The 277,921-nt window shown below is 51.4% G+C and overlaps 10 protein-coding genes across 30 annotated transcripts; 7 read left to right on the top strand and 3 right to left on the bottom strand.

The window, feature by feature from the left end:
- The first annotated feature begins 6,789 nt into the window (after positions 1–6,789).
- LOC102454481 (chymotrypsin like elastase 1) lies at positions 6,790–24,244 on the top strand. The gene is made up of 8 exons (XM_075901680.2): positions 6,790–6,969; positions 9,287–9,369; positions 13,129–13,229; positions 15,195–15,320; positions 17,079–17,215; positions 18,093–18,238; positions 18,639–18,788; positions 23,534–24,244. Exons 1-8 carry the CDS (start codon positions 6,930–6,932, stop codon positions 23,549–23,551), a joined length of 801 nt encoding a protein of 266 aa, XP_075757795.2. The 5' UTR covers positions 6,790–6,929; the 3' UTR covers positions 23,552–24,244.
- A 2,208-nt stretch (positions 24,245–26,452) lies between these two features.
- On the top strand, positions 26,453–50,691 carry BIN2 (bridging integrator 2). The gene is made up of 13 exons (XM_075901681.2): positions 26,453–26,604; positions 31,174–31,254; positions 32,870–32,924; positions 34,710–34,804; positions 35,810–35,905; positions 36,976–37,083; positions 38,517–38,602; positions 41,545–41,620; positions 44,005–44,087; positions 44,882–45,788; positions 46,329–46,403; positions 47,973–48,068; positions 50,555–50,691. The coding sequence occupies exons 1-13, from the start codon at positions 26,527–26,529 to the stop codon at positions 50,663–50,665; spliced, it is 1,947 nt and encodes a 648-aa protein (XP_075757796.2). The 5' UTR covers positions 26,453–26,526; the 3' UTR covers positions 50,666–50,691.
- A 4,980-nt stretch (positions 50,692–55,671) lies between these two features.
- SMAGP (small cell adhesion glycoprotein) lies at positions 55,672–62,594 on the top strand. The gene is made up of 4 exons (XM_089774854.1): positions 55,672–55,725; positions 60,676–60,762; positions 62,063–62,137; positions 62,232–62,594. The coding sequence occupies exons 2-4, from the start codon at positions 60,729–60,731 to the stop codon at positions 62,399–62,401; spliced, it is 279 nt and encodes a 92-aa protein (XP_089630980.1). The 5' UTR covers positions 55,672–55,725; positions 60,676–60,728; the 3' UTR covers positions 62,402–62,594.
- A 4,495-nt stretch (positions 62,595–67,089) lies between these two features.
- On the bottom strand, positions 67,090–73,666 carry DAZAP2 (DAZ associated protein 2). The gene is made up of 4 exons (XM_075901683.2): positions 73,516–73,666; positions 70,511–70,632; positions 68,997–69,239; positions 67,090–68,475 (listed from the first exon to the last, which is right to left on the bottom strand). The coding sequence occupies exons 1-4, from the start codon at positions 73,526–73,528 to the stop codon at positions 68,347–68,349; spliced, it is 507 nt and encodes a 168-aa protein (XP_075757798.1). The 5' UTR covers positions 73,529–73,666; the 3' UTR covers positions 67,090–68,346.
- A 15,251-nt stretch (positions 73,667–88,917) lies between these two features.
- Positions 88,918–121,135, top strand: POU6F1 (POU class 6 homeobox 1). 2 transcript variants are annotated; one of them, XM_075901684.2, is made up of 11 exons: positions 88,918–89,213; positions 102,884–102,982; positions 104,035–104,230; positions 106,732–106,853; positions 107,409–107,634; positions 110,397–110,626; positions 111,575–111,703; positions 113,218–113,436; positions 114,646–114,784; positions 115,881–116,055; positions 116,905–121,135. In XM_075901684.2, exons 2-11 carry the CDS (start codon positions 102,929–102,931, stop codon positions 117,248–117,250), a joined length of 1,836 nt encoding a protein of 611 aa, XP_075757799.1. In that variant the 5' UTR covers positions 88,918–89,213; positions 102,884–102,928; the 3' UTR covers positions 117,251–121,135. The 2 variants fall into 2 exon arrangements, with proteins under 2 accessions (XP_075757799.1, XP_075757800.1); XM_075901685.2 differs by lacking the exon at positions 88,918–89,213 and adding an exon at positions 101,942–102,373.
- Positions 121,136–123,684: 2,549 nt separating this feature from the next.
- Positions 123,685–166,475, top strand: TFCP2 (transcription factor CP2). Of its 6 annotated transcripts, none has more exons than XM_075901696.2 (15): positions 123,685–124,291; positions 146,333–146,484; positions 147,601–147,690; positions 148,397–148,502; positions 149,712–149,818; positions 150,521–150,673; positions 155,625–155,735; positions 156,408–156,496; positions 157,059–157,137; positions 157,942–158,035; positions 158,209–158,299; positions 160,440–160,543; positions 161,614–161,756; positions 163,407–163,458; positions 163,633–166,475. In XM_075901696.2, the coding sequence occupies exons 2-15, from the start codon at positions 146,455–146,457 to the stop codon at positions 163,668–163,670; spliced, it is 1,287 nt and encodes a 428-aa protein (XP_075757811.1). In that variant the 5' UTR covers positions 123,685–124,291; positions 146,333–146,454; the 3' UTR covers positions 163,671–166,475. The 6 variants fall into 6 exon arrangements, with proteins under 6 accessions (XP_075757811.1, XP_075757812.1, XP_075757809.1 ...); XM_075901697.2 differs by having other exon boundaries at positions 146,222–146,484; XM_075901694.2 differs by having other exon boundaries at positions 123,688–124,291; positions 147,614–147,690; positions 157,059–157,107.
- Positions 166,476–169,028: 2,553 nt separating this feature from the next.
- CSRNP2 (cysteine and serine rich nuclear protein 2) lies at positions 169,029–201,496 on the top strand. Of its 6 annotated transcripts, XM_075901688.2 has the most exons (7): positions 169,056–169,190; positions 187,438–187,535; positions 190,026–190,183; positions 191,046–191,303; positions 193,300–193,574; positions 196,415–196,711; positions 197,421–201,496. In XM_075901688.2, the coding sequence occupies exons 4-7, from the start codon at positions 191,153–191,155 to the stop codon at positions 198,291–198,293; spliced, it is 1,596 nt and encodes a 531-aa protein (XP_075757803.1). In that variant the 5' UTR covers positions 169,056–169,190; positions 187,438–187,535; positions 190,026–190,183; positions 191,046–191,152; the 3' UTR covers positions 198,294–201,496. The 6 variants fall into 6 exon arrangements, with proteins under 6 accessions (XP_075757807.1, XP_075757802.1, XP_075757803.1 ...); XM_075901690.2 differs by lacking the exon at positions 190,026–190,183; XM_075901689.2 differs by lacking the exon at positions 187,438–187,535 and having other exon boundaries at positions 169,059–169,190.
- A 562-nt stretch (positions 201,497–202,058) lies between these two features.
- Positions 202,059–214,599, bottom strand: LETMD1 (LETM1 domain containing 1). Of its 3 annotated transcripts, none has more exons than XM_075901699.2 (9): positions 214,441–214,599; positions 212,311–212,462; positions 210,452–210,567; positions 209,578–209,660; positions 208,079–208,265; positions 207,127–207,228; positions 206,614–206,766; positions 205,629–205,725; positions 202,059–203,350 (listed from the first exon to the last, which is right to left on the bottom strand). In XM_075901699.2, exons 1-9 carry the CDS (start codon positions 214,560–214,562, stop codon positions 203,280–203,282), a joined length of 1,083 nt encoding a protein of 360 aa, XP_075757814.1. In that variant the 5' UTR covers positions 214,563–214,599; the 3' UTR covers positions 202,059–203,279. The 3 variants fall into 3 exon arrangements, with proteins under 3 accessions (XP_075757814.1, XP_025043960.1, XP_025043961.1); XM_025188175.3 differs by lacking the exon at positions 214,441–214,599 and adding an exon at positions 213,321–213,580; XM_025188176.3 differs by lacking the exon at positions 214,441–214,599 and adding an exon at positions 213,282–213,579.
- A 13,652-nt stretch (positions 214,600–228,251) lies between these two features.
- On the top strand, positions 228,252–270,608 carry SLC11A2 (solute carrier family 11 member 2). 4 transcript variants are annotated; one of them, XM_075901700.2, is made up of 17 exons: positions 228,252–228,341; positions 242,003–242,086; positions 244,207–244,343; positions 245,591–245,716; positions 246,683–246,802; positions 250,644–250,750; positions 251,990–252,060; positions 252,167–252,234; positions 253,342–253,497; positions 254,937–255,095; positions 255,741–255,827; positions 256,089–256,208; positions 256,499–256,648; positions 257,813–257,886; positions 258,823–258,976; positions 260,077–260,130; positions 268,475–270,608. In XM_075901700.2, exons 2-17 carry the CDS (start codon positions 242,053–242,055, stop codon positions 268,550–268,552), a joined length of 1,695 nt encoding a protein of 564 aa, XP_075757815.2. In that variant the 5' UTR covers positions 228,252–228,341; positions 242,003–242,052; the 3' UTR covers positions 268,553–270,608. The 4 variants fall into 4 exon arrangements, with proteins under 4 accessions (XP_075757815.2, XP_075757817.2, XP_075757816.2 ...); XM_075901702.2 differs by lacking the exon at positions 228,252–228,341 and adding an exon at positions 233,377–233,528; XM_075901701.2 differs by lacking the exon at positions 228,252–228,341 and adding an exon at positions 235,767–235,951.
- Positions 270,609–272,004: 1,396 nt separating this feature from the next.
- HIGD1C (HIG1 hypoxia inducible domain family member 1C) lies at positions 272,005–277,705 on the bottom strand. 5 transcript variants are annotated; one of them, XM_075901705.2, is made up of 5 exons: positions 277,069–277,124; positions 276,459–276,500; positions 274,895–274,997; positions 273,050–273,184; positions 272,005–272,612 (listed from the first exon to the last, which is right to left on the bottom strand). In XM_075901705.2, the coding sequence occupies exons 3-5, from the start codon at positions 274,986–274,988 to the stop codon at positions 272,548–272,550; spliced, it is 294 nt and encodes a 97-aa protein (XP_075757820.1). In that variant the 5' UTR covers positions 274,989–274,997; positions 276,459–276,500; positions 277,069–277,124; the 3' UTR covers positions 272,005–272,547. The 5 variants fall into 5 exon arrangements, with proteins under 5 accessions (XP_075757820.1, XP_075757821.1, XP_075757822.1 ...); XM_075901706.2 differs by lacking the exons at positions 276,459–276,500; positions 277,069–277,124 and adding an exon at positions 277,556–277,705; XM_075901707.2 differs by lacking the exon at positions 276,459–276,500 and having other exon boundaries at positions 277,069–277,182.
- Positions 277,706–277,921: the final 216 nt, after the last annotated feature.

Genomic DNA, 277,921 nt, shown 5'->3' with positions numbered 1-277,921 from the left:
TAATAGACAGAGTCCCAGCTAGGGAACCCTCCCTGTCTAACTCCCTTCAGTATCAGCCAGACGCGGGTGCCATTCGCTTGCAATGTGGAATCCAGTTGGACTTCACAACGGAAGCTGTAGTAGTTGGATAAAGTCAGGATGGGGCCCCGCGGGGCTCAGCTCCCATCCATCTTGACGAATGACGCGTGGGTTAGAACGCCCGAGGCCTGGCTTTGTCACTGGACTGCTTGGGCCCGGCCGTTTCTCTCTCTGTGATGCTGCACCCCACTGTGTGGCAGGGATGTTGAAACAAGGGGGGTTCGAGGGATCATGGGCCATCGCTTTTCACTAGTTGTAAGGGTGAGCACTGTGTGCAGCTAGGGTCGCCTCCTCTCCAAAAAGATCTCTTGGCATTGGAAAAGGTTCCGAGAAAGGCAACAAAAATGAAACGGGTGCCATGTGAAGAGAGATTCAAATGACTAGGACTTTCCAGTGTAGAAAAAAGAGATTAAAAGGGGATAGGATCGAGGGCTATAAAATCATGACACGTGTGGAGAAAATGAATAAGGAAAAGTTATTGACTTGTTCCCATCCCACAAGAACTAGGGGTCACCCAATGAAATGAATCGCTAGCAGGAAAGGAACCAAAGGAAGTTTTTGTTCACACAGCGCACCATCAACCTGTGGAACTCCTTGCCGGAGGATGTGTTGAAGACCAGGACTTTAACAAGGTTCAAAAAAGATCTAGATATATCCATGGAGGTTAGCTCTATTAATGGCTATTAGCCAGGATGGACAGGAATGGGATCCCTAGCCTCTGGGAATGGGCGATCGGAGAGGGGTCACGTGATGATTCCCTGTTGTGGTCTCCTGGCCTACAATAGAAGGGGATGGATCTGGAACTAGGGAGAGAAGGGCTGTTTTGACAGAGAAGGGGATGGGGCAGGTAGGGTGATTTTTACTCAAAGTCACGTGTCATGTAAACAGCCCCAGCAGGGCAGGTACAGCCCTGACACTGGGCCATGAAGCATAGACGGGGGGGAACAGGCCGACCAAGCTGTGCATGTTTCTCATGGGCTAGGACCAGCCTCGGGAAAGGTTCGGAGCAGGAACCGGCTGGGGAGCACCGCCAATGACACCCCCAGCGTTCGGGAAAGGCTTTTGGCAACTGGAGGAAGTTTGATTGCTGCCGTGACGAGCGCAATCAATCAAAGCCTCCAAAGGAGTAAAGCGAGAGAGGAGAACACAGGGAGGTACTCGTTCTGTCCTGGGGGGAGCCGTAAGGGCGGAGGCACATCCCGTCTGACCACAGCCTACCAGCAAAGAACTTCCACTGGTTTTTATTGAAGGCCAAATGTTTTATAAGCTTCTATCTCCTTCATGCATATGCATGAGCAGCTCCCTTTGCTTCCTCCCCCTCCTAATGTCAGGGTGTTTTTATCCCATTGGTTAATCTGTTAATTAGACGAAAGCCATAAATACATATGTCGGCCATAAACATACATATTGGATTCATCCGGTGTGTGTGTCGGCTGATTTTCTCCAAAGATACCCTGAACTGGGACACACGCCTTTCAACACCTGTGATTATTACAGAAGAGCAAACAAGTGTCTGATGCACTCTTGTGAATTAGTTCTACTCCCTTGCTACCTTATTAAGCAACATCTCTCACGCTGGCTTTCTGCTAACTGCTTACATGGGTCTTACAGGTGTCTACGCCCCCAGGTTTCTGGCTCTTTTGCTGACTCTTTGTGACTCCTGGCACGCGGTACTTGAGCTAGGGCTGTGTCTAGACTGCAGGGTTTTTTCGGAAAAAGTAGCCGTTTTTTGAAAAAACTTCACCTGCGTCTAGACTACAGCCGCGTTCTTTCGAAATTAAATCGAAAGAATGTGGCTTTTCTTTCGATGGCGGTCATCCTATTCCTGCGCATCCAGAAATATAATCTATGCTATCATGTGCCGAAAGTGTCCGTCTGCTATGTACATTGGACAAACATCTCAGACACTTCGCCAAAGGATTAATGCCCACAAAACAGATATCAGACAAGATCACAAAGAAAAACCAGTTTCTTACCATTTTAACCAGAAAGGACACTCTCTCAATGACTTGACCACCTGCATTCTGCTACAAAGACCTTTTACATCTGCACTTGAAAGGGAATCCTCTGAACTGTCATTCATGTTAAAATTCGACACTCTCCGGGAAGGAATGAACAAACACTCAAACTATCTTACCCATTACGAAGATAGCTTCCCCAATTATCACCTCTAATACCATTAACTCACAAACATCCCACTCTTCCCACCTCTAATATCATCAATTCACAGACACTTACCTTCCTTCCTTCCCCCTGCCCCCTGCATCTGCCTCCTGTTCTGAAATGTGATTTGTCCTTTTCATATGTGTTCATTTTTTTAATTGTATCCTTTGGTATCTATGGTTGTGACTATTTTCTTCCACTATTTGATCTGAGGAAGTGGGTCTGGCCCACGAAAGCTCATCACCTAATAAACCATCTTGTGAGTCTTTAAAGTGCTACATTGTCCTGCATTTTGCTTTCGAATAAAGGCGTTCTTGAATGCAAACAGGGCTTTTTTGAAACAGAGCATCCAGACTGCCTGGGTGCACTTTTTCGAAAGAAGAGGTTGCAGTCGAGACGCGCTCTTTCAAAAGAGGCTTGTAGTCTAGATGTACCCAAAGATACACAAGTAGAAAGACAGAAAGCCCTAGCACTGTTGAGCTTCTACCAAATGCCTGTTGCTGTTCACATGGCCGCCGATTGGCACCCTCTGTGTCTCCAACCAGTTTTTCAAGGGATCGCTCCAGGGGGATAAATCAGACTGAGAAGCAGAGACCCGGTTCTTAATCCAGAGCAAACACGGGTGAGTTAAACACCCGGTTTGCGTGTTCGACTCTTGTTAATGTCACGTCAAAGGGAGAAATCAAGATCCAGTCTGGGCTACCGCGTCCTGAGCACACGCCGCCCTATTTATTAATCATGTGAGCACTGCTCACAGGAACTAAGAGGTAGCTATTAATTAACCCAGGGCAATTGCCTGAGCAAGACGGGGTGGAGGCTCATGGGTATTTTTTGCCTGACACACATAGGACAGTGTTTCTCAACCTTTTTTTAATAAAGTACCCTCTTTATAAAAAAGTTATAAGTACCTCCAGTACCTACAGTTTTCAGACACACCACAATTTTTTTCTACCATTGCAACACATTTGTTTAAACAACTTAATCGTAGCTGGGCGGGTGATGAAATTTTGGGGTGTAAAAAGCACAAAAATAATAAAGCGCTGTCAAACTTTAAACAAAAATTCAGTTTTCTCCAAATTTCAGTTGTGTTGACGTACCCCTAAGGGTACTCAGACCACTGGCTGAGAAACACTGGCATAGGAGACTGTTTGCCGGGGACCCCTTTGACCACAATAATGATTACGCGACCCCAGAGATAAAAAATGACTAGATAAATTCACAGAGAATAGATCCATCAGTGGCTATTAGCTAGGATGGGCATGGACAGTGTCCCTAGTCTCTGTTCGTCAGAGGCTGGGAATGGGTAACAAGCGTGGACTCACTTGTTGGTTACCTGTTCTGTGAAGATGTGATAGAGCAGAGCAAGGTACAGTATAAATATCTTGAACCTTGACAGTCATTTACACGCAGTGTTGGGTTGCATGGAATAACAGGATACAGGACAACAATTCCTAACTGTCTCCTTGTAGATTTTCTCAACTGTTCTTTTTCGGGGTGGTTTGTAAGTCTCTCTAGTTTTCCAAGTCCAGTAGATCCCTCCTTGTAGGTGACCCCTAAGATGTCTTAAGCCAGAAAAACACCCCTACTTCTAACGGATTTCACTGGATTTCAGGCACTGCTCTCCCTAGAATACCTTGACAATCCTGGCTGCTCCAAATCAGGCAACACAGAAACTTAAGTCTCCCACCTGCCAGGTGACCACAGAGCTATTGGCTGGTGTAAGAGAAGGCCATCTTTATTAATGGCTGGCAGAGGGGAGGGGGTGCACCCTCAGGAAGTTTGCGGATGACACTAAGCTAGGAGGAGAGGTAGATACGTTGGAGGGCAGGGACAGGGTCCAGAGAGACCTGGACACATTGGAGGGTTGGACCAAAAGAAATCTGATGAGGTTCCACAAGGACAAGTGTAGAGTCCGGCCCGTGGGACGGAAGAATCCCAAGTATTGCGACAGGCTGGGGACCGGCTGGCTAAGCAGCCGTTCGGCAGAAAAGGACCTGGGGATACAGTGGCTGAGAAGCTGGAGATGAGTCAACAGGGCGCCCTTGTTGCTAAGAAGGCTAAGGGCATGTTGGGCTGAATTAGGATGGGCAGCAGATCCAGAGAAGTGATTATTCCCCTTTATTCGGCTCTGGAGAGGCCACATCTGGAATATTGTGTCCTATTCTAGGCCCCTGTTATGGAAAGGCTGTGGACGCATTGGAGAGAGTCCAGCAGAGGGCAATAAAAATGATTCGGGGGCTGGAGCACATGAGCTACGAGGAGAGGCTGAGGGATTTGGGCTTGTTTAGTCTGCAGAAGCGAAGAGTGAGGGGGGATTTGAGAGCAGCCTGCAACTCCCTGAAGGGGGGTTCCAAAGAGGATGGAGAGAGGCTGTTCTTAGGGGGGCCAGGTGGCAGAACGAGGAGCAATGGGCTCAAGTTGCAGTGGGGGAGGTCTAGGTTGGAGATTAGGACAAACCATTCCCCTAGGCAGGTGGGGAAGCGCTGGGCTGGGTTCCCCAGGGAGGAGGTGGAATCTCCATCCCTAGAGGTTTTGAAATTCTGGCTTGACACAGCCCTGGCTGGCCTGATTGAGTTGGGGTTGGTCCTGCTTTGAGCCGGGGACTGGACTCGTTGCCTGAGGCCTCTTCTCAACCTGGGATTCTGGGATCGTCTGTTCAAAAGGCTTCCTGTAGCACTGGGGCGCGGCCGCCCTCGGAAACTGACACAAGGGAGAGGTCAGATGCCCCATGGCAAGCAGAACCCAGAGGACCTAGGCAAGGGCGGGTGGGAAGCTGTGGGACGTATAAGAGGCAGCCCTTGCCGCTCCGTTGGGCAGGAGCGACTGAGGCAGGCAGACGCTTCTGGAGCCGGATCCAGCGGGAGACGTTGCCGTCCCACGGACATCTCCCAGGTACCAGGGCTGCCCGACACACCCAGCGTGGAGGGGTTGTGGGGAGTGCCACGGGGCTGTATACCCCGGAGAGACAGAGGACGAGGCGAGGCAGGCGCCCCGGGATAGCCGGCTGGAGCCGGCTGCAGGGCCCCCGACACACGGTCAGCGCATGGCAGTGGGATGACCTGGGGCAGACCGCTGTGACGCCCTGGGAGTCATTTGAGCCTGTGTCGTCCTCCTCCCCTCTTCTAGGCGAGGCCTGCCTTTTGTCTCCCCCGGGGCCGAGAGACTGCGAACGCCTGAGCCCTGCAGGCTGTTTGCAGCTCTGTCCTCCCTAAAGATGGGAGCCAGGGACCATTCGCTTCCTCCTCCTTCCCTTAGACCAGTGGTCTCCAACCTTTTTACACCCAAGATCCCTTTTTAAGTCTCAGAACAGGCGAAGATCTACCGCCCCGCCCCTTCCTTGAAGCCCCGCCCTCTCTATTCTCCTGTCCATCACTTGCTATCCCCAGCCCTTATACACTCTGTTAAACAGTTTATTTTTAAATTATGCAATATATAAAATTAAAATCACATGTTTATAGTTATGAAATAAATGGTCTGTTTTTAATTCATGCTATTTAAATGTCAAATGAAGCATTTACAATTCTACATTTTGTTCTCTGCTATTTTGTAAATCTAAAATCGAGTATTGATAATGATATATTTTTTTCTTCCAATAACAAAGTCTCAGTGTGACACCTGTGACTGAACAGTATCTGCCAGTGTCTTGAAGTCTGGGTTGTAGTCTGAGATTGCTAGTTGTATACAGTCCATCAGATGGGCATCAGTGATCCTGCGCTCAGCCTGGGAAGCTTGCTCCATCACAGCTGGAGTTAGCCGCAGCCTCCCTGGGCTGAGCGCAGGGCAGCCGGGCTGGAGGGAAGAGAAGTGGCTGCCCGACCAGCTGGCCATGGCGCTCAGCCAGGGTGCACCAAGCTCCACGTGGGCAGGTGCAGAGGAGAAGCCGCCGATCAGCTGGAGCGTGGGGCAGCCGCTTTCAGCTGAAAGCCACAGTCAGCTGGCTGGGGTGTTTCAGCCCTCCCGACCTCCCAGCTCCCACTATTCCTCACAGCTACTCACCTGTGCTGTTGCTCGGTGAGTAGCTGCTCCTCAAATGAGGAAATCTAATGTAAATGTACTGTGCAGCCGCGCAGTTCAGAGAGGGCTCAAGAGCTACTCTTAGAGCCCCTGAGATCTACCGGTAGATCGCGATCGACTGGTTGGTGACCACGGCCTTAGACAGTTGTTTCAGGCGTGTGGCCTCCCTCGGAGACGGACAGCCCCGAGAGCCGAGCCCCCAAAGGGTTTGCGGCCCCTCTTGGCTCTGCGGCAGGAGTCCTGAGACCCCAGAACTTTGCAACATGGAATTCTGGACCTCAGCTGCCCCGACTCCTGCCAAACTCCACGGGAGAGGTGCCCAGGTGGAAAAACCGGTCCCCAGTTGGGTTGTTGGGCACACCCTCCCCTAACTCCACGGCTCTGCACGTCCCGAGTCTCGGAGCCCGTTCTCCAGCTGGGAACCAACAGCCCCTTGCACGTGCCACCGAGTTGATTGCTGCCTTGGCTGCCAGTGCCGGCCTTGACCTTTGCTGGGGCGCAGAACGAGGCTAGGTTAGAAAGGAGCCACGCCTGTTTTCAAGATGTGTTGCTGAATCACCCTCCGTTCTTCCCCGCCTCTCCTCCCACTAGGCGTAGCTCTTCAACCCCAGAGACAAGACCCAGGTGCCTGGAGGAAGAGAAGCGACTGAGCCGGTCTCTCCCATCCGCTCGAGATGCTGAAACTACTCCTCCTCGCTGCCTGTGTCGTCTGGGGTAAGTGGGGTTTCCTGAGGTGCCGGGCGGCTGGCCTTCTGGTGCTAAGGAACTCTAGTTGCTTAACACGCAGGCTGCAGTAGCACCTAACGCGGTGATCCTTCCGAAGTATGGGGCGTGGAAAGTCAGGCCCGGGGTGACCCAGCGGGGGTACTAAGGCAGGTCCCTGCCTGTCCTGGCACGGCAGACGGTGCTCGGTCCTTGACGCGGCCACAGCAGATCCAGCTCCTACGCTCTCAAGATAAAAAAGCAAAACAAGCCAAGCGATGAAGCCGGCCTCATTGCAATCCCAGCCCGAGCGCCGTCCATTTGTGTGGGCAGCCAGCTGAGAACCAGCCAATGGCAGTGGGGAGCCGGAGCCTGGGGTGGGAGCAGCCGTGTGGCCCCCTGTGCCGGCCCAGGCAGGAAACCTGCCTCGCCACCCCCCTGCAGCTTGACTGGGAGCCGCCAGAGGTGAGCCTGTGCCCCAACGCCTCCCCGTCCCAGCCCTGAGCCCCCCCAACCCAGAAACCCCTCCTGCATCCCGAACACCTCAGAACCTGCACCTCCTGTACCCCACCCCCAGCCCTGAGCCCCCAATCCAGAAACCCCTCCTGCACCCCAACACCTCAGAACCTGCACCCCCTGTACCCCACCCCCAGCCCTGAGCCCCCAACCCAGAAACCCCTCCTGCACCCCAACACCTCAGAACCTATACCCCCTGTACTCCATCCCCAGCCCTGAGCCCCCAAACCAGAAACCCCTCCTGAACCCCAACACCTCAGAACCTGCACCCCCTGTAACCCACCCCAGCCCAGAGCCCCCAATCCAGAAACCCCTCCTGCACCCCCAACACCTCAGAACCTGCACCCCCTGTATCCCACCCCCAGCCCTGAGCCCCCCAACCCAGAAACCCCTCCTGCACCCCAACACCTCAGAACCTGCACCCCCTGTATCCCACCCCCAGCCCTGAGCCCCCAACCCAGAAACCCCTCCTGCACCCCAACACCTCAGAACCTGCACCCCCTGTACTCCACCCCCAGCCCTGAGCCCCCAACCCAGAGACCCCTCCTGCACCCCAACACCTCAGAACCTGCACCCCCTGTATCCCACCCCAGCCCAGAGCCCCCCAACCCAGAAACCCCTCCTGCACCCCAACACCTCAGAACCTGCACCCCCTGTACCCATCCCCAGCCCTGAGCCCCCAACCCAGAAACCCCTCCTGCACCCCAACACCTCAGAACCTGCACCCCCTGTACCCCACCCCCAGCCCTGAGCCCCCAACCCAGAGACCCCTCCTGCACCCCAACCCCTCCTGCATTCCCTGTACCCCACCCCAGAGCCCCCGTCTCCATACTGAACCCCTTTGCCCCACCCCCAGACTGCCCCCCAACTCCCTCATCTTTGCCCACACCCCTAGGCAAAGTTTTCACAAACACCCCAACCCCTTATCCCGCCCCCCCCCCCCCCACTCCCGCCAAAAGACGGAATTCTGCTGGATCGTGGACACCCATCGTTTTCTGCAACCAGGTCGCAAGGGAAAAAAAGTTTGAAACCCCCCTGGCCTAGAGGGCTCCACCGGGCTGGAAACCTGTTCTGCTTGGCACTGTAGGAACCTGGGAAATGACCGTTCCCCCCCCCCCACCCCCCCAGCACGCTAGCCAGAGGAGCACCCCTAGAACAGCCAGTGGCAAAGGCCGCTCCACCGAAGTGGCGGCTAGGACTGAAGGTTTCCCTGAAATGTGCTTTGCTAGGGCTGGCCTTGCCCCCTTGTGCACTAGGCAGCCCTCTCCGTGGGCAACACCGGGCGTCCACACCAGCTAAGGAAGCGACAGCTTTGATTAGGAGAAGCCCTCGGAATACAAAAACGACTAAACTTCGTTTTTTTGGGAATGCTCCCAACCTTGACGTCGCTTCGCGCCTCGGCGTGTCTTCATCCGGCCCGGTCCAAAACCAATCTCCGTCGCCCTAGAAGAGCGAATATGCCCACTTGGTCTCCACCAGTCGATCTCTTTTTGAGTCCCCGAGGGCCCCGTAATATTCAATGTTGCTCTGCCCCAACGTTCCCCACTTCCGGCTTTCCAGAGGTCCCCACGCAGCGCGTGTCCTGCTCTCCTGGAAAACCGCCTCCCACTGGGGGTGCTGCGTAAGGTGGAACATCTGCCCTTTCATGCTTAAAGCGGGGTTCCTGCCGCTCGGAGCCCTTCATTTCCCTTCTCGGAGGAGTCGGGGCAGGAGATGTTGTCTGGGAGAACGGGGAGCAAAAGCAATTCCACGCTCGTGCCCTGAGGTGGAAACGGCAACGCTGACACTAGATGTTCCTCCTTTGCTCCCGAAGGACACGGCTTGGATGAGCCGTGGGGAGACGGCGGGCGTGTCGTTGGGGGAACGGACGCCGAGCCCGGAGCCTGGCCGTCGCAGGTGAGTACAGTGTCTGCTTCTAAATCCCTGCTCCATCTACCTTCGCTTCCGGGAGGGAGAGGCGCGGAGGGGGACGGGGCACAGAATACCTGAGAGCTCAGGTTAGTGGCTTTCAAGGGGAAATAGCAGCTGAATCGCAAACGGAAGCAACGATTTATGTGGAATTTGGCCTTTGCCCAACGCTGTCCTCAGGGCCGGATTAAGGCATGGGCTAGCCGGGCAGCTGCCCGGGCCGCCAACCTACGGGGGCGCTTGGCTCCCAGATGGCGGGCTGCAGCTCCCAGGGCCACCCTGCAGCAGCCGCCCAGGGCGTGGGCCGCGTTAACCCCTGCAGCGCCAGCCAGCAGTGCCCTTCCCCCCGTGGCTACGGGGCCCTGCACAACCAGGCTCAGCCTGCCCCGAGTGGCCCCGGGCTGCGTGCCAGCGGCAGTAGCCAGGCTGAGCCGGGCCAGGCACGTGCGTCCTGCCACCGCCAGCTCCGCACGCCCTCCCCCACGCTTCGGGCAGGGGTTGGGCCGCACATGCGCCCTCCCCCAACCTGGGGTGCAATTAACCTGTCTGCCTGGGGTGCAGGAATGGCTCGGTCCAGCCCTGGCTGTCCTTACCCATCCAGAGAATACCCAGCTGCATAGGGCAGCTGAAAATTTGGGGCACCCCTGGGTCTTAATGTCCGCCCACCTCCCTCTTCGTAGCCCTGTTCGCTGGCTCTGCTTCCCCTCGAGAGGAGCTAGTTCATTTAGAAGTGTCAAAGCGGGCCAGAGTTTTAGTAGCCGACTGTCCAACCCGTGAACGAGCCATTTGAGTGGGAATTAAGCCATTTGCCGATCCCTGTCTGTTTTACAAGTCATGCGAGTTTTACGAGTTTTCCAAGTTTTCCTAACCCCCTATGTCCCCCTTAGTCCCCCTAATGCCCCCTAACCCCCAGTCTTCCTAAATCCCACCTAACCCCCCCTAGTCCCTCTAGCCCCCCCAGTCCCTCCTAAGTCCCCCCGAATCCTCCTAACCCCACCCAAATCCCCCCTAGCCTGGTGCTGGAGATGGTACAACCACCAATGTAATAGTCCTGCATAGGACCCCTTAGGACAGGGTTTCCCTACCTATAGGTTGCGACCCAAATACGGGTCACCATTACATTTCAAAAGGGTCACCAAGTGTCTCCCCAGGTGGCTTTGTCCCCCCATTTCCCCCCGTTTTTGAATTGCCTTGGGTCACCAAGTCTTCCGGAATTGTCAAAATGGGTTCCCATCTGGAAAAAGTTGGGATCCGCTGCCTTAGGACGTCCCTGCCTTTGCCAGCCCTGTGTCCTACAACGTGCATGTCACCCCCACCGCGGCCTGCCAGAGATGCGCTTAGCGGGTCGCAAGGAGGTGTGATGGCTTCCGTCCCAGACACCCCCTTGGGATTGTCACTTGATGTGCTGAGACACTGTGGAGCCCACCTTCCTGCCCTCCTGGGGGCCCCTCAACTCTGCCCTGCTGGGCCAAGCCTCCAGCCTCCTCTAGCACTGACAGAGCCGGGGTTACAGCCCTCTGCCATCTGGGCAACGGGTGATGTAGGCAAGGGAAGACATTGCCTTCCCAAAAGCACCTACGCTCCCTACTGGCTGCCTAAGAGGGTTGGGGCCATGGTGTGGCTGCCCCAGCTGCTCAGGCTGCCTGGGAATGGTGGGGCCATGCCACCCACTGGTGTTGAGGGCAGTAACCTGGAGTGGGGGCTGAGCTTGACTCTATATGGGGGGAGAGGAAGGAATGGGCGTGGCCTCTGGCAGAAGGGGTGTGGCCTCTGGTAGGAGGGGTACCGAGAGGGCCACACCCCTTCCTTATCCCTCCAGGTAGCAATTACTTATACTGGATTTAATAATAAACAAAAGAGATTTATAAAAGGCAGGATGTATGTGGTCATAGGAGCAGACAGAACAAAGTAGGTGGCTAAACGAAATAAAACAGAGCCCGCAAACGACACATCATACACTAAGAAACTGGTTACATGGGACATCTCACCTCAGTTGTTCTGATGAGTGTTGTTCCCAGACTGGAAAGGCTGCTAGTCTGGACTTAAACCTTCCCTCAGTTTACTCTTGGATGTTTCCAGCAGTCACCTTGGGTGGAGTAGCCAGGGGGCACTCACAACCTGCATTACCTCACTCCTCCTTCACCAGGAATCCTCACTGCTTAGTTTAAACCTATTCCGACTTTCGGTGGGAAGGGGCAGCCTCCAAGATGGCTCCCAGCATCAGGTGACATGGCCGCATGTCTTGGTAGGACCAACCGTGGTCCCTCCTCCCAGGCTTACAGGACAAACCAGTCTATTCACAGATGATTGTTCTGAGTACTGGGCCATTAAGCTCCTTGAGGACTACTAATTGCCTTCACTTAATGGACTACATTAGTAATACAGGTTTATACTTCATATTTCTAACTTCAAATACAGGAAGGGTCTATGCATACAAATGGGAGAGCCACATTCGGCAAATTATAACCACACGTCCTGTGGCTTACCATTGGAATCTCGCCTAACGGGTATTCTAGTTATGCCCTGTTCAGAACCCTATTTTCATAACGCCTATGGAATACCCCCTGATGGAAGGGTTGACTCAAACTCCCATCCTGGGGAAATCCAGAGACTGATATTGAACATCAATAGCTGGACCCATCTCTTCCTGAGCCCTGTCGTGGGTGGCGGAGCTGTGTGGCGTCAGGGAGGACAAGCATCTAAACAGGCCCTCTCTAGTCTTTGCTCTTACTGCTTTGGTACATGGCTACTTTGCCGGTTCAGCTTTGTGAAGAAAGCCTCCATGCAGACCCCAGCCCTCACCAGTTGGTACTTAGCTTCTTGTTTAGGACTGGGGGGAGGAGGTACCCCCTAGATAATGTGTCTAGAGTCCCAGCCAATCAGTAGCTACATCCCAGCTATCCTCGGGTCATGTTCTGCATAGACTAAGTCCATAAACCATGGCCCAGCGCTCAAACCAACTCACATGATGAGCCTGGTCCAGATAGAAGCAAGATTGTTTTTCCGTGCCCCTGATGCGTGTTAACTTTGGGCTGGCAAGTTGGGTTGCTTCCTTTGTGAGGCATTTTCTCTCCGATGCAGCTCTGCTTTCATGCTGAGTCAGGCCACCTGGCCCTGCATCTTGTCTTCTGACAGGGGCCAATACAGACACTTCAAGGGGAATGAACAGAAAAGGGCAGTGAGACTCAGACAAACAGAGCACAGGGCTGCATCCATGATGATCTTGGCTAATAGCCTCCAGGACTTATCCTCCGTGAACTTACCTAATTCTTTTTTTAAATCCAGTTATAGTGCTGGCCTTCACAACATCCCCTGGCAAGGAGTTCCACAGGTTGACACTGCACTGCAGACGTGCTCCCTGTTGTTTGTTTTTAAACCTGCTGCCTGTTCATTATGTGGGGGGACCCCCATGTTCTTGTGTTACATGAAAGGCCAATAACACTCTTTCTGCACATCATTCGTGATTTTATAGACCCCTGTCCTACAACCCCTTCATCGTCTCTTGTCTAAGATGAACAGCACATCTTTTTATGCACTCCTCATGTGAAAGCAGGTCCAAAGCCCTCATCCTATTTGTTACCTTCTCTGGACCTTTCCCATTTCTAATGCATCTTCTTAGGAGATGGGGCAACCAGAACGGAACATGATATTCGAGGTGTGGGCGTCCCACGCAGGTATAGAGTGGCGTTCTGACATTTACTGTGTTTATTCTCGATCTTTCTCTCCCTTCTGTCACCCCGAATCCAGATTTCCCTGCAGTATTATTCCGGCGGACAGTGGTATCACACCTGTGGCGGGACGTTGCTGAGGCCGAACTGGGTGGTCACTGCAGCTCACTGTGTGAGCAGGTAATGGAGACCACAGTGGCGGACGTAGCAGCGCACACAGGAGACTGTACTCTGGGGAGGGCCGTGGTCAGACATAGATAGACGCAGGGGTAAAGCGGAGCTGATCTTGGGCACTTTTAGCAGAGGATGAGTTGGGTTCCCCCGTCCCTTAGCCTGGGATTTCGGTTCTACGCCGGCAGCATTCTCGACTGCCTCTCGTGCATCTTCATGGGCAGGGCCCTACCAATTTTACAGCCATGCAAAATGCATCACAGTCTGGGAAATCCAAGGTCTTCCCATAAAATCTGGCCTTTCCAGTGCTTTACCCTACTGGTTTCTCAAATTGGTGGGCCTGACCCATAAGGGCATTGCAGGGGGATCCCAAGATTATTTGGGGCGGGAGCTCACAGTCTTGCCACCCTTACTTCTGCGCTGCCTTCACAGCTGGGCAGCTGGAGGCAGTAATGGTTGTAATGTTGTGGTTGCAATGTGGTTGTGGTTATAATGTGGACCAGGCGGGGTAGCAGTCCCACAACCCCCTACAATAACCTTGTGACCCCCACACAGCTGCTTTTCGCAAATGAATTCCAGCTCGTCAGTTTCTCTCTGCAGTCGGGTTTTGATGTTTTTCTGTCTGACAATGGCAACTTGCAACCCTGAATCAAGGTCTACACCAAGGATGGGGAACCTCAGGCCTGAGGGCCAGATGCACCCCCCCAGTTTACGTGGGTCTGGCCCTCTTATACACACACAGCCTTGATCTACTAGCCTGGGCCCTTCTGTTGCGCAAGGCGAATGTGGGGAGTGTTTTCCCCTTCTCAGGCGGGTGCCACATCAGTGAGGGTTTGGGTTTTGTTTTCATTTGAGTGCAGCCCCTGACTGATTTTTCTCACACCCCGATCTAAACAAACACATGAAATAGTTCTCGCATTACAATGGGTAATTTCCCATCAGGGACTCTCACCTTGTCCCTGCTGCTGGAGAGGAGTCACATCCATTCTGATTTACTTAGTACTAATGTCACACTCCCATCTCTGTAGCCTTTATTTTTTCTGTCTTTCTTTTTCTCTTCCGCATCTAAGGAAGTGGGTTGTTGCACACGAAAGCTTAGGATCCAATTATTTCACTAATTGCCCATCTCAGAGTGTCTTGAACAGTGTTTCTTAAACTTTTTGAGACTGAGGAACACCAAATAATAATAATTTTTACGAGGCACACCAAGGATTTTTTTTTTTTTTTTTTGGAGAAAAAAAAGTCGGGGGGGTAAAAGGGTTATGGGGAAAGTTATTGAGCCAAAAAAAAAAAAGGTTGCCTTCCCCTTTAAGGTGGGCCATTTTGAACTCCATTATTCTCTGCGGCACACCTCCGACTGCCTCACGGCACACCAGTGTGCCACACAACACAGTTTAAGAAACACTGGTCTTGAACTTTCTTCTAGAGCCGCTAGTTCTAGCCTCACAGATAAGACTTTATTACTTTTTATCGTGTATCTATTTAATAATTCAAACCCTGTCTGGAAGCCTGTTCTCAGGCTTCTGTGAATTCCTGGATCCACTAGGGTGATATCTGTGTGATTCCTACTCAAGGAAGGATGGACAAGTGATTGGGACACTAGTCTAGGACTTGGGAGACCAAGGTTTGGTTCCCTACTCTGCCACTGACTTCTTGTGAGACCTCAAGCAAGTCACTTAGCCTCTCTCTGTCTCAGTTCCCCATCTGTAAAATGGGATCAGTGATACTTTCCTGCCTCTCAGAGATGTTGCAAGGATAAATATATAATGACAGTGAAGATCTCCTGCTCAAAAGAGTTATAGATGAGTTAATAACTAACATTATGTTCAGAACCCTTCCCTTCCAAATTAGAGGAAGGAAGACGAGTTCACATTCCAATGGCACCACGATGCCATCAGGACTTGCGGGTGAAGGGGGGGCTGACACCACGTAGGCATCTTCCCACGCGTCACAGCTTGTTCCTCGTCTCCCTAGAGCCCTGACTTTCCGGGTGGTGGTCGGCGAACACAACCTCAATGAAAACGACGGCACCGAGCAGTATCTGAGGGTGGGGAAAAAGTTCATCCACCCATATTGGGACAAGAACAATGCAGCCACTGGGTAAGACGCTTCCCGTATCCCATCGGCCACCAATTGGGCTTGATTTCCCATCTACGGTGACCCAGGGGAAGAAATAAGAACATGCTGCCCCTGGAGCTCCCTGCATCTGAGAACCTCAATGACCCAAGAACCACCCAAGGGGGCACCCGATATCAACTGTGTCCAAAAATCTTCAGTGGCATCAGAAACCATCTTTGGAGCAGGTCCCACTCCCAGGCTCCTTGGCTGGCCCGAGAGCACAGCTCAGACCAGAAGAGGAGGGTTAAGAGCCGGGGGAGGGAGAGAGGCCTGGGCAGAACCATGTTTGGAAATGGTGAAAGCGGACTCCAGTTGGGCCGGTGTCTTCATACAGCTCCAACGGGCACCCTGGCTGGTTTGGGCCTGGGTGTTTTCCAATGCACACCGTCTCGGGTAATAGTAAGCCGCCTCTGGCCGACTGGCTGATGGGGAGGTAGACTCCCAAAGGCTCTGCAATGCTCCTACATTAGGCTGGCAACGAGTGCAGGTACTTTGCTACCTTTTCAAGCATCTGCTTAATAAGACGAGGCCCGGTGCCGGGTCTTTATTCAGTCCCCTGCACTGTCCTTCCACGGGTGTGAGGAAGGGACTCAGAAGTCAGCCCTTTCCGTGTGTTCTTCATGGGTAGGACCTTACGCAGGGCCTTCCCTAGGGGGTGCAGAGCCTTGGACAACCCCCCATGTGTCCCTGCTCCACACACACACACCCTGAGTGATGGGGCCCCAAGGACTAGCAGGGATTGCGCCCTACCCCGTACTCACAGAGGGTGACGTCGCTCCATTTCCTGTTGCTACTTCCTCTCCCCCCTTCCCCAAGCAACGGGGGAGCGACCAGATGGCTCTGCTTCCCACCACCAGTGAGGGCAGGGGTGGGCAGCACAAGGTCCCCCAGGCCAGCCCTCAGCCCCACTGGACCCCCCATAACCTCTGAGCCTGAGAAATTCACAGCCATGAAAAATGCGTCACAGACCGTGAAATCTGGTCTGTTCTGTGCTCTTACCCTACCTTACCCTAGATGTCATGGGGGAGGCCAGCATGTCTCAAACGAGGGCTCCTGACCCGAAAAGGCCTTGCGGGGGAGGGCCAGGCCCCTAGCTCAGAAGGCAGGCTGGAAATACCATACCATGCCACCTTGGTCTTCTGCACTGCTGCCTTCAGAGCGGGGCGCCCGGAGCCTGGCAGCTGCTGACCCGAGGGCCCAGCTCTGCAGGCAGCAGTGGAGAAGTGAGGGGGGCAACCCCATACCCAGCCATCCTTTCTTCTTCAGTGGTGCTGGCGGCAGCTCTGCCTTCAGAGCTGGGCTCCCGGCCAGCAGCCGCTGCTCCCCAGCTGCCCAGCACTCCGAGAAATAAGGATAATGGTGCCACAAACCCCACCCCTCACAATAACTTTCGGGCTGCCACGCAACTCCTTTTTGCATCTGGACCTTTGCCAGTACAACTCCATGTCATTTCAGATTTCAATAGCTGAAATCATCACGTGTCATATTTTTAAAGCCTCATGACTGTGAAATTGACCAACACAGACCTATGGATGGGACATTAGGACTCAGTTGTTCAAAAGAGCTAAGAGTTAGGCGCCTGCTCCCATTTTCTTCCATTTGATTTGGGCTGGGTTCCCGCCAGCCTTGATGTCAGTGGAAGAGCCTGCCCGTCGGCTAGAAGGGGAATCACTTCAAAGCCACCAATTTTCTCTCATTTCTCAAATGCCGTTCGGTGCAACTTCCTTTGTTTCTCCGCAGCTACGACATCGCTCTGCTCCGCCTCTCCCAGAGCGCGACTCTGAACGACTACGTGCAGCCGGGCGCTCTGCCCAGAGCAGGCCAGGTTCTGCCAAACAACTATCCCTGCTACATCACCGGCTGGGGCTTGACCAGCAGTAAGTGCTGTCATCTATATACGTATGTTTTAGAGGTTTGTGTCTGTCTGTGAGTCTGCTTCTGCAAGAACTTCTCCTAAGTGGTAAGAGCTAGGACCAGCAAATTTGGTACCCAGCTTCCTCTTCTATCTTAAATCAGGTTTGGTTGTGCCAGGACAATGGGATGTGCCTGGAATTTGATTGTTTTCCATCACATGGACAGGGAGGGGGAGAGAGAGGAGGGACATGACCTTCATGCTCACCACTGGGGGCAGCGAGCACAGGAGAGGGCTATCCTGCAGAGTTACCACTGAGAGCAGTCTCTGTCTGTCTCTCCCCTCCCTTTAATCAGTTAACGGGTTAAATTAAACGGGATTTTACAGCTCTAACATGGGGTTCTCCTGCACTCCCCTTTCATTGTGGAGCCCAGCCTCACTGCAGCCTCTAGAACCTCCTGATTTTCCAGAAACTGCACCAGACTAGAGCAAATTTCAGCCTGGTCTAGGCCTCATTCTCATCTTGCTTAACACTGGGGTAATGCCACTGAAGTGGCATGCCATTTACACTGCTAGAAAGGAGCCCAGAATCAGGCCCGGGAAATGGCCTGTTGTTTGGGGATCCTGAGACTTCTCCATAACAATCCAGACTGACTCCAATCGCCAGCTTCAGAGATTATTGAAAGCAAATTCCCAGCCAAGTTTTATAGCCATGACTCCATCATAGGGGCGGGATTAGTGCAGCAAAGCTCGTTTAGCAGATGAGACGCTGGCTAATGAATAAGAAAATGAAAAGGGATCCTAGGTCCTGGAGTTTGTTGTGTCTGATCCTGCCACCCAGAACTTCACAGGAGACACCTTCCTTGTCAACTAACCCCAGGTCTCCACTGTGTTTTGCGCAGCCAACGGAGAGCTGCCTGCAATCCTGCAGCAAGCTTTGGTCTCCGTCGTGTCTTATGAAATCTGCTCCACTCCACCATACTGGGGCGATACAGTCAAGAAAACCATGGTGTGCGCTGGTGGGGACGGCATCACCTCTGGGTGCCAGGTAACTGTGGAGTATCTCCTTGGAGGACCTGTCTGTCTGTCTATCCCCGTACACCCCTTTCTTTCTTTCTCTTTTCTCTTTTCTTTCTTTCTTCTCTTTTCTCGTCTTTGTTCTTTCTTTCTTTTGTTCTTCTCTTTTATCTTTTCTTGTCTTTCTTTCTTTCTCTTTCTTTCTTCCTTCCTTCTCTTTTCTCTTTTCTCTTTTCTCTTTTCTTTCTTTCTTTCTCTCTTCTTGTCTTTCTTTCTTTTCGCTCATAGTTTGTTGACTTCCCTGGGGAAGGGAGGAAGACATGGAGCCTTGGAGGCGCTTGGAGGTTGTCTGTTGGAAAGTGTGAGGAAGGGCACTGCTGTTTGTTGCAATATGTGTCACATTGTGTTGCCCTTTTGGATTTGCTCTGCAGGGTGATTCGGGGGGCCCATTGTACTGCCAAGTGAATGGCAGGTGGTACGTCCATGGAGTTACCAGTTTTGTCTCCATCTTCGGCTGTAACGTCTACCAGAAGCCCACGGTGTTCACCCGGACATCTGCCTACATTTCCTGGATAAGTAATGTAAGCTGGCTTTGTTTGGAAGGGGAACTGCTATGAGGAAACGCCCCACTGGACAATTCTTGCTTGCAATGCTTTTCTTATGATGAGATCAGCTGTTCCGAGCCAACGGCAGGACGTGTGGCTCTTAAATGCAGAAGAGCGTGGCTAGAAACGCTCACCGCGCATGGATCTATGGCACGAGCCATGTGTGTTTTCCACACCAATCTGTCCTCCGAGGCTGAATCTGCCAAGAGCTGCTTCTCTGCAGGGCATTGCTTCAGGGGATCTCTGAGTGCCTTCCACTTCCTTTGTGGAATTATTTATGAGTAGGCGTGACAGAGGTCTCCTTGAGACTGTCACTTGATGGGCTGATCCTACCGCTGACCCTGCCTCTCTGGGGCGCTTCCTTCAACCCAGGCTGTCCTGCTGAGGCAGAAGCTCTGGTTTCCCCCATCAAAGGCACAGAGTTGGGGTAACAGCCCCCCAGCAGAGCTACACAGACACTGAGAACAGGGTTGATCACAGGGACCTGACACAGTGCCCCCAATGGGACCAGAACCAGGTTAAATCCATCTCTGCCTAAAAGTGCTATACAAAGCAAGCTTGTATGGTGTTTGCCTCCTTTCTCAATGAAAGACAGATGCACAGCTGTTATTCTGTGCACACGCATGCACACACACACACACACACACACACACACACACACAGCCAATTAACAATTATTTACACTGGATTTGATGATAAAGTTATTGTATTAAGGATGCAAAGGAGGATTTCAGTGGTCACAAGTGATGACAGACAGCTCAAAGTCAGTTACTAAGCTAAAATAGAATGAAACCCATCAGCTAAGCCTAATCCATGAAGAGAAATTGTTACAGATCGAATTTTTCTCACCCTAGTTCTTCTTTTCAGGTTGGAGCTGTTCACTCTGACCTGGGTCCAGCATAGAATAATAGAATCATAGAACTGGAAGGGACCTCAAGAGGTCATCAAGTCCAGTCCCCCTGCCCTCCCGGCAGGACCAAGCACCATCTTCTAGATCATCCCTGAGAGATTTCTATCTAACCTGTTCTTAAATATCTCCAGTGACAGAGATTCTACAACCTCTTTAGGCAGTTTATCTCCACCCCGTCTTTGGTGTTCTTCTGTTTCTGGGTCTTTTTGTGTATTTTCTTAGGGTGGGGAACAGTCTGTGAAGCTAGCTGAAGACCATCCTTGTTTGCTTCCCGTTCCTTATATAGAATTTTCCCAGGGCAGGATGTCTTGTTCAATTCTCCATACCACCATGGAAAAGCACACAACTCAAGATAGATTCTAGCACCGCAAGGCAGAGTCACATGTCTTGGTAGGACCAACCATAGTCCTGGTTTATAGGGGGGAAATGGACTGTTCACAGATCATTGCCTTGAGCACTGGGCTATTAAGTTCCTTGCGTCTTGCTAATAGTTTTCATGAGCACAACTAGAGAGATAAATGGGTGTATGCTTCATATTTCAAACTTCACATCCAAAAATGATCCATGCACACACACAGAATAGACACATTCAGCGAACTGCAAGCTTTTCAATGACAGGTTCCATGCCAAATTTTGCATAAAGGATATTTGAGTTATGCAATTTCATATTCAAAAATATATGTCGACAAAAACAGGGGGGCTGTGATCCTGCACCTCTCTCCTGCATTTACTGCTAGAAGGTTGGATGCTGTCCAATCTGGAGGCAATCTGTGGCCAATCTCCTCTTTTCTGAACAAGTCCTCTGCTACCATGTTTCCCTCTCTTGTAACATGTATAATCTCCAAGTAGAATTCTTGCAGGAGCGGGCTAGGAATTTGGAGTTTCTGGTCCTATTCAGCCATATTAATGGAGAATAGTTTGTCAGAATTCTAAAACACCTGTAGATGAAGTAGGGTCTTCAGATGCTTGACAGCCCACACGAGGGCATAACACTCTTTTTCTATGACAGAGTAAATCTGGTCAGGAGGGGACCTCATTTTGCTTAGGAGGGCAACACTGTGTTTCTTGTCCTCCTGAGGGTGTATGAGAATCGCCCCTCGGCCGTGCACAGAGCAAAAGTCTGATCAAAGTCATGGCTGGCTACCACAGGGGTTGATGACTCAAGTGGTTTTTATCTTATCAAAGACCTTCTGGTAGGCCTCTGACCAAAGCAGTGGAGTAAGTTAGTGCTTCTTACACAACTCTGTGATTGGGGCTGCCGCGCGGCCGAACACACACACACACACACACACACACACACACACACACACGCCTGTAATACTTTGCCAAGCCTATGAAGGATTGGACCACCCCACCCAATGCCCTAGATAAGGGATCTTTGCTGCCCAGCCTCTTTGAGTTTTGACAGCGCCCTGCAGCAGCTCCTAGCGGTCATCCCAGCTAGCTCAGGGGTGGGCAATAAAATCATAGAATCATAGAATACCAGGACTGGAAGGGACCTCGAGAGGTCATCGAGTCCAGCCCCCCGCCCTCAAGGCAGGACCAAGCTCCGTCTACACCATCCCTGACAGATGTCTATCTAACCTGTTCTTAAATATCTCCAGAGAGGGAGATTCCACCACCTCCCTTGGCAATTTATTCCAATATTTGACCACCCTGACAGTTAGGAATTTTTTCCTAATGTCCAATCTAAACCTCCCCTGCTGCACTTTAAGCCCATTACTCCTTGTCCTGTCCTCAGAAACCAAGAGGGACAAATTTTCTCCTTCCTCCTTGTGACACCCTTTTAGATATTTGAAAACCGCTATCATGTCCCCCCTTAATCTTCTTTTTTCCAAACTAAACAAGCCCAGTTCATGAAGCCTGGCTTCATAGGTCATGTTCTCTAGACCTTTAATCATTCTTGTCGCTCTTCTCTGTACCCTTTCCAATTTCTCCACATCTTTCTTGAAATGTGGCGCCCAGAACTGGACACAGTACTCCAGCTGAGGCCTAACTAGTGCAGAGTAGAGCAGCAGAATGACTTCACGAGTTTTGCTTACAACACACCTGTTAATACAACCTAGAATCATATTTGCTTTTTTTGCAACAGCATCACACTGTTGACTCATATTCAACTTGTGGTCCACTATGACCCCTAGATCCCTTTCCGCCATGCTCCTTCCTAGACAGTCGCTTCCCATCTTGTATGTATGGAACTGATTGTTCCTTCCTAAGTGGAGCACTTTGCATTTCTCTTTATTAAACCTCATCCTGTTTACCTCTGACCATTTCTCTAACTTGCTAAGGTCATTTTGAATTATGTCCCTATCCTCCAAAGAAGTTGCAACCCCACCCAGTTTGGTGTCATCTGCAAACTTAATAAGCGTACTCTCTATCCCAATATCTACATCATTGATGAAGATATTGAACAGTACGGGTCCCAAAACAGACCCTTGCGGAACTCCACTTGTTATCCCTTTCCAGCAGGATTTAGCACCGTTAACAACAACTCTCTGACTACGGTTAACCAGCCAATTATGCACCCACCTTATCGTGGCCCTATCTAAGTTATATTTGCCTAGTTTATCAATAAGAATATCATGCGAGACCGTATCAAATGCCTTACTAAAGTCTAGGTATATGACATCCACCGCTTCTCCCTTATCCACAAGGCTCGTTATCCTATCAAAGAAAGCTATCAGATTAGTTTGGCATGACTTGTTCTTCACAAACCCATGCTGGCTATTCCCTATCACTTTATTACCTTCCAAGTGTTTGCACATGATTTCCTTAATGAGGAAATGAGGGTGGCTCACCAGGTGGACCGCTGCCGCTATATTTACCTGCCCCTCCACAGGTACGGGCGATTGCAGCTCCCATTGGCTGGGAATGGCGATATGCAGCCAATGGGAGCTCTGATTCCCCCATGCTTGTGGAGGCGCAGGTAAATACGGCCATGGGGGGCGGGCCCGCCAGGGGCTGACCCTGGCAGACTGGATCTGGCCCTTGGGCCAGTATTTGCCCACTCCTGAGCTAGGCCATCTATATAAGTCCTTACAAACCAGTTGATCAGTCTCTGGATGGTCGCCCCTGCATTTACCAAACCAAAAGGTAACACCGTGAATTCAGAGAGCCCTGGGCCAGCGATGAGGGTGGATTCTGCTGTGCCTCCCTTTCCAGAGGGATCTGCCGGTAACCCCTCAGTAAATCAAAAGCACTGAGATATCTGGCTCAGCTTAGCACGCCCAGCATGTCCTCAGTTCTGGGCATGAGGAATGCATCAGTTACGGTAACGGCGTTAAGCTTCCTACCGTCCACACAGAATCTTCCGCTGCTCCGTTTGGCATAACGCAGATCTGAGCGATGCTCATTCAGATACAAAGCCAGAAAAATGTGAGGGGTACAATATAAGGTGTTTCCACCAGAGTGTTGGTTCCCAGATGGGATCTTTAGCCTGCATAAGAGAATAATCAGGAAGCCCAATACAAGTCGGGCTCGGCACCGGCTAAAGGTGAGATTCTAAGGCCCGTGTGAGACAGGCGGTTGGCCCACGGGACCCCAGCGTCCTTGTAGCCTGAAAGTTCACAGGAGAGGGGGCTCATTGCAGAGGGCGTGAGGCTCCTAGCAGCTGTTCCTCACAGTCTGTGCCAAACCCCAGAGCTGCACGTCAGGATGCTGGGACCTTTGGCTGGGAGCTGACATTTTCGAGTTGGCCACCTGCAGCCTTCCCACCTTAGAGACGTCACAGCCTCCGCGTCGCTCCTGCCTCCGACGGGGGCCACGCGTGGGAAGCAGCCTGATGTGGTGGGTTGTTTTTTTCTCCTTTCAGATAATCAACTCCAACTGAAGAGGCTTAACAGCTGGGATCCACCTCAGAGAAGAACCCCTTTCGCTAATCGCAATATGCGCCCATGCTCCCCGTCTTCATCTTCTCTGCCACCCATCAGCGCCATCCCTAGTGGGGGACCGGGACCAAGGCAACCCCCCTCTCCCACTACAGGCTCTGCCCCCTGCTCTTACTTTGCTCCGCCCCCTGCCCTTATTCTGCTCCGCCCCTTGCTCTTACTTTGCTCCGCCCTCTGCCCTTATTCTGCTCCGCCCCTTGCTCTTACTTTGCTCCGCCCTCTGCCCTTATTCTGCTCCGCCCCTTGCTCTTACTTTGCTCCGCCCCCTGCTCTTACTCTGCTCCGCCCCCCACCCTGCCCTCACTCCATCCATTGCCCCAGGCCCTGAGCAACACTAGCCAGGGAATGACTGGGAGCCGGGCACCAGGGATCAGCCTCACCACAGCCATGGGAGCCAGAACAACCCAGCGGCCTGCTCCGCTCCATCCTGGCTGCCCCTCTCCCAGCTCGCTGCCCTCCGCGTCACCGTGGCGACGGGAAGCGGAGAGCCCTGAGGCTGGTTCTGGACCGGGCCAGGGCAGGCCGCTTGTCGTTGCCATGGTGACGCGGAGGGCAGCAGGCTGGGAGCCATCGCAGCTATCCCGTTTGGTCGGCGGGGTTACTCCCGCAACTCCAATGCCAATAAACCCCTGTGAAAACGACTCTCTTCTCCGTTCAGTTGCGAAGATGCCACATACGCAAAGCTCCTTTCTTCTCCAGGCACCAGGGTCCCTGGGCCATGCACGGTGGAACTCGCTCCCCTCCCAGGATGCCAACACTACGGCAACGTGTCCTGCGTCCTTTGGACGGCCCGGGCAGTCGTGAGCTGTCCCGTTTGGAGCACTAATTGCATCCAGCAGCGAGAAGGCCTTTGGTGTCCTGATTTACCAGGGCTTTCCTGCACCAGGGAAATCCACCAATGCATCCGTCTTAGCCTCTCCCACGGCGCCATTAACCCAAGTATCGAAGGACCCCCCCACCCTCCGTGGACAGCTTGTTAGGGGCCCTGAATTTGACACCAAGAGTTTTGACCATTCACAAAATGGGGGAAAGAGGAGAGTTGATGGTGGCAGATGGCACTTTCTTCTCCTCTCCCTTCCCTCCCCCCCCCCATAACCATTAGCAGGGGTAAAAAATAACTTACAATTTCTTACAGTTACTGTCACATCACAGCCCTCCCTGGGGGGGCCCTCAGGGCGGGGGGGTTGTGATACAACAGTACCTGTAAGAAATTTAAGTGTGGGGTGGCGTGCAGGGCGGGCTCAGAAGGTTGGGGGGGGGGCTCCAGGCAGGGGGCTGGCAGTGTGTGTGGGAGGGAGGAGCTCAGGGCCAAGGGTCGGTGTGCGCAGAGGGGTGCAGGAGTCAGGGCCGGGGTTGGGGGTGTGAGGGGTTCAGGGTAGGTGGTTAGGGGAGGGGGTGTGTGTTGGGGGGTGCAGGAAGGGCAGGGGGAGCTGAAGCCCTTGTCACTCTCAGGGAGTGAGAGGAAAGTACCGAGCTCCTCTGCCCCCGCGCCCTTCCCAGCCAGAGGGAGGAGGGCTGCAAACGGGCATTTCCCCTCACTTCCTGACATAAGCAGCATCCCCATACGAATCCCAGAGGTGGAGGGAGGTTCGGTCCCTCCCCTTCCCTCCCTATATGGCACTGGGGGCAGCTTGGGGGCAGGCACAGACCCGGATCAGCACGGGGAGGTCCGGTCCATGCGTGTAGCTCCCGGGCACTACAACCAGGCCGCTCAGGAAGGGATGTTCCAAAAAGCTATTTTCCCAAAGGTCAGGACAGTCGTACCGATACGAGGCCGGATTCTCAGCTGGTGGGAATCAACCCAGCCCCAAAGGAGCGATGCCAATTTGCACCAACAGAGATGGGGCCTGTTCGAGGTTAAAAACCACGGCCTGAAAACGGTGATGAGAGAAATATACGAGATTCAGACTTCATCGAATACTAAAACTGCAAGGGGCCTTGAGGTCATCAGGTCCTCCGTCGCGGCAGGGCCAAGTATCACCTGGATCATCCCTGACAGGTGTCTGTCCAACCTGCTCTTAAATATCTCCAGGGATGGAGATTCCACAACCTCCCTAGGCAATTTAGTCCAGTGTTTAGCCACACTGACAGCTAGGAAGTTTTTCCTAATGTCCGACCTCAACCTCCCTTGCTGCAGTTTAAGCCCATTGCTTCTTGGCCTGTCCTCAGAGACCAAGGAGAACAATTTTTCCTCCCTCCTCCTTGTAACACCCTTTTAGGGACTTGAAACTGCTCTCATGTCCCCTCTCAGTCTTCTCTTCTCCAAACTAAACAAACCCAATTCTTTCCGTCTTCCCTCGCAGCTCATGTTCTCTAGACTCTTCAAAAAATACAGAGATGGGAACAATAGAACCTCAAGAAAATATGGAAATGGGAGATGCCGGTGAGCCTTTTGACAAGAGCCAGATAGATTCGTGGAGGTTAGATCCAGCAATACTGATTAGCCAGGATGGGCAGGAATAGTGTCCCTAGCCTCAGTTTATCAGGGGCTGGGAATGGGTGACAAGGGAGGGATCCCTTGGTGATCCCTGTTCTGTTTGCTCCCTCTGGGGCACCTGGCACTGGCCGCTGTGGGCAGACAGGACACTGGGCCAGAGGGACCTTTGGTCTGACCCGTCTGGCCGTTCTTCTGTTCTTTAAGGTCTTTCTTTGATCCCGTCGCTCGGGTGCACCGTGTCGTGGTCTTTCACTGAAAGCCCCCCCAAATCCAGCCCCCCAAACAGCGTTTTCCTTGGACGGAGTAAACAGGGGCTGCTCCGCATTGAGCCGGGGGCCGGGGGAAATGAAACACTCCCTGATATGATGGTGAGGCGGATGCCGAGCTGGGTGACAGCTGCCTGCCTCTTTACTTCCTCCCCCCGAAACCTTTCAAACCACAAGCGCATACTGAGCACAGAGAGCGCCGGGAGCTGCAGTCATGGCCGAGGGCAAGGCGGGAGGAGCCGGGCAGTTTGCAAAGCAGGTCCAGAAGCGGTTCAGCCGTGCGCAGGAGAAGGTAAACGCCATGCACTCGGTGGCCACTTTTTTTTTTTGTGTTCGTTTCCGTGCCGTGGCGAGGAATGCGCCGAGCGCAGCCTTCCACTTTCCACGGCCTCGCGTCTCCAGGCGCTGAGACGCACAAGCTGCAACGTGGCAAGGGGGTGGAGGCCGGTTTGGAGCCTTCGCCCTGTGTCCTCCCTAATTCCCAGCACCTTCGCAGTCCTGCTGGCATGTGTCATTCAATGGCCTTATGAAATAGGATGCGGAGACAGTGGCTTCCAGGGACTAAGGGAGGTGACCTTGGCAGCAACTGGAGATTTAACCCTGTGTCTATGGGCCTGGCTTGACTTCCACCGAGCGCTGCCAACACTGACGCCTTGAGGTTTCGGAGGGGTTGATTTACGGTGTTACCCTCCAAACCTTCCCCAAACGCCTGCGACCAGCCCTTCCCAAAATGCCTGCTGACGTGTGGCATCTGCCTGCGAGTACGGAGTGGCCGAAGGCAGGTCCGTGGGAAGGACCCAGTGCGGGGCGAGAGGCTGGAGAGGGGCATTCACTCCTAAAATGCGTCAACCGCCTCAACTCTTGAACTGTATCAGGGAGAGATGGGGGGCTGGGTTCAGGAAGTGGGTAGAACAAGAACTAGTCTTGGCAGGTTCCTCCAGCCTTGGTATTTCTTCCTGTTTAAGTGCCACATCTCCAAACGCACAGCCAGGGGTGGTTGTTTTTTTTGCCTGTGTCGCGCTGGCTGAGGATGAACCCAGCTCAGGACAGAGCCGCCCCGAATCTCTGAGCAAAGCACCGAGTCAGGATATCAAATCCCGTTGAATCAGCTAAATGATTAAATGTTTTTTTTAACGGGGGGTACTGCTCGGACCAGGCTGGAGCCATGGTTAACCATTCACATCCCTAGCACAGAAATAATTTCCTGACTCCATGTCGCAGAGGAGGAATTCCCCGCTCTGGCTGAGTGACGTTTGGTAGCTGGTGGTAGCACGGTGCGGATATCAGTTAGGGGTAGTTGCCAGCTGGTTTCCTTTGTCTTGTAATAAGTTTCTACAATGCTCAGTGATCTGGGATTCTGTCCTAGTATGGCCTCTACAGCCCTAGAAATGACAGATTAGCTAATGCCTTGCATCGCCTCCTGCCAGTTCCCTCATGGGGGCAGCCTTAACTGGCCTCCATCTTGCCATAGTATCTGAGTTTCACTGACTAGGGCCGACGGGTCACATAATAGGGGTTTCCTAGCTGTTGGCGTCAGTGGGGAGCAAAGACTGCATGCGACCTTTAAGCCAAAGGAAGTATTTCTTCATACAATGCACGGGCAACCTGTGGAACTCCTCGCCAGAGGAGGTGGTGAAGTCCAAGACTATACCAGAGTTCCAAAAAAGAACTAGATGAATTCATGGAGGATAATTCCAGCGATGGCTACGAGTCAGGATGGGCAGGAAGGGTGTCCTCTGTTTGCCAGAAGCTGGCAATGGTTGACAGGGGATGGATCACCTGATGATTCTCGGTGCTGAAGCACCTGGAAGACAGGACACTGGGCAAGATGGATCTTTGGCCTCACCCGGTTTGGCTATTCCCATCACTGCAGCAGATGTAAACATATCCGAGCTAGCTTTGCCCTAGCTAAGTGGGGTACCAATAGTAATGAAGCCATGACAGGGTCCCACACAGGATTCTGGATACATACTCTGGCAACTAGCCCTAACCCACGCTACAGCAGCTTCCCTCCTCCTAGTACCTACAGTCGCAAGATCAAAGCTAGCGTGGGTCTATTGACACGTGTTGCAGCGGTGACATGGCCAGAGGCCGGGTGGGGAAGCTTGGCCCTGCTCTACTTGATCTTTGGGATAATTAGTAGGTTCCAGTCTCCAGGACTGTCCATGTGACTCCATTTGCCTGCACGTGCCCGTCGGCCTGTGGAAGTCTGCAATGTTCTTCTGGGGGAAGCGCCGTCTTCTGCTTCCCCGGCCTGTAAATCGCTTTGGAATTGGCTTCACGGCTGTGTGCATGTTTGGGCAGCTGTCGGACGGAGCTGCTAGTTTTCAGCTACATGCTGGCGCTCCACCTCCACGGTGCAGATGTGTGACAATGCAGGGAGGTGTTTGTACTTGTGAGACCACAGCTGCAGGCAAGAAACGTTTGAGCCCACCAGAAAGCGGTGCAGTGCAGTGCTTAACTATGAAAAAACCGTCAAGTAGCAATGGGCTAAATTGCAGCAAGGGAGGTTGAGGTTGGACATTAAGAAAAACTTCCCGATTGTCAGGGTCAAACGCTGGAATAAATTGCCTGGGGGCAGTTGTGGAATCTCCATCCCTGGAGATATTTAAGAACAAGGTGAACAGACACGTGTCAGGGATGATCTAGACGGTGCTTGGTCCTGCCGCGAGGGTGGGGGACTGGACTTGACGCCCTCTCGGGGTCCCTTCCAGTTCTCAGATTCTATGGACTTTCATTTGGTCTCTAGAAGAGAGAGGAAGTGGTTTGGAAAAAAAAGCCTTTGGAACTCCCGGAGACTCAATTGTTGTTTGCTGCCCCTTCTTGGGTTCCCTTCTTGCTCTACGGCGCTGCCACAGCCTTCCTGGGAGACATTTGGCATTTCCCGTCATCTCTCTGTGTCTTCCATCACAAGACGGGAGACCGACTCGTAGGGGTGAGGACGATAAATATGTGAAAAATGTTGAGATGCTCATGTGGCGGCGCGTCATGGTCCCCCACCTCCTGCACCCCCGTAGTGGCACGAACCGACTCCACCAGCCAGTAGAATAGAGGGAATTTATTGCTTCTCCAGGATACAGCACAGCACAGATGGAATCTGGTTACAGGAACTGGGGCTATGAGGCCTCAGTGCCCCCTTTGAGATGGGGGGTGGCTGGGCCCTACAATCCCAGCTCCCTCCCTAGCTCCTTTTCCCCTGCTTCCCAGACTGAAACTAAAACTCTTCCAGCCCTGCCCCCCAGCCAGGGGCAGCATTCCACCTTCCTTTGTTTCTCTCCCTGGGGGGTAGCTGGTCGGACAGGTTGAGAGCCCCTTGCCTAGTGACTCATCCCCTGTCCTGCTGGGCCATGCTACAGACAGCAGCCAGTGGGGGTCACCCACAGCCCCAGCATAGCAACCAGCAAGGTGCCCCCACTCCGTCACAGCTCACATGGTCGCGTTAATTCTGTGCTTGTTGCACTTGTTTATGGTAGAAATGCCGTGGAGTTTGATAACCTGGATAGAATTTCTACACGTTGCACAAAACATCCAGGGCCAGGCATCAGCTGAAGGATATGTGCTGAGGCTGCTGGAAGAGGCTACCTAGATGTGGTTCCTCCACAGCATAGAGGGAAACTTTTTCCTCTTCCTGGAGAGACGCTAAGTAGTGACCGGGGAAGAAATATTTGATGAGCAGAGAAAGGGAGAACACGGTCCCGTGGCTAGAGGCGAAGCAGAGTCAGATCGGAAATAAGACGGACTGGTTTAACAGCAATGATAATTAATCATTACAAAAAAGTGAGCAAGGGTCAAGGCGGGTAACTCCATCGCTGGCAATTGTTTCATTTGGGATTGGATGTTTTCGGTAGCAGAGATGCTCTAGTTCCTAGAACCATCCTGAGGGAGGTGGGGGGCCAGGGTTAATCTCCGCCACCTTCGTGCCCACGGTGTAGGGCTCGGGGCAACTTCCCACCCCGTTGCAAGCTCTGCCCCTCACCCAAGCCCTGCCCCTGCTCTGCTCCCACCCCATCCTTTTACCCCAGCAACATGCCCCAAGGAATTATGGGAGTCTAGTGCAGCAGCAACAGGGGTCCTCCCCGCATCTTTGCAAACACAAACGGCAGGAACCGGTGCACCCAATGGCAAGGTGCTTTGCTTCCCACTGCCGTGGAGAAGCTGAGTGCAGCAGGGCCAGGAGATGGGGGCGAGGCAGCGCCAAGGGGCGGAGTGGCTTCCGGGTGAGTGTGGGAGAGTGGGCGAGGGGTCCCCTGCTGTCTCCACCACTCTGCTAGCCACGGATGCTACGCCCTTCATCATCCTCTACGTCCGTGTCCCAGCCACAGGGCACCACGCGGTTGCAATTGTTCCGGAGCACAGCTGATGCCAAAGGGAAGGAAGCGGAGATTTTCCTCCGCCTGCCGTCTTCCCTGCACGGCTCGCGCTTGCAGCTGGTTTAAGTGTCCGCCCGACAGACGTTTTTGTCCTTCAGAGCTGGACGTGCATTGACCTTTTACATCTGCAACCTCAGTGGAATTCCCCCAGAGGGAGGTAATTTCCAGGGTTCGAATTGAAAGGAGACTAAATCTCAAATTTTTAACAGGAATGCCATTAATAACACTGTGATGCCTCCCTGGCGATCAGGGCCCCTTTGTGCTGCACGTAGGATGGGAGACAGCGAGGAAATAACTTTCAAACGACTAGTAACTGTGGCTGGATTGCAGTCCTGCCTAGATTCTCCAGCGGAGATCCAGGCCCCGGTATACTAAGAACTGCGTATATTCACCGCGAGCGAATAAAATGGGAACTTCATGGCACTTTATTGCCGATGGAGAATTTTTACCAAGGAGATTTTTTTTAACCGTGCCTCTTTTTCTGTCCCCAGGTTTTGCAGAAACTGGGCAAGACAGTAGAAACCAAAGATGAGCAGTTTGAACAGAGCGCTTACAATTTCCAGCAGCAACAGGTGCGGTCTGCTGGCAGGGAGGGAAGGCGGGATCCTGGGATATATAGGGGCAATGGGACAGTGTGAGTGAGGGGCGGGGTCTTCTAAAACATGGGAGGAGTCAGGAACATGGGGAGGTGCTCAGAGATATGAGGGATGGGGCACTGGGGGAAGGAGAGGTGGGATATCCTGAGATGAAGTGAAAGTGTAGTAGATCAGGCACGAGGGGCAGAGGGGGTCTGATGAGGTACTGGTGGAGGGAAACTGAGGCAGGGAAAGGTCAGAGGGGGGCTGGTTTTCTTTCAAAGTCACTCTCTGGTTTAACTAGCCCCAACAGGACAAATGCTAGCCCCAACAGCCCAGAAATCGGAGCATGTAGGCTACATGGATAGGGGAGTCTACAGCTAAAAGGCATTCAGACTTCTGATTGGTTAGAACCTGCTCCCTGTTCATCAACGGTTAGGAACAGGAAACGATGCCACCGGGACCCACACCTGCTTCCCCACACTCCTGGCTGGCAACAACATGCCCTGTCCTGCACCAACTCAACCACAAAGTTTACCTTATTCCTCCTTTATGGTTTCTCCTACCACCATCTGATGCCCCTTTATTACAAAAAGGCAGAAGAAAAATTGTTCTCCTTAATCTCTGAAGATAGGGGAAGCAGCTGGGGGCTTAAATTGCAGCGAGGGAAGTTGAGGTTGGACATTAGGAAAAACTTCCTCCCTGTCAGGGTGGTGAAGCTCTAGAATAAATTGCTGAGGTGGGAGGTTGTGGAAACAAGATCAGGTTAAACAAACATCTGTCAGGGATAGATAATACTCAGGCCTGGTCTACGCTATGCTCTCCTGTCGATTTAAGACCCGCAGCTTCAGCTACACAAATAGATCTATTTACTTAGACCGACTTACTGCGGTGCCTTCCATGCAGTAAGGTTGGCCACTGATGTTCGCCCATTGACTCCGCCTACTCGTCTCGTCCTGGTGGAGTAGCCAAGTCAACGGGAGAGCACTCAGAGGTTGATTTACCGCATCTAAGCAGACATGATAAGTCAACTGCCAGTCGATTGATCACTGCAGCATCAATCCACAGTGTAGTAGAGACAAGCTCTCAAACCTGAGGATTGGACTAGAGGACCTCTCAAAATTGCTTGCAGTCCTACCATTCTATGAGTCTGGTTAGAACTGGATTTTCCATTTTGTGGAAATTTGCGTCATTCTGAAATCTTTTTTTCTGTCCTGAAATGGAAAGAAAACAAAAAAATTCCAAAATTTCCCCATGAAACAAGTCCGGTCCAGTGCCATGCAATGGTTTATTCTGCGGATGTTGAAACATTTCATTCCATTTTCCACGGTTATAAAACTTTTCATTGGAAACATAACAAAGCCGCCCATGATGACATCATCTAAACGTTTTGTTTCGGGAGCCGGGGGAAGGGTTCTCAATGAAATGTTCTGAAATTTACATGCTCAAGAGCGGCATTTTTAGTAAGAGAAACTGAATTCCCAGCCATCTCAACCCTTGATTCTTCAGGAAATTTCTTTCAGTCCTCTCCATTCACTTCCCCCGCTGTGATGATACAATACATTTTGCCTCTTGCTGTTGCAAATCTTGGTGGCAGTTCTTTGCTTTTCAGATTGAAGGCCACAAACTCTACAAGGATCTCAGAGCCTTTCTCAGTGCTGTGAAAGGTAGGAAAGGCCGCTTGGGTCTTCAAACTTACCTGCTGCTGCTTGGTTCCCTGCCCCGTCACTGACACACGATGTGACCAACTCTTAGCCTGGAAAAATCCGAATACTGGCCTAAAAAGGGGAGATTTTTTTTTTTTAAATGTGGGGTTCTTTTTATTTGGCTTCTGACTGTAGTGTCACCCTCAGATCCCATTTTCAAGCCTGTCTGTGCAACTGCGAGCCCTAGGAACTTGGTATTTATTTTTAAATTAAAGTTGAGATTTTCCCATGACTCCAGCAGATGGGACTTTAGGGAAAATATTAAAGACCTCAAGACTTGAGATAAAACAGGCAATACCGAATGCATCCTTTGTATTAGAGAGAGGGGTTTGACCCATTTTAGCACTCCAAACCAGGTCTAGGAGCCAAGCACCGTCCTGTTCTCATCCCAGCTTTTCGGCTAGCTCCCTATATGACATCTGCTTCACTTTACTGATCCTCAGGGGCGCCCCGTCCATATAGGTGAACTAGGCGGTCACTCTAGTGCCAAGCTAAATGGGCAGCCAAATGGTGGTGCAATATCATTGAGGGGTTTGGAGGTGGGGGCGCCTATTGCATGGTTCGCCTAGGGCACTAGTTGTTGGCAGATAGTCTAGGGCGACTCCTGCTGATCCTCCATATAACATGTACATGATGGGGATCTACCTAAGTATGTTCCATTGCTGCTGTGTCTGAACGCTTCACTGTCCTCAATGGACTTTATCATCCCAGCTCCCCTGTGAGGTAAGGCACTGCTATCATCGCTATTTTACAAAAGGGAAACTGAGGCACAAAGAGGCTAAGTGTCTTTTCTGACCTGGTGTAAATCCTAGGTCTCCTGAGTCTCAACTCTGCTACAGGTTGAACTCCACCCCACAACCTTACCTTCAGGGTGTCCCTTATCCTGCCTTCCACCGGGGCATCTCTATGTTACAAAAGGGAAACTGAGGCACAGAGAGGCTAAGTGTCTTGTCTGACCCAGGTGTAGAACTTAGGGCCCTCAGGACCTGACCAGTGCCGAACCAGAGAATTTGCTGGTTCACAGGAGGTCAATATTGCCTAGCAACATTACCAGGCCTTCCACTGCTTGCTGGGCTCGGAGAAGACATGAAGGGGACAATTAGAGCTAAATAAAACACTGAGAGCCAGGACCGAGGGCTGTAAACAAACTTTATGGGACTGTGGGAAATTTGGCAGCACCCTTGATAAGCGGACATGCGGCAACCTGACATCATGCCAGGCGACAGATGTTGTCAGACCAGAGTGTGCCAGATTAGAGTGGTTCAACCTGTATTTACACCCGTGTTTGCCCTACCTCCCAGCATTGGAAGACTTGTGGCTGGCCTGTTCAAAGCCTGCCTAGGGGATTTAGACACAAGTCCCGTGCGCTTTGGTGGGGCCTTGTGCATCTTGATTCCCAAGGAGGCTTGGAAAAGCTCAGTGTTTAGAAACTGCTTTTTGAAGGAGACAGCTACGCCCTTGTCAATGCTCCTAGAAACTCCTTACCTACTGCCAAGTGGCTGTGTCCGAGATTGGAGAAGTCAGGCAACTTGTCCTCTTTTAACTCCAAGCTGGCTACCTTACCCCAGTCACCTTGTGTCTTATTCTCTTGGGCTCCCCCTGACTTTTGTTAATGCCGGGCTCTTTTATTACTACTGGGTAGGGACACACCACTAGTACCACCTTGCTGACGGGACGCTGGCTTACGGGGTGCTAATGACTCTGGGGTGGAGTTAGCTTTGCCACATGCCAGATTGTCTCTTCCAGTGATGCACGAAAGCTCCAAGAAAGTGGCAGAAACTCTGCACGAAATCTACAGCATGGAATGGGACGGACACGCGGACCTGAAGGCCATTGCGGAGGTAAGAGACGGGATGAAATCTCCCATGGGCAAGAAGCATTAACTAGAAACTCCCCCTTCATTGAAGGGTGGAGTAAGAAGAAGGATTGTCTGGGTAGGGCACTAGCCTGGATTTCAAGAGACCCAGGTTCACGTCTTTGCTCTGCCACCAACTTCCTGTGTGACCTTGGGCAAGTCACTTCACCTCCTTTGTGCCTCAGTTCCCAATCTGTAGAATGGGGATATTATCTCTGTTCTACCTTCCAGGCAGTTGTGCGACAGGGGGAAGGGAAGATACATTAAAAAGCTTGAGATGCTCAAACATTAATGGGGGCCATATGAATACCTAGGATACATAGAAAGGACTTTGCAAGCTGCAATGATTAGGCTGGGGGTGGGGTTAGGGTGTCAAATCTCCCTCCCCCACAACCCAAGGCACATGGCCCCAGCAGTCAGCTGCTTTGAGCGGCCTGGGACTGCGGCGGTCTGAGGGTCCCACTGGGCTCTCGGCCAGAGCCTGCATCTGTGCACATGCCCCCTGCACCTCTCCCCCAGGCCAGAATCCTCTCCTACACCCAGACCCCCTCCTGAACCCTGCACCCCAACCCCAGGTCCCAACCCCCTCCTTTACCCAAACTCCCTCCCAAACCCCACATCCTCTCCTGCACCCCAGTCCCGCACCCCAAGCTCCCTTCGGCACCCAATCTCCCTCCCAGTCCCCACCCACCATAGAAAAGTGCAGCCCTTGACCACTTACCGAAATCTTGGAGCAGCCTCCCCCATCAAAAATCACGGCCCACCCCTGCTGTAGTACCCGAGCCGTCTTTATGGGGTTTATCCTCACAATACCCCCGGCGGGCAAGCAACCGCCTGTGTCACACGGCAGCACAGGGTTGTGGTGTGAGACTCAGCCTGTGACAAACAAGGAGACTGGGTCTCTCATCTCCCACCCTAGCCTGAACCGTCTGGAGCTAAGTGCGGGGTTAGGCGCAGGCCCCTTAACTGTCCCACGTGGGTTTCTTTCCAGAGCAACGACCTCCTCTGGGAAGACTACGAGGAAAAACTAGCCGACCAGGCGGTGAGAACCATGGAGAACTACATAACTCAGTTCGGGGAAATCAAGGTACCGTCCCGTGCGCACGTGCGCTGTGTTTTCAGAAAGCCGCACCCGGGCCCTATTACAGAGTCAAGTAGGGTTGCCAGATGGTTTAACCAAAAATACCTAACACCCTCCTCCCCCCCCAAAAAAAAACCACCAGGAAATATTCTGTTGAGGAAAAAAAAAAAAGGGTGCTGTGCCTTTAAATGGCCCCCACGCTCCTCACTCCCCTGCCCCTGCCATATGGGGCAGGGAAAAATTGTCCCTGCTGGGCTTCCATGTGAGGAAAACGGGAAACACCAGGCATTTCACATGTCCGGTACTTTCTGGGGTTTTTACCAGACGGGGGAACCAAATAAGGAACAGCCTGGGCGAAAACCGGACACCTGGCAACCCTGAGTCAAGTAGGAAGCTTTGCAGTAAGCAAACTAGTGCGGGGATGCAGGCCGGGCTGGACCCTGAGCGGTGATGTAAACAGACACTGCACAGCTTGTGGAGGACGCGGCAGCCAGGCGGGGGGCCAGTGCACCGTGTGTAGGCCAGTGCCGGGCAACCTGCGGCCCATCGGGGTTCTTTGCGTGGCCCTGTGTTGACTGTTGCCCACGCGCACAGTTGCCAGATCCCGCTGGGTTTCACCTGCGTCGGGTTTTTTCCTCCCCGTGTTACAAGAGTGACACGCACGGGGAGCCGGGGCACGTGGCGTGAGTGCGCAGCATTGTGAGAGCCGTGCATGCCCTCTGCATCCCATCGCAATGCTGCTCTCGATCGGCACCGCCCGCCAGCGCTCGCTAGGCAAGCGCAGTGAGCAAAAGGACCCTGTCCCGGGAGCCCGTCTGGGTTCTGACCATCTGGCAGCCCGCCGGGACAAAGGAGGCCCCTCATGCTAGCCGAGGGGGTCCATCACTGTGCCAGGCACAAGCTACCGGGTCATGATGTGTCCAGGCGTTCAGGGTACAATCGGAGCGGATGATGTGTACAGCAACAGGGTGAAACTCCCTGGAACCAAGCTAAGGTACAGAACGGATCGGTATTACACCTCACTGCGCCCTCTCCTCCTGCACTAACTCGCCTTCCACCCTTTGGTGTCCGGCCAGGAGCGAATCGCTAAGCGGGGGCGGAAGCTGGTGGATTACGACAGTGCCCGGCACCACCTGGAGGCTCTGCAGAATGCCAAGAAGAAAGATGAAGCCAAAATTGCCAAGGTAAAAGGCCGCCCTGGCAGAAAAAAACCTCAGAATCATTCCCATGTAACTCTGTGCTCCATTTCTGGCTGGCCCAGGTTAGCCCGGGCTTTTTCCTGGTCCTCACCCTGGCCTAGAATTCTGCTGCTGCACCTCATTACAGCACAAATAATTCCCTCTGTAATGACACAGGTAGAGAGGGGTCATTAAGTGGCTTGTTAATGCTGGCAGGTTAATCAGGTTTTGAAATGCAACTATTTGTGCCTGCGGTTTTTGCTTCTTTCATGCCAAATGTTGGGTTGCGTCCTGGATAAGCATCGTAGAGGCCAGTCTCTGGAGGTTGGTTCTAGCTGCCCAACACATATGGAGTGCCCGTGTGCAAAGATTCTGGGAGCTCCGAGTTCAGATCTTGCCTTCCCTCATCTGTTGCCCTTTTCCAACACAAGAGACAATGACATCAAGTGGTCGACAAAGAGTGCCAGCTAAAAATCTGCACCTTAGTATATTTGCATCACTGAAAATATGCATCTTAGTATTAATGATAATTGGCATGATGATTAATAATAACATACATGACACCTTGTGCTCATAAGCTTTATGGATTGGGACTTCTGCTGCTGCACCTTTTCACACATTTTTCTGAAGATTACCTCAAAACAGGTCAAATTCAGGTGCATGCCCACACTCAAGCGACATGAGTAATGATGTGTTTTGAAAACTTGGAATTAATTTTTCATTTTAATTTTAAAAGTTGCACGCATTTTGGGATTGACACAAGAGCATAGTTGGTTCCATATTGAGCCAAATTTGGCTCAAGAGTGCTAGGTTGCAGGCCCCTGTGTTACGGCCTCTTCCTCCTTAATTACTGGGGCTACATCTAGATCGGTGTTTCTTAAACTTTTTAAGACCAAGGAACACCAAACAATAATTTTTTTTTTTTATGGGGAACACCAAGGATTTTTTTGTTTGGGGGGGGGAAAAAAAGATGCTCGCCCCTTTAAGGGCAGCCATTCCCCAGGGAAAAGTTGTTGACCAAAAAAAAAAAGCACTGTAAGGGCAGCCATTTTAAATTCTGTTCTCTCCATGGCACACTAGTGTGCCGCAGAACACACTTTAAGAAATGCTGGTCTAGACTATAAAGAAAAGTCAGAAAAAGATACACAAATTGCGAACTGCTTTTCTTTTGAAAGAGGCTTTTCCAAAATTTGGTGGTGTCTATACGGCGCCAAATTTCAGAAAAACCTGCTTTTTCGAGCCATCCCTTCTTCCGCATAAAACGAGGTTTACAGGGATGGCGAAAGAACACATCCGCTTTTCCAAAAAAAATTTCGGAAAAGCAGACACGTTCTTTGGGCATGACATTGCTTTTCCAGGATACCTCTGGTACCCTAGAAAAGCATTGCAATCTAGATATAGCCTGGGTCTGAAAACTGCTGTCCCCTTCCGTCATGCAGGCCGAAGAGGAGTTCTACAAAGCTCAAGCTGTCTTTGAGGATCTTAACAAAGAACTTCGAGAGGAGCTCCCGGAACTTTATAACAGGTAACGTCGAATCCCAGCCTGCTAACGCCGCCAGGAAATTGCCCTGCTTGAAAGAGCAGCATCCAAAGAGCAAGTTAAACCTAGAAGGACTTGCCTGTAATCTGGAGGCAGAAAAGAGTCTTAATTCATGAGCAGAATGCAGCCTGTCCTGCACGGTGGCAGAGACATGGCAGAGAAACCTAGCTGCGAAATAAACTTCTTTATTCTCCATGTACCCAACTGGAGGATTTGCCTGACAGGCAATAGGGTTTAGTGTTAATGTCTAGACTGGAGGAAAATCTGAGTAAATCTTTAAGCTGTACAATAATCACTGTAACTCTCTCAATTCTGAGGTTCTTGCTGGGAATTCAGAAAAGCAGAGCCATTTGTCTACAAAAAAAAATTAACCTGATGTAAATTAAAAACCTGGCGTTCTAAGAAACACAGGTCCTTGTTATGCTCCTCGCTTCTCGCCTCCAGCTTCTCAAATCGTATCTGTTAAACCCACATCCTCTCTCCCCATCCTAGAGGTAGCCGAGTTGGCTGCAGCCAGTTGGGGGTGGGGAGAGATTAGATGAAGCAATTCCACCGCTCAGCGTGGGTTATCTTCTTGTCAAGCCATGCAACCGTGTGATACACAACCCAGTGCAACAAACCTCTAGCATACAAGCAAATCTTGCCTCTTGCTTTACCAAACAAGTGTGTCCCAAGGAAAGCTGCTGGCCAAAACCTCTCTTTCTCAAGTTAGATGCCACACTCTGCGTTAAGACTCTTAAAACGAGGTGTCCCAAAACAGGAACCCAAATGCAGTGGTCCATTTTGAAAACGTGGGCCATCCATCCTCGTGCAAAAGTGCTTTGAAATTTGTTCTTGAACAGTTCGGATGATTGATTGGCCAAAAGATGGCAGTAGAGGTTTACAAACAAGAACAGGGCGGGACGATAATACTGTGTGTTCTATTTGTGCGTTTCTTTGTTTGAAAAGGCAGCGGTAAATGATCGCACCAACTTGAGAAACTATGCAATCGACAAGTTACCAAGAGCTGTCATGCATGCCTCCTATCATCACGCCTGGCCTTTCTGACATGCAACTCTCTGCCATGCCTTGTATTAATTTACTGACATATTTCCTGCATTTTAGTTTGCAAGCAGTTTGTATTGGAATAGAACCAGGGCAAGAGCAGTAGTTAATGCTAGCTTCTATCAAGGTCTTTATCAAGCTCTTGCTGCTAAGGTTCTGGACTGAGACTCAGACGATAGAGCTCTGCTCTGTAGAGTCTCATACTGCGCTCAGATGGTATATGGATGAGTGTTTTATAATAAGAACCTATATAGAGCAGAAATCCCAGTAGAGTTTGGCTGGAGAATGGCAGTTCCATTCTGTGGCAGCTTTTGAAATTCGGTTTTTACTCCACATGGGAACAAAAATAAAACCTTTCAAACGTTTTTGTGACCACGGCATTGGGTGGAAATGCCCATTTCAGGTCATAAAAAAAAGTAGGAGTCTGTCTCTCGTCTCCCCTGCTTCCGAAAGTCTGTTCTGGGACCCGGGTAACCATTCCATCAAAGGTCAGTCGAAATAAATGTATTTTCACATTTCGGCTGCAACAAAATGTCATTTTTTGACTAAAACAAATTTTTGACTGAAAAGTTTCCAACCGGCTCTAGAGGCCATTCCTGCCTCTGCCACTGACTGCCTGTTCGGACTTGGGCAGGTCACTTAGCTGCTCCGTGCCTCTGTTTTCCTTCCTGAAAAAGCAGGGTGATGATGTTTGTGATTAATATTCTTATATTGGGGACCCAACACTCTACTATGTGAGTGTTTCCCAAACGTTGTATCCTCATGCCACCCCATCCAGGGCTATATTGTCCTCGTTTCACAGAGGAGGAAGTGAACTCAGTACACAGCTGTTGAAATCAGCACTGCTGACGCCATGTGGGGCTTGGCACATTCCAGAGGCAAGGAGGGCGGGAGAAAAAATATTCCCTTCCCCCGCCTTGTTGCTCACGGTAGTCCAGCCGGATGTGCCTTGTGCCATCTACCGGTGCACCAGCCAGCTGCCATGACAGCTTCATGTGTTTGTTTTTGCATCAGGGCTTGGCTCAGATCATTTACCAGTTCTCCCTGCTCGGTTCTTTAAGTCACATGGAGAACATACCCAGCCCACGCAGCACCAAGAAAGTTGGGAAAGCCAGTGTACTTCAGGGGTTAACGTAATAGGCTCCTGTTCTCTCTTCTTAGCGCTGCCCTATGCCCACAAGACATTTCATCTCTCGGTACCCCCATGACTCTATCTGTAAAATGGCCCCAGGAATAGTGATGCTGCAATAGTACTGAAACCGTCAAGCAACGCGAAGTCTTGCGCCAAAAGGATGATTAGTGGGAAGATTCGCGTTACTAGTCATCAATTTAAAAGCCAGAAGGGGTCATGCGGACCCTCAGGTTAAAAAAAAACCCACCAAGGGCTTGTCTTCACTGCTGCAGCGATCAATCCCGCGAGGGTCAATTTTTCATGTCTGTCTAGACATAATAAATCGACAGCCGAGCATGATTCCGTCGACTCCAATACTCCACCAAACCGAGAAGAGTAAGGAGAATTGACGGGACAGCGTCAGCTGTCGACTTACCGCGGTGAAGTTACAGCGCTAAGCAGACCTAGGTACATCCACTTCAGCTATGGTACTCCCGGAGCTGACGTCATGTAACTTAGGTCGACAGGCTGCAGTAGTGTAGACAAGTCCCCAGTAACTTCTTTTGTTTGGGCGAAAGCATTTCTTTTTAAAAAGACAGAGCATGTGAGCTCTAGACTTCAAGTGATGGAGACTCCATCGCAGCCGAAGGTAAGTCGTTCCAATCGTCAGTTACCCCAGCGTATTCCAACCTCTTCTCTTCCTGTCTTCCGCTTTCTGTTCCTTTCCTCGCACAGCATGACACTTTGCCTTTTTGTTTGTTTCTCCGACTAGCCGAATTGCTTGCTACGTGACAATCTTCCAGAACATTTCCAATTTAAGAGACATCTTTTACAAGGAGATGAGTAAGGTGAGAGACAGCCCTTAAAATAAAAGCTGCTTCCATGACGCACAGAAGAGATGTTTCCCTCGTAATGGGGTCTCAGGTTCTTTTAAAAACTATTCCTCGCAGCACTGGCAATAATCACCCACAGCTGCCACTTAGACTAGAGGACAGTCAGAAAGGTAAAACTAAACTGAGGGTTGTATAGTCACCCACCTCTGGTGCTAGGTGTTGTCCCTCCCACCCTCAAAAAATGACCAGAAAGGTGCTAACAGGCCACTTTACCTTGTACGGTTAATGGCTTATGCTGAACAATTGGTTCCACCTTGTATGCAGCTGTGGCTCTCAGAATATAGGTCCCAGACCTGGAGAAGAGCACGAAAGCTTGTCTTAGGCTGAGTCTACCCTGACACTTTATAGCACTGTCCACTCGGGGTGTGGAAAAACACACCCACACACCCCTCCACTGAGCACAGCAAGTTACAGCACTGTAAAACATCCCTGGGAACCAGGCGACAGTGCTGTTAGCCACTCCCCTCGGGGAGGTGGTCTACAGGGCGCGCTAGGAGAGCTCTCCCCCAACGCTCACGCCACGGCCACGCTTCCAGTGTAAAGCGCCGCCGCCACACGCCGATAGGTTCACGAAAGGCGACGACCTCAACCGCCTTGGCAGCTTAGTCCAGGCATTTTGTATTCCCTTGGAATGTCCTTTTAAACGAATCCGTCTAACGCTGTCAGGCCCGCCGAGCAGGGATGTTAAAATGCGTTTAATCCAATACACGTGGAACCGTGGCAGGGCGGTGGCTCCCTGGGAACCAGATGCATGGGGAGCTGCCTTTTTAGCCTGCGCATCCTGGGAGCCTGTTTGAAACCATGAAGGTTAACCGATAAGCCCAGCAGTTAACCGTGGACACTTTCCCATCCTTATTGCCGATGGAGGGGGAAAGGGTGTGGAGGCAAAGGGGGCTCCCACCACTGCTACTGCAGCCGCGGTGGCACTCGGTGCCCCAGGCCTTTTAAATCGCCGCTGGAGCACTGTGGAGCATGCCTCAGGTAGCACTGAGGGCTGGCAGTCGCTAGCTCCGCCTCTTCTGCCCGAGGCTCCGCCCTTTCCAGGAGTGTGGAGAGGCTCCCCTCCCCCACCTTGCCCAGGGGCCCTGTGAGGCTTTCGGCTCTCCGGGATGTTGTTTTCTTGGTTGTCAGACGATCCGTGTTCCCTAGAGTCACTAGCCCACCCCAGTGCCGCCAGGGTGACAACTAGCCGACTTTCTCATGTGCACCGTTCGCTTACAGAACAAACGGATTGGGGGTATCGATATCATCCTTGCATTTCAAAGTGGTAGTTGAACCTGCTTCTCGTTTGTGAGCCTGGTTTGAAACCTCCCCCAAAAACCTGTCCCTCAGCCCTGCCTGAGGTTGCACCCCTCAGATGGAGAAAACTGACCTAGAGGAGTTGAGTACCCCCTGAAGTCCTCTGCATATCTGCAGGGATCCGTGTTCCCCTGGTTGAGAACCGCTAGCCTGCCTCTTGTATGGCCCAGGCCAGATAATTTCACACGTTTATCCCTGTATTGAACCCAATCTTCCAGAACAGCATTCAGGCCTAGTCTACACTAACCCTCACCGTCAACCTACTTCAGCTATGCAAACAGCGTAGCTGACGTCGATGCACTTACCGCGGCATCTTGCGCGCAGTAAGGTCGGTGGGGGATGCTCTCCCATCGATGCCAGGAACTTCTCTCGTCCTGGTAGAATAGCGGCAGAGCGCTCGGAGATCAATTTATCGTGTCTAAGCAGACCTGATAAATCAATGGCCGGGGGATTGATCACTCCGGTGTCAGTTCCCGGGCATCGTGGAGACAAGCCCCCAGCTTTGATCTGAAGATGTAGAGAGGTCACTTCCCTTCGAAATTTCTTCCATTGATTCGACCAACCTCACTGTTTAAAAAAAAAAATCTGCTTGGCTTAAACGCTCCAATCACTAATTCTTGTCCTGACCTAGTTAAAGGGACGATTTATCATAGAATCATAGGACTGGAAGGGACCTCGAGAGGTCATCGAGTCCAGCCCCCCGCCCTCAAAGCAGGACCAAGCTCCGTCTACACCATCCCTGACAGATGTCTATCTAACCTGTTCTTAAATATCTCCAGAGAGGGAGATTCCACCACCTCCCTTGGCAATTTATTCCAATATTTGACCACCCTGACAGTTAGGAATTTTTTCCTAATGTCCAATCTAAACCTCCCCTGCTGCACTTTAAGCCCATTACTCCTTGTCCTGTCCTCAGAAACCAAGAGGAACAAATTTTCTCCTTCCTCCTTGTGACACCCTTTTAGATATTTGAAAACCGCTATCATGTCCCCCCTTAATCTTCTTTTTTCCAAACTAATGTTCTCTCCCATTGTTTTCAGCTGAACCACGACTTGTATGAGGTGATGAGCAAGCTGGAAAAGCAGCATTCCAACAAAGTCTTCATCATTAAAGGGGTGTCCAGGTAAACGGCTTTCCGGTTTCCACAGTAGAGGGATGCTAAGTATCAGACAAGGGGAGCTCAGGATTCCACGTTCGTTAGCTCACATAACATTTTTCAAAGTATCTAAGTGAGTCAGGCTCCTAGTCAGGCAGGTATACACTTACCCTGAGATCAACCATAGTTTGATTTAGCAGGTCTGGTAAAGACCTACTAAATCGACTGCTGATGGTACCCCCATCAATCTCAGGACTCCACAGTGTCGCAAGGAGTAAGGGAAGTCGACTTGTTTGTCTTAGCGATTAGCTGAACAAGAAGTAGGACTGAGTGGACTTGTAGGCTGTAAAGTTTTACTGGGAGGTGAAGAAGAATCTCACTGGGTCCATCATTACCTCGGTGAATCTTGGTGTACCTAAAATCTCGCCTTCCAGGAGGGCAAGCTCACAGATTTCAGCTAATGTAATGCACTGCTTAACATGTGACCAAGCCTTCGCACCTCCGGCCAAGAGAGAATAAGTCTGTCACAGCTCAAAGCTAGGGGCATTTGGCCTTTAGCTCAAGCAGCCCAGTCTCTCACTACAGAGGTCGCTGGTTCAGTCCTGGGACGAGCTGGCAGCCATGCCATGGGGAGTTGTTAAAGATGGCTGGTGATGCGGGAAATGTGCATTGTGGTGGTTGTTTGGAGCCTATGGCAAGTCGTGCTTCTGGGCTTACACGTGATGGGACAGGTAGGGTGCAGCATCCTGGCGTAGATGCATGGTACGCAGGTGATGTGCACCACAGAGAGACAAGTAAATGCACTGCCTTCCCTCCTGCAGCAACAGGCGCTCGCTGGTCATCTCCGCCCCGGTGCGCAGTCCTCCGCCTGTGCTTTTCACCTCACCGGAAAATGCTACGGATGGGATCCCGCCGCTGTCTCCTGACAATTCAACCGGGAGCGAGAGAGAACCTGTTCCAGCGGCAGAGGGGGCGGCCGCCTCCTCCGAGGGCGGCGAAATCCGGGATGAGCCGCCGGCATCTCCCGCCGCTGTTCCGACGCCTGACAAGCGAGAGTCGCTGTCAGCCGCAGAGGTGGAGTCCGTGTCTTCCAATGAACTCCAGGCTGAAAACCAAGTCGAGACGCCGGAGGAGCCCGGTGGGGAAGCAGAGAGGCTGCGTCGGGGGGTTGAAGACGTGGCCGCTGCCGCAGCAGCGGAAATTCTGGCCGCAGCTCTCGCAGAAGCAGCGGGCAAGGCCAAAACCTCTCCCGTGCCCTCTGAGGGGGCATCCGCGCAGGCCCCCGGTCCTGACAGCCTTGAGACCGAGGCTCACAGTCAGCAGGGAGAAAACAGATGCTCTCTGCCCCGAGCAGGCAATGAAATGCCATCTCTGCAAGCATCTGACATGAGAGAGGAGACTGAGCCATTGGAAGAGGCCAGACCCCCAGCTCCGCAGGAGGACTCAAGTCAGCCAGACAACGGGATGCCCCTCGGGGAGGTTTTAGTTTGCCCTGAAAATGCCACGGGCCCTCCTGGCGAAAAGTCTCCCTCTCCCACCTCAGTTGAAGTCCACCCAGACCCAGCCCACGCCTCTGGCTCCGGTCCGCCAGATGCCACTGGCCAGAATCGGCCACCGCCCAAGCCTGAGCGGACCCTTAGCCAGCCGAGCAGGGAGGCTGAAGAGGACGGTGGCAGCGAGGGGAGCATGGAAGAACTAGACTTTTCCCCAAAGAGGACGGAAACGCAGGTAAGAGATGACAGGATGAACGTGGTGGCAGGGTAGGGCTGCTGACCGCTGGCCGGAAGCGAAGTCGGTGCGGGTATCTGCTGGACCGTGGGAGGAACAGGCAAGGAACCGATGAAACGGGGGCTGTTGGAGAAGCTGCCCTGCTTTCGTTGTCCTTGTGCGTGCTAGAAATGTTACTGACAACCAGGGCCTGAATCAGGAGCAGTGATCTATGGTAGCGACAGACACAATCCTTTGCAGCTGAACAGCCAGGGGGCCTGGCAAAATACATCACAAATTTCCCAGCTTCCAAGGTTCCTCTTCTGCAAGGGTAGAAATATGGCCCCCTAGGGGGAGGGTCTCCTCTCCACGGGCTTCCCGCGCTCACAAGCACTACCTCTGCAGCTCCTATTGGCCGGTTTCTGGCCAATGGGAGCTGTGATTTGGCTAGACTGCTTTCTGTTGAGTCTGGGCCCCCAAAGGGCCAGCCAAAGGAATAGCACCATGCGTGAGCAAAGGCGCTAGAGTAACTGGACCCATTCACTGTCTTTCTGCTTTCAGATTATGTTTGGCTTTACCCCAGAGGATGAAACGGGCAGCAGCAGCCCTGGACTGCCTCTCGGCTTCCTCTTCAAGGTAAGAAACACCTACTGGCTGCTGAGACGTCGGACTGAGCAGAAAGCTGGGTCTGTGGTGTCCAACCAGTTCTGAATATAGCCAACTAGCCACACTCAACCGGCCAAACAGCCACGTGTGGACACCACGGGCTGGCGGCTAGGACTGCAGGCCTGGGAGAAGAGGATTCCATTGGTTGAGCTGATGTGTGACCTTGGATAAGTTGAATTTTGCCTCTTTCCTCTCCCCTCCTTTGTCTTAGCTGGGTTTCATGGGTTATTTAGACTGCGTGGGCCATTTCTTACTATGGATTTGTGCAGCTCCGAGCACCGGGGGGGTGTTTAATCCCATTTGAGGCCTTTCAGGGCTACTCTAATGCCTAATTCCCAATAATGACGCCGCTGGGGTTGATTCAAAGGCCGATCTTCAGCAAAAGAATGTTGCTGGTTTGTGGCCCACTCGAGTTATTTTCCAAGTACAGGTTGGATCTCCCTGGTCCGGCACCCTCGGGACCTGACCGGTCCTGGATGAGGGATTTCGCCAGCCAGAGATGGTCATTTCTGCCCCACTGCTCCATAACCTGGCTGCCAGCCTCCCACCCAGCTACCACCCCACTGGACAGCCCCACTATCTCCTGGCCCTTTTGGGCAGGGTCGCCACTGGGCAGCAGCTGGCAGCCCTGCTCCCGTTGGACCAGAGAGTCACCGTTAAGAGAGGTTCAAGCTGTATAGTAAAAACACATGGACCGACGCTCGTTCAGCGAAAGGGTGCTTTCCATGGTATAGCCGCCTGTACCCAGTGGGTTTTGCCGGCACAGCTGTGGCGGTCAGGGGTGTGGTTTTTTTCACACCTCTGATTGACAGAGGCATGTGGTCACAACTCCGTAGAGTAGCCCTGGCCTCTGTCAATAACATTGATTGCTCTAATTAATCATGCATATTGCCTAGGGGACAGGCCACAGGCGTCGGTGGGGGAGGTGCTGTGCAAACGCAGACTATCGCCTTCCAGGGGGAGCCGATAATCTCATAGTGCAGACGTCAGCGAGGGGGACGTGACATCACACGCAAGCAGAGGGAACAGGGTGATGATAATTCACTGTTGGAAACCACGGGGGAAGAGAAGGGGAGTCCGTCCGAGACATCCCCACCCCCACCCGCACCCCTTCCTGTTTTAGGGGATCATAATACTCCACACTCCGATTTTGAGGCATGCAGGTGGGGTGAGCCCTGTAGAATTCCCTTGCTGCTTTCACCTGCCCGCTCTATAGCGACTTTAAAAAACAGCCACGGGTGCCCCTGGCCAACATTTCTGCCTTGCGCTGCGTTATTTTTGTGGCATCGGTGCCCGAAATAATGTTAACGACCAGCCATCCCAGTCTGGTTTGTGGATGTGCCGTCCCCTGGAGGTGCCCTCGGAAAAGGACCTGCTCACTACACCATGATGCTGGGTGTGGAATGCAAGCCAATAGCGGCATTCCGATACAACGTACGCATCCCAGTTCCACTGGGGACCCTCTTGTCCTGCTGCCGGGGGTGGGGCGGTGGCGCCGAGGCAGGAACCACCTCGCTAACGCCGTCTTTTGCACGCCAGGCTCAAGCAATCGGGGCTCACGCGTCGGACGACGAAACTCAGCTGCAGTTCAAGGAAGGGGAGGTCATTCTGGTGGTGTCTGAATCGCAGGCCCAGGTAAGGCCGAGCCGCCATGTCTCGTTCCAGAGCAGGGAGGCGGGGCGGGGTAATTCCAGCACTTCTGAAAATGTGGGTGAAAAACCCCCACCATAATGACTTTTGTAAAACCCCGGGAAGTTTTGGTTAAAAAAAAAAATGGGGAAAAAAATTAACGGGGCCTGACTTTTCCATCATGGGGGAAGAGTTTGGGAATGTTGTAGCAATTTCCTCTTGCTACTTAGTGTGTACATGGGACCACCTGACATGATCTGGTTGCTGTCTCTTCTCTCAGTAGGTAAGTGCTCGTCTATGTCCAAAAGCTTCCCAGTCTAACTTTCAATTGCATCCGTTTAAAAGCCAGTTTCATTGGTGCAAAAGGCAGGGTGCGGATGTTCTTGATTTGATTTGATTAAACCTGCTTCTAGTTGACTAAAGCCAGATCTATGCCAGAAACGTTTGCTGGCATAGCTGTGTCAGTCGGCAGTGTGACTTGTGACCCATACAGCCAGCTGCAGGCCCTGGTGTAGCTACAGGTATACCAGCAAAACTTCACGGCTACGTCTACACTGGCCCCTTTTCCGGAAGGGGCATGTAAATTTCACTAGTCGTCGTAGGGAAATCCGCGGGGGATTTAAATATCCCCCGCGGCATTTAAATAAAAATGTCCGCCCCTTTTTTCCGGCTTTTAAAAAAGCCGGAAAAGAGCACCTACACTGGCCCCAATCCTCCGGAAAAAGTGCCCTTTTCCGGAGGGTCTTATTCCTACTTCAAAGTAGGACCCCTCCACTGAGCCCCCCAGACTGCCGCCTCTTAAAGGGGCCATGCTGATTTTTTTTTTCCTTAATAACTGCTGTCAGGGTCCTTTTTTTGCTCAACAATTTTGGTCTTCCCCTTTTTTTTCTCAACAAAATTTTTTTCCTGGTGTTTTTTTGGGGGGTGGCAGGGGTGTTCGGTATTTTTGGTTAAACCATCTGGCAACCCTAAAAAACACACATACCAGCGCAGCAGGTTACAGCGCTGTAAGAAGGCATGCATCAGTTTATCGTTTCTCTTCCACCCTCCGCAGCCCTTCGGTTGCTCATTAACTGATCTCCCAGCTCCTTCCTCCTCTGAGGGACCTGTTTCCTTGGTGAGGCTTAAGTTACTTCCTGTTGGTGAAGAGATTGAAAGGCAATTTGGTAGCACAGGCTGGGAATTTTCCGATGAAATGGGTTTCCCCCCTCATCAGACATTGCTGATTCACAGAAACAAATTTTTCACAGGAGAGAGGTTGGTTTGACAAATCTGAAGAGGAAAAAAACGGAGGGGGGGGCGGGACTTTGAAAGGGCCCGCTTCTAGGGTTGCCAGGTTGTTTCAACAAAAATACCGAACATACTTGACATTACATCACAATCTACATTACATCTTCTTTAGAAAATACCAGACATTTCTATTTTCTCATTTCTATTTTCTCAATTTGTTTCCCAAACAGAAAACTCAAATACTGAACGGTCCGGTTCAAAACCGGACATCTGGCAACCTTACCCACTTCAATGTTTTCTAAATGGAAAGTTTTGTTTTCTGGGACAAACCAACTTTTTGTTTTGAAATTGTAATTAATTTATACTAAAAGCTTTTTTAAAAAGTTGAAATCGACTTGGTCCAATTTTTTATTTTTTAGACTATTCAGCCTGATTTGAGGCAGGAAAAAAAAGGCAATAATATTCACTGGTTTTTAAGATTTCCAGCTCATCAGTTGGCTCCTTCACCTTGAATCGATGTGTTTGTTGTCTCTGGGTATGTCTACGCTACAGCGTTATTTCGAAATAAGCTATTTCGAAATAGTTAATTCGAAATAGCTTATTTCGAAATAACGCGTCTACACACAAAATGCATTTTGAAATAGCGTTTTTCTATTTCAAAATTGCGCATCCACACTTAGTAGATGGTGAATCGCATTTAAGGCTGTTTGGAACCAGTTTCAGCAGGGCATCAGGTCAGAAGTTGCGTCGTGGCCAGGGCGGCCAGCAGGGCACCCTGGGAAGGGCTGGAGGCCCCCTATTTCGAAATAAGTGTCTACACAGCGCTTACTTCGAAATAGCTATTTCAAAATTGGTGCTATTCCTCGTGGAATGAGGTTTACCAATTTGAAATGTCTGCCACTATTTCGAATTAATTTCAAAATAAGGGAATGGCTGTGTAGATGCTAGGAAAGTTATTTTGAAATAACTTTGCGATGTAGACATACCCGCTGTGAGGAAAAGGGGAATGCTAAAGAGCTGTGCAGTGTTAACGCTGACACTTTTCAGAGCTGGCGGATCGATTCAGAAACCCCCATTAAAATTAAGGGGAATTGGGTTGAGTCTAATGTTGTTTTAAATGGGGCCTCTTAGCCGGCAACATTTTGGAAACTTTCACAGCTCAACAGATTTGACTGCCAGGAACATTTTGCTGCCACTTGGCCTTAAAATTCCTCCCCCCTCTTCCGACCAATACTGACCCACAGTTTGTTTTTCCTCTCCAGGCAGAAGGATTTCTGACAGGCTTCAAAGAGAGCGACTGGAAGGTGAACCAGGATTTCGTACAGAAAGGAGTTTTCCCCCAAGATCTCATCAGATCTATCTCCTCCGAATGAGTCGGGCGCATCCGACAGCAGGAACGTTACCGTTGTGACCCAGGAAAGCTTTGCGGCGTAGGTCGGATGCAGAATGTCAAACGGCCCAGAAGACAGGAGAGCAAACCTGTCTCTCCAACCAAAATGATTGTGGCTTGGAATTCATGGCACGGTACCCGGCTGGCAGGCATAGGAATACACTCCGGTTTGATTGCACCGCACCTGCTGCGTGCCCCTTACAAAAAGCACAGGAATCGGACATGCCCAGGCACCCTGCCCCCCTGCCGCAAACTGTTGTGGCAAAGTGTTTGGCAAAACAGTGACACCTTGGTAGACGACACTGCAGCACAATTTGGGGGAGGGTGTTGACTTTATGCTTCACCAGGGGGTGAAAGTCACTTAAAATCTCTTATAGGTACGGTCCTATTGCAACCCAGGTCCCTGCCAGCTCTTTCAATTTTTTTTTTCCCGCAACTCAGCCAGCTCTTGCTGGAGCTGCGCGCTACCCCGCACCCGCTTCCTTTCACCTCTGGGCTTCACCATCCTTGCATCTGGAGAGCCCTGTGCGGATACAAAATGTGTATCCGCATCTGTATCAACAAAAATGTGCTGCAGACCGTGTTCCCTGTAAGCTGAGGGCTTGGCTGGCCATCCAAGAAAGAGTCAAATGCCTCTTAGCCGGGCACCCACATTTTGGCAGCATGTGTTTATCCTGGTGGTGCACAGGCCTCGGTGCACGGAACAAAATTTATTTTGCACATGGACGGAAAAAATTAGAGAGAGACCACTGGCCGGGGAGATCTGCATCCCCGTCGGTAGATGCGGATCCCTGCAGATATAAAGCGGATCTCGGCAGATTTGTTGGGGTCTCGATACAAAATGTGCATCGGCAGCTGTATCTGCAAAAAAGAGCTGTGGATGTAAAGCAGCTGTCTGTGGATCTTCAGGGCACTCTCCATCTACGCTCCACACGGCACCTGAATACTCCCTGTAGAAATATGGCACTAGATGCTCACAGCCTGACCTTTAAGCATGTTTTCTATGTGATGCTGAATCAGGGCTTAATCCCTTTTAGCCGGGGTTTTCAAACACCGGGGTGCAACCCAGGACTGGGCCATGGAGTGTCGGGCCCTGGGTCTTGGTGCTGCAGGGGGGCCAGGTGAGCAGTGCGGGGGGATAAGGCAGCTTCTCTGCCTGTCCTGCACCCCAGACTGCGCTGCGCCCCAGAAGTGGCCGCAGCAGGCCCAGCTCCTAAGTGGGAAGCGCACAGGACTCCACACCCTCCCCCTGCCCCAAGCACTAGCCCCGCTCTCCCACTGGCTGGGAACCGGCTGCTTCTAGGAGCAGCATGGTCTACGGGGCCAGGAGAGGAAGGAAGCTGCCTTAGCCCCCCGCTGCACCCATGACTGGGAGCCGCTCCAGGGAAGCCCCTCCGGCCCCCAACCCTGCCCCCTCCCAAAGCTGGAGTCCCCTCCTACACCCCAAAGCTCCATCCCCAACCCCACCCCAGTCCCATTCTGTTGGGTCGCAGCATCAACAGTTTTCTTCAACTGGGTCATGAGAAAACGAGTTTGCAAACTGCTGCCTTAGTGGCTCGGCTCCATCTGAGACCTTCCTTCCTGCAAAGCAGGCCAGCCCCTGGAGAGACCCAGCTGTGCTGCTTTTCAAGTGGGGGGCTTGGTCCGTCCACTCCGGTTCGGAATCTGGAGCAGGGAAGGGGGGCTATTTTACGGCTCTGCTGGTCATCGGCAGGCACCACTCACTGGGGCTGCAGTCACAAAAGATTTGCCTCCTTTGCTTCCTTGGCCGCGCGGTACCGTCTGCCTGTTGCAGGCACGGTTCCTGGGGCTTGTGTCCAGTGCACTTGAGGCTGAACTGCAGGATCTCCTGCAAGCTGGGCACTTGGGCAGCCGTCCATGAGAGACTGAAATGCCACCCTGCCGATTAGCACAGCACCCACAGCCGGCAGTGTGTGCCTTGATGGGTGGTGCACATGCCTCGGCGCACATAATAAAATTTATTCTGCATATGTATGGGAAAAAATGGAGAGGGACCATTAGTGTCCAGTACCTGTGCTAATCTACTGAGGGCCCTAAATGAGAATACCCTCCCGACCATTTTAAAACAGGCCAGTTCTTATAATAAAAAGCAAACAGGGCAGCAAACAGGGGCCTAAACAGGTATTAGCCTAGCGTGGGCTCTGATAAGAGCTGATTCCGGAGGCTGCCCTTGATTGTCTGGTTGTTCAGGAAGGGTGTTTTCTTGAGGGCGGGGCAGCGAGATTCCAGGAAGGGTGTTTCTTTGGGGGCGGGGGCAGTGAGCAAATGGCACTAATTAACTCAGCGGTATCATCTTGCGGCAAGAAGTGTGACCACTCTTGTAACTCCCAGATCTTTCAATAAAGACCCCGGGCTGAATAATTCCTGAGTCGTGGGGGGCACCCGCGGGAACGGCGTCCATCGGGGCCTCTCCGAGGGTTGTCTGCCTCTCCCGTGCCCACCAGGAGTTAACAAGGAGTAGGCGACCTGAGGTAGAGAAACTGGAAAGGTGAGGTAGGCAGGGAACGCCTTTTGCCAGTTATGTGAGACGAGGCGGCCAGGCGCTGTGCAGACTGCTCCTGCTGCTGGAATGTTTTCCGCGGGTGCCACGGTCTCGGGTAAGAAGGGGCGGGCGGGGGTTCTGGGGAGCGGAGTTGCTATTTGGGGGATGGAGATTTACTTCTGCAGTCACTGCCAGCTCTGATGGGTTTGATAACCCATCTCAGCCTAGCTGGGGGGGCGGTCTGCCCCCTGTCTGAACCTGGTCTGTGGCGTACGGGAGCGACCAGCCCGGGAGACGCTGCTGCAAGCTTGGTGGGGTGGCTTAACGACGAACACCATCAGGACCGTTTTCCCAAAGAGCTTAGTTCCCGTAGGCGCCTCCGAGAGCTGCGGGGTGGTTAACCAAGATGCCGGCTTTTTCCTCCCCGGGTTACTCGGGAGCAGCTCACACTCACAGGTGGGCCTGGGCACCATTCCTTACCCAGCCTGGCTAATAGCCAGTAATAGACTTAACCTCCATGAATTTATCTAGTTATAAAATGTATCTCTTTTAAATCCTGTTATAATCCTAGCCTTCACAACTTCCTCCGGCAAGGAGTTCCACAGGTTGACTATGTGCTGTGTGAAGAACTTCCTTTTATTTGTTTTAAACCTGCTGCCCATTCGTTTCATTTGGTGGCCCCTAGTTCTTATATTATGGGAATAAGTAAATAACTTTTCCTTATTCATTTTCTCCATCCCACTCATGATTTTATAGACCTCCATCACATCCCCCCCTTAGTCTCTTTTCCAAGCTGAAAAGTCCCAGTCTCTTTAATCGCTCCTCATGTGGGACCTGTTCCAAACCCCTCATCATTTCAGTTGCCCTTCTCTGAACCTTTTCTAATGCCAGCATGTCTCTCACGAGCTCAGCACGGTGCAGGTCCAGACCCAGAGTCAGCAAGAGGGTTTGCAAGCACTGAACTCAGTTGGTGGCAAGCAGAGGATGCAGAAGCCCAAAATGCTGCTCCTCTTTCATTTCTCTTCCTCTTTTAAAGTTCCCCTTTGCCAGCTGCAGCAGCATTGGTACTTTCCAAGGCACTATGCCTGCATCTGAGTTTCAATTCAGCTGCCTCTCAGAGCCCCCAACCTCCCGATATTCTGGCCCCCCCTTATCCATCCTGTGTCCCAAGGGTGCCAGCTCTGTCCCTCAGGAGCCTGGGTTGGCTGTCCTGGAGGGGAGGGTGGCAAGATTCAAACCCTCAACCTGTGGCTTGGGGGAGGGGGCGAGACAACGACCCAGGAAGTGAAAAATCCTTCCCAGATAAACAGAGGTAAGAGAAGCAGAGCATGCAGAATACACAGGGCAGGTGGGAACCCCATGCCAGAATAGGAGGGGCTTATAGGGAGGGCTCTGTAGAGGGCGTGGGATCCAGCAGGCTAGGGTCTTGGGCAGGGATAGATTGTGCCCTTCGACTTAGCTCGCTGGTTGGAATCTAGCTCTGGTTTGACGGTCACGTTGCTGGGTCCCCTGGGCCGGGCGTACGTGTCTGTGGCGGCGTGACTAGGTTGGTAAGCTCTTTGGGACAGAAACCATCTTTTTGTTCTGCATTTGTACAGCGCCTGGCGCGGTGCGGCCTTGTCTGGGTTCCCCGACGCTGCTGTCCTACAAATGGGGCTGGTGGGAGGAAATGTCGCAGGGCTGCGGGAGACCTAAGTCCAGCCGCGGCTCCTGGGAATGGCTAGTGATAAACAGTGGAACAGCTTCAACAGAAGAGCGGCAGACCCCGACCCCAGCATGCCTCAGACCCAGGGGGTTTGGGCACTCGCATGAGGGGTGGGAACTTAGGTTCCCACTCCGAACTCCCTTCAGAGCTCCCCCAACTCCAACATGACATACCCAGGGGGTTCAGGCACTTGCCTGAGGGGCAGGAACCAAGATTTAAAGCCCCCGCCCCTTCCACAGTGGATTCAAAAGTCTGTTTTCTATGTCCCAGGTGCATTTTCTATGCACTCGGTAATGGGTATGGAGCAGTAGCATCCGCTTTGTGACTGATTTCTTTGGATTTAAAAACTGCCTGGAAACTCTGTTTTGGGTCCAATGAAGCATTTCACTCAAGCCAAGGGGCCTTCTTGTACTTTTTTTCCACGGACGAAAATTGCAACCCCCTACGGTTTCGCTTCCACCTGCACGGTTTCGTTTTCGCAACACCCTGCAGACCAACCCCTGGGTTGGGCGTGCGCAGCTCTTTGCAACACCATGACATGTTAAAAACGCTTACAGCTTAGAAAATGCTGAGTGTATCAGGGAAGTGAGTCACGGGCCATGGAATTCCACCCAATCAGCAATGGGGCTGGAGAGGAACGGCGCCGGAACAACTGGAGCCTCCCAAAATCAGCGCCGGGTTCCCCAAGGAGCTGCCGTTTGTCCTTGCAGGGACTGGCATGGCAGAGCCGGGCTCAGATGTCTCGTCCCGCTGACGTCAGTGGGAGTGGAGGGTGCGTATCCCCCGGCAGGGTTGGCGCCGCAGAGAGACCTGTGTGAATCAGCACCTTCGTAAGGTAAACCCCTTGGCAACTCTTTCTCTTCCCTCCCGCACACCTGCTGGGCGTGGGGCATTGTTCCAGCTAGTGGGCCTGAGCCCTGGTCCAGAGAGAAGAATGAGTTTGATCCACAGCCTTAGCTACCAGCTGGGAGGCATTTCGTACCTGTTGGGAGTTCGGTTCCGCCTACCAACCTCGCCTTGACCGTTAATTGCCGCCTGCTTTTCGTTCCGGAGGAAGACTTGCGTTCCAGCCTCTCTCAGTGGCAGGTTGTTTTGCCGATTGTGCACGGGCTGAGTGCTGGGGCTGTTGGAGCTAAGTATTGTGTTTTGTGCGCACACGTCCGTGCGCAGCAAAATGCTCGTGAAATTATGGGCATCTGTTCCACACTTGATTGTAACCTCTCCACTGGAAGATGCTCCAGCTTCTGCTAACCTTCATCAGGCCGCGCACTCCCTCCTCTTCCCCTCTGAAATCCTTACATCAGCTTGCCCCCAAAATCGTCTGGCTGCCACCAGCCTCCTCAATGGCCTACTCAATGCACTCCTCCACTCGAAGCAAGTTCTTTAGACACTAGTAACCACAATCAACTCTCTCTTTACAAGCTTCAGGGGGTAGCTGAATTAGTCTGTTACAGACAAAAAACCAACACATGGTCTGCTAGCACTCTATAGATTAACAAAACATGTCGATGGGATCATGAGCTTTCGTGGCTGTGCCCACGAAAGCTCATAATACTATCTACCATGGGTTCCCAAATGGGGTCATGTGCGTGAAGAAATTCCGGGAGGGGGGCGGAGGGAGGGTGCCACGTGACACACACACACACCCCGTCCCCCTGTCAAGTTTTGCTGCCTCAGTCAATTTCCTTTTTTTTTTTGTTTTGCTCAACAAGTTTTGCTATTGGGAGGGGAGTGTGAGGGGGTTTCAAAAATCAAAAAGGGGGCATGATGCCGAAAAGTTTGGGAACTGCTACACGTTTTGTTAGTCTATAAAGTGCTACCAGACCATTTGTTGTGTTTTGTCTCTTTACAGCCAGTGCAGGGCTTGGAAAGTCACAAGCTACTTTCACAGAGGAAATTATCTGAAGGAAGTCGGTCACTTTCTACGTGCTCAGGGGCCCGCTCGCGGTCTCAGCTTCCAGGCATGACGTCTTACCTTTATAACGTGGCGTCAAGCTAGGGAAATATTTGTAGCGCAGCCGTGTTGCGTGAGTGGCTCGGGTACTGACGGACGCAAACGTCGTACAACCCCTGGGTGTGTCTAGACTACAGGGTTTTTTCGAAAAAACTTCTCCTGCATCTAGACAGCTGCCGTGTTCTTTCTAAAGTAAATCGAAAGAACGTAGCGGTTTTTTTGACTGCGGAAAACCTGGTTTTATGAGGAAGAACGCCTTTTTTCGAAAGTGCTCTTTCGAAAAAAGGTGCTATGTAATGCAAACTGTGCTTTTTCGAAAGAGAGCATCCAGACTGCCTGGGTGCTCTCTTTCAAAAAAGCGGCGCGCTTTTTCGGAAGTACTGGCTGTAGTCTAGATGCTCTTTTTTGAAAGAGGCTTGCAGTCTAGGCGTACCCCCTGTGACTACAGCCATGCTTGCGTGAGTTTAACTCCGTGACAAGGCTTTGAGGTTGGATTTCCAAAGTCTGCTTTGTCAGGTTGGCCGCTCTGTGTGAGCGCTGTGTAAAAGCTTAGCAAGAAATGAGATCACATCACAGAAGTAGAGCTGTCTGTTTCCCTTGCCCAAATGAAGGGCTTGTGTGTGGTCTAAGGGTGTCGACAGGTTCACTGGTGCCCGGGAGCAGCCCTACATCTGCAGCCTGCCACCCAGGATCCTGCTTTGTCAGTTAACCAGCCGGTCAGCCTAATGTTTAATTGATGAATCGGGATTTTACATCCCTAGTTTGGCCTTATGCTGTGGCCTGGGAGGAAGGCAGCATGAAGCCGTGGCACTGAAAGAGCAGATCATGGGACAAACCGTTCCCGCTTTGCTCTGTGACGCAACCTGCCATGCCGGACCAGCCGTGGATTACTTCCCGCCTCGTGGTGGCTCAGTGCTGATGCATTTTGGGAAGGAAAGTGGGTGGAGGTTTTAAAGGAAGGTTCTGCCCCCAGCCCAAGTAGGGAAGAAGCTGCGGGTCTTACAACAGCTGTTTCTGGCCACCTTGCTATACCCTGTGCTGCGGCAGATATGAGACAGCTGCCTTTCCCCCTCCTTTCCCCTGCTGCGTGGCCGGGTGGGCCTCTCCTGAAGTGTCACAGTGAGGCTATGGCTAGACTGCAGGCTTCTTTCGGAAGAAGCTTTTCCAGAAAAGATCTTCCGAAAAACTTCTGCCGAAAGAGCACGTCCACACTGCAAAAGCGCATTGAAAAAGCGATCTGCTTTTTCGAAAGAGATCGTCCACACTGAATAGACGCTCTCTCGTAGGTAAGCTATGGACAGAATGGCAACCAGGGCACCTGTGCTTTTTCCTATTTCTGCTTTTTCCGAAAGAACGCCCTCTACCCCGTCCACATGCGCCTTTTTCCGAAAGAGCTCTTTCGCAAAAAGGTTTCTTCCTCGCAGAAAGAGGATTGCCAATGCCGGAAAAACCCCTCTGCTCTTTCAATTTTCTTGCGGAAGAACACGATTGCAGTGTGGACGTTCCTCCAGTTTTGTTGAAAAAACGGACACTTTTCCGACAAAACTGTTGTGTGGACATACCCGAAGATCCCACAGTGACTGTACAAACAGGCACAAGGCTAGATGGATTAGACTGCTGGTATAAAATGAGACACAGGTGGACACAATGCCTATGGGGAGAACGTTTTGATACCCAGCTGGTTCCCAGGAAGATACTAGCTGGCCCCCCGACAACCTAAACGAGCAAAGTATGGCACACTTCCAGTGCCCTCCGTTAGCCTCATTAGCACCAGCACTACAATTGACAGGTACTTCCCACCCCCCTTCTTTTTCTGTTTTAAATTCTGAGGGTTCCCCTTTTTTTCTCCATTCAAGCTTATCCGAGGAAGTGGGTTTGGCCCCCGAAAGCTCATGAGCCTATCGATTTTGGCTCGTCTCTACGGAGCCACAGGACTGCTCGTTGTTTTTAACGTTACAGACCGCCCCACCCCCCAACTTTTACACTGCAATGTAAATAGTAGAAACTAACTTAGATCTCAAACGTGCTTTCCGTTTCAATAGTCAAATCTGGGTTTATAGCCTTGGCCAGGCGCCAAGCTTCACAAGCTGCTTTACGGACAAAGATCGACACAGAAGTACACAAACTGTAGGCAGAACCGGCCCACAACATTTTGACACCTGAGGCGGGGAGCTCAAATGACGCCCCCATGCCCCCTCGCTTGGGCCAAAACTTTGAAAGGTCTCAATTCTGCCTCCTTCCTGTTCCACTCCTCTCATGGGACTGTTCTGTTACCTACACAGGCACCAGCAGCAGACACAATTTTCTACACTGTGGGTCCTAGTGGCACCACCCACAGTCTGGCACCTGAGGCGGCTGCCTCAGTTCCCCTCATGGTAGGGCCAGCTGTAGTTCACTTCTCTCACCCCATTTGTGTGTTGCCCGACTGCTGTTTAAAATGTATTTTATCCTGACACCTAGTGTTCGGTGCCTGCCCGGCTGCTGAGTCAGTTGATTTTTGAGTGGAGAAGCCATTGCCAATTGAAATGTAAGTGCCTGGGTGAAGTCATTGGCTGTAATACACCTTGTGCCAAAGGCTGGAGCCCTGCCTAATGAAATACACAAAGCTCTAACTCCAACTGGCATTTAAATCCCCGATTCACATGGGACGGTGGATCCTCTGGCAATGTATCTGAGACGAATCTTTACAGGACGGCCAAGTAGCCCTCGGAAAACAATGAGTAGCCCTGTAGCACCTTAGGGTGAGTCTACACAGCACCCGTACCTCACAATAAGCGACACAATTTGCACCATGCAAATTGTGTCGCTTATTTCGATCTTATTTCGAAATAGCTTTTTTCCAAAATTTGGCACTGTCTATACAGCACCAAATTTTGAAATAAGGCGCTATTCCAAAATGTCCCTTATCCCTCGTGCAATGAGGTTTAGAGGGGGGTCAGAATAGCAAGCCTGTTCTATTTCGATATAACGGGCTTGCTCTTAAGACACAGAACAGCTATTTCGGGATACTGGAGGAATCCCGAAATAGCTCCGCAGTGTACACATTGCCTAAGAGACTGACAAATATAGTATCATGAGCTTTCATGGGCACCACCCACTTCGCCCTTGGTGTTTTCCACATATGTGTTTGCCCTCTGCCCTGCCGCTTCCACCTAAAGCTTCGTCCCAGGCCACAGAGCCAGCCCCCCCCCACACACACCTTGCCCTGGGTCCCACAGTGGGTGTAGGCCCCGCTCTTTGGACTCAGGCAATGCAAACTACAGTGTAACAGAACGTGGTACGGCATTTCAGCTCACTTGCAGCAGAGCCAGTTATCAAGAGAACTCGCTTATTTTTGTCACGTGAAAGGCTTTAGTCTTCCCGGTCGGAGTTTGATTGTGCCCTGAGATTCCATGCGAGCCGAGAACCCCATCAAGTCTGTTAATTAAGCATCCCCATGACAATTAATAAAAATGTAGCCAGTTCACACCCAAGCCCTGCCAAATTACAAGCTCTCATAATAAGAGTCTAGAACATGGGGTGTGGGCAAACTTTTTGGCTGGAAGGCCACATCCGCAGCACCCATTGGCTATGCTTTCTAGCCAATGAGAACTGTGGGGGCGGAGCTTGAGGCAGGGGTAGCAGGAAGTACTCTAGATACTCACTAGGCATAGGAGCCCGGGGGGGAGGGGTTATGATGCTAATTCTGGGCACAGTATAGAGCAGGGTGAGCCCCAGCAGGAGCTGAAGGGATGGATTAAAATGGCTGCCAGGCTGGATGCAGCCCAGGGCGGTATTGTTCCTTGTCAGACACTCATAAATGTAACATTACTTCTCTTGCTGTTTTTGTAGTGCCAAAAGAGCCCCACTTTTAAATCGGATACGCCTGCAACTCGTCTAGATCCATGGCAGCTACTCCAACGCTTCCACTAACTACAGGTAGGAAGGCCTTGGCAGACCTGGTAAGAAGTCAGTAATTCACAGCTTGGTTTGCTAGCTGGCAAGGTAAAGCAACACCTCTCCCCGGCTAGTGCAAAATGAAGGCACGGGGTTATATGAGGTCTCCTCTTACAACATCTTACTAGGAGAGGAAGTTAATAATAAGCCAAACTGCAGAAGCATTTGAGCATGCAAATTTGTGACTGCTGAAGACATCGCAGAAAAAACACAGGCTAGGCACGCAGCTTACTTCTAATTTTTTCCTGCTTTCCCCGCTGCAAAAGACCCCTTTTTAACTGCCCCAGGTGAAGACAAACCCACCTTCCCAGACAGTGGCCAGAAGAAATAATGGCAGCGCAAGAACCTGCAAGACAATTAAAAGACTTTGGAACAGAGCTTCTGACAGCCCATTCCTGCTGGCAGCACTGCTGCTATTTATCAGCCTAATTACATAATGCACTAGAATGACGGGAAAGATGCTGTTAAAAATGTCTGGCTTTTAAATCACGTCATGGAATCTTAAATTGAGCAAAACTCTCGGATCCCAATAAGCAGGTTGCATCCTTAAAGTCCCAAAAGTGTCTGTTATCTTCAGGCAGCTAATCGAGACCACTGCTCTAATCATTTAATTAAAGGAATAGTTGAACCGCTTCATTAGTGTAGTAGCTGCTATTTCTTGAAACTAACATGTGGTTTAAAAGTTTCCAGGCTTCATTCTCATTCAAGGATGTATTTGTGGTAAACTACAGAACTGGTCAGAACACTGTTTTGTTTTTTTCCCCATGTTGTGGGAAACAGACATTTCAGAACAAAAAAAACGCGACTCAAATTGAGATAAGCACAAAATGGCAATTTTTTTCTTCCCAAAATGAAAATAATCATTTGGGGTCCATCACCACATTTTGTTTGGCTTGCAACCATTTTGAAAGGCATACCGTGAAGTCTGTTTCAAACCGATCTTTTTAATACAAAAAAAATCAAAACCTTTTGTTCTAAAAGTCTTAAAACGGGGGCTGTTTTCACATTTTTTTAAAGGGTTCCCATTTTGTTCAAAAAAAAAATGGTGTCCATATGGTTTCACACACAAAAAACAGACTTTGCAAAAAGGGCATTTTCAGTCCAAAAATTTTCAGTGAAAAATTTTCCTCCAGGGCTACTAAACCGTTTTAAACATAAGACCTATTCGTGTGTCACTAGCTGCCTCCAAAGAGGCTTCACTTATAAGTGCCTTGAAGATATTTCAATAACTGTCACTTTCTTCTCCTCTCCTTGTCAATTTGACTCTGGCCTCGTAAAAAAGAGCTGGCCACCCTATTTCAGACTAAGATGAATACGCCGTCTCTCCATGAAGAAGCCAGCGTGGGCGTCATCGCAGGTATGTTGCTATGAGTGTACATCAGGGAGGACAACCCGGGAGCAGTTAAATGCTGACCTATCTCCTAATCTGGCTTCTGTTGCTTCTTTGGAAGGTGTCCTCACCGTAGTTTTCATCACCCTCCTGGCCGTCCTGGTAGTGATCATCATCTACCTGTACAAGAACAAAGGGAGCTACCGCACCTATGAGCAATCAGAGGCAGAAGTGTCAATACAGCTGGAAGACCTCCCTTCTAAAGGAGAAAAGGCCGAATATTTTATATAATCCATTCAGCGTGGCTAACAGCTGTAGGCTGGACAGTAAGTTGCCTGGACTCTGGGATCTGCAGACTTTTCTTTCCCCTAATTTATTATGTTAATCAACAAAGGAAAAGTGTAACATGTGCACCATGCTAACTTCAGCCATTGTTTTGCTGGGAAGAATGACCATTAAACAGAAGGTAAGGCTCTTCTCGTGACTGTCGTGTAAAAGTGATAATGCACTGTCATGTGTGGTTTGTAATACGGCCGGCCGGTTAAGCTGCTAGGCTATGTCTTTACTGGCACGATCTTGCGCCAAAGATATGCAAATGAGGCTAAGCGTGGAATATTGCCCAGCCTCATTTGCATACCTAATGAGCCGCCATTTTGCAGAAGAGGCTCTTGCGCCAGAAGGAGCTGTCTACACTGCCCTTTCTTGTACAAGAAAACCCTCTTGTGCAATGCCGCTACGCTGATTATTTTCAGGAATAACGGCATTATGCAAGAGGGGTTTTCTTGCGCAAGGGGCAGTGTAGACAGCTCCTTCTAGCGCAAGAGCCTCTTCCACAAAAATGGTGGCTCATTAGGAATGCAAATGAGGCTCGGTGATATTCCACGCTTAGCCTCATTTGCATATCTTTGGCGCAAGATCGCGCCAGTGTAGGCATAGCCCTAGAGTTTCTCTCTCCTGGAGCAAAGAAGGTTAAGCTCATTTTAGGGGGGGAGGAATAGATTAAGGGCCAAAGTTAATCAAGTCGTTTGTGTTGCAATAATGCCTAGTAGCCTCCGTTGTGCTCTGTACAATTCCCTAGCGAGTCCCCAGGTTCTAGTCTAAAAGGCCGAGGTGGGAGAAGAACACACAGTAAGTCAGTAGCAGAGCTGGAAAACAAACCAACCAACCCAGGGCTCCTGATCCTAGCCCAGTGTCTTAACCCCTTGGAGAGCACTGCCCCTCACATGAGGACACCCATTAGCTGCCAGAGGCCAGGTAAATAACCTGAGGAGCAGATTATTCAGCCTGGTCCCCTACTTGGTTTCTTGCCCTTTGTAGTGACCCACAGGGGACTGGCCTCTGTCTGAGACCAGACAGATCCAGGGTATCGTTAAGCTCGACAATTAGCTCATTTCATGTGAATAACAGTCACTCCGCACAGGGAAGTCCTGCCTGGGTGTGGTGCAGGCTGCCTTAGCCCTGTTCAGGCGGGAGCCTCGTTTTGGTGGTGGTAGCGCCTCACCCCTATTTTGGGCAAGCGACGTAATCTCCAGCTAAACGAAGCGCTAAAATTCAAAGCTCTTTGTGAGCCATAATAGTTTTCTAGGGGTGGAAAAAAGGGCCTGGAAACTATAATGCCCTTATGTTTGTGTTCGCCCTGCAGCGTTGCCTGACTCGCTCACGCTAGCGGACGATGTGCCCTGTATTGCGCAGCTTCTGAAGCAGTAAGGCCATTTCAATTTAGCTAGACTAGGAGAGGGTAAAAATACGGCCGGCAGCAGGGCCATGGGCTTCTCTGAGCGCCGTGGGAAAACTACAGTGTCCGCAGGACAATCTTCCAGGTCCCGTTGACCAGAGCGGCCTCGGCCGTGTTTGCAGGGCTCCTGCCACTCAAAAGCAGCTGGCCTCTGCAGCCAGACGCTGTGCGCAGCCTGCGGGGATGCAGCAGGCAGTGAGCCTGCCCGAGGGGCCACCTGTCAGGCAGAGTCTGCCTCTGGCACCCCAGCCCCTCCAACCACCCCCAACCCTCTGCTCTCTTTCCTCCACGTCACCCAACCCTTTGCACTCCCACTCCTGCACCCATTCCCCTGACCCAGATCACAACCCCCTTCCAAACTCTACACCCCCTCCTCCACCTCATCAGAATCCTCTCTGCACCCCAAATTCATAGAATAATAGGACTGGAAGGGACCTTGAGAGGTCATCGAGTCCAGCCCCCCGCCCTCAAGGCAGGACCAAGCTCCGTCTACACCATCCCTGACAGATGTCTATCTAACCTGTTCTTAAATATCTCCAGAGAGGGAGATTCCACCACCTCCCTTGGCAATTTATTCCAATATTTGACCACCCTGACAGTTAGGAATTTTTTCCTAATGTCCAATCTAAACCTCCCCTGCTGCACTTTAAGCCCATTACTCCTTGTCCTGTCCTCAGTAAGCCAAAGGAACATATTTTCTCCTTCCTCCTTGTGACACCCTTTTAGATATTTGAAAACCGCTATCATGTCCTCCCTTAATCTTCTTTTTTCCAAACTAAACAAGCCCAGTTCGTGAAGCCTGGCTTCATAGGTCATGTTCTCTAAACCTTTAATCATTCTTGTCGCGCTTCTCTGTACCCTTTCCAATTTCTCCACATCTTTCTTGAAATGTGGCGCCCAGAACTGGACACAGTACTCTAGCTGAGGCCTAACTAGTGCAGAGTAGAGCAGCAGAATGACCTCGAGTTTTGCTTACAACACACCTGTTGATACAACCTAGAATCATATTTGCTTTTTTTGCAACAGCATCACACTGTTGACTCATATTCACTATGACCCCTAGATCCCTTTCTGCCATGCTCCTTCCTAGACAGTCGCTTCCCATCTTGTATGTATGGAACTGATTGTTCCTTCCTAAGTGGAGCACTTTGCATTTCTCTTTATTAAACCTCATCCTGTTTACCTCTGACCATTTCTCTAACTTGCTAAGGTCATTTTGAATTATGTCCCTATCCTCCAAAGAAGTTGCAACCCCACCCAGTTTGGTATCATCTGCAAACTTAATAAGCGTACTCTCTATCCCAATATCTACATCATTGATGAAGATATTGAACAGTACGGGTCCCAAAACAGACCCTTGAGGAACTCCACTTGTTATCCCTTTCCAGCAGGATTTAGCACCATTAACAACAACTCTCTGACTACGGTTATCCAGCCAATTATGCACCCACCTTATCGTGGCCCTATCTAAGTTATATTTGCCTAGTTTATCAATAAGAATATCATGCGAGACCGTATCAAATGCCTTACTAAAGTCTAGGTATATGACATCCACCGCTTCTCCCTTATCCACAAGGCTCGTTATCCTATCAAAGAAAGCTATCAGATTAGTTTGGCATGACTTGTTCTTCACAAACCCATGCTGGCTATTCCCTATCACTTTATTACCTTCCAAGTGTTTGCATAGGATTTCCTTAATTACCTGCTCCATTATCTTCCCTGGGACAGACATTAAACTGACCGGTCTGTAGTTTCCTGGGTTGTTCTTATTCCCCTTTTTATAGATGGGCACAATATTTGCCCTTTTCCAGTCTCCTGGAATCTCCCGTCTGCCATGATTTTTCAAAGATCATAGCTAAAGGCTCAGATACCTCCTCTATCAGCTCCTTGAGTATCCTGGGATGCATTTCATCAGGACCTGGTGACTTGCTGACATCTAACTTTCCTAAGTGATTTTTAACTTGTTCTTTGTGTATCCTATCTTCTAAACTTACCCTCTCTCTGCTTGTATTCACTACGTTAGGCACACCTCCAGACTTCTCAGTGAAGACCGAAACAAAGAAGTCATTGAGCATCTCTGCCATTTCCAAGTTTCCTGTTACTGCTTCTCCCTCCTCACTAAGCAGTGGGCCTACCCTGTCCTTGGTCTTCCTCTTGCTTCTAATGTATTTATAAAAGGTCGTCTTGTTTCCCTTTATGCCTGTAGCTAGTTTGATCTCATTTTGTGCCTTTGCCTTTCTAATCTTACCCCTGCATTCCTGTGTTGCTTGCCTATATTCATCCTTTGTTAGTTGTCCTAGTTTCCATTTTTTATATGACTCCTTTTTTATTTTGAGATCATGCAAGATCTCCTTGTTAAGCCAAGCTGGTCTTTTGCCATATTTTCTATCTTTCCTACACAGCGGAATTGTTTGCTTTTGGGCCCTTAACAACGTCCCTTTGAAATACTTCCAACTCTCCTCAGTTGTTTTTCCCTTCAGTCTTGCTTCCCATGGGACCTTACCTACAAGTTCTCTGAGCTTATCAAAATCTGCCTTCCTGAAATCCATTACCTCAATTGTGCTGGTCTCCCTTCTACCTTTCCTTAAGATCATGAACTCTATTATTTCGTGATCACTGTCCCCTATACTGTCTTCCACTTTCAAGTTCTCAACTAGTTCCTCCCTATTTGTTAAAACCAAATTCAGAACAGCTTCTCCTCTGGTAGCTTTTTCAACCTTCTGAAACAGAAAGTTGTCTCCAATGCAGTCCAGAAACTTATTGGATAGCCTGTGCCCCGCTGTGTCCAACCCCTCCCTTCATCCAAGCTCCCATCCAGACCCCCACGCTCCCGCCTGCACCCCAGTCCTCTACCCTGTCCCAGACCCTGCACCTCCATCAGTGTCATGGAAGGAGTGCAGCCCTTGACCATGTACCAAATTCTTGGAGTGCCCCCCCCATCAAAAATTATTGCCCACTCCTCCGTTAGATTCCCTCTTGTACAAGTCCACTTACTCATGACATTCTGCAATATCCCCCAAAGCAACAGAACAGTGCACACCAACTTCACTTCTTTCTTGCCTTTTATCTTTTCCTGTCTTTCATGCTAATCTCGGGAGTTCTAGATGGGTTCTCCTCAAATCTTAAGAGTTCCCCTTTCATAAAACCTACTTAAGATGATGCTTGCAAGGAGGCAGGAAAGAAAACACAAGCCTTTAAAAAACAATAAACCAAGCTGAGCAACAGTCAGGAGTTCTTTGTGAGGTCTAATGCAACTTTGTCACTTTATTCAAATTTTCAAAATAGTCTTTATTCTACTTTTTTTTTAGTATAAAAAAAATCCACAAGTTAAGTGCACCACAGTGTATACAGAGAGAGACATAATGCTGAACGCCCATAACAGTCAGTTATATGGTTGAACACGACATACAATACAGAGATTTAGATTCAACTGAAACCTCAAGATAAAATATATTCACCAAATCTGATTTTTTTTCTTCATAAAACAAAAACCAAAAGATTGAGGATCCCTGAAATATTCTTCTTAACCCTAATAAGACTTCATTATACTCAAGTCATTTTTAAAAGTATGCATTCATAAAACAAGCCATTCACCAAGCTAACTTGTGTGTCGGTTGACAGTCGCTACACACTCACCCGTGAATGGAAACCAGTCTCAGTGTAGAGTAAGAGCCTGATGTTTTGCTGTCAAGACACCAAGTTGCTTTTAAAATGTGGTTTTGTTATTAAGCCATAGTTTTAAAAGTCTAGTTTGCATTTAATGAAACGTTCAAACAGGAGTTGCACTGTGTTTCAGGCACCAAAGCATGGCTTTGATTAGATTCAACGTGCAAAGGGGCCCCTACGGGAAATGTATAAAAAGAACGTCCCATGTCGCTCTCTAGCTGCATACCTGCCTGGAGAAAAATGAAGAGCGAATGTGAGCACAGAGAGTGCTTCAAGGGATCCATTTGACTATGAAGTCACGAAGGAGAAAAAGCCTTTAGTGGCCTCGAATATATGGCCACTAAGGAAATTAATGTGACTGGCATTTTATCCAGCACCACTGATTCTATGGAAGGAGGAAAAAAGGATGCATGGATCTCAATCCTACTGATAAACAGTAGAGTTGAGATGGATCTGAAAGAAATATATTGAGATACTTTTCAACCCAGATTTCTTTCCTACCCTTCTCCTCCCGCCCCCTTATTTTATAGACAGTTGATTAATGAAAGCCAAGAGACGGTGCTGCAGTATTACTCCAGTGGAATTAAAGGAAGATCTGTGGGGCTGCTTAGCTCACATTCATTTCATGAATTAACCCCTCTTAAATCGAGGCACTGCTACCATTACATGGTTTCTTATTAAGCTTTAAAAGTGCCTGAAGGGCTGGGCACCAGGAAGACACCCCACCACTCTGTGTCTAAACTGCAACTTCAGGTTAATATGACTAAAGCAGTTACATTGTGAGAAGTGCTGACAGTATGTGATGTCTTTCCTTACACAAGCATGGCCTCTCGGTTCACCAGATAGTGTAGCCACCATCCGAGCCCCCCAAGAAGTAGCTTCCCTTCCGTTGTGTCACTAGCACGTTGGCACCCTGCATGGCTGCCAGCTGGGCCGCATTGGGAGGGCAGCCAGGAGGTGGTGGCTGAAAGACAGAAAGGGGACAGGTTAAGCAGATCAAACGACAATGCCTCTGAGACAGCATTGTCTGGCAGATGAGCTGTCTTGGGATACAGTGAACTAGGTCCTGCCTTTTGCCACACAGTACTTAATGACCATCAGTGCACCCCTAGCTAGCTAACTACACAAAGACCAGGGCAACACCCTGGCCGCCTGGTTTCCATGAGTGGAGAAGTCATCCCTGCTTCATCCGGAGAAGGACAGAAGTGGTGAGGTGCTGAGATAGGAAAAAGTGAAAGCCATGCATGCCGCCTTGGCTGTTGACTTCCACCCCGCCGCCGAAGCAGAGACATCCTGGCAGGAAAAGACTGCGCCAGAACGGCATCAGCTCTACGAGCAAAGGTTACAAAGCCTGACTTGCGACTAGCAGCTGATTGTTCTAACTACAGCCAAAAGCATCCTTTGGAGAAACATTTAGATGGAGGGGCAACTTCCCACGTGCCTCAGAGAGAGACAGGCCTGGTCGCCACAGTATGTTATACTTACAGGAATATTACTAGCAGTACCAGCCCCAAACCTCGCACCGGCATCAAACGCTCCTTCAACAAGGACAGTTGACCCAGGAGGGTAGACAGGGCCTACAGGATAATATGCCATTGGAACGGAAGAGCCCATTGGACCGACAGCCACCGACTGAGCCATGGGCAGGTAGAGAGAAGTACCAGGGTATGCAGCAGACATAGTAGGTACGGTGGCAGCCCCTGGATGCACAAAGCTTTGACGATAGAGCTAGAATGAGAAACACACATGGAAGTGACAAGATTTTCTTTACCCCACGGCCATTTACACAGATTCTCTCTCATAGTAGGTCATAGGGTTGCTACCCTCTCACAAGTACAGGGGCAGTCCCTTCCCTGCAAGCGCGACTGCACCAGTAGGCAGAGAATAGTCTGTTTGGATCACGCCACGCATGGTGCTTCCCAACTGCCTGGCACAATTGGCCCAGAAGAACCATCTGATTGGCTTTTGCCTACACAGTTTAGCTCTAGTGGCAGCTCCGATTTGAGAAAGGAAACGTTATTTGTGGACCTCAGAGCAAATTCTTCCCTTTTCAGAACAGAAATGTTGGGCTTGAGCATTTAGCCAAAAACTGCTAATTAATGCTTTACGGGTTACCGGGGGGGGGGGGGGGAGAGGGTTTTGAAACTTGGAACAACTTCCAAAGTGCACAGCGCATGCTTTTCTAATTACGAGTCACAATGGCATGTGCTCACACAGCAGATCTCTCACTGGACAGAACTGACTGCTGCCCATGTCTTGTAAGGTGGAAATGGTCATTCCAGGCTAACAGCAATGCAGGTACAGGAAGTCCCCAACTTACGAACAGGCTGTGTTCCAAAAGTTCATTTGAAAGCCGGTTCTTCAGAATGCGTTTTCCCATAGAAATAATATTATAAACGGTCGTGATGTTTCCTGGCTAGCCCACAAAAGCCTATTTAACCCATAAGGTAGTTGAAATTCTGTATATTTGCAATGAAAAATAGCAGAACGTTGTTGTGTTTTTAAATTTAACCTTGAATGCTGGTGCCTGAGGAAAGGCAAGATTAATTAGAGGAGGATGAGGTCAGTAGAGATTCTGAAGGGGACTTGTGAGCATTCCCCAGATGCCCTTCCTCCCTTCCCCACGGGCTCTGTGCAGCTCCTGCAGACAGCCCTATCCTTACCAGGAGGCAGCAAGAAGCACGAGAATGGGCCAGAGAACACTGGAGGAACAGGGGGCAACTGTTCAGACAGTAGCTAGAGAGAAGAGGCGGTTTTCCCTTCAAATGCCACTGCTCTCCAGCCACTATCTACGTAACCGCCCCCTAGTCCTCCAGTCACCCCATCACCTGTGCCTCTCCCCTGCTCCCCTGAGGCTACAGGTGAGCTTTTGTTTGTAGTTGTGGATGTTCAGAAGTCAGATGTTTGAAACACGGGGCGTGCCAGTATTACGAATTCATGTGTAACCAAGTTTACTTTTTGGGTGTGGAGCACAAATAAAGACAGGACATACGGCATACCTCAGAGTAAGCAGGAGGTGCATCGGTATATGGTGGTGCCTGAGGAAGAGGCATGGTCTGTGGGTACACAGAAGGATTACCAGGAGGTTGCACTGGGTAGGATGGCTGCGTCGGATATTGACCTAAGAGGCAGAAGAGAATTTGGCCAGCGTTAACAGAGCTGCCATTATGGAAATGGGACAGAAGATGAGCTGATGGAAAGCCCCCTCCTTTATAGATCCTTGAGAGAGAGGACCATAATTCATTGAAATAGCCAATATTTGTACATAACAACAAGAGGCAGAGTGCACAAGAAGGAAGGTACAAAATAAAATCCACTCGGTACGCGTAGTCTGATTGGAACTAAAAGCAAAAACTAATTTCTGTACTGTTAAAATCCTTTAAAAGAACTAGGCCACTACGAAAAACAAACACCTTCGTGTGCAGAGCTGCTGACAAACCACCCTATTTAGAATTAGGCATTTCTCTGCTCAGACTTGCAAGTCACAAAGTTTTGACTCTGTGCCACAGAACTACGCCAACTACTGGGACATCAACAATACTAGACCCTTTATCATTTGAAGTTCTTGATAGGCTGTCACACGTGCTATTTTCAAAGAGCATCTGTTAATGAACTTAATGTTTTACAACTTAACACGGTTAATCTGTGTACCGAGAGAGAGAGAACAAAAGGGATATCATAGATTGCAGCAAGAAATAAATAGTCCCCCAAATAAGAGCAGATCTGTTCCCTAACCCAAGCTCTCCCCCCCACACACACACACACTATTCTTTCTTACCCATTTATTAATTTATGCAAAAGATGACATTGCATTAAAATGGCATGCATCTTAACACATCAAGAATAAGTAACTGTAGGGTGATAGAAATGTAGCCGTTAGTCTGGTGTAGCTGAAACAGAAAACAGGACTATGTAGCACTTTAAAGACTAACAAGATGGTTTATTAGGTGATGGGCTTTTGTGGGACAGATACAATTTTAATTGTATCCTTTGGTATATATGGTTGTGACAATTTTCTTCCACTATTTGATCTGAGGAAGTGGGTCTGGCCCGTGAAAGCTCATCACCTAATAAACCATCTTGTTAGTCTTTAAAGTGATACATAGTCCTGTTTTTTGTTTTAACTGTATGGTAGCATTGCTCTTCAAGTCAAGGCCAATAAGAAGCCCTGCTTAACATCTTGGTAAAATTCTGAAGTGATCTATTAATCCTTACTGCAGCTGGCTCTACAGTCAGTTTCTCTCATCAGGCCACTATCGTGTTTAAAATAAATAATTTCTATGTGTTTGTTCAGCTGCTCTGAACATAGCCAGCAATAGCAAGGAGGCGTTGCTTTAATGTGTCACCATCCAGGAGGTGATGCTTTCATGTGTCACAGTCAGGTCAAAGCTGTGTTCTTGTAAAGCTCTACCAAACCAAAGGCCAATATCAATGTTTCTATGATCAGTACAGATTCAAAACACAGCCTTGAACAAAAAAAAGGAGTGGAGGGGAACACAGTGATCTTGCAGGGTAAACTTGAATTCTAGTCATGCTTTTATAAGAGGCTCATTGCCATGAACATGAGAGCACCCAAAACTAGAGGGAGCCACTGCCCCGAGGAAAATTAAGAGAAAAGAAGCAGCTTTGCTGATCGCAAGTGACCAAGATTCCTGAAGTGATTAAAAGATCTTAATACCTCTCGAAAGGCCGGCAGCTCATACTACCCAAGGCAAATAATAAACACAATCAACGGGAGTTGTACAAATGTGTATTAACCCCTCAAGCACAGCTCCTCAATGTCACAGACCCCACCACTACCCTGATGGCCTCCTCCACGACTATCACTCCCCTCTCCAAGGTGCTGCTGGGGCATAGCGCAATCCTGCAGACAGAGCAGCTCTCTTACGGGAAACAGGCGAGGGAGAGACCCCGTGACACAGTTTAGGGATTCTCAGCAAATCCAGGTTCACGCACTGAACGGCTGCATTAACTGTTACGTACAAGCCTCCCAAGAATGCCTGGGGCTCCCTGTTTCTTCAAGGCAACAAGGAGTCACCACCCTCACCCTCTTGCCCCACCATTCCCTTGTGCCCTTCTAGCTGCCTTATCGTGACCCATGACAACAGTCTCCTGCAGCTATACGCGCTGCTACAAGCATCCCCCCTTCCCCCCAAAAACCCACCCCCACCTGCAGAACTACTGCCCCCAAGGAGCTGACTCCTCCCCTATGCGGTGACCCCTTCCCCTGCCTCCCCCATAGGGATGACCCCTCCACGCACCCCTTCCCCTCCTCCCTGTGAAGTTGACCCCTTATTCCATGGGGCTGACCCCTCTCCCACGGCACAGGCCCCTTCCTCACACCCCACCCCTGCCTCCCCCAAGAGGCTAACCCCTCACCATAGGGCTGAGCCCCTCCCCCCACAAGGCTGCCCCCCCTCCCCCAAGAGGCTGACCCCTTGCTATGGGGCTGACCCCTCGCCCCTCCCCCCCCACAAGGCTGACCCCTTGCTATGGGGCTGACCCCTCGCCCCTCCCCCCCCACAAGGCTGACCCCTTGCTATGGGGCTGACCCCTCGCCCCTCCCCCCCCACAAGGCTGACCCCTTGCTATGGGGCTGACCCCTCCCCCCCCACCTCGCCCCTCCCCCCCCACAAGGCTGACCCCTTGCTATGGGGCTGACCCCTCGCCCCTCCCCCCCCCCAAGGCTGACCCCTTGCTATGGGGCTGACCCCTCGCCCCTCCCCCCCCACAAGGCTGACCCCTTGCTATGGGGCTGACCCCTCGCCCCTCCCCCCCCACAAGGCTGACCCCTTGCTATGGGGCTGACCCCTCGCCCCTCCCCCCCCACAAGGCTGACCCCTTGCTATGGGGCTGACCCCTCGCCCCCAAGGCTGACCCCTTGCTATGGGGCTGACCCCTCGCCCCTCCCCCCCCACAAGGCTGACCCCTTGCTATGGGGCTGACCCCTCGCCCCTCCCCCACAAGGCTGACCCCTCGCTATGGGGCTGACCCCCCCTCTTGCCTTTTCCGTTCATGGCTCGCTCGGGCGGTGGCTCCGCTCGCTCCGCGCACTTCCTTGTTATTGTCACTGCGGCGCTGCGACGGGTGGGGGGAGGGGCGGCCGACGTCGGCGTGTGCGCGGCGTCCTGACGTCACGGCGCGAGGGGAGAGGTCATGGGGGCGTGGCCTACGCGGGCGAGCGGGGTTGCGTAATGCGAGCCCCGCCCCCCCCGTTCCAAACGGCGAGTCCCGCCCCCACCCGGGCCTGGGGAGCGGGGGGGGGCTGCTTGTCCCGGGCCTGGGGGAGGGGGAGCGGGGGGGGCTGCTTGTCCCGGGCCTGGAGGGGAGGGGGAGCGGGGGGGGCTGCTTGTCCCGGGCCTGGAGGGGAGGGGGAGCGGGGGGGGCTGCTTGTCCCGGGCCTGGAGGGGAGGGGGAGCGGGGGGGGGCTGCTTGTCCCGGGCCTGGGGGAGGGGGAGCGGGGGGGGGGGGGGCTGCTTGTCCCGGGCCTGGAGGGGAGGGGGAGCGGGGGGGGGCTGCTTGTCCCGGGCCTGGAGGGGAGGGGGAGCGGGGGGGGGCTGCTTGTCCCGGGCCTGGAGGGGAGGGGGAGCGGGGGGGGGCTGCTTGTCCCGGGCCTGGAGGGGAGGGGGAGCGGGGGGGGCTGGCTGGGGGGGGAGGGGGAGCGGGGGGGGGCTGCTTGTCCCGGGCCTGGAGGGGAGGGGCAGCGGGGGGGGCTGCTTGTCCCGGGCCTGGAGGGGAGGGGGAGCGGGGGGGGCTGCTTGTCCCGGGCCTGGAGGGGAGGGGGAGCGGGGGGGGCTGCTTGTCCCGGGCCTTGAGGGGAGGGGCAGCGGGGGGCTGCTTTGGCTGCGCTGCATTTCCCAGCCAGGTATTGGTTTGGGGGGGAGCCACCTCTCCTTCCAGCCAAGGAGACCAGACGCTCTTCCTTCTCCCTCTGTGAGCACCAACATGCGGGTAGATGTTTGATAACAGAGGGCTCTTTAATCAAGCAGACAAAAGCATAACGAGCGCCCCTGGCTAGAAACTGAAACTGGGCCTCTTCAGGCCACCAGTAAAGCACACACATGAAACAGGGTAATTTACCATTGGAGTAACTTCCCAAAGGAAGTCACAGCGGGGTAGCTGTGTTAGTCTGTAACTTTAAAAGCAACAGCTGTCCTGTGGCATCTTAGAGACTAAGAAAAATATACAGTATCATAAGCTTTTTGTGGGTGAAACCCACTTCCTCAGATGAGCTGGAGTGGCAATAACAGAATCGAAGATATATATAACAGCAAAAGAAGCACCGGTCAATTGTAGGACCTGGGTTAATTAAGCTAATTAAGTGGGCTGCCTGTGTCCCATTTATATCTTTTGATGTGACAATGGGGATGTTAAAGGCAGGGGAAATGGGCTTTCTAGTGCATTAATCATGTCTTTATTCAAGCCCAGGCTAACAATGTCATATTTGTAGATGAATTCCAGTTCTACAGTGTCTCTCTGTAATTGGCTGGTGCAATTTCTTTGTAGAATAATGGCTATTTTTAAATCCATGATTGAGTGACCAGATAGGTTAAAATGTTCCCCTACAGGTTATTGTGTGTTACCATTGCTGATGTCTGATTTGTGTGGAGGCAGATTCTCCATCTCTTGAAGTCTTTCAAGACAGGATGACTTTAAAAATAGACTGTAGCTCAGCCACTAGATACAGGCTTGTTGCAAGACTCACTGACTAATGCTCTCTCAAGTAGCAAAGAGCTGTAAACAGTCAATTGAGCTAACTTGAGGGGGGGGATCCATGTAATCTTCCTTTTTTGTTTTTTCTCCCTTCTGAATCGGACATAGAAAAGGCAAGCGTTTCTAAGTTCATACATAAAAGATCAATGGAAATAGCTGATAACCTCCAAATATTTTTACATTTAATTAAGCCTTAAGGCAAGTTAAATTTCACCAAGCAGTGGATTGTGTTCATTAGCACCAGCTAATGCTTTATTAGTTATTTTGGCCCGAGCTTTAGGATATGTTAGTTATTTTAAAACATATCCTCTTTGGTGTTAAAACAGGAAGTTGGTGTCTGTACTATTCCCCAGACTCCTGTTTCATACCCTCATGGGACTCGCTCAGGAATAGTGACCCCACCTCGTGCATGCCCCTTCTTTACAAGGTGATTGCGGAACCAAGGGCTGGAACCAGCTTGCATCCATGTGATCACACACGGGCAAATTCAAGATAATTATTGGAACAACTCGCGTAGAGACAGGGTAGTTTCTACATCCTTTGCCGTTTTTGTCAAGATTGGATGTCTTGCTCAGTGATCTGCTATTGCTAAAACAGAATGAATGAGCCTGATGCAGAAATTCTTGGGTAAGGTTCTTTGCCCTGAGGAGTTCAGACTGGATTATCAAAATGCTTCTTTCTGGCTTTACAGTCGATGGAATCCAGAGTGGTTTTGAGAGTAAGTATCCCATGTAAGCCATGGGTTAGGCAAGTGGCTAGTCAAAATGTCCATTTGATGGAATTTGTTCATTTATTCTTTTAAAAACAACAAGGAATTATGGTACCTTAAAGATTAACCGATTTATTTGGGCATAAGCTTCCATAGGTCAAAACCAATTTGTCTGCTGCAGGGAGTAGTAATCACAGAGGTAGGAATATATAATTCTAGCATATAAAAAGGGGAGTTACTTTACGGCTGTGTCTAGACTGGCAAGTTTTTCCGGAAAATCATCTGCTTTTCCGGAAAAACTTGCCAACTGTCTACACTGGCCGCTTGAATTTCCAGAAAAGCACTGACGATCTCATGTAAAATCATCAGTGCTTTTCCGGAAAAACTATGCTGCTCCCGTTTGGGCAAATGTCTTTTTCCAAAAGACTTTTGCGCAAAAGGGCCAGAGTAGACAGCATAGTACTGTTTTCCGCAAAAAAGCCCCGATCGCGAAAAAGGCGATCTGGGCTTTTTTGCGGAAAACCGCGTCTAGATTGGCCACGGACGCTTTTCTGCAAAAAGTGCTTTTGTGGAAAAGCACCCTGCCAATCTAGACGTGCTTTTCCAAAAATGCTTTTAACGGAAAAGTTTTCCGTTAAAAGCATTTTCAGAAATTCATGCCAGTGTAGACGTAGCCTCCAAGTGGAGGACCACTGTTATCAAGGCCAGTTCAGTCCCACTATGTTTTCCAGGTACAGACTAACGTGGCTATTCCTCTGACATTTATTCTTTGTAACTTGTCCATATGGCATCTCGCACAGTGGGGAGCTGTAATATAAATAATAAACAATCAAATGATTCAGAAGAGAACAGTTCCTTTCAAATGGTCCCAGATAACTACAGCTGTTTCATAAGGCAGTCGCTTGCAACCAGGGGTGCATGTACCACTGGGGGTATGTAGAGGTCTTCCAGGGGATTCATCAGCTCATCTAGATATTTGCCTATTTGCATAAAAAGCCCCAGAAAAGTCTGTACAAACTAAAATTTCATAAATGACTTGTTTATACTGCTGTATCTACTACAGACTGAAATACGAGTACAATATTTATATTATGTTCCAATTGATGTATAAATAGAAGGTAAAAATTAGAAGCTATTTTTCAGTAACAGTGTGGCTCTTGTACTTGGATTTTTATGACTGATATTGGAAGCAAGTAGTTTTTAAGTGAGGGGAAGCTTGCGGGTTTGCAAGACTTCTGAAAGGGATAGAGTGGTCTGGAAAGACAGACAGCCACTGAGAGACCTCCAGTTTGGTTTTGTTATACAGGTGGTCCCTGAGTTACGAATGCGTCGACTTACAACCGTTCGTACTTATGACCAACCTCCCATTGAGTACATTACAGCTGGAACCCGAGGTACGAATGCGCGATCTGCGCTTACGAACAGCACGGTCACATTTAAATTAATGGAGTCCGACTTACGAACAGATTGAGTTGTGACCAAGTGTTTGGTACGTAACTCGTTCGTAAGTCGGGGACTATCTGTAGTCATACTGAAGAACTGCAACCTGCCAGGATAGGTGGACTCTCAATATCAAATATTCAGTCAGTTCTTATCTCTTCTCCCAGACTGTTTTGTCTATAGCAACGATGGGCAACTGAGGCTAGTGACTGGGCTGCGTGAGCGGCCCTCCTTCATGTCAGTGGGCCGCAAGATTGTCAGAACCAAGACGGTCTCCTGTGATGGGGCAGTTTTGCTCACAGTGCTCGCGTAGCTAGAATTTGTGGGATGTGCCGATGGAACCATAGTGATACTTTGATTGGCTGCCGAGGGAGCGCACGGCTCTCACAGTCAGTATTATGTGTGATCAGCGCCCACCTCACGTCACTAGCCCTTGCTTTATGTGGGCGTGACTTTAATAATACGGGTAGGGGGGAAAAACCGACGTGTACGAAAACAAGTGGAATCTTGCAATTCTGCGTGTAGGCAACAAGAAACAAAATGTCTTACGGGCCCTATACAGAACTCCGGTGGGCCACAGGTGGTCTATCATTGGTCTATAGCCTTGATTAGGCACTTGTCTGGTTCTCCCAGGAATGTCTCTATGCTTTCTTCTGTGCTGCCTGCCCCTTACACATGGTCTATAGCACCCTTGCCTGAATTAGGTCTTCATTCGCCAAAGCACTTAAGCATCAGCTTAAGTCCATCTGCTGTGTTTTACACCCGTGCCTAATTGCTTTGCTGAGTTGAAGATCTGGGCTTGAGTACTTAAAGCCTGCCTATTGAAGTCCTCCTGGCAGGACTGGGATGTTTATCCATAAGACTGCTCACCTTTTATGGCCCTGATGCAACAAAGTAGCTAAGCACACATCCTGAGAGAGTCTGGTTAACCTCAATGGGATTCTTCATGTGCTTAACGTTAAATGTGCATGCAAGTGCTTGGCTGGGTGAGGTCTTGATCGCACTGGGAGGAACTCTGTGACATGAGAAAGCTCAGCACCTTTAAGACCAGGACCCAGAGAACCGAAACAAGACAGGGGCTCAGCTGGTGTGCACCTGTCGGTTGTCACAACACTGGTTTGATAGTCCAAGTCAACACTGCTATAACCGAATTCATAGTCCAAGGCCCTGGGATAGGTGAAACAAAGGGCTATTCTGTAATACAAGAAGTCAGGTTCCATATGTACAAATTTTCCTCCTCCGGAAATAGAACAGATGTGGATTTTATATTTTTGGCATAAGTTTAAAAAAAATAGCACTTTCTGTCTTGACTCTTGTATGAAAACTTTTCTGATTCAATCTGGTTTGGGGTGAAAGCTCCCCTCCCCCGCCTTTTATCAAGCTAATTCTTAGGCATCTCAATCAACAATTGCACGGCCGTTTAAGTGAACTTCTCATGAATAATGTACAGGGCTACTGATGAATATGCACATCAGTTGCTATGCCTGTGAGGGCTTTATAAATAATGTATGAGCATAAAATGTTCCTCACCTTGCTACTGTACAGGAGCTATAAAAAAAATATTTACCCTTTAAAGTGGGAGAGAGAGCCATATAGATAGCTTGAAACCTGTCTGTATTTACCACACTAAAAATGGGTGAGCAGAGAGAGAGACAGAGCCATGAGCATCTCCATCAGAAGAGGCCGATCGTTTTCCTGCCACATACTAAAAAATGGTTTCTAAAATGATGATGGCTTGAGGTCTGTGTGACAGCGCGTTGGGGGTCCCCCGTCTCCTGCACCCTGAAATGGCACAAACAGACTGCACCAGCCGGTGGAATAGAGGAAGTTTATTGCCTCTCCAGGATACAGCACAGCACAGATGTAATCTGGTCACAGAGCTGGGCTAGGATGCCTCAGGCCCCCTTGAGATGGGGGAGACTGGGCCCCTAAACTCCAGCCCCTTTCCTAGGCTGTCTCCTCCATGCTCCCAGACAGCAACTAACTCACCCTCTTCCCGCCCTGCCCCCAGCCAGGGCAGCATTCCACCTTCCTTTGTTCCTCTCCATGGGGGGTGTCTGGCCATACCGCTTGAGAGGTCCCTTTGCATAGTGACTCATCCTGTTTTGCTGGGTCGTGGTACCCACGGCAGCCAGTGGGGGTTACCCCAGAGCCAGCAGCATAGAAACCAGCCAGGTTCCCTCACTACGTCACAGTCTGCTGTCCCTCTGAGGGCCCGATCCTGCAAGGTACAGCTTAATGTGGGTGTGTGCCTCCAATACACTTTGAGATGAGGTGAGAGAACGTCTCACCTACTATATCTGAAAGTGTATATTATTAATTCTGATTTAATGATTGTGAAAACTTCCCCGCAGAGGGAACGCCGACATTCTTTTGGAGGCATGCTAGACAAAGAAACACATTTCAAACCCTCCAAGTGCCAGCAGATGGGCCTGGATTAGCAAGGGGTGAAATTGCCCTTGTTCCGGTCACAATCTCTGATGCATCTGGTTGCTGTCAGAGACAGGATACTGTGCTAGGTTGTCTACTCTTCTTTCCACTTTCCAGTGCCAATATTTTCAGAAGTGATCACTGATTTTGAATCCCTGGGGTTGGCGGGCGGGGGGCTGTCTTGATTTGTTTGGTGTTCAGTAGCCAGCTTGATAGACTGTGAGCCGCATTTCCAGACTCCAGCTGGTGTCAGCAGCTCCGTAAATCAGGCCTAAAGGGTTTTGAGCTGAAAAGCCAAAAATTGAAGCACTTAAATGAGAGGCTCCTTTTGAACATTGAGCTGTGCTAAAGACTGGACTTCCTGCCCGGAGTGATTCCAAATGGCGGCAGGACAGCTTCCCTAGCACAAGGATGACTCTCTACAAATCAAATGCCAAATAGATGAATTTCAGTTCAGTTTTGGCAAAAGGTGAGTGTGGACCAAAGCTTGAGTTACAGATTTAATGCTGGTTAACAGAGACACTGAGTTGGACTGTTTCTGTTGTTTCCACTTTAAGTTCCTGCCCCTGTAAAGAGCCATGAGTGTAACTCTACTTGTGAATAGTTGAAGGTTAAAAGGCATTGAGGATAGCCAGAATGGGTAGGATGGTGTCTTTGGCCTCTGTCAGAAGCTGGACATGGATGATGGGAGGGATCACCTGATCAGGACCAGCCTGAGGCCAGCTGCAGCAGCTGGCGCCCCAGGCTGAAGGCGCAATCGGCGCCCCCACCTGCACGGCCATCAATGGTCGTGACGTCGTCATCGGGCGCCCTGTGACATCATCATCGGGCGCCCTGTGACATCATCATCGGGCGCCCCGGTCCGGCGGCGCCCTAGGCGACCGCCGAGTCTGCCTATGCTCACGGGCCGCCCCTGCACTTGATGGTTCCCTGTTCTATTCGCTACCTCAGTGGCCAATGCCAGGTGCCCCAGTCGGCAGCCAGGACACTGGTCTAGATGGATCTTTGGTCTGACCCAGTGTGGCCGTTCTTATGTTACTCAGCACCATGCAGAATTAGGCCCATAATTAGTGTCCTAATGATTAATACAAAGCAATTGTTAATTACTTTATGGTACCTCCTATTTGCAGATCTCAAAGGGCAAAATTCTGGCTCCATTTTAATCAGCGGGGCTCTGTCTACACAGCAGCGTTATTTCAGAATAGCTGACGTTCTGAAATAACATAGTCCGCTTCTACACTTCAAGCAGTTATCTCGACATAATGTCAAAATAATCTTAGAATCCTAGGGCTGGATGAGACCTCAGGAGTCATCGAGTCGAGCCCTCTGCCCAAAGCAGGACCAATCGTAACTAACTCATGCCAGCCAGGGCATAATGTCGAGCCGGAGGGCTTCTTACTCTGACTCCTGTGACGCTCATTTTACGAGGAGTAAGGGAAGTCGGAGGACGAGTGCTCTTTCTCAGGCTTCCTGCCATGTAGACAGCGCCAAAAGCCGAAATAAGCTATTTCGACTTAAGTCTTGCAGTTGACATAGCTCAAGTTGCATAGCTTATTTCAGCTTTCCCCCTGCTGTATACACGTGCCCTGGAAGTTTTGTCTTTGATGCAATAGAGAGGGAGGCTGGGACAATTTTTACGGTGAGGGTGCGGAGAGCCTTTGAACCAAACTGTAAACCCCGTGTATGATGGAAAACACTTCAAGCCAGGGATGTAGCAATAGATCGAGAATTTCAGCCCACAGAAGTAAGCGAAGCCTCCAAGTAGGGAAAGGTCTGAAACTGCAGTGCAAAATCCTGATCCCGTTTCCAGCCCTTAAGGAGAAAACAGAGAATGGTTTGAGTCAACCAAGCATTAAGTACGTGCTTAACTTGAAGCATCTCCTTAAATCAGTGGTCTGCAAACTTTCTGGCCCATCGCTCGCCCTGCTCAATGCAATCCTTTCTGCAGACCACCAGTCAACCACCCATGGTGACCAAAGGGGTGCAGGACTGGGTGGAGGCGCAGGGTCTGGCTGGGAGGTTGGGTGCAGGAGTGAGCTGAGGGTGGGAGGGGGAGAGTCTGGCCGGGAGATTGGGTGTGGGAGTGGGCTGAGGATGGGGGGGTCTGGCTGGAGTGGACTATGGATGGGGGGGGGTCTGGCCAGGAGATTGGGTGCAGGAGTGAGCTGAGGATGAGGGGGGTGGTCTGGCTGGGAGGTTGGGTGCAGGAGCGAGCTGAGGATGTGGGGGGTGGTCTGGCCGGGAGGTTGGGTGCAGGAGCAAGCTGAGGATGTGGGGGGTGGTCTGGCTGGGAGGTTGGGTGCAGGAGTGGGCTGAGGATAGGGGGGTGGTCTGGCCGGGAGGTTGGGTGTTGGAGTGGGCTGAGAATGGGGGGGGGGGGTCTGGCCAGGAGGTTGGGTGCAGGAGTGGGCTGAGGATGGGGGGTGGTCTGGCCGGGAGGTTGAGTGCAGGAGTGAGCTGAGTATGTGGGGGGTGGTCTGGCCGGGAGGTTGAGTGCAGGAGTGATCTGAGGGTGGGAAGGGGAGGGTCTGGCTGGGAGATTGGGTGTTGGAGTGGGCTGAGGATGGGGGGGTGGTCTGGCCGGGAGGTTGGGTGTTGGAGTGGGCTGGAGGGGAGGGGGTCTGTCCAGGAGGTTGGGTGCAGGAGTGAGCTGAGGATGAGGGGGTTCTGGCTGGGAGGTTGGGTGCAGGAGTGGGCTGAGGATAGGGGGGTGGTCTGGCCGGGAGGTTGAGTGCAGGAGTGAGCTGAGTATGTGGGGGGTGGTCTGGCCGGGAGGTTGGGTGCAGGAGCAAGCTGAGGATGTGGGGGGTGGTCTGGCTGGGAGGTTGGGTGCAGGAGTGGGCTGAGGATAGGGGGGTGGTCTGGCCGGGAGGTTGGGTGTTGGAGTGGGCTGAGAATGGGGGGGTCTGGCTGGAGTGGGCTATGGATGGGGGTGGTGGTCTGGCCAGGAGGTTGGGTGTAGGAGCCAGCTGAGGGGGGCGGGGTCTGGCCAGGAGGTTGGGTGCAGAAGTGGGCTGAGGATGGGGCGGGGAGGGTCTGGCTGGGATTCTGGCCAATTGGAGCAACAGAAAAAGTCTCCCAGTGAGCCGTTTCCTGCACTGCGGTTTCCCCAGCTGGGGGGGGGGGAGTAGCAATGCCCAGAGCTGCTGCTTCCCCCCATGAGCTGGATCCAGCCTGCAAGGCTTGGGGCTTCCCCCCCCCCCCCCACACACACACACTGTGGTAGGAAACCAACCTCATGGTGCAAGGTGGGCGCAGGGCTGGAGTGTTGGTGCAGGCTCCCCACAGCGGGTGGGGGAGGGGAAAAGCATCCCTGAATCCTCGGCCCACCTGCAAGACTATCACGGACCTCGAGTGGTCTGCAAACCACACTTAGACCCACTGGCTTAAATCCATCCCTATCCAGCCAAGCACTGAAGCCCGTGGTAATAGAGCAGAAGCAGAATCTTTGTATTTTGCTGAATCCAAGAGGAACCCTGTCTTTTTGATTGCTTGGGTTTTGTGCTATGGGGGAAGGCGGGCCTGACCCAGAACCTCCGAGGGAAATTGGGTTGTGGCTTGAGAGCTGTCACTTGTGGAAGGCCTTGTAGGGGGGTGAGATGTCACAGGCCGTGTAGTCAGCTGCAAATGCTAATTTGGCCCATTGCTGTGTGTGTGGTTAGGGAGGCTAAATCTAAGTCAGCGAGAAAGGAAAATACGAGAACGGTAGAATAGGATTGGGTTCTCCATCAATGTTCCTGTGGACAGAGCAGGCACTGAAAGAAAGGGTGTCTGATAACGATCAAACCGGCAATTTTATTCCTGCCAGCTATTCTTATCAAACATATGCATATCATTTTTTTCCCCCTCTAAACAAGATATTTTTCAAAGAAGTTAGCTCTGGCACTCGCAAAATCAATTCATCCTCAAACTAAATTAAAAATTCAATGTGTACCCTTTCCCCGTATGTATTATATTAATAGTATGCCAATGTATGTAAATGAGTCTGAAACTCAACTAGCTGGGAAGTATTTAAATATTCATAATCACAGTACAGCATATGCAAACCAGATCCTCGACAGAATTGTACTGTGGAGTCTCAAATAACAGCTGTACTGAAGCAAAGCCAGTTGAACATAACTGATTCGGTTATTTAAAAAAAATGTCACTCTGGGTTGTGCATTTGTTAATATTTGTGCATTGGTATTAATGTCTGGATCAAGCCTCAGTTGAGGAAACCGTGTAAACTTGTGTTTAATTTTAAACACATCTTTAACTCCTGTTGAAATCAATGTATTTATTTAAGTGCTTTCTTGAGTTCTCAGAGAGAACTGCCTACATAATATCATTTTTGCTGAGTTCCTCTACAAAATGGGTTTGTTACTAATTAGTACTAAATATAATGCGATACCAGTAGAGATGGTGTAGTCTACTTTCTTATTTTCATTCAGTATGTATTTTTGTGTACAGAAATAGGATGCAAAATAAAGAGTAGTCTCCAAAAATTAACAGTAGTATGTACACATTTTTAAAATTAATGGATAGCCTATAAGTTTGACGCATGTATTAATTCATATACATCCTGAAATGTATTTTAGAAGCACATTTTGAATTAACTTGGGAGAAATCAAAAAGCCACCAATTTAAAACTGGTCCAATAGCTTCTCTGTGAAGAGAACGGATGGCATAATTCTTTCTAGTTGATTCTAGATGTGAGAGAATGTGGTAAAAATAAATCTATTTTATCGGACCATTTTTTGTTAGAGGCACCAGTGACTGAGACATGCTGTTTTCCCCTTTCTCCCGATTAGATAGGATAGACGTTACAATTTATTCAAGTATACCTTTTAAAGCATGCACAATGCAAGATAATTATACTTTGTTTCTTTTTTTAATGAGTCAAAGCTAACTATAATTGTCCATAAGTTGGCTTGCTTTGAAGCATTGCAAATATTGCATCTGTGCTTTTAATGAGGAATACAGTTAAAAGAGAGAGTTGTGTTAATTCTTTTAATTATGGAGTGACACAGTGAAAGTGGCAACCGATTTTGCGTTACAAGCCTGATTCCTACCACTCACCTAAACTCCCCTCTAAAATATATCTGCCTCAAAATTAGAGGGTTAGATCTGAAACTGGGGTAGAATTTTGAAGTCAGTAGGACAAGATCATACTCAAAATATACAGGTGCTCAATAAAATTCAAAAAGTCAGCTCTCTCCCCATCCAGCTCCATCCGCCCCCCTCTACTTCAGTGAAAATAATCACCACTTTCCTGATGATTAGCTATTTACTTGATGATGTCCTTGTTGCTGAGCAAAAGAAATAAAAACAGTCCGTGCCTCACATAGCAGACAGTCTGGAAGTCCAAATTCACCCATGAATTGAGTGTCTGGGAATCAACATAAGGAATGAATTTGGCTCCATATGGTTTAACTATAACTTACTGTTTTATTAAGGCATTTCTGGGGTAGGGATGTTAAATATCGGTTAATTGAATAGTCGAGTGACCTCATGAATTCTTATCGGTTACTTGACTATTCTATAATCCACAGGGATGGGACTGGCAGCCAGTGTGCTCCAGCCCCACTCCCAAAGAGTCCCCCATCACTTTGCGCTGCTGCTGTATCAGAGGCAGCAGCGCGGGGTGCCAGGCAGAAGCTGGTCCATGAGGGGAGCCAATTTAACAACCAGCTGTCTTCATAGACCGGCTGCCCATCACCCCATGCTGCTGCCTTTGATACAGGGGTGGCAGCAGCTCCTGTCTGTGGCACGGAGGAAGTGTCTGAGCTCCTGGACCTGCCTGCCCGCCTATCTCCGAATAACAGTTTAAATGCAGAGCTGCGACGGGGATAGGTCCCAGGCTGCTGGTCAGCCTGCTAAAAAATGTACTGGTGGGGTGGGGGAGGAGAAATGCGTATAGTTTATAGCAGTGGTTCTCAAACTTTCGGGGCTCCGGAGCCCTTTACATGCATACAAATGTATGTGGAGCCCCAGCGGTCCACGGATTGTGTGTGTTGTACCTATCAATGTGTCCAGTTTGTCTACCTCGCAGAGCCCCTGGAGATGTTTCGCGAGTTTGAGAAACACTGGTTTATAGCATTAACCGATAAGCTTTTGCTTATCGGTTAATCGACTTCACTATTACATCCCTGTTCTGGGGTTCCCACCACAGTAGTATCTGAGCACGCCACAGTCACTACTGTATGACCCAACACCTCGGTGAGGTGAGGTGCTAGGAGACTTGACCATGGTTACATAGAAAGCCTGTAGCAGAGGGAGGTGGAGAGAGCGGTGAATCCAGCTCTCAGGTTGTAACCTAAGCAGTGAGCTGAGCCAATGTATAGCAATGCACTGGGTTAACAACCCCGCTCCTCATCCCAACGGCTGTGAATCCCAGTGGGGCAGCTCCAAAATCTTTGAAGTCATTGTGACTCTTTACTGACTTCAAGCGCTCTGGCCCCAGCCCCTGGAGAGCACCAGGAAACTGGCCAGCTAAGGAATGCAGGGTTGGTAGCAGGGGCAAGGGTATATTTTTGAGAGTGGGGGTGCTGATCCAGCCCCCCCAACCTATCCCTGTCCTGACCCCTGGGAGAAAAGCCCTGGCATGAGGGATCTGCAGTGGGGCCCCCAGAGCACAGGGCTGTAGCTGGGTCCCTGGGCATGGGGCCTGTAGCAGATCCCGCAATGCACAGGGAGGCAGGCCCCGGGGTGCAGCAGCACCCTCCAGACCCGAACATCCCATGCCTGTGGTTGTTAAGCAGGCATATGTCCTGATGCACGATGATTCGTTTCCTTGGGACCGCATCACTTGTGGGGAGTTGATCTGTTTTATTCCCTTCCTCAGGCTTTTTCAGCACATGCACCGGTCCCTCCCGCCGCTCGGGCTGTGTCAGGGAGCCAAGTGTGTCTGAGCACAGGCCTGCCGCAGGGCGTGTTGGCCTGGAGGTAGGTTCAAGAGGCCAGCCTTGTCCTTCAATAATGGTGCAACAGCGACTCAGACCAAGCTCGTGATGACTCTTTGAACGTGGCTCTAGCTGCTCTTTGCAGCACATGATATTAAAACACAGTGTGATTGAATTATTAACTAGTCTAAGTTTTTAGCCAATCAGGATGCTTTTACTATGTTGTTAACCATTTGTAAGCGACTTGGTCAATCTGTATTCACAGAGAGAGGGAATGCATTCGCAGGATTGGCTCTCTGGGTAATGTTGATTACAAAGTTGTATCCACTAAGGCAGGGGTGTCCAAACTTTTTTCAAAGAGGGCCAGATTTGATGAAGTGAACATGCGTGAGGGCCGACCATTTTGCCTGACATTCTTTGAACCATTAAAACTAAATGCAAATTAACTATTTTATGCAAAGTTTATTGCAAACGGCATACTTTTCATTTCGTCACATGGATGACAAATCTAAACAGGTGTTAAATCACTCTGCCTTTCATATCTGAAGGCCAGATGAAAAAAAAAATCCAGGAAGCTGAAATATATGTCAGGAACATTGTAAAGTACATTACATATTATTGTTAATAAAGGTTGTCTGTCAACTTTTAAGTTTAAAAAATATGAACAGGAACATAACACCAAGTATCCATGTTGTGTCCAAATATATTTATAACTGATTTAGACCAACTGACATTAACTGAGATTTTACAATGTATTCATCTCAATACATATGGATTCGTTGGGGGCCATAAAAGATAGATATTGCCAAATTACCTGTGGGGCCGTATTAAACCGGAACACGGGCCGCAATTGGCCCGCGGGCCGGACTTTGGACATGCCTGCACTAAGGCCTTAGTGGAACGACCTTCCTGGGCTACAGGCTTCTATGGACAAGCAGGCCATGAGCTGCCACTCGTCCGGCTGGGGTCCTGTGGCTGCAGGAAGGGATGGTAGGAAGCAGTTAATAGGCAATGCAAGGTTCTTTGCACATCGTGCTTGGAGAATACCCATTCTGAGAGTCCTAATCAAGGCTTTGTCTACATGTCTAAGTTGAAAGCATAGCTTTAACCCAGCAGAGTGGTCACGGTACCTATGCTGGGTACCTAAGCTGTCAATAAACTACCTCCACGAGGGGAGTAGCTAACAGTGCCGGGACAGCCTGTTTATAGAGCCCTGCGCGCAGACAAAATTTGTATCCGCAGCCTTGTTTGCAAAAACGAGCCGCGGAGACCGTCGGCCCCGCCTGCGGCCGTGGAGACCCGCGGCGATAAAGCGGGTCTCCGCACATTCGCGAGAGTGTAGACACAAAATTGGCATCCACCGCTGTAAAAAATGAGCCACGGATATCCTCATCCACATCTGCGGATATAACGCGGATAGCCACGGATTTGCACTGGTGCTTGACAAGGCTCTAATTTGCAGAGCCGGGGCAGGGGGTCATACCCTGGGGCGAGCTAATTTAGTGGGCCCTTTGGAACAGTTTTCTTCATAGAGCTTTGATTTTATAACACAGGTGATGCCAGCTCTGAGGTACATCCGGGAAGGTCCTGATCCCGTAGAACTGGACCCTGGCAGGGCAGGGCAGGGCAGGGCGTACTGAGCACCCTTAGCTTTCCCAGCACAGCTGCCTGGAAAAAAGGATGATCCTGGGAAAACCTGCAGGGGAAGGCACCTGAGGAGTACAGGGGTTTCCCGTTCCAGATGACACCCCCGGAGAGAGCCAACTAAGGTGGGGAACCAGCCTGAGTCCTTCAGCCGGGCCCTGGCTTCTGCTCATGTGAATGCTCTTATTAATATATTAAGTTATTATTATTAAATGCAGCATGAGGGTTTTCATGAGCCAGTTTCAGGGGGACTGGGAGGAAGGAATCAGGGAGTTCAGAGTCCTCCTCCAAACTCTGTTGGCGACTGGCTGTGTGACCTTGGGGGGGTTCTCCTCCCCCCCCCCCCCCCCGCCTTAGATTCCTTTCTCCCTCCGGCCCCCTCCTCCCCAACAGGGCTCCATTAACTAGCTCATGTTTGCAAAGTGCTAGGAGGGGAAACGCAGAGCAAGGGGCACTTTTTAGGCTGGGGCGGGGGAAAGACGGAGGGGGGGATACGGGAGATCGGGGGGGGGGCAGGATTATCCAAGGGGGGGTCCTGCGCCCCCTCGAGGCCGCGGCCCGTGTTGCAGCCTGCGGGATGCGGCAAAGGCCTTTGCATAAATTATGTTCATGACGCAGCAGCTAAAAAAATCCAAGTAACAAAAATAAATCCCCCCCGAGCTAGGGCGGCTGCAAGGGGGGGGCGGCCCGGTGCAAAGCCCCGGGGGTCGCGGTGCAAGGGCTGGGCTGGCGGCGGGGGGGGCCGCCGCCTCCTCCCCCCCCCCAGCCCCCCTTTGTGTGCAGCATCCTCCGCTCCGCTGCTGTGAGATGAATTTTTAATTATTCCCAGCAAAAAAGCGGCTCGGAGCCCCGGCCCGAGCGGGGGGCGAGCGGGTGCCCGGCGCGGTGAGTGCGGGGCCCGGGAGAGGGGGTGCGGTGGGGCCGCTGCGGGGCGGGCAGGGGGGGCGGGGGGGACCGCTTCGGTGAATATGCAATGGTCTTAATTAGCATAATTTATATATTTATGATAAAGAGAAAAACCGGGGCCGGGGCGGCTGGGAGCGGGGGAGCCGGGGCCGGGGGAGCCCCGAGGAGCTGGATCGTGGGGAGACGGGGCCGGGGGAGCCCGGAGATGGGGGAGACCGGGGTTGGGGGAGCCGGGGTTAAGGGGGGGTCCTGGGAAATCGGAGGAGCCAGGGGTTGGGGAGAGTCTGAGTTGGGGGGAGCCCCTGGGATCGGGGGGTCGGGAGAGCCAGGGGCTTGGGGAGCCCCGGGGGGGTCCTGGATTGGGGGGAGCCCCTGGGATCGGGGGGTCGGGAGAGCCAGGGGCTTGGGGAGCCCTGGGGGGGGGCCCCCTCCTGGGGAGCCCTGGGGGGGTTGGGGGGGGAGCCCCTGGGATCGGGGGGTCGGGAGAGCCAGGGCCTTGGAGAGCCCCGGGGGGGTCCTGGATTGGGGGGAGCCCCTGGGATCGGGAGCTGGGGGGACTCGGGGGTCGGAGGAGCCAGAGGCTGGGGGAGTCAGGGGCAGGGAGGTTCCTTGGCGATCGGGGAGTGGGGGGGGGACCCCGGGATTGGAGGGGCGGGGCGCTGTGCTGTCTCCGGCGAGCGGGGGGGGGGGTGTCTCAGGCTGCAGTGGGGGGGCTGCGGAGCCCCGGGGGAGCAGGGGCCGGGCCATGGGGCTGCCTGGCTGGGGCTTTGACTCATTCCTGGCTCCCCAGGGAGGGGCTGCCCCCTGCACACGGCGCTGGAGCCCCCCCTGGAGAGATGGGGGGGGCTACCCTCCACCCTCGTCACTGGGGCTAATTGCTGCAATGTGGGGGTTGGGTGATCTCTGCTTTTTCCCCCAGCCCCCCTCCGGCCTTTGTGAGCTAGGGGATCCCCACAGGGAGAGGGGCTCAGAGTTACAGACACCCCCTATTCCCAGCTCTGCCACTGCCTGGCTGGTGAGGCTTGGGCGAGTCGCTGCGCCTCCCTGCCTCGGTTTCCCCGTCTGTAAAATGGGCACAACACCAGCCTCCTTTGCAAAGCCCTCTGAGCTCGGCTGATGAGCAGCGCTCGGTCAGAGGCGTGTGTAACTGGCGTCGTTAATTCACACCCGGGCAATGGGGAGCAAATGGCGCATTCGAAGGCACCCCAAACCCGCAGGCACCCCAAACAGCGGTGGCCAGCACGACAGACACCCCGGTAGCTAAATATGTCTCCCTGATTTTTCACAAGAACCTCTAATCATTATTCTGATGCAAATCAACACACAGTTGCCAAAGGGCATGGAAACAGAAGGGCATGGAGGTTTATGAAGGTGGAATTGGCTGGGCTTTCTATAGGGAAGGGGCAAGTTTCCGACAGCCTCTTCCCCTTAAAAGGCCGATTTGGGAGAGTCAGTACGTCTGATGTTAACGATTGTAGATGTTTGTGACAGGGTTTGAGGAGAGAGGCTGCCTTTCCCCCATAGACAGCTCTTATATTATTAACGGCTTTAGAGACTAATAGTAAGTCCTTGGTCGGAAAAGTTGTTTGACCAGGAAACACCAGTTGAGACAGATGTCCTTGGTCACACGATTATGGATAGATAACATCAGAATGGCCAGATTCGGTCAGACCAAACGTCCATCTAGCCCTGGTCTTCACAGCTTCCTCTGGCGAGGAGTTCCGCAGGTTGACGGTAGGCTGCGTGAAGAAACGCTTCCTCTTGTTTGTTTTAAACCTGCTCCCTAGTCAATAGGTTCTATGCAAAACTGCGCATTGGTCACGCTTCGCAAAATGACTTCCCTCCCTGGCTCCAGGGAGCTGGCTTTGTTCTCTGCCTCGGGGTTCGCAGTGCCAGTGACCGAGCGTTAAAAACCAGCCAGTGTTCCTCATGCGATGCCAGTCCCAGAAGTGGGGATTGTGGGGTTACTGCTCTTGCTACGTAGGCGTTAGTTGCGGAGAGGTGTAAGGCATCTGCAAGATGACTCTGGTATCTTGTTGGAAGTCTGGGGAAGGTGCATTTTTAGGGGTCCAGCTGGCTTAGTAGGTGACGCATTTGAATGTTTGCAGGACCTCATCTCAGGTCGCCTCATTTCAAAAGAGATATATTGGCATTGGAAAAGGTTCAGAATAGGGCAACACAATGATGAGGGGTTTGGAACGGGTCCCATATGAAGAGAGATTAAAAAGACTGGGACTTTTCAGCTTAGAAAAGAGAAGATGAAGGGGGGGATGTGATCAAGGTCTATAAAATCAAGACTGGTGTGGAAAAAGTGAATAAGGAAAAGTTATTTATTTATTCCCACAATATAAGAATCAGGGGCCTCCACATTAAATTAAATAGGCAGCAGGTTTAAAACAAACAAAAATAAGTTTTTCTTCACTCAGTGTACAGTCAACCTGTGGAACTCCTTGCCAGAGGATATGGTGAAGATCAGGACTTTAACAGGGTTAAAAAAAAAACTAGATTCATGGAGGTGAGGTCCATCAATGGCTATTAGCCAGGATGGGTAGCCTCTGTGTGTCTGGAAATGGGTGACAGGATTACCTGTTGTGTTCCCTCCCTCTGGGGCAGCTGGTATTGGCCAATGTCAGGGGACAGTATGCTGGGTTAGATGGACCTTTCGCTTCATCCAGTCTGGCCGTTCTTATGACCTGCTGGAATCAGTACGGTGAACTTGTGGTTAATGTGCTGGGCTGGGACTCAGGAGAAAAAAATTCCATGCCTCTGGCGTAGGAGTCATGTAAGCTCTCAATGCCTTGTCTGTGAAACTCCCCTCCCTCTCAGGAGAAAGCAGTGTGGTGCAGTCCTGAGACAGAGCTCTGATTATGACGTAGAAGCTCCATTGTGCCAGCGAGGGTTGTTAATTACCAGTTTAAAAGTTAACCGGCGAAATGCTATGTTGAACCGGTAACCCAGAAGTAGCTCCTTGCCTGTGACATGGGCCGGGGGCTGCTCCAGTCCAGCTGGGCCTGTCACATTGCAGGTTGCTCTTGCCAGGCCTGTCAGGACCCGCCGTGCTGCGGTGCGGGCAGGGGGCTGCGCAGGGCCTGCTGCCCCACACTGCTCCCCACACACTGGCTCCCGCGGAACCGGCTCCCACTGCGTGTAAACGTGTAACCGCTGGAAATTTCAAGCAGTTACACATTTAAGAAAAAATCCCTAGTACGGATCCCAGTAAATCTGTCCAAGTGAGATAAAGCATTGGAGGGGCTTGGGGAAAAGGGGTTCTCTTTAAAGTTTGCGGACGCTTCCATAGCTTTGCAGACATGAATTCCTGCTTGTGATTTTTTTTTCAGCTCGAAGCCGAGGTGTGCTGCGACAGGCAGCAGTCCTCCGGCCCACAGAGCTGGGTCGCAAAGCGCACCTCGCTTTGTAATGCGTTCCGCTTCTGAAAGCGTCGTCTTAGCTCAGCTGCACGGCCTGCTCCAACGCCAGCCCACGCTCTCGCAGCCCTTTCCGGATTTCCGTCGCTTAAAGGCCACGTTGGACCATCTGTCCTTATGGGTCACAAATGAGTTTTCATTAATTCAGCTCTGTAGATGGCCTGGCACAAACTTTCCAGGGAAGAGGCTGACTTCCCTTGTAGGAGAGGGTAACCAAGAGCTGTGGGGAGCTGCCATAGGTTTTAAAGTTATCCCATTTGGGGTCAGAAATCTGTTTTTGGAGGGTTAATCCAACTCTGATCAGAGGCTGTCTCTAGTTTTCCATTCCTCCCCCCAATCTTTAGGAGTTTCAAAACGGCCAATTTCACTCTGAAATAGGGATGTTCGAGTTTAGCCGATTAACTGGTAAGCTGATGCTTATCGGTGAATGTTATCGGTCAAACTCTGCCCAGCAGCCAGCTCTGCAGGAGCAGGGCTGGAGGAGGAGAGGGGCTGCTGCCCTGCTCTTGGGGAGACTTCGCTACCAGCTCTGCAGTATAAAGCTGAGTTTTGTAGTGGTTACACGGTTACCTTTTTAACCAACTTTTTTACATCCCTCCTCTGAAATGTGCTCAACAGGACACGTTTCCCGGAGGGCAAATGCGCATTTTCAGACACATTGGATTGGCCGTTTTTACATTCCTCCGCACGGAGCTGAAGTTTCCCCCCATTGTATAACGGGGATCTGGACAGTGGTTTTGTGTTTGCCTTCAGAAAGAGGAATCTGGTTTGGGTTCAGCCAGCAGGTATAATGGCTCTTGGTAGCACAGTTGCACCGTCCGTCTGACTCTCAGTTACACTGTGACCGCTGTGCACTGTTCTGGTGTGAATGGGGATTTCAAAAGTGCAGGCATTAAATTGGCTTCCACTTTCAGGCCTCTTTGTAGGGCCATGTGGAGGAGAGGTTAAAGGGACTGGGACTTTTCAGTTTAGAAAAGAGGAGACTGAGGGGGGATAGGATAGAGGTCTATAAAATCATGCGTGGTGTGGAGAGGGCCGATAAAGAAAAGTTATTTATTAGTTCCCTAAATAGAAGAACTAGAGGACACCAAATGAAATGAATGGGGAGCAGGTTTAAAATTAATAAAAGAAAGTTCTTCTTCACACAGCGTGTAGTCAACCTGTGGAACTCCTTGCCAGAGGAGGCTGTGAAGGCTAGGACTATAATAGAGTTTAAAGAGAAGCTAGATAATTTCATGGAGGTTAGGTCCATAAAAGGCTATTAGCCAGGGGATAAAATGGTGTCCCTGGCCTCTGTTTGTCAGAGGCTGGAGAGAGATGGCAGGAGACAAATCGCTTGATCATTGTCTTCGGTCCACCCTCTCTGGGGCACCTGGTGCTGGCCACTGTGGGCAGACAGGATACTGGGCTAGATGGACCTTTGGTCTGACCCAGTACGGCTGTTCTTATGTTCTTATGAAGCGGCACTCCCGTAGAGGAGAATGAAGCCCTTCCCATCGCTCCAGGATAAAGTCCCTGTGCGCCATTAGGGGATGAGTATGAGCGCTGGGAGTTTGCCCTGCTGCTGTGCCTAGAAGTGCAATTCCCAACTCACGGGTGTGGTCTTCCCTAGGGAATTGAATCGCAAGTAAACAGGATTTCGAGCGCCGAGTTAGAGCAGCACACCCTTGGGCACGACTGAGGGGCTAGCAGAGACAAGGACAGGCATCCTGCCCGCTTGTCATGTGCTTTTCCTGGCTCTGCGCTTGGCCGACTGTGGCACTGTGGGCTAGTTGCGTTGCTGCTCCGGGCCTCAGTTTCCCCATCTGTAAAAGAGACCCTAGAAATAGAACAGAAAGGGACCTTGAGAGGGCATCAGGTCCAGTCCTCTGCCCTCACGGCAGGACCAAGCACCGTCTACATCATCCCTGACAGGCGTCTGTCCAACCTGCTCTTAGATATCTCCAGTGATGGAGATTCCACAACCTCCCTGGGCAATTTATTCCAGTGTTTCACCACCCTGACAGGCAGGAAGTTTTTCCTCGTGTCCAGCCTCAACCTCCCTTGCTGCAGTTTAAGCCCATTGCTTCTTGGTCTGTCCTCAGAGGCCAAGGAGAACAATTTCCCCTCCACCTGGCTGTGAGGCCAGGCAATTTCCCCTCCACCAAGCCGGTGAGTTGGGATTTTAGATAATGCTACTGATCGCTCTGTGAAGTGCTTTGAGAGCTACCAATGAAAGGGGGATTATTTATTTATTTGTTATTGTATTATTGTATTGCATTGTATTAGAGTGAGGTGAGGCATTAAAGTGTGGGGGGGTGAAGAGCTGGGGGCTAGCCTTCATCAGCTAGCACCACCCAGGGCTCCTGCAGACCCAGTGGGGGTGGCCGGAAGCCTCAGTCAGCTGCCCCCTACGCCCGCCTGTCCGTGGCCCAGGGTGAGTTGATTGAGAAGGAGACTAGGGTTTGCGTGCTCTTGAGTATTAGTGTTCCTTCTGCCAGTGATTCACTGGGTGATGCTAGACAAGTTAATCCTTCTGCCTCAGTTTCCCCTTCAGTAACGTGATTGGTAATATTTGCCTTCCTTTGAGAAAATTGTAGGCTAATTAATTGTCAAGCGCTTTGAGAGTCCCCAGAGGAAAAGGTTTTGTGCTTTAGGGTTTTTTTTACGGGGGTGGGAGGAGAGGCTGGTGGGGGAAGGAATTAATTACCAAAACAGGTTGAAAATGGCTTTACTGTTCTGAAAACACATAGAAGACTGAAAGGGGCAGATGAAAAGTGCGGCACGTTTGTTCTTGGAGCCGTGTGAGGACGAATGGGCTGTTTTATGATTGAATGTGGGTTTGAACTGAGTGCAGTTGCCGTTTCGATCTTTCTGTGGCTTCGTTGGAAAAGAAAATGTGTGTGGTTTTTGTGAGTTCAGGTTTGTCCATTTAATTGGTCTCTCAGGAGATTCAAATGCAATCAGCCCGGAAGACACAAGAGTCTCTGCAGACCACTTACGCCGGGGGTGGGCAATGGTTTTTGACAAGGGACCACTCCAAGAATTTGGTAGGGGGCCAAGGGCCGTCCTCGTCCATGATATTAATGGCGGAGGTGTGGGGTTTGGAACGGAGGTTGGGTGCAGAAGGGAGCTCGGGGTAGGAGATTGGGGTTCAGGAGGGGATGTGGGTCTAGAAGGGAGTTTGGGGGAAGGGGGTTTGGGACCCTGGGCAAAGGTTTGGGGTGCAGGGTCTGGGAGGGGGTACGAGTGCAGGACGAGGGGTACAGAGGGTTTGGATTGTGATCTTGGGGTGGCGGGGCAGAGAGTTGGTGGGAGGGAGGGGTTGGGGTGCCATTTGCAGGCTCTGGCCTTGAGGCGCTTATCAAGGCAACTCCCAGCCAGCAGCCCAGTGGGACCCTGGAGCAGGCGCCCTGCCTGCCGCACCCCCACGTGCAGTTCAGAGCAGCCAGCTGCAGGGGCCATGTGCTGTCTGTGCACCATGCACCCCTTGGGGGGGGGGGTCCGCATGCAGCCTGTGCTGCAAGCATGGCCCAGGCAGCTCCCATTGGCCAGTTTCCAGCCAATGGGAGCAGTGAGATTGTGCTGGGGGGCAGGGGCAGTGCACAAAGCCGATTTCATGGGAGGCCACACACTTCACCGTCCATGATGCATATAACGCACCTCCGTGCCGGATCCTTCACAGTACCCCAGTGAGGTTGGGCACGGATACTCCCAGGACAGTAGAACTGGAAGGGAGCAAGCCTGGCTTGTTTATTTTCATGAACATCTCCCCCCGCCCCCCTCCCTCCAAAATAACATGACACTGAACTGGGATTTAAGACTGAAGGGTTTTTTGTTTTCTCCCTGGACACTGCTTCAGGTTGCAAGGAGCAATGTGTGAGTGACCCGCACTACAGGGTGCTGTGGGCTAGGGCAGTGGTTCTCAGCTAGGAGCCCTTGGGGGGGCCACACGCAGGTTTCAGGGCATCCCTCAAGCAGGGTTCGATTTGCTGGGCTCTAGGGCAGAAAGCTCCCCCTCCCCCCGGGTTTGAAGCAGACATAAGAACGGCCGTACTGGGTCAGACCAAAGGTCCTTCTAGCCCAGTATCCTGTCTGCTGACAGTGGCCAGCACCAGGTGCCCCAGAGAGGGTGGACTGAAGACAGTGATCAAGCGATTTGTCTCCTGCCATCCCTCTTCAGCCTCTGACAGAGGCCAGGGACACCAATTCTATCCCCTGGCTAATAGCCTTTTATGGACCTAACCTCCATGAAATTATCTAGCTTCTCTTTAAACTCTGTTATAGTCCTAGCCTTCACAGCCTCCTCTGGCAAGGAGTTCCACAGGTTGACTACATGCTGTGTGAAGAAGAACTTTCTTTTATTAGTTTTAAACCTGCTCCCCATTAATTTCATTTGAGCAAGGGGCGTATTCTCTCTGTCACTGATAAAGCAGGAGAAGTTCCTCTTGAGCTTTCTTTGGGTAAAACTTTCCTCTGAGAGAGACAGATTGGTTTGGGGGTTGGGCTCCCAGAGCTGAAGGGGCTCCGTGTCTGCATTGCTCTGCAGGAGGGGCGGTTACCCCAGCTCTGTACCTTGTCTGGGGGAGAGCCAGTGGGACCAAGCACCCGTCTAGGTCTAATGCCGCTCTTAGGGCCAGATTTTCAAAGGTATTTATGGCACCTAAAGATGCAGATGGGAGCTTCGTGGGGTTTCCAGAAGCTTCATAGCACATTATTCGCCTAATGGATTTCTCTGGGAGTCAGGTGCCCGACCTGCTTAGACGCTTCTGAAAATGGTGCTCGGTGCCTATTTTTGTTTGTAGATGCCTAAGTATAAATGAAAATCTGTCTCTTGGGGCTTCTCACCTGTGGCAGGTGTGTTCGCAGTGAGATCCACACAGGAATGGGATCCAGGCAGTCACATCTCTGACTCATCCACACTAGAAACGAATATGGCAGTTCACAGTGAGAACAGGGGGCGTCCAATCGTCACCTCCCTCTCTTTTTCCAACCTTTTTTTTTATTAGTAGTAGTATTAATATTATTTTGTGCATTTCGTTGCCGGGTCCCCATCTGCTGGGAAACAGCCGGGTGCGTGGGGAGTGCGCGTCCCACTGCCCATCTGGGCGACCGATTTGTCCCGTTAATTGCAAAAAAAGTGCAAAGAAGCAAAAAGCAATGGTAGGACGCGCTCGCGGAACGTCTGCAGAGCAAGAGCCAGCCGTGATGAAATCCACGCCTCGCCACAGAACGGCAGGGAGCTCGATGTTACGAAATGTCTGTGTAATCATTTACCGCGCTAATTGGTCTCTTTGCACGGTGCCGAGCGAGAGGTCGGCTTCTCTTCTTTGCCCGTTACCTGACTCTGCCGCGCAGGGAAGGCCTGGAAAGATCTAAGTCTCTTGCTCGGATAAATGCAGTAGATAGAGCATCATTAGTGTCTCGTGTTCGGCCTCGCTATATGCCGGAGGTTCTGAAAGCCACTTTTCAGCTTGTTTTGTTGCTGTAGATCTGTGCAGAGATAAACTTCTGTAAGCCACAAGTCTGTCTCGTGATGCTCCTTTGCTGCCGTTTTTAGCGGCGCTTTGTGCAGCAAAACTCCAAGGCTCTGTTGAAAGATGCGTTGTTTTAAACCGTCTGCAAACCTGGAAGACGGCGCCTTTGCACTACATTGCTCTTGATTTACACGAAGGCCATTCTACACTTCTCTGGCAGTGCAAAGGCACCTTCAAGTGTGCGTCCCTGTGAGGGTCGGGCGTGCTTTTTATACGTTCCGTCGTTCCATGCGCCTCCTTGGGAAAACGCATGGGGATCTGGTTGGTTTTTTCGCTGTTTCCTGGAGACGTCCCTAACACGCACCGACGAGGGACGTGACTGAGGCGCGGACGTGCAACCTTGGGAGGACTGAGAGAGCCGCGGTGTTTTCAGCACCAGGCTTTTTTTTTATTTTGCAGCTCAGCGCATGAAATCACAGAAGCTGACTCCTCTGAAGAATTTGCCCGGCTCCCCAAGGGCAAGGAGCGCACAAGGCCTTCCTGTGCCCGAAAAACATGAGTGCCTAGCATGAGAACGCAGAGTTTCCTGAGTTTGTCTCTTGTGATTTTTCTGACAGATCAGCTAATAACTGCTCCGTCCCATCTCCTGCCAAGAATGACAGTCACTCAGCCGCCAGAGAGCGTGTTTAGAATGATACCTTTCCTTAAACAGCTATTCCTGTTGCGAGCGTTCACTGCAAAGGATATTTGCAGGGAGGTGCACATGTTTGGTAACTTTTTAAATAGGTACCCACTGTATACCAAGCAATCTCCCTGCAGGAACCTCGATTTTGACCATTTTTATGTGTGGTTTTTTTTTTTTGTAATTATATTTATCTTAAATTTTGACTGAATTGGGTCCGATGCCTTTTAGGAATGGGCATGTTTAACCATCAACCAGTCAACTAGTCAGTTAACCGCATTTTAACATCCTTACTTCAGTCGGGCTGGAGCAACCCCCCACCCTCCCTCCTCTTTAACCAGTTAACTGGTTAAACAATATGTTTAACCAGGTAAATGGGATTTGACATCCCTAATGCCTGTTTAAAAATTGCAGCTTTATTGAAGAAACCCATTTTCTAATGGACGGGGTGGGCTCCTTCTGCCCCCCTCCCATCTCTGTGTGACTCCTCGGGGGATCTTAAATGAACTGCGGAGTGCAGAGGAGAATTTCCGGCATGTGCATAGTTATGCTGTCCCCGCCTTACCTGCTCAGGTGCAGAAGACAGAAAGGAGAAGGAGCCAGACATCCCGGACGGCGGAGCTTCTCGAGGATAGAGCAGACCCTGGGGTTTCGTAATAGAAATGTAGCCGTGTTAGTCTGGTGTAGCTGAAGCAAAATACAGGACTATGTAGCACTTTAAAGACTAACAAGATGGTTTATTAGATGATGAGCTTTCGTGGGCCAGACCCCCTGGACCCGACGCCCTTCTTGGTGCAGGGCAAAGATTATTTAAGACTTGCATTATAGTAGCACCTTGAAACCCCAGTCGAGAGAGTGACCCTGCAGTGGTAGTCTCCTAAGATACATAGCGAAGGACAGGTCCTGCCCCAAAGAGCTTACATCCTCCTCCAGGATCTTACCAGTGCCAGGAGACCAGCAAACCAGACACCACCCACCCCAGCTCCTGCACAGACTTTTCCTTCCTGGTGGAATGACTGTCCATTCGACTCATCTCATCTCTTTGTAACAGGAAGTTTGGCAGCTTTTGTTTCCTGGTTTTTCCTTCCCCCCGGCACATCCCCGGCGCTCCAAGTTTGCCTGCCCTTCGCCGTGTAGGAGAACTAATTAACTATTAATAACGCGCCAGATGCGTAGAAGCGCTACCTGATGGCCCCCGACTCTGCTCTCTGCTGCACGGAAATAAACTGTGAATTAAAGCCTGCCTCAGCATCCCAGGGTGCTTGGCAACTCTGAAGAAAAAGCTGGATTTAAAAATGTGCCTCCGATTTGACAGAGCAGCCACCGTTCCAGAAGACTCTCCGTCCCTTGGCTTATTCAGGCTTCAGGGGCTCACCCTATTAACAGCCCCCCAGCAAAGCGGAGAAGGCAGCTCTGGTTCTGTGTGAATGTTTAGCTTGGGCTTGTCCAAGCCAGCGGGGGTTCGGAGCTAGGAGTTGGATGCTGTCCCTTTAAATCAGTGGTCCCCAACGCGGTGCCCGCCGGGGCATTTATGTGTGCCTGCCGAATCATCTGAGCCAATCCCGGACCGCGGCATGTGTGCGGTGCCGGCCCGGGTGCATGGCGTGTGAGCAGCCCCGCCCCGGGCACACGGCACATGCGTGGCCCCACCCCGGACGCACGGCGCACGAGCAGCCCCAAAAGGTTGAGGACCACTGCTTTAAATAGTTTGTAAGCCTTCTAATGACGCTCCCTGTGTCTTGTGTGTATGTACCAGAGGCCGGTGTGTGCCTGCATGTGCCTTGCCTGTTGTATATAGTGAACACCGTTACTCGGCCGCTGCCGTGGGTCTGTGAGGTTCCTTCCTGTTTGGTTAAAGAGTGAAAGGAGCAGTAATTTAAAGGGATACTATCCCCAGGCATGTTGGTTAATCTTAACAGCTACATGCAGACACACCCCCTTGCTGCCTCTCTATCAGAGGCAGCAAGGAGGTAGGGGGAAGCAGGAGCTGCTGCCTGTGGGGAGTTGGTTTTTAAGCCAGCTCCTCGCGCCTGCTGGCTCTCGGAGCAATTGGCTTCCCGCCCTCCCGCTCCTCTGCTACCTACAGAGCATGTAAGAGCGGCCAGACGGGGTCAGACCAAAGGCCCATCTAGCTCAGCGTCCTGTCTGCCCACAGTGGCCGATGCCAGGTGCCCCAGAGGGAGGGAACAGAACAGGGAATCATCACCTAATCCCTCCTCTGTCATCCGTCTCCACACAAAAAAAACTGGGGGGGGAGGCGGGACCAGGGCTGGGGGATACCCACGGAGCTGCCTCCCCCCTGCCCCGCACTGCTGCCTCTGTGGGAAGTTCGTGGTAGAGGCAGGCGTAGAACCGGCATCCTGACGCCAAGCATGAGCCTCGGTTGCCCTGCCCTTGTTGCCTCAGCCAGCCCTGTTGCCAAGTGGGACTGGCTTGGAAGAGGAGCGTTCCACATGCCCGCTTTGTGCAGGCGTGAATGGCTCCCACCATGGGCAGTGGCCTGGACACCCCGACAGCCACGCCGTAGGGTGAAGGGAGGCTGGACGTGGGCTTAGTCTCCCGGGGCTGCGAGCTGTAGAACGCCAGGCTGCCTGTGGCTTCGCAAGCTGCCCCGTCTCGCGCATGGTATTCTGGGGTTCGACCCGGGGCGGGTGTGGCGCTGGGTTAGCAGCCTGCGCTCTGTCATGGATGCTTAGCAGCTCTTTAAAAATAATTCTATAGCAAAAGCACAGACGGCAATGTTTGCGAGGAAGTAACCTAACCACAGACTACGTGAATTGTCTTTTTGCTGTTAAGAAGGAATGTATTAGGAAATTTGTTAGGAAACATAATAATTTAGGATAAACAGTATAATTTGTAAGAGTAAAAATCCTCATCTGAGTCTCTAGCTCTTGAGTAACACACCAAATTTGGTGTAAGTAGAAAAAATTCCTTGCATCTAATTACAAGATCCTCAGCTAATTCACTAGGCCTTAAGAGAAAAAATTTTTTTGCATCTCAAATTAACCACAGAACTGAATAGACAATGAGGGTGTGTCTAGAGTACAGGGTTTTGTTGACAAAAGTGGACTTTTGTCGACAAAACTATACCTGCGTCTACACTACCGCTGAGTTCTGTCGATATAACGTCGACAGAACTCAGCAGTTTTGTCGATGCTGGTAAACCTCATTTTACGAGCCATAACGCCTTTTGTCGACAGAGTTCTGTCGACAGAAGGTGTTATTGCATCTAGGGTTGTGTCTAGACTACAGGGTTTTGTCGACAAAGCAGCTTGCTTTGTCGACAGAACTGAATGTCGTCTAGACGCTCTTTGTCGACAGAAGCTTTGTCGACAGTATCTGTCGACAAAACTTCTGTCGACAAAAGCCTGTAGTCGAGATGTACCCAGAGAGATCAGGCCATAAATACCCCTGCAGTAACGACTGCAGGTACCTCATCATCTACGACTCATTCTGGAAACTGAACTCACGTGCTGCTCTCTGACAAGAGGCAGGAGATCCATCCGTGGCAGGCATCGTAACAGCATTCGTCATCCTCTACCTGGTCAGTAGAGAGATGCTGCTACACCTGATCGGGTGAGTCAAAAAACTTAACAGAAGAGTCAAAAAATCTAACAAAAAGAGTCAAAAAACCTAACAAAAAGATTCTAAAAAATCAAGAAAAACAAAATAATATTGATGAGCTATAAGATCAAGGACCCTCATAGTTGCAGTTCTTTTAAAAAATTAATCTAGAAGAAATTAAAAAACTAGATAACGAGTTAGCTGACATCACTAAATATCCTTGTCATCAGGCTAGCAGAAACAATTTGCTTTTTGTATTTTTCTTTTTTTATTCATTTTCTTTTAATTCTTAGCTGTTATCTTTTAAATTTGTTGTTCATTAAGTGGCAACATCAATAAAGTTATGCTCATTAATTAAAACACAAATTGGTAATTGTTCTAAATTTATTGGCGACTTCCCAGGTAAACATGGGGGCAGACCAGAGTTCTGCACAGTCCTAGTGAACCCAAGGGAAGGGGACGGTTTGCTTAATCGCGACCTCTCATGGCACGCTCATGTGACCGGTATCTTCTTGCTCGCAGTATGCGGGGAGTCTGAGTCCCCCCCTCCCCCCAGCCTGACTGACCATGGACACCGAAACCGTGCAGCCCCCGGAAGCCGCCCTGACGGTGAACGAGCAAGTACGTTTGCGTCTTTCCACGGGTTTGTGGCGGCCATGCCTGGCATCGGGCTTCCCCTTCTCATGCGGCCAGCTGCTCTGAGCCATCTCCTCTGCACGGGCTTCAGAGGTGCACCACTGAGCTCCCCACTGGTGTATTAGCCCACTGATTTCAGTAGAGCAACGCTGGTTCATGCCAGCTGAGCAGCCGGCCGGTTGGCATCAGGGGAGCTGTGCCAGCTCACGCCAGCTGGAGATGGGCCCTGATGAGGGATGGAGCCACAGCTGATAATGCCAGCTGAGACTCTGCCCTGGCTATTCTGGGCTAACTGCAATGGTGAGGAAACAATTACAGCGAAGCTAGTGACTAGAGAGGTATATGGGGATGGAAGGATGGATAGAGCGGGTGTGTGTGTTTGGGGATGGATAGATTGATAGACAGATAGATTTGTATAGGGGATGGATGGATGTGCATAGGGATAGACAGATGAGTGTTGGGATTGATGAATAGACGGATGTCTATGGGGATGAAAAGACAGACAGACAGAAGTGTATTAGAATGGATGGATAGATGGATGTGTATGGATAGGGATGGATAGATGGATGGGCAGGGATAGGGATGGATAGATGGATGGGTGTAGATATAGATGGATGGATGGGCAGGGATAGGGATGGATAGATGGATGGGTGTAGATATAGATGGATGGATGGATGGGCAGGGATAGGGATGGATAGATGGATGGGTGTAGATACGGATGGATGGATGGGCAGGAATAGGGATGGATAGATGGATGGGTGTAGATGTAGAAGGGTGGATGGGCAGGGATAGGGATGGAGAGATGGATGGATGGATGGGCAGGAATAGGGATGGAGAGATGGATGGGTGTAGATATCGATGGATGGATGGGCAGGGATAGGGATGGCTGGATAGATCTATAGGTGGGTCCATTCTAGCTCTGCCTTTTGCGGTGGGTGGAGAGTGTGAAGCCCAGAGAATCCCACCCTCTTTTTGTCCGTGTCTGTCAGGAACTGGGCCTGTTGAGATCTGACTTCTCCTTTGCTCTCTGCGTCCAGGTCATCGTGATGTCGAGTCACGAGACTATCCGAGTGCTGGAGGTGGGAGTGGATGCCCCGCTTCCAGCAGAGGATGATGGGAAAGCTTTGGAAGCAACTGCTGGAGAGGTGGCAAGCGGCTGCCCCGTGGAAAGAAGTGATCCAGCAAGACAAGGCATGCAGCCAAACCAAGAGGCCACTGGTGGAGAGACAGCTGGTAGGAGGCCCGCTACCCTGTGCTGTTTCTTGTGTTCCACCTCCCACCTGTTGGTTAGTGCAAATGATCAGGAAAATGCCTGAGACATAGACAACATCCTGATTTGGCCGAAAGCTTCCCAGTTCCACTTGACTTTTTAATCCCATTCCTCCCAAGGGACCCTGGCTCTGTCTGTCTGTTGAGTTGATGGAGGAAACCAGCATTTCCTAAATGTGCACATGTGCTCCAGTAACCACCACACGGGGCTGAACTAGGAGCCAGGAAATCTGGGTTCCATCCCAGGATCTTGGACAAATTGTGCCCCTGTGCCTCAGTTTCCCTTCCCTTTGTTTAGATTGACAGCGTTTTGTGGTGTCCTGTGTACGCATCCTAGCAGAACAGGGCTCTCCGTTCAGATGGGCAGGGCCTGGAGGCACTTCTGTAATACCAGTTGTTGGTGTGGGTGGGCAGGGGGTGAATCGATTAATACACATCGGTTTTGAATGCTTCTGAGTACAATAAGGGCATCTTCCCAGGTAGCTGCGTGGCTCCTTGTGGCGAGGAACCAAAATCAAGTCTGCCTCTTTGACAGGAACAGAAGGCAACATTTGTCAGTGTAACTCACACACGGGATTAGAAGGAGTCTCTTTTTCCCTAAGGGCCACGTGGCCCCCGACTGATTTTTCTGGGGGTCAGTGGCTCCCCAACGAAAAAAGTTTCCCCGCCTCTGCCCTAGGTCTCCTTTGCAGCTGTGCTGCCAAAGCAGACGGCTGAAGCAGAGTAGGGATGTGGGATCTTTCTTCCCTGCCTGCCCTAGGCTGTTCCAGAGTGTGGTTATGTGCCGATAAACAGCCGGGGCGTCTCACCCCAGAGGTGGCTGCGTTTCAGTGGCGGGTAAAGTGATCTGGGGTTTCAGTTGGGTAAGTTCTGATTTTGGGGGGGACAGCTGCAGAAGCGGTGCCGTTGTTATACAACCCTCAGCGACGTTGGGCAGAAAATGACTTTGGCCGTAGAGTTCAAGGTGAAGGAAGATGGATGGAAGGGGGCTCTCTCTTACTCAGGGGAGGTGCTCACTAGAATAGTCTGTGCCAAAAATTTCTCTCAGGGCCCTGAGCAATGTGGGAGGTGGGGCCCGGCTCCATGCTCCCAGAAAGGATGGGGCTGGGGCAGTCGGCCCTCAGCACCGCCTGGGGTCCGGGGCCACAGTAGCAGGGGCGTTGGCTGGGAGCCCAGGGCCCCTGTGAATTACTGGGCCTTGGGGCAGTTGCCCCCTTTCCCCCCCTTGTTGGAGGGGTTGTTTGGTCCTTTTTGGAGCAGCCAGGTAGGCCAAGAGCTGTTGCCTGGCAACATGGGGGACATCTCTGTGCGCCTAGAAGGGGCGGGGCCTTGGGTGGAAGGGGCGGGGCTAAAGTGTGCCACACCCTTTCCCCAGCCAGCCCTATGTGTATGTGTGTGTATATACTTGTGTACACACACACACACGCCCACACACACCAGCAGGCCTGGGAGCCGTACATAAATGCACAGAGCTCTCCTGCCATCCACGATTCCAGGATTGTGCAATGCCTGGGTCTGGCCACCAGGGGTCACCTTGACTCCATGCCCAGCTGACGTGGCCAGACAAGGGGGTGACCAAAACTCAGAAGAGAGGGGATGATAGATCAGATAAGTGCCTCCATTCTGTGGTCATGGCTTTGAGGCATTGCCAGGATGGCCTAGTGGGTAAAGCACCTGCATGGGACTCCCGTGTTCTAGTCCTGTCTTTGCCTCTCAACTCCAGGGTGACCCTGGGCATGTGACATCCTGCCTCAGTTTCCCTGTGGCCCAAACTGGGGGTAAGGATCCTGACTTCCTTCATCAGGAAAACCTGGGGTTGCTGATATGAAACTAATAGGCAGCAGGTTTACAATAAACATAAGGAAATACTCCTTCACGCCCCTTGCTGTCAGCCTGTGAACTTCACTGCTAGGGGAGGTGGCGAATTCCAAGAGTCTAAGTGGATTATAGGACCACGGATGGCTTTTAGTCCAAGCGTTTAGCTGTCCCTCAACCTCTGGCTACCAGAAGCTGGGCTGATGACAGGGGAGGGATCACTCGAAATATTACCCACGGCAGCGCCAAAAGGCAGGATACTGGGCTAGATGGACCCAGCATGGCTGTTGGTACGTTCAGCTTCTTTTGGGGGCAGAGAGAAGGTCCCACATCAGAGCCACATGCTGTTGCTTGAGCCGAAAAATCCAGTTCTGCCAGCAGCACAGATCTGTGGGAGAGCCACTAGGGGGAGACAGAGAGCAGGTGACAGTGTGGCATAGCCATGGTACTTTCCTAGTCGACCTTGGGCAAGTCATTTTCCCCCTCCTTGTGCCTCAGTTTCCCCATTTGCAAAATAAAAGCTAACGATGCAGCCCTGCTTCGTTAAGGACTTGGAGATCTGTAGGTGAAGAGCGCTACATAACGATTGTTATTATCATTACACTTAAGTAGCAGAGTCTTCTGACGTTGTGTCCTTTCCTCCCCCGAAGGCGAAGTAAAGTCGTTGCCTGGAATAGCTCCCCCCAGCATCTCCTCCATCACCACCTTCAACCAAGCCACGAGCCAGCCGACCCAAGCCCTCACTCCTTTGGCCGTCCAAGCCGCGCCGCAGGTAATTTTCTGATATCCCCATGGCTGGGCGTGGGAAGGGTGCGCACGCCGATGGCGAGCAGGGGAAGAGCGTGGGGTATTTCGCCTACGTCCAACCCATGGGAGGGCAGGCTTGATGTGGGAGTCCCACACGCTCTTCCCGCGCTCCCCGTCCCGTGTCTGCTGTTAACGATCCCTGGAACAGCGCAGCCTGTTTGCTCTGAGACTTGCCCACGGGGGTAGCCCCCCTGGCGGCAGAGGGGGGGAGGCAAATGAAGGCCCCGCGGCGTTGAGCTGCGGCTGGAAACGATTCTTTGGGGGGGCATTCAAACCAATCCCCATTCCGCCTCTGGTGGTGATCTGACAACCCGCCTCCGGGGAAGGGGGCTCCCCCGAGCTGGACGCCAGCTGCTAAGATGGGAGCACCCCTCCCTCCCCCCGCTCACGCATGGCTCAGGCAGGCGCCCCCTGGCTGGGGCCGCGCGGGCCTGCGCGCGCTCGCTACGGCGCCGATGCTCTCTGCCGCGGCGTTGATTTTTTTTTTCTTTTCTTTTTGAAATCTCGTTTGCTTTTGCAGGTCTTGACTCAGGAAAACTTAGCCACAGTTGTGACAGGAGTAATGGTTCCCGCAGGGGCAGTTACTCAACCTCTTCTTATCCCCATCAGTATTGCAGGTCAGGTGACAAGCCAGCAGGGGCTGGCTGTGTGGACATTTCCTACAGCAACGGTCGCTGCCCTGCCCGGACTGACTGCGGCTTCTCCTACAGGGGGAATTTTCAAACCACCTTTAGCCAATCTGCAAGGTAACGCCCGCTCCGCCACCCTAGAGCCTCTCTGATTGGTCAGAGGTCCCGTCACTCTGCCAGGCCTGGGAACGAGGGATGTCAGTGGTGAACCGGTTAATTGGTTAACCCAGCCGTGGCCAACCCGCAGCTCGCGAGCCGCATGCGGCTCTTGCTCCCAAAAGTGCGGCTCGCGAAGCCGCTCCTGCGGCCCCCCTCCCATGGCCTCTGCCCCCTCCGGCTCGCCCCCGGGTTGGAGCTGCGGGGTTTTAAAAATGGCACCCAAGATGGCAGCCGTCTTAAAGGGGACAGCCTCCTTTTTTGAAAAAAGAATAATTTCGGTTTTTTGTGTTTGCACGACAATTCTGTTCTGGCGGGGGGTTGGGGGGGTTCTTTTTCTTTTTTCTTTTTCCGCTTGACAATTCTGGTGCGGCTCTTCGCATTTTTTCCGCTGCTGTTTTGGCTGTCTTTGTTACAAGGGTTGGCCACCCCTGGGTTAACTGGTAAGCCTCACGCTTCATGGGTGAAGCGTATCGGTGACGGGTAACCAGTAGGGAGCTGGCGCAGCCCCCCGCCGCCGTGGGCAGGGGCTACTCCAGGCCTGTGGAGTCCTCCGCAGGAAGCGGCACTCGACCCCAGATGGAGCAGCCCCCGTCTGCAGTGAGGTGGCCACTCTAGCTCATCTGTGGCAGGCGGTGGGGGGGAGTGGCCCCCCCCACCTTCCCTCTGATTTAATCGGTTAACCAATTAAACGAGATTGGTTAACTGATTAAACGGGATTTGACATCCCGGCTGGGAACAGGGTGGTGCCACATGTGGGCTGCAAACCTCCGGCCAGCGTCTGCCGTTCATATGGGGCAAAAGCTCTTGTTTTCCTCCTGCAGGCTTTGCCTGCCTGAGGACCGCGGGCTTGGGCAGGAAAGGTGACGTCGGTTTCTCCGTGTCCAGAAGTCCCGGGCCGGTGCTCTTGAGCGCGAGGCCGGGATCAGCATTGAAATGCTGAGTCCGAAATGCTGAGTCCGCTGCTGGGTTGGGAGGGAAGCTGCTCTTCCTGGGGGAGAGGGGGTGAAATCCGCCCCATGCGGGGGCCCGTCATGGGGTCTGGGCCCCTCATAAGGCCTGCCTAGCGAGAGCCCCGCGAGGACGCAGGAATGCCCCGCGGCGAGCACGTCCGCAGATGCAGATCCTTGCATGGCCACCCATTTGCAGGGCTGTAGATTTACAGTCTGCCTCCGCAGCTGCAAACGTGCGCCACGGACATGACGCAGATCGGCAGGGCTCTGGGCCTAGCACGGCCGTGGGAGGGCGTCAGCTGGGCCCAGGCCTCGGGCTGCCCCGGGGCGAGCGGAGCCTTTTCTGTTCAACCCGCTGGCCTGCCTCCTCCGTGTTTCGCTCTTCTGTCTAATTGCTTTGGGAAGGGAGGGGGGCTCCCCCACAGCCGCTGTGCGCGACGGCTGCTTCGTGGTCCTTTACGCGGCACGGGGTCCGACCTAGCCGGCATTTTAAAATGGCGCCGGCCGGCTTTATGTAAATGAAGCCCGGCAAATTCAAATCCCGGGCTTCATTTGCAACTCCGTATGACTACATTACCCCCCCTAGTTTGAACTAGGGGGGTAGTGTAGACATACCCTTAGACAGGCAGCCTAGAGCAGTGGTCCCCAACACGGTGCCCGCGGGCGCCATGGCGCCCGCGGGGGCATTTCAATGTGCCCGCCAGGTGCTCGGGGCTGGCCTGGCCCCGGGCACATGGCGCATGGGCGCTTGCGGGGGGAGCGCCGGGCGCGCGGCACTCGGCGGGAGGCGGCGGGGGGAGCGCCGGCCCCGGGCGCGCGGCGGGGGGAACGCCGGTCTCGGGTGCGCGGCACTCGGCAGGAGGGGGGGGAGCGCCGGTCCCGGGCGCGCGGCACTCGGCGGGGGGGGAGGAGCAGGAGCGCCGGCCTCGGGCGCGCGGGACTCGGTGGGAGGGAGGGGGTGGCGGGGAGCGCCGGGCGCGCGGCCCTTAGAGGGGGCCCTGCCCCCGGGCACGCAGCTATGGGGGGACCCCGCCCCCGGGCGCGTGGATGGGGGGGCGCCCCCGGTCCCCGCCCCCTGGCGCCCGGCGGGCAAACGGCCACGCTCCCTGGCGCCCGACAACCTAAAAAGGTTGGGGACCACTGGCCTAGAGGCTTGCGCCTAAGCCCCGGGACGGTTTCGTTTCCCCTCTGGTTGTGATGGCTGCGGATGGAACTCCAGCGCCCCGCACGCCTGGTTATCCGCATTCCCCCCACCCTCGGTCCCACGCCAGCCTTGGGCCAGGGGCTGACTTGTGATGTAACTAGAGTCACTCCGGAGTCCTGGGTTCTATTCCATGCCCGGCCACTGGCTTTGGGGATGACCTGGGGCCCAACACAGCACCGCTCCGTGCCTCAGTTTCCCCATCAGTAACACAGAGTGGGGAGGGTTGATCCTGAGGTCCTTGGTAAAGTGCGTTGAGACCTGCTGATAACGAGCGCCGGGGCTTTTTTCCAGCCTCTCTGTGCAGCCACGAGGGCTGCAAATCAACGTCCTGTTTCTTCGATGGGGTTCCTTGGGGCGGGCGGGCTGGCAGACGCTGAGTTGCCATCTCTGATCCCTCGCCCCCTGCCCCTGTGTCAGCTTCTGGTGTCAGGCAGCCAAAGGCAAGAGACAGGCGTGAGGATATGAAGGGCTCGGGAGCTGAGGCTTGTTGCAAGGACGGGCAGTAAGGGAGCAAAGAGGAGTGGCTTATTCTGGCTATTCAGCGTCCGTGTGTCTGTCTCTTCCAGCTGCGGCAGTGCTGAACACGGCCATCCCCGCCCCGGTGCAGCCTGCCCAGCCTCTGCAGGCAACGCCGACGGCCCAGCCGCGCCCCTCCGTCCAAACGCAGGCCGCGTTCCAGAGCCAGCCGGCCATCCTGCCCCAGCCCGCCGCCGCCCCGCCGCCCGTGGCCAAGCCCATGGAGACGCAGACGCAAATCACGGTCCAGCCTGCGGGATTTGCCTTTAACCCTGGCATAGTAAGGAGCTGGTGGGACGTCCCAGAGGAGGAGCCAAGCGGTCTCTCCCGCGTGGGCAGGAATCCCGGCAGGCCAACCTGCCCGTCGGGCAGTCGGTACTGACGGAGCAGCTCGCAAAATGGGGCCTGATTTGGGCTCCTTGCATCGTCATTTATACCTGGGGGGGGCAGTGTTGCCTAATGGGTAGAGCACCTACCTGGGAGAGAGGATAGCTGTGTTCCATTCCTGGTTCTGCCACCGACGTGCTGGAGGACCTCGGGCAAGTCATTTTGCCTCTGTGCTTCAGTTTCCCCATCAGTAAAAATAGGGCTGATGATTCCCCCCTTTATAAAGTGCTTTGCGGGCTACTGGTGGCGTTATTTCTAATTCTGACCCGGGGTTTTTCCTTTGCATCGGGAGCGGCCCAGGAGAAAGGGCCCGGGGAGCAGTGAGAGTAGCTGGTGCGTTGGGCAGAGCAGAGGCAAGCTGGATAGGGTGTTGGAAGAGCTGAGAGAGGTGGAGTCTTTCAGAAGGTAGCGCCACAAAGAAGAAGCGTGGTCTAGTGGTGATAGCGCTAGCTTGGGACTTGGTGGCTGTGGGTTCAGTTCCTTGCTGTCTCTCAGGCGTCCCCCGGCTAAGCCCTGGTGGGGACAGGTAGGCTGCCAGCCAAGATGTGGCGGTGGCATGGGGTAGCGTCCCTGCGCTAGCTTGAATCTTGCCTGCATAGTAGTGACGATGGGGCCTGGCCTGGCCCAGGGCTGTTCTCTGGTCTCTGTTCCTCATTTCCCCATTGCCCATCAAGGAAGATGATCCTACAATAAAGATTAAGAGGTGCTAAGATGGGGCCAGATCAATACCTAAGACTTCTCAAGGGTTCCTCCCCCCAAGAGGGGAGTTGGAGGGGGTGGGACTTCCACAAGGCACGGCTGAATGTGTGGGTGTAACCCTTGGCTCCCGTTTTCTCCGCAGATCTCCGCGGCTTCTCTTGGGGGGCAAACCCAGCTCCTGAGCTCGCTGGCCGCCGCCCCCGTGATCGCAAACACCATTCCCAGCGTCCAGGGGATAACGAGCCAGATCCTGACCAACGCCCAGGGACAGGTATATGGTGAGGGGCGTAGGGTGACCGGAGGTTCTGGTTTTATAGGTTAAAAAATCGCAGCCGGGGTGGGGAAGGGGGGGGTGAGTCTGTAACTTGAAAAACAACGAGTAATCCTGTGGTTACGTCTGCTGCTGTTCTGTAGAGCTCTTGGTTTCTGTTATTTCCACTCCAATTCATCTGAGGAAGTGGGTTTTGCCCACAAAAGCTTGCGAGCCCTGGTCCCCCTCCACCCCGATTTTTCATGCTTGATCACCCTATGATGGGCTCTGAGACAACCGGGGGATTTCACAAAGTCTCCCACTGGGCATCTTTCCTCTTCCCGAGAGCTGATGCTCAGGACAGAGAAGGCCAGAAGGGACTGTCTGATCAGCTGCTCTGAGCTCTTGCATCACTAGACGCCTCAGGCCTCGTGCTTTGGGGGGGCCCTGTGGCCATCGCCTCAGCCGTCCTGTGGATGGGAAGAACCCAGGGATTATGTGGGTCGGGTTCAGGGTGGCCGCAGGGGTCCCCCCCCCACCGTGGCGGCGGGATCCAGCACGGCTGGGCAGCCTGGTCCGCTCTGCCCCGCTGCCCTCTCCCGGCCCGCTGCGCTCCGCTCCACTGCGGGTGTGGGACCCCTGGACTGTCCATGTCCTGCTGCCACGGAGAAGCAGGGCACCGTGGGCCAGGAGAGGGGGCAGGGCGGAGCAGGCTACCCTGGATCCTGCCGCTACGGAGAGTGCAGGGGGGAGGCGAGGCTGCCCCATGCCAGGCCCCCTTCATCCCCTGGCTTGTTGCTGGAAGGAGGCAGCAAAGAGGTGGGGCAGGGGCGGGGCTCGGGGAAGGGGTGGAGCAGAGTCCAGGTGGGGGTGGGGCCTGCAGCGACGTGGCTGCCTTGGGCCCCACACCTGGGGCACTGGAGTGAGGGGTTGCCCCAGGCCTTGCAACCCCCAAGGTGCCCCGGGCTCCTGCATACTGAGCCTGACAACCAGAATAGGATCCAAGTATTACAGCTCCCATGGAGCCGAACTGGAGCAGCGGTGCCCAGGCATTGAGTAAGTGAGATACGCCCAGCTGACCCTAGTTAATGTCCGTGGCCCATGCTGCTGGGGAAGGTGAAATCAAAGTCCCTCCCAATCCGACCAGGAGGAAATTTCTTCCTGACCCCCTATGTGGCCATCAGACCTGGAGCCTGTGAGCACGACCCTGCCAGCCGTGCACAGTCCCCCACCCCAGAGCGCTGCCCACCCCAGCCAGCGTCTCGCATCCTGCAGGAAGAGATGGGGGGGACGGATATTGGCATGCCATGCACCCAGACAATGTTCCCTCTCACGTTCCCCATCCACGTGTAGAATAAATTTTGTCCTGTGCACCGAGGCAGGCGCAGATGTGCACCACCTGAAGAAACACATGCTGCTAGATGAGGGGGGCTCTATTTTTGCTGGGCAGCACCTGAATCTCTCCTGGGGGGCCGCCTAAGCGTACAGCTCACAGGGGACCCTGCATCTAGGTCCTCTTCTTGTCTGCTCGGTAGGTCATTGGGACGCTGCCCTGGGTGGTGAACCCGGCTGGCATCACGACGGCCAGCCCCGCCCCTGCTGCCTTGCCGGCCCAGAACCTGCAGGTACAGGCGGTGACCCCGCAGCTGCTGCTGAATGCCCAAGGGCAAGTCATCGCGACCTTAGCCAGCAGCCCCATCCAGACGGCGGCCATCAGGAAACCTGGCGCCCCGGAGTCCCCGGCAAAGAACGAGGTGAGCTCCGAAGGTGGCCTCTTCTTGGACATCTAACCGGCGGGGTCTGCGGCCACACACAGCAGCTGGCCAGCACCTGACCGCTCCCAGGGACCGGGGGAGGTGGGTGACGTGGGCATGTTGGAATGGAAGAGTTTTGGCTGCAAATCGCTTGTGCCGGTTGCCTTTCTATGGGCCAGATTCTGCCCTGCAGCCAGGGCCGTCCTTGCGCAGACGCAGAATACACAGCTGCGTAGGTGGTACACACTACCACCGGGGCAGGACAACGAGGCACGGTCAGCCCTGGCCCCGGCGGCCAGCCCCATCCTCTGGCTGCACCGAGCTGCCACTCGCCCGCCCCCATCGCTGGTGCTGGGAAGAGAGCCGTGTCGTGGGGAGAAGAGAACCCGGGCAGGGCTGGGGGCAGGCGTGGGGCTGGAGGCAGAGCCCTGGTGGTAGTTGCAGTGCTGGGTGTGGGGCAGCTGAGACCCTGGGCGCGGGACTGCCTGCAGCCGGGAACCCATGTAAAACGTGGGGATGCTGGAGCACAGTTCTCCCTGCCCTGCTCCTGGGGGGTGGGTGGCCAGGGCGTTTCCACAGCTGAGAGATTAGCCCCGCCACTGTCGATCCATATGGACTATATACACTTCCTAAAGACTTACCCGGCCTTGCCTGGGACCAGCCCAGGGGCAGCAGGGACCATGCGGCGCTGGGGGAGCAGGCTGCGACTTCTGCTCTGCGCTGCCCAGCCCCAGTGGTGCCGGCGGGGTTTCCCCCACCAGGTCTGGCTTTGGGGCCGTGCTTTGGGACAGGGAGGCCACTTACCTGGGCCAGTGGCCAGCAAGATGGCAGAGCCCCATCCCCCACTGGCCACTTCCTTCCTGGTGCGGCTGCAGTACAGCTCTCCCCTGCACATGTTGCCCCCCAGTGGTCACTCTGCAGTATTGCATCCCTCCAGTCAGCCCCCTCCCTTTCCATGTGATGGAAAGCAATCCCATTCCAGGCACATCCCGTTGTCCTGGCACAACCGAACCGTGACCTTGCGTGTAGTTAGGAGAAAAGGAAGCTGCCTGCCCAGGTTGGTGGCCCTCATTCTTACCATTTAAGAGGCGTTCTTGAACAACCGGACTCGCAGACAGACAGAGGGACGCGCAGACAGACGCACACATCTCTAAGGGAGAGATATCGGTATGGCCCTCATCTGAGCCGTGCTGTTTGTTATGTCCCCAGATTCAGCCAATCCAGCCTGCCCCTGCTCTGTCCCAGCCGGCGGTGGTCATCGCAAACCCAGCCCCCGCCGCTAAGCCCTCCTCTGTGCCTGTTCCCATCACCTGCTCGGAGACCCCGACAGTGAGCCAGCTGGTCTCCAGTAAGCACCTCTCGGGTCTTGCCCATTTCATGCTGGCGGGGAGGGGGCAGGTAGCGTGTGCTCCTCTGGGAGGAATCAAAGCATGTTTGAGGCCCTCGAGGATCTCCTGGTGCTCATAGGAGAGGAAGCAGGGTCTACTGGTTAGAGTATAGGACAGGGAGCCCGTATTGTACACGCACGTTGGGCTGTTGGGGTAGGGTCGCCGGCAAGCTCTGCGCTACACGTGCTGGGCTGTTATTGTAGGGTCACTGGTGCATGCAGGGTGAGGCTTCCGGTGTGGTTTTGAAAGCAAAGTGGCAGCTTTTCTTTTCGGTGGGGAGGAAAAGCCTGAAAAAGCCTGTTCTTATTGACTTGTTCCCATAACCTAAGAAGTAGGGGTCACCCAATGAAATGAATAGGTAGCAGGTTTAAAACAAACCAAAGGAAGTACTGCTTCACGCATGTACAGTCAACCTGTGGAACTCCTTGCCGGAGGATGTTATGAAGGCCAGAACTTTAACAGAGTTCAAAAAAGAGCTAGATAATTACGTGGAGGATAGGTCCATCAGTGGGTATCAGCCAGCATGGGCAGGGATGGTGCCGTTAGCCTCTGTTTACCGGAGGCTAGGAATGGGCGACGGGAGGATCACACGATGATCCCTGTTCTGTTCACTCCCTCTAGGGCACCTGGCATTGGCCACTGTGGGCAGACAGGACACTGGGTTAGCTGGACTTTGGTCTGACCCCCTTTGGCCGTTCGTATGTTCTTAAAGGCGGTGTTAAGGTTGTTATTTCTGTCGTGACACCAGTGCCGGCTTACCGAGCATACCCCTGTCCCGATGGCCTGCTGCCTGAGACACATCCCGAGAATAAGCCAAAGGACAGCTTCCTGCCTCAGTTTCCCCTTCCACCCATTGCCTATTTAGACTGTAAGCGCCCTGGGGCAGGGGCCGTTTCTCCGCCCCGTGGGACCCTAACCTGAGGGGACGTGGCAGCCACAGGCAGCATCTGCCCCCCCTTGGAGATCCCTCTGGAGGGGGGAGGCGATGGCGCCCGGCCGGATGGGGGGACGCAGAGGACACGGCGCTTCCTAACAGTCCTCCCCTCCCGACCCCAGAGCCTCAGGCTCCACACGCGGGCGCGGAGGAGGACGGCATCAACCTGGAGGAGATTCGGGAGTTTGCCAAGAACTTCAAGATCCGACGCCTGTCTCTGGGCCTGACGCAGACCCAGGTGGGCCAGGCGCTGACGGCGACGGAAGGCCCGGCCTACAGCCAGTCGGCCATCTGCAGGTGAGCCGCCGGGCTCCGTGCCGGGCCTGGGGTGGGGCACAGGGCGTTCAGGCCAGACAGCGGCTAGGACAGTCAGCCAGGCAGTCCTGACCCCCAGTCCCGCCTGCCTGCTCTAACCACTAGGCCCCACTCCTTCCCCAGAGCCGGAAATCGGACCCAAGTCTGGGAACCCAGGCGTTCTGATGCCCACTCCTTTACCAGGCCTCGGAAATGACCTCAGAGGTCAGGACTCCCCCTCTGTCCTTTAGATTGTGCCGGGGGCACCGGAATGGGGGAGGGTCGGGGGCCTGAGAGGAGCAAGTGGGGCGGGGTCTTGGGGGAAGTGTGGGGGCGGGGCCTTGGAAAGGGGTGGTGAAAAGGCAGGGACCTAGGGGGAGAATGGGTAGGGGGCCCTTCAGGGGAATGGGGCAGGGTCTTGGGGGAGTGGGTGGCATGAAGGGGGGAGTTCAGGGGGCAGGGCCACCATTCGGGCTTCAGTGCCCCCCCCCACACTTTTAGGGACCTACTTCCACTCCTAGCTGATGCCCCTCTGAGAGCCGGCGATAGGACCCAGGTGTCCTGAGTTCCCATCCCCGCCGCCGTTCTCCACCCAGTGCTGGGAAAAGAACCCAGCGCCCTGTTCGGACCCCCCCTTTGTGGGCAGGTTCCCGACGGGTCTCCAGAAGCTCCCACATCACAGTCCTTTCCCCTGACTAGCCCCGGTTCTCGTACCACCGGCCCTCGCCCGGGTCGCCAGCTTGGTCTGCCCCGCGGGTCCCTCCCCCCACCTGCTGCAGCTTCCGTCCGTGCCCGGCGCAGGGAGGGACCCTCACGCCGTCTCCCCCTCCCTCCCCGCTGCCCTGCCTGCAGGTTCGAGAAGCTGGACATCACGCCCAAGAGCGCCCAGAAGCTGAAGCCCGTGCTGGAGAAGTGGCTGAGCGAGGCCGAGCTGCGGAACCAGGAAGGGCAGCAGAACCTGATGGAGTTCGTGGGCGGGGAGCCCTCCAAGAAACGCAAGCGCCGCACCTCCTTCACGCCCCAGGCCATCGAGGCCCTCAACGCCTACTTCGAGAAGAACGCCCTGCCCACCGGCCAGGAGATCACCGAGATCGCCAAGGAGCTCAACTACGACCGCGAGGTCGTCCGGGTCTGGTTCTGCAACCGCCGGCAGACGCTCAAAAACACTAGCAAACTCAACGTCTTTCAGATCCCCTAGGGGGCAGGTGGGAGGAGAAGGCCCTGCCCGGCCTGCCCCGAGCACTTTGTGACTTACTGGTCCCAAGGGCTTGTCCCTGCCCATCCTCACTCCCCGCCACTAGCCCAGCTCCGCTGACTGCCGCCGGGCGTTACTTCCTCCGTCGTGCCCCTCACAGGATCTGACCGTGCACACGTCGGAGGTCGCGCGCCTCGCTCCTTCCTTCTCCCGAGTGTAACCTGTCGTGAGTACCAGAGCTGCCGAGGGGATGTCCCCAGCTCCCTTCCCCCCACGGGGGGGTCGGCGTGGGGCAGGGCACAAGGAGTCCCGTGATCTGTGCATTGCTGTGCCCCACAACCCCGCCAGTAACACGCGCGGCGTTTTTCTTTTCCGGAATTTCCTGTTTCCCCCGGGTGGGCGTCCGCGAAGAGGCAGACGTGAAGCCGGTTCCGTTGCAATCCCTTGTTTATTTCGTGCGCCCGGCTGTCCCGTGTGAGACACGAGTCCTCGGGAGCGAACGGCACCCCGGCAGAGCAGCTTCATTGGCGTCCCGCCGCCTGTGAGCGCAAAGCACGATGCCTGGGGTACGGCGAGCTGCTAGCGTTCGGGGTCGCTGCATCGTTTCAGGAGCGGGTTGCTCCCTTCCTCACCTCGTTTGCCAGCGGAGAACCGGCCGCCCGCGTCCTGACATCTCCCCTGCCCGCCGGTGGGAAACGGAAGGCTAAATTGCACTAAATGGGATTGTTTCGTAGGAAGAAATGGTCAGAACAGGCCGGGCCAAGCAAATTCTTCACCAAAGTGATGGACGTCCGTCTTTTGTTTGCATCGGTTCCTTCTGACGTCAAGCCTGACAGTCTGAGCCTGGCATCGGGGGGGGTCTAAAGGCCGCTGTGGTTTGGGGTGTGGAACCAGCCCTGTTAGCTGGGAGACACAAACTACTCTTAAGTCGTCTCACCTGCAGAGGGGAGTTCTGCTGCGGGAGCCCGAACTAGCCAAGGTTCATTTACCTTCCTGCTGCAGGGTTCTATGCCTGCCTTTCGGGCCTGGCTTTTCTGAAGGGGGAGACCTGGAACATGAAAGAACCGGACTCTTGCTGAGGCCCAAAGGGGGATGGGGACATAGGAGCAGCCCTCCCGGCTGTAAGAGGGGCAGAGCATCTGGCAATTGTCTTGTCAAATTGCCAGCCGGAAGGGGGCCTGCCAGCCCTCCTCCCCGGTGGAAAACGGCCGGGCAAAGGACAGAGAGCGTAGCACAGAGACAAACCAGGCCAGGGATGGGGGTGGGGGAAGGAGCAGCCTTCAGCTTTGAACTACACCCTTTGAACTACGCACTTTCCCCTCCTTGTGCGGCTCAACAGTCAGGGGACGCTCCCGTCTGTTCCGCTACTGCCAGCCTTTTAGAGCACATCCGACGTCCCCTGAACATATCCTCTCCCCCCCCCCCCCCATCGCCCGGGAGGCACCTTTGCAAAGTGCTCCCGAGCCCCAGAGGCAGAAGGATGGGGTCCATGCCGGGATCTGTCTTTGTGGGTTCAGTGCAAAAGTGGAATGAGCGGAGAGGAAGGTGTGTTAGTGTCCAGCTGGGAGCAGATGCCAGCTTGTTCCTGTCTGTATTTACTGCACATCTTTCCTGTAAGATGACAATGGGAAACGTCCCGTTTGGTGCTGCTCTTAAAGAGACAGTGCTGGTTGCTCTGGGCCTAAACATTTACTAAACAAAACAAAAAACAAAAAAATCCAAGGCCTAAATTTCAGTCCCAAAGTCGATCATCAGAAAGGGACGGGGAGGTTCTGCTGACCTGCATGTTCATCAAGCAGGTGTCAGACCCCAGCACAATTTCAGCCAGAGGCCCACGTGTGGGTCGGGGGAGTGTCAGATAACCCGTTAGGATGCGAATCTGTACCAAGCCCTCTTTGTCCTAGGATAGTTCTGGGTCTGAGCGGTACCCTGATCTCCAGGACTCGTCCCCAGGGGCTAGTCGTTATTCCCATGGAAATCTCAACGGGGTCCGTGGCCACCCCAGGGGTGAGCTTTCTGCTCCAGGAGGCTGGCGCTGGCTGGAGTTCGCTGTCACACACTGCCAGGCCAAATGTTTACGCATCTCCTTGTTTCGGGGCCAGCCGATCTGGGCAGGACGGGGGCCACGTGCCGTGCGGAGCTTAAAAAAGCTGCTTCTGTTGCACCTCATTTTATCGGGGCACCATGGAGCGCGACTGTCTCTAGCCCAGGACCAGGAACCAGACTCAGCGGGGAAAAGGAGAAAGACCAAGCAGATTACTCGGGTAGGCCTCCTTCCGGCAACAGCGAGGCGATTCTGCACTGCCGTGGAAGTTCTTGGCTCCCTCCGCTTCCCGGCTGGTTATTGTTAGGAGGTTTGGTTAGTCTCCTGCCTTGAGTTGATTCTGCTGCTCCCCACATGCTTCGCTGCCCCCCGAGTCCCGCCCCCTTCCCCATCCCTTCTGCTCAGGCCCCACCCCCACCGCACCAAGAGGAAGTGGGGTGGCCCTCCCTGGCCCCGGAATACTGGGGAGGGTGGGCGCTGGGGGGGGGCAGTAACTCTCTGCCCCTCAGTACACCTACAGCAGGCATTCTGGGGGTGGAGTGTGGGCAGTTTGGGAAGGCCGTGCCTCCTCCCACCAAGGGTACCGCCCACCCCTGAATGCTACACTGGCGTTGCCAACTCCCCAGCCCTCTGCCCCGTTCACAGCAGGGGGCTCAAGAGCTATTTCTGGACCTGTCCAAAGACGGTTTCTTAGAAGGAGGGTTGTGGCTATTTTACTTGTAGGAAGTCTCTTCCTGGAGCTTCTGTCCTTCCACCTCTGTGTGGACTAGCCAGGGGACGGCTGGCAGGCAAATTCCTCCCTAGTAAAGGTGATCCATCTCCCTCCCCTAAGAAATGAGTGTGTCAAGTGATTTCCAGGCGGGGGCAGAGCTGGGAGCAAAAGCAGTTTCCTTGCAGCAGGATGTGGTTTAGACACTGCCCCGGGTCAATCAGAAGCCGCCATGCTATTGCCAGTCCCGCATCTCCTGGGCTTCCTTTCACACGTGGCCAGCCCTTGTGGGGCGGGCCCTTCCTCCTCGCCCCAGTTAAGTCTCAAGAGAAGCCGGCGGGTGTCACAGAGTGCTGGTGTAAGGGGGGGAAGAGAGGACGGTGTTATAGGGTGGGGAGCCAGGCCGGGGTCTGGCCGTCTTGCTCTGTTAGACTGATGCACTTGATGTAGTTGTGTGAAATAAACAGTATTTTTTCTTTTTTCTTGTTTTCATTTAATGTGGCGTGTGGCTCCCGCACAGTTTGTGTATTTGCAGTCTCAGGAGAGGAGAAAAGGCATGCGGGGATGTGATAGGGTCCCTCCAAGTGAGGGCTGCGTGGAGCAACTTCCAGACATGCGGAGCTGCTTCTGCTGCTACCGATGGTGAGGCTCAGCTCTGCGCAGCTCCGACCACCTGGGCTAGCAGAAGGCAATTCCCAATTCAGCCAGCTAGTTGGGCAAGAAACCCATGAATGCTGAGTAAGTCCTCAGCCAACTTACAGAGCCAGTCTTCATTCATTCCTCTAGCCGCGGGTAGAATTCTTCACGGAGTTAGACACAGCCAGTCCCTGGCTTCAGAATGCACACTGCAAGCGAAAGGCTCTCTAGACCTCATGGATAGTTCTCTGAAAACTTCCACGCAGTGTGCAGCGGCAGTCAAAAAGGCAAATAGGATGCTAGGAATTATTAAAAACGGGATAGAAAATAAGACCCAGAATATCTTACTGCCCCTGTATAAAACTATGGTACGCCCACATCTTGAAAACTGTGTACAGGTGTGGTCTCCTCACCTCAAAAAAGATACTTTGGCCTTAGAAAGGGTTTAGAAAAGGGCAACTAAAATGATTAGGGGTTTGGAACGGGTCCCATAGGAGGAGAGGCTAAAGCGACTGGGACTTTTCAGTTTAGAAAAGAGGAGACTGAGGGGCGATATGATAGAGGTCTATAAAATCATGAGTGGTGTGGAGAGTGTGAATAAAGAAAAGTTATTTATTAGTTCCCATAATAGAAGAACTAGAGGACACCAAATGAAATGAATGGGTAGCAGGTTTAAAACTAATAAAAGAAAGTTCTTCACACAGCGTGTAGTCCACCTGTGGAACTCCTTGCCAGAGGAGGCTGTGAAGGCTAGGACTATAACAGAGTTTAAAGAGAAGCTAGATAATTTCATGGAGGTTAGGTCCATAAAAGGCTATTAGCCAGGGGATAGAAATGGTGTCCCTGGCCTCTCTTTGTCAGAGGCTGGAGATGGATGGCACAAGACAAATCGCTTGATCATTGTCTTCGGTCCACCCCCTCTGGGGCACATGGTGCTGGCCACTGTCGACAGACAGGCTAGATGGACCTTTGGTCTGACCCAGTATGGCCATTCTTATGTTCTTATGACCCGTTCTGCCAGAGTGCAGAACTAGGAGTGGGTGGGCCACAGACTTGTTCTTTTGGATTTGATTGTGAAAATTACCAGGGGACTCTGATTTGGACCATCTCCTCGTAGCTTAGCCAGTAGGCTCCCATCACTGGACACACACACACATATCCGTGCAAGAGAACACCAGAGAGAGGTGTGGTATAACTGGCAGCAGAAACACAGCAAAGAGCCATAGTGCCACAAAGAATCCAAAGGAGAAGTCGTTTCTGAATTAAGAGGCTACAAAGGCAAAATGCTCCTGAATTGCTGTAGCCAAAACAACAAGAAAACAAATAAATGAATGCAGATTTGAGGGTGAAATTTGATCTCCCGGGGCTGAGAAACAGCACAGAGTCTATGCACCTTTGGTTTTATTACATTCACACATTAAGTGGGTGTCGCATTATAAAGCCAGCTTTCTGTGCGTTTAACACCTCATTTACATCAAAAGCAAAGTACAGGACGCTTCCAGCCCACCCGTTAGCCTCATTAGCACCAGCACTATTATATTATTGATAGGCAATTTTCTCCCTGCCACTGACCCTCCACCCAGGGCCATTCTCATGGACAGTGGGTGAACCTCCAGCTAGGGGAAGGCAAGTCCCACCTCCCCCATTCTGGAGCCAAGCCCAGGTTACTGCTCCCAGCCCTCTGAACATGCTAAGACCCCTTAGTCTTATGTTTGGGGCAGGCAATGCAATCCTTTGCCTACGTTACCTCCCCCCCTCCGTGGCCATCCTTACAGTTTATGCTGCCCTAGGTAGAGGAGCGGGGGGGGGGGGGGGGGGGGACTGCACTTAGGGCCGTGGGAGGGGCAGGAAGGGGGAAGTGCTGCAGCATCCCCACTTTTTCATGGGCTCCCTGTTGCCACCAGCCCCTCCATACACAAAATATGCAGCTGCGTGGGGGCACCAGCCCCAAATTTCATGGCACCGTACACAGCTGTGTGTGACACCTAAGGACAACGCTGCCTCCCTCCCAACCTGTAGCGCACCTATTCTCCCTGTCCCCCCAGGTCTGCACCGCCCTCTGTCCTAACCCAGCTCCCGTGCTCCGGACTGAGACCCCTCCCAATTCATTGCACTTATGAGCCGGCGGTCGGTCTCGAACCCGTGGCACTCCAAGGGGCCGGCCTAAGCCATGTCCCAGGAACGCAGAGGGAGCCGGAGCCGGGCCGTACCACGCTGAGCAGAGCGGGGGGGGGGGGCTTTTGCGCCGTAACCCCGCTAGCCCCGCCCTGTCCAGAGTGCTTAGCCTATCACCGCGGCGGTGCCGAGGCAACGGGCCCTCCGGTGAGTCGTGATTGGCTGGAGCCCGTTGTGCGTCCGAAGGGGCCTGGGCGCCGCGATTGGCCGCGAGGCAGGGAGGGGGCGGGGCTTGCGCCCGGCTGGGCTGGAGCTGGGGGCTGCGGCGCTGCCGCCGCCTCCATATTGCGGGGCCGGGAGCGGAGGTGGCGGGGTTGCGAGTCGCGCGCGGGGCCGGGCAGCCTGGGCGCCGCTGAGGGGGGAGGGGCCCTGGGGGAGCTGCTCTCTGGGAGGGGGGACTCTGAGGGGGGGTCCCCAGGGGGTGCTGCTCTCTGGGAGGGGGGACTCTGAGGGGGGGTCCCCAGGGGGTGCTGCTCTCTGGGAGGGGGGACTCTGAGGGGGGGTCCCCAGGGGGTGCTGCTCTCTGGGAGGGGGGACTCTGAGGGGGGGTCCCCAAGGGGGTGCTGCTCTCTGGGAGGGGGGACTCTGAGGGGGGGTCCCCAGGGGGGTGCTGCTCTCTGGGAGGGGGGACTCTGAGGGGGGGTCCCCAGGGGGTGCTGCTCTCTGGGAGGGGGGACTCTGAGGGGGGGGGTGCCCAGGGGGGTGCTGCTCTCTGGGAGGGGGGACTCTGAGGGGGGGTCCCCAAGGGGGTGCTGCTCTCTGGGAGGGGGGACTCTGAGGGGGGGTCCCCAAGGGGGTGCTGCTCTCTGGGAGGGGGGACTCTGAGGGGGGGTCCCCAAGGGGGTGCTGCTCTCTGGGAGGGGGGACTATGAGGGGGGGTCCCCAAGGGGGTGCTGCTCTCTGAGGGGGGGTCCTGAGGGTTGTCCCCTGAGAGGGGGTGATTGGGTAGGGGGTCCTCATCTCTGAGGACTAGTCTTTCCCTGGAGGAGGCGTGACACTGGGTGCTGAGTTCCAAGAGGTTGGATTCCCCTGGGAACACAGACTCTGGCTCCCTGGGGTGCGGGGAGGGAGCGGCCCCTGAAAAGCGTGCTCGTGGCTGTGGAGGTCCCAGGGAGATAGTATTCCTTGGGTGGGGGTGACTATGTGAGTTGGAGCCCCCTGAGAGAGCGAAATTGTGGGTCCGTGGTGGGGCAGCATCTCCTGGAGGGATTTTCCCCTGTATTGGGGTACCTGAGGGGTGTATCTCCTGAAAGGGGTGATGCTGCAGTGAGGGCCTGTGGAGGTTACTCTGCGTCCATTGATTTCTGGAGGGGTTGTACGTTTGCCCCGTGGCCTGAGTCCTGAACCGTTGGGTGAGGATGGCGTGGGCTCTGAAGCTGCCGCTGGCGGACGAGGTGATCGAATCGGGGCTGGTGCAAGATTTTGATGCCAGCCTCTCAGGCATTGGCCAGGAGCTGGGCGCTGGTGCCTACAGCATGAGGTAAGTGAGATCCTCCTCACCATCATGTCTTACACCATGGATTGAGAGGGGTGAGGGGAGTAGAATGTGAGGACCACTGCCTCCTGGAGGACTGCACAGCCCAGGGGTAGTTGGACATCGTGTTGGACTGGGCTGAACAGATAGCAAAGTGTACTACAGATGTGTTGAATGGCTGATAACTTTCTGGTGGATTGATTGGAGCCCTCATGAGGTTGGATAAGATCAAGAAACCAGGTTGTGCAGGAGCCTGTCTTTGGTAGTGATTTGTAACAAGGGGATACCAGACACACACCCACACACACACCCCAGCGTTTGCTCTGCATGTTACATTTGTGAGCATGAAAGATGACGTGAAAACAGTGACAGGGTGACTTGGAGAGAAGTATAAAACCCAAAGATAAGGTAGAATTTAGAAGAGAGAAAAATGTGTATGAGGAGGACCTGAGGAGTTAGCAGGTGCTGGGAGCCAGAGTTGAGTTCTGTGTCTGAATTCTAACAGTTGGGTTGGATCATGTTATGAGTTTTGTAAAGCCTCAAATGAGAGTTAATGGGGACTGTGTGCTAGGGATGTGAATGGATAACCAGTAACAGGTGAGCCTTACCAGCTCTGGTTAACCAGTGGGCACTGGAGCAACTCCCTGCTCCCCGTGGGCAGGCTGCTCCAGCTTTGTGGGGCCCACCACAGCTGGGAGGTGCACCAGCTGGGCCAGAGCAGTCCCTGTCAGTGGTGATGAGGGGGGGACTCCAGCCCAGATGTCACCAGTGGGGAGGCCACTTGGGCTCCTTTTAATTGGTTAACCGGTTAAACATTAGGTTTAACGGGTTAACCAATTAAAAAGGATTTTACATCCCTACTGTATGCTTCAGGGTGTCATCTGAATGCAGGGTCAGGAAGGATTTGGATTTCAACCCCTTAAGTTCAGCATTGGTTAGATTGGGGGAAGTTCACCTGCCTCTAAAAATATAAAGTATTGGCCATGGTGGAAGGCAGGTTTCCAGGTTGCATGGACTGTTCCTAGAAAGAGGGTATAGTGAATCCATTCCTCTGCAGTCTGGCCTCTTGCTGATATCGGGTTATGGGTAAACCGTCCAGACTTCGGTATGCCATGGGCGCAGCGCTGCAGCAGCATAGCTGCACTGATACAGCTGAAGTATATGTGCTAAAGATGTGCTATATCATTGGGAAATTCTGTGGGCATTTAAAAAAAAACCAACCCTCCGCAAGCGACAGAAACTGTGTTGGCAGAAGACGCTCTCCCACCAGCATAACACTGTGCACACGAGTGCATATGTCGACGTAATTTATATACAGCACTTTGAGAGGTGGACTGTTCACATCCCTGAGCAACGTAAGTTTTGCTGACATAGGCTGTAGTCTAGCTATAGTTTAAATCCTGTGCTTCCCCATCTGTTGCTGATTAGGAGACCCTGTCCCATGCAGTCTTTGTTCTGTGCTTTCTCAGCTAATTAGGTTGTGTAAGATCCTCCTTAATCTTGCCCTGAATAATCACCCCGAGGGGAAGGAGAGGTGTCTTTCAGCTCTGGATGATCTGAGCAAAGGCGTTAGTATCTTAAGTCAAGAGTGATGTTGATGAAACAGAGACGGTTCAGAGAAGAGCCATGAAAGTGATTAGAAAACATGCCTCAGGGTTAGTTTGTGCAGGAAACTTAAATCAGTCTTGCTGCGTCTATTGACCTGTGAAATATCCATACCCCTGAAGGATGTAGCTAGCCCCCCAGTGTGGACAGGGCTAAGTTGACAGAATTGTTCTATTATCTCTTGGAACCCTTCCCGTTGGCATAGGCAGTGGCTCCCCTGAAGCAGATAGCTCTGAAGCTAGACCATTTCCACTCTCGATGAGTCCATGTAGCGATAGATTCAAACAGTTCATTCTGTGTAGCTTCACAAAAAGAAGGGGAAGAGGAGACATGATGACAGCCTATAAGCAGCGTTCCCTGTAAGCTGAGCACTTGGGCAGCCACCCAGGTCAGATTCAGATGCTGCTCAGCATGTGTTTCTCCTGGTGGTGCACATGCCTTAGTGCACATGACAAAATTTATTCTGCACATAGATGGAAAAATTAGAGGGAACATTGCCACCTAGCGAACAAATATTTAATAATGAGCTCTTCAGTGTAGCAAATAATATAGTCCAGTGGCTGGAAGCTGAAGCTGGCCAAACTCAGACAGGAAATAAGGCGTAACATTTTGACAGTGAGCGTAATTAGCTGTTGGAACCATTTACCAGGGATTGTGTTGGATTTTTCATCGCTTCCCATTTTTACAGCTTGCGACCCTGTTTTAATGGTGTCGCCAAGGCTGGCGTTTACTTGTTGGGACCTGGGTCTGAATCTGACCGTGGCTTCAGCCCTGGGTGGCAGGGCTCAGGTTATAGTCCCCCAGGTAGGGCTGAAGCTGTTGGGCTTTGGCTTGTCCCTTCTCCTTCCCCCATCCCCTTCCTGGGGCACTGGGTCTTGGGCAGACTTAGATTTCGATGCTCCCCCCCCCCCGGCATGTAGTAATTTGGGTTGTCAGAAGGTGGTTGTGATGGTGCACAGAAGTATAAGAACTCCTGTTCTAAAGCATCTGGTCCAGGAATTACTTAGGGGATGTTTTGTTATACAGAAGGTCTGACAAATTACAGTGTTCCCTTCTGGCCTTGGAATCTGTGCATCTATGAAATCCTGGCTCTCTCCTGTTCTGGGGCCTTGGGGAGTTCGCTTTCCCTGTTTCGCAGTGGGGGCTGTGAGGGAGCACGAGGATTATTTGTTTGATATTAAAGTATGTAATGAATACTTGTATTCTGATAGTGACCAGCAGCCCTGCTCGGGGTCAGGCAGACCCGGTCTCAGGGCAAGGCAAGCCAGGCGGTTGCCTAGGGCCTCGCGCTGCCCAGCACCCGGCTGCTCACTCGCTGCCCTGGCTGGGAGCCGCACAGCCACCCTGGGCAGCCAACCACAACATGCTGCTTTGGACCCCGCAAACTCTTGGCCGGGTCTGGGATCAGGGCCTTATTGGGGTAGATGGTATATTGACACCCGTGCTAACATGATCCTGGCTTAGAAGAGCTTGTGTAACCCAGTGTTGAGTGTCTCATTGGCCCCTCTCTGTGCCTGATCTGCAGGTGATAGTGTGTGTGTCAGCCCTGCTGAGCTATAGCGGCTCATGCGTTCAGCTCTGGAGGTTCTCACTTCAGTCCCTGGTGTGGTGTTCATCATCCTTGCGATCGAAGTATGGCATGCAGTGTCAGGGGAAGGGAATAAATCAAATTGAATTTTAGACAGGTAGGTTGGTAGTCTGGTGCTTCCCCCATCCCCTGCCCAATAATTCAGGTATATAAAGTACCACCTATTTTTCTCTGTCTCCAGGCGTTAAGTGTAAGTGTGCTGCCTTGAGAAGCAATCTGAAGAAGCGTGTTCTGGCCTCTCTTGTGTGGAAGGCGTAATACTCAGTAAAGCGCTTTGAGAGCTATAGATGAAAAGTGCTGCATCAAAGCTAGCATCCCGTCATGCATGAGGGGGTGTGTGGAAGAAGAGGCAAATGAGGCTGGCGTATTTGGCCCAACGGAGGAGGTAGGCAGGGAGACGATACAGTAGGGCAATGATAGGGAGGCATGGTGCCTTGATGGTGAGGCTAAGCATGGTGGAACAGGGAGCCAGCTGAGGGGCTGCTGTAGTCAGTGTGATGGGCGAAGAGGTGGTCTAAAGGTCCAAGGTTTGATCAGCAGAAGGGAGTTGCACTGATTTTAATGAAGGTATGATTTTTATTTGAAACTGGTACAAAAGTTTGTGTGTACTTTTCTGTCTTGATTGATACCAGGCTTATTTGGGTCCATCCTAATCAGTTGAGGCTGTATCAAAACAAACCTGATTTGCAATACAATGGAGGGAGGAGTCGAGGATGTCTCTTGATTGAGGACACAGTGACTCAGAGGAGGATGGAGTTGCCAGCTGTGATGGAGAGACAGCATGGCAGGAAAGTTCAGGAGTGGGTCACCTTAAGCATAACATTGGGGAGGATATGTTGGAAAGACAGCCATGGGGTGGAGGGAGGGAGTTTAGGCCTCCAAAGGTAGAGTTGAGTCACTTGTGGAAATGTGAAATGGGTGATGTCAAAACTGTGAATAAAAGCAGTTGTCCAGGGAGCAGGATCAATGGGAAATGAGTGGGCCATGGACAAAGTTCTGCGGAAACACTGCCCGTAGAGAGAGGAAGATGAGGCAGACCACGTGAATGTGACCCTGAAGGACCAATCAGAGAGGTGGGAGGAGAGCCACAAGAGTTATGCAAAAGCGACAAGGAGTCCTGTGGCACCTTACAGACTAACAGATGTATCGGAGCATAACTTTTTGTGGGCAAAGACCTACTTCGTCAGATGACATGCATCTGACAAAGTGGGTCTTTGCCCAGGAAAGCTTATGCTCCGATACATCTGTTAGTCTGTAAGGTGCTACAGGACTCCTTGTCGCTTTTGCAGATCTAGACTAACACGGCTACCCTTCTGATATTTGACACAAGTTACAAAAACCAAAGACAGGACAAGGTTTAAAGGAAATGTGAAATGGGTGATGTTGAAAGCAGCAGGGAAATGAAGGAGGCTGAGTGTGGAGTAGGAAAATCGGTGAGAGCAATTTTGGAGAAGTGAAGATGGAGGAAACCAGACCAGCAGGACCCCCAGGATAGAGTTTGAGGAGAGGCATGTGAGGTGGAAAGAAATTGTTCCAAGGACAGTTTTGTATTTTGAGAACTGGCCGGAAGAGAGCAAAAAGTTGCAGCTAAAGTAAAAGGTAAACTTTTTTTTCCTTAAGGGAGAGCCTCTCCCACCATAGATTGACAGGAAACTTCATCACCAGCAAGTTGTTGTGATTCTAATGCCAGCATTGAAACCATCCTATTGGGTACAGGTGCACTGTGAAAAGTTCAAGTGGGAGTTGGAAGTGTGCTAGAAGTTAAATGGCATTTCCTGGAGGAGGAGATGTGCAAATGCCAAGGTATTAACACTTTAAATGCAGTAGCCTTGTGTTAATCTAAGACCCTGGTTTCCAGCCAGTTCTGAAGCAGTAGCCAAGAGATCTAGCCATCTTATTTTGAAAATGAAAATAATAGAGTGGCTACTGCCATAGCCAACTAGCCATACTCAACCGGCCAAAGAGCCACATGTGGCTAGTGGCTAGCGTGTTGGACTCCATGGATCTAGGGCTATGTCTGCACTACCACTTATGTTAGCATGACTTATGTCACTCAGAGGTGTGAATAGACCATCCACCTGAGCGATGTAAATGATACTGATGGACGCGCCAGTGTAAGCAGTGCTATGCGAATGGGAGAGCGCTCTCCCATTGTTACAGACTGTCTTCACCAGCTTCACTGCATCTCCATTGGCACTTCTGCAGCATTGTACATATCGAGACACCCTTCATCCAGTGGTTGTCAGCCTAGCTCATGCTACATCCTCAGAGCTATACAGGTAGTATATCTATTGTGTGGATGTGGTCTACATAACACACGGAGGACTGCATATGCGGCTCACAGTGGTAAATAAGCTCAGAACCGCTGCCCTAGTCCATTGTCAATAGGAAATATCCTGTTACTTCATCTCCTTTAGGGTACTGGTGGTGTTAAACAGCAGCTGTTACTGCTGAGGCCTGATCTTTTATTTAACCATGTGTTGGGGATAGCTATAGACTTCTTCCAGTTGCCTTGAAGTATATAACTAAGACTAGTATCAAGGCTTATTATACAGCACCAACTTATTCTTGTAGTCAATCTGTGGAACTCCTTGCCAGAGGATGTGGTGAAGACTAGGACTTTAACAGGGTTCAAAAAAGAGTTAGATAAATTCGTGGAGATTAGGTTTATCAATGGGTATTAGCCAGGATGGGTAGGAATGGTGTCCCTAGCCTCTGTTTGTCTGGAGATGGATGACAGGATAGGGATCATGTGATGATTATCTGATGTGTTCAATCCCTCTGGGGCATCTAGCATAGGCCACTGTTGGCTGACAGGATACTGGGCTAGATGGAGCTTTGGTCTGACCCAGTGTGGCCGTTCCTGCATTTGGAACCCTTAAAACCACCTCCTTTAACTATCTTACTGATAACACCTTCAGATATTAAAATTAGACTGTAAGCTCTTTGAGGCAGGGACCATCTTTATTCTGTTTGTACAGCTCCTGGCACAATGGGGTTCTTGCTAGGGATGTCAGTGGTTAACCTGGCGTGGCGTGGTTGGCTTGGCCTGGCTGGAGAAGCCCTCCATAGGCAAGATCACTCCAGCCTGGCTGGAGCAGCCTCTGCGCATAGCAGGCAGGCCCAGCCATCCCTGGTTAAGCTGATAAACATAGCGTTTAAGCAGTTCGCTGATTAAATGGGATTTTACCTCCCTAGTTCTTGCCCATGGTTGTGGTCATAGGTGCTACCACAAGCCAAAAAATAACTTAGAAAAAAGTAACATTAGTTGGCCTGTGCAGCTTATTTGTGTATATCCATTTGTATTGCCCTAGTGCCTAGAGACCCCCAATCCCAGGCTCAGGGCCCCATTGAGCTATGGGCTGAACCAGCAAAGTACATGATGCAACATCAGGGGGACTACAACAAACAGGCATGGACTGCAAAGCAAACAGCTGATTTGCCATTAAGGTAATAAGCAGCAGTCCCTGCAGACCTGCCTTCTCAGAGCTAGAGGTTTGTCTCCTTCTGAGAGGAAATGCAAGCAATGAAAGTGTACTGGTCAGTTTTGCAGGAGCTCTTCTCCATAACGTCTGGGCTTCAAACTTCCACACTAATACTTCACTTGTTTTGTTTTTGGAAAACCGCTAGGTCTGAGTGACCTACCATGGTTTACTGTTCAGAGTGACCGAGAGGAAGAGACAAGGAGAGTCGTTAGCAATCGGTGAGACGATGTTTCCAGCTAAGACTTGATGCGAGACCCAGAGATGCCAGAAACCTGCTCTAAGTGGCAGGAATATTCTGGCACCAACACTCCCCAGCAGTGGGCAAGAAAGGCCAACCTTAGCTCGCTGGTGAGAGTGGACGAGGATTCCGTTGCCCTGAATTTTGTGTCACCGTTTGCACCAGTGCAATCTCTGGCTGGCCTGATGTTTCTCATGCATAAATGGTGGTACAGGCTGAACCTCTCTAGTCCGGAACCCTTGGGACCTATCTGGTTCCGAACGAGAGAATTTCCATCGACTAGTCGATAAGGGGGGAAACTGCAGCGCCACAGCGGGTTAGCGCCCACCCTCGTGAGCTAACTCCGCTGCGTCTCTGCCTTTTAAATGTAGTAAGAGCCTGGCAACTCTTACTACATTCAAAAACCAAGGCACAGTGGGGGACCGATCTACAGCTGATTCCCAGCTCACACCTGGTCCCCTGCTGCGCCTTTGCCTCCCCTGCAGAGCTGGTGCTGGGGAGAACCGGCTTTTAAGCTAGCTCCCTGCAGCCTCGGCTCCTGCTTTCCCCCCACCTTGCTGCGTCTGATAGAGGCAGCAAAGCGGGAGGAGGAAGTGACTAGTCGAGTTGTCACTCAACTGGTCACTTACATCCCTAGCCTGGATTAAACAACCAGCCAAGAGAAGGATTTAGAATTGGGCATGACTGGTTATACTTCCCACGTGTCAGAGAGTGGGCAGCAGTGTATCTTGCCCATATCAAAAGTGGTGCATGGGGAAGGATGTTTGTCTTCTCCCTCTCAGATAGTGGACTTGAGAGGTGGATTCCTACACTCCCATCTATGCAGGAACACAAATGGCTATTCTGAATTGTGGACTAATCCGAGGTCTCCACGAGACGTAGAACTTCAGCATTACAGGGCAGGCATGGTCCAGTGGGCAGAGTGCTGGCCCAGGAGCTGGGCTCTGGTTTTGGCTCCACTAGTGACTTGCAGTGCAGTCTTGGAAAAGTCTCTTCCCTCCTCTGGGCTTCTTTTCCCCCTCCTATCCCTCTATCCTCTTATCTATTTAAATTGCAAAAACCCTAAGACAGATTCTCTCCCATTTGTGCTGTGTGCCTTGATTGTGGTCTCTCTCTGCAGCCTCCTGCTATTAATTCTTCCTCCTTTATAATCCCCAGTCATCTCTTTCTGTTCAGGTCAGATGGGTGCCTTTGGTTTTGCGCTTGTCATCGCAGGGCTCGGTTCCTGGCGTCACATCCAACTTTTGATGCAGTTTCCAAGCAGACGCTTCTCAACTACGTTTGTGAGCCGTAGCGAAGAGAGGCCAAACGTGAGGCTCCAGAACCTCCTTTGCCAGATTTCGGCTCCTATAGTTTGGGAGTGCAGGCAGGCCCCCTGCCTTGTAAGAGCAGATGTGTTTCCAAACCAAAAATGCAGAGAAATGAATATATTCAAGTGAAACCCCATCAGCTGCATTTCAGGGCTTGCATTCCATAAAGATGGGTTTCGTGAGCTTGCAAAGAGAGAGGCAGCCAGGGTGAGCGATTAGAACCTTAGTTTATAAAATGACCTCCTGAAACTGCTTGTCGTCTCCTGCCTCTGTGAATTCACCTGTGCAGTAGACAAAAGCAGCACCATGCTGCTGAATACCAGGAGCCTGAGTAGAGCTTTCCCTGGATACTGGAGGCAGAGCTCTGTGATTGAAATGTTCCCTGAAACTTGAGCTAAGCACCCCGATAATGTCGTCTGACACCAATAAGTTTTTGTCCCACTTAGCAGTAGTTCGCTTAAGCAAACTCAACTCCCTTCTCGGTGGAAAATGTTCCATGCCTTAGGTCTGAACTCGGTCAGCCTCCTGAAACCTAACTCTCTTTCCCTGACATTTGTTGACCTAAGCTGATCATAAATAGTGCCCGTCTGTCCCACTGTAGGTAAATGCCTTTCTGACATTTTCTTCTGTCTTGTGGCAATTTCATACACCAGTCACAGAGAAGAAAGACTTCTGCAGCCATTTTGTTGTGTTTCTGGTTTTCCTCTTCACTCCTTGTGGTTTGCACTTGCTGTTTAATCTCTTTCTGGAAGAACTACAGCGCTACCTTGGGAGTATGCATTGGTAGGTTGGCGTGAAGGTGATCTGTAGGCTTGGAGATGATTCTCAGCTTGACCATCTGTGACGCATTTCTGCTCCTGCCTTGAAGCGGGCGATGGATGGACTACATGACTGTCAGAGGTCCCGTTCAGTTGTACAATTCTGTGATTTTTGTTGGTGTTCCTGGTAGCTTTATATATAACATAGCAGTTCTAAGACATCAGAGACAGCTTTGAAACTTTTCATTAGTAACTGACCGTATATTTCCCTTTGAAGAATTTCTGGAACTCTGTTAACTATTTTTTTCTTAAGAGCAGGAAAAATGGAGTGCTCTTATATGGCATCGCACCCAAAAAGGCTTGCTAAATTGCACTGAAGACTTCTTTTAGAACAAGATTTTAATGACCCAGACAGTTATAGGAATTTCATTGGGTCCATGTTAAGTAGTAGGCAGTTTCAGCGCTTTATGGGGTAGAATTAGAGAGACAGAAATTCTTTCCTGGTGGCTGTGGTGTGTGTTTGACTCTATCAACTGTACAAGAGCGTCTCAGTTGTGAATTACTAGTTGTCCAGGGGGAATTCAAGGGAGCCATTCATGGGATAGAAAAATATGCTAATGGCAAATCTATTTTAATGTGTTGGAGCTTCTCCATTTTACTTCAAGAAAACTTGAAACTTCTTGTCTTCCTGAAGCAGATGAATGGTGACAGGAAAGGTCATTATGTAGCATGAGAAGACGGGACTTAGCAGCAGTGCTGTGTCTTGAATGAGGTTGGAGATAACAGGAGGTCACAACCTCTTGCTATCTCTTGGAAAGTCATTGAGAATTTCCACTGGAGAGGCTAGTTGTGAGTCCTAAGCATTTTTGAGGCACTGTTGAGCTCTTTAAGCTCTGGTTGTCTTAATGATGCCATTCCTATAAATATTTAAACTTTTTATTGCACCATGCAACATATCAAGCTGACCTTATTACCCGGGTCGCATAGCACAGAAACATAATGGTGTTTAAATGATTAGTCTAGGAGTTCTTAACATAATCCATGGCTGCCGTGACCGAGGGGTCGAGAAGACTGCTTTCTTTGGATGCTGTTTGTGATCTTTTTAGTGAGCATAACTCCATGCAGATAACCTTATCGAGATGGTCGCTAAACCCGAATGCCTATCTGTATGTTCAGTGAGTAACCAAAGGCTCAGGAGGAGCTCTGCTTGTGAGTAGCTATTCAAGTTCTCTGGTAGTGGTGTGTTTTACGTTTGGCTAACAATTAGATAGCTGCAGGAATTCTGTGCTCGATTAGTCTGATTCTACAAACAGTGTCAGTACAATGGTCCAGAACCCAGTCTGTGTAGCACCTCTTGGAATGTGCAATATTTCTAGCAGAGTCCCAATTAAGTAGGGTTCCAAAGAGTCCTCATGGCTTTCCGATGCTAAATGAGATCTGTAGATATAGACTTGCTAAAGGTTTGGTGCTGCAAAGAGCAACCTGTGATGTAGTAGCAAACAGCTTTACTGACTCTTAAACGGGTGTTAAATCCAAGTTGTTACTGTTGTACAGAATTCCAGATGCATTTGCTGCCGGTTTTAATGCAGTGATGAGTGGCAAGGCTGGTGTTTTTAGGATAGGACGGTTGCATCCAGGGGAATTCTAGCTCAGGGAATCTTTCTGCAGGACAAAATAGCCATCCCTGTGTGGTAATGGGATGCCTAGTCCATAGCAAAGATTCATTCTTCATCCGCCTGTTCTTAAGCCAAGTCTTTCCACTGGATTATATAACATGTTCAGTTGCGTAAATTCTCTCTCCCGTTCCTTGGTGCAGCAGTGCTGTGCTTCCAGTACCCCAGTGACTGTAGGTTATCTCCCTTGTGTGTCTGGCCAGTTTTGTGGGGACAGAAGATGCTGCAGCAATATAGCTGGCATTTGAGGTAGTGTAGTCAGTGGTTGTAGGAGATCCCCTAAAATCTAAGAATTTGCTTTAATGTCTTGTGCATGTTCCTGCTTCTGACTTTTTCCCCTGGTGCCATGCTCCCTTCTCTTCCTCTCCCAGCTTGCTAGAGATTCAAAACACCTTCATTTGATCAAGACAATTCTTCACTCTGGCGTTCTGAGTACAGAAGGTGGAGGCCTGCAAGAGTCTAAAATACCTTGCTGCTAAGGGCTCCTGTTTAAAAATGCTCCAAGGTCACAGATTTCCCTGGCATTGGCTTGTTATTGTTGCTGCCACTCAAATGCAAAAACACCTTTGAGAACCAAGGAAGGCACATTTGAGAATTTCTTCCTGTGGGGTTCCCTCGAGCTCTTTCACCTCCCTCTGGAGAGAGCTTGGAAAAACAGTAATTTTTCTTAATAGCTGGCCTTGCAGTCTTAGGCACAGACACACAGAACCTCCTGCCTTCTAGAACACAGGAATCAGATTATGGTCTGTAAAGGGGGAATATTTATTAAGAAAACATACTTGGTGAAACATTACTTGCTTGCAAGGTGTTACAGAGCAACAAAAACAGAGAGATTAAAACACAGAGAATTGCTTCTCTGTGCTGAGCACATATAACCCCACCTGCTTATACTGTAACTTTCCAAATTGAATCCAGGGAAGTCCAACAAATCTCAAAATAAATTCAATAACCTGGTTGCATCTGACTAAACATTCCCTGTTCTACGCATATATCTGTTGTTCCAACATTTAGTCCTTCCCTCGGCATGGATGTTATTGAATCCTCCATGCCTGTTTTCCTGGATTAATTCCTGTCTCCCAGGCTCTCCTTGGGTCACACAAAGCCTGGCACAGGAAGGACACTGTTTCCAATTCAAAAGCTCGTGTGCTGTTTCCAGTGGCCCTCCTGACTTCCTGCCAACTCGCTTCCTGCTTCCCTAGCACCCCTGGAGACTCTCTGGGACCCACTATCTGGTTTTAACCCTTATATGCTTCTTCAAGACTGGCCCAACAAGGAAAATAACAGAACACCATTAGTCATTACCAACAGCCCCAGCTTAAACCCCTCCAGCGCATCATTGACAATCTACAGCCTGTCCTGGAAAATGATCCCTCACTCTCACAGGCCTTGGGACACAGGCCAACCCTCGACTACAGACAACCCCCTAACCTGAAGCAAATTCTTTCTAACTGCCTCACTCCCCCAGGAACCTACCCCTGCTATAAATCAGGTTCCAACTCTGTTCGCAAATCTATACAAGCGACACTATCACAGGACCTAACCACATAAGCCACAACATCAGAGGGTCATACAAGTGCACATCCTCTAATGTAAGCTATGCCATCATGTGCCAGCAATGCCCTTCTACCGTGGATATTGGCCAAACCGGACAGTCTCTCTGACAGAGGATAAATGGACCCAAATCAGACATCAGAAATGGTAACATGTAGTAACCTATAGGGGAACATTTTAACCTGCCTGGGCACTCGATCGGGTTTAAAAAGGAATTTCACCAGTCGTCTACTGAGAGAGTATGTGGGATTGACTTTCATATGCAAATGTGACACTTTCCCTGGGCCTAAACAAAGACATTACAAAACCAGCTTTCCTTATGCTTAGCTTTTGATGTCACTGAGATGCTAAGTATGGGACACTTCCAGCCCACTCAGTTGCACCAGTATTACAATTGACAGATTTTTTTTCTTTTTCTTTTTCTTTTTCTGTTATAAATTCTCAGAGTCCTTCTCATTTCTCCACTCAAGCTCATCTGAAGTGAGTGTTGCTCATGATACTATCTATGTACCTTTGTGACCCCTTTCTTATGCGGCACTCTGTTAACCAGAAAACTTTGTTAACCAGCATTGTCCCCAGCCACAGTACTGTCACATCTTCAGGCGCACAGGCCTGGCTTGGTTTACCTTGATTTCCTTAACAATTTTTTATTTAAGAAGCGCTAATCATCTTTAGCGCAAAATAGAAATGTGAGACCAACTGCCTTACGCTACAAAACTACCAGTATTCAAAACTTGAGTTTTACTATTATTGTCCGTTGGTTTTTCCTAGGTTGATGGGACCCTCAGATAACCAGAATTTTTAGATAACTGGAACGTCCTAATCCCCGAGCATGCTGGATAACACAGGTTTTACTGTATTTTGTTAGTCTCTAAGGTGCCACAGGACTACTTTTGTTTTTTAAGTTCCAGACTAACATGGCTCCTCTTACAAGCCTTATAGACCCGACAATTAGTGTTAGGTTTCAAGAGTTAACCACTTTGAAAAGACTGGAGCTAACTGAATGGCTGGAGTGTCCAGATAAGGGTATGACCCCTCCCATTTCTCACACCGTCATCTGTACTTCTACATTATTTTGATGCCAGGGTTAGTACTTACGATCTCCTGTTGTGTTCAGTTCTTCCCTAATGCACTTACTAGGGCTGTGTCCAGACTCAGGGGTTTTTTCGGGAAAAGTAGCCTTTTTCCGAAAAAACTTGCCCTGCGTCCAGACTCAAGCCGCGTTCTTTCGAAATTAAATCGAAAGAACGCAGCTTTTTTTTCGATGGCAGTAAACCTCATTTCACGAGGAAGAACGCCTTCTTTCGAAAGTTCCTCTTTCGAAAGAAGGCGTTCTTCAATGTAAATAGGGCTTCTTCGAAAGAGAGCATCCAGACTCACTGGATGCTTTCTTTCGAAAAAGCAAGCCGCTTTTTTGAAAGTTCAACGTGCAGTCTAGACGCTCTCTTTCGAAAGAGGCTTGCAGTCTAGACATAGCCTAGGAGTGTGAGCCTGGTCACCAGTAGGCACCTGCTCAAGTTAGACACGTTAAATATTAATTGCTTCACTAAAAATGCCATCTTTGGGATTAAATCAGCTGCAAGCTTCTGGGGTCTCTTTCCGTAGGTCTGACTTATGGAATCACGTGATGAGTTTAGAGCTGTCAGTGTGGGGTAGAAAGACATAACCTTTATAGATTTCAGAGTGGCCACCGTAAAAGATGAGCATCTAGTAGCTGAAGGCAGGGCCGGTGGTGCATGTGGAATGGATGATAGAAATCAAAGCATTTAAAAAAAATAAAGTTAAGATGCTAGCATATTTTATAGTGAGCGGTGCTAGCTGCAGCCAGCAGTTCAGTGTTCCTTCTACATGAGCTTGTTTCTTCTAATAATGATGGAATCAGATGGAGACTGGTTACTTTTGGAGCATTTTGGGGGGATGGGGGCTCATGAATATTTCATCTCCTGAAATCAAAGGGTTAAAACTTTGCTCAGGGGGCTAAATGGTAAATGTTTGACATGACTGGTTCTCCCTTAACAAACCTTTTAATGTTCAGCAAAAAGGAAAAAAAAAACCTGTTGACCTTTAAGATTTGGATTTAACCCTCCTTCCCACCTCTCTTCCACGTACCACCTCTGTTCCCCTCCAGTGCAGAAATCTGTAGTTGAAAAGATAAGTCTTGAGCAAAATTTAATCTGCTTTTAAACTACTTTAAAACGAACTCCCAGGGAGGTGGAACATTTCTCAACCTCTCCAAGCCAGCGTCTGTGGTGATGATAAAATCTCCGCTCTGGGGCTGCGCAGCCCCCACCCTCAACTTGAGCCAAGGCACTCTGTGCAAGTCGTCCTGGTGGAAGAGTATACCGCATGGTTCCTTCACTCCTCCTCCAGGCTCTGTTTCCCAGGGTGAAACTCACAAAAGATCTTACAGACTGCCAGCTGACCACACCTGAGGTAGAGTGGTTCAAAACAATCAGAGCTTGTCTCCTGAAGACATCAGGTGGTTCCCCAAATCTCCTCTTCCACTAGGGATAAGTAACACTGACACTGAAGTTGGATTGGTGACATGATATTTGAAAAAGTAACTTCCTTCTCAGGCCTAGCTCTGCAGAGGTAGTTAGGAGCCTACCTCCAATTTGAAATCAGTAGAGGTAAGGTACCTACATTTACTAAACCCTGTCTTAAAAACTAGCTTGGGGCCCCAACACCACCTACGTTCTGTTAAGTTCAGTGACTTTCCACACAGACTGTAGCTATTTCTAAGACTTGATATGCTCCATTGTTGCATGAGAAACCAAGAAAGAGGAGCTTGGTGTAAGCTCGAAAACTTGTGTTTTTCTAACCAACAGAAATTGGTCTCACGAGATCTGGCCTCCCCTTTCTTGTCTCTCTGATATCCTGGGATAGCTACAGCTCTAAATAGACATCCTGCCCCAAGGAGGTTTGAAGCTAGATTCAGAGATGAGATAAGAAGGCTCTAAGGAGACCAAAAGGTGGTTTAACTATAAGAGCGTGTCTACACTATACAGCTTTTTTGCAACAAGGCTCTGTCGACACAGCCCTATTGCTAAAAGTTGGTGTCTGTTGTCGGCACTTTTGTCAACACAAGATTTCCAACCCCCAACATGGGGGTTTCGCTTTGTCAGTATCCGAGTGCTCCTGCCGACAAAGCAGCGTTCACACTTCCACTTGCTGCCACAAAACTTTGTCATTCTTGGGAAGGGGGGGGAGGTTAAGCACCATTAGGCAACAAACATTTTGTCACTCAAGTGCAAGTGTAGATGTAGCCTAAGGTTGTGCACGTTGATTTTTGTTACTTATCTCAAATGTAAGAGTATGGTGAAAATAGGACTTGGACTCAAGCTTCAATCATTTCTAAGCCATCTCCCTCCTGATTCTGGTTGCGTTATTGTCGCATGAGAGATTCAGGTAGTGGACTGGAGACAAGATAGTGCAGACGTTGCCTTAGGTGTCCTGGCGCTTTACTGTGCTGCAACTTGCTGATGCCCCCCTCCCCACACACACTCTCCCCCATCCCTCCTATCTGCCCCCCACCCCCCACCGCAGCAAGTTACAGCCATGTAAAGCTACTGCCCTTGTGGAGGTGGTTTTCTTAGTGCTGGGAGAGCTTTCTTCCAGCGCGCCTGTTGTGTCCACACTGCCGCATTAAAGCACTGCTGCCTTTTATACTTTTCAGTGTAGACGCCTTTGTTGGATTGATACAGATACCTGATTTCACTCCTTTTGTGTCCTATAGCTGCAGTGTTATAATGCAGGATGTGTCTGTGCCTGGCGTAACCCTCCTCCAGCCAGCCTAGGATGCTCTGTGCTAAGAAATGGTTGTGTACGTGTGTCATGTTTGTGGTCAACAGCATGCTGAACAAATTGGAAAGAAACATTTAAAAACTGTTGCATCCCCCAAGACTTAAGGAAGTGTGTGAGCCATTGCCAGCCCTCAATGTTTGCATGGAAACAGTTTTTGAAACTCTTTAAATACAACTTAATTCACAGGGTTGGGTGCATCTGAGAGTGGGGTTGCTAAAGAGTGTGGCCCAGTGGACCTGGGTGTGGGTCAAACGCAACCTTGATTTTCTTTTTGGTTCTCACATTGACCGTGTGACTCTGAGCAAGTCGTTACCATTCTTTGAGGGTATGTCTACACTTGCTCTCTAGTTTGAAAGCAAATGCAGCCGACCAAAATTGCTAATGAAGCGCAGGATTTAAATGTCCCGCACTTCATTAGCATAATCTCGCCTGCATGTTATTCCGCTCAACAGCTGATTCGAACCAGGAAGTGTGCTCCAGGACGCGTTAGTTCAAATCAAACCCCAACGTGTCCCGGAGCGCACTTCCTGGTTCGAATCAGCTGTTGAGCGGAATAACGCATGGGCAAGATTATGCTAATGAAGCACGGGATATTTAAATCCCCACTTCATTAGCAATTTCGGTCAGCTACATTTACATCCCTAGCTCGAACTAGGGAGCAAGCGTAGATGTACCCTCAGTCTCAGATTTCCTTCAGCCCTGCTCCAAGCTTTATCTTGTCTATTTAGGTTGTAAATTTTCTGGGGGCAGGGACTGTATGACTGTTGTTTTATGAGTACAATGGGGCCTGGACCTTAATTGGATATGCAGGCATCTCTGTAATACGAGTAATGGGCAAAGGAGAGAATAAGATAAGAGCAATCCACCCTAGATTTTTATTAGGGACATTAAAATGTGTGTAGTAAGTAACCATGTAACCGCTGAAAATGTCAGCAGTTACGCGCAGGGCTGCAGATGGGAGTCATTGTGTGCCAGGAGCCAGCTCTTAAGCCAGCTCCCCACGTGGACTGGGAGCCCAGGCTCATTGGTTAACCCTGTACACGGTTACGCTTTCAAATCCCTAATTTTTATGCCACAAAATGTTTCCTCCCCCAGCTTGTCTCTGAAGATGATATATCTTACTACCCAAAATACTTTGCTTAACCAGGAAATGGACATAATATTCAGCTTTTCCTTGGTCATGTGTATTAACGTCTGTATTCGAGAGGGGCAGGGGAGTGTGTGTGCTGAACTGTCTAGACTACTCCCCCCCCCCCCCCCCCCCGGGTGTTTGTAATGGTATGGGTGATTTTCATCTGAATAGGGCCTCACATTCCATCCAGTCTTCCCCTTAGGGGGAAACATGCTACTTGGCTAATCTAGCAAATTGAAATTCCCGTGTCGCATCCAGGGCTAGGTGTGACGGGTTTATATTCACACAACAATAGTGGCCATTTTTTCTTAAGCCCTGCCTACGCAGGGAAATGTTTTGGAAGAGCTATTCTGGAATGAGTGACTTTTTTTTCTTGCTAGAATAGAGTGTTCCCCACTTGGTATTATGCCAGAATAGTTTGACAGAAGCCTGGCTGGTAGATGACTCCATATCAGCAAGGCCCGTTTGTAGCTGATACCTTAGTCGTCGTGTCTCCTCCGTAAGGTGCTGTTCCTGGAGGTGCCAGTGTATTGCGTGGTAGGCAGCTGGTGTTTGGGAGACGGATTGAGTGGCAGAACTGGGCTGAAACAGGAGAGTCTTTAGAAAGAAAGAGTGAGTGAGTGAATGTCAGTCAGTCTCTCCTTGCTGCACGTCAATGCTCTCCACTTCAAAGGCCTGATTGCTTGTGTGCATGTCCGTAGCCGTCACGTGCTAGTGAAGAACTGTCAGGCTTCTCAGGCAGAGCACTGTCGGATCCTGAACGCTGGTCTCTGGTCTCGGGTGTCCCTCCAGTCAGTGCTGCTGACAGCTGATGAAGTCTGAGTGATTTTTAGCCACGTCAGATCGGGGGCGTTTTTTAGAAGAGCTTAAAGCCTGGGTGGTGTAGTGCTCCTTGCGTTAGGTTACAGGCTTATTTTCCCCCCTAACTGATGATACGTCTGCTAGAGATGTGAACGAGTAACCAGTTACGCAGTAAGCATCACCCAATGCGGGGCTGGTAACCGATGCTCTGGAGTAGCCCCTGCCCACCTCAGTTGAATCACTTAACCAACTGATTAATGAGTTCAACCGGTTAACTAGTTAAACAAGATTTTATATCCCTGGGTACCATTGACTCAGACGTCTGGTTCATTGACAAAGATGGGTTGGCGCTTGGTTGTGCGGCATTTATGGTGTTGTGCTCCCCCAGTAGATCCAGACTGGGGCCTTTGTGCTAAGTGGCTGCAAGGAGCACGTTCTAGGGCTTGTATTTGTTACCATAGCTCCGTGGTCACCAACCAGTCGATCGCGATCTACCGGTAGATCTCGGAGGCTCTAAGAGTAGCTCTTGAGCCCTCTCTGAACTGCGCGCCTGCGCAGGACATTTACATTAGATTTCCTCATTTGAGGAGCAGCTACTCACTGAGCAACAGCACAGGTGAGTAGCTGCGAGGAATGGTGGGAATTTTTTTTTTAAAGTAGCAGTATAAGGATTGGGGATAGCAAGTGATGGAGAGGAGGAGAATAGAGAGGGTGGGGCTTCAAGGAAGGGGCGGGGCGGTAGATCTTGGCTTGGTCTGTCATTTAAAAAGTGATCTTGGGTGTAAAAAGGTTGGAGACCACTGCCATAGCTCGTATTGGCTGCTGGTTGGTCTCTGAACATAGCAGTATTGGCTCTGAGTTTGGAAGAGATTGACTTGGCACAGCTCAGCCAGTCAGGAACAGGTTAGGCAGAGAGGGAGGAGAAGTGGTTAAAAGAAGTCGGGCCCTGAGGGAAAGGCAAGGTGAATTATCTGCCTCTGCTATTCCTCCCACCCCCAACTTTACCTGGCAAATGGACTAGTCTCTGGAAAAAATGCTGCCCGCAGCAGGTGTCCGTGGGGAGAAGGTTATGACCAAAGATAGCTCTCTTATGACCTGTCTGCACATTCTTCCTTGGAAAAACGTGATGCGACATGACAGATGACTTCAGTCCTCAGTCAGTCAAATGAAGACCACTATCTGTATGCATAGAGCCGAATGTAGAAACCAGACGTGATCTAACTTCTTGAGTTCATGGAAGGGCAACGTTTATGCTGAAACTATGATATAGATAAATTCCCTGAAGATTATGGTTTGCTATAGGATGTGCCTTTTGCATGCATCAGTATTTTTTTAAAGAAAAAAAAATCAAGATAAGTAAAAATCAGATATTAAAAATGTTTTTTTAATTTAAATACACTTTTTTTCTTTGTAAAAGTAAGCCTATTTAAAATTGCAATTGTCAATCTGAATTCAAGCCTAAAGCTACTGTAATCTATATGCTTCTTGGAACTGGTGACAGTTTAGTGTTAAACTAGTGTTTCTCTACCTTTTTTTTAAATAAAGTACCCCTGTTAAAAAAAAATTATAAGAAACCCAGTACTCTCAGTTTTCAGACACACACAATTTTTTTCGACCATTGCAACACATTTGTTTAAACAACTTAATCGTAGCTAGGCGGGCATGAAATTTTGGGGTGTAAAAAGTCCAAAAATAATAAAATGCTGTAAAACTTAAAACCAAAATTCAGTTTTCTCCAAATTTCGGTTGTGCTGACGTACCCCCTCCCCCAGACTTCTCTTGAGTACCCCTAAGGGTACTTGTACAACTGGTTGAGAAACACATCTTTTTAAGCAGTAGTGGCCCCTTCTGCAGGTGTAGAGAAAGTGTTTTCTTCACTTCATTGCTAGTTCAGGTCAGTGATTAGTTTGCACTCCGTTGAGACACTGAGGCCAGGTCTATACTTATGGCAAGATCAATGCTCTGAAGATCAGTCTTCCAGGGTTTGATTTAGTGGGTCTAATAAGGACCTGTTAAGTCGACTGCTGATGGTAATCCATGAGGTTGTAAGGGAGGTCAATGGGAGAATTTCTGCTGTCAAACTCCCACAGTGGGCATGCCACAGTAATTTGACTTAAGATACATTGACTCCAGCCACGCTATTTTCATAGCTGGAGTTGCGTATTTTAGGTTGACTTTTTCGCAGTGTAAACCTGGCGTGAATGGGAGTTGAAAAATCAGGAAAGTTTGTTTCCCGTTTCCAATCGTATGTATGAAAAGAAGAGTGAAAGGATGAGATCTTCTAGTTTTAAGCTCTCAAAGTAAATGGTGACCACAATTCAGTCCACTGGCGGCTTCTGTTTAATAAATCAATTAGTTTTAAATACAAAGCATGTTTAGATAAAAACTTTTAAATGTGCTGAATAAGCAATACAATTATTTTATTTAATAAAAACAAGTTTTAGAAATGAATTATTAATGCTCCAAGAAAAAATTTGCTTTCAATCCAAATGCAGTTAGACACAGATCACAAGTGGGGGAAAAAAAATCTGGTTTTAAAAAAAAAAAAAAACCCCGCAACATTCAGTTTTCTAACCTTTATTCAAATTTTGAATTTTTTACATTTTTATAGTGTATATTAAGTGAGGTAGGTGCTTAATAAATGGGTATAGGTAGTGTTATTCTCCTGGTTAGTACAAATGCTAAACAAGAGTAAAATAGATTTTAAATCAAGGTTTCCTGAGTCACGATTTTTGAATCATGACTGGAATCGGTGATTTAAATCAATCCATCCTGATATATGCATAATTATTGTTTTAAACAGAGGTCAGGACAAGGTAACCTTTTTAGGAGGAGCATGCTGAAGCATTACCAGCGATTTGCTCCTTCAAAGTAGGAATATAAAGAGTTACCCGGTAAGCATTCGCCTAACCAACATGCTTACCAGGGTAACCGGTTAATCAGTGACACAGTGCATCCAGATCAGCCCCTGCCTAAAGTGCGGTGTGGTGGACCCTGCCTGGCCCGCCCAGAGCAGTTCCCGCCCCAGGATCCTGGGTAACCTGTTAATCACATTATTTAACCTGTTCACTTTTAAAATGGGATTTTCCACCCCTACTTCAAAGCTCATGCAACTCATTGTTACCCAGTTAGCTTGGTGGTACGAGCTCTTGTACAACACATCAGTGGCTGGAAGCTGGTGCCACTGGAGATCCAGTTTGGGCAGAGGAGAGCTATATGGGGATGGATGTTGTGGCCATGGGGTGGTTACCTCTGGCTCCTGAGGATCAAGGGGGCAGGTGGCCACTTTGCAGTATGACACTGATGTCTTTGTTCACTTACCCATCCTCTCGGTTTGGAGACCGTGCACCCCAACACTGGTTGCGTGCGGTGAGGCATAAAGTAGGGATGTTAAATTTCAATGAATTAACTAATCGACTAGGCAGTGGGATTTCCATCGACTATTCGATTAGTCAATAAGGACTTCCACATTCCGCCTTTGAAATGTACAAGAGCCCCAGCAGGGGTCTTGTGCTGCATGGAGCCTGGGGTCAGCTGGGTACTCCCCAGCAGGGATTCTTGTACTTTTCAAAGTTGGCCACCGCTGCACCCCTACCCCCTCCCACGGAGCAGGGGGGAACCAGCTTTTAAGCCAGCTCCCTCCAGCATCCCCTCCTCTCCCTCCCCCGCCTCTTTGTGATAGAAGCAACAAGTGTGTGTGTGGGGGGCGGGGGAAGACAACTAGTCGACTAGTGTGTCGACTGTCTGATAAGTTTTTGCTTATCCGATAGTCGACTAGTCAATTAGTCACTTACATCCGTAGCATAAGGGTGGTGAAATAGGCCTGCTGTTAAAGGAAATGTCTCTGCATTTACGCTGCAAACTGATCATGTTTGAAGCAGGAAATGATTGTGTTTTAGAAGAGCAGAAATAATAATTAAAAAAAAAATCTTGCAAGAATCTCTCTTTGGGTGCTGTTCAGCATTGCTTGCTCTGTGCCCTTTTTGTACAGCCTGACGATGGGCGTTAAACGGAGGGGAGGGGCATGAAGAATGACCTATCCAAGTGACCTCTCTGTGCAGCCGGAGCCGAAACACACCTGACTGACAAATCTCTGTTGCAGTGATGTTCTAGCCCTGCCCATATTCAAACAGGAAGAATCAAGTTTGCCTCCTGACAATGAAAACAAGATCCTGCCTTTTCAATACGTTCTGTGTGCGGCCACGTCCCCTGCTGTGAAGCTTCATGACGAAACACTCACTTACCTCAATCAAGGTGAGGCTTTTCTGCCCTGCTGGAGGGCAGGTGGAAATCGACTCCTTGCGTCATCATAGATACTAATTTATTAACGGTCTGGCTTTCATAAAATACTCCAAAAAACTTTCACCCTCCAAATGTAAACTATCTTCGTACCAAAACCCAGGCTGCTTCGAGGCTCCCTGCCTTTCCACCTCACTTCTCTCTACCCCCCAGAGGTGTGGGCTTAGCTGGTTTTCCCCACATTTCCACCAGAACAAAAACATCTTAAGGAAAATTGAGCTTAATTGGCAGAAAATCTGCTGCTCTTAGATTGAGGCTAGCGTAGGACTGGTCCGGGTCTCTAGCAACTGGTACGCAACGACCTGCACAGTCCTCGTAGTCTGAAGCAGATTGTACAAGTGCGTCTCCTCATCTTACGTAGTGAATCAGAAGCGTACCCCTCTCTCCTTAAGGTTTTTGCTCACAGTCAGTGCTTCCAGCCCATGGTCTTGTGAATGGCTGCAAGAGGAAGGAGGTGAGAGCAAGCATGAGATTGGACGTACACTAGGCCTTTTATCAGCGTGGGTGCTCTCTTGGAGGAGAGGGTGAGGGTCTGTGGCCTACAGTGTTCAGGGGGCCAGACAGTGGTTCTCCACCTGCAGCCCAGTCAGCACAAGCTGTGGGCCTGTGACATCCTCAGAGCCATGCAGCTTGTATGGGATGCGACCAGCAATGGTAAGTAGGTTGAGAACCACTGGATGAGTTGATCACGATGGTCCTGTCTGACCTTAGGCTATGAGTCTGTACGTTCCAGTCCCCTAAATAGGTGGGATTTTGGAAAAATCAGGATCGCTTCTGGTAGTCTAATTAAGCTGCCAGGTAATGACTCTCTTCTTGTGTCCTTAGTTGGCATATGTATGTGTGTCCAGAGGTATATAGGACGTGTTAGTGGCCAGTTCCTGCAAAGCTCCACCCTGGTTCACAAGGAAGGACGGGAGCTAACATCCCAGCAGGCCCCTCTCCCGGGGCCAGTGTTCATCCACTCCCTCGTTAGCACGTCATGTACACTTCTTGCCCTGCCCTCGCTCCTGTATTAATGGCAAATGAAAAGCCAGAGAAGAGCAAAACCCAGGTGTGGCTAACAGTTGTTAGGCCTCTTCCTTAGGTCAGTCGTATGAGATCCGGATGCTGGATAACAGGAAAATCGGGGAGCTGCCTGAGATAAACGGGAAGCTGGTAAAGGTAAGCGAGGGAGACTGAACGTCATGGTTAGAGTCCTCCCCCCAGGGCACCACAGCGGAACACCAAGGTTTTCTGGGCGTGGGGTTTTATAGGTGCCGTCAGGCACTCAGTATCACTGGTCTGTGCAAGGTGCTCCCCAGCAGGTGTGGGCTGCGCTGGTCTTCCCAGCGCTCCACCAGAACTAAAGGCCTAATGGAAAATCAAACCAGCTAAGACTCCACAGCTTCCTTGGTGCTGGAGGATCTCAGGCCCCGGCTCGGGTCTGACGGTTGAGTGCTAAGGAAAGGGAATGTGGTGGTAGTTGCAGCCCTCTTTGGAGGGGAACTTTGCATTACACTAAAGTACCCCGTCCTCCCCCCACCTACTGCTTCATGTCATGTCATGGTGAATCCCCCAGAGCAAGAGTATCCTAGTGTGGAGTATGTGGGAGGAGAGGTAAATAAAGAAATCCTTGAACCACTTCCCATGAGTGCCCTGCTAGGGAAGCACGGGGAGAAGAGGAAATGCTGCCTTGGGGCTTGTCCCTCACTTCACGGGCCTAGAGAACTCTTTATTTTGCTCCTTCGGCGTCTGCGTCTGGCTCTACGCCACGCCCGTTCTCTCTCCCTGGGCTGGTGATGCAGGGAAACCCCGCTGCCTGCGGGATATTGAGCCACTTAGTGATTGTTGTGGGACCGCACACAGGGCGACTGTCTGTTCCCTCTAGAGTATATTTCGAGTGGTGTTTCACGACCGGCGGCTGCAGTACACGGAGCACCAGCAGCTCGAGGGCTGGAGGTGGAACAGGCCTGGGGACAGGATCTTGGATATAGGTGAGTGCCTGCAGCAGCCGGGAGAGGGCACGAAGAACAAATGTGGCTGTTGTGGTGCAGTTCCCGGAGAGCACAGAAAGGGTTCTCAAGCAGAGGCTCCTGGGGGGGGCAGCGAGCAGGTTTCCTGGTCAGTGTCGGACTTGCAGGGACCCAGGGCAGAAAGCCAAAGCCCTGTTGCATGGGATTGAAGTCCAGGGCCCTGAGCCCCGCTATATGAGGCTGAAGCCAAAGCCTGAGCAATGTAGCTTTGTGGGGGGCCCTGTGGCAGGGGGCCCTAGGCAATTGGCCTGCTTGTTACTCCCTAACCCCGGCTCTGGCTTTCACATGCAGAAAACCCATTATTTCGCTACAGGTGGGTGGTGGGGTTTTCCCAGCATGGTGGGGCGTGGGGGCTCAGGAAGCAAGGAGTTGAGAACCCCTGTGCTAAGTAACCCAAGATTTATTGTTTAGGCAGGAAGAGGGAATGATGCTGCTTTGCTCTTGAGAGAGGGTAAATTCCTGCATTTAGCACCGGCTGTTCTGTTTTGAACATGACCTCCCCCACCCTTAGCCCTTAAGGAAAAAAACACTAGTGCATCAGTGCAGACAGGACATGGCTTAAGAGCAGTCAGTCTCCCTTGTTGTATGTCAGCTGCCTTCACACCTCTGTAGTATACACGTTTGCCTAGCGGGTGTCTCTGCCTCCCTTGCCACCGCTGTGTTGCAGGCTGGGTCCGAGGTGCATTGTCAGGGCTGGGAACGGGGAAGCTTGCACAGCATCTGCCTAAACTAGGTGGCTCTCCAGGAGGGTTAAGCAATGGGGGCTGGAGCAGCTCCAGGCCTGCTGCAGGCAGGGGGCTGCTTCAGCCCTGCAGGGCCTGCCACGGACAGGGGCTGCTCCATCCATCTGGAGCAGCCCCTGTCCACAGTGAGCCTGGGAGTATCGCAGGCAGGAGCTGCTCTGTCTGAGCCGGAGCAGCCCCTGCTGTTGTGGGGGGAGGCACTTCGGCTCCCCCCCATCGGTTAAACATCACATTTAAATGGGATTTTACGTCCCTCATCTCCAGCCAGGCTGCTCAGTCTCTTGATTCCTTGCACACAGAACAGCTTCCATGGCATTCCCTCCGCTCTGGTTCCTGCCGTGGCAGTGCAATAGCTCGGTACCTCCGGAGGGCCAGGCACAGGTCCCGCCTCGTGCTTGCTCTCTGAGCGTGCGCTCTGCTTCCGCAGATATCCCGATGTCGGTGGGGATCATTGACCCCAGGGCAAATCCCACGCAACTGAACACAGTGGAGTTTCTTTGGGATCCTTCGAAGAGGACGTCCGTGTTCATCCAGGTAAGAGGCGCTGTGGGGAACACCCGGCTCCTGCTGCTGCTTAGTCTTTTGCGGCAGCCCAGGGCAAAAGCGAAGCTGCTGTAGGAAACGGGGCTTTTTCCTGGGTCCATGCGTAGTAGCCAGCTGTGTTTGAGGGGCTGGGGAAGGGCGTGCCCAAGAATGCCATGAAATAGGAAGTGCCTCTGAGCTATAAACCAGTGAAGCTACTCGTGCATTTGGCTCAGATTGTCAAGGGCATTTAGGTATCCAGCAGGATTTTCAAAAGCAGGTGAGCTTTGTAATTCCTATTGAAATCAATAGGACCGGAGTGCCTAATTTGCTTTGAAAATCCCTCTGCGTCCTGAGAGCTTAGTGAACCTGGCCCTTTGGGCCTAGAAGACATAAACTGGAAAATGTGGGGGTGGAATTTGCTAGCTGCTTTCCGTTCCAGTGATCTCCGGGGATCATCTGTAACCCATAATAGGCTGGGGAATCTGTAGGCAGAAAGTGAAATACTTACACACCCCGCCCCCACCGGCGTTTTGTTAACTACTTAATGTTCCTGCTGTCCGATGCATTTCCATCTCAGGCCTGCAGGGCATGCGCGCAGCTGCGCGGGAGAATTTGGAGGAAACATTTGGCTTCGAATGTTTACCAGGCATGTTCTGGTGGCTCAGAGCTGGAGCTCTGCTAATGAGGCCTCTCTTGGGTGACTCTTCTCAGGTGCACTGCATCAGCACGGAGTTCACCATGAGGAAACACGGCGGGGAAAAGGGAGTGCCCTTCCGCGTGCAGATCGACACCTTCAAAGAGAACGAAAACGGGGAGTACACCGAGCACTTGCATTCTGCCAGCTGCCAGATTAAAGTCTTCAAGGTACCGTATGCGCTGTGGGCATAGCTTGCTGAGCGCTAGAACCAGACACACAAGTCCCCCTCCACCTCGCCTGTGAAACCGTCGGGGAGCAGACCCTGCCTGACAGCCGCCTCCACGAATGTTGCAGGACAGGGCCTTGCTTTTGTGCGCCACAAACGTTGCTCCTTGCTTGTTGTAACGAGCACCTGCTAAACACCTTTATCTAGGCAACACAACTCGCAAGCTAGAATAGCCTCTGTGCTCTAACTAGACTTTGCTTGCGCTGTCTATCTAGTCCCGCTCCTGCCCGTGGGTTCGCGCCGGCCCGAGTGCAATGCATGAGTGTAATACAAGGCCAGGAATTGGATCAGAGGTTAAATATCAACCTAAGCCTGGGAGTGATGGGCTGATCTGCCCTTAGCTTTTGAGTAAGAGGAGTCAGTAAAGCATCAAAGCCTAGGCCAACCCTAGAGGAAAGGCTGCTTGCCAGCAGAACCGCTTGGGTCTGGACGAGATGGCCTAGGGCACCCCTGGGGTGTTTGGGACAAGCGGCACCATCTTAGAGACTCTTTGCTGCCCTATGGGCCCCTCTGCCGCTAACTTGCTGCAAGTCCCCTCTCTGTGCTTGTTTCTCCTGCCTCTTATCTGTTTGGATTGTGAGTTCCTCAGGGCATGGGCTGTTTTAGGCTCTGTCTACACTACAGCCTGGCTCAGCAAAACTCAGGTCGCTCGGGAGAGTATATGTTCCTCCGAGCAGCGTAAGTCACAACAGCATTCATGTGCGCGCAGCACTGTTGATGGGAGAAGCTCAGAAGTGTGTCGCTTCTGCTGCTGACAGAGATGATGTTTTGAGGGCGACCAAAGAGCTCTCACCCATTGGTCTAGCGCAGGGATCTCAGACTCACGGCCTGTAACGATCCGGTCCTGGCAGCCTGCGATGAGGGCGTGCCCATCCCCAGCCCACAAGTGCTGCCACTGCCCATCCTCTACCTCCCCATTGCATCCTGTTTCCCAAGGGACACGGCCTCGGATTACTGGAGCAGGGCGACAGCAGCGGTCGGACCCCCACACACACTGCAGTGCTCCACTTCCCCGTGGCTCCTGCCACTGTGGGGTGGGGTGGCGTGGGGACTGATGACTGCTGCCGCCTTGCGCCATGCTCCCCTAGTAATCCCTGAGGCTGTGAGGACAGAATGCAAGGAGGGGAAGAGGGCGGGGCGGCGATGTGAAAGGGGCGGGGCTTGGGGGACAGGCATGTGTCGTTGTCCCCCCCCCCCCCCCCCCGTGAGATGGGGAATGTGCTCCAGCCAGTAGATGGCCCACGAGCCGTGAGTGAGACCCCTGGCATAGAGCGTCTTCACCGCATGCATGTGCTGAACGCCTAGGCATGGCAGTGCTCCGGCACCACCCTCCGCACGACGAGACACGGATTTCTGTTGGCTCCCCTGGGGGCTACTGTAGCGCAAATCCTGCAGGGCAACATAACCCAGAGCAGCCTGAGATGTGGTATGTGGCGGCCTGTGGGCCAGCTTCTTGTCAAGAGCGGGATTGGGCGCAGCTTCTGTGTGTAACCCTGGGAGACGTGCTCGCAGATGCACATAATTCCAAATTCCCTTGGAAGCCGGAGGAAGAGCCAAAGGTCTGCACGCCAGGCTTCAAGTTGGTACATGCCAGCACAGAGGCATAAACCCTTTGCAGGAGGGTTGGCTGGTTGGACGGTCCGAGGGCCTCTCCAGCTCGTGTCAGAATGAGTCCCGATCTTCGTGCACCTACACCCCCTCTTGCTGGCTGTGTGAGAAGCTGCGGCTGTTTTTCCTCCCAGCAATCTCTGTTTGGGCTGCTGGGTGAAGAGGCTGCTCCCATGCTGAAGTCTAAATAACTCTTCCCCCGCGAGAGCTGCTGGGAGACAGATATCCCAGGAAACTCTTTGGGACTCCACAAGCGGCTGAGAACCTGGAGAGGGGTCCTCATGACGTGGTACCAGCTGGATCTGCTCGCACGGTGCAGCCGCTACACCAATAGTGCAAGCATTCTTTGGGCCGCAGATGATAGGAGTGCCGGGCTGTCACTGCCGGAGAGTCTCGGGACATTCTTACCCGCAGGGTTAGTGGGACGGGGAGCAGAAGCCTGGCTGTGTTCAGAAAGTGGCTTCTGAGGGCTTTTAGCAGGCTCTTCCCCGTGTGGAATTCGTGTCGTCTCCCCAAACCTCTGCGGAGACCCTTGCCACAGACGCCAGTGGGGCAGAGCGGGGCTGTGTCGCCAGCCAGTCGCTGTCTGTAAGCAAGGGGCCGGGCAGGGATAGCTCAGTGGTTTGAGCATTGGCCTGCTCCCATTGGCATAGGAGTGTCTTCATGGAAGTGCTTTTCAGTGTAGACACACAGCAGGGCTTACACCTGCGTGGCTGGCTTCTGTAAAGACCTGCAACCGTGGAAAGCGAGCACATCGACATCAGGGCTTCACATCTGTGCAAGCCTGTTGGTGCAGCTGGGCCAGAACAAATATCTGCGACCCAAAGCAGGCCTGCGAGAAGCGGGCGAAAACACCTCCCAATGCAGAAGGAATTCCAGCCGTCGTTCAGACCGCTTGAGCTATGTGGTCTAACAGCTTCCACTGTCTGGGCCGTGGGTGTGCACGGGCGTGCGTGCCGCTCACCTGGTTACCCTGATGGCAATCTACAGGAGTTGGCGGCAGAGCATTTCACAACATGCGGGAGGGGCGGTTAAACGAGTTGCTTGGAGGGGGAAGCAAATCTGGGAAAAGGGGGAACTGAAACACTGTGAAATCTTGTTGTGAAGAGCAGTGTAGCCAAAAGAACTGGGTGACCCATTGAATTCACTGCTGATACTGTGCTCAGACCAGCAGCCCTTACGCAATACCCAAGTGTTGGGAAAGTACTTGGGCTGTTGGCATGCAGAACTCGGTTCATCTCCCTTCCCTGGCCATTGTTAGCTAGTCTCAGCCAAGGAGTCATTTGAGAATTACTCCCCCAAAGAATTGCAAGTCTCGCTTTAAATCTCTCCATAGATGAGAGAGAGAGAAGGGGGAGCAGGGAATCTAACTAGTCTCCTAAAGCAATTGCTTAAGCCCTAAGTTGCAGGTAGGAATACAGAGCTCTTATTTAGCGCTTTTCATCGGGTCTTGGAGCACTTTACAAAGGTGGGCAGAGTCATTGTCCCATTTTACAGATGGGGAAAACTGAGGTATAGGGTAGTGAAGGGATTTGCCCAGTGTCAGAGCTCGGAATAGAACCCAGGTGTCCTGATTCGTCATCCAGGGCTTTATCCCTTAGACTGGGGTGGGTAAAATACAGTCCACCGCCAGATTTGGCCTGCCCACGGCCCAGTGGGCGCCTCGGGCAGGCTTCCCTGCCTTACACATCCCGGCATGCCACTCAAAGCAGCTGGCTGCAGGGGCCACGTGCTGCGAGACAGGAGCAGCACATGAAGCCGCTATCCCGTTCCCCACCCTCCCCTCATGAGCACGTGACTCCCACAGCTGGACACGTAGAGCGGCATGCAGGGGCATGGCTGGGAGGGGGGCTTTGCACGCTGCTCCTGCCCCAGCACAGTCTCGCAGCACCCAGAGGGCACATGACTCCTGCCACTGGCCACTTTGAGTGGTCTGCAGGGGCATGGCAGGCAGGAAGCCTGCCTGAGGGTCCCACTGGATTGCTGGCCAGAAGGTGCCAAATGTAAGTCCATGCCCCCCCCACCCCCGGGCCCGAACCTGCTCCTGGCACTCCACCCTCTTCCGCACCCCAACCCTGCCCCAGGAACCTCCTCCTACCTTAGGTCACAACCCAAACCCCTGCACTCTGCCCCAGGTCCCAACCTCCTCCCAGACCCTGCATCCCCTTCTTCAGGTCGGAATCCTCTCCTGGACCCCGATCCCCTGGCCCAACTCCCTCCACCCAAACCCCACAGCCTCTTCTGCACCCCAGTTCCGCTACCCTAAGCTCCTTTCTGCATCCAGCCTCCATCCCTGACCCTGCACCTGCTCCATTAATATCCTAGATGAGTGCGGCCCTTGACCACTTACCAATTTCTTGGAGTGTGCCCCTCCCCCCCGCATAAATATTCTTGCCCAGCTCTGCACTAGATTTTCCTGCCTCTCACCGTATTGGTTGGTTTTACTGCAGCAGACTTAACCCAGAATAAATCTGCAGCCCCCGCCACCCCTTTATAGAGCTCATGGGGCCAGTACGGCACCTTGGTCCTTGTCTAATTCCTTTCCGAGCGATTTTTCATGTTCTAGTTCAGATGTTCTGAACTCCCTTAGGGGGCGGGTGGATCGGGGTAGGGAGAACACATCTAGCACTATGAAAACTAGTCTCTGAGGCTGTCTACACGGCACATCAAGTTTGAATCAAGCTATTCCGGAATAGTTATACCGAAATAGCTTATTTCGAAATAGCACGTCTACGCTGCAGGGAAGCCTCAAAACGAGTCCGAAGCAGGCTTCCCTAGTGTGGACACGCTACCTTGATTTAAAGCCCGAGGAAGCACTGGGGAGAAATTACTTAGAACGGCCTGGTGAGGAGCTATTTTGAAGTAGCAGCAGTGGAGCCGCCACACACGCCCTATTTCGAAATAGCTATTTTGGAAGAGGCGTTATTCCTCGTGGCATGAGGTTTACAGAAGTTGGAATAAGCCGTCCGTTAGTTCGATGTTATTTCCAAATGACGGAATTGCTGTGTAGACGCTCACATTATCTCAAAATCACGGTGCAGTGTAGGCACACCCGAATGCTCTGCCCGTAGCAGCCCAGCGCCCGTCCCCTACAGCGCCATTGGCAGTCTGTCCCAACTCAGGAACTAGAAAGGGTCCCCTGCGCTCTGTCAACTTTTCTCTTCCATTCCAGTTTCCTTCTGGCTCTGTGTAGCCAGTGTGAATCTAGCTCTCTTCCTGCCTCTGGCTAGCTCACCTCCACGAGGCCAGGCGTTTGTGATCTAACCAAAACGTTGGCCTTCCAGCCCAAAGGAGCAGATCGGAAACAGAAGACGGACCGAGAGAAAATGGAGAAGCGAACGCCTCATGAGAAGGAGAAATACCAGCCTTCCTATGAGACCACAATACTCACAGAGGTAAGACTTCTTGGACGTGCAGTACGTTACTGGAACTGGTGATCAGCTTGGTTAGGGGTGACAGCGTCATTCCACACACTCCCCAACTAATGGAAGGGTCATCATGAACTGCTTAGGCTGTTGGACTCACCCAGGCAACAGTGTGATAAATAGCTAGATAGGGTGCGAAATGGTTGGCCTATCCAGAGGCAGCGCTCTCATTCTATGCTAAACTGTAGATCCCTTGGGAAGTGCTTCTGTTGAGCATTTGTTTAGAGTGAATTCTGGGGTACTCCTCAATTTCTGCACCTGGTTCCGACTGCCTGATGTGCGCATCTCAGCAGCTGGTACCGGGGAGACTGTTCAGCAAACACACGCAGTGCCTAGGAGATGTGACTCCAATGCAAGAGCTCGCTGGTTTGAATATTGTCACTTTGGGGGCATCGAATGTGCTTCCTAGGGTCAGTACTGCCCCCGTCAGTAACGCAACAGTGAACAGGCTTGGTTCTGGACTGCTCTCTAGACAAACCTTTTGCAGAAAATGGGCGTAGTCTGCACTAAACCGAGTTGATCGCAACGTTGCCTGCTTCCTAGAAACCAGTTCCAGCTAAAGCAGAGAGACACCAGGGTGTAAAAGTTTCCCAGGAAAGTCACAGTGTTGTTTGCATCTCACCACTGGGTTTTCCTTTCTAGTGTTCTCCATGGCCAGAGATCACTTACGTCAACAATGCACCATCTCCTGGCTTTAACAGCTCCCACAGCAGTTTTACCATTGGTGAGGGGTAAGTGCGGGCAGCGAGAACTCTCTGGCTGACGGTCCTCCACGTGTAGCTTCCCTGAGGGATGGGAACATTTGAATCGTCTGATGACCTTACCCTAAATAACTGCTGGTTCCAATGTCCTAGGAAGCCAGGGCGTCCTATTAAAAGCCGCTAACGGCAGCAAACGGGAGATCTAGGCGGCTGTTCAGTCTGATCGCTAACCTCTCCTCTCAAATGGCAACTGAACGCGCGTTTATGGAGCTGCTCCTGCGTCCAGTCGCCCGCCTTCCCCAGCACGTGTGTTTGCTCACGCAGTGCTGTCTGTTGGTTGGTCCGCAGGCTGTTTCGCTTCCATGCCAATGGCATCGACACAGTCCGGTTGCTGTTTGTTACCACCCGTGCCCACGGATTTCTGAGCGCGCTTTCTCAAACGCATTGCGTGTCCGGAATCCGTGTAGAATCCGTGACGCCTTTTGTCAGTGTATTTTAGACACGTCCGTTTGAGCTGCACTGACCGAGAGGTGGGGAGGAACAGATGCCCATCTCATGGTGTGTGGGGTTTTTTTTCTCTCTCAAAATCTAGAAATGGCTCTCCAAACCACCAACCCGAGCCACCTCCTCCGATCACAGATGTAAGTCCCACCTCAAATCTTATGCTTGTGGTAAGGATGGTGTTAATCCTATTTTCTAAATTTACTGTTGGAAGTTTGTGGGTTTCTAGGTGACTATGTTCAGGAGCTTGCTGGTATGCTGCAGTATGGGGTCTCTGGGCTTGTCTACACATGACAGTTAATCCGGAATAAGGTAGGGTATGACTTTAAAGCGGTTTAACTCTTCCTGGTTAACGTAATGTGTGGACACTCCGATTCCAAATGAGTTGAATCCACTTCAGAGAATTCGGAATAAAACACTCTGACTCCAGAAGAACACCCACATGCAATGTTAATCAGGAATAGCTATTCCGGAAAAATTCCCCGTGTAGACAAGTTCTCTGTCTCTGGGCTGGCTAGTTTTCCCTTGGATACATTTCATAGGCCTTTTTAAAGCCAGACGGGGCCATTATCATCTTGGGGCCAAAGAAGCTCACCAAATAATTTCCACATTAAGCCCATAACTTCTTCCTCAATGGCCCCTACTTGGTGAGAGATGATCTAGAGTGAGAACTCTCTCCTGTACGGTGATGCCTTCCAAAAACTGAGCAGCTGGCCTGTTGTGACCTCTGCGTTATTGTGCTGACCCGCATTAGCTCATTGTTTCCTTGTGCGTCCTCTTCCTTCCCTCCCCCGCAGTGTGTCTGTAGTCGCCCGTCTGTGCTCCTGAAATTGTAAGCTGCGTGTTGTGTGTTTGTACAGGACCCCAGGCCAGGCCTCGTACCGTAGAACAGTAGTCATCTAGCTGACCTGTGCTAATGTTGGCTTTCGGTTGCCTCTTCTAAGGAAAGTAATAGTTTTGTTCCCGCGCTGCAGAACCTCCTGCCGACGACGACGCCTCAGGAAGCCCAGCAGTGGCTGCATCGAAACCGTTTCTCCACTTTCTCCCGGCTCTTCACAAACTTCTCAGGTTGGTGAGGAAAGCCCCTCTCTGCTCTCTTCCCCATCCCGTTGGCTCCCTCGGGAGTCCATCCTGCGGCCGTCGAGGCAGATTCGGCGGTGATGCATTGCACGGAACTCACCGCCATCTCCACGCTCTTCCCCGCTGGCGACCCATGGGCGCCTGGCTGTGTTCAATTCCAGGTGCAGACTTACTGAAGCTAACCAGAGAAGATGTTATCCAGATCTGTGGCCCCGCAGATGGCATCAGGCTCTTCAACGCGTTAAAGGGACGGTGCGTAACTTGTAAAAGCTGGGAGCCGGTGTTGGTTTTTATGCCCCACAGAGCAGTGGCCACGGGATCGCTGCTTCCCTATAACTCTTGCACGTTTTGGGCATGGCCTGCCTTAGAAACGGTGGCTGGGATAGTTCTAGTGGGGCTCCACCGAGGGTGGAGATTAGGAATGTTGGAATGTAACCGACTAACCGTTTAACTGGTGAGCTGATGCTTATTGGTTAATGGTGTTGGTTGCATTCAGCCAACCCACTCCACTGCTGGGGTGGGGCTTCACTGCAGAGTTTATACGGCAGAGCCTGCCGTATGTGTGTAACCACTGAGATTTTCAGCAGTGACACGGTTACCTATGGAACCAAATTTAACAGACCTAGTGGAGATACAGTTTCTCCCAGCGAAAGGACTTTCTTACCAATACAGCCACGTCTGCATTAGGGCTTTTGCCATCAGAGCTACAGGCTCACAAAGCCCACCTCATTGCATCCCTGTAGACCAGGCCTCTGACTTCTCCGTGCATTGCTGTCATCATGCCCAGTGCTTCAGTAAACCCTAGACCAAGGAGGACTTCTGCGGCGTGACCGGGTAGAAATATCTTGGCTACTTTCATTCCAAAACCTTGAGGAAAAAGCCAGGGATTTGTTGATAAGCCGAGCACAGTTAGGTGCAAAATCCTCCTTCAAGAGCTGGCCTGGAGGGTGGGGATCCAGTTCAGAAAAAGCAAAGCCTGTACAGGTGAAAGCCAGAGAGAAGTTGCTGAGACACTTTGGAGCTAGAAGGTCCAGGATTCAGATCTAGGCACTTGTGGCTCTCTTGTGGCGGAGGGAGGGAGCCTGCGAGAAAATTGGTAGGTCATCTGGATGAGTGGGGAGGAAAGGCGTAGGGAGGAAAACAGTGTTCTCGAGGAATTGAGGAGTTCTTTGCCTCCGTTTTGGGATAGCACTGAGCTGTCTGCCGTGGATAGAACAAAAGTAGAAGGGAGCCAAAGACGGAGCAAAAATGATTAGCAGGCCCGCTTCCACCTGGGGAAAAGTTGAGTTTTGTTGAGAGAGGACGGCGAGGGGGATGCAAGGCAGGTAAAACATCTGGGGTAGAGAAGCTAGAGCAGATGCTTTCTGTGTCAGCAGGAGAGTGTCCATGCTGACGCTCAAGTCGAGGAAACGGATTGAACGACACAAGCTGCATAGACACAAGCGGATAGTGGAGACCATCCATCAGGGACATTCTGTGTTGTCAGGCTGGAATCCCAGCCAGGGAGATCCAGGTTTCTCAAGGACTCTGCGCATTTGGGTGCTGAGCAATTCTGAGCATCCAGACTTCTGTTGCGGTTCCTGAGCTCTCTTGAAAATCTGGTCCCAATCGTGGGCACGGGACAGTTGCAAAATCTGGCCTCAGGTGGCAGGGGGTCGGAAGAAACGTCTCTAGTGGGCATGTTTCTCTGTTAAGGAGCTTTCCATGCCTCTCCATGGGACTAGCTTGCCATCCCTGAGAGGGAGTGTCAGGGAGGGTCAGCGATGGTGCAGGCATTGCGGCCAAGCAGAGGGACATGGAGCTGCTGATGCTGGGTTACTAATGTGTGTGTGTGGGGGGGGGGGGGGGGGGAGAGGGTGGATTTCCAATAAGGTGCAGGGCAAGTGTTGGCGTGAGCATTCCAGAGAATTAATGGACCAATCTCGATGGCTGTTGAGAGAGCATTCCAGCCTTGTCCAATCTCGTAGCTGGCTCGATTCAGAAAATGCAGCACCTAGGAACATGGCCAGCTTCATCTGCTACTTATGCCAGTGTTCTCCATTGCTCTTGCCGCAGCTTCGGGTCTCCCTGGCTTAACCCCCAGCCTGTCCACTCCCAGCTGCTATTCATCCCACTTAGAAGGGCAGTTGTCCTGGCCCGTAATTGGCCCCACGGCTAAACGCCTCCTGATTCCTTCCCGGCACCTGCCCCTCTGCTTATTTTCATGTTGTCTCCATGCAAGAAAACTTGCCGAGATCTCCCTCGGAATTCTGCTTGAAGGCTGGTCTGGGTGTCTGGCTTTCTGCATGGAGAAGCCTGAAAACTGGTGCATGGGACCTGAGTTTGAGGAAAAGTGCTCATGATAAACTCAGTGGTGCTCACCTGTCCTGCCTTCCCTCCCTCCCTCCCGCAGGATGGTGCGGCCCAGGCTGACCATCTACGTGTGCCAGGAGCCTCAGCAGCTGCGGGATCAGCAGAAGCATGAGGATGGGGAGTCAGCCAACAGTACTTTCTTTGGTAAGAGTTTCCAGAAGGAGTGACGTGCTTCCTCCCCTCGCATGCTGCCCCTGTACCCCAGGGCTGTGGGAGCTAGGTGTAGGTCATCTCAGAAGAGATGCAGTGTGCTCCAGTGGGTAGCGATCTGGACTGGGACATGAATGACCTGAGTTCTAATCCTGGCTTTTTCACGTTGGGCAAGTCGCTTCCTTCCTGGCTCTGTTTCTGTGTGCTTCGAGCTCTTCGGGGCTCAGCTCATCTCCCCATCAGTGTTCAGTGGGCAGTATAATGGGATTCAGTCTCAGCTGGTGCCTCCAGCCTTCGCCGTCACGCGCATAATCTCACAGAGGAGCATGCAGAAATTGTGTGGCTGCCGGCCTCCGTTTTCAACTGCACTTGCTCAGGCTAGCCTCTACCATTGTGACGTTTCACTACCAGAGGGCAGACGGTAACCCAGCGGCAGCAAGGAGGCCGATCGCTTCCCCCCACAGCCAGCCATTGATAGGGTTAGAAGGAGGGTTCTGCTAGAGGACTCCCTCATTCCCACCTGCTGGTTTTCTCCTCGCCCACCAAAGCAGTGACGGCTGTTGGCACGGTGCCTATGCTGGCCTGGTAAATGATTGCTTGTGTGAGAATCCAGCAAGGCCGAGACACAATGAGTGACCTACATTTCTGGAGCAGCCTGAGGCCAGCGTATCTGCTTTCTGCATTCTGGGAGAAAACCGCAGAGTCAGTGGGCTCCGTCCTCCCTCCTTGTCACTGCTCCAGAGCCCACATGCTTCCCCATGTCCTATGAGGTGATGGCGCTAGGATCCCAAGGGGGCTCGTCAATTGCGCTTTGATTTCCTTGGGCTGAGTGGAAACAGCCGGGAATGGGGCAGAGTCCCGTTTAGCCACCGTTACGGGTGCTGGAAGCTCTTTGGGGTGTGCAGCGTCCTTTGGTTCTGTTTGTACAGCACGTAGCCCAGGCGGGCCGTGATCTGTGACCAGAGCGCCTACGCACTCCTGCGATATTCCGCGTATTCGGGCAGCTCAGGCTTTATTGCAGTCGGTGCTTCGGAAGCTAATTGCAGCTCGGGTCCCTGTTGTAGTGTATCATGCCATCTACCTGGAGGAGCTGACGGCAGTGGAACTGACAGAAAAAATAGCCCAGCTCTTCAGTATCTCCTCTCGACAGATCAGCCATATCTACAAACAGGGGCCTACAGGAATACACGTCCTGATCAGCGACGAGGTACGTGCCTCTTGGCGCCTCGCCTGGAGGGATTGCCGTGCCATGGCGGCTCAGTCGCTTTAAGTCCGTGGCACATCTGGTCTGGTTCTCTGATCTCTGTCATGGGCAAACGTACTAAGGATTCCAAATAGACAGCAGTGGTTTGACTATTAACCCTTTCCAAGTAGGGGGCTTGAATTTACTGTGGTATGACAGCTGAGAACACACATGCTACTCGCGTTCCTCCGTGTCAGAGAACTTCTCCTCCTCCACCCAGCCCTACAAAGCAGGTGTTAGCCCCATTTTACAGATGCCAAAACAGTACCCAAATACAACCCTGGGGGGGGGGGGGGGGGGAGATTCCTGGCTTCCAGTCCTGCACTTAAGCCATGCTACTTAAGGTCTGATCCACCCAGTGTTTTAAAGGAGAGTTCGAATTGCCCATTTAGAGTGGGTTTCTCCGATTGCTTTGTGTGCAAGGAGTCTGAATCTTTGTGCAAATAAAACTCCTTTGAATCACTTTTGCAATTTAAAGGAGCCTTAAAATTGGCACCTTTTCACTGTCAGAGCTGGGAAGGAGCCTTGGTGTAAATGAGTCAGGCTCACAGTGGAGTATTCTCCTAACTGCTGACCCATCCTGTCTACAGGCAAAGCACTGAATGAGCTCTCAGATCCATCGAACTCCTGTGGGAACCACACAGCCCTTGCTTCCCAGAGCAGCTGAGCTGCTAGGAGAGGCAGTCAGCTGCAGCCTGTGTGTTACCCAGGGACAAGGCTGCTTGAGAGGCTACGATATGAGATGCCCAGCTGGGCTTGCCACCTGCTCAGACCACTCATCTAGTGCTGGCCCTAACCGGGGAGGGGGGAGGTAGGTGCTGCACTGCAGTGGTTCCTGCCATCAACTTGCAGCGCAGTCTCTAGAAGAGTGAATGAAGCTTTTAATCGGCGCCTCCCTGCTGGCAGTGGGCTCTCACGTTCGGGACGTGCCGCAGGAAACAGAGCCTCTGCCCTGAGTCGAAAAATAAATGCTAATGGTCCTGGCCGAATGCTGCCTGTCCAGCATATCAGAATATCGCCACTCCCCCTCTGTTGTAAGCAGACTGGCACAGGGCAGCCGGCCCTTACAGGAAGCTGAGCCTCAGACCATCTGCGACAGGCTTGTCCCGTCACCCCAGGCGTCGACAGTGAGACGTGGCACTCCGCCAGGCACTGCTGGTCCCTGCGGAGAGAAGGGAGCTTGAGAGAGAGTGCTGGCTGCAGCTTCCTAGGCTTCTACCTAGTCGTATCTCCCTCCCTCCCATAGCTGGGGAAGCAAGCGAAGGGGAATTGGGGCCTATCTACTCTTAGGGGGCCATCATGTGTGTGCGCTTCACACTGTCTCTCTGAGGATTTGGGGTGGAACTTCTGTGCTCACGTCTAGAGTCCTAAAATCTACTCTTCTCTTTGTCTGGTTTGGTTCTGTTGCATTTCAGAGACCTCTCCCCCGGTAGGTGGGAGGGAGGGGCAGTGTTACTGCCGGTGTGTTCTGTAAATCCCAAAGCACTGTAGCGACTGAGAGGCCGTGAGCTCTTTCATGCGCGCCATTGAGTAACTGCTTACGTGAAATGTGAGCCTTGTTCCTAAACTCAAACGCTGGCTAATGGATTCAACTGATTTCATGGCTTCTTTCAGATGATACAGAATTTCCAAGATGAATCGTGCTTTGTCCTGGACACAATGAAAGGTAACTGGATTCATTCAACGTGCCATTATAAACCAGTCTGTGTGCCTCTCCCTCCTTCATTTCTCTTCTCCAACCACTTGTTTGGCAGTCTTGGTCTAGAAAGAGGCACACTGACTTTCACCTTCTTTCCTTGTCTTACTGGGGAGGTCTTACCCTGCTCTGCTTTCTTTGCAGCTGAAACCAACGATAGCTACCACATCATCTTAAAGTAAGAGGGAACTGGACTAGGAGAGCCTGTAGCCACCTCTCGTCACACACAAAGACCCTCGCCTGTTGCACAAGGATGCAAGCAGAGATCGGAAAGTCACGGCAGGCTTCTGTAAAGATCCTGATCTTTGTTGTTACTGCGCTGTACCTTCGGGCAGGTGACGCCCTGCCCTGCCCTGCCCATTGCTCTTCTGGCATGTAGCCTGCTGCTGATGCTAGTGCACTGCTTAACCTCTGACGTTTAAAATGGAAGTAGTTGCAGACGTGAGGCTAAACGGGCCAGGTTGCGTTGTCCTTCGCTATTGATAGAAACTTACCTTTGTGTCTTATGGGTTTAATGATAAGTGGGTTACACTTGGAGGGGTGTTGGCTTCCGTCACGTGCTGGAGCCTTGCACGTGAACATCTATTCTAATAACTCAACCCAGCAACCTCTCTGGCATACACAGCAACCCCTCAACCCCTTCCCTCCCTTCACAAACCTTCCAGCTGCACTGGGGGGCAGACGGGGACTACTTTTTTTTTAAAGCTTCTCTTTGAAGTTGTCAGACATCTGCATTTTAAAGGTGTTATTCTCATTCCTCCAATCCCTGTTAGTTTAGTGTGTCTGTCTGTCTGTCTGTCTGAGACAGTGTGATTTGATCCTAGTTCTCTCCTTCCTGTCAAGACTATCAGGAACTCCAGTCTCATGGATTTATAAGGTCGCCCTCTATATGGACGAGTGTGGCTTGACTCTTAAAGCTCACATGACTTTGAGGAAAAAATGAAATTTGAGGATGAATTAGCTAATGATATGGTCTGTTTCCCGTATGACTCTTTTTTTTGTTTGTTTGTTTTGTTTAAAAACATAAAATTCGTGATCTTTGGGGTGGAGGGGAAGTGAAAAACCTCTGGTGCACCTTCATTGGCAATGGGTGACATTTCATCGGCATATTGACTTTTATGTCTCATTAACCTGGAACAGCCGGGAACCAGCACTGAGAGAGATTTACATAGCAAGAGCCTGCAGGCTGTGCTTAAAGCTACTGACAACTTCATGATGCCAAAAAGCCTACATATAGATTTCCAGGACAGCAGCTGCTGGGTCTCTTGGGCTTAAAAAAACCCCTGCTTTCTAAAACAGATGCCTGAGCATGTGTCCCCTCTTTGTGAGAGCACCTAGTATCACTTGAAAAAAGATGCCCTAAATAAAAAGCAACTTCTAATAAAGCGGGGCCTGGATTGATATTTGCCCAGGATGTCAGGTTTTTGAGTAAATAGATGGTTTTTATAAACAAACATGAAATATTTTTACAAGAAACATAATACAAAGCAGATGTGTTCAGATGATTAGGTTATGACATTAGCCATCACCAGGCAGGAAATGCCCGGTTCTGAGTTGGATCAGAAAAGGCCTAGCTAGTGGGGAGGTAATGTTGTGCATGTGCACGTCTGACAATCGTATCTTCATAGTTTCAAACAGCTGGAATACTGACTTCTCCTCTTAGAACCCTAACAAACCTCTCTGGTCTCTCTTCCCCCCTGCCTCCATTCATGGGAATAGCCTACAGATGGCAACCATGATGTATCTGTTCCAATCCCCCCCCCCCTTCCCTCTAAATATGATGGCTTCCGTAGATGCTATTTAGTGATGCGTCTGTGAGCCTTTATCTCCCGGCTGGATTTGAGATGATGAAACAACTCAGCGGAGGCCCTGCATGAAAGGTGCTGGAACTCTTTGCTCCCAGTTCCTTTGCGGAGACGTGTCAGTGCCATATCTTTGGCGTCACTGCGGGTGAAGAGCTAGAGATGCTGAACGAGACATATCCCCTCCAGGGTGATGGCGAGTTGCTTTTCAGGACGATATGAGAGAACATGCTGTTTTGTACCTGTCGTGGGGACAAACAGAGACTTCGGGACAGGCTCAGTGTTGCCACCCAGGGCCGAATTCGCTTAAATGCCAAAGTGGTGGTTTTCCCCTGGGTTTTGCTTTAAAAAGACTCTGAAAGCCCCTTTATATCATGGCCTCATTGTGGACAACACCCAGCATTCTCCCTCTACCTGACTTTTGGATGGCGTATGTCCTATTTGTCACGTTTGAATCTTGAGCTGAGAGATAAACACTCTGAAATTGCTGTGGCTCTGTGTTGTGTCGTGGATCTTTGCTTAATAAACGTGGAGGCCTTGGCCACTTAAATCAATGAGGGTAAAGAGGCCAAGAAAAGCCTTAAAACAAGTTGGAGTAATTTCACCTGCTTTCTCTGCTGAAGATCAGCATGTGCTACTGATGAATTGGAAGGACTGTGAACTCTGCATACAGAGGTGTTATGCTTTTGGCAACTGGCCTTTTTGTATCTGTTTTACTACATCAGTGATAGATTGGGAAGATACCTGTATTTTAATCTGGGTGGGGGGTGGGTTCTTGGCATGCAAGAGGCACAATAGAAAATGTACAGTAGTGACAGACTTGTTGAACTTTTTGTATCGATGTTTCTGGGTGCATACAGATTCTTAATTAATCCATTGACTGAAAACATAAACTTAATTGTGCATCTGTATTGTTAGCCTCCAACTGCTCATTCAAGAATCCCTCAAGAGTAGGGTGAGAGGGCGGATCAGCCAGAGGTTCACCTCTTCTCCCCCTGAAACATAATGGCCAGTACTGGAAATAAAAGGTAAAATAAAGGGGAAATCGAAATCCCCTTTGTCAACTGCTTCTTTGCCTGAACAGCTTCATTAAATCAATCACTTGACTTCCTTATAGCTAAGCACTAATTAAATGGAGAGGAAAACTTCCATGTGAATTGAGGCCCAAATTTGGATTTTTTTTTTTTAAAAGAGCAAAAATTGTTTGATGGTCCCATTCTTCATCCGCTGGTAGGGATAAGTGACAGTTACTGAATATGTGGAAAAAGCTAGTGGCATGCTGTGTACAAAATTCCTTCATTGAAACTGGGCCCTCGCTTGCCTCCCTGGGCCCTGTCTCATTTGACACCGTCCATCCAATGTGCTTCATATTTATATTGTGAAAAGGTTTTTTTTTTTTTTTTTTTCCAGACTGATTCCTACTTGATGGAAAACAGTGTTGCTTGTTGTCTTTCTGCCTGCCCTTTTAAGAACAGCATTTAGTAGTGTACTTTAACAAGTAGAGCTAGAAATAGGATCCCTGGAGACAGAATCCAGTTGGTGTTACGTGAATTGAAACGTGCCCTCTACAAGCTCTATAGTGGACTGGAAAAAAACTTAATTCAGTGTCAGAATTGGAATCTGCTGGAAAGCTTTTTTTATACACAAACTGATTCTTGTTTTGATTTTTTTTTTTTTAACTAGGCTGAAGCTTAGATTCTACAACAGCTTTTTGGCTGAGTTGCCCTTTGACGACCCCCCCCCCCCTTCAGGCTACAGCTGCTCGCTATTTCTGAAATAAGGTGCTTTTGCCTATTCCTGCTGGTTTTGGCCTTTCTAATCTCATGTCTAGACTCCTCTGTAATTCCATTTAGGCCACCTCATTTCTTCCATCTGTATCTGAATTTACCCAGAGCTCAGCAGTTGGGTTTTTTCACTGCAGTTGGTCCCATTATTTATCCTTACTAAAAACTCAACCTCAAGTTCTGTTCGTAAGATACGGTGGTGGCTTAAGCGTAAATGACCTATCCAGGTCATAAATCTCTTGCCCATTTTTCTAAACAGATTTTTGCTGGTCTTAGAACTCTTCAGGGGATGAGCTCATATCATCCTCAATGTAGAGTTTACTCTGACATTTTTTTTTGTGGAGTCACCGTTTTAATCTTAACTTTCTGTTCCTTACATCTGGCTCCTTCCGCTTTTGCTTCTCCATCCTTGTTGCTTTTTGTAACCAGCCCATGATTGCTGTGGGGTTTAAACCGTAAAGATTGTGTTTAATGGTCTGGTGGGCTTGGTGGGCGTTGTATGCGGAGTGAATGAGAGAATCGTTTCCCTCCTGGAGACCTCAGTGACTGAAAATGCACCCAGGCTTCAAGGACACTTCTGCTGAATGCATCTTTACAGCACTGCACATACTCCATCCGGTGGTTATCAAGGGTATTACATCACTCAATGTTTTGTACTCTTTATACATGAAGGGTGAGTAATATTAAATCTAAGCTAAGAACCTTTGCAATAAAGGGAATTTATTTTGAAAAATTGGAGACTACACCAGCCTTGTTCCTTTGAGCTGTCCTTGCACGCTCTTGCTGTGGGCAGACAAAGAGCTGTGTTCCACAGAAGATAGTCAAGGAAACAAAGCAAATATTGTTTTTTAGTGATGGCTAAGTGTTTTGGTTTTGTGCAACTACTTCCCTGGTTGGTACTTTACAGTTGTAGAATAGCAAAGGCTTTGACTTCTTCCTCTCTATGCCTAGCTCTCTGGTTCTACCTTTCACAATATGCCTTGTCAGAGTTGCAGCTCATAAGAGTGGCCATAAAGTGCCAGGCTAAAGGTCAATCTAGCCCACTGGCCTGTCTTCTGACCGCAGTCAGTACCAGGTGCCTTAAAGCTCTGGGATGTGAATATGATAGTTTACATTTAAAAAAGCTTTTTTTGCTTTTGCTTTTTGATAAAATGAAAAAGCTCCTGGCAGTGGCACCGCTGGGCAAAGCTGGACTTTGTCACTCTAGTCTAGAGGCATCTCTGTGCCATAGCAAAAAGCTGTGATGGGGGCTTAGTGTTCACTGTAAACTGTGTATGTGGGGGGTGGGAGCGATTCAGCTGCTGTCCAGCTGATTAGCAAAGTACCCACACCACCCAGAGTCAGCAGCATGTGTTCCTATGGGAAGCGCCTGCACGTGCCTGGGTTGCACATAACAAAATTGATCTGTACGGAGATGGAAGAAATTAGAGGGAGCATTTTTGCACAATGCAGTTCTTCAGCTCTCCTCCTGCAAGCCTAGTTAGTTTTTAATCAGAAGGCGCAATGCTATACCGTCCTCCCCTGAGCCCTGCTTTTCCCTTGCCGTGGGGAAGCTGCCTGTCTCCTAGTCCAGCAGCTTCCAACCTTTATTATATGGCAGCCCAGCAAACTCATTCAGAAACTTCTGGTTGCTGGGCACTGAAACATTTGCATATTCATGATGGTAATTAATGTTAAACGGTCCCACGTTGTTTTACGCTCTGTGCTCTCGCAATACATCTTGTCTTGCCCATCCCATCCATCTCTATGGGGGAAGGGCTATGCCTTGGACTACAGCTCCCAGCAAGCCCCTCCTGGGAGACTCCGTTTCCCGGCGGCCATTGCGGGAGCAGGGCCGCGTGGCCAGGACTCCATTTCCCAGGCTGCCCCGCGCCCGGGCTGAGGGGCGGTCACGTGCTCCTGGCTATATAAGGGGCGGCGCTGCGCCGGCAGCCCCATTGTTATCGCGGAGCGGAGCCGGGCGGGTGTGTCCGGTCAGAGCCCGCGAGCGCCGAGCCGCCCCCGCCCCGCCCCGCCCGGACCCTCCCCCCGCCCCCCTCGAGCCCGGAGCCCGCGCCCCGCCCTGCAGCCCCGCCAGCGCGGGGAGGAGGGAGCGGCGGGGAGGGACCCGCAGCCGGTGAGTGGGGGGGGGGGCGGTTCCGGGGGGGGTCCTGCGTCTCCCCGGGGGGGGGCTTCCCCCACGGCTCCTGGGGGGGGAAATACGGGGGGGCTCCCCCTCATGTCTCGGGGGGCAAAATACGGGGGGCTTCCCCTCACGGCTCCTGGGGGGGTAAAATATGGGGGGGCTTCCCCTCACGGGGGGGGCTCCTGGGGGGGGGGGCTGGGGGGGTAAAATATGGGGGTGTAAACTATGGGGGGCTTCCCCTCATGTCTCTGGGGGGGGGGGCAAAATACGGGGGGGCTCCCCCTCATGGCTCCTGGGGGGTAAAATCCAGGGGGTGTAAACTATGGGGGGCTTCCCCTGATGCTTCTGGGGAGGTAAAATATGGAGTGGTCGTCCCCTCATGTTGTCTTGGGGGAGCCAATACGGGGGGGGGGGTTCTGCTCACATCTTGGGGAGACAGATTGGGGGCATGTTCCCTCACATCTCCTGGGGGGGGGGCTGTAAGGGCCATTAGAGGGTATAGGGCGTCCCCTCGGGTGGGGCGATCAGATGGTTCCGGGGGGATGGGCAAGGTGACCATGCTCTGCTAGGTGCCTGTGAGGGGGCTTTGTAATGGAGGGGTCCCTTCCTCCTCCTCCTCCTCCTCAGATGGGTGGAGTTTCCCTTTTGCTTCCTCCCCGCCCCCCCTCCAGACAGCTCTTTAGTATTCAGGGGTGATGTGGGGCTGGCAGGGATGTCTGTGGAGGGGCAAGTGAGATGGTGCCACCCCTTGCGCTGTGGGCTGCAGCGTGGGGCTTCTGGCGGAGTAAGTTTGGGGCTATGCTCCTTGAGTTGGGAACTGGGAGGGAAGAGCTGTAGGGGTCCTGGTGGCTGATTTCCTGGTCCAGGGTCTCTTGGAGACATTGCAGTTTTGGTTGGTGGGGGGAGGGAAGGGACAGGAAGGATGGTAGTTTGTGACTTTTCTGCATCCTGGTAGGAACTTGGGGTTACTGAAGCAGCCCGGTGTTGTATGCTGGGAACAGGCTCATGGTGACTGGACCCATTCTCTTGTAGTTGGTGCTGGAAAGCATGTCTCCTCCCTGGGTAAGGTCACAGAGGGGCTAGAACTGGCCCTTCTGGAGACTTGTTCAGCCATAGGAGCCTCCACATGCTCCTCCTCCCCTCTGCTTTCCTTCTCACTGTGATATGACCAGGGGCGAGCTGTCCCCTCCGTTCCAGCTACTCTTTCCTCTTCTGAGTGTGACATTTATCCCTCCACCATCAAGTGAGGAGAACATCAGTAAAGCCCAGCAGAACTAGCCCAGTTTCTGACTCTGTGACCTTACGCTAGTCCTGCTTGAAGTGTGGCCGGGAAGGAGGTCGTGGATGAGCATGGATTTCCCTATCTGGCAGTAACCCTAATGCCCTCAAAGTCTTTGGAAAATAATCTTGATGCTCACCAAGACACCATGGCAAATCAAGCCTTAAAGGCCTGGTTCTGATATTCAACTGGCCTCTGTGAGCATCGGCGTGTGTTGTGGGTCACACGTTTTGCAGATGAGCTTAGTTGTGCATAGGAGGTTCCATAAGCATCTCCAAAGGCATTGCTAGCATTTGTGAAAGATAATATCTTGGGGGTGCATCTACGCTAGGGAGAATTTAGGCTTCTATTTGCCACGGGTGGTAGCAACCATAGAAGCCAGAGCTGGGCAAGATGTGGGTCCAGGGCCAGATCTGGACTGCAGACTGCATCTGGCTGCTCTCTATTTATATTCTGTTGCCTGTGCCATCAAAAGTCTAGGTGGTGGATCTTATTTAAATGGCTAGTGGCTCCTATTCACAGGGCTACCCCAGCTGGGGCCAAAGCTGCAAGCCCTTTGCTGTGTGTTTAATTCAAAGCCTCTGGCCCCAGACAATTCTGGAGGGAGGCTAGTCACCAGCCCTGCAAGTTCCACCTCGGGCCCTGTCCCTTCCGGGGGTGGAGCCAGCCTGTGACCACATACCAAAATTCATTAAACGGCCACCCCTGTAAAAATGATTGCCCACCCCTGATCTAGGCTATAGTGTAGATGGGACACAGGTAATTCTACAGCTGTCATTTTGCTACAGTGGTGAATATAACTAAATCTAGGCCTTGACTGTGCTGTAACATTCACCATTGCTACCACTCGTGGAAAATGGAGGGGCTGTATCTTCCATGATCTGATGTGAATCTTGTGGCTCTTCATTCTCCCAGAACCTTTTGGTTTAATGGACAGACTGACTGAGCCCAGCCCTACTAGAGGTAGAGCGTGGCTCCTGCTGAAACAGAGAAAAATGTAGTGTATAAAATAAAATAGCCACAAGTCTGAATGGCTGACACTGGATGATAGCTGAACCCAATGGGGAATCCTTGATGACTGGCTTGTAAACCGCCTGGGCAATAATTGCTGAACTCTTCACGTTTAGGAGGAAGCTGTCACTTCTGCATTGTCTGGGAGATTGTCTCATCACAACCACAAGTCTCTAATCTGGTGTGTAATTAACCTATTTTCTGTGGCTTGTTGACGTGCGTGTTTGATGACACTGCCCTGGCTGCTGTCCTAGTCAGCTATATAGAAGCCATTTGGGGACTTTGCTGGGTTCTCTGTTCTCACTACACCTCAGAGGTTAGACTTGGATACACATCCAGTCAGATGGTGATGGGAACCTCAGTGGTTATTCACATTCTTATTGCCAACCTCTAGTTTGATGCTCTCAACTTCTGCACAGAGCTTTTCATGCTTTATTGTCTCCCCCCCCATCCCCCAAAAAGCTGACATGGCTACCATACAGACTCTATTCTAGCCAGTTAAATAGAAGTTGATGATTGAAGGAAGCTGCTTTTGAGGTACAATCAAACCCAATGCAAATCCCTTTCCTGTGTGTATATATCAAATACGTTCCATAGGCTTCTTCTTATGATGTATGGCCTTGTAAAAAGCTGGAGGTGCTTACTTGCCTTTAGGAGGAATGGTTGGCATCGGGTTAGATTCTTTGTGGCTGCTATTTTTTCTCTGGCATTGCAATCATTTCACAGTGTTTGGTGTGTATTGTGCCTTCCAGTGGTGTATAATCTAGACTCACTGGTATGCTGGAGATGTGTAGACGACACCGATTTGTTTGGCATTCACTGAAGCAAGTCACTTTGCATTTATTCTGAAACTGCTTAGATGGAGTATCAATTACTCTGCATGCTGGCACAGGTATAGAAATGGGTCGGTTTATATTGAATGCAGCTACTGACACGTGGCCAGTGAGGGCTGATGTAGTGTGTGCTGCTTAGTAGCTTTCGCTGGTGTTTGTGGAGGTCTCTGGAGTAGTAGGTATTCACGGCTCGTTCTCTGATTCTCAGCATGTTTCACTGTTCTCTCTCTGACATCAGGTTACATCAGTGGGGTGTGTTACTCTGCAGTGATGGAGCCGTATCATTCAGGGCAATGTTATTCCTGCTGCATAATTGGTAACGAGTGAGATCATAGTCTGAGATCCTGGGTGAGCTGAGCCTCCAGCAGTGGGGTGAGAGCCCCATTCTCTACAGGCTTCAACCTGGAAGAATGTGAGCCTTCCTTGCCCATTTGCGCAAAAATTAAAATCCCCCTTAAAATAGATGCCAGGAGCAGCCTCGCTTCTCTCAAACGAATGTAAAAGCACAGACTAGTTCCTGGTCTTATTGGCTATTCCTCATGTGTTAGAGCTGCCTTGGTTGAAGAAAATTGGAGTTTTAACACTTAACAGCATAAAATGGGGCCTTCCTGAATTTCTGGATTGATCTGATTGAGCACAATCCATCCTTAAAGGTGCCCTGTAATACCTAGAGCAGGAGTGCCGAGTTGATTCTGTGAAACCAGGATGAATTCCACATCTAATTATGATCTGCAGAGCAGACTAAATGTTGAGGCCTGTGTGTTGTCCTTGAGCCACAACGGGGCTCCCACTGATGTCCGAGGCAGTGTGCAGAACAATGTGGAACTAAAAATGTAGCTGTCGTGTAGTGTTCAGTGCCTTGTTGGCATAGAGAGCATCCCCTACGATTCCAGCTTTCTTCCTCTTCCTTTCTCTCCTTCCTGCCCTCTTCAGGAAACTCTTTCTTTCCCCTTCTCCATCTATCTGTTAAAATGATCAGCAGTGAAATAAAGTGCTGTCAGCATTGGCCTCTAGAGTTAACCTCGGAGACTGATACAGGACAGGGAGTTCACACGTCTCTAAATCGTTATTTTTTCCAGTGATGGTCTCGATATGTATTCAAAAGTGGGTTCGCACGTGCGCCATGCACTGAAGTCAGAAGGCTTCCTTTAGAGACGTTACATTTTGATTAATCAGCTAATCGAGTAATCGATGGAATTTCCATTAATTAGTCGATAAGGGGGTGTGGGGCGCTTGCTATCCTGGCTGTGCCTCTGCCTTAGAAACGCAGTAAGAGCCACCTGCAGCAGTCCCCGCTCGCACCAGGTCCTGATGGCTGTGCCTCTGCCTTTGAAATATAACAAGAGCTCTGTGCGACTGCTTCAGTCCCCTCTCATGCCGTTCCCCCTGTGCCTATGCCTCCCCTGTCACCCACCCCCATTGGAGACAGTGCTGGGGGGGGGCTGGCTTTTTAGCTGGCTCCCCCCAACACTGGCTCCTGCTCCCCCCCTTGCTGCCTCTAACAGAGGCAGCAAGGGGGGGGGAGTGACTAGTCGAGTAGTGACTCAACTACCCGATAAGCCTACGCACGTCAGGTAGGGACAAATGGCTTACATGCCTAGTTTCTTTAGTGATGTCCATTGATCCCCATGGGCGTCCCATCATGCTTACGGCTGAGGGTATAATAGGCCGTGCTGGTCGAGACACCTCTCCAGTTCTCTCTTACTGCCTGTACTGGATCGGGCCAGAGCCTTGACCCTGTGCATGGTCAGAATGAGGCCCAGCGGCCTCACCACCCACAGGCCGAACAGGTTAATCCAGCCCTGCTTTGGGGCGGGGCAACAGCCAGTCCCAATATTTGGACTTAAGCTCAGGCCAAGCAAGCAGTCAATACACCTGGCCCTAACTCAGGCAGGGGCAACAAGTCCAGGCGCACAGGCCTAGATTCAGACTAAGCAGCAGTCGATATGCGCAGGGCAGGGCAGCAGGCAGTCCGGGGTGTGCAGGCTTACGGTTAGGCTGAGCAACTGTTGGGTCCCCTAGCTTTGGCGGTGAGCCGACAAGCACACAGATTGGAGTGGCAGGGAGGAGGGACGCAGACCCACCTGCTCTACTGCACCCCAGCCCACGGCCTTATCAATGGCAGAGCTGGCTGCCGCTGGGTCAGAGATCCTGACCACAGCATACTGACTCAGTTTACTTCCATCTCCTTAACCAGATCAGGGTCAGCTATCCCTGGGCTTCCTCCCAGTTCCTCCTGTGGGCATTCCTGGCTTGGTAACCGCTCCTCCAGGTCCTGAGGGAACAAGGACTCCAACAGGGTTTCCATCGGTCGGGGTCTGGGATCGCCAGTGGTCCTGGCCAGTCTTCCTCTTCCTGGAGATGCGTGCTAGTCTCCCAGCGCAGGAAACGCATTTGTCTCTTTCAGTGGCTGGGGTTCAACTGAGCTCTTTGCTCTAGCATTTTTACTGCCAGCTCCACCTTTCTGGGGGTGGGTCTGGATTGCTCTGGCTCTGCCTACCAACGTGTCTTGGGGAGTTCTTTTCCTTCCGGGTCAGAGGGAGGCCAAGCTGCCTTGCTACACTGCCCTAAGGCCAAAGTCTCAGCCTGCTAAGAGAGTGATCTGCTTTCGGTTTCCTATCTACAGTCGTACATCGCTGTTTAGTGTGTTGTAATTGTTGTTGTTAGACAGTTGTGTCTTTTTTTACCCCCCGTTGGGGGAACAGGCTTTAAGAACTGAGTGTTGCCCGTGCTCACTTTTTGCAAGTGACCAGCACCCATGTTGCCCTGCTGCCTCCGTGCGGCCCTGTGCTATGTGTAAGTCCTTCCCACTCTGAACACGGGACGCTCGAGACCTTTGCCTCCAGAAGCTTTTCATGGAGGAGTCTTGCACCAAGCCCGTGCTCAAATCCAGGACCAGCAGAGCCACTGGTACAGAAACTATCGCCGGCAGTGGGCGCCTTTCTGACCATCTCCAAGGCCCCAGATCCATCAGCGCTGGAGGAGATGGACGAGCTCTGACAGGAGAGTAAAAAGCATGGACACGGGCATAAGAGCAGGTCCCCATTCTGGACTGCTTGTACGTGCAGCATTTCCTCCCTGAACCGCGCCAGGTCGGGCAAGAGGCCATGTGTGGCTCTGACTGGACCAATACCCAAGCGGTGCCGAATTGAGAGCAAAGTGCAAGTGGGATCTGGCAGTACTGATGACTGCCTCGACACCCTGCCGGCACACACGCTGCTTGTCTTGCCAGCGCCTTCATGCTCCGCGGATCAGGCAGCCCTCAGCAGTGTCTAGGGAAACACCATGTACTCCTTGGCAGTGGAAGCCGTTCCTCTCGATAAAGGAGCTGCCCCTCCCTTACCTTTATTCTCTGCTCTTCTCGAGACCCCTGCTTGCCAGGGTCCTTCCCTCTCCACAGGGTAAACCTTGGGCTGCTGCTGCCACAGAAGCATGTCCCAGTGCTGGTACCAACAGTCCCCTTGTTGCCAAAACCATCTTCAGAAGCCTGGATAACCATAACCCCCAACTTACATCCCCACTGTAGAGGCCCGTTACCGCTAGACTCGCGCATGCCCAAGGAGGCTTCTTTTGGTTCTTTTTTGCTCTCCAGCACCATCGGTTTCAGGAGGCTCACTGGACGAGGCTCTTATTCCTCCCTCGCTCTGCCTGCCAGATGACCGCTGCCAGTACCAAGACGTGCTCCAGATGGCGATGGTGGACCTGAGGATTCTGTTAGAGGAGAACCAGGACATGCAGCGTCAACTCCTGGACACCCTCCAACCTCAGGAAGCTCTTCCCATCCATGAGGTCATTCTGCAATCGATGACAGGCTGACACACACCTGCCTCTCAGGCCCCCACACCAAAGAGAGCACAGAGACAGTATTTTGTTCCTGTTAAAGGGACGGGCTTTCTTGATACTGGTTTCCCCCAACTCTCTTGTGGTCCATGCAGTAACGAAGCAGGCTCCCCAGCACTCCCAAAAATCTGCTTCCTCAGACAGCGTGGCAAAGGGGCTAGACCTGCAAGACAGGACAGTCTGCTCCTCAGCAGTTCTGCTGTTCCGTGTTACCCGGCTCAGCGAGCCAAATACGGCTTCAGTAATTGCAACAAGCTAGCAGAGTTCAGATCAAGCTGCTGTTGGGCCAACAGCTGCAGTTCCAGGCACTGGTGGATGTAGCTGAGTTCCCAGGGACTCGTGACTCTAATTGTCCGGATTCTCCAGGAACGTTCAAAACTTCATCCAGGACTTCTCCTCTGATGAGCACAAATTCATCAGTAATAAGACAAATGAATCCCCCGAGTCCCTGAAGGACTCTTGAGCCATGTTTAAGTCCCTTGGTGTTTACACGCAGGCCCCAAGAGGCAGGCAACAGTGACAACCATTCGGATCCAAACCATGCACTCTGTAGCTCGTATACTTTTTTTTTTTTTTTTTTTAAATATGGAGATATACCATCTCATAGAGCTGGAAGGGACCTTGAGAGGTCATTGAGTCCAGTCCCCTGCCCTCACAGCAGGACCAAGCACCATCCCTGACACATTTGCCCCAGATCCCTAAATGGCCTCCTCAAGGATTGAACGCACAACCCTGGGTTTAGCAAGCCAATGCTCAAAGCACTGAGCGATCCCTTCGCGCACCAGTGCCACGTAAACCGCTCCAATCACAATGCCCTTGCTTCCCAGCCTTGGCCACAGCCACCAGTGAGACCTGAGACAGTGGTTTTGGCAGGCAGGTTAAAAAAAAACTACAAACCTCCCCCACCCTCTACTGCAGCACCCCATGTAGGGGGTCATCTTCCCCTGTTCACCCACAGTTGGGGCAAGATGGGTACTGGTATCCATGATGGGTACTTGATAGAATTCCTGTCACTTCATCTTCCTCGTCCCCCACCCAGGGATTCCTCTGGAATCCCATCCCTTCAGGGCATCCTCCAGCAAGAAATAGATGCTCTGCTTCTCAAGGGGGGTAGCCAGTCAGTCCCATCTCAATACAGGGGACAAGGCTTTACTCGCTGTACTTCCTGACGGATGGTGGAGGTAGCCCCCCATTCTAGATCTTTGGGTGCTCCGTAGCTCTATCAGGAAATCCCGGTTCCATAGGGTGATGCTGACATTGATTATCTCATCCCCCCCCATACACCTCGGGTCTGGTTTGCAGCTGTCAGGGTGAAAGATGCCTTCTTCCCATGTCAGCATTCACCTGACTCACTGGAAATGGCTCCACTTCTGTGGAGGCCACCACCATAACCATCAAATCCGCCCCTTCACCAAAGTCTTTACCATAGTAGCAGCACGGATGTGCTGTCTTGGCTCCCGGCATATGCCTTCCTCCACGACTAACTCCCTTGCCGTGCTGGCCCAACACACACACACCTCCACAGTCCTCACATCTCTGGGTATTTTGCATTAATGAGAAGTCAGACAATTGACTCTGCCAGCGTGCGGCTCTATTCCATCACAGCACAAGCCTTCCTTCCAGAGGACCCCTTTTGCAATGCTGATCGCTGTGGTTGCAAGCCTGTGCCACAACCCACGCACCGTGATCTGCTGTTCTTTGTCTCTTGGACATATGGCAGCCTGAACCTCCATGATGCCGTGCGCTCATCTGGGTGTATGTTGCTGCCAGCTGTGGAGCCTCCCCATCTGCAGATCTACAGAATCATAGAATAATAGGACTGGAAGGGACCTCGAGAGGTCATCGAGTCCAGCCCCCCGCCCTCAAGGCAGGACCAAGCTCCGTCTACACCATCCCTGACAGATGTCTATCTAACCTGTTCTTAAATATCTCCAGAGAGGGAGATTCCACCACCTCCCTTGGCAATTTATTCCAATATTTGACCACCCTGACAGTTAGGAATTTTTTCCTAATGTCCAATCTAAACCTCCCCTGCTGCACTTTAAGCCCATTACTCCTTGTCCTGTCCTCAGAAACCAAGAGGAACAAATTTTCTCCTTCCTCCTTGTGACACCCTTTTAGATATTTGAAAACCGCTATCATGTCCCCCCTTAATCTTCTTTTTTCCAAACTAAACAAGCCCAGTTCGTGAAGCCTGCCTTCATAGGTCATGTTCTCTAGACCTTTAATCATTCTTGTCGCTCTACAGAGACCACTTGAAGGCTGTGGTGGGTGTCCCCCCAATAGTTCTGGCTTCTCTTATGTAATGGACTTATGGCTCCCAAAGGTGGTGTCAGATTAGGGTAAATAGGATGAAGTTTAATAAGGACAAATGCAAAATACTTAAGAAGGTACAATCCATGTCACACATGCAGAGTGGGAAGTGACTGTCTAGGAAGGAGCCCTGCAGAAAGGGATCTAGGGATCAGAGTAGACCACAAGCTGAATATGAGCCAACGGTGTGATGCGGTTGCAAAAAAAGCGAACATGATTCCGGGAGGCATTAACAGGAGTGTTGTGAACAAGACCCGAGAAGTCATTCTTCCGCTCTACTCTGCGCTGATTAGGCCTCAATTGGAGGATTGTGTCCTGTTCTGGGCACCATATTTCAAGAAAGATGTGGAGAAATTGGAGAAGGTCCAGAGAAGAGCAACAAGAATGATGAAAGGTCTGGAGAACATGACTTATGAGAGAAGATTGAAAAAATTGGGCTTGTTTAGTTTGGAAAGGAGAAGACTGAGAGGGGACATGATTGCGGTTTTTAGGTATCTAAAAGAGTGTCACAGATAGGAGGGGAGGAAATTGTTCTCCTTGGCATCTGAGGATAGGACAAGAAGCAATGAGCTTAAATTGCAGCAAAAGAGGTTTAGGTTGGACATGAGGAAAAACTTCCTAACTGTCAGGGTGGTCAAACACTGGAATAAATTGCCCAGGGGGGTTGTGGAATCTCCATCTCTGGAGACATTTAAGAGCAGGTTGGACAGACACCTGTCAGGGATGGTCTAGATGTGAATGCAGGGGGCTGGACTCGATGAGCTCTCAAGGTCCCTTCTCGTTCTAGTGTTCTATGATTCTATGAATTCCATCTCAGTGAGTGCATCCACCTACCTCCCTGTCTTGTGTCCCAGTCTGCACTCCCTCAGCATCTGCTGTGCATTGGCATTCTACCTCCCTGGGACGTGTGTCTTTTGTGCATCAGTGAATCTGTTTTTAGCCATTGCTGACTGGTCCAAGGGCCAGCCCCTCTCTTCCCAATGAATCTCCAAATAGGTCTCCAGGTGCATCCATGAATACTACATGGCATTCAGTCTACCTGATAGTTACTACGCCTTCTACGTGAGAAGTAGCCATGTCGCCCTGCTTAGTGAACATGTTGTGGCAAGACTTCTGTTGTGCAGCAACATGACATTCTGTGCTAGGGCTGTATACGACTAGTCGACTGTCTGCTTTCCAGATAGTTGAGTTGACTAGTCGCTTCCCCTCCCCCTTTCTGCTTCTATCAGAAAGAGGCGGGGGGAGGGGTGGATAGTCGACTAGTTCACATCGGGGACTTCAAAATGGCAGCACCGCTTTGAAACACTGCATGGCTGGGCTCCCTGCGACGTTTCAAAGCGGCAGCGCCACATGGAGCCTGGGGTCAGTGGAGAATTCTGAGACCCCAGCTGACCCCGGGCTCCATGCGGCGCTGCCACTTTGAAATGCTGTGGGGAGCACGGGGCTAGCGGGGGACTACCCAGCTAGCCCCCTGCTCCCCACAGCACTTTCACCTTTGAAATGTAGCAGCAGCCCTAGGGCTGTTGCTGCACTTCAAAGGCGGAGGTGCCCTATCGACCAGTCGAATAGTTGATGCAAATTGCATCAACTAGTCAGTTACTCGAAATTTAACATCCCGACTCTGTGCACACATTCACATCCCACAGTGCCGTTGCCCGAGGGAAAGCTTTGGATATTGCAGTGGGCAGCACCGAAGTACAGACTGTTTTTCTTCACTCTTCCTCGCACCCACCCGATTACTACTCACCCACGTTGGGACGGTCACTCAACAAAAAGGAGGTTACTTACCTGTGGCTAGAGGTTCTGTGAGGTGTGTGGTCCCTATTTGTATTCCAGTGCCCTCCCTCCTCTCTTCTGCGGACCGGATTACTCAGCAGTAAGAGGGTCTCTGGAGAGGCATCAACCCGCATGGCTGCTTCCACTCTCAGCCGCAAGCACAAGGGGATGCGCTGTGTGTATCCAGGTCAATGGGCGTTGCTAAGAAAAGTTTCTGGTGTACGGTGCGCAAGTGCAGCCGCGGTTGGAATGCAAGTGGGGACCAAACCTCTCAAAGAACCCTGCAGACTCAGAAAGGCAATACAAGATCAGGTACACGTGGATTTTGTTTCAAAGATTTTCTCCATAGACACGTGGGCTAGAAACTGCTTTTTTTTTTTTTTTTTTTAGTTTAAATCTATAGATCCCAGATTACCTCATGCAGCTGACATAAATGCAGCAGGTGGACTGGGTGTTCGACACCCGTGGCCTAGAGCAAAGATCTATTCTAGGAGTCATGCGAGAATAGAATTGACTTCTGCCTTTTATCCTTTACAAGCTGCTTATTTAAAGACAAAAATGTAAAAGAGCCAAAGTTGCCATGTTGATGGGTGATCACTGTCTTGTTTTCCCACAGCTGCTCCATATGTAAAGATGTCCCAGGCCAGCCATTGCATTCTGCAGCGTGAAAGTCTGTCCTAAGTACAAAGGGTTGAAAAAATTACAGTACTATCTTTTGAGAGAGAGAGAGAGAGATGCTGCTACTGTATGAGCTTTGAAGGCAGTTGGGCAGTCCTCCATATCTAAAGCTTTAAACAGTCCCTCATCTGAAATGCCATGGGCTGAGGGGAGGGAAGAATTTCTGAATTAGGAAGTGGCACTATGGTGACTGGGCAGTTAGGGATGTGAAAGGTTAACTAAGGCTATTCCTACAGCCAATGGGTGGGAAGAGGACCAAATAAAAGATAGGAAATCTATCTGAGGAGGAAATAGAGAGCAGAGATTGTAAAGAGTTTTCTTTGATTTGCCCCAGGGGCCTGACGTTTTCAAGCCGTCATTTACACTACATGAGATGTGAATGAGATTATCCCATGGAAGTCTTGACCTTGGGCAAAATGAGGTTGTGGGTTTAAAGAGTCTCAACAGCTTGCTTACGCAGAGAAATTTAGTAGAATAGCTATTGCTCCTGGTGAGGACACATTTTTATTCCAGAACAGAAAACTTTATTCCGGAATAATTATCGTGCTTCCAAAGATGACGCGTTGTCCTGAAACAGGATCGTTCTATTCTGGTATAGTGTGTCCACAAGGGGAGTTATTCCAGAGTAGCTTGTTCTGCAGTAGCTATTCTGGTCCTTTTCCCCATGGAGATAGACCCTTAAACAAGTAGGAAACCAGTCTGGAAGTAGCTCTCAACCCATCATCTATCCATGCCTTTGTTGTGGTCCTGGGTGGCAGCTATACCCAGATCCCTACAGAACTATTTGTTGATCGTAGGAAGAATAAAAAAGCTTCAGAGAGGGAGCCGAGTTAGTCTGTAACCGGAAAAACTTAACAAATAGTCTAGTAGCACCTTAAAGACGAACAAAACATGGAGATGGGATCATGAGCTTTCATTTCAGATGACAAATAGAATAGTTTCTCCTATGCGTGTGGGAGATGAAGGAATCAGGGAGGACTCTGGACACGAAGCTGTTTTTCCTCAGTGAAGGAGAAAAATGCTTCTTTCTGGCATTTGTTCCCAGCAAATGGCCGTAAGGAACAATAGGGATGCATTTTTATGTGGCTAATGTTGCTCCAAAAAGAATTCACTCACTCGCCTTCCTGGGAATTTTTCTGGCACGTTGGCCAGAGATCATGGAGAATGGATGGGTTAGGACTTGCTATCCTATACTTCTCCCCAGACGTTGCTCGGTGGGAGTGTGTGTGTTGTTTTCTGTACTGCTTTTGCCAACAGGAAGGCCTTCTGAATGATCTAAGAATTCTCTGGCAGCTTTCCGCCCCCAATGGTAATCGTTGACGGAAGAATTTCTAATTGTGACTGAAAGCCGGGTGGTGGCTGCTAAATATATAACGGGTTACAAATAAGTAACTTGGCTCTCCTGCTACAGCGTGTTACTGGAGCTTTTGCTTATTAATCAGCCCAGTACCAACTAGCTTTGAACTGGTAGTCATCTTTCCTGAGACAAAGGAAATGATACGAGACATTCTATCTAGTCTTTGGGTAGGATAGCCTCAAACATCTTCCTGGTATGGACTGCTGCAATAGAGAAACTCTCCCCAGGAACAGAGACGTCCCTGGCCTTGCTTTCCTGATCATGCAGCCCTCCCTCGTCCCTTCTGTTTGTGCTAACAATCCTGAGGCAAACCACCGCAAATGCTGATGTGGAAGACGTGATGTTTTTAGCTGCTTTGTATGCCGTTTAATAAATGCGGAGTTGACATGGTGTGACCAGACATGGCGCACAGTATGGAAAAGCTTTTGTCTCTGGCTGGCTTTTCCTAGTGGAATTTCCTTGCTTATTACTCCCCCTTCCCTCCCACACTCCCTCGCCCCCCCTTACATTCTGGTTCTCTCTGAGATTAGAAATTCTGACAGCGTCCTGCAACGTTAAGAAGCTTTTATCTCCACTGTTGCTACCTTCGGCGATAGAATTCTTCCCTTGTGTTGAATTCACTGCCCAGAGAGCAGGCCATGCTGGAGAATTGTTGGTGTGCTAGCACTATCTCTCCGCATACCTGCCTAGCCTCTGCTCCACAGGGAAGCCCATGGACCCCATGCACTTGAATCTCTACCACAGCTGTTGTGCTCATTATCTTTAGCAGCATTGAGGGCATTGTCTTTGAGTCTCCCAAAGTCCCTGCTCTGCAGAATTCAGCATCCACCTTCTCTCCAGTGTGAAATGGGACCGTTCTCAGCCTTCCACTGGCACGCTCTTTTATTTCAGGATCCAATTCAGAGATTTCTCCCTCGGAAAAAACTGCATGGATTTGCTTCAGATGACCCTGTAGCCTGGGTCTTTCTGCATTCCCTATCTGCTCTGTGCCTTCGCGCAAGCTTACCGCTCTTGGCATGAGGGCCTTCATCATGGCAACTTGAACTTTATCCAACTCTTAAAGCAGCTTGTGTTGGGAGACGTTACTCAGAACATCATTTTCTGTTTTAAAAGCAGTCACTGGGTATGACTATTTTCTTCTTGCTAATGCTTCAAGTGGGAGTTGTCCTGCTCTGAGAGCATGCAGAATCCTAATCCCACTGAATAAGGCCTGGTGGACATGGTACAAACGTTTCTCCTAACAGAAAGATGCTCAGGGGAAATTTCTTAAACATTTCCCTGGTGCCAGGATACCTGCAAGCCCTGCCCGGGTGCCCCTTCCCTGCAGAGAGATTAGCGGATGCCTGGCTCTTGGGCACAGCGCTCCAGAGGTCTCTCTGCAACCTGCTGCGGGGTGTGTGTGGGGGGTGTGTGGGTGTGTGTGTGTGTGTGTGTTAACAAATGCATTTTCTGTAAAGGCAAGTAACTTGATACAGTGAATGGATGAAACTGGCCTTTTCCTCTGCCCCGCAGCAGGATGTGCATGCTCTGCAGGGACAGCTGCCCTCCCCTGCAAACCAGGGAAAGGAATTGAGTTGATGGAGAACATGCCCCCTCTGGGCAGGGTTCTGGGATGAGCTGAAATTCTCTCACTACTGACTCATCCTCCCTGGCACCTTTCTCAGATTCATCTTTGCCCCCCTCTGCAAAGAAACCCTCCCTCCCCCTCACACAAAAGGCTCTACTGTGGTTTTGCCGGGCCCTTTGTACGGAGTCTTTTGCTGTTCAGCTCCTGCTGCTCTCTTCTGCCTTTCCCATCAGCACTTTGTTCCCAGCATGGAGGGAGCTATTCAGAAAATACTTGAAATTCCTTCCTGTAATGAGAAACAGGTGAACTCTCACCAGTCCACCTTGGATCTCCTTTTTAGGGGACCGCCTCAGAGACCCGCCTCTATTGCTGTCAGGGGCTGGTGCTGCAGAAGGATCCCGGGAATGTCACACGTGCTTAGCTATGTCATTCATTCCTTTTTTAATTAGAAGACCCTGTAAAGCAAGTCTTGGAGAACGAGCTGTAGATGAAGCCTCTTCACTGTGCACTGGCTTCTGAGTAAGCCAGTGGGACTGCAAACAATGGCTTACTGGAACGGAGCAGACAGGATGCTGCTGTTAACCTCTTTAACCCCAAACATTCATATTTGGTAGAAGATAGGGATGTAAGAGTTTAACTGGTTACCTGGTAAGCAGGTGGCTTATCGGCCTGCTTACAAGGTAACCGGTTAACCAGTCTGGCTGGCTGGAGCAGGCAGTTAACCACCCATGACAGTTAACCGGTTAAACAGAGCATTTAACAGGTTAACTATTTTAGGGCCTTTTTACTTCCCTCATGGAGGAACTTGGGAGGAGAACCCAACTGATGGATTTCTGCCAGGCTGTATGCCAGAGGGCACAGGCTCCAGCTATGCTAATGTGTTGCTGAGGGGAGCTAATTCAGAGGTGCACTGGAACCTGTTAGTTAAATTCTTGGCAGTTGGGGGTTTCTTCCTCTCTAAAGAGAGATCTGGTCACTTAATACCGAGTGAGGTATCCTGCTCGCCTCAGACAGAAACAGGGCCATGGGCTGTCAGAAGACTCTCCCTCTTTTAGCCCTGGAAAGCAACGGGTCTGTCTTCTCCTCTGTGTCACTCATGAAATATTTTTTTAATATCCCTCTCCCTTAGTGGGTGATGAGTCAAAGCCAGAGCAGAAAAGGAGGGAATACCCGATCTGGCCCTAAGTACAGTTTCCTCTAGTTGATTGTGAGGAAGGGAGCTTGCTATGCTGCTATCTTGTCCCATGTTAATTGTACCAGGGCGTGAAGTTTAAGAAATGGATTTGCAAAAGCTTGATCCAGGAGGTTAAATCGGAGGCCCTTCAGCTTCCACAGTACAGTTCTGGATGCCCGTGACGTACAAATGCACGATGTGCAAGGTGACAGTAGCCTATATGTTGATGCTTCTGCTGGAAACTACAAGAGGTGGTGCATCAGTTTCCCCATATGCAGTAGCATCGTGTTTCTGAGCCAACTTCTGCAACTGGAATCTCTCTCTCTCTCACTTCCACCCTGAGATTTCTTCTGGAAACACCTCCATTCCACAGAGAAGTGGAAGATGGACTTTACTGTTGGAAGGAGCTTGATTCTTGTGCTCACTCGGGTGTGCTCATTCTCTCTCTCGCTAAAGTGTGTGTGTGTGTGTGTGTGTGTGTGTGTGTGTGTGTGTGTGTGTGTGTTTAAAATAAATAAAATAGAGCTGATTATAACCCTCTACGAACTCCACATTATGGTTTTGATTGGACTTCCTTTGCTAACTGGCTGTTTGTTCTAGTCGACTCTTTTCAGTCTCTTCACCTCTGCTGACTTCCCTCCATGTCTGTCTCTCTCCCCCTCTTCTCCTTGCCCTGTTCCCTTCATTCCCCTTCCTTTCAAGGTCCCCTCTTCCTTGATTTTCTTTTCCATTTAACTGATTCCTCTCCTGACTAACCTCCCCTCCGCCAAAAAGGTGTAGCACTACTAGTCTGCTCTTTGGTGCCATCTCGTAGTTCCCTCTGCTGTTGTGTTCTGTTCCGTCCCCCATCTCAATTCTGTCTTGTCTGTTTAGACTGTTGAGATCCTTGGCAGGGTCTGTCTACTGCTCTGTTTGTACAGTGTCTTGCACAGTGGGGGCCCTGTTCTTAGTTGGTTGTTAAGTGCTAAAGAAGACAAAAAATAATTTACTGTGTAGGATCATACCCATCTAGCTTGGAGTGCTGTAATTTTCAAATACCACCAGATGTAGGATAATCTGCCCTCTCTCCTCCCCCCGATGTCTCATCCTGATCTCTAATTGAGATCAGCTCTGAAGCAGGAGATGTAATATCCCAATGACAACCAAAATGTTGGCCGGGATAATACTGGACATCCTTGTTATCAGTACAAGGGTACGTCTAGACTACATGCCTCGGTCGCCAGAGGCATGTAGATTAGGCTACCAGACAGTAAAATGAAGCGGCGATTTAAATAATCGCCGCTTCATTTAAATTTACATGGCTGCCGCGCTGAGCCGACAAACAGCTGATCAGCTGTTTGTCGGCTCAGCGCGATAGTCTGGATGCGCGGGTGGCGACATCAAAGGTATTTGTCGACCACCCAGGTAAACCTCATCCCAGGAGGCTTACCTGGGTGGTCGACAAATACCTTTGATGTCGCCACCCGGGCGTCCAGACTATCGCGCTGAGCCGACAAACAGCTGATCAGCTGTTTGTCGGCTCAGCGCGGCAGCCATGTAAATTTAAATGAAGCGGCGATTATTTAAATCGCCGCTTCATTTTACTATGTCTGGTAGCCTAATCTACATGCCTCTGGCGACAGAGGCATGTAGTCTAGACGTACCCTAAATGTCTAGTTCATCTTAGGACTTGGAAATCAACTTCATAGCCCCTGTTGTAATAGGAGTATCACTGAAGTGAAGAGCATTTGGAAAGGGGGGTGACAAATCCTAGCTCAGATATGACAAATTCTGGAAGTGTTTTACAATACCGGGACCGATACTATTCTGAAATTCTGTGGTCAGTGCTATGCTAGAGGTCAGACTAACTGATCATAACATGATCCCTTCAGACCTTAACATCTGAACTACTCCAGTGCCCAGAAAAATATTAGCTACTTCACAAAGCATGTACATACCTCATTTGTGCCTTGAATGTAGGGCTTGCTTACAAGGGGAGTTACTTCAGAAAAGTTATTCCCGATTAACTCCCTGTGTGGACAGTCTTATTCCAGAGTGAGGGCTTGTTTTTTTGCATACAGTGGCCCAGCTATAGTGCTTCAGTGAAGCTTCTCTTCTGCAGTTAGGAGAGCTGCGTCTGTCCAACCCAATTAATCCACCTCCCCCAGAGGCAGAAGCTATGACATAGTGATGTTTACATAAGAGTTTAGGTCGGTATAACTGGATTTTTTTCACACCCTTGAGCGACATAGTTATAACTATATAGGTCTGTAGTGTAGACCTGGCCTAAGAGTGCCTTATCCCAATTAATTCAATCCACCCTGGAAATGGATTAAATTAATTCAGAATAAGACCATACAGGAAATTCGTTGGGAATAGTTCCATTTTAAACTCACACCCTATCTTAATCCACATTCACTTCCCCATGTAGATGTGCCCTTAGTCTAGACTCAACGTGACCCACCGAGAGAAGGTTGTAAACGAAAGAGGGGACGCAGAGGCTGCGAGTGACAACGTTTTAACAAGATTGTAAGTTACTCATTAAGGTATCAACACACCTTGAATCTATTCTCATCCTTCCTTCCCCCTTCCATGTCCCAGCAGTCTTTGGCAGCAGCTTAACCAAATGGGTTTAAAATCCCACCTCTTCAACTGGTGTAACCGCTTATAGGCAAACCAGAGGGTGCTTGACCTCCTGGGGGTAATTCGATATTTGCAAAGCACTCGCTGACTTTCTAACCTCTCCCTTTCTGCTGTGACAGCTGTATGAGAATCGCAGATTTTTACTTCAGTGCTACTTTTTTTGGCCAGGGAGGGGAGAGGAAGCAATCTCCTTTCCTCTTGATTTTGAAGAGGCTGGAGGCTTCCAGACCTCTGCAGTGAATCCATGTGCTTTTCAGCTGGTCAGGGCAGAGCCCAAAGCTGGAGGCTGAGGGGCGGGACTGCTCCCCGTTTTGTTTGAAGGAATCGGGCGAGGAACCCTTTGATCCGCAGGAAGCTCTGTCCTGCAGTCGGGAGGCTCGTGATGAAGGCAGGCAGCCGACATGTTTTTTTCAAACCCATTTGTTCGCCTTGTTGTCATGGGAACAGTTGCTAGCATGTTGAAGGGAATAGACAAGTGCAGAGGAGACTGCAGGGAGGGGAAGGGTGGGTGTTGGGCTCAGGATCCCAGCTCTGCTCCAGAAGAAATGAATCTTAAAGGGTAGACTCTCTCCTTGGCTTGTTCTGACACAGAAGTTTGAATGGTACTGCATGTAGGATGCAGGCGACCTCAGCGTCTAACTGGCCTTTAAGTCCTTCTCCTGCCTTCGGACTACACCTCTAAAGACCGAGGTTTGTGTGTCTGAGTGTCCTCTGTGTAAGACTATCTACCGTCTAGCTGGGAGCTCCGAGGAGGCAGACAACTGAAGGGCGCAGATCCAAATCATCTGTGTCTTGGTGACCTGAGCCTCTAAAACACCAGGTACAAGAGAGATGGTGGCTTTCCCGCTGTTTCTTGCTTTAGGAGAGAGCTATCCGCTTCGATTCAGTCTCTTCTCCCTACTGAGTTTCCGACATGGCCGGTTTGCTACCGAGGCTAAGAGTGTGGCCTTTTCAGGCTTTGCATAGACTTGGTCCTGTGCTCTCTCGTTAGGGTATGCTAGTGTGAAGATGGCGGGGAGGAGGGAGAATGCATTAACCTCTTCTTTTTGGTGGGGAGGTGGGAGCAGAAATACAACCTGCCTTAGGCTCAGCAGCCGTCAATTCCTAGGATTTGGCTAGAGCAGCTGATCTGGTTGGAATTAGTTTAGGCAGCCCTCTAATTGCAGGCATGGCGAGTTAGTGGCTTGTTCTTAGAACAGTCCCAGCTCTGCTTTTAATGTGGAAATCGGCAAGGAAGACAGCGGAGGAACAATGTAGCTGATAGCCGATGGTTCCACTTTTTTTCTACGTTCAGCTCAGGCTTAGTTTTGGCAGAGAGACTCTCACTAAACACCTGTGACCTGTTACGCTTACTGTCCTAGGAGAGCACTGAATCCGAAAATGAGAGAGGAATAAAATGCAGCCATGATTCTATGTACAGAGGCCGCTGGCCTCTTGTGATGCTACGTCTAAACTAAAGTCCTAGCTCTCTCTTGCCAACAAGTACAACTTACCTTACAGGGTGATTTTTAAACCTGTTACGTTCAGCTGGCACAAATGACTGTGGACCCCTGTCCTTTGATTTCAGCTAAGCTTGTTTTCATTTAGCTGATCTAAGCTTACATAGCGCAGTGACTCTCTTCTGGTGTAAGTGCAAGAAGAGTCACTCGCACTGCAGTTAGTAATTGCGTATCTCGTGATGTGTGCTGGGAATTGTTTTGTTCTTGGGTATGGTAGAATCTGGGGGGCGGGGAGACGTTGAAACGCCAGCCTTATAAACAACCAGTTGAATGTACCATTTTTCCCAATGGAGGAGGGAGGGGTCACATACCGAGAGATGTCAGTGAACAAGTCAACATCCCTTCATATCCCAGTGCCTGAACTGCATCAAAAAGTGCTTTGCGAAGGTTTGAAGGACGAGAAGAAAGCAATCAGTGCACTAGACGGCAACTTCTACCTTAAGCCCACTGTAATTTTGAGATGCCCAATTCCATGCACTGCTCAGTCCCCAGTTGTGTAAAACAGGGGCTTTGCTGTATTGGTAGATGCTACAGGCCACTGACACTTTACCTAGGAGCTTGATATTCAGTGAAACATGTTAGAACTTTCCAGCATCTTTGCCATAGGCCTTTCTTCTGCTGTGGGACTTGTGTAGAGCTCCACCACCGTTAACTTGACCCTTACAATCTCCCCTTAGGCCCTGTTTAGGAGTGAGATTCTCCCCTCGCTGCAGAACAGAATAGATGAAGGTGGTTACATAAGAGTAAAAAGAATACCTGGCCAGGGTTTGCGGATCCTGTCCCCTGCGGAACTCCTTCAAAGTCTTTGTAGCTTCTATTCCTCCATGTGTGGTAAACGTTCGCAGTCTAACATTTGTAGCTATTCTGTACGTGCTAGGTCCTTTCAATAACAGTCAACGCAGAAACCAAGTAATCCTAGAGTGGATACGAACGACCAGACTGGGTCAGACCAACGGTCCGTCCTGTCTGCCAACAGTGGCCAATGGCAGGGGCCTCGGAGGGAGTGAACAGAACAGGGAATCACTAACACATCAGGTGGGTTAGTGCTACAACATGTGGAAATCTCCATAGAAATCTCTTCTAAAGCATACTTGAAATGGTTCTTACATGCTCATTTGGCCTCTGGTTTTGTGCCATCCCTCCGTTGCTCAGGTCCAGCGGATTCAGAGTAAGAAACCTGTTGGATTTATGCTCCCTGTCCAGCTTCCTTGGGGGTTGTGGGCATGTATCTTTCCTCTCCATGTGTTCATCGGCTGCCCGCAAGGCAGGAACAGTCAGCGGAGACTATCGGATCACATGTCTGAGGAATGGGAAATCCAGCTGGTATCTTAAAGCATCGATAACTTAAAATCTGTGCAGGATTTCTGTCTTGGCAAGTGTATAGCAAGCATTCAGCCCTCCCGTGGTTCTGCCATGACACCTTGGTATGAGCTTCAGTCTAGTTCTCCCTCTCCGGCCAAGAACAGGTGGGACGTGGATGATCCAAATGGTCTCTAGTAGAAGATCCTGTGGGCAGCAGCGGTTACTGGAGTCCCAGCACCAAGTTCTCGTTAGCATTTTCTACTGCCTCTTGTGTTGGCTTATCGTTTACCGCACACTCTGCATTCTAGCACGAGGGGTTTGCCACTCTGCCGCTTTTCAAATGCAAGATGTTACCAGTGCTGGTAGCACCAGTATAAAGGGGATCTCAGAGAGCCAACTGCTAGGAACTTGGCCTGTTACCTCCTTTCCCAGAAAGCATTGGGCACCCCTGCGGCAGTGCATGCTGTGGAGCGACGGGGTCTGCTATGCTGACGCTGTGGTGTAAGATGGGGGCCATGGCAGTGAAGGCGCTAGAGACGCTCCGCACTGGTGGATTGCTGACGTTCTCTCTCCCGCACTTCCTGTTTCTCTCCAGGTACCCGCTGAGCTTCTGCCCTAGCCCTGGGGCTGGTGTTGGAGTTCTTGCGGCTGCCCCCCTCTCCTGGTTGATGCTCTTCGGCTCTCCATGCGAGCCAGAGCCAAATGGATGCAATTGCCAGCGGCAGCCTCAAGAGAAAGTTTGACGATGTGGACGTGGGCTCGCCCGTCTCCAATTCAGACGATGAGATCTCCAACAGCGACAGCGCCGACAGCTGCGACAGCCTCAACCCCCCGAGCACCATGGGCTTCATACGTGAGTGGCTCTGGGGGGGGGGGGGGCTCTGTGGCATTTCGTCTGACCTGACGGGTGGACCCAGCATCTGGCTCCTTTCGTGTAACAGTGTTGTGTCTCGAGCGTGAAACAAGTGCCGATCGCGCCCAGGGGGTAGCTAGTGTCCAGGCTTTGTAGGCTGAAAGCCTAGAGGGTTCGCGCTGGTCTCTGCCCTTCCAACTTCTCTGGCTTGGTTCCGTCGGGCGACCCTGCCTGACGTTGTACCGCGTGGATGCTAACGCACGAGAGGGTGACAGGCATGGATTGCGTGACAAACTCCCTCCAATCAAGAGCGCAGTTGAGGTGCAAACTAACTCTCTTCCCTGAGCCTCTCTGGGGATACCTTAGCATTTAGCATGGAAGCTGAGAGAGTCCAGTTTCCTCCACGCCGCCCAAGCACTGGCCGCTCCCCATAGAGTGACTGAATTCAGGCATGTGTAACACTCACCTGACCCGGCTCAGTGCTCCAGAGGAAAGTGCCAGTGTTAGGAATTTCATACTGGAGGTGGGGAAGGATGAGAGGCAGTAGAAACTCGTAATTCCCCTCCCACCCAAAATTTCCCAGCCCTATAAAGAAATCACTATCAACGAGGCTTATTTTTAATCAACTAACTTAAAAATAAATATATATAAAAACATGAAAATCACTTGCCCTGTATTATTAAAAAGATACGATTTGTAAAGAAAAACTGAGGAAGGATTTTTCTGTTCCCCCTGTTAATGTTTGGGGGAAAGACTTCCTGGAGGAGCCCAAGAACCAAAACTTCAAACCTATTTAGGCTCAGCCCCCCTGCCATCTTCCCCCTCTCTGCACATGCTTTTCAGTTTCAGCCTTGATGTTCCTAGTGGTAAACCCCTTGCAGTATCAGTAAACCGGAGGGGGTGTGCCATCCAAAAATCCCCGGGGATCTGACTATAGGCAAGTAAATAAACTGATACATACGAGTAAGAGGGCAAGAGCGTTTCTGGTGAAAGGAATTGTGGGGCTTGCCAGGAATCTTCAAATGGAAATGTGATTTCTTCCCTGAACACCGTCCCTCTAATCTCGGGGTGGTCAAAAGGGCCTCCATGGGCTGCATCCGGCCTGCCAAGTGCGTTGATCCGGCCCATGGAGGCCTTGCTGCTTTCCCCACCCCCAGGCCAATCAGGACTTGGGGGTGTTTGAGGTTCTCTCCTCCCACCTTGTGAGGGGTCAGCATTAAAGTCGGCCGCAAGCTGTTGCTCAGCTGGTGGTTGACTCTAAGCGCAGCGCTCCCTTGCAGGGCGGGGGCAGGGAGCAGGAGATGTCATGCGCTTCCCCTCCCCAGGACCTGAACGTATTGACCTGAGAGCAGCAGTGGGGGAGCACGCAAAGTCTCCTCCCACAGCCAGGGGCACGGGTACCTAGAGGGAACTGCCAGCTGTTCAGAACAGCTGGCAGTTCTCTCTGGGGGTGGAGCAAAGATTTTGCATGTTCCCCCACCCTCAGGCCAATCAGGGTCTGTGGCATGGAAGTGTCCTGGCCCCGCCCTTTCCACCTGAGGCCCCGCCCCTTCCAGGGTGCCCCAGGGCCACTTCAAAAATTTCTGAAGTCAAAAATTATTGGCCAGCCCTGTTCTAATCCTAACAGATACTTACAGTCAGAGAGAACATCAGTATCTCTAGGACTGGCCTCCTTTCCCCTATTCCCCAAATCAGGCCCTCTGAATGCGACTCTTGCAAAGCAGTTCCACCCATGTGTTCCTCCACGGTGAGATCCAGGGCATGGCGTGGTTCACACGCGCACCCTGCTCATCCCTCTCCCTCCATCGCTCCCAGTGCTGGGCCGGTTGTACCTGAGCGCCCCATCAGCTCTTTCTGGGACCGCGCATCAGCAACGCAGAGCACACCCACCGGGGATGCGCTTCCGCCGCGGCAGGGGAGAGCTGCGGGCAGGCGCCGGGCCCGTCCGGAATCTGCGCTCGCCCTGTGTCTAACGCGCCGCGCTCTTGCCCCTCAGCCACGTCCATCTTGAAGCGGCAGAAGCAGCTGCGCAGGAAGAATGTGCGTTTCGACCAGGTGACCGTGTACTACTTCGCCCGGCGCCAGGGCTTCACTAGCGTGCCCAGCCAAGGGGGCAGCTCCCTGGGCATGGCCCAGCGCCACAACTCCGTCCGCAGGTACACGCTGTGCGAGTTCGCCCAAGAGCAGGAGGTGAATCATCGGGAGATCCTCCGAGAGCACCTCAAGGAGGAGAAACTCCACGCCAAGAAGATGAAGGTATCGCTGACGAGGGTGAGGGAAACGGGGAAAGGGGCATAAGAGCTCGGCCTCGTCCGGCCCATAGCGGCTGCTTCAAGGGACCCTGCAGTTGGGCTGGCGTGAGATAAGCGTCCCCAAAGGGAGTGTCTTCGTACCCCCTCGAGGGCCTGCCTTAAATCCGCGTTTCTCAAACCTGTTGGCCACGGCCCTCCCTGCTCAATGCAGACCTTTCCACGGCCCGCCCGCCAGCCACCCGTGCAGGAGAGTGGGGGGCAGGGTCTGGGCAGGGGGGGAGGGGAGGATGCAGGAGTGGGTTGGGGGGAGGGAGGGTGCAGGAGCAAGGTGGAGTGGAGGGGGATGTGTGAGGGGAGTAGAAGTTAGGGATCTGATGGGGATAGGGAGAGCTTACCTTGTTTTGTGGACCCTACCACTTCTAGGTACCATCCCCCTCCCCCACTGCTCCTATTGGCCAGGATTCCAGCCAATGGGAGCAGCAAGGAAAGCCTCCAGGTGAGAGGTTTCCTGTGCTGTGGTTCCCCCAGCTGGGGGGGGCGGGGGGAGAACAGCAGCACACGGAGTCGCTTCCTACCCCCCGCAAGCCAGATCTGGCCTGTGAGGCTCAGGGCTTTCCCCCTCGTGCAATGGGAAGCTGGCGCTGGTGCTTCAGACTTGCAGGGGGAGGAAGGCAGGCATGGGCCCAGAGTTCCAGTGCGCGCTTCCCGCTGCCGGGGGTCCCAGCCCGCAGCCCCACCTGCAAGACGGTTGTGTGTGTTCTCACAGCTCTGGCTACTGCTCTCGCCGTGCCGTGCCAGGCTTTTTAATCCTGTTTGAGCTCTTGGGCCAATGGCATCTGGAGCTCCACCAGCTGCACGTGTTTCTACCTCGCTTGAACTGTGCTCTCTTCTGCCGTGGCTGAACGTCTCTTGTTCTGAGCAGGGGCGGCTAGAAAGGCCTGGCTGCCCCTCTCTATGCCTTGCCCGATCCCGTCACTACTGGCATGGGGAAGGCGATGGCCATTGCCAGTTGCCCTGCTGGGGGGGGAATGGATCTGACACACCGATTTCTGGAGGGATTGGGACCCAAACTGGGGAGCCAGATGCAGGGACAGATGACTGAGCTTTCTAAGGGCCCCCACAGCCCGCAGGTCATTTTTGACTCCAGTCCCTGCTTTTCTCTGCTGTGGGTATTGACCGTAGTGACTAAGTCCGTGACGGGACATGGCCTGGGGTTCTGCGGCGGTGGAGCTGCGGCCCGGCACGCTAAGAGACAAGATTGTGCCCAGCACGAGGTTTCCTACCGACTTGTCCAATTTCCATCCATCTCCCAGAGCTGAGGCATGAGGAAGACCCAGTCATCCAGCCTTTGGTGCTCGCCTCAAGCGAGGCCTCGTCTCCTGCTGGACCGTGCAGCTGCAGGGTGGGTTAGGCAGGCCAAACAGGAACGGGGGGGGGGGGGTCTGCAAAGCGCCTACAGTCAGGAGCAGGAAGCCGGCGGATGTACAGCCGCAAGACTGAATCGGGCCCTTGTCCCTGGCCTGTCCCAGGAAAAAGACTCTGACCGCAGAGGCCTGGCATGGGCTACCGGGGGAGGGTTCAGCACTTCCCCAGTGGCACGTTGGGCTGTAGAATTGTCACTGTTGCGGGGAACCTCCTGGATTGCAGGGAGTGAAGGTGGAATCGCTCTGACCTCCGTGGCTCCTGAACCGAGCGGTGTGAAGCGGGCGTTATTGCATCATGTCTCTCAGGAATTTTCCTTCTGCCTCCACGAACCTGTGGCGTGTCTGATGAAAGCAGCAGCCACTAGAGTATTCCAGCAGCAGCGTCTCCATCACGCCGGCCTTAGGAGCCCCGATTCTCCGCATTTAAAATAGAAGCGGAGAAGAAAACTACCCCAGCTGTAGGAACGGCTCCGGTCTCCGCTTCCGAAGGGCTGGGAATCAGAGGGGCTGGCACTCGGCTCTGGGTTCCTGTTGGCCCTGTCAGGGAGCCTCCTTCCCTTCTGTGATGGAAGAGGATTGGGGGCAGAGGGTTCAGGGTTTGTTCAGCTGCACGATGGGCCAGGCCGGGTGAGTAGGTGGAGGGAGGAGGCCCGCGTCAGCCGAGGAGCCTTACCCATAAGCCGGCTGCACTGCGGAAGCCTGGCAAATAGCTAGGATTCTGGGGGGCTGGGTCTTGGCACCTTTGCTGCTTTTCAGCCCCCCCCCCAAGCTGGGAGCGACGTGACTTTCCTGTTCTCGGACGCACGGTGCCGCGGATGCTGCATCCAGCCCACGATGCTGCTGCTCCTGCTCCTCTCCTGAGGGCCAGATATTCTGGAACACAGCGGCCTCCTTTCGTCTCCCCGCTCGCTGAGGGTGGGGATGGGCAGCTCCTCTCTGTGCCTTGCACACAAACTCCTTCCCAAGCACGGTGCCGGTGGGCCAGCACTCTGCAGCTAACACAAGTAGGGCTGAAAGCTGGCCAGCCCTAGCAAGCGGCTGGGGGGGGGCCGTGGGGAATCCATTTGGGCGGCAGCTTGTTTGTTGGAGCTAATTGATTGCCCAGATCCCCCTGCGATGCCAGGGTCAAGCAGAGGGCTTCGTGCTCCCGTTCCCCTGAGGGAAGTGGCACCTTGGGGTGGGGGAGAGGTGCAGGCCCACTGGTGTGTGAGGCCTCTGCACAGGTGAGTGGGGGCAGGAGGTGAGTGGGCCAGATGTGGCTGTATGAGAACAAACTGGAACGATTTCTTGGTGTCTGCTGCTGCCATTGGCAGTCCCAAGGGGGGAGGCCCCAACTGAGTCTCCCCTTTCCGAGCAGATGGCTCCTCCAAAGGCGAGAGGTTGGGTGTGTCTCCAGGCCTTGTGCCAAGGACTCACTCTGCCCATGTCTCCCCAGCTGACGAAGAACGGCACGGTGGAGTCGGAGGAGGCAGACGGCCTGACCCTGGAGGACGTGTCCGATGACGACATCGACGTGGAGAACGTGGAAGTGGACGACTATTTCTTTCTGCAGCCTCTTCCCACCAAGCGGCGCCGAGCCCTGCTCCGGGCCTCCGGGGTTCACCGCATCGACGCCGAGGAGAAACAGGAGCTGCGCGCCATCCGCCTGTCCCGAGAGGAGTGCGGCTGCGACTGCCGCCTGTACTGCGATCCCGAAGCCTGCGCCTGCAGCCAAGCGGGGATTAAATGCCAGGTCAGCTGGGGCAGCAGTCGGGGGTGCCAGGGGCTGGCCTGAACTGTGCTGGAGGGGGTCGGCACCTCTCCGGGCTTGAGGCCGTGGGTTCTGTCTCTGTGCCCAGGCTGAGCTTGCAGGGCTGCGTGCGGGAGGGTGGGAGCGGCCCTTCAGAGAAGACCTGCCTCCGTCTGGTTCCGCGGTGCTGCTGTACAGGGCAGCTGGGAAACGGAGGCATCCCAGGCTGAGACGGCTCTTAGGTCTCCCACTCGGGTCTATGCCGAGGGCCTCCCTGCCCTGGAAAGGGCTCTGGGGACGTGGGAGGAATCGCGCGCCAAATCCCTACCCTGGGATTGCCGGTTAGCGGAGCTGTTGACCCTCCCCTTCCGTCGGCTTCATCGGTGCACGTTCCACCCCGTGCGGGGCTGGCGCTGGGGACTCTGCCGGCTCTGCTCCCCCGCTGGCTGACTTGGAGCTCACCAGTGGTTTTCCCTGGATAGGGGGCGGCAGTTGAGACGAAGGGCCGGAAAGGGAGAAGTGTCTGGCAGGGAAAACGGGGCGGCGGGGGCTGCCCTTGGGGGCTGGTTAATGGCTTGTTGTTGTGTGTGGCAGAGGCGCCCCGGGCCTGTTTCCTGTCACTGAGGTCTGAGCCCCAGGGCGTTGTGCTCTGTCGCCCTGGCGCGACCCGCTGCCGCCTCACTGCCCTGCCCTCCGCTCCCCTCCCCTCCAGGTGGATCGCATGTCCTTCCCGTGCGGCTGCTCCAGGGACGGCTGCGGGAACATGGCTGGGCGCATCGAATTTAACCCCATCCGGGTGCGGACTCACTATCTCCACACCATCATGAAGCTTGAGCTGGAGAACAAGCGGCAGGTGAGCCGGCCCCAAGCCCTGGAGGACGAGTCGCTGCACAGCTCCGGCAGCGACTGGCTGGGGACGCCGCCCTCGGAGACACAAGACTTCCAGGAGTTCATGGCGGAGAACGAGACGGCCGTCATGCACCTGCAGACGGCGGAGGAGCTGGAGAGGCTGAAGGCTGAGGAAGACTCCAGCGGCTCCAACATCGAGAGCTTAGGCGTGTGCATCCTCGAGGAGCCTTTGGCCGTGCCCGAGGGGCTGTGCCCAGGCCTGCCCACGCCTATCCTCATTCAAGCCCAGCTCCCTCCCGGCTCATCTGTCCTGTGCTTCACGGACAGCCCTGAGCAGGCAACCTCAGCTGGGGGCGACCAGTCCTACTTGAACAATGGGCCGGTGGTCTACTACCAGGTGGACCAAAGGTCCGTGCTGGGGGTGAAGGGCGAGAGCAGCACGGAGGAGCCGGAGACGCCCTCTCCTTACACCACCGAGAAGGATCTGAGCGTCTTCTCCGTCCCCGTGGCCTCGCTGATGCCTTGCAGCCGAGCTGCGGGCCCGAGCAAGACGGAGACTGGGACAGTAACCTCCTTGTCTGAGGAGTCCTCCCCGCCCCACGAGAGCTGCAGGGCAGCCGCGGCTCCGCCCTTCCGCACAAACGCTCCGGCGCCTGGACCGGAGCAGGTCCCAGAGAGAGTGTGTGAGCTGCCTCCCCCCGAGGAGCGCTCCCTGGGGCCCGCCCTGGCCGTGTGACCCGGCCCTGGCCCCTCGGATGTCTATTTATTGACTGCTATTTTATGGAGTGACAGTAGCTGCTGAGAATTATTTAATGGGTGTGGGGGGAGCCAGGCTGCTTTGTACAGATGATTTAAAAGGAAACCAATGAAACCAAGCGCTTGTGGCAGTCCCTGGAGAGGCTCCCTCTTCGGAGGGGTGGGTGTTACTGCTAAGGCTGGAGGTGCTGCTCCGTGTGCCAGAGGAGGGGGGAGGCTCAGCTGAGCCCCCTCCATTCGTGCCCCCCTGCCCCCACAGGGACCATACTATGTGAGTCTGTGTCTGTGTCCTATAAGCAATAGTGCGAAGCTCCCCTTCAAGCACTGGACTTGGCCTGCGGGGGGCGCCTTTCTGTGGCTGCTTCCCCCCCCCTCCCGAAAGTGTTTGTGTGACAGAGTCTCCATCCTACGTCTCACTCCGGGCGCAACCGAATAATCCTGTCGTCTGCTTTGATGTGGCCCTGTCTGGACGCGGCTCTCCACTCCCTCCCCGCCAGCGGCCCACGGACCCTAGAGAGCTCGGCCAGATCAGCCCCCCTTGGGGCCTGGCTCCTCTTTCGGCATGCCGCCATTTTAGAAACCAGCGCCCGGCTTTGCGTTTCCTGCTTGTCTGTAGCTTTATCTTGCCCCCCAGCACTGCACCACCTGCCTGGGGGGCTCAGTGGAACCCCTTTTTTCACTTGTTTTTTTTTTAATGTGCTGAATGTTTACTGGGCCATACAGTGACCCATCGCCTGTGACTGACACTATAGCCCCCGTGCTGGGCTGTGGGCTCCCTTCCCCGGCAAACCCTTCGTGGACGTGGGCTGCTCCGGTGCAATCCACCTGCTGTGTGGAAGTACAAAGGTCAAGGTCGGCTGCTGAAGATGTAACCTGCCGGGGAGGGGGATGCCTCCTGTTTGCTAATCCTGTCAATGGTTTGTTTGAATTGCACAGGAAGGGGAGGGGGACGACCAAGCTGCCTGCCACCCAGGCACCTAAGAGCACTCCTCTGTCCCTGCTCTGTCTAGCCCAGGGGCCAGAGGTTTGCATGCAATGAAATTGCAGCCTTGGGTGCCTGGACAGAAAACGGCCCTTTGCCTGCTAGGGCTGCCTGTGACTGCAGCAGAGGTGGCGAAGGTGCAATATGTGAGTGGCAGGGAGGCACAATCAGCATTCGGATAAGCTCCAGCACTTCCCCGGACGCCGGGGGAAAGGCAAAACCTTCTCAAAATGACTCCAATTCCTTCCTGACGGCCTGTCAGCCCTGCCTGCTGGGCAGGCCACGAGAGCACTTTCCTCCCTAGCCTCACAGGCACTTTCCTTCTGTGGCCGAAAGCTGGCCCAGAACCCCTTGAGCCCAAGGAGGACCCAGCCCGGACCCAGCTGTTCGTCGCTGCACTGAGCTTTCTGAAGGGCCAGGCCCCTGCACAACCGCAGCACTGAACTGCTAAGAGCAGCAATGCTTCCCCTTCTCTTTCAGCCTCCGGAGCCTGCCTGGCCACCGCGACCGGCTCGTCCATTTCACTCCCCTCCGTTCCTTGAGCTTCCCTCCCCTAGTGAGTAGCTCCAGCGCTTGTTTGTGTTGGAAGAACACTCCGTGGTCCGTGGAGGGCGGCCCACGCTCACGCCTTGCTTGATCTCTGGGCCGAAGAGGGCTGAGCCCACTCATCTTGTTTTGGGGATTAGCATTTAACATCCACTGTCCGGCAGCCTTCTTCCTGGCACAGTGAGCTCTGAGAAGTGAATGTGTTCAGCAAAGTAGCCTTTCCTCATGAGTGTAGAGTATGAACTGCCTCTCGCATCAGCGGCCAGGTGCCCTTGGAGATCGAGCGCCCCCCATCGCCTGCGCGCTGTGCCTGCGGCTGCAAGTGCCAGGACTGAGACGTGGACGAGAACAGCTCGTGCTGGTGCAGGGTTAGATGGGCCGAGGGGGCTAATGAAATCACTACATTCTCTATTTCCAAGTTTTACACTTTGGTCCAAAAAGGTGGGTGTCGTAGAATAGACGGGTATGTCCGGCCCACCCCCAGGGCAGCTGTCTCATCAAAAATGGGCCCTTCACCTGGATGCTGAATCTTACACTTGATGCAGCCACAGCTGGGCAGCATCTGTATACAAGCCAAACGTCCGCCCCCCAGTTTTGTTGCCTTAATGCTACAGCCAATCCCCTTTCTCTGGGACAGCAAGAGGCATATGGGCTTCAAAAGCCACTCTTGCAGTATGACAGCTGCGGAGCTTCTTGCTCTACTAAGCGCTTTGGCCGCACGATCCAGCAGAATGTGCATTGGCAGTTGGAATTAACCATTCACACTTTTTCCTGGCAGATCCTTTGAAGCCTTTAGCAGGGAGAATTCCCCCTCCAGCGTCCCAGGATGGTGCTGCCAGTGCGTAAGGAAGAGGCTAGTTGAACCCACAGGTAAAGGCAAACACTTTGGAACCAACCATGGAATCCTCGGCCCTGGTGGGAGGAGGACGCCTTCCCCTTTGCAATTAGCTGACCCAACTGTGTGTGGTGATCAGGTGTTAATTGTGGATTGGCCCTTTGCCAGACTGATGCTCTGTGCCCATTAGGGCTTCGGGCTCATGCTCTGCTCCTGGGAGAACCAGAGCAGCTGTCCTCTGTGAGGGAAAGAAAGCAAGGGGCTCTGGCTGGTCACGTTCCATAAGCAAAATCTTGGATACTGAAGTACCCTTCTTGATTTGTATCCAAGCTCCAGAAACCGCTGCAACTGGCTGGGGCCTCTGGTGATGGGCAGAAATCCACAGGGTGACCCGAGGTGGGCGTCTTTAAATGAGATCACACAGTGAATGAACCCTAACACAGCAGTTAGGACGGGGGCTCTTACAAAGCCGAGAACTAACGGGATTTATTCCGTCTCTGCAAAGAGCACTGTGTGGTGGATGGTGCAAGGAGGGGTGCACTTTGGCCTTTTTCCTCCCCCCTCACTTTGACACTGATGCTGGTACCACACTGTCTCCTAAAACAACACGTCAGTTAGCCATGTGGTGAGCCCTGCCGCCCCGCAGTGAGCTATGCCCCAGCTGAGACATTTCGGTTCTAGCCCTGCTCTCCTTCCTATTTAAATAGTGACTTCGCTACTTCTAACTTCTGGTCTCTTCACACACTGTATGCAGGTGGAATTTTCAATGTGAATCCAAAGCTTGTCCGGTCCTCTGCCTCGGGGTTTTTTTTTTTTGGGGGGGGGGGGGGGGGCCTTTTCAGTTCTTTTCATTGTGATAATGCTGTATTTAAAGAGAATATTTAAGTGTAAAAATAAAGAAATGCTCAAACTTGCATCATGTGACGTGTGTTCTCATCTCCAAGTGGATGAAAGCAAGGTTTAAGATAGTGCCTGGGGGGAGATTACCTCTGAGCAGGGACTGTTTGACCCTAATTGGAGCAGATGTGCTCTGGTGGAAATGCGGGAGCTCACTTCTCTTGGTAAGTCGCCCTGCCACGCCTCCAGGAACTGCACGCAGCGTGGTCAGTCTGTTTGCTGAAGACCTGCTAAGTTTATTTCCAGCTAAACAGGCTGTTTACTCCAACTGCAGAGTAACCTCTTCTGGTTGATTAATGGGACATAGTCTATGAAAATTAGGCTAGCGGGGCTTTTTGATGCTAGGGATTAGTCCCCCTAGATGTAGCCTGTGGCTTTACAATCTGAGAGCAGGGCTCCAGTCTCCACCCTCTTAGAGTTGCCCAGAGCTGGGAGACTAACTGGACGCTTCCACAGGTTCTCGTTTTAAAAATGCACCAGAGCCCTTCCATGAGCTGTTGTCTTTAATGGAATATTTACGTAACGGTACCACAGACTGAAGACCAACGTTTCATGCATTTTACTGCCATAAATAACTTAAGACATTAAAGTAACTTTTTAAACATCTTAAACTCAACTTGCAGCCTCTGTCGTGAGGTGAAGCGCACAGGGATGGAACTCCTGTGGCCCGAATTCTGGCACCCAAATGCTCTCCCGCAGCAGGAAGTTTGGGTCTAAAAACCAACTGGGCAGGAATGAAGCTGAGACTGTCTCCTCAACAAGCCAGTGCTGGGTAGCACTTATTTCCATGGCAACAGGCTCTAGGCCAGTGGTTCCAGAGAGGGACACCAAGGGGCATGTATACGAATTGGTCTGCGCCTCAGGCTAACTTAGAGGGGCCAAGTCTAACGGGTGCAAGTCTCTTCCCAGAGAGGAAAGGCCACAGTTCGAGCATTAACGGGGCACTGCTGGGAACTCAAAAGGCAACAAACCACACACACAGATGCTCAACATTAAGACGTCTCACTGGCCAAAGGGACACGGTAATGTACTGAGTCCCAGGCAGCGAGGGCGTTCCGCCCACAGCGCCGCCTCGTCAAATTCATGTTATTCCTAAAACAACATAGTGAATAAAGTCATAACAGCTTAACGGGAAAAACACCAAAGAGCATGGCCCCAGACTGGGGTCTCTTCAAGTGCTGGAGCAACAAGGAACTAGCTAGACAATGCCCACGGCTGGACGTTACCAGTGGTAGCCTCCAGGGGGAACCCTGCCAATCCAGAGGAGACGCGCTCTCAGCTGGACAGGATTACATTTAAAGTGCCATAGTTTAAGAGGCTATCGCCAAGCTAAGCCTCCTGGCTGTGTCCCAACACAGCTGCTCCCTTCTGGAAAGTGACAGGGAACAGCAGGGACCAGAACTGCGAGTCACTTCCACCCCCAGCAGGGGTCAGCGTGACGCAAACCCCATGGAATCGAAATCGTGTCGAGGAGCCAAAGCAGGTTGTTGCTCTTGGGAAGCGGGTGGCTCAAGTAACGATGCTTGCAGGGCTGAGGAAGGGTTTTACTCTCGGCCGCTGCCCTGGATAGCGCTGGGGCAGCAGAGGAGGAGTTCCTTGCTACATTCCAGCCCCCTCCTGCACAGCAAACAAAACAACCCTGCTGCCACCAGCAGCGCTACAAACAGGTTGACAGTTGAAGCGGGTGCTTGCCTGCCACGCGGCCGTCACTCCTTAGCCCCCAGGTAGTTGGTGGACAGCAAGACCATGCTGTGCGCCAAGAGCGAGACCTCTGAATCTGAAACACAAAGTCATGTTCATTGGACACCTCCAGAGCCAGCTCTCTGAAGTGCCCGGCTTGCTACTGCTGGCAGGCACCTCGGTCCTAGTAGAAGGCATTTCCAGAGGTGGAAGGAATCAGCAGCAGGTGCCAGCTAAAGTAACCAGCCATTTTATCCTTGGTTTACAGTAAAGGCTCCCAGGATGGCTGGCCAACGGACAGTGGTGGGACGCAGAAGTTAGCAGGCCCCTGTGGCAGCTGCTCTGTCCCCCGCTAGCCACAGCAGCATACAGGTGGTCTAGAGAGAGGGTTCTTGGACCTCCAGCTCTGCATTGTGCACCTGTGATGTTAGGAACCCTATTTGCCCCTTGGTGGTAGGACATTCGTCCCCCACAAACAATGCAGCAGCTGGACGCTCAGCCTCGTGTTTCGCCAGCACTGTCTGCACAAGGCCAATGCCCTAGCACCAAAGCCCCTACGAGGAAGGGATAACGCCTCCACACTAGAATGGCCCAAGGCGGGGGGGAGCAGGTTCTGCAGCCAGGACCCAGCCCACACACCCAGGACCCGTTTGAACCCCTGCTTCTTGCTAGCCGGCAGAGGAAACAGCGGCTGCGTCTAGACTGGCATGATTTTCCGGAAATGCTTTTAATGGAAAAGTTTTCCGTTAAAAGCATTTTTGGAACAGAGCGTCTAGATTGGCACGGATGCTTTTCCGCAAAAGCACTTTTTGTGGAAAAGCGTCCGTGGCCAATCTAGACGCGCTTTTCCGCAAAAAAGCCCCGATCGCCATTTTCACGATCAGGGCTTTTTTGCGGAAAACAAATCTGACCTGTCTACACTGGCCCCTTTGCCCAAAAGGGACTTTTGCCTGAACGGGAGCAGAATAGTATTTCCGCAAGAAGCTCTGATTTCTTACAGTAGGAAGTCAGTGCTTTTGCGGAAATTCAAGCGGCCAGTGTAGACAGCTGGCAAGTTTTTCCGGAAAAGCGGCTGATTTTCCGGAAAAACTGGCCAGTCTAGACACAGCCAGCATGTTTGCCAAAGCAAGAGTTGCCTCTGGCTGCAATACACCCTGCACTGAGAGAACTACAGGCCCCACCCCAGCATCTAGGCCAGAGGTAGACGCCGGGCCCCTGCTGTAGGACCAGCTGACACCCGTTACGCTTTTCTGTACCAGTCTGAGCGACTCTCCAGCCAGAGGGCAGCCAGCCTGCCTAGCCCCTTCCCTTAGGGCAGCTGGGATTCAACAGAACGCAGGGTCCTAAACCCTTTGCCCCATTCCTAGAAGCTTTAAAACTCCAGCGCTGCTTCCCCAAAACCTGACAGCTTGTGAGGGAGAAGATGGCAGCAGGTAACTGGGCCTGGCAAGCTCCCACCTGCCAGGTGAGATCTCGTGGGCTGAGAGTCTCTCGTGCCTCATGGGCCAGAGCATGCGTCTATAGCCAGCAGGCACGTGTCAGAACTTACTTTTAACTAAAGCTTCTGGCGCTGCCCAGGTCATGCCCGGGGGAGGGGGAGTTCAGCCTTGCTTTTGGAAGCTAAGGCAGAGCCCAGCTCCTCTCGAGCTAGTTGAGAGGTTAGAATTATACCACGTGGACTGAACCCATTAACGGGGGAGGCCCGGTTCCCCCGGGATACAGCAAGCGTTGAAACATGCCGCATTTAGACTGCGGCGCTCTTGGGTGCGTGCTGCCTGGCCACTCGGGCTTTCTAGTGCTCATCGCAGCCAAATAACCCCAGAAGTTGCAGCTACGGCGCTGGCCCGGCCCAGGGGGAGCTGTCGATTTTTCTCCTCATGCTGAGAAAGTTGTGGGAAAGTTTCTCTTCTCCGGGTCCCTGCCCTCGGGAGTGTGAGCCACCGCGGAGGGTGCTGCTGTGTGATCTCTCTCCCCTCCGTTAAAACCCAGCATGACCTGTGCTCTCGAGCCAAAGGGTTTCAGTGGGGATGGGGCGGCGGGGGGTTGTCTCAGGCCATCAGACCAAACCCCTCACAGCTCAACACCCACCCAGACCCTCGAGCTAGGGTCAAGGTCTCTCCTAAGCGTGAACAATTCAGCTGCTCCACCTCCAAACAGAGCGGCTGAAATGTGAACCTGTGGCTGCAGGGACCCCAGGAATTTCAGAGCTGAGGTCTGGCCCCCTCCCGGGCCGGCAGTCAGCAAGCCCTTCGGCTCCACAGATCGGGGCGTAACTGCAGGCGCGGTCAGAGGCCGGCCCGACGGGATTCTCCCTGCGCACGAGCGCCCCGTTTACAGCCCGGAGACGGCCGCCTGGCTGAGCGTCCCCCTCTCACCTTTCAGCTCACAGGACAGCTGCAGCCATTGCTTCAGCCACTTCTGGCACTCCGAGGGGCTGAGGTGGGTGGAGTTCAGGCCACGGACGTAACAAGCCTGACGGGCAGAGGAGACAAAAGGAAGCGTCACAGCAGGTGTGTGCAGACAGGAGCTTGTTTCGGGGCAGCGCTGAGCACAAGGGGCTGCAGTCCAGACTGAGGCAACAGGGAAGTGCAGCCCAGGAAAGAAGGGATAAAAATGGCTTTAAACCATGGGCTGCCCTGGGCCCCAGTCAAAGTTAGAGCAGCCCCACAGCCTAGACTTGCCAGCCTGTTCCAGCTGCTCTCCTGCCACCCCTAGCGTGACCGTATGCTGGAGACTGAGGAGCCGTCATGTCATCCAGCCCTGCTCTGGCCCTCCCCTCGTGGCTGCTTCCCCTCCCTGTGCTGCTCTAACACTCTAGATTCACACGAGATGGCGGGGGAGACGCTTCCCGCCGTAGGACACGCGTATAACCCCGGCCCTCGGCTCCAACCCGCCCTCTGCCCAGGCAGGCTTATTTGTGGGGCCCAGGCGTAGCATAGCTATCCTCCCCTCCCCCCCACATGCACCTTCAGCCAGTTCTTGGCTCACAGGGCAGCTCTGGAGCTGAGCAATTGAAACTGACTCACTTTCCCCTCTTCTCCTGCACTAGCTAAGCAGCAGAGCAAACTGGTCCTGGCTCTGGGATCTGGATTGCAGCGGTAGCTTCTGTCAGGAGCACGGGATCAGGGCCTAAGTTATCCGCAGGGATCTGAGCCTCAACAATATGTATTTGGTGTATGCGGAACAGGAGAAACAGTGACTGGTTCCCAGCATGTCCTCCCGCCTCCCCCCAAGAAACTGGCCTGCAAGGCTCTGTGCTCAGGCGCGAGAGAAACCCTACAGTATCGAGTCCTCCCCAGCAGCATTCTGGGAGCCTCCTGTTTTTCTAAGCTAGCCAGCGCAGGGCGTGGACTCGCTCACCATTTTCACCTCCTCCTCAGACAGGTCGCTCACTCCCAGCTTCAGCAAGGCTCGGTCCAGGTGCTGCAGCTCCACCAGATGGCTCTGCAGCCGGTATCTCAAGAAGAGGCTCGGCAGGTGGGGCGTCAGGAACAGGACGCGGCTCAAGGCTTTCTGAGGCGGGACGGGGGAAAAAGTGGGAAGTCGCGAGGCAGCTGGGATAGCGGGCAACACAGAGCTACAAGAGCCAAGGCAGCCCTGGGCTCCGATCTCGGCTGAGCTATGGGCGATGAGCCTCCTTGCAGGCTCAGGACAGGAGAGGAGGTTGTTCTCAGCTAAGAGCATCTCCCTTGCCCAAACCTCTCAGCCGTGCTGAGGTCGCCTTCAAGCAGTGAGCAGAAGGGAGCGTCAAACAGAAGCCCTGCACAGCGAGATGCTGCGTGGCCTTCGGAGTGCCCCACGCTGCCTTCGTCCTCAGCACGGGGCCAGCTCCTTCACCACTAGCCCGGGCAGCCTCCGCGGGGAGGCACTTACCACTTGGCAAATGCGCAGCCGTTGCAGGCTCAGGGGATGTCCCGAAAACAAGCTTCTCACAGCCAGGAGTTTCGCCACCTCGGGATGGGAGCCGCCCTGCACCTTGGAGAGCCAGATTGGGGTGTTCTGATTAGAGACCTTGATACGCATGGGCAAATGATTCATCAGACCTCATCTACTGCCGTCTCCGCAGGACCCCTGTAAATCCCTCCTGGCCCAAAAGGCAGGTCACTGACCTAGTTCTCTTGGGATGCCAAGTATGGCCAGCCCACAAATGCCCCTCTTCTTGGACAGTGCTTTGGAGCAGCAAGTCTGGGTGACCCCTCCCACCCCCTGACGTTCTCTCACCAGACCAATGCAACCGGGACCCTTTTTTTGCTTCTCACTTGTAAGGCATCTTCCACCTCCCCAACTGGGCTCCTGAGTGCTGGTAACACAAAGGCAGCCTTTCTACTGCGTAAGGACCTTTGAAATTCATCTCTCCTTCCTTAGGGCTGAATAGATCCAGGTGGTTTCCTTTTGGTGGGGTTGGAACAGCGAAAATCCAGAGGGATTTGTCTGCCCAGGGACAGCAAGTGAAGCCAAGGAAGTTTGGAAGGCAAGAAACTAAGGCTAGCTGTCCTTAAAAAGGATTTGAGACCAAGGATGGCCCAGGAACATAGCCCCAATCCCCGTCACCATCACAGACGGAGTCCTAGGCCCACTGGCTGTGAAATCAATTCTAGCAAACTTGATATTTCAGATGTAAAAAAATCCCTCCAAAACGATGGGCCAAATCCCGGGGTGGGGGGTGGTTTGTATCGAGTACAGTGGAGCGCACAATCTGATCCCAGGTCCTGACAAGGCTAACTCAGCAGCCGGTGAGGCGATCAGCGAATGATGCGAAGCAGCTGCCGTTACGGTGTTCTACAGCAGCCGACCCCTAGGGTCCAGGAAGCCCTGCGGCACATACCTTGATGCAGAGCTCTTGCATCTGGTTTCGGAGCTTCTGGTCGGCTAGAAAGCGAGTCACCTGCTCCAAGCTGTCCATTATGTCTGGGTACACCTCTCTCCGCATACCGTGATAAATGTTCAGGAACTCAGACTGCTGCTTCGGCGTCCAGAAATGACGTATCAACAGTTGCCTTGGGAACAAGTACCTTGGAAAGCAAAGGGCAGCCAGAGGTGACACATGGCGCTTCACGGGCAGGGACACGGCAGATGCACATGGTCCAACAGGCTCACGCTCGGCAGTCGCAGGCCAAGCAACAGTGCCCTGCCTGTCAGACAGGAGCCGTGCCGGGACCTGGCCCTGTGGCTACTGCTTTGCCTGTGCTGTGGCCAACGAGGGCTTGATTCCCAGCTCCTCCTGTCCAGATCTGGGAGTTCCACAGAAGTGCATGCTTGGCCCCTCGCACTAGCAAAAGCTTGCCCCTCTGGCCAGTTAAAGAGCAGCGGGATGAGCGCCACCTGGTCCCATCTGACTTCGGCTGTGCCCCAGGGCCTTGCATGCAGGTGTAAACCTCTCCAGGGCTCCTATGATGCAGGGACCTCGCTGAACGCAAGTCCTTTGTTTATCTAATATCTTATGGACACGATCGGTCACTTGGCTGCACTGTGGCATCGACCCACAGAGCACCATGTAGTCTAGCCAGCAAGGAATTAGCAAGGTTAGATAGCAGGAGAGGCATTCAAGGCAGTTGGGGAGGGGGAGTAGCTGGGGAAAAAATGTCAGCTGGTCTAGACACATGTGAAGAGGCCCTACAGCCAAGGGTCTGCCGGACGGCGTGTAAAGACGTGCTCACATGCTGTAGCGATGAGCATCACATAAATGCCAATAAATATAAAGTTAGAAGGAAGGAACTAATGACTACTGGAGAGAACTAGAATGCAGCAGAAATCTCTTCAGACAAAAATCAATGCTGCCCCAGAACATGCACTAATGTAGTGAGTGCAATGTCCCAGGAGGGCCAAGGCACTGGATTTTTCCAGAGGTTAGTACAGAAATGGGAACTCTAATCTGTACAGAAGGGAGAAATCTGTTCTGGTAGAAAACAGATTCCGTCTAGCTCATACTGTCTGGGTGATGAGTTGTCTGCAGATGAACAAGTTAATGAGGTTTTCCTCTTGTGTTTCCTCGGTTTAGACAAACAACTGAAGAACTACATCAGGAAAAAAAAATCAGGCTCAAACACTTTCCATGAATATCAATGTAGCTTTAACTACTGCAAAAATAGTTTTCAGAGGAACAAAGACAGCTGCTCTGTAATACACCCTCTCATCAGACAGCCAGGAACAGTACACGTGTCAGCTGAGACACAAGAGAAGAAAGGAGCCCCAAGAAAAAGAGCAGTTCTGCTCACTAATCGCTCCCGTTACTTTCTCAGCCTCTGCATGGTCACTGTTCAGGGCCAGGACTCGGCGACAGGCTGGTCCCCAATGATTTAAAGGTTCCGTACAGGACGTACTCACATCAGCACAAAGACCAAGTAGTTGGCGAAAGGTGGAATGGAGAGAAGCCCAATAGGAATGGCCTTGATCAGATCCCTGCGAAACTGAGCAAAAGTTAAAACAACACGGTTATGCACAGAGCACCAGCTACAGCAATGTTAAACAGACCCGGTCGGAGATGGGCCAGCACCATTCAAACCCTGCTCTTCACAAGAAATGCTCTTAAGTGGCAGCAATGTTATAGGCTAAAATAGCGAAGTCAGAGTGGTGGCTTTTCAATCGGGGTGTTTTAAAGTCTGTATCTCGGCAATGGGCAACCTAGGCTAGCGAGCGGAGCCGCACGATTGTCATACCCAAGGTGGTCTCCCAGGATTGGGGCAGTTTTACTAACTTGCGTACCTAGAATTTGCAGGGTGTGCTAACTGAACCGTAGCAGTGCTGTGATTGGATGCACCGGGAGTGCGCGCGCTCACAGCCAAGGTTACGTACAATCAGCACACACCTCACTTCACGTGCCCTTGTTTTACGTGCGTTTCACATGCGTAATAGCAGTAGGAAAAGAAACACTGCTGATTGAAACAAAGGAATCTGGCAACTTGCATGTGGGCAACGGTAAACAAAACGCATCATGGTCACACACAGAACTCCAATAGGCCGCAGATTGCTCAGCGCTGGTGAGCCTTGATTCCTCCCTTCACAGAAAGAAGAGAGACGCGACTCAATGGCAACAGTGGAGCCACCGTTCAGGCCTGGAATCCCAGGGGCATGAAAGTCGCTAGCACAAGCGTGCCAGTTGCGTGGGAGAATGTAGTAAAACGTTTGGTCAGTTCTGAGAAATGCAGTGTAACGTGTATAAACCCGAGCACGAAACAGGAGCCTGAAAGGTGAACCCCACCTGTCTTAGTCTTTCCATCTCTCTGTAGGGAAGCTGATGAAAATCGATCTTTTGAAGAGACATGTTTAACTTTATTCTTCTTATTTCTTTTGCTTCTGAAAACAGTGTCCGAAATCCTGTACAGAATGCAGGTGTTACTTTCAGGCCTGCAGTTGTGCTCTACTTCAGAGGTCCATGGACAATGCCCTTCAGAAGCCTTCACATCTTTATTTCATTTGGCTAGTGAATGGCCCGGTGACGTACAGCACAAGTGGATACATCGTACATTGTCTGATATAACTTTGTGTGGAGAACAGCTTCTAACATAGAGGCTGAGAGTGGAACGAGAACTGAGGCTGGAAAATGTAGATTAACCCAAGCCATCAAAATGTCAGCAGCTCTTCCAATGTTTGCAGCCATCTACAGAATGAGAGACCAGTTTGCCTGACTGATCCAAAACCTTTAGTAGCACCTTCTCAGGTTGTATGACAAAATTTGGCAGTGTATGGGGGGTGGGGGGAGAGGTAGTGTACACGATTACTTATTTCCTCTACACATAGAATTCTGACTTCAAATCAAACCAAAGTGCCAGAGCACATCAAACCGAAGGTCTATCCACTCTGGACTGTTCCCGTGTCAGCTGATGGCAGAGGAAGGTATAAAACTCACAGAATGGACACTTGTGCATTAAGAATTTATGCATCAGAGAAGTTTCTGCCTCTGTACTAGAACATGAGGGCTAACCTCCCTTATGGGCAAGATTTATTAAACGTGTCTAAGAATCTGTCTCTTTGTTCTGTTGAAAAAGCCCCTCTACACATTCACCCTAGAACAGTGGGCATTAGTTTTCTATATGAACAGTGAATTCTTTTTTTCTGAATCTTACAAAGCTCTTGGCTTGGGTCAGTTAACAGCAATGACTTACACAAGTTCATTGTGCATTTTATGAAGCATTTGTTTTCAAAAGAATTAAAAGTATTGATTTTAAATCCATTGCTTTTCAGGTACAGAGGATGAGCCCTTGGTCTTGTAGTGAGACTAAATAACCCTATCTTTTATCCATTTTATGTCAGTTTTTATCTGTCTGCTCTCTACATAATGGGAGCCTTTTTGCTCTTCCCCATATGGAATTGTCATGAGTAGCCAATCACCAAACCTTTCTATTCCTGCTTTATTCTTTTAACAACAGGGTGACTAAAATGACCTTTTTTCAGGGAAGGGTGTCTCCCTATCCCCCTCTTGCTTGGATATACAAGAAACCTTTAAATCTCACAGTTAATATCGAGTCCCAGGAAGCTGGTCCAGCCTATACAAATAGCATTATAGATAAGCCCCCAGAAGGAGGCTATTTGTGATCATCTTGTATAACAGCAGCCATAGGATTTCCTTGAATTAACTCATTTGAACTAGAGCATGTCTTTCAGAAAATATCCAATCTTGATTTAAAACTTGTCAGTAATGGAAAAATCTACCACAACCCTCTGTACATTTTTAACAGTGAAAGTAACAAACAATGTGCTTTATTACCCATTTAAATTTTTTTTGCTTCAACTTCTAATTAGAGTAACTCAGCTACTTCTCTGAAGAGTGAAACTAGTTTGTCTATTTTTTTTGTCCAAGCTGAATGAAATGTACAAAAAGCCAAGATCCATCACAAGTGATAAGAAAATGTTATGTTGAAGGCTCAGCCTTTCAAATGCTTAAGGAACTTGGCTTTGGGGGAAAAAAAAGACACCCTAAAAGCATTATTCATAAAAGACAGAAAAATATAAAATGATTTTTAGTCATACAGTGTCCTTTAGCTAACAAAAAAATAGGCTAAAATCAGTCAACCTTTTCTATAACCAGTAAAAGAAACTATTTCCCCCATCAAAACCTACCTTTCATAAAAGTTGAATACAATAAGTAGAAGCGGGGGAAGGTCCTTTCCAAAAAGCTCTCGTATTTCCCATTGGCATATTTGAATTGTGACATGACAGCAGCAAGGAGAGCTTTGGGGTTTGTCTTTGAAGAGAGGCAGCATGCTGGGTGCCTGCAACAAAAAGTAACTTGCAGAAAAATCTTAAAGGAACCAAGTGATCTTTCTCTACCCTGAAGCTGTAAAGAGAAAAGTACATGTCCTCTAGCAAAGCCCTGTGGGGATGTAGGCTTGAGCTGAAGTCATCTGATGTAAAGCCTCAGTAGCGGTGCCAAAAAAGCAACAACCACCCCCCAGTCTCACAGTGAGGAAAACAGGACAAAACACTATAGGGATTGCATTTTTGATGGGCACCGGTAACAAAGAATCTGTGGGCCAAATTCTGTTCTCAGGTGAACCTGTGCGCCACCGCCTTCAGAGTCACTCTTGTTGCATTTGTGCAACTGAGGACAGAATTTAGCCCCATAATTGCATCTTAGCTCACAATTCTGCTATGAGTCCAACTCTTCTAGAGCAGTCTTGGCCTCTGCAGGGCCAACCGACATAATCAGATGCTTCTGATTTACACCAGTGTGAGCGAGAGACTGGTTCGGTCCATTGTGAGTGGAATGGAAACCAAATAGTCTCCTAAAGAAATCGTTACAAAAGAGTCACATGAAGCGTCAGTAGCTTCTAAGTGTGTTGGCTGAGGTGCCCCTCTCCACCAAGTAGGCCTGAGCTACGTGATGCCAGCTAATGAGCACCCAGCAGCAGCAGGGAGATGCAGCCAAGCAAGAAGCAGTCACCCCCGAAACCATCTGGAAAAAAGCCTGCAATCCAAAGATTCAGACGGTATCAGCTGCCAAACCCTCCCCTAGCACCACAACCCAATCCCAAGGTAGTAAACCCGCACGGCTGATGTGAAAAGGCAGGAGCCAGTGAGCACAACTCAACTGGCAACAAGGGTCCTCTAGGAAATGGGGAGCCAACTACCACAGCCAGCCTGGCACGGTGGGCGCAGGTGGACGAAGGCAGCAGGTACAGCTGAGCTGACAACGTGGGGCTGTCCGCATGGAGGGAAAGGGCCAGTGGGCACGGCTGTCATAGAGGGACTGGGTCCAGAGGGGGAAGGGCTGATGGGAATGGCTGGCACCAGGGCAGAGACAGACAGCATGGCTATCGGGGGCAGGCTGGGGGCAGAGAGAACTGCCAATGGGCATAGCTGGCACTGGGGGAGGGCCGAGGGGCACTGGGGGAGGCTCAGGGCTGGCATGGGGGGCAATGCAGAGGGGGGAGGGGCAGGGTTGGCACTGGAAGGTGCAGAGGGGGAGGGGCAGGGCTGACATGGGGGGTACAGAGGGGGGAGGCTCAGGGCTGGCACGGGGGGCAATGCAGAGGGGGGAGGGGCAGGGCTGGCACTGGGAGGTGCAGAGGGGGGAGGGTCGAGGGGCACTGGGGGGTGCAGAGGGGAGGATTGAGGGGCACGGGGGGTGCAGAGGCGGAGGGGTAGGGCTGGCACTGGGCAGGTTCGGGGGGGAGGGGCAGGGCTGGCACTGGGCGGGTTCGGGGGGGAGGGGCAGGGCTGGCACTGGGGGGCATCGGGGGGGAGGGGCAGAGGGGGGAGGGGGGGATGCAGAGGGGGAGGGGCAGGGCAGGCACTGGGTGGGTTCGGGGGGGAGGGGCAGGGCTGGCACTGGGGGGATGCAGAGGGGGAGGGGCAGGGCTGGCACTGGGTGGGTTCGGGGGGAGGGGCAGGGCTGGCACTGGGGGGATGCAGAGGGGGAGGGGCAGGGCTGGCACTGGGGGGGTGCAGGGGGGGAGGGGCAGGGCTGGCACTGGGGGGTGCAGAGGGGGAGGGGCAGGGCTGGCACTGGGCGGGTGGGGGGGGAGGGGCAGGGCTGGCACTGGGAGGCGGGGTGCAGAGGGGGGAGGGCCCGTTGGCGGCACAGCTAAGCCGTCACCATGGAGACAGCCAGGAGACGGGGGGAGGGGTCAACGGCCACAACAGGTAGCGAGGGGCGGGGCCAACGGACACTCCCCCTGCCCGCGGGACGCTGAGGGGGGAGGGGCCAACGGCCCGTGGGGGGGGGGGTTCCGGCCCCGCCGAACGCACCTCAGCGCCCTCCAGGCGGGGCCCGGCTCGGGGCGGCGCAGGCCGGTGGCGGGGACGGGCCCGAGGCCCAGGAGCCCCCCGGGCAGACCCCCCCGGCAACAGCCCAGTCTGGACAGCGCCATCTTGGCAACAGCGCAAAGGTCATCCCTAAGGGCCAAAGGGCAAAGGTTACCGCGCGCCGGGGCAGGCCCGAGAGCTGATTGGCTGGAATCTCTACCACTATAAGGCGGGGCCGCCCCGCCCATCGGCTTCCACGTGACTATAGGCGGACGTGCCGCCAGAACACGTGACTATAGGCGGAAGTGAGGGATAGGGAGCCTTCTCCACCCCCCTCCCCCACCCACACAGAGGGGGAGGGAGCTGGAGGAAAGCGGAAGCTGGGGCTGAGCCACCCTCCCTGCTGCAGGCCCCCTCCCCAGCCGGGGGGTAGGGGTGGCAGCCATGTGCCCCAGCAGGGGAGGGGCAAATAGCCAGGCCAGGCCTCACCCCCTCTTATTAGGCAAGAAGGGAGGGGGCAAGTCACCCCCTACAGGGATGGGGGAGGTACATTGGCCCTTATCCCCTCCCAAGGCAGAGGAAGCATGAGCCAGGCCCCCTCTAGTGCATGTGGCTCCTGCTACAGCAAATCCTGCCCCCACTGGCCATGTCTACACTCACAGGCTATGTCTAGACTGGCAAGCTTTTCCGCAAAAGTGGGTGCTTTTGCGGAAAAACTTGCCAGCTGTCTACACTGGCCACTTGATTTTGCGCAAAAGCACTGACTTTCTACTGTCTGAAATCAGCGCTTCTTGCGCCAATGCTAGGCTGCTCCCGTTTGGGCAAAACCCCTTTTCCGGAAATCCTTTTGCGCAAAAGGGCCAGTGTAGACAGCTGAAAACTGTTGTGCGCAAAAAAGCCCCGATGGCGAAAATGGCGATCGGGGCTTTCTTGCACAAAACCGCGTCGAGATTAGCACGGACGCTTTTTCGCAAAAAGTACTTTTGCAGAAAAGCGTCCGTGCCAAGCTAGACACTCTTTTTCCGCAAATGCTTTTAACCCTAAGTGTGGAATATCGCTGAGCCTCATTTGCATACCTAATGAGCTGCCATTTTTGCAGAAGAGGCTCTTGCGCCAGAAGGAGCTGTCTGCACTGCCCCTTCTCGTGCAAGAAAACCCTCTTGGGCAGGAGCCGCTCTTCCTGAAAATAATCGGCGTAGCAGCATTGCACAAGAGGGTTTTACTTGCACAAGAAGGGGCTGTGTAGTCATAGCCACTGAGTGCCGTGCCCATCGCTTTGCTTCGCGGCCCCCTGGGGAAGAACCAGTATCTGCCTAACGGGCAGTGAGAGCCTCATGCCTGTGCAAGGATTGGGAGGCTCTGGGCCCTCCTGTATCCCGCTTGCCACCCCGCATCGCCAGCCATGCAGCTTTACTGACTTGCCAACTTCCGTCAATCTAGGCACTGCTGCTCCAGGAGAAACTCTCCTTCCATCATTACAGGAAACATCCATGTGACGGCATTACAGTGGCATATGTGCCGCACTGACACTGTGCAGCTGTAATGCCCATAATGTAGCTGGCCTGTCTCTTGAATGTTGTGGAACGTGTCCTACGTGCACTTCAAGCCTTGTGTAAATGCACTCCTAGGACTGTGGAGACCAAAGGTATCTGTCCTCTTCGCACTTTGCCAGCACGTATACAGCCAGCCATGCCAAAAGATAAGTCAAGATTTATGCCTGTGCAACCTGAGGCTACTGGGGCAGGGAGCTGGGGGCGGGGTTAGTCCCTGAAGGAACTGGATGTCTTTAGCAGCATCTTTATACATCATTCCCCTGACTTCAAAAGGTAAGTTCTGTCACACACGTTGGGTAACCAGACATCCTGATATTAGGGGCTTTGACTTACATATGTGACTCTACCGACCCCACCCAAAAAAAGTGTCCCAGTTTTTCACACCTGTGAACAGTCCGTTCACCCTGTGTCCACACCAGGGATGTAAAATCACGTTTAATCAGTTAACTGGTTAAACCTTAGATTTTTACCAATTAATCGATTAAGCACAATGTGGGGCTGCCGCCGCCTCCACTAACCCAGCCCGGGGCTCCCAAGTCTGTGCGGGGCTACTGGCTCCTGCCCCAGCCCACTATGCAACGGGGCCAGTGGGGCTCAAGCAACCCTCTACCATCAGCAAGCTGTGGCCGGGGGTCTGCTCCCAAGAGCTGATTAACTGTGTAATCAACCTGTGGAACTCCTTGTCAGAGGAGGCGGTGAAGGCTAGGAATATAACAGTTTAAAGAGAAGCTAGATCATTTCATGGAGGTTAGGTCCATAAAAGGCTATTAGCCAGGGGATAAAATGGTGTCCCTGGCCTCTGTTTGTCAGAGGCTGGAGATGGATGGCACAAGACAAATCGCTTGATCATTGTCTTCGGTCCACCCTTTCTGGGGCACCTGGTGCTGGCCACCGTCAGCAGACAGGCTACTGGGCTAGATGGACCTTTGGTCTGACCCAGTACGGCCATTCTTATTTTCTTATGTTCTTATTACCTGGTAGGCATCACCCAGTAATGGTGATTCTTACTGAATAACTAGTTAAATGGTTACCCTTTCATATCCGTGGGCCACATAAGAATGTGAGACTCTTCTCTAGTGGCCCTGGGTGTGATACTGTAAAAACTGCTGAGCTAAATAATATCTCCAGGAATTTTTGAGACTTCCAAGATCTTTCCTCCTCCTAACAATTCCTAACCCACCTGTGAAACATTCTCCTCCGTTCTCCATGAGTTCTTCTTCCTGTCCGAAGAACTCATGGAGTCCCTCTCCATCTCTTTCCTTGTTTCTGCCTGGTCTCCTTGGTTACCTCAACTCTCTTTAGATGTGGGTTTTTTTCCTCTTGTTCTCTAGTGTGAATAAAGCGGATGGCTGAATGCAGTGGCACCAGGGCCTAGCCTGCAATGGGTACTATGCAAATACCAACTGTATATCTTATACACCAAACGCCTACGTCCCTTGATGGACAGGCCCTGCTTTTCTCAAATGAGACACACTGTGCCGGTCTTGCACAAGACCCTTTGGTCTGTTAGCACTGTTTTCAGGAAGTGGTGTTGTCGGTTTGAATTGTTCTGGGATATTCTAACTAACAATTAATTAGCACTTCAGTGGCATTTTTTTTTAAATTTTCAGTGAGCTTTACATTCCCTAAGCAATTCACAGACTTCTGACGAAGTTAGCCGCTGTTCTCCCCATTTTATAAGGCAGAGAGGTGAAATAGCGTGTCCATGGTCACAGAAGGGAATCAGTATCCGAGCCAGATGTGGCAGGTTCAGAGTAAGTGCGTGTGCTCACACCCCCCCCCCCCCCCCCTTCGTCGACTATTCCAGGATCTCCCGGTCAGGTCTCCAGCCATCATCTGTCCCTTGTCCCGCGGCTTTCTGACTCTGCGTTTTAAGGCTGCGTGTTCTCTTTCCTACACTGTGGCTGTGTCTAGACTGGCCAGTTTTTCTGGAAAATCAGCCACTTTTCCGGAAAAACTTGCCAGCTGTCTATACTGGCCGCTTGAATTTCCGCAAAAGCACTGACTTCCTACTGTAAGAAATCAGTGCTTTTTGCGGAAATACTATGCTGCTCCCGTTCAGGCAAAAGTCCTTTTACGCAAAACTTTTGCGCAAAAGGGCCAGTGTAGACAGCTCAGATTTGTTTTCCGCATAAAAGCCCAGATCGCGAAAATGGCGATCGGGGCTTTTTTGCAGAAAAGCGCGTCTAGATTGGCCACGGACGCTTTTCTGCAAAAAGTGCTTTTGTGGAAAAGCGTCCGTGCCAATCTAGATGCTCTGTTCCGAAAATGCTTTTAAATGGAAAACTTTTCCGTTAAAAGCATTTCCGGAAAATCATGCCCATCTAGACGTAGCCTGTGATAGCTCTGGCAAGCCAATCTAACTAGAGCAGGGATCTCCAACCTTTTTAAACACCAGATCACTTTTTGAATTTAAGTGCAATCCAGGATCTACCTCGATGCAAATACCCTTGTCCTGCCTCCTTTTTGCCCCTTCTCTGAGGCACTGTCCCCTGGTGACTCCATCCTCCTTCCTCCATCCTTCCTCCCTTTCACCAGGCAGGGACAGAGGGGTCAGGTGCAGGCTCTGGTCTTGGGTTAAGGGATTTGGAATGTGAGAGGGGCTCTGAACTGAGCCTGGGGCAGGGGGTGGGCTGCAGGAGGGGTTCAGGGTACAGCTTTGTCAGGGAGTTTAGGTCCAGAGGGCTCAGGGCTAAGGCAGGGGGTTGGTGGGCAACAGGGGGTACATGACTGGAGCAGGGGTTTGGCGCTGGCTCCAGACGGGCACTGCTTACCTCAGGTGGCTCCTGGCTAAGGCAGGCTCACCCTTGCCAGGGCCCTGCACCACTCTCCAAAGCAGCCAGCAAACTCCCTGCATCCCAAGCCCTGTTGTGCCCTGCCCTTCGTTCTGTGGAGACAGAATACAGGATGGGAGAGGGGGACATCAGCACCCCTCCTCTCCCTTCCCTGCTCTGCACAGCAAGCAGGAGGCACCTGGAAGGGGGCAAGTGCTAAGCCAAAGGGCAGGAGAGGCACACCCCTGGGGGGAGGGGCAGTTGAAGTGCGGGTACTTGATAGCCTCTTGGCCGAACCAGTCAGGATCACTTGCCAGGGGCTCTAAGATCTACCAGTAGATCCCGAGCTCACTGAACTAGAGACCGTACCTCTGCTTGGCTTTCTGAGTGTCATCACGCAGCCCTTTCCAAGCCCGCACCTTCATTCCTAAGGTAAAAGCATGCGAGACTCATCATATGATGGAAACAAGTCAGTCACTTTTCCTCACTCGCTTTCTCCACACCTGTCATGGTTTTATAGACCTCGATCATCTCCCCCCTTCGTCGCCTCTTTCCTAAACTGAAAAGTCCCCGTCTTTTTAATCTCTCTTCATAGGGCAGCCGTTCCAAAGCTCTCGACATCTGTGTTGCCCTTTTCTGAACCTTTTCCAATGCCACGAGATCTTTTTGGAGATGTGGTGACCACATCTGTGTGCCGTATTCAAGATGTTGTGCACCAGGGACTTATATAGATAGAGGCGATCAGATATTCTCTGTCCCTTTTTTAATGAGTCTATCATGCTTTTACCTTCCGACTGAATGCGCTTGTTTAGAAAGGGCCAAGGTTTCTGAGATCCAATTAATTATCCGTTAATTACAGTGCGGTCTGTTATTTTCACAGCGATAAGAACACACCAGGGTTAATTGGTTTGGAAAACAGCATGCCAATGGGTTTCTTAAGCTTCTTTCAACCAACTTTGCCCAGTGCCAGCCAATTCCTGGGCAAGTCTGAAGTACCCTTATCTTATCAGAGGGCCGTATAAAGACAACAGCAGAGAGAACTCCGCTACTGTGTCCCAGGAGAGCAGGGTAAGAGGAAAACACCGCTTCTGCATTATGACTAAGAAATATATTATGGACCACAGTTCTCCAATCTGTGAGCTCGGTAAGTTATCCTTAATTCAGAGGGTCAGTCCATGGGCTACGGGTATAAGAGACAAGGGAAGGAAATGCCTTTCCTGGGTCTTCGTGCTTACTGGGTAACTGGTTAACCAGTTACCCTTTCACCAGGTAAAGGACATACTCCACCCCTGACTCGCTGTCCGGAGTGGCCTTCCCCTCCCATGCACCCCTCATCAGGTCTAGGGGGCCCCTCACCCTTCTCCCGTACAGCAACACGAACAGGGAGAACCCCGTGGATTTCTGGGGCACTTCCCTGTCTGCAAACAGCTGATGGGGTAAGTACTTGTCCCAGTCTTGCAGATGCTGGTCTATAAAGGTTTTCAGCATTTGCTCCAGTGTCCCATGGAACCTCCCCACCAGCCCATTGGACTGGGGGTGATACGCTGAGGCCCAGGTGTTCTGGAGCCCGCATTTCTCCCACCAACACTAGAAAGGGCCAACATGAAGTTGGACTATGGTCTGTAAGGACCTCCTCGGGGAATCCCACCCTGCTGAAAATGGCCAGCAGCCACTGTCTGCCTCAACAGAGGGCAAGCCACAGCCGTTGGGAAGCGAGTAGCAAAATCTACCACCCCCAGGATGTATTTCTTCCCCGTCCGGGTTGCCCTGCTCAGGGGCCCCACTAGATCCATCGCCGCCTTCTGGAAAGGCTCCTCTATGATGGGCAGGGGCCGCAAAGGTGCTTTACGCTTGTCTGGGCTTTCCCCACCCTCGGGCAGGAGTCGCAGGTCATGCAATACTGGTGGGTAGCGTCAGAGGCCCCGGGCCAGGAAAAGTTCTGCAGCAGCCGGACTCCTTGGTGCCCCAGAAAGGGGCTATCATGGGCCAGGTACAGCAGCCCATGGTGGGACCTCCGGGGCGCCACCAGCTGCCCCTCACCTCCCACGATTCAGTTTGCCCCGGGCCAGTCCATTCCCGGTCCAGGAATCCCTTCTCCCACAGGAGTCTCTCCCTGTGGTCCTCCCACAGGGACCCGGCACTGCCCTGGGCAGCCAGGGCCCTCAGCTTCTCTAAAGAGGGATCCCTGTGCAGCTCCATTTGGAACGCCACTGCTGGGCTGGTGGTTAGGACCCCGGAGGGATGTGCCTCAGTTTCCCTACCCTGGGCTAGAGGCTCCAGGCTGCCACTGTCCAGCCCTACCCTCAGTGCTCCCTCCCTCCCCTCCCCCCCCCCACTTCTAGGAGGTCCTGCACCCCTCGCTGACTCTGGCTCAGGTTAGGCCCAGGGTATTGGGCGTGTTCTTCGGCCAGTCCTCCAGATCGTTATCCATTAGCACCGCCATGGGCAGCTGAACATGCACCCCTACCTCCTTGGGCCCCCATTTCAGGTGTATCCTTGCTACAGGCACTGTAACCGGGGGGCTGAACACTCCACTCAGGGTCAGGTCAGTATCGGACACCAGCTGGTCTGGGTCCACCACCTCAAGCTGTGCCAGTGTCACCTCCACCCCCGTATCCAGAATCCCTGGATGCTCCTTCCTCAATGGGGATGAGTGACGATTGTTCCCTGGGGCCTGTCCCACACGCACCTGGCGGATGGAGTACGGCCGCTCTGGGGCTGGTGCCTCGCCCTCTCCAGAGGGCCTGCCCTGCCGGTCTCCTCTCCTGGCATAGCCCAGTTAACTCCACCCCCCCGGCCAGTGGGATGCAGTGCTCCAGGTGTGCTTCCAGCCAGTTGATGCTCCTGGGGCCCTGCCTGGCTGCCATCTCCTTCCCCCTCTGGCATTGTGCCACCTTGGGCCCTTTTTGGCCACAGAAGTTGCATTTCAGGTCCCTCAAGTCCCATGATGGGGGTCGTCCTGCCCTGGCATTCTGGGGCCCCCCTGGGCTGGGCTTCCTGGAGTCCCACCTCCGAGGGGTCTCCAAGTGACCCCTTCTGAGACCCTGGTGCGAGTCTCCCGCCCGTCCCTGATCTGCTGGCCACAAACTCGTCCGCCAGCGCCCCCGCCCTGCGCAGGTCTGTGGGCCGCCGGCCAGCCAACCCCGCCTTGGGGTCTGGGGACGAATGTCCTACCGCTGCTCTAGCCCCACCAGGTTGTAAACGCCCTCGGCAGCGGTGGCCCCGGCCCCCTTCCCCGCTGGTGGAGATATTCCCCCAGCACGTTGGCCCCCTCCTTGTACGTGGCACCAGGGGACTTGCACAGGCCCCGGAACCGTGTCCGGTCACCTCGTGGTCAGCTCCCATCTCAGCAGCCAGGCCTGTTTGAACAGCTCCAAGTCCTCAGCCTCAATCCCGTCCCTCGGGCCGAATGTCGCTCTGGCCTTGGGCCCAGCGGGGGGTCGGGCTGCGGAGCCGTCTGCCGGGTGGATCCGGGGCAGGTCACAAGCCCTCTCCCAGGCTGTGATGCCATCCCCCGCCTTACACGGGGGGAGCAACTTGGAGTCCAGCTTCCCCCCAGAGCCGCCGTCGCGGGGCCCTTCCCCACTTAGCCCCAGGCAGGCCCTCTTGGCCCGTCTCTTCTCCAGCTCCAGCTCGTGCTTCCGCTGCTGGACACGGTCCTGTCGCTCTCTCTGCCCGTCCACCAGCCTCTGCTCCTGCAGCTCCAGCTCCAGCTCCAGCTCCAGCTCCCCCGGGGAAAGCCCGGATTGGGGCTCCCCTGCACTGGCTGGGGAGTCAGCTCTGACAGACTCCAGGCTGCTATACTGACTCCCCCCCCTCCCCCCGGCTACTCCCTGGCTCTCCGGGAATCCCAAGAGCCCCACTGGGACCCGGAGCCTGGAGCTCCCACTGGTCATTCTCCAGCAGCTGAGCTCCCCACGCTCAGCCGTCTCCCCCGCACAGACATGCCAGGCCGCTCTGACGGAGCTGGGCACAGGCCATGTCCCCGCTGGTTCCTTCAGCACCCTCGCTTGTTTCTGGCCATCACGCCGCCCTGCGCCTGCGCAGCCAACTGTCCACAGGGTGCACCCCAACCACCCTCTGCTGCCACATGTCACGGCTCACAGGTGGTGCCCACACTTGGACCCTGGCTACTGGGTGGACCCCCCCCTCCAGTGCGGCAGCCCCTTCCCAGGGAGCCCCCTCCAGTCCAGCGGCAGTGAGACAGCCCTTAATCAGGGGGGCCACCCCAGTGCGGTGACACTCTCTCGGGGGGCCCACTGTCACCTGGGGGGCTGCCCCTCCGCCTCCGGGACGGCGCTTCTCAGGGCCTCTAGCCGCGAGCCCCTTTGGGGGGTCCCCTCCCTCTGGACCCCAGGGTCTCCCCTCCCAGAGGGAATAGCGCCCCCCTGTTCCCCAGCCCAGAGCGACTCTCAGCCAGCACCAGACAGGAGGGTCTATGGAGCTTTGAACAGCAACGTGTCACGTCGGCCTGGGCCCCCCGGCACAGCACGTCAGTCTCCCCTGCAGCCCCGTGGTCTCGGCCTGCTCTGCTCCCTGTCCCGAACAGCCCAACAGTCTCCCAGCAGAGCCTCCAATATCCCCAGCGACAGCCCCTCCCCTGTCCAGTGTCTCTCTCCAAGTAACCCCTCTCCTCTCCTCTCCCCTTCCCTCTCCTCCGTCCAATGTCCCCCCCTCGCTGGGACCAGCTGGGCAGGGCACCGAGGTCTTCCCCCTGCAGCCCCTGGTCTATGGTCTGGCCGGAACCACTTGTGTCCTCGGAGCAGGGTCGGCGGGTGACCAGGGGACACAGGGCCCCCGGGTGCAGCTTGTTCTTCCTCACCCGGATGAGGAGCTCCAGGTCTGGGCTGTTCTCTGAAACAACAAACTCCCTCCTCCTTGTCACATTAAACCAGCAACATCCAGGCACTGAATGCCCCCCCTTTGGAGCCCCCAAAACTCCCCACTTCCTCACAGTTCCCTACTGCGAATAAAGCGGACGGCTGAATGCAGTCGCACAAGGCTTGGTACTATGCAAATACTAACTAGACCTTATACACCAAACGCCTACGTCCCTTGATGGACAGGCCCTGCTTTTCTCATATGAGATATAGGCTATGTCTACACTCGCAGCTTCTTGCATGAGACATATGCAAATGAGGCTAAGCATGGAATATCGCCGAGCCTCATTTGCATACCTAATGAGCCGCCATTTTTACAGAAGAGGCTCTTGCGCCACAAGGAGCTGTCTCCACCGCCCCTTCTTGCGCAAGAAAACCCCTCTTGTGCAACGCCGCTACGCTGATTATTTTCAGGAACAACGGTGTTGCGCAAGAGGGGTTTTCTTGCACAAGAAGGGGCAGTGTAGACAGCTCCTTGTGGCGCAAGAGCCTCTTCTGCAAAACGGCGGCTCATTAGGTATGCAAATGAGGCTCGGCAATATGCCACGCTTAGCCTCATTTGCATATTTCTCACGCAAAAAGCCTCGAGTGTAGACATAGCGAATCTGTGCTGGTCTTGCACAGATCCTTTGGTCTGGTAGCACTGTTTTCAGGAAGTGGCGTTGTCACCTTGACTTTAACTCTGCACCATTGTTCTGGGGTATTCTTCTTACAAACAATTAGCACTTCAGCGGCTTTTTAAAAAAAATTTTTTTGGTGGGATTTACATTCCCTAAGCAATTCACAGACTTCTGACGAAGTTAGCCGCTGTTCTCCCCGTTTTACAAGGCAGAGAGGTGAAATAGCGTGTCCATGGTCACAGAAGGGAATCAGTATCCGAGCCAGCTGTGACAGGTTCAGAGTAACTGCATCTGCACTCACACACACCCCTTTCATCGTCTACTTCAGGATCTCCTGGTCAGGTCTCCACCCATCATCTGTGTCTGGGTCAGGAACCCTTGTCCTGCTGCTTTCTGACCCGGGGGATTAAGGCTGCATGTTCCCTGCCCTACATTGTGATATCTCTTGCAAGCTGGTCTAACTAGAGACTGCCCCAATGCTTGGCTTTCTGAGTGTCATCACACAGCCGTTTCCAAGCAAGCACCTTCATTCCTAAGGTAAAAGCATGCGAGACTCATCATATGATGGAAACAAGTCAATCACTTTTCCTCACTCGCTTTCTCCACACCTGTCATGGTTTTATAGACCTCGATCCTCTCCCCCCTTCGTCGCCTCTTTCCTAAGCTGAAAAGTCCCCGTCTTTTTAATCTCTCTTCATAGGGCAGCCGTTCCAAAGCCCTCGACATCTGTGTTGCCCTTTTCTGAACCTTTTCCAATGCCACGATATCTTTTTGGAGATGTGGTGACCACATCTGTGTGCTGTATTCAAGATGTGGTGCACCAGGGACTTATATAGAGGCGATCAGATATTCTCTGTCCCTTTTTTAATGAGTCCATCGTGCTTTTACCTTACGACTGAATGCGCTGGCTTAGAAAGGACCAAGGTTTCTGAGATTCAATTAATTATCCATTAATAACAGCCCAGTCAGTTATTTTCACAGCGATAAGAGCACACCAGGGTTAATTGGTTTGGAAAACAGCATTCCAGTGGGTTTCTTAGCTCTTTCAACCAGCTTTGCCCAGTGCCAGCCAATTCCTGAAGTACCCTTATCTTATCAGAGGGTTGTATAAGGACAGAAGCAGCGTGAACTCCGCTACTGTGTCCAAGGAGCTGCAGGGTAAGAGGCAAACACCACTTCTGCATTATGACTAAGAAATATATTATGGACCACAGTTCTCCAATCTGTGAGCCGGGTAAGTGTTCTGAGAGCGGGGTAGAGCTAGGATATCTATTTCTAATGAGAGGTTTCCTTAATTGAGAGGGTCGGTCCGTGGCTGCGGATATGAGGCAAAGGAAGGCAATGCCTTTCCTGGGTCTTAGTGCTCAACTGGCCCCTCTTCTTGTTCTTATTCTGACCATTCCTTAAGACTCCCACCGTGGGCTGTTGCTGCTGGCAGACTGGGACTCTTCCCCCAGATTGGATCTGTTAACTTAAAAGTGAAAAGCCTTCCAGCTTACCAGACCCAAGTTGAACCTCTCTAGTCTGGTACCCTGGGGACCTGACCAGTGCTGAACCAGAACATTTGCTGGACCACAGGAGTTCAGTATTATCTGGCAGCATTCCCAACACTTCCGCTGCTTATTAGGCTCCTAGAAGACATTTGGGAGTAAATTAAAGCTAAATAACAGCCCAGAACACTGAGCTGGGGGCTGCAAACAAACTTCATGGGACCGCGGGAAACTGGGCCACAGCCATGATAAGTGGACGTCCGGCAAACTAAAATGAGGGATGTTAAGTAATGGTTAATTAGCTAATCGAGTAGTTGATGGAATTTCCAGCGACTACTCAATTAGTCGATAAGGGGGGGAGGGTGTATGCTACTGCTTCTGCAGCTCTGCATTTTAAATGTACCCTCTGCCATCACCAAACTCTTGGATGAATTTACCGAATTGAAGACAAAATCTGAGCAATGTAGTTTCTCCTCTGAGCTGGGGCACCAGGCAATTGCCGAGCTTACAACTTCCTAATGCTGGCCCTGGCTTCTATATGCAGAAAGCCAGTTGTGGCACAGGTGGGCCATGGAGTTTTTATAGCAAGCGGGGGAAGTGGGGAGGGTGGCACTGAAAGAAAAAGGCTGAGAACATCTGCCTTAGAATATGTGCTAAGTATTCATGCTAAACAATCGCTCTTGCGCTTAGCAGTGACACACGGGCCGTGTCTAGACTGGCCAGTTTTTCCGGAAAATCAGCCGCTTTTCCGGAAAAACTTGCCAGCTGTCTGCACTGGCCGCTTGAATTTCCGCAAAAGCACTGACTTCCTACTGTAAGAAATCAGTGCTTCTTGCGGAAATACTATGCTGCTCCCATTCAGGCAAAAGTCCCTTTTGCGCAAAACTTTTGCGCGAAAGGGCCAGTGTAGACAGCTGAGATTTGTTTTGCACAAAAAAGCCCCGATCACGAAAATGGCGATCGGGGCTTTTTTGCGGAAAAGCGCGTCTGGATTGGCCATGGACACTTTTCCACAAAAAGTGCTTTTGCGGAAAAGCATCCTGGCAATCTAGACACTCTTTTCTGAAAATGCTTTTAACGGAAAACTTTTCCGTTAAAAGCATTTCCGGAAAATCATGCCAGTCTAGATGTAGCCACAGAGTATATTTCCCAGAGCTGAAGGAGAGCTCTGTGTAGCTCAATAGCTTCTCTCTCTCCCCAGAAGCAGGGCCCATAAAAGCCATCACCTCACTCACCCACCCTGTCGATTATTGAAGTCAGCAGCAGCAGTAAGCGCTCAGTGCCCTTTGCGAGTCAGGGCTAAAGCACTTCACCTGGAGCTCCCCAAAGACAGGCAGCAGATACCCCAATGCCCATCCTCCTGTTCCTTGCGGGTAAACGCTGCTCTGTTATCTTTCTGCTCCAAAGGAGGCTTGGGTAACATTTCTCTGAAAGGGGAAAGAGCTTTTAGGGACTATGCTGCCTCCATGTGGTCTGATTAGGCCTTGAACTTCCCAGAGCGGAGATCTGTCTTTGTGATTGCAATAGGGCCAAAAAGGGGTTACAGTAGAATGGGTAATAAAACGGCAGCCGTTTGCCAGGGTTAGCCTCTGGTGGGCCACTACTATATTTAATTGTGTTTCTGCAGCGCGCCCGTTGGCCACGGATTACCGCCAGCAATGGGAACGGGGCGGATCGGGACACTGCTTCCTGCAGCTCCCATTAGCTGGGTATGATGGTCCACGGCCGATGGAAGCTGCAATAGCTGCAGAGGCCCCGGTGAATAGAGCAAAGGGGGCTCACCAGGGACTAACCTTGGGGACCCACATCCAGTCTACAGACCAGTATTTGCCCACCCCTGGGATACAGCCATCTCCCCTTGGAGAGCTCCCTGTTGCATCGGTCTGTTGCTCACTAGGGCCAAGCAATGTTGTTGGGCTGGGCCTCAGGTGGTCTGGGTTCTAGTTTTCGCTCCGACACTGCCCTTCTGCATGTTTCTGGACAAGAGGCAGTGCTCCCTGCCTCAGTTTCCCCAGTATGGCGCTGCACCAGAGGGCCTCTGTGCATCCCCAGGGTGGAGCCTTTGGTCCCACTTCGGAGCTGCACTGGCAGGTCCTGGTCCCAACTACGGACCGTGTGTCTCCAGTGCAGAATTCTGCCAGCAGGCCATGGTGGAGCTGCACCAGGGGGCCCCGTGTCCCCACGGTGGAGCTGCACCGGGGAGCCCTGTGTTCCCAAGCTGGAGCTGCACCTGGAGACTCAGTGTCCCCACGGTGGAGCTGCACCAGGGGGCCCCGTGTCCCCACGGCGGAGCCGCACCGGGAGACGCGGCACCACTGCGCAGCCGCAGCATGAGTGGGCTGGGCTGCCCCTGCGCGTCAACGAGGCATCGGTGTCGGCGTAACCCCTGCGCGGCAACGTCAGCACGCAGGGAGGGGGGGAGTCGGCCGCTGCGCGGCCAAAGAGGGCGGGGCCAGGGGTGAGCGGGGGCGGGGCCCGGCGGTGAGGGGGCGGGGCCGGGAACGGGGCCGGGGCCGAGAGACATGGAGCGCGGGAGGCCCCAGGGGAGGCCCGCGGGGCCGGGCGGCGGCGGATCCGGAGCGGGGCGGTGAGCGCCGGGCTGGCGTGGGGGGGAGGGGCAGAGGTGGGGGAGGGGCTGGCAGAGGGGAGGGGCTGGCACGTGGAGGGCAGAGGTGGGGGGGCAGGCAGAGGGGAGCAGTGGTGGGGGAGGGGCTGGCAGAGGGGAGGGGCTGGCAGAGGGGAGGGCAGAGGTGGGGGAGGGGCTGGCAGAGGGGAGCAGTGGTGGGGGAGGGGCTGGCAGAGGGGAGGGGCTGGTGGGGGAGGGGCAGAGGTGGGGGAGGGGCTGGCAGAGGAGGGCAGTGGTGGGGGAGGAGCTGGCACGGGGGGGGGGGCAGGGGGAGCTGGTACCCAGGGACCAGAGTATTCTTGGGGGATTCTGGCCCTGCAGGGCCCTGTGAAGGCGCCTACCCTTGGAGGGGCGGTCGGGGGAGCTGGCGTTTGGTGGGGGTGGGAGCGCAGCGGTAGGGGGGCTGGTGCAGATCCCTGGGACGGGAAAGGGGCAGCAGGCTGGTGGCAGGTGCATGCCTCCGAGAAGGGGCAGCGGCGACTCCCTGGGGCTGCTGGAGATGGGGTGGGTGGGTTGCGGGGGTTTGGTTCACGGATGCTTCCGGGCCATCGGGCCGACGTAGGGAAGAGGTGACAGAGTGGAGGGAATGACGCTGACTTGTGACTCAAGTGTGTACAGCCGGATCCTTGATGTTCATCTCACGGTCGCTCTCTTCCTTGCACAGTGCCCCTTGGCGGCGAGCGGCACTCAGCACGCCAGGCACTGTCCTTGCATGGCGGGGCGCAGTGACCATGTGTGGATGGCCTGGCATTCTCCCCTGTGGGCTGTGACCTTGTGGTGTCCTGTAGCTGTGTGGCCATTAGTGTTACCGGCTTCAGCTCTCAGCAGGATTTTGCAGCCTGTTTTTAGTGCCGCAAGGCTGCTTGGTGCTTTAAAGGCCAGCTCAGAGAGCAGATCGCTTGCTTCAGTGAGTTTACAATCTAAATGGACTCAGCCAAGACCTGTTAGTAATGTAAGTTTATGTTAAGCAGGGATATGTAAGGTTAACTGGTGGGGGCTGGAGCCTTGGGCAGGTGACTGTTTTTGCCCCGCGTCGCCAGCAGAGGTTGCTCCAGACACCCAGAGCAGCCCCTGTCCATGGGGGAGTCACCGGCAGGGGCTCTGAGCTGCTCCAGCCCACCTGCAACAGAGGGTGGGGGCACATTTAACCAGTTAACCAATGACATGGGATTTTACTTCCCAAATGCTAACTTCTTTTTACAGATGGGGAAACTGAAGAATGAAGAGAGGTGGTTTGCAGGGATTAGGAAAAACTCTTTCCCTAAGATGGGGAAGCGCTGGGCTAGGTTCCCTAGGGAGGGAGTGGAATCTCCATCCCTAGAGGTTTTTAAGTCCCAGCTTGACAAAGCCCTGGCTGGGATGATTTAGTTGGGGTTGATCCTGTTTGGGGCAGGAGGCTGGACTCGATGACTCCTGAGGTCTCTTCCAGCCCTAGATTCTAAGATTCAAAGGCAATGACAAAACCCAGGAATCCAGACTCCCAGTTTCTCCTGCTCTGACAACCCATACTAGTCTAGTGGTGGAAAGGAAGTACAGATGTGGTCTCCTCACCTCAAAAAAGATATTTTGGCCTTAGAAAGGGTTCAGAAAACAGCAACCAAAATGATTAGGGGTTTGGAACGGGTCCCATATGAGGAGAGGCTAAAGCAACTGGGACTTTCAGTTTAGAAAAGAGGAGACTGAGGGGGGATATGATAGAGGTCTATAAAATCATGAGTGGTGTGGAGAGTGTGAATAAAGAAAAGTTATTTATTAGTTCCCTAAATAGAAGAACTAGAGGACATCAAATGAAATGAATGGGTAGCAGGTTTAAAACTAATAAAAGAAAGTTCTTCACACAGCGTGTAGTCAACCTGTGGAACTCCTTGCCAGAGGAGGCTGTGAAGGCTAGGAGTATAACAGAGTTTAAAGAGAAGCTAGATAATTTCATGGAGGTTAGGTCCATAAAAGGCTATTAGCCAGGGGATAAAATGGTGTCCTTGGCCTCTGTTTGTCAGAGGCTGGAGAGGGATGGCAGGAGACAAATCGCTTGATCATTGTCTTCGGTCCACCCTTTCTGGGGCACCTGGTGCTGGCCACTGTCGGCAGACAGGATACTGGGCTAGATGGACCTTTGGTCTGACCCAGTACGGCCGTTCTTATGTTCTCCCAATCATACGTCCCCTGGTTTTTTTTTTTAAGTGCTGTGATAGGAGTAGAGCACCGTTTGCTCTTGTCGAGGTTCCATTTGATGCCTCTGCTCAGTGAACAGGCTTCTGCTACTAGGAAACACCTTCCAAGGCTAATAGAAAATATTTGTCTGTTCTGCAACTGGTGTCATGTGGCAAGAAAAATGATCCAGGGAAGGCACCTAAAGAGTTGTGCTTGGCTTGCAGGGCAAAATACGCCTAGATAACAAGGGTTGATGCTGCATAAATACCTTTGAATTACAACTGGGCTCACTGTTTAGGGGCACCGAGATCGTGTAACCTCTGGGGCAGACAATGGGCCAAAACTGGACCAACAGCTGCTTTGGAACGGATTGCAAAACCCTTTTGTTTGCTTATTGTTAGCTGATGGGCCTTGACTATGCCTTGACCAAAAAATGTGGACCTTGACAAAAAATAACGGACTCCCCCCGCCACACTTTGTTTGAAATGTGGCGACATCATGTGTGTCTCCCTATCTTCACTATGAAACATGGATTATTATTTGGCTTAGTGTTATCGTCACAAAGCCACATCATGTGTCTTCGGGTCCAAACTCCAGGGCTCGCTATGCACAGTGCAAAGTGGGACGCAACGTTATTTTAGTGTTCTGGGAAAGCTGAGAGAGCCCGTGAAGCACATGTTTCCGTTGCAGTACTTTCTGGTGAACGCAATACAACAGAGTGCCAGGTACAGACCAGGGTGGGTCGCTGTAGTCCAGGGGTGGGGAACCTTTTTCGGATCGGAGGCTACTGACTCTCAGAAAAATCAGTCGGGGGCTGCACAAAAGTGAGAAGCAAAAAAACCCCAAAACCAGCCACCTCGCTGACCTGGTCCCAGATTGAGATGCAGAATGACACTGTTTATATTCCCCTAGAACCCCAGATCCTTGGGGTCCTGGGACAGTAGATTTTGGGGGGCACCAGGCTCTGGGATAAGGCCGAAATGGATTCAGTGTGTAGGAGGGGGCTGCCAGGAAGGGACTACTCCCTCCCCCCTCGGAAGCAGCAAGAGGGGAAGCAGGAGCCGGTGCTGGGGAGAGCCAGCTTAAACCCCGTTTTCCCCCCAGCACTGGCTCCCTGGAGGGCAGGAGAGGCAGAAGCACAGCGGGGAACCTGGTGTGAACCGGGACCGAGCAGTCTTGGCTCGCGTCAGGTCCTGGACACTGCGCCTCTGCTTTTTAAATGTGGTAAGAGCTGCCAGGGGCTCCTGTACCTAACCTGCAAGAGCAAATGCCTCTGTAGTGAAGGGTCAGGTATAACTGAACATTTGGGGGTAGAATTCCCATGGTGAAACCAACACAGGACTCTAAGAGCTAGATGGGGGGTTCATAGAATCCTAGGGCGGGAAGAGACCTCAGGAGTCATTGAGTCCAGCCCCCTCCCCAAGGCAGGACCAATCCCAACTCAATCAACTCAGCCAGGGCTTTGTCAAGCCGAGACTTAAAAACCCCTAGGGATGGAGATTCCACCCCCTCCCTAGGGAACTCAGCCCAGCGCTTCCCCACCCGCCTAGGGAAATAGATTTTCAATATCCAACCTGGACCTCCCCCACTGCGACTTGAGCCCATTGCTCCTTGTTCTGCCATCTGTCACCACTGAGAACAGCCTCTCTCCATCCTCTTTGGAACCCCCTTCAGGAAGTTGAAGGCTGCTCTCAAATCCCCCCTCACTCGTCACTTTCCTCTCATCCAATCCTCTAATTTGTCTAGGTCGCTCTGGACCCTGTCCTTACCTCTCCCCCAGCTTAGTGTCACCTGCCGACTTGCTGAGGGTGTAATCCATCCCCTCATCCAGGTCATTGATAAAGATGTTGAATAAAACCGGCCCTAGAACCGATCCTTGGGGCACTCTGCTAGAAACCGAGCGCCAACCTGACACTGAGCCGTTGATCACTACCCGTTGGGCCCGACAATCTAGCCAGCTTTCTATCCACCTTACCGTCCATTTCTCCAATCCGTACTTTAACTTGCTGGCAAGAATATTGTGGGAGACTGTATCAAAAACAAGGTATATGACTTCCCCATGTTCACAGAGCCAGTTACCTCCTCATAGAAGCTAATCCGATTGGTCAGGCATCGCTTGCCCTTCATGAATCCATGCTGACTGTTCCTGATCGCTTTCCCCTCTTCTAGGTGCTTCAAAATGGATTCCTTGAGGATCCCCTCCATGATTTTTCCGAGATTCTCTAACTTCATTGCACCAAGATCCCCTTTAGTCGTCAAAAATGACCCCACAACCCCTGGAGTGGGGACCGAAGCCTGACCCTGTTTGATTCCTCCTGCTCTGTGCAGGGAGCCAGCAGCAGAGGGCCTGTAACCTGACCCCTGCCGCCCGGCTTTGGCCCCGGGCAGTGGGGATTGGGTTTCAGCCCTGGACCCCAGCGACGCATGGGGTCACAATGCACTTTGGGGTCCTGCCCCACAGTTTAAGAACTGATGATCTAGATGCTTGGTGAAGGAAAACTAATCTTAGAGGGGTTTAAACTCCCCCAAAGTCCTGTGGGAGCACCTCTGTTGAGAAAGGCGAGCGAGTCCAGATCACTGAGCAGCAGTCTCCAGTCTGAAAACGCTGGTCAGGACTTTGTGCTTCCCTTAGTAAGGAATAGTGAAACCCACGTGGAAAAGCGGGTTTCATAGCTTAGGCCAGGTCTACACCATGGCAGGCCGGCTGAAGGTACGCCACTCCAGCTGTGTAGCATATGTCGAAAAGGGAAGCCGACTCCAGCTACGGAAAGGGCCGACTGCAATGAGTACAGGCAGCCGCCCTCAGCGTTCGATTTACGGGTCTATCCTAGACCTGATAAATCGAACAACAGCACGTCGATCTCCAGCACGGCCTATGAAGACGTGCCCTTAGATCAGCGAAGGCATTTGCAGTAGGAAGGACTTTGAACATAACTGAAAGGAAAATGATTCGTCGCTGTTATGTTGAGTCACGTTAGAGACCTGCGTGCAGAAAAGGTTTGGAATGATTCTGGATCTGTGTATCCCGGGGCAAGGCGGGGGGCGTGTCTGTGGAAGGGGTGGATAGCCATTCCCCTCTTTGCCTTGCTGGGCATGGATGAAGAGGGGCTTTCTCCTCTGAGGGTGTGGCAGTATCTACAGCGAAATAATAATGGAAAGTGGGTTGCATTTTCCTAGGGCTTAAAGAGACGACTGGCAACAGCTGGAAGATGAACTGTCGGGGAGGTCTCGTCATATCTTAATTGCTTGTAGAACATATTGGCCTAACCATTCACCCTTTCCGTTGCGGTACCGCTTCATGGCCACAACCCCATTAGGCCCTGTTCTGCCCGGGGCAATGGCGTCCCATTTCGGTAGTTGTGAAGAAGAGAACACTCCAGAGGAAAGTTTCCAAAACTTGCCTCCGCCTCTGTTTTTATTTTAGGCAGGCGTTTTTGTTTAAAAAAAAGCCCTGCACTTCTACAGCTGCTGCTTTGAATTGAAACATCTTAATATTATTATTTATATTGTATTTGTTGTGAGCAGGGATCCCATTGTGTGAGGAGCTTCACAAACAGAACGGTCTGGTCTGGGCAGCTGCAGGCTCTGCTCTCCTTCTGAGGGCTGAAACCTACAGGCTCCGTCTACACTGCAGGCTGTTTGCACAAGAACTGTTTTGCGCAAGAGTTTCTGTGCAAGAATTCTTGCACAAGAGCACATCTACACTGGCATGTGCTTTTGCGCAAGAGCATCCATGGCAGTGTGGACACACTCTTGTGCAAGAACGCTCTGATGGCCATTTTAGCCATAGGGGTTTCTTGTGCAAGAAACCCCTGTTGCCCGTCCACACGGCCTTCTTGCGCAGGAGGGCTTATTCCTCGTGGGGAAAAGAATAACTCTTGCGCAAGAAGTTCTCTTTTCCGACACTTTAAATTTACTTGAGCAAGAACACACATGCAGTGTAGACGCTCCACAAGTTTTTGCACAAGAACAGCTGTTCTTGCGCAAAAAGCCTGCAGTGTAGACGTAGCTAACGGTGTATTCTGATTTCACACAGGCTGTGTCTAGACTGGCCAGTTTTTCCAGAAAATGAGCCGCTTTTCCGGAAAAACTTGCCAGCTGTCTACACTGGCCGCTTGAATTTCCGCAAGAACACTGACAGATTGTCAGTGTTCTTGCGGAAATGCTATGCTGCTCCCGTTCGGGCAAAAGCCCTCTTGGGCAAATGCTTTTGTGCAAGAGGGCCAGTGTAGACAACACGGTATTGTTTTGCGCAAAAAAGCCCCAATCGTGAAAATGGCGATCGGGGCTTTCTTGCGCAAAACTGCGTCTAGATTGGCACGGACGCTTTTCCGCAAAAAGCATTTGCGGAAAATCATGCCAGTGTAGACGTAGCCATAGAGTTTTTTTCTCACTTTTGGGACTCTTTTATCACAGCCATTTTCCTCCCATTATTTTTTTTAAATAGTCTTGCGTCTTCGGTTAAAAAAAAAAAAAAAATTCTGGTTAGAATGAGGGACGTGGAAATGTAACCACATACACGGTTAACCTGGGCTCTTTGGGTAACATTCACAGTTACACACTGGTTCCCGGGGAGCTTCCCACCATCCTGCAGAGGCAGCAGTGCAGAGGGAGGCAGGCGGGGGCTGCTATGTGTGGGGAGCCAATTTAAAAGCCAACTACCCATTTGTACCAGCTCCCAGGGAGCTGCCTGCTCCCCTGTGCAGCGGCACAGGCGGCAGGCGGGAGCCGGTATGTGTGGGAAACCAGCTTAAAATCCGGCACCCTGAGCACGCCGGATCTGGGGCGCAGACTGCCGCCCTGTGTGTAACCGCGGAGAAATGCCAGTGGTTCCATGATTACTTAAACGCACTTTAACATCCCTAGTTAGCACAAAGACTAGCAAAATCTGGAACTGCACTACCATCATCCTGGTCTAGGGGCTGGGTTGCTCCATTGCATAGGGCCCATTGGTAATTTACAGCTGTGACGTTAACAGAAGAGCTCAGAGCCTGGCGATCATGGGTTTTGCTCAGAACTGGAAAGAGTCGACGGTATTGGCAATGTTTTAAGAAGTGAGGCAACCTGGAGATGGGGCAAATGTAAACCCCCTCAAGGGCGTTTGAAACCATTTGTTCACAGAGAAGCTGATTTTACCCATAGTCAGCTGCCTCCCCGCCTTGCTGACTCATCTCCTCCCCTCTCCTCCCCCTTATCTCTGGTCATCAGAATGTCTTTGTGTGTTGAAACTGCCCAGATAACAAGAGGAATGCTATAAAGAAACTGCTTTGGAAGGGCAAAACCTTTCAGCCTCCGCGGGGAGGAAAGAGACATTTCTGTGGTCCGGATGTGGACTGCATCACTTGGTGGTTGAGAAGAACTGACTAGTGAAAACGTCTAGTGATGTAGCGGTATTGGTTCCAAGCTACTAGCCGGACGAGGTGGGTGAAGTAATATGTATTATTGGGCCAGCTGCTGTTGGCGAGAGACTAGAGACAAGCTTTCCGGGTTAGGCAGAGCTCTCTCCAGGTGAAAACGGGCAGAGAAAGGTGGGAGCTTGTGAAGCTGTGGTCACATTGGGTGGGGGTAGCGTTGTTAATAGAGGGAGAATGGCGAACTGGAAATACCAAAGGGATTAGGCTAAACTTTGGGGGAGGGGCAGGGACCATCTCGTGTGCTTGTGTTTGAACAGGGCCTAGTACAGGAAGGTGCTGGTCTGTTACTGTGGCTTGTAGCTGCTACCACAGTCCAAATAATGGACCATAAAGAAGAGCAGCATGTCGGTGTGAGATGACGTTGAAAGGGGCTGGGATACCATTGTGGGGGAGCACAGTATAAATGCCTAAATGAACCATGTGGCCCTGGTCAGAGTTTTGGGGAGGGATCTACAAATCTGCCTGAAGCTTGCTTAAAAACCAGCAACTGCTCCAGTGTGGGAAATTCATGAGGCCAGGAGCCAGGGCAGATCAAAGTGCAGCACCAGCAAGAGTCTCTGTAACCTGCTCTCCATTTGTGACCTGGCTAGGTTTCTCCTTGTCTGAAAAAGTCCCCTATCTTACAGTGACTGGCCAGCAGACATCAGCTGTTCAGGCTTCCCTGCTGGGAAGCAGAGTTGCAAGAACCTAGGAGGGCTGGCTGGGCTGAAGTGTGTGCCTGGGTCCGGGTTTGTCCAGGAGAATGGTCTGTTGGCTGCAGAGGCATTGAATGTCGACTCTAAACAAAAGAGGCTCTGTATTTGCCTTGGCGACTCGAGGGTGTGGCTGTTAACAATCTTCCGAAGTTACCTGTTGGCATTTTTAAAGTTCAAGGAGGCGTGCAGGCCAGCTGCTGCTCTTCATGTTCTAGAACAGCGGTTCCCAAACTTTTCGGCATCACGCCCCCTTTTTGATTTTTGAAAAACCCTCACCCCCCCCCCCCCAAACAGCAAAACTTGTTGAGGACCCTCCCCCCCCCCAAAAAAAAAGGAACTGACCGGGAGCAGCATAACTTGATGGGGGGGTTGCCTCGCGCCCCCCCTGGGAATTCTTCACGCCCCCCAGTTTGGGAACCTATGTTCTAGAACAAGATAATTGGGAGGAAACATCTTCATCAGAAATGCCTGACAGAGCTGCGTTGTCTAGTAATCAGCCTCAAAAATGTATTCCTCCTTCCAGGGCCATGAGGGTAGGTGCAGGGTCTCTGTGAATCCTTCCTTGAGAGCTCTTTCGACCGTGTCTGTTTGCCCTTGCTTCTGTGTTTATTGGCACTCGCAAGCCTGACTGACCTTTTGATTTTAGTTCCAGGGAGTTTTATGGGATCAGCATGTGGCTGTGTGTTGCATTATTGGCAATGCCGCACACAATAAAACCCACACGTGATTTCAGTGACTCCTCTGACCTAAGAGAGCAAACCCGTGGCTTTCTGCAGGGACCACGTTTATCTAGAGGGTCTTATAGAATCCTAGAACTGGAACGGACCTCGAGAGGTCACCAAGTCCTGTCCCTTGCCCTCACGGCAGGACCCAGCACTGTCTAGATCAGTGTCTCTCAAAGTGGTCTGCGAAACCACTTGGAGAAGCGTGTTAACTGGCTGCGCCAGTTCGTTTACCTACTGGTGCCGCAGCCTTGGAGCCTCGTGGCTCCTGTTGACTCCATTTTGCCGTTTGCAGCCATGAGGAGCCGTGGGAAGCAGTGGCCTGAAATATTACGGTGTTTCCTCCACGCTTTCCCTTGCGTGTGCCACACATTAGTACAGAGGAATGGAAACGGTCCAGCGTCAGGTTTGAGTAGTATGCTGTAATAATGGAACAGGTCAGTGAACAATGCTTTCAGGCTTGTGTACTAAGAGTTTGCTGCCCGGATGGGCATGGTGAATGGATGTGTCAGGAGAGTTTAAAGTGGACTAGGGCTTGTAGCTTGTCAGCAGCGATAGTAGGAAACCGGTTTATCTCTCGCCCAAAGAGAAATGTGTTTTGCAAGGAGATATTTAGGTCAGTCTCTTTCTGTAACGAATGCTTGCCATGTGATTATCGTCTTCCCTTTTGCCTTCATTAACCTCTCTGAGGTTGGTGTTAATAGAACTTGCTGCAGAAATAAGCCACTTGCTTCCTTCTGGGAACTTGCTTGGGGGGAAATGCAATGTGTTGATGAATCTGTTCTTACTTGGTTTTAGAATTGAGGTTTTAGCAGAACAGCTTCTAAAAAATAAATCTATATAACTTTTAACATCCAAAGGGAGGACGTGTAAGGCTTGTGCCCTGTAAATAGGGTTCCGTGGATCTATGGATAAAGTTTTCAAAAGTTCCCAAGTCTCATTAAAAGTCAGCAAGACTTAGGCTCTTAAGTTTCTCATTAAAAATGACTTCTTGGTCACTTAGGTGCTTTTGGAGCCTTAGACTTTATAGTGACCACATCCACTGTAAACTGACCTGAAAGCTGTCTCTACTACCCGGTAGAACAGAGGCGGGAAACCAAAGGCCCAGGGGCTGGATGCGGCCTCTGTCTTGCGTGGATTAGACCCCCAAATCACAGGGCTGGAGCACACAATCTACTAGCCTGGGTCCCCCCCAGGATCCGGTGTGGGAGTGGAATGTGCGGAGTCCCTTTCTCCTCAGTCAGGGGCCACGTCAGGGAAGGTTTGGGTTGCTTTTTTTTATGGCTAAGATTTGATGTGGTTACACGATTGATTAAATGACTCGCTATCTAACATCCTGAGCTTTTACCAGCCGAGGAACATTTGAGGCCTAGTATAAAAATCATTGGCCGCTCTTGTTCTGAAAGAGCAGTCAACATAAGTCACATGCTCCCATAACTAAGATGGGTCAAAGTTTGATCTAACCTTGAAGATGGGAACCCATCTAGGAGGCTTATGCAAACTAAGTCTAAGCCTGAACTACTGTCTTCTTGATCTAAAAGAATCTCTTTGGAATTAAATCTTGCTGTTGCTTGACATAATCTGCTGCTGCTGCAGCTGCTGCAGACGGTGGTACTTCCCATGGCATTGGATCAGTGGTGGTCTTTTCCACCTGTTTTAATTACCACACTTGGTCAGAAGTGTAGCCTCTGCAGCAGAATGCTGTGTTGTGGCAGCGTTCAGATCTGTAAGGGTTGTGTGTGTGAGATACAGGTTGAACCTCTCTAGTCCTGCATAGGGGTGTTGAATTGCAGTTAGTGAGCTAATCGAGTACTCAGTGGAATTTCTGTCGACTACTTGATAAATCAATGGGGTATGTCTACACTAGGTTATTAATTCGAGCGAGATAGGCAAATCAGGCAACCGGAGTTGCAAATGAAGCCCAGGATTAAAATATCCTAGGCTTTATTTGCATGTTCCTGTCCGGCTGCCATTTTTAAATCCCCCTTAGTTCAAACGAACTGCCCACGGCTACACACGGCAGTTTAAAGTTAATCTGAACTAAATCCTTAGTTTGGATTAACTGTTACACCTCATTCCCCGAGGAGCTGGCTTAAAAGTGGTTACACGTTTACCGGAATAAACCCTTTTTAACATCCTTAGTAGCAAATTTCATTGAGCCATGAGGTGCATAGAGCACATAGAACTCTGCGTTCATTTGTTGTTCTAGAATAAACCATTTAAAATCTTCAGCATATTTGAGCAGATAAATAGTAGAGTTGCCCCCTCTAAAGAACAGGGGCTGTGCCATTTCAATTGAGTAAATTGCTCTGAAGGAGGCAGGAAGTCTCTTGTGTTCTCTGAAAGAGGCTGAAAGTCTCTTGTGGGTTTTCTTGTGCTGATTTGTTCAGAATGGAATGTGTGAACTGTAATTAGGCTTTGAACACCTCAACGTGGGCACAAATTCACTTACTGTTCACAGCCAATTAAGTTTTTCCTTGTATGCCCCTGTTAAGATGGACTTGAGGAAGATAACATTGTGAGCAAAAATACCACGTTAATATCCAACCGAGGACAGGTATGTGTTTTACATACCGTGCTTAGGCGTTATCCGTGTTTGCGGATTTTTGTAAGTTGGCATTTGGAGGCCGCCAGCTTTCATCTGAAACGCTGCCCCCTTCCTCAAAAGGAGGGGGTCTGGTAGAAGAGCATTCTGATGGTTGGGCGCTAAGGATGATCTTAATCTCAGTATGCCATAGGTGGGTGCTGGTCTTAATCTCAGTATGCCAATTCATGGGTGCTGGTTCTACACACAAGAGAATTTCCCCTCTTTCCTAACTCCTTGCTGTGGTTTCACTGTTTGTGTCACAATTTAGGGCAAATCTGCTGTTTCCCTTCTGGGAAGGAGCATGGCGGAAAGGGATCTAGGGGTCATAGTGGACCACAAGTTGAATATGAGTCAGCAGTGTGATGCTGTTGCAAAAAAAGCAAATATGATTCTAGGTTGTATCAACAGGTGTGTTGTAAGCAAAACTCGTGAAGTCATTCTGCCGCTCTACTCTGCACTAGTTAGGCCTCAGCTGGAGTACTGTGTCCAGTTCTGGGCGCCACATTTCAAGAAAGATGTGGAGAAATTGGAAAGGGTACAGAGAAGAGCGACAAGAATGATGAAAGGTTTAGAGAACATGACCTATGAAGCCAGGCTTCATGAACTGGGCTTGTTTAGTTTGGAAAAAAGAAGATTAAGGGGGGACATGAGAGCGGTTTTCAAACATCTAAAAGGGTGTCACAAGGAGGAAGGAGAAAATTTGTTCCTCTTGGTTACTGAGGACAGGACAAGGAGTAATGGGCTTAAAGTGCAGCAGGGGAGGTTTAGATTGGACATTAGGAAAAAATTCCTAACTGTCAGGGTGGTCAAATATTGGAATAAATTGCCAAGGGAGGTGGTGGAATCTCCCTCTCTGGAGATATTTAAGAACAGGTTAGATAGACATCTGTCAGGGATGGTGTAGACGGAGCTTGGTCCTGCCTTGAGGGCGGGGGGCTGGACTCGATGACCTCTCGAGGTCCCTTCCAGTCCTATTATTCTATGATTCTATGTGCCCCTTTCCCCCTCCCGGGCTTCTGGTTCCTGCACTGCCCTCTCTCCGTGTTTCTCTCCTTCCTGACCACGGTTTCTCCAGCCTGTGCCGTTGCTTTCCCAGGAAGCCAGACGACCTAAACAGGCCAGTGTCTGACGTTTACTTTCTTTTGAAGGCTGTGACCAATGTAATGACCAGCAATTAGGAGTTACCACACAGCTCTTTGTAAGCAAGCACATTTCTTCGTAAGGTACCAGCATTATGGAGAAACAAACCAAACAAAACCCTCTGCAAGCATGCGATTAAGCTTATCGGAGATCACCCATCAGTCGTATGGGGCCCGTGTCGAGCAATGGCCTTCCAGACCTTCCTAGGAAGGAGTAAATTGGACAGAAGGTCCAGTTTGTTTGATGGCTGGATCAAGAAGAAGGCCTTCAGTCAGTTTAAACTCAGGCTGTTTACCTATAGTTGCTTTTTTTTAATCTGCTGGTCTCTAGACAATCTGGTTTGAACTAGTCTTGGTCACCCTGTCTGGGACGGGGCGCCTCTGTGAGGGAGTAACGTGGTTGAGTTGCCTTAATCAGCACCCACTGATTAGTTTTTGTGGGAGCTGTAGTATTTCCCATCCTCCCACCCGCTGTCCTCCCCCAGAATAGAACACATACCGTTCATTTAAAACAGGCCCCAGCGATGGGGTTGAAGTGTCTGTCATAATTAACACTAATCCTGGCACTAGAAACTGTAAGGACTTATTTTCGCGTGAATGAATTTAGGTAGCCTGCTTCCCTCCCTCCCCCCGATTCTTATTTTACGTTCCCAAGGGGCACGTTTACGTCAAGCAGGCTTTTTCCGACTCAGGTCCATATGCAAACCTCCATTTCTAATAATTAGCGAAACCCTTTTAAAGCCGGGGAAGAGCTGTATACATTGTGAGTGTGCTGCGATTGCGATTTAACCTGCTAGAAGTTGCTAGTTCTAGAGTCCACATTGCAGCTGCTCTTTCTTCTTCTCCCTGATTCATGCAGCGTCCGTGTGTCGCATTCTTCCCCTAACAATGCTCTTTTCCATTCTCTTTTGCAGTTAACGTGACCCAGTCTCAGGATTCCCCCTCCAGTCAGAGGTCCTCCACCATGGCACCTGGCAAGGAGCGGAAAATATTATATGGTAACACTCCACACGTGTGTGCACGTTAGGAACTTAGCGATCGTTTTACAGGATCAGACCAGTTGTCCATCTAGCTCAATACCTTGTCTCGGGCGTGGCTGATACCAGACTCCTTTGCAGTGGTTCCCAAACTTTTCGGCATTACACCCCCTTTTTGATTTTTGAGAAACCCTCACCTCTCTCCCCCGCCCCTCCCAATAGCAGGAAAACTTGTTGAGCGGAGAAAAAAAAAAAAAAAAAGGAACTGACCGCGGCTGAAAAACAAAAATAGCAGCAAAACTTATGGGGGCATTGACAAGGGGAGGGACTGGGTCACTTCACGCCTCCCCTGGAATTTCTTTATGCCCCCCAGTTTGGGAACCCATGCAGGAAGTTGCAAAAACTCTCATAAAAAACAACCATACAGTCATTCTAGGCAAAGTGTTTTTCCTGACTCGATGCAATTTCCATCCCTCTCATGTGAACTGGTAAGGTTATAGATGGAAGCAGTGTTCCCAATAAGCTGAACTAAGGAATTTAGGGGGGCATTTCCCTGTGAAATTTGGGTGCCTCTGTCTGTTGGGTCGCTCTCTCGTAGAACTAAGACCTTCTGGCTGACCTGTTCTGGTAGGACGTACACGGGGTGGGGAACCTCAAGCCCCCACAGCGTGGGGGAGCCCACGGTGGCGCTCCAGGCTCCCCGCTGCTGCTCCACCACAGGGCTGGAGCACATAAAATCTACTAGGTGGGGGCCCCCTAGGCTCTGGGGTGCAAGGCGAATGTGGGGAGGGTTTTGAGGCCGGGGAGGCGGGTCACATCACTGCAGGGGTTGGTTTGTTTGGTTTTTTGCTTCTCATTTGTGTCCAGCCCCCGACTGATTTTTCTGTGGGTCAGCGGCCTCCGACCCAAAAAAGGTTCCCCACCCCTGCTGTGCACCTTTGAGATGAGCTGTTCCAAATGGGTGATACTCGTAGCTGAAGCCAGTTCTCAAGCTGTCCCTTCCCAGCACCACTCCGCAATCGATTGATTGTTCCTATCCCTTCCCTAGCTTTGTGTAACTAGCTGAGCAAGGTGTTGTGCAACCAAAGCTACTGAGCGAAGAAACACAGGCAGGTGCTGTGGCTTTAAATATATAAACATCCCTGCTGACAGGCAGGTGAAGTGCTTGGGAGGCGGGGAGAGGAGGAGGAATAGCCAGCTTCAGGTTGCTTTGATGATGCAACTGGAAACTCGGTGAGAGCGCCCATGAGTGAGCCCAAGCTGCGCTTTTACTTCTCTGGTCCTAAATGGTCACTTTTGCCCTGGGCCAAGGAGGCAGGATTAGGTTGGATGCTGTATTTCATCTCTTGTACCTAAAGCGTAATGCCCGGAGGCAGTTACCAGAGTGAGTAAAACCTGGGGGCTGGACTTGGCTTCTGTCCGGGGCTGGGGAGGTGCGGAGTGGAGTGAAAGGACGTGATGTGAAAGTTGTTGGTTAGAATTCTGACCCTATGTCCCTGACTTACAACCTAAAGTCAGATCCTGCCCGGGAAGTTGAGCGGGATTGGGTGTCTGCTGCGTGCTCTCTGTTGGATCTGGAGTGCGGGGAAGTGAGCCTTCACGTCCAAAAATCTAACAAACGGTGCCTTGTACCTCCCGGACGCTGAATTCAGAGCACTAGCAGCACCTAGGGGTTCACGCTGCACTTCCAGACGTGCCGCCAAAGACAGGGAGGGGTTCTGAGAGGGCTCAGGTGGGTTTGAAGGAAGGCGCGGGAGAGGCTGAGTCGCGTTCGCACGTGAAATCCCAGCAGCCGCGGAGTCGGAACTTCATTTCCCCCAGAGCCTTGGGAGCTTGAGCAGCCTCGTCCTGTTTTAAATCAAAATAAATTAACCCTCCACCACCGTGCCTCACTCTCCCGCGAGAGCTGCCGCGTGTCGAGTGGGGAGCCCTGGGTCCTTGCAGTCGCTGCTTTCTGTGGATTTGCCATCCCTACGTTTCATTCCTCCGTGTGTTCCCAGTCTTCTCCCCCCCCCCCCCCCCCCCCGACCATCCAGTCCTGGCAAAGGAAGGCAGCGGGCGGCAGGTTTCAAATGGAACGTGCATCATTTCTGACCAGCGACGCCTCCCTTGTGCTGACTCCTGTCCTTTCGTCAATGCAGAGGAAATCCCCGAAGACCACAGCGAGGCCATCAGCACGATCTACAGCACGGCGGTCGCGCAGCAGCCGCCGGAGTCCAGCGATGAGCCGTTCGCCACCTATTTCGACGAGAAGGTCCCTATTCCTGACGATGAAAAGGTCAGTGTGGCTGGGCCCTGGGCTTTGCCAGCCCGCCTGCGAGGGGAAAGCGGTCGCAGCCTGATGGCTTTGTGGCGTAAACGGAGGCGCTCGGTAGGAGAGCTGGCTGCCCGTGTCTCTCCATGGAGAGCTACTCTGAGAAGGAGGGGCAGTGTCTGCCGTGGGGTTCAGTGACCCAGCTAAAACCAACCGAGCGACTCTCGGCCACAAAGCGAGTTCGCTACCTGCTGTGGATGCCAGATACCCATCCGACGGCTGCTGCATTTACAGGCTGACGCTCCGTTATCCGGACTTCCCTAGTCCGGCAGCACCCCTGGTCCGGCATCGTCGGGGTGACCCCAGGTGGCCAGGAGCGTTGCCACATTAGGACAGGTGGAGCGCAGAGTCCCGGGCGGCAGTGGGGCTATTGGGGAGAACCCGCGGCGGCAGCGGAACTGCTGGGTGGAGCTTGGAGTCCCTCCCCTCCCCACCCCGGGTGGCAGCAGAGCCGGGCTGGGGGAGCAAAGCCCCAGGTAGTAGCGGGGCGGCCAGGAGGAAAAGCGGAGACCCGAGTGCTTGATCTCCCCTGGTCTGGCATACTGCCTGGTCGGGCGAGTCAGGTCCCGAAGGTGCCGTGCCGGGGGGGGTCTGCTTACCCGAAACAGCAACTGCTCCTTGTGCCATCTCTGCCGGGGTTGGCAGGCTTCTCCAGACTCTCTGTTTCGAGGGAATGGGCACCTCACATGAGGATGGGCGCAGCCCCGCTCCTGCCTTCTGTCGAGTTTCCCAGCCGCGCTGTTTCCACAAGACACGTAGTGTATGATCCCAGGCGGGAATTGGCTTTGCTTGCACCAAGAACAGCAAGTCACGGTAGCTAAGCTGGGCTGAGCAGTACGGTCCTTCACGAGGCGCCCTGCACGGGATGCGGTTGCTGTCTCTGTCTAGAGCAGGCAAACCAGCGCTCGTCGGGATTGCTTGCAAGTCAGCTTGCTGTTACCCCCAGCTAAGGTGGCGGCGACCCTGAAGGTCTCAAAATCAAGGGATGCACGTTGGAATTCAAAATAGAGAGACCGATAAGGGACCGGAGAGAGCTTGCCAGGGCTGGCTAGGATTTTGCTGGCAGCTGAAAAAGCTCGGAAGCCCCTCTTACCAATTTTTTTGCCTTAAAAAAGGGCCGGGGCCTGGAGGCCGTGCTCTGTTTGGCATCTGCTCCCGGCTTCGGTGCAGAGCGGAGTCTTAACCTCTCCATCGTCTCTTCCGTTTTGCAGCATCCGTGGTTTAGCTTCCGCAAACTCTGGGCCTTCACCGGGCCCGGCTTTCTCATGAGCATCGCCTACCTGGACCCAGGCAACATCGAGTCGGATTTACAGTCAGGCGCCGTCGCCGGGTTTAAGGTCAGTGGGACGTTTTCCAAGTGGGGAAGCAATTTTATGCTGTACATCTGGGCCCAGTCCCCTCCTCCCATTGTCTACCGCGGCTTCTATCTACACAGGACTACTCAATTTCGGAAGCCCCGGGGGCCACAATGATACTCCCAGCACATGCCACGGGCTGCAACTTAAGTGTGGTTGCATAGACATGTAAATACACATGCAAATAGCTTTCCACGCTGACGGGCATGAATACAAAGATTAAGGAAAACCGCACAACACACAGGCCCCGTTAAGTCAGTTCTGCTGATATTAATAAAATGCAATAGTTACCTGATTTCCACCCATATGACAGCACTTTTCCAGGCCTGTCATTGCTCATGAATTTTAACTACTAAAACCCATATCAACAGAAGACCATTATATTGACGACTCTTTTGTTTTGGCTCCCACCTGTGGGCCATGTGCTGAGTCCCATGTAAACCCAAACCACACCACGGGCCGCAGACAAATGGGCTGTGGGCCGCATGTTCAGTAGCCCGGGTCTAGATGAAGGCGCTGACCCAGTGCCAGGCTAAATGCCGGTGGGCCTGCTCAGCACTGTGGTACTGAAAAGTTTGGCCAAACTCCCTGCTGCTCGGTGTTGCTTGGGAGTTACCGTAGTCTACGCTTTATGCTGCAGGAGCATCAACTCCAGCTGGGGTTTGCGCCTTGCCCCGGGTGAGGAGTAGGTTGATGCCTGTGTGTGAAACACGGCAACAAAATGGCTTGCAAGGTTTATTTGCCGGCAGCCCCTTGTGCGTGTGTCTGCCAGGCTTGTAGAACCAAGCGTGGGATCCCAGCCGGCCGGCACTTTCAAATGGATCGACTACGTTCCCGGCTTCTGCTAGCAAGGGGGCCTTTAGAGGGCACCGTAATCTCAGGAGACCCAGATCCCGACTTGTCCGCCTCCTCGCTCGGGGCTACTTTGCATCCTTGCGTCTCTTTCAGCTGCTCTGGGTCCTGCTGCTGGCCACGGTCATCGGTCTCCTCCTGCAGCGTCTGGCAGCCAGGCTGGGGGTGGTCACAGGGCTGCACCTGGCAGAAGTCTGCAACCGGCAGTATCAAAAGGTGGGTGAGCCGAAGGCCTTTGGACTCGGAACGGGGACTCTGGATGCTGTTCCCACGCACCGGGCTGCTCGGCTCGGCTGAGAGGTTTGGCACGTCACTGAGAACAAAGCTTTCTGAATGACTGGGACCCAGGAATGCAGAGGAGCTGAAATTTCAGGAAGGGGGGGAGGAGAGCAGGCATATCGCTTCCCCCTCCCCTCCTCCCCCGTGCCTTCAAAATGTGTCTGAACTCTGCAAGGCTTGGGGATGGTAGCCGTGGCGTCTCCGCCGTTGATTCAAACTGGTGCTTCCTCCCTTGCCTGAAGGCTGCTCTACAGCAGTCGCTACAGTGGCACAGCTGTATTGCAGATGCTGTCCCTGTGGAACTCCTTGCCGGAGGATGTTGTGAAGGCCAGAAATTTAACAGGGTTCAAAAAAGAGCTAGATTGATTCATGGAGGACAGATCCATCAGTGGCGTAGGGACGGTGTCCTGAGCCTGTTTGTCAGAAGCTGGGAATGGGTGACACTTGGTGAATCCCTGTTCTGTTCATTCCCTCTGGGGCACCTGGCATTGGCCACCGTCAGAAGAGAGGACACTAGGTTAGATGGACCATTGGTCTGATCCATTCTGGCTGCTCTTACGTTCCAGCTCTCCCGTCGCTTCTCCCACCAACATAGCGTTGTCCACCCCGGCGCTTAGATCCCCGTAAGTGATGTCGCTCAGGGAGTGGTTTTTCCAAGCCCTTGAGCAAGTGCCGTTCTACCAGAGTTAGCACTAGTGCCTACAGGCCCTTCATCAAGGCAGCCTCCTACGGGACAGCTCTTAAAGCCACGGACGTCTCTTCGGGAACGAGCGCTTGCTTTTCCGCTTTCAAAGCAATAGGGGCCGGTAGAGAGACGCTCCATCTCAAAAGCCATTCCCGGGGTGTGTGACAATCAGATGCTCTTCCTTTTGCACAGCAAAGCAAAGCTTTGGTGGGGGGCGGGGAGGGAGCACGCCTGGCTTCCTAGGGGCTGGTCTGAAAGGTGAATTGTTTCTGGGCGGTGACTGGGGATGAAAGGAAACATTAGACACGAAGCCTAAGGATGCTTCAGTGCATGCTCTAAAGCAGTGTTTCTCACCTAGTGGTACACGTACCCTTGGGGGGACTCGAGAGACGTCTGGGGGGTACGTCAGCACAACTGAAATTTGGAGGAAACGGATTTTTTGTTATTTTTGTACTTTTTACACCCAAACATTTCATTGCTCGCCCAGCTATGATTAAGTTGTTTAAACAAGTGTATTGCAATAGTAGGAAAAAATTGTGTGTCTGAAAACTATAGGTACTGGGGGTACTTATAATCTTTTTTTTTTTAAAGGGGTATTTTATTTAAAAAAGCCGTTGAGAAACACTGCTCTAAAGGCACAACAGCCCTTTAAATGCCCTCACCGACTTTACATTGGTCTTGCTCCAGTTTGTGGCCTTCGTTTTCACAAAAACACAATTTGAGGATCTCATGGGGGTGTGTCAGTTTGTGACTCACTATTTCAGGCCACCTGCACTTCTCTTGTGGTTCATGTGACTGTTACTATTGACCGGCCAGTGGTAAATCCACCTCTACTGATGGCGGTTTATTGCTAAAAATACATTTGCAAAGTCCACTCTTGCACAATATCCGAATAGCTGAGGATTTCAGGGTTGGCCCTTGGTTGAAAGAAAGGCTCTGAGTTCTGAGACTGGGCAAACAAGTGCTACCCCCAATTCAGCACTAACAGAGTCTGTCTCTCGTTTCCTTGACATGGCTTGTCTGAGACAATGTGGCATGTACGTTTAAGGGCGTTGATGTGCTTTCCAAACATGCAGCCTGCCATCTCGAGGGCGCCGGTATTCCCTTCTTACACAAGAGAAAGGCTGGGGCTAATTGGAGTTGAATAATTCTCCTGTCTTGCAACATTGGCAGGGTCAGGCATGGAACCCAGGAATCCTGGCTTCCCGGTTCCCTGTTTGAACCACTGAATCAGGTTCCCTCTTCAAATGACTGGAGAGATTTAAAACTAGTTTTTATTTTAAAAAGCTGTCGCACAACTACCATAAAATCTCGAGTATAATGCGCACTTTTTCCCCCGGTTTTTTAGGCTCAAAGCCGGGGTGCACATTATACATAGGAGCATTTTTTTTCAAGTTTTAAACTCCTCCTCCCCTCCGCACAGAAACTTTCCCACTGCAGTGCAGCATGGGGGTTGCCGCCGCGCCAGGCTCCTGTACAAGGCGAGGAACCGGCAGCGCCGCCAGGCTGCAGCGCCCTGGCTCGCTGCCTGCCCGGTGCTCCTTCAGGCTGCGCCTGGGGATTCCAAGGGGTCCCCGCAGCAGGCGCGAGCTTGGCGCGGTGCATGGGCAGCTGTCCACTGTGCGCACGTTTCCCAGGCGAGCCTGCAGGTAGGAGCAGCACGTCCCTCTCGCTCTCCTGCAGCCCAGGGCCGCCTCCGGGAGGCGGGTGAGGCTGGGCTTGGTGCTGGCGGGTCGGCTCCTGGCGCGGCGGGCAGGCCGTGTTGCCGCCACAGCACCCGGGCAGCTGTCCAGGAGGGCGGGAGGCAGGTTTCAAACTCCACCGCCGGCTCCCTGGGCTGCGCGTGCGTTTCCCTGTAGCTTCAGATCCAGTTTAAGGATAATCAAATGTTGTGTTCCCGTTTAGTAGAGACAAGAAATTCTGGACTTCAGAAACAGGTTACCTCCCGTTCTCCTGTACAATGGGGTGCGCATTGTACATAGGAATTTAAATTTTTTCATTATGCTAAGATTCTAAAGTCAGGGTAAAAGCTACGAGGAGTCCTGTGGCACCTTATAGACTAACCGAAGTGTAGGAGCATGAGCTTTCGTGGGCAAAGACCCACTTCGTCAGATGCACATAGTGGAAATTTCTAGAGGCAGGTATAAACATGCAGGCCAGGATCAGGCTGGAGATGACGAGGTGGATCCAATCTGGGAGGATGAGGCCCACTTCTAGTCGCTGATCTGGAGGAACAGCTTCTCCTCTCTTGGAATTCACACCTCCAGATCAGCGACTAGAAGTGGGCCTCATCCTCCTTGATTGGATCCACCTCCTCATCTCCAGCCTGATCCTGGCCTGCATGTTTATACCTGCCTCTGGAAATTTCCACTACGTGCATCTGACGAAGTGGGTCTTTGCCCACGAAAGCTCATGCTCCTACACTTCGGTTAGTCTATAAGGTGCCACAGGACTCCTCGCCGCTTTTGCAGATTCAGACGAACACGGCGACCCCTCTGATCCTCAAGTCAGGGTGTGCATTATACATAGGTGCGCATTATACTCATGATTTTACGATATGCCGTTGGCTATCAAGGAAACGCTCATGGTCGTGTGAGCATTTGGCAGTGACTGACATTTCAGTAATTCTACCCAAACCAGTTTAAAGGGATTAAATCAGACAGTCAGGGCCGTATGGTTGGGTTGTCCATTTGAAATCCCCCTTCCCCGCCAATAAAACTCACTGAAAGTCCTGGCCACTTGATTCCATTTCCGCGGGAAAGGCATTTTGAGACTTCGCTCTTAAACCTGCCGGTCTTGCAGCTCGAACGCTGCCGTAACCCTGTCTGTCGAGTTTCGCCATCCAAACTGAGCAAGGAGCAGAAGCTAAACCGTGAAAGTCGAAGTGCACGAGGGCTTCGAAACAGTCAGAGGCCTGATCCGGTATATACGGGAGTCCTGGGTGTCTTCCATTGACTTCGGTGCTAGAAGGGAAGATGGTTTTCCTGGCTGGGGCGGTGAACTCACAGAAGTCTGGCAGGAAGTTTGGAGGAAACTGTCCCTGTAATAGTCTGTTCTTTATTTCTGGTTCTGAAGCCCAGTTTCTGTGTTTAGGTCCCTCGGATTATGTTGTGGCTGATGATTGAACTCGCTATCATTGGGTCGGACATGCAAGAAGTAATTGGCTCGGCAATCGCTATTAACCTCTTGTCTGCTGGGAAGTAAGTTGGCTGCTATCCCCGAGAGAAGCAGAAAATGAGCGTGCTTCTCTAGCGTTTTCCTGTAGCGAGACTCTTAGCACATCGCTGCCCTGTTCTGCTCAGCAGTGCATAAGAGCCCTCTCTGCAGCACGTACTGCCTACAAATATCTGAGATGAAATGTTTTTCAATAAAATGGGCTTTTCTGAGCCTACAACTAGCAGCCGTTGTTGGCTTGACACACTAGAACTCTGAATAAGCTTCCATTGGGCATTGTTAAACCGGAGGTTCAGAAAAGGGCAACAGAAATGGTGAGGGGTTTGGAACGGGTCCCATACGAAGAGAGAATAAAAAGGCTGGGACTTTTCAGCTTAGAAAAGAGGAGACGAAGGGGGGATGTGATTGAGGTCTATAAAATCAAAACTGGTGTGGAAAAAGTGAATAAGGAAAAGTTATTTACTTATTCCCACAGTAAAGGAACCTAAAGGTCACCAAATTAAATTAATAGGCAGCAGGGTTAAAACAAAAGGAAGTTTTTCTTCACTCCGCACACAGTCAACCTGTGGAACTCCTCGCCAGGGGATGTGGTGAAGGCTAGGACTTTAACAGGGTTCAAAAAAGAGCTAGATCGATTCACAGAGGTGAGGTCCATCCGTGGCAATTAGCCAGGATGGGTAGGAACAGTGTCCCTGGCCTCTGTTTCGCTGGAGGTGAGTGACGGAGGAGGGATCACGTGAGGGGATTCCCTGTTGTCATCCCTCCCTCTGGGACACCTGGTGTTGGCCACAGTGGGCAGATAGGACGCTGGGCTGGATGGACCATTGGTCTGACTCTGTCTGGCCATTTTTATGTTCAGAGCCTCGCGGTATCAAACACCAGAGGGGCTTCTGTTAGATCAGGACTAAAGCCAGGAGGACACTGCTGTAGAATCTTAGCCCATTTGGTGTTACCTGCACATTAGCCACTTTGACCAGGCAGCTTAGCCATGGAGACTTAATGAGAAACTCCAGGCTCGTTGCCTTATCGCAGAGAGGTGTGACGCACCCAGCCTGGCTTAAGCTGTGAGCTGTTCATGTAGAAAACAGACTTCGTCTCTTGACTTAAGTAACTAGCAGCTTGTGGGAGGACGAACCAGGCCTCGAGAGATGTTTGTGCGGGGTGGTTAAACAAAAAGGCCAGGATCCCTGCCCCTGACCGTAGGGAAGCTTGGAGAAGATCTGGTGAAAGTACTATTCCTGCTGACCTCCGTTGATCGATTGCAGAGTCCCTTTGTGGGGTGGAGTGCTCATCACCATTGCTGACACGTTCATGTTCCTGTTCCTGGACAAGTACGGTGAGTTCTTTCTTCTCTTTCGTTGTTTACGCACCAGCGATGAAACCGGGCAGCTGTGCCCCAGACGTGCCCTCCAGAGCTTGCTAATGGCTTGTTTCTTCCACAGGCTTGCGGAAACTGGAAGCGTTTTTTGGCTTTCTTATTACCATCATGGCCATTACCTTTGGATACGAGGTAATTCGCGCTGGAACGCCTTGGTGACTGCCCCTCCGGTCTTTTTGCTGAACTTGAACTTCGTTCTCTTCTCTAAAACATCTCACAAACTGGACAGTGTCATTTCTTCCTCTGCTTTTCTGTGTTTGAATAGCATGACTGCCCTACTCAGGGTGGGTGTTAAGGACGGCAGTGGCAAAACTCCCATGGATTTTTAAGGATGCCCGAGTTAGTCCAAAGTCAGTGGGAGTTTTACTTCCAGCAAGTGACGCTGATGCTGAGAGCATCCTCTTCTGCCAGGCCTCGTGAGGTCTCCTTTCCTTGTGCTCTCAATTCTGGAAAGCACTTTAAGCTCAGGCTTAAAGTCAAACATATCAGCTGAGTCGCTTCCCCCACCCCTTCCCGGGGGGGGTGGGCGGGCGGAGGTTTTCCCATGCAGCTTTTTGAGTTTTTTGTCAAAACCCAAAAGATTCTGGTTCAAAAACCCAAACTTTTCTATGGGAAGCAGTTCTATTGGAACAACTTAGACCAATCCTAAAGCACCTACTTTAACGGTCTCCTATGTGCACCTTCTTTTGTGTGCGGCCCATGTTAACTGGGGCTCTTCATTTGCCTTCTGCCTCAAATCGGGCTGGTGCTGGCTCCAGAGGGTTAGACCAATTCAAGGATTGTTCGCTATTTAAACCCAGTTCAGGGATTGTTTGCTATTTACCTGTATCTGGCGAGCACACTGGGGTCCAACATTGACATTGCTGTTTCAGTGCTAGTGGGTAACAGTCTCTAACTTTTAAAGAGGGGGAGCTATTCCTGAATTACTCCGTTTGGACTGGGTAAATAAGTATAGCTCCATATATATTAATCTCCTAGAGCTGGAAGGGACCTTGAAAGGTCATCGAGTCCAGTCCCCTGCCTTCACAGCAGGACCAACACTGTCCCTGATCGATTTGGCCCAGATCCCTAAGTGGCCACCTCAAGGATTGAACTCACAACCCTGGGTTTAGCAGGCCAATGCTCACACCACTGAGCGATCCCTCCCCCAATTGGGGGCCTTCCAAGTTGTCCCTCTGAGCAGCTGTGTGAACTGTGCCAATCCACAGGTCTTAGCGGCTCTGTTGTGTCTGTGTATAGTATGTTACAGTAAAGCCAGACCAGGGAAAGCTGCTGACGGGGATGTTCCTGCCCTACTGTGAAAACTGCGGCACCCCCCAGCTAGAACAAGCGGTGGGGATCGTGGGAGCGGTCATCATGCCACACAACATGTACCTGCATTCTGCTTTAGTCAAGGTAAGGGGACTGGGGTGGGGGGTGATTCCCGTGTTCCCGCTGGCTCGCTCTTCGTAAATATGAGGAGACTATTGGGATGCGATAGTAACGGCTTAGCGCAGGGGTGGGCCCCCGTCGGGGTTCTGTGTTTACCGTTCTCATGTGCAGGGGCGGCAGACTCCGCGGGTTTTTTCCTCCCGGTGTTACTAAAGTGACACGTACCTACAGTGGGGGGCGTGCGGATGGCACACCACACCGGCTGTGAGAGCCGGGTGCTCCCCCTGCAGCCAGTCAAAGCACCGCTGACGGTTCCCCCGCCCATTCTAGATTGCGAGCGCAGCAAGCAAACCTACCTCCTCCCGGGAGCCTGTCTTGGGTAGGACAGTCTTGCGGCCCACTGAGCCGGAGGAGAGCCACGCATGCAGCCGCCTCGGTTGCCCATTGCTGGCTTAGAGGAAAGCGCCTCGCGAGGTCTGGTGTGTTTGAATAGTAGTGGCTGCCCTTGTCGGAGCGAGTATTGTCGAGGAAGTCAACGGCAAAACGCCCATTGATCGTACGATGGAGGGTGAGTCCCAAGTCAGTGTGAGCTTTATTCCAGCACACGACACCGATGCCGCGCACCTTTGAAAACCCTTCTCTCTAGCAGCAGTCCCTGGCGCTCTTCATTCTTTGGAATCAGGCCAGTAAGCTGAGTCTGATGTTGACTGTTCCGCGTAAGTTTCCAGAACTAGAATACGCCACGTGCACCATGATAGAGCAGTACAGTCTCTGTGACATGGTTAACACTTGACAAATACCTCACCTGTATCGGAGACGTTGGAGGAGTCTCTGTGCCCTGTGGGATCCATCCATATTTAATTCTAGGGGGGATCAGATGACAAACCCAGCTGAATTTTATAGCTGAGGTCCATCAATCTGTCCTGCAAATAAGTTTGGCTTCTTTCTCATTCGCCCACATCTCCCTCCCCATAGTAACATGCGTTTAGAGCTCAGATTGATGCTTCCTCTTAACGTACTAGCTCCTGTATCTTAGGGCACATCAGCAGGAAGCCAGGCAGCCTTTGGGGGCCACGCTGAGCTGGGACACACGTCCAGCATGGCGAGAGGTTTTTTTGTTTGTTTTAGAGCTTCTGTTCACCATGGTGAAATCAGTCTGCAGGAGCAACGCACTCAAACGTGCAGTGTTAGTGCACCCTGCGAATGGGTGCGGTTGTGCTTGTGTGAATGTGGGTCAGCCACAGCCCTGCTGCTTCAAACCATGCCTCTTTGCTTGAGGTGCACCCCATGGCACTGTTGCATTAGCAGCTCCTCGTGGCTGGCTGCTGGGTAATGTCTCCTGTGTCAGACTGTTCTGGCCAAAGTTCAGCAGCGATTGACGGAACAACCTGTTGGAGATACCGCTGGTTCCATCCGCTAGCGGTTCTGAAATGCCTCATCGTCTTTCAATGCTCTCTCTCCAGTCGAGGCAGGTGAATCGTGCCAACAAGAAGGAGGTGCAAGAAGCCAATAAGTATTTCTTCATCGAGTCCTGCATTGCCCTCTTCATCTCTTTCCTCATTAACGTCTTCGTCGTCTCCGTCTTCGCCGAAGCCTTTTTTGGGCAGACGAATGCAAATGTGGTGAGTCTCTGGCGTGCGTGGCGGGGGGAAGAGGGGGCTGGCTGCTTGTGTTGTGGACTTTCTGGGTTACTGGGAGTCAGAGACGCGGTGGGCGTATATGTACTGCGGCTGGGAGATGGGATTGTAGCGCATGGTCGTACACCTAGCTTGAGTAACACAGCAACAAAACCAAGACAGGCAAGCAACAGTATGAGCAGTCACCTGCTCACCTGGGACCCTAGGGCTGTAGCTTCCTTGCTGGTTAGATCAAAGCTAGCTCAGTCACGCCTCCCACTGTAGTGTAGCTACACCCTAAAATACTGGTTCTGGATTAATAATAGCACCTGTGACCCTGAGTGTTTCATACACGTAGGGCTTGGTTCTCCTTTACAGGCAGGTCTTTTTACGTGGCCTGGTATCGTAAAGAGCATAAACGTAGGAACTGCCAGAATGGCCTAAAAGGAGCCTCAGTGTAAATAAGAATCGGGCCTTGACTCTTTCCTCCCTGCGCTCTCCCTGGTCTGCAAGAGGCACCCAACACGCTAATGCCAGTGCATTTCATCCCACCCACTTCCCTCTCCGCCTCGCGCTCTTCCAGCCCCGGGTTCTGCTCTTGGAATATCGTCACAAAAGCAAAACTTCCTAAATGGCCTTTTCCTTCTCTAGAGCCAAGCCTGCGCTAACAGCAGCAGCCCCCATGCCGGACTCTTCCCCCAAAACAACCAAAGCCTGGAAGTGGACATCTACAAAGGGGTGAGTGGCGCATGGCCAGGCCAGCCAGGGTGACTTTATCTAACGACCTTCGCCTCCTTGACTCATTTACATGCAGCTGCTGCTGCTTCTGAACCAACGGAGACGAGTCAAGGCTTGAACCCGTAAACACTGTAAGAGCTGCCGCGTTGGGACAGAGCGAGGGGCTGGGTGGCAGGGAACACGGAGCTGTTGGAGCTGCTGGCTCTAAATCTAGGATTTAACCCCAGCTGAGCTGTGACTGGAAACCCTTCTGTGTTTCAGGGTGTTGTGCTGGGCTGTTACTTTGGCCCTGCCGCTCTGTACATCTGGGCAGTTGGCATCCTGGCTGCAGGTCAGAGCTCGACGATGACTGGGACCTACTCGGGGCAGTTTGTCATGGAGGTGTGTGACTCGTAGTGTTGCCTTATGTCTGTGTCCTGCTTCTCCTTGTGACCCCTTGAAGTTAGGGTGGCCTCACCTCCTTTCCTGACCATGTCGCTGGCTGCCGGATCAGACTGTCCTACCATTGACTCATGTCCCAGACTCTTAGGTCCCCGATTCCCCTGGGAAAATTCCAGCCTCACGTCCTTAGGTCCCTAGAAGAGAAACTCTCCCTGTAGTAGATCACCCCCTGTAGCTCTGTGGGACGCTGCCTTTCGGGAACAGCAGTTCTTCCGTTTCCCTCCCCAAAGGGATTCCTCAACCTGAAGTGGTCGCGGTTTGCACGAGTGATTTTGACCCGCTCCATTGCCATCACGCCAACCCTGCTGGTGGCCATTTTCCAAGATGTGGAACACCTGACCGGGATGAATGACTTCCTGAACGTTCTTCAGAGCTTACAGGTGAGCAGCTGTCCGCTTGCAGCTCCAAGGGGCGCGTCCTTGGAGAGTAGTCTCTAATCATTCGCTCCTTGCATTCGGAACCAGCCTCTTCGTCGCTACCCGTGTTGGCTTTAAGGCAGGGGTGGGCAATAAACCTACCAGGGGCTGACCTTGGCAGACCAGATCCGGCCTATGGGCTGGTATTTGCCCACTCCTGCTTTAGGGCCTTCTGTTTGCTCGCTTATAAACATTTTCTGTTGGCCGAGGGATCCTGGGTGCGGAGAGGAGTGGGAGGGACCTGTGACGGCAGCAGCTGCTATCGGAATTGGGTTTTCCAGCAGCAGTGAATTTAGGATCTGCCCCGGCCAATAGCTGCTTGTGAACTGTTGTCGACATTGGTTGTATCGCCTACCCCAGATACTGAGAGATGATACCCACCCATTTATATATTCCCTTATCACGACTAGCTGTAAAACTTCCAATGGGCGAGGCACCCAAACACTATTCCCTGCTACCTAAAACTTGCACACCTAAACGCTGGCAATATACTAAATGTATCCTGGGACTTGTTAATTCCTTCAGTTTTCGATAATCCAAGCCTGCCGCCAGATGGCCAAAGCCTTTCCTCTAAACCTGTGTAATGTGAATTTTCATGTCAGACGTTTGTCTTTGGCTGCATTATCTGCGCCACATCAAGAGCAAGAAGCATATTTAGGCAGGGTTCCACTTACACCTTGCTTACATTTAAAAGTCAGGAAAAATAACAATCTGGTTCTATTCTCCATGGGCTTCCAGCTCTTGGGCAGGAGAGATCAGTGTTTATGGTACCTGGTTCCTGTTGTGAAATGGGGAATGGGAACCGACAAATTAAATTCTTAAGAGTAGAAGAATTTCAGCTGCTGATAGTTCTTGTCTGAAACATGCTCCGTGCCCTTCAGAAGGACACACTCCGTACCCCAGCATAGAATATAGCTTCTGGATTCTCTCATGCAAGAATCTCTCCGTGGAGGGAAGATGGGAAAGCACCGAGTAGTTTACACTGCTACTATTTCTACCTGGGGAGTGTCTTAGAATGCAGTTCCAGTAGCTAAAGGGGAAAACTAGTGTGTGTAAACAAACATGGGGGGGGGGGGGGGTTATGCAAACAGTCCCGTCCCTAATCTGCATCTTGTTGCCTTATTCCAGCTTCCCTTTGCTTTAATCCCAGTCCTCACGTTCACCAGCCTGCATCCTGTGATGAAAGACTTTGCTAATGGGCTGTAAGTATGACGAGACTCCTGGACCTTTTCCTGATATATTTTTTTTTAAACCATTTGGTTTAGCTCCAAATATTGATATTCCTCTTAGGTGCTTGGTCCTTAGAGATGTGAGATCTGAGCATAATCTTTGATGTATTTATTCCCACAATACCGTCTGAGAGAGGAGCGTTTCACCCCCGTTTTACATATGGGGACTTGAGAGGCTAAGTGACTTGCCCAAGGTCACATGGGAACTTTTGTGGCAACGTACAAAATTGAATCCAAGTCTCCCAAGTCCAGGCTGGCACCCTGACCACGAGGCCACTCTTCCCCTTCAGTATAGTTAAGCAGGGCTAATAGTTCATGAGAAATGTGTGAATTGTTTTTATTCCCTGAACAGTATTGGAGTTCTTCTGTTTGTTGTCGTATACACAGCCCGGTCTCCGCGAGACCTGCCTGAGAACTTACTCTCCTTGCAATGGACATAGGTGTGGGAAGTAGGAGTGTGGGGGATGCTGCAGCTCCCCTAGATTTTGCACCTGGCTTCCCTGAGCCTCGGGGTCAGTCCCACTGCCGGCTCCTCCAGACCTGAGTCCGGGCCTCCAGACACGTCCATCCCTTCTGGAGTCCCACCAGCTCTGGGGTCCAGACTACTGGGTCTGGAGGCTGCTCCGCCACTGGCCCCCAGGGCTCCGTCGCCACCTCCTGTGTATAAGAAACTCGGTGTGGGTGTGAGTGTGGGTGTGTGTTGCTTCCTGAGCACACTCTTGACATCTTGTCTTGCCCCTTTATCTAGTCAGTGTTTTTCGTCTAAAAGTAGGGTTAGAAAACAGTCTGTACCATTCTGTGAACGTTGGCATGACGAGAAGGGTTCCCTCCAAACTGCAGGGAAAATGGGAACCTCCCTCCCTCTCCCAAATCCCCCTCCAATCCCGTTTCTTTGGGGTTTCCTTTTAGAGGCTGGAAGATCGCTGGCAGCGTGCTCATTCTCATTGTCTGCTGCATTAACATGTATTTTGTGGTGGTCTACGTCACTGCGCTGGGACACCTGGCCTTATACGTGGTGGCAGCCATTCTCTCCGTTGTCTACCTGTGCTTTGTTGCCTACTTGGTGAGTATTGTACATCCGTGTTCTTTGGCAAGACTGTTGCTATATAATGTTGGGATTCAGTAACTGTTGGGCTGAGGCAGCATTGTGACAAATAAGCTTGCTTTCCCGAGAACTGGAAGCTTTTATTTAATAACCCATAGAAATCTTACAAAGGCTAAGTAACCCTCGCCATCCCCTAAGTGCATCATTTCAGATGTGCCTCAGTTTCCCATAAATCAAGACCTGTTCAAGGGCCAGGCAGAGTCAGAAATTTGTCTCCCAGTTCTGTGCTTAGTCCATTAGTCCTTGAAACTTCTTACTTTCCATCCCAATTCCCTTAGTGACTCATCTGAACAAGCCTAGATTAAACTGTGCTATGCTAGCTAATAATCTGATGGGGAGAGACCTTCAAAATGGTGCAGAGTTCCTGATTTGTTTGTGTGCATTCAAATGGTAAGAGGGGACAACTATGTATTTGTTTAAAGAAAAAAGGTCTATCAACATGCAGTGTGACTTTCCTTCCTGTGATTGCGTCTGTATCTCTTACGGCCAGGCCAAACTAAAAGGGAATGTCGAATCAAGATGCTCAACTCCTGCTACGTTAATTACATAGCTGGATTTGGCGTATCTTGATTCGAGTTTCCTCTCTGTCCCCCACAGCAGGAGGCTGATGGGAGCAAATGCTCTTGTCGGCTTCCCTTACTCCTCGCAGGAGTACTGGCCACTGACAGGGGGCGCCCTCTGAGTTCAATTTAGCAGGTCTTGACTAGACCTGCTAAATCAAACTCCGAAAGATCGATCATGGCAGCGTCAATCTTCTGCTTAGTGAAGACATGGCCTAATTTTCTACTTACTGTGAAAAGTGTGGCAAAGTTTAGAGCGGCTTATAACCACGTTCAACAGGCTATTTAATAGCTTTCCCAATCTCAGCAGCCTTAATATGCTTTAACATTCTCCATAGAGCTCATTATGAAGAGATTTGGTAACTTGACTTCCTAGTAATTATTGAAAAATAGCACCAAGTAATCCCTCCATGTTTCCATTCATTAAAGTGCAGCTGCTAAATTGATTGTAACTTTTGCAGGAACATTTCTCATAATCCACTCCTTCTTTAATTCCAGACCTGGCTGTGTCTGATTGCTCTTGGGATCTCCTTCCTGGCCTGTGGGCAAACGGTAAGCGTCACTAGAACAGTGCTTACTGAAGAGCCGTCTGTCACTCAAATTAACTAAACAGTGGGTCTGTCTGTACACAGCAGGTGGCCATCAGAGCCAGTGCGTTTCTATGGTTTACTGTGTGAACATATCAAAAGGTATGTGCGGTTTGCACAGAGAATACATGTGCGGGGACCCCCTAACTTGTGAGTTTGTGTTATAAAAGCTCAGCTGTACATATTGGGAAATATTTTGATGCTAAGATAACTAAGGAGATGGATAAATTTCCTTGCTGATCCCCTTTAATCACATGCCTAAGAAATATTATGTTGCTGCTGGAGATCTGCTTTGCAGGGTAGGAACTGCACGTAACCTACCTCCTATCCAGACGCTAACCAGGCTTAACAGCCTGGCAAAAGACACACTGTGTTCCAGAATGACACTTCTGCTTCAGAAGTCTTCCAGCGACTCTTTAATGCAGGCTGATAAACAGAAGTCAAGCTGCTCAGACAGTATCTGAAGTATTAATCCTTCTTCTGACAATTGCACGTGAAAGGTGCCTAGGTGCTGATTCTGTGGGTGCTCCGGGGAAAAAGTCAGTGGGTGGTCACCACCCACCCGCAGCCAACCTCCCCTTCTGCCCCCTTACACCTAGCACCTCCTGCCTGCCCTGAAATGTTTCACATGTTCGGATGCTCTAGGAGGGGAGATGCAGGGTGCTCGGGGGAAGAGTTGTGGGGGTGGGGGCTGGAAGGGGTGGAATGGGAGTGGAGGAGGAGCCGGGATGGGATGAGGCAGGATGGGGACTTGGGGGAGGGGTGGATTGGTAGAGGTAGGAGTCAAGCACCCCTCACTACAGGGGAGCGTGTAAAGTCTGTGACACTAAGTGATGTTATAACTACCTCCACAGGTCAGAATTCAGTTGTATTCCAGACTCTGAACTTGACCTGTTGCTCTTGCACTGTAAATGCATTTGATAGTAGTCACTGGTTTCAATTACAAATGAGGGTGAATTTGGGGTGCAGAAATTCCTTCCCAGCAGTGGAAATACTGCAGGAGAAACCCTTGCCCATAAACACCAGACGTCTGAGCATTAGAGGTGTAATATTTTTTCCTACCTGGTATGTGATTCTGGTGATCAGCAAAGAAAAAAATAAATCAATGTTTACAGGTGGTTGATGGTTCGATGATTTACTTTGTGTGTATGGCATTAATAGACATTTCTGTTTCCTACAATTGTATGTACTGGCATATGGAGCATAACAGAATGTGCTTAAAAGCTTTCCATAATTTGGGTCTCTATTTTTTAAACATTTTTAAACTTTAGATTTGTTTTTGTTTTTTAACGTCCAGTTTGGCCCTTTTTATCCTCCAAAAACTTTCCCCGTTGTACTTTCCACCTCCCAGGACACTCTTAACTCTCTAGATTTACAAAGATTACAGTGCGAAACATGCTTTCCTTTTCTCTGTTCGGAAAGGTCTGGTTTGGACCTATCTGTACTATGAATTATCTTGAGATAGAATATTGTTTTGGAGGAGGGAAACCCTGTCAAGCAAACTCGTAGGGAAATTGAAGTCCTGGATCTAATTCAATAAGCGTTTTCTTCTATTACTACTTGACGGAAGTTTCTGCTGATACTACAACTCCGTGTTTATACATTTGTGTGTGCGTCGAGGTATTTTGATAGGTATTTCACTAGAATTTAATGTGACCTAAGTGCTGTCCTTTATCTCGTCATATTTTGGTCTTCACTGAGTTTTAGTTTGTACATTAGTTTATTCACCTTTTTAAGAGAACTGGGTTCAAATCCTGGCATGAATAACAAGTGGAAGCGGCTTCCCAAGGACTTACCAGGCCCTCTGTGTGTGCACCTCCCAAAAGCATGGCATGATTCCAGCCCCCATCCCCGCAACTCTTCCCCCGAGCACCCTGCTCAAGGGAGGCTTGGGACTGGAATTGCGGGGCTGTTACAAGTCAAGATTGGGTCCCCTGGAAGATGTGTGCGCACCGCATCTCCCTTGCTTTGCCTGATTTAACCCATTCAACTTGGCCTCTACTCTCCTGATCACTACAATTAGTCCTCTTTTGTTTTTTAAAGTGGAAATCTTATATTGAAAATGGCTATCACCGGTATGTTTCCAAGCTTAGTTTTTGTAGTTCTCATTGGAGACAAGGCTTTTTCAGGTAATTCATCGTCTTAGAGTTTCTCATGCTCCTCACAAGAGAGGTTATGTGTCTGTGCAGATGAAGGGGGCTACCAAGGCTTTCAGAGGGTTGGGGGGAGAGAGATTTCACAAGGGACGCTTTATTGTGACGTCCCTTATTTGGACAAATGTTAGACTGTAAAGGACATCCATCATGTTGGTGGGAGGGGAAGGACGCATCTGGAGTAAGCGTCATTTCCTGTATGGAAGTGGGGTGTGGTTCTGTCTAGGTGGTGTGAGGACACAAGTTTTAGTTCAGACATGGCCACTTCTGTCTTCCTGCATGTCATGGCATTCAGAGGATGCTGCATGTTACCGTTGGCTGTCTTGCCAAAGCAAAGGCATGGAGGCAGATTCTCCAAAGTCACTTGCAACTGGCATAGTCCTTTAGATCCACATTGCATTGGGGTTAAATCCTACTGAATTAGAACAGTAAAAGCTTACATCTGCTTTGCCCTGGGCACTACCTGCAGTGCAGGGCACTGGGGATTCTAGACCACCGTCTCCAATTGCTAGAGTAAAGCATAAGTCTGGCTGTTTCCTACAACAATAAAGACGATGTATGTGTACCACTCCTGGTAGAGTAGCAAGAAGTGCAGACATCCAGGAAAGAATAACCTCCCAAGTGCACACACAAAATGGTTTCATAGATTTGCATAAGGAAACTTCATAAGGAATTCAGTGTTAGGTAGGTTGCACCAAGAACAAGCTGCTCATCTTTTAAATCGTTTTAACTAAGCCTACAAAGTTGGCTAACTTACTGTTAATCAAGATTACTGACAAAATAGCCTTAAGTATTAATGCTTGATATGCAGAAAAACGATATTTTCGTTAAAGTGCGCGTTCAGAATTCCAGATGGAAATGGAGTGTGCATTCTACTTACTGCCAGTGTTTTCAGTTTTATATCTAATTCCTCTGATTTGTGTGTTACTCTCTTATTTGGCAGCAAAACTATATAGACTTGTCTAACCAAAGGCATGTTTATAATCTAGAATTGCTGTTAATCTGCTATCTTGCTGCCTTTGTTAGCTTAAGTTCCTGTAGTTTGATACATGCCTTAGATTTGCATGCATTTTAAAAACTTCTGGTCTGTGGGTGTAAAAAGTGCATGACCACTGTGAACATGCATGATGTCACTGTTGGAATGTATATCAAAATCACACCTATATGCAGGAACTTGTGTATAAAGTCCTCCTACTGTGCTATAATTTAGCTTCTATTCCAGTCTTTGTGAAACCTTTATTTTTTTTAATTGACCATGAACCAATTTGTATGCACTACATTTTCAATTAAAAGAACAGACGCTTTTCCAACTTGGTTTCTTGGGTCTCTTTTTTTTGAACTGCGACACCCAGTATGTTGTGTTAAAAGAAACTCGTATTGATGCCCAATATGCTACAGTATATACACTCTAGCACTAGTGCGGTAATATCTTGGCCCTATACACTAGATTGCATGAAAAGCTTAATATTTCTAGACCAACTTCCTCCATGCTGTGCCCCTACCTGCTGTTGCAAGAACCTGTCAGTGCGAGACATTCAACATAAGAACAACTTTACTGAGTCAGACCAAAGGTCCATCTAGCCCAGTATCCTGTCTTCCCACAGCGGCCAATGCCAGGTGCCCCATGGGGAATGAACAAAACAGGGAATCATCAAATGATCCCTCCCCTGTCTCCCATTTCCAGCCCCAGACAAACTGGCTAGGGACACCATTCCTACCCACCCTGGCTAATAGCCATTGATGGACCTAACCTCCATGAATTTATCGAGCTCTTTTTTTTTTTTTTTTTAACCCTGTCATAGTCTTGGCCTTCAGCATCCTTACTCCTCTAGTAAGGAGTTCCACAGATTGACTCTACATCATGTGGAAAGTCACTGTTGTTTTTTAAATCGGCTACCTATTGATTTCATTTGGTGGCCCCTCGTTCATGTGTTCTGAAGTGTAAATAATATTGCCGTATTTATTTGTCATATACCACTCATGATTTTATAGACTTCGGTCATATCCCTTCTTAGTCTTTTTTTTTCCACGCTAAAGAGTTCCAATCTTATTAATCTCTCCTCATATGCAAACCATTCCATGCACCCTAATTTCTGTTGCCCTATTCTGAACCTTTTCCAGTTCCAGTAACTTTTTTGAGAGGGGGCAGCCACATCTGCATGCAATATTCTAGATGTGGACATACCAAGGATTTACACAGAGGCAATAAGATATTTTTGTTCTGTTCTCTATTCCTTTCTTAATGATTCCCAACATCCTGTTTGCTTTTTTGATTGCTGCTGCACGCTGAGTGGATGTTTTCAGAAAATGATCCACCGTGACTCCAAGATCTTTCTTGAGTAGTGACAGCTAACTTAGATTCCCTTCATTTTATATGTCTACAGTAGTTGGAATTGTTCCCCTATCGTGGCTTGATATTCTCCATTATCTTTAGGGCAACACGCAGTACTTCTGCTTCCAGCAGTAACAAAGGATTGATATACTGTTAACCTGTTCAACTTGAATACAATTCTTGCTACAGTCAGTTGAGCATTTTTCTAGGTTTCTTTGCATGGCCCTATATGGAAGACACGCTCATCCTTCTACATTTAGACTACTTACTGCATCTCCTCCACCCATTTAGTAGCAAAAATGAATCAAATGTCAACATATTTTGGCCAGGAACAACCTTAATAGGGTATGAATTCTCATTATTTGGAACAAATACAGATAATTGGCTGAAATTCTGTCGTCTGATCTTACATAGGAGTTCATGCTTGGAGTTCTAATGAACCCATCTGGCCTTAAAATCTATTCAGGAGTGGGGAGGAAATTCTGATAGAAGCAGGCATTACACACACCTTTCTTTTTTAACAAACCTGAAATCTTGCCTCTGTTCAATAATAGATCCTTCTGTTACTGTGTGATATGGGAACTTTCTTTCCCGTTTTTTTTTATTATTACAAGCCTTCCCTACCTGCTTTAAGTGAACTGGAAGCTGTAAGTAATGCATATTATTTATTTCTCTTAGAGGAAACTCTGATTTATAAGCTCGCTACAGACCTTAATATAATACCTATTTAGTTTTTGTTTCTACTATGTGAAAAACTTGGTAACTTTCAGTCCATTGAAAAGTCTATCTTGCCTTTTGATTTGTAACTGAATTTAACAAATTTTGAACAATTAAGCATGAATTTAAGAATCACAGAGGAGAATAATTTTATCTCCTATATGTGTAGAATCAGTCAAACTTGCATGTAGTTGTAACAGGAAATTGTAACAGAGAGATGCCGTCCATGCCTTCCACTTCTCCCCACCACACAGAAATAATAAGGAGATATTGCATCTGTGTCCCATGCATGTTTTCAGAATATCTGTTGATGTGAAATATTGTGTCCATTAAATAAACTTACAGACAGCCATTGCTAATGTGTAAATCGGACACACATCCCTTTTACAAAGAGTCCTCAAACTCCTGCAGTTGAGACATAAACTAGATACAAACAGGATTTTATGTAACCCTGTGGTCCTAAAGCACAGTCGGTTTATTCTTTGGCTGACCACTAGAGACTGAAACCTGTTCAGATACAAGATAAATAACTGGTTATCTCTGGCTACCTGAGATTATGCCCTGCCATAGTAAACCTGTTGCACTGAACAATATCCACTGTTAGCCTAACGACTTTCTGTAAGCTTCAGAGGGGTAGCCGAGATGGTCTGTAACTGGAAAAACTTTAAAAACCAACAACGTAATCTAGCAGCACCTTAAAGACAAACAAAATGTAGATGGTATCATGAGCTTTCATGGGCAATGCACTTCAGATGGAGTTATTAAAGGTCCAGTTTCAAAATAAATAGGAGATGGATGGGGGGGGGGGAGGGAAAGGAATAGTCACTTGGGGTACGTCTAAACTACATGGCTCCGTCGATGGAGCCATGTAGATTTGTTTGTTCCGCAAAGGGAAATGAAGCCGCGATTTAAATAATCGCGGCTTCATTTAAATGTAAATGGCTGCTGCGCTGAGCCGACAAACAGCTGATCAGCTGTTTGTCGGCTCAGCGCGCTGGTCTGGACGCTCCCCTGCCGACATGAAAGCCCTTTATCGACCTCCCCGGTAAACCTCATCGTACGAGGCATAAAGGGGAGTCGATAAAGGGCTTTCAGGTCGGCGCGGGAGCATCCAGACTAGCGCGCTGAGCCGACAAACAGCTGATCAGCTCTTAGTTGGCTCAGCGCGGCAGCCATTTAAATTTAAATGAAGCCGCGATTATTTAAATCGCGGCTTCATTTCCCTTTGCCAATCAGCCTAATCTACATGGCTCCATCGATGGGAGCCATGTAGTCTAGACACACCCATAGAGACTCTAATTGACCATTTCTTTCCCTTTTTTCCCCTTCTCCTCCCCCACCCCCTATTTATTTTGAAACTGGACCTTTAATAACCCCATTCCTCTGAGGAAGTGGGTTGTGCTCATGATACCATCTACGTATTTTGTTAGTCTTTAAGGGGCTGCAAGACTATTTGTTGTGTTTTAACTTTCCATAACTAATTCACACTACTTTAAAAGGGTGAATCTTGTGTTCCAATTAAATGGAAATTGGGTTTTCCTGTTGGATCACACTTTGTGCTCCTACTCTAATCAGTAGTTAATTAATGTATGAGATCTATAGTAATCAGGGGCGGCCCTAGACTAGCTGCCAGCAATGGATGCTCCCACCTCCAAACCCCTCAATGATCTTGCGCCACCATTTGGCGCCACCATTTAACTTGCCGCCGTAGGCAACTGCCTAGTTGGCCTATATGGACAGGCCGCCCCTGGGTAATAAGGAATAACCAGCATAGACAAGAAGGAAAAATCTGTTTCTTGTCTGTTCTAATGGATGAATTTCCTTTGTTTTTAATCAGTTGTGTATTGCTTCGGTGATTCCAATGACATACCTTCAGATTAATCCTAATAACTTCAATAAATCAGATAACTATGGTATTAATTTATCAGATTGATAAGTCAGATTCATGCTTTGGTTTTTACTTTGATCAGCAGCAATCAAAGCAATTTTTAAACATCTAACAGCCTAATAAAACTTGAATTTTATTTTATTTTGTATAACGTAAGTGGCAGGACCAAAGAATCAGTCATTTGAGTTAAGTACGATTCTTGCCTATCGGATTATGGGTTAGGTGACCGTATGAGCTACAGTAGAACCTCAGTTACCTACACCTCAGGAATGGAGGTTGTTTGTCACTCTGAAATGTTTGTAACTTTTATAAAATATCGTGGTTCTTTCAACAGCTGACTGTTGATTTAATAGAACTCTGAAGCTTTGCTACGCAGAGGAGAAACGCTGCATTTAACCGTCGTAATTTAAATGAAACAATCCCAGAAACAGCTTCCTTATTTTTGTTAAATCTTTTTTTTAAAACTTTGCCTTTACTTTTTTAGTAGTTTACGTTTAACAGGGGGATTGTACTGTGTTTGCTTTTCTGGCTGTGCTGCTGCCTGATTGTGTACTTCCGGTTCCAAATGAGGGGAGTAGTTGACCAACCAGTTCATAATGCTGGTGTCCGTAATTCTGAGGTTCTACTGTACTGTGTGGTTTGGGGCTACTTTGGCCTTCTAGCAGTACCAGTTCCTAAGGGCTTGTCTACGTGGCACTAACTGATCGCACAGCCCCTGCTTCCGCACACTAATGTGCTTTGACACACTGCTGCTTCGAACACCTTGGCTTGCTGGGCACTAAATCATGCTGTAGGCAAGCCTTTAGTGAGACAAAACTGCTTGGTGCGTAGCACTTTGGAGAGACTAGCACTGAACTGCTGGAAAAGAACTTGGTCGTGACAGTCTGCTTGTAGCAGACCATTGTTTCAATTACTCTCTGCACTGAAGGAGTAGTCTCTCCATAGACGTCAGGCTGATTTCACTTGGGGGTTGTAAAAGTCCTGTGAAACTCGTTGTCTGAATCAAATAAGATGTTTCTGTTTTACCTCTGGACTTGAAGCACTGATCAAGGACTTGTTAAGTTTCAGGCTGAAGAAAGCCAAAGCACAAACCCTCTTGTTTGGTGACTTCAACCTAATCACACTTGATTTCGTTGTCTTTGGCTTCTGGGGTTTTTTTTGTTTGTTTGTTTGTTTTCAAAGTGGTTTCCCTAATATTCTTCTTCTTTGCCTTCTCTAGTATCAGCTGGGACTCACTACTCACCCTGAACTCTTCCTTCTGAACAATGTTGATGCAGACTCAGTTGTGAATAGATGATTCCCTGAACTGCAGTAGTCAGAGCAAAAGCAATTGGGATGCCCCTCTGTGCTGCAGACAAGGATTTTCCTTACTCTTGGTTAGTTCAGAAATGGGTATGGTCTAAGGATCATGAATGTCACAAAGATTTCCTCCGCGGAGCACACAGGATAACACTCACAGCTGCAGAGGAGTGTCGGATGGATCCACAGATACTTGAGGTTCTCGCAGGACCAGTGAAGAGCCAGAGTCAAACTAGTGCATACAACCTCACACCCTATGGGTTTGTCTTCCCTTTAGGTACTCAAAATATTTTCTCTTGTCCTTTTTCTAACTGTAAATTATTTGGGTAGTAAATTATAGGTATTTGAATGTCTTATTGATTCAGATCTAAACTTACTTTACTTTGGTGTTTCTTAGGTCCACTAAATCATGGGACACTAAAATGTTCTCCAGCTTTTAGGAGGCTGTCTAAATGAGTAATGTTAAGATTTCACATTTGATTTTGAAAGATCTCATTTAGGACGTACACTAAGGAAACTTACTTCTCAATGAGCTAACGAACGAGCTTGAGCAGAGTGCAAAGTACAAATCCACTGGAACCTAAGGAAGTAGCGTACAAAGGCTGTAAAATGCAGAGTACATGCTCTTCCATTTCTGCTCCCTTCCCTATCTGTCCAGATGCTTAGGATTCTCATTGCTATACTAACTGAGCACCTACTTGGGAAATGACTGTGTACAGGTTGGACTGCAATTGTCCGGCACCCTCAGAGCCTGAGTGGTCCCTGAGGGAGGGATTTTCCAGACCGGGGATGTCATTTCTGGCCCCACAGACCAGCTGGGCCACATCGCCCTCCTTGCATAGCGCTGGGCTCCTGGCCCCCTCCTTCCTCCCCAAACACCTGCAGCACACCGGGACTCTGATCCTGGAACATCCATGGTCCTTCCAGTCCTCTGATGTTGCCGGACCAGAGTTCCAGCTTATAAAGGTGCAACCTGTACATGGTTAACCACACAGCTTTCTCCACGCCCCTCCCGCTCTTATCAGAGGCAATGGGGGGCGGGAATGGAGGGGGGGAGTTGGTGCACGTGGAGTAGAGAGCCACCTTTCCCCCCCTCCCCCAGCCACTGCCTCTCTAGCACCTACCACTTCAGACCTCCCTAACCTCCACCATGGCTGTCTGAAGAAGTCTCTTGTGCTAAGCATGTGGCTAGCTTCACTTCTCTGCCCACCTCTTCCAAGCTTCTGGACTATTTTTCAATAGTGAGCTGCTCTAGGATTTTATTTCAGGTGCTTCCCTCATGTCCCCACAACTCCATTGCTGACTGCTGCCCAGGAATGGTAACAGCAGTGTAACTGAGATGGGAGAGTACAAAGAGTTGTATCTTTGTGCATTCGATCTAACTTTTTTTCTTTGCCATCAAGTTTGACCAACAGTGTGTTGAAGTCTCAATTTTAAGACCAAAATACAAACTGGAGAAGCAATGCAAGTTTAGTTTTTACTACGAGGGATCGATAGAATCTTTGGTTTAAGTATCTGTCTATGCAGTTTAGAGGAGTGGAAACTGCTCTATTAAGAGTGCTCGCTGTGGAACATGCCTGTTAACTACTGAAGAGGGAACTTCAAAACATTCTTCTTGTAGTTCTTCCAGACATAAATGTAACTGAATAAAGTCGTGTGCACAGTTCCACAGCAACTTCCATCTGCCAATGAGAAATGTATCTTTATCTTAAGCCAGCTAAGCACAGAATGGAGTTAACTTTTCCCAGGACTGGCTTTACAGAAAGGGAGTTGAACATGAGCATTTGTGCCCTTTGAAGAAGGCTTGAATGATTAGGATAGTTTCTGAGAATTGGATGTTTCCAAACTCAGAACTTGAGGCCATGATATTCTGGCTGGGAAAGAGGTTTTATCCTTTAACAAAAATCTTTTGCAGTTGTGCTAAGAATTGTGAGGCAGGAACAGCCTTCAAATGGAAGACACTGTGAATTATATTTTTATACATATGTATGTGGACTCAGGTCTGAGGCATCTTCTGCTTTTTAATTAAATCTCTTACCAATGAAACATTTCTATCCCTGTGTATTTGGCACTAATTTATTACATGTGTTCATTACACTTTAGACTTCCATCCTGTTCATCACAAGTCAAATGCGTCAAATTCACTTCAGCTTTTTCTGTTCAGGCTTCATTTGCTTAAGAAATAATGCTGATGTTCTTCAGGTCAGATGACCCAGAAAGTTAACTTTGACTAGCTGTTTTTGTAAAAGAACAGACTGTACAATAAGAACACCTGCAAACTCTTGTAGCTCTGACAGGCGAGGGAAGTAAAGCACTAACAACAGTGTGAGGGGCTGAATGCAGTATACCAGAGGATATTGTCTGGCTCCAAATCATAGTGAGACCCTCAAGTTTGGACTGAAGTGCAGCATGAGCAATGGTGTCCAAACCCACCAGTTAATGTGGAAAGGTGTAAACATGTGCGTGCTATAAAATTTTTTCCCATCCACCCGCCCCCCGACATACACAGGCAAAAGAGCTGGTGTGGACAGCTCCTTCAGCAGGAAAGATGCTCCTGCCGACACAGCTAATGCTGCTCGTTACGGGTGGTTTAATTATGCCAGCAGAAGAGTTCTCTCCTGCTGGCTAAGAACAGCGACATGGGAGACCTTCCAGTGGTATAGCTATCTGGGCGTAAGGGCTGTAGTGCAGACACAGACTAAGTCTGTTGCAGGTGGTACTTGCTTTGTTTTTAGTAAATCCCATTAAAATGTTACCTTTGCCAATGTGGATTAGGCATCTAGCAAGTGGCCTAGTGTTTAGGTACTGGGCTTTGGCCAGCTGCTGTAGCTACATACAAGGAACACTAAGGATCTTGGTTTAAGCTTGAGGAATAGTCCTTCCTCTGCTGATTCCCTCTAGAAGCAGCCTGCCTCCGCCCCAGTTGGTGCTGGCTGTAATTTGCAGCCATTTTTCTGAGGCAGGCATTTTGCTGCCCGTACAGTAACTGAATCAGGCATTCCTCTAACAGTGTTATCTCCGGGGAGCTCTTAAATAGCTACCAGAGTGTGTTTGCAAACACTGTTGCTTCAGTTGGAAGGAAGAGGCTCTTCTAAATTCTTTCCCTGCATCACTTTAATTGCTGCTGTGGTTTAGAGAGCATCTTTGTTAAACCAAACTTGTCTGACAGGCGAAGGTCTCAATAGCAATGACTTGAAATAGGCCAAAGAGCAGTGACCTGGGCTGAGTCTACACTGGCACGTTACAGTGCTGTAACTTTCTGGCTCAGGGGTGTGAAAAAACACTCATCCCCACCCCCACCCAAGCACAGCAAGTTGCAGTACTGTGAAGCAACCAGTGTGAACCAGCCTGTGCTCCTGCAGTAGTACTTTCAACTTCTAAGGAGAGATAAAGCCCCAGTATTTCATGGTATGCTCCTGCTTAGAAATCTACTTAATGCAGCTGTAACTGTTGGCTTCAGCAAGTTGAAACAGTGTTTTATTTTAACCAATTGGGCTACCCTATATATCAACATTCAATACAAAAAATAGCATAAATACATAGCAGTCTACTAAATGTATCAGCACAAACATTTAGACACCCAGCAGTGTTACAAGACATTGGATTATTCAGGTCTTCTGTTAACGATCTGCTGCCAGCCCCGAAGAACTATCTTGCTCTTTGCCTATTGGAGCCCAGTTTCCAAACTGGGAGGCATGGGAGTTTTGCACCATTCTGAGCTTGATGTAGGCAGATAAGTTCTGCTTCTTGCACAGTACTCTAGCTGGCAGGGAATGCGGAAACATTAGAATTGACTGAGTCTCTTGCCTCACGGATACTGTGAGTTTAGGTACCAATTCCAACAGTTGGCTTTAGCATAGAGCACGTTCAGTGGCAGAGCTAACAGAAGTCCTGATGATTATTATTTCACATTCTTAGTGTTTACGTCTAGACATTCTAAATAATTAATACTAACATATGCTTTCCTTTCCGGCTTGCTCCCACGAAGTCAGTTCACTTTTTGGCCCCACTCTTGAACTGAGGTTGAACGTAATCCTTATACATAGAGAAAAGAACGCCTAACAAGAGAGCAGATACTGTTATCTATTGGTGATTTGTATATGAAACGTAGTTCAGAAATTCCCCTTCCTATAAATAGTTTTGTTTTTTGTCATTGAATTAAAAATATCTGTAAACTTCAGCAGAGGTAAAATTATTTAGCAATTAAAAATGTCTTCTCTCAGTACCCTAAAAATAGGTGGTGCAAAGAAGTTAACAGCTAGACATTAAATGGTCCAAAAAAACCCTAATGGATGTATCCCCAATTTGAATCCGTGATTTACAGAAAAAAGCTTAGTTTTGGAATGGGTGGCAAACTCTCTGAAAGCAGAGGTAAGTCAAGCAGCCTAGAGTAAGCTCACTATATGGACAAAAGAACACCCATCCACCCCCCAGAAAAGACTCAGCGACTTGCAAAGGTGTCTTGAAAAGGTCCCTGCACAAATCAGTCTCTTACCTATTGTAATTGCGCCTACGACAAAGCCTTGTGCTGCAACTCTCATGTGAATGAGATGGACGGACAACTTCTGATCTCCTCTGTGTTTTAACTTATAGAGCCCATAGCCCACGACAGCAACAAAGCCTGCCATTCCTATGCATTGAAAAGGAGGGTGAAAGTTCAATAAACTTGTAAAGCCAGAACAGGTGACTTTAGCTTAAAGTGTGCCAGATAGAGTAATCTAAGTACCACATTCCATATGCTAAAATCTACCAAATAGTGCCTGGGGTGAGGAATCAGCATATTCTGCAAATGCTTAACTCAAAAAGCAGTGTTGACCAAATCTTAAATTAGAGGTGCTATTTTAACAGAAACCACCAACTTCCTCTACTAGACAATGATGGTTTTTGTCCCAAAACCATACAGTGTTGCTATACTTACTCTATTATCTGACTCTTTATTTCTGAAGTAGGGAAGGAAGCATCATCTAGAGGCTTAATTTTATCTCTGCCTTGGTTTTGTTTGTGGGGGTTTTGTTTAGTGTAGGTTTTGGGGGGGAGGGTTGGAATGGGCTTTTATAGATAACTCAGGGCCTGTAAATCACTTTCAATTACTTTTGTTGTTTGACACATAGATTGAATAACTAAATTATTCTTTTATCTTTCAATTACAACCACCCCCACATGCTGCAAAAAAGCAGGCTGTGTTCTTGCAACCTGTTAAATTGATAACAGTGTATACAGATTAGCCTGTGTTCATTTAGCGCAGTACGTACAAATCACTTTAAGGTTGAGAAAAGCTTCTGTTTTAGCAGCAGCAACGCCAGCAGGACTGTCAAATGTTAGGGAAACCTAATGAAGTTTGACGGATACAACTTTGCCAGACTTCCCCTTGCCTTTCCACGTCTGTACAGTTCCTAAGAACTTGCATTCTGTACGTGACTCGTCTTGCTTGAATATATTGATTTTTAAATGAAGACCCAGGTCAATGGTGTGTGAATATGGAAACTGTAAAGCCCTGAATATAGGGAAGAAATCCCATGTAGAAGGCATAATGGGAAATGAAAGTAGTTGCACCATAACAGTAAAGTCACCTTTTAAATGTAGGAGTTCAATAGGATTCCATATGACTACTGATAAAGTAACAGCTACCTTTGCAACAGAGCTCTACTCTAGTCACCCTATTACAAAAGAGTAATGGCATACTACAATTGACAGAGGAAAAAACCTAGGACTTCACACTAGTAGTATCAATTTTGCTGTTCCATGTTTAACCCATGTAAATTTTAGCTATTTCTGGGGTGAGGAAGGGGAAGAATCCCTTAACCTCTTCAGTTAGGGTATTGTCTACACAGCAAAGTTATTTCGAAATAACAACTGTTATTTCGAAATAACTTTCCTAGTGTCTACACAAGCCAACTGCTATTTCGAAATTAATTCAAAATAGTGGAGGGCTTATTTTGAAATTGGTAAACCTCATTCCACGAGGAATAGCACCAATTTCGAAATTGCTATTTTGAAGTAAGCGCTGTGTAGACACTTATTTCGAAATAGGGGGTCTTCAGCCCTTCCCAAGGTGCCCAGCTAGCCATCCTGGCCACAAGGTAAACTCCTGACCCAATGCCCTGCCGGACCTGGTTCCGGCCAGCCTTAAATGCGATTCAGCGTCCACTCAGTGTGGACGTGCTATTTCGAAATAGCAAAATGCTATTTCTGTATTATTTTGAAATAAGCTATTTCGAAATAAGGCTGTAGTGTAGAAATACCCTCAGTGATGCAGGTTATTTCTAGAGAAAACAGGTCTGAATTATTACAATAAAACTCTGTCCATAGCACTCAATGTGAGTGGAAACATTTGACTCACCTACAGGGACAAAGGGAGAGTCTCTGGCTTTCCGTGTCAGTTTAGATACTTGACTGTCCTCTTCCTCTGCAGACCAGTGATCGTCGGAAGGCATTTCTCACGTCTGAAAGCAAAAGAAAAGTGACGGTTCAGATCCAGAGATTCTTTCTGTCTCGGTTCTCTGGAGTTTACTTGCTAAGGAGCCTCTTTAGGAGACTCCCAATTGTCAGAGCAGCTAACTTGACCCTGGTAGTACTTTAGCTGATTCCCTTTTTCTAGCTGTTGTTCAGTTAATGCAATATCAGCTGCTGCTTAATCTCATTTTGGAGGCTGTGTGGTTCCATCTTAAGGGTTTTGTTTTGGCACTGCAGCCAGGCTGTGTGCAGTTGGTCATTTATGCCTGCTCAGCTCTCCAAACGATGCCTCAGCCCTTCATAGCTGTATTTGTGGAATAAACAGATGCTTCATTTTTAAAAAATAGATTTTTTTTTTAGAGCTCATTGCCTCTTCCCCACCTCTAAACCATCCTGCCCATCATTGCCCTTTCCTTGGACTGGAAAAGAGCAAATATAGTACCTATGTGTAAAAAGGGCAATAAGGACAACTTAGGGACTTACAGACCAGTCAGCTTAAAATTCAATATCTAGAAAAAATAGTGCAGCAAATACACATTTTCTTCAAGCTGCTTACAAATTAAGATAATACCATTGCTTGCCCTGATAAACTAGAGAAATATAGCCTTGACAAATCCCTACGGTAAGTGCAAAACTGCTTGGAAAATCATACTTAGGGAAAAGAACAGTGATTCACGATCAGTCTCAAAGGACATAGCAAGTGGGGTTCCATAGGGATCTGTCCTAGGTCCAATTCTATTCAATATCTTCTTCAATAATATGGCTAATGGAGAAAGAATGCGTTGGCAAAATTTATGGACAACACCAAGATATGAGAGGTTGCAAAGCACTTTGGAGAACACAAAATTCAAAATTATACTGACAAACTAGAGAAATGGTCTGAAATCACTAGGATGAAATTCAAGAAGCACAAATGCACTGTATCAAATATAAAAAAGAAAACGACTGTCTAGGAAGGAGTTGTGCAGAAAAGGGTGAGTGGTAGTGGGTCACAAACTATGAGTCAACAGTATAACACTATTGCAAAAAAATTTAGGAATGTTAGGAAGTTTTAGAAGAAGCACTGTAAGGAAGATTTGAGCAGTAATTCTGTTCCACTCATTCCACACTGATAAGTGCCTCAATAATAGTGTTATGGCCAGTTCTGAGCAACACTTTGGGAAGGATTTGGACACATTAGAGAAGGCCCAGAGGAGAGCAACAAAATGATTAGATATAAAAAAAAAATCTACAGGAAAGAGTGGAAAAAAAATTGTTTTGAAGAAGAGAAAATGGAGGCATGATAAACTTCAAGTATGTAAAATGTTATGAAAAAGAGGGTGATAAATTGTTCTCATTGTCCAGTTAGGACAGGAGAAGACGTTGAAAGTAAAGTAAGCCATGAAGATTTAGGTTAGACATTAGAAAATCCTCCTTAATTGTACGAGTAATTAAGCCCTGAAACAAATTACCTAGGGAGGATGGAAGATTTTAAGAACAGGTTAGACAAACACCTGTCAGGGATGGTCCACATAAGTCCTATCTTAGTGCAGGAGCCTGAGCTAGATGACCTAGTGAGACCCCTTCAAATCCTACATTTCTGGGATACTCCTACAACCGTTCTGTACCTTCCTCCATTGTCCCTGCCCCCCCAGTATCCTCCTGCTTCCCTCTACAATCCCCCATTGGCCCTTTAGCCCACAGACCCTCCAGTATCTTCCCCCCCTTGCCCTGTTCCCATTTACAGCCCCCTAGCACCCTCCCCCATTGTCACTTTCCCCTATAGCCCCTCCCAGTACCAGCCCCTCCCCCACTGTCCCCCTTTACAGCCCCCAGTACCAACCCCTCCCCCACTGTCCCCCTTTACAGCCCCCAGTACCAACCCCTCCCCCACTGTCCCCCTTTATAGCCCCACTGTAGCCCCCAGCCCCTCCCCCACTGTCCCCCTTTACAGCCCCCAGTACCATGTCTCTCCCCCTCCCCCTCCCCCTGTTGTCCCTGCCCCCTACCATGCTCATGCCCCGCCCCCTCCTAGGATCACCCTGCAGAGCCCCACCCCCACCCGCGCGGGGCCCCGCCCACCTGCCGCACGAGCATGACTCAACCACCCGTTCCCGGCCCAAAGCCGCGCCCCCTTTGGCTTGCGTCACCCACGGTCAGCCAATGGCCGGGGGAGCGGGGCGGCCGCGGCTCGCGCTGCCTCGCGGGCGGGCAGAAAAGGCGGGAAAGGGCTGCGGCGAACCCGCCGCCCGCGTCACGAGCCCCGCCCCTCCCCACCACAGAGCCAGGGACGTTCCCCTCCCCCTCCGCCCCGCGGAGACCCGGCCCTAGATGGAAATACTTCAGCAGGGCGGCCCCTCCCCTCAGACCCCCCCCCTCCCGTCCCGCAGGCACCGGACAAAACCGAACGCCGAGGCCCCGCCCCTTCGCCCCTCCCCCACCCTCTTTTGCCCTCCCCCACACTTCCGTGACTGACATCCCCCCCCCCCCCCCTAGGTCACTGGTCTGGGCCCCTCACGAGCACGTGGGGCAGGTGGGGCAGGTGTGAGGGGGCAGAGCCGGGATTCACCTCAGGGATTCTTATCGGTGGCTCCACCGTTTCTCAAACTGGGTCGTGACCCCCCCCCCCCCGCAACTGAGGGGGGGTTTGCAGCTGGATTCGGGTTTTCACTTGCGACCCCTCCCCCCCGGGCCGCGAAGGGCGGCGGCGGCGGAGCCGCGCAGCACGGCCGGGCCGCGGGACTCCAGGAGCGCGTCCCCGCTGCAGCAGGGGGCGAGGCGGCGGCAGAGCGAGGGGCCGGCCGGGCCTCGGTTGCCGGGTGACCCGACGCTTTCCCAGCTGGGAGAGGCGGGGTCCCTCAGGCAGTGGCCGTGGGATCGGGTCAGGGCAGAGGACTCTGAGGTCAATAAGGGCACATGGGGGTCAGAGGAGACG

Source organism: Pelodiscus sinensis, chromosome 31, assembly GCF_052426305.1.
Source record: "Pelodiscus sinensis isolate ZL-2025 chromosome 31, ASM5242630v1, whole genome shotgun sequence".
NCBI lineage: Eukaryota > Metazoa > Chordata > Testudines > Trionychidae > Pelodiscus > Pelodiscus sinensis.
Note: the sequence above shows the minus strand (reverse complement) of the source record. Positions and strands in the feature narration are given on the sequence as shown.

Bases quoted from the DNA above. Each gene is read 5' to 3' on its own strand.
- CSRNP2 (XM_075901687.2), top strand. From the start codon at position 191,153: ATGGATGCAATTGCCAGCGGCAGCCTCAAGAGAAAGTTTGACGATGTG. The intron at 193,575-196,414 runs GTGAGGGAAACG...ATGTCTCCCCAG, and splicing joins TGAAGGTATCGCTGACGAGG to CTGACGAAGAACGGCACGGT. The intron at 196,712-197,420 runs GTCAGCTGGGGC...CCTCCCCTCCAG, and splicing joins AAGCGGGGATTAAATGCCAG to GTGGATCGCATGTCCTTCCC.
- LETMD1 (XM_025188175.3), bottom strand. From the start codon at position 213,547: ATGCCCATTGGCAGTTCTCTCTGCCCCCAGCCTGCCCCCGATAGCCAT. The intron at 210,568-212,310 runs GTAGGTTTTGAT...CATTCTGTACAG, and splicing joins GTATTCAACTTTTATGAAAG to GATTTCGGACACTGTTTTCA. The intron at 203,351-205,628 runs GTGAGAGGGGGA...TTTGTGTTTCAG, and splicing joins GCTGTCCTGTGAGCTGAAAG to ATTCAGAGGTCTCGCTCTTG.
- SMAGP (XM_089774854.1), top strand. From the start codon at position 60,729: ATGGCAGCTACTCCAACGCTTCCACTAACTACAG. The intron at 60,763-62,062 runs GTAGGAAGGCCT...CTCGTAAAAAAG, and splicing joins AACGCTTCCACTAACTACAG to AGCTGGCCACCCTATTTCAG. The intron at 62,138-62,231 runs GTATGTTGCTAT...CTTCTTTGGAAG, and splicing joins CAGCGTGGGCGTCATCGCAG to GTGTCCTCACCGTAGTTTTC.
- BIN2 (XM_075901681.2), top strand. From the start codon at position 26,527: ATGGCCGAGGGCAAGGCGGGAGGAGCCGGGCAGTTTGCAAAGCAGGTC. The intron at 41,621-44,004 runs GTGAGAGACAGC...CATTGTTTTCAG, and splicing joins TTTACAAGGAGATGAGTAAG to CTGAACCACGACTTGTATGA. The intron at 48,069-50,554 runs GTAAGGCCGAGC...TTTCCTCTCCAG, and splicing joins TGTCTGAATCGCAGGCCCAG to GCAGAAGGATTTCTGACAGG.
- HIGD1C (XM_075901706.2), bottom strand. From the start codon at position 274,988: ATGCCTTCCGACGATCACTGGTCTGCAGAGGAAGAGGACAGTCAAGTA. The intron at 273,185-274,894 runs GTGAGTCAAATG...TTCAATGCATAG, and splicing joins CTCTCCCTTTGTCCCTGTAG to GAATGGCAGGCTTTGTTGCT. The intron at 272,613-273,049 runs GTAAGAGACTGA...CTCTCTTGTTAG, and splicing joins CGTAGGCGCAATTACAATAG to GCGTTCTTTTCTCTATGTAT.
- LOC102454481 (XM_075901680.2), top strand. From the start codon at position 6,930: ATGCTGAAACTACTCCTCCTCGCTGCCTGTGTCGTCTGGG. The intron at 9,370-13,128 runs GTGAGTACAGTG...CCCCGAATCCAG, and splicing joins CCGGAGCCTGGCCGTCGCAG to ATTTCCCTGCAGTATTATTC. The intron at 15,321-17,078 runs GTAAGACGCTTC...GTTTCTCCGCAG, and splicing joins AAGAACAATGCAGCCACTGG to CTACGACATCGCTCTGCTCC.
- TFCP2 (XM_075901693.2), top strand. From the start codon at position 124,170: ATGGCGTGGGCTCTGAAGCTGCCGCTGGCGGACGAGGTGATCGAATCG. The intron at 149,819-150,520 runs GTAAGAGGCGCT...GACTCTTCTCAG, and splicing joins GGACGTCCGTGTTCATCCAG to GTGCACTGCATCAGCACGGA. The intron at 160,544-161,613 runs GTAAGAGTTTCC...TCCCTGTTGTAG, and splicing joins AGCCAACAGTACTTTCTTTG to TGTATCATGCCATCTACCTG.
- DAZAP2 (XM_075901683.2), bottom strand. The intron at 69,240-70,510 runs GTATGCCGTATG...TTCTCATTCTAG, and splicing joins CACCTCCTGCTTACTCTGAG to CTCTATCGTCAAAGCTTTGT. The intron at 68,476-68,996 runs GTAAGTATAACA...TCTGTCTTTCAG, and splicing joins GTACTGCTAGTAATATTCCT to CCACCACCTCCTGGCTGCCC.
- POU6F1 (XM_075901684.2), top strand. From the start codon at position 102,929: ATGGACACCGAAACCGTGCAGCCCCCGGAAGCCGCCCTGACGGTGAAC. The intron at 110,627-111,574 runs GTAAGGAGCTGG...TTTTCTCCGCAG, and splicing joins TTGCCTTTAACCCTGGCATA to ATCTCCGCGGCTTCTCTTGG. The intron at 116,056-116,904 runs GTGAGCCGCCGG...CCCTGCCTGCAG, and splicing joins AGCCAGTCGGCCATCTGCAG to GTTCGAGAAGCTGGACATCA.
- SLC11A2 (XM_075901700.2), top strand. From the start codon at position 242,053: ATGGCACCTGGCAAGGAGCGGAAAATATTATATG. The intron at 255,828-256,088 runs GTGAGTGGCGCA...TCTGTGTTTCAG, and splicing joins AAGTGGACATCTACAAAGGG to GGTGTTGTGCTGGGCTGTTA. The intron at 256,649-257,812 runs GTGAGCAGCTGT...GCCTTATTCCAG, and splicing joins ACGTTCTTCAGAGCTTACAG to CTTCCCTTTGCTTTAATCCC.